Source organism: Tenrec ecaudatus, chromosome 7 (assembly GCF_050624435.1).
Source record: "Tenrec ecaudatus isolate mTenEca1 chromosome 7, mTenEca1.hap1, whole genome shotgun sequence".
In the NCBI taxonomy this organism is placed as follows: Eukaryota; Metazoa; Chordata; class Mammalia; order Afrosoricida; family Tenrecidae; genus Tenrec; species Tenrec ecaudatus.
The window spans coordinates 116,979,047-117,267,404 of NC_134536.1; the positions used below are offsets into that span (position 1 = coordinate 116,979,047).

Here is a 288,358-nt window from a genome sequence, read left to right on the forward strand (position 1 = left end):
TCATCTTCCTCCCATAATGTTGATGGGCTTGGATCACTGAACTTGTGGTACAAGTCCAGTGCTTAACCCACTGAGCCACTAGCTGATGCATGGAATATAGAAAGTCCATGCGGGGGTAGTAGTTAAGTGTTTACTCACTGTTTCCTTAATTGCAAAATACAGAGTGCAGGGGCAAAGCTTCAGTGTCAGAGGATGTCAGGAGCTGAGAATCTGCTTGCAAGTATTCTTGTAAGAACTCCATTTCAGAATCTTAGGGATATTCGTTAAAGGAATGAGCTTTCTGTGGAAGTGTATGTTTAAAAGATGTCAAGCTGCTGGAGAATATTACCGCTGTGAAGTCAATTCTGACTCATAGAAACCCTATAGGACAGAACAGAACTGTCCCCTACGGCTTCCAAGACTAAATCTTTAGGGAATCTGCCTGCTACCCACCTGCTCCTGCAGAACACCTGGCAGGTTTGAACCACTGACCTTTCAGTTGGCGGCCAAGTGCTTTAGCCATTGTGCTTCCAGAGCAATTATGCCTGAGTCTAGAACCTATCACATTCTAGTGTTTGTGTCCCAACACTAATTGACTGTTTTCATTGCTCAAGACGCTACACCTTGGAACAAAGCACGGGAAGTGTTCTGAGTTTCCCTTTCATGAGGATAGTGCTTGATATATATATATATATATATATATATATATATATATATATATATATGGCAAATGAACAGATGATCAGAATCATGATGATCAGAATCTACGATGATCAGAATCATGCCCCCATTATAACAGTTATATTGACTATACGTCACCAAGATTTAATTTGCATGAGTCTTAATATATATATACACACCCCAACTGCAAAATCTTTATACATACACTATATAAATATTCTATTATATTATATATTAATATCAATACATATTAATATAATATGTATTAATATATATTAAGATTTTGCTGTTGGGGGGCATTTTTGCTTAAATTGCTGTGCTCAGAATTTAAAAGTGCAGTACCCATTTCTGGTTAATTTTTTTTAAGTTTGCAGATTTGATGGTGGGATTAACAAACTATGTACAGCCTAGGGAAATGTACTCTCTCACTAGACCTCAGTTTCCTCCCTTGTCTTTAATATCAGAGCCCTAACTCAGTGAAGGAGTTCCCAGCAGCCTAAGCAGTTAACACACTGGTGCTAACGGACAAATTGGCTCTGTGAGTCCACTCAGAGGAGGTTCAGAAAAAAGGTCTGATAATCTACTTACGTTTTTAAAAATCCACAACTTAAAACTCTATGGAGCAGTCCTACTCTGACACACATATGGGGTGCCAAGAGTCAGAATCAACTCCTTAGCAAATGGTCTTTAAGAAATAAAAAAATTTTAAAAACTGAAATGAGTTTCAATTCTCCTACTACTTTGACAATTTAATGATTCTGTAGTGACTACATAAAAATCTTTGGATAAGTAACTGCTACCTCTGCAAAAGCAAGCAAGCAAAGTACAAAAGTATAGTCTCTGGAATCACCTGCATATTGAGCAGCAGCTGAGCTACGAGTTATTCCAACGATGATAGGCAAATGCCCTTCAAACAAATCCCACTGAGGAGCCTTAAGGTTAATACTTAGCTCTATTACTTGCTTGTTGTATTAACTTTTATAAACATGACTGAGTGTCACAACAGTCCCCTGTGCTGAGTATTAAATGACACTCAGCTGCAATATGTACATGTTAATTAATTTATAATCTCACAAAGCACTCAGAGTTGAGTGCTGGATAGGTATATTATATTGCAGTCTAAATTCTAGAACTACCATTGAGAAATGAAGAACTCTTCTGCTCTGACCGTAGTCAAACATTTTCAGATTAAATAGCTAAAAACCCTCATATGATGCTATTTTCCTTTTGGGCCTGTTCATCTCCCATGGGGAGAGTTGGCGGGGGGGGGGGGGCAGATGGACGTCTGAACCAGGTTAGATACTCCGCTTCTAAAGGCCACTTTCCCAAAAAATAATGGAATGGAATTTTTTTCTGTCAGCTATATTTAAAATCTGTTTTTTGGAGGGGAAATTACCACATTCTTGTATTTACTCAATCTGCAGCTGTTTTTTCTCAACTAGAAAACTACTTCCCTGGGGGCATTAACTACACCATCCACTTTTGTTTTCTTTTTCTTTCCAGAGCACAGCTTCGAGTTCCTAATGAAAATAAAGCAAAAATCGATATCCCAACTCCATTTTCAGACCCAAAATAAATTTCGGAGACGAAAATTAGAATTGACAAGGAAGTATGTTTGTTGTTATCTTCCTTTCTCCTTCCAGGGCATAGTTAGTTTCTTAGTCCTACAGGCAAACCATCGTGTTCAATTGTTTTCAATATCATACTACTCTAGTGCAATCATAAACTGCATGTCTCTATTTCTTGACAAAAGATAATGCTGATGCAGTTCCCTTTCTCCCTCTTCTTGCTGTCCTACAGAATATAAGATGTATTCACTATTCTGTCTCACTGGGATATGTAATTAGAAAATCTACAGCTCTGGGTAAGATTGTGTAATATATATGTATTTTAATTCCTTCCCTTGCCTTAGCTCCATCCCAGTGGTTCCTAGTGGGGAACAATAGGGATCGCCAAGGTTGAAGCTAAGCTATTTTAGATCCCAGGGGTATGTCAACAACTCATCAGAATTTAGGAGGATGTTCCAAAAAAAAGAAACCCGGCATGATTGTGATAGACTTCAGCCATGTTCCCTTCGCCAGGAACTTTACTGGATGCCATTTGACGCTCTCCTAGTGTTACAGCCTGTTGTACTTGGATGACTTTATAACTAGCCACTCTTGGGTCAGGGTGGAGTCACACCTGTCAATCAAGTGGTAGCTTGCCTGGCTGTGGGCTGGAACTCTGCCTGCTTCAAGGGGTGGTCCCTTGTAAGTCCCCTGGCCCTGGGAGCTGCTGGTGCCTTGTCAGGTGTGCACCTACTTTGAACCCAAGAGACCTTGCACCCACTGGACTGTGACCTTCCTGCCTCCATTTCCCCATCCGGTGTCACTGTGAGTCTGAAAAGGGACTTATAGACTAGCAGCAGACTGATGAACATGAGTAGAACTGGGCTAGAATTCCTTCATGACATAAATTTCTTTCTTGTACATGGATGATTGTCACTGGATCTGTTTCTCTGAACAACCTGGCCTAACACACACCACTACTAGAATGGTTGGGGAAGTTTGGAGCATTGAAGGAGGAGAGGACACTGGAATGGGGGGTTAGAAAGAGGAACTTGAGACAATAAAACTGCAGGAAACTGGAGTGTCCCTTCCAGTAAAACACCACCTGTTGTATCACTCTATGCATTATTTCAAACTAGACTTCTGGGATGAGACAAGCACTTTATACCCTTCTTATAATCTCCACTCTACACTATTAAATGTTCAGTGCATCCACTATTACCTATCCCCAAACCCACCCCTGGCCCTCATTCTATTATCCTGCCTGATGCAGTAATGCTTTGCTCTTCATTATGGTCACTCTTAAAGGTTTCTGACTCAAATTAGCCTTGCAGGACCCTCCTTCTATCCCAAAGTAGATTTTCGTTTGATTCCTAGAATATATGGAACATATATGCTACACTTAGGTAGTGGTTATTATTATTTGATGGCGTTAAATGCAGTGTCTTGATGTGCCTTATCAGTCACATGCAGGCAAATGTCAACAAGTTCAACAATCTGAAAGAACTTTATGCTTACAATTTAGTAAAAATAAGTTCAACAGTGATTCCATGAAGCAAGTTGAACAATGGTGGAAAATATCTCTCTGAAGAATAAGAGACATCTTAGCTATATAAATATAACATGATCTATAGGGTGTTTTTTTTCACTGTTGTTGTTTGGAGTAAGTAAAAAAGGATCAGAAAGTAAATTAAATCAACAAGTGCATTGAATCAACAAGACAAATAATTAGGTTAAACTATAGGTAAACAACGATTTTGTAGACCCAAGAGCTATTGAATCATGTCTCTTTCGTGTGGCTCAATCGATGATGGGACATTTCTAGAAATGGCATTGAAGAAAAGATGGCAACAGGGAAGGGGCAGCAGAGCACTATGTGGTTACGCCAAAATGACTGCCATACATTTTTATACACTATTTCAGCAGACATCAATTATTTCATTAAAATAACCCTGTAGTTAATTATAACAGCCCAGCTTAGATGTATCAATATAGCTACAGGGCTAAAGCTTGATGAGGATTTACTTTCTTAATAATGTGAAGTGCTTGACTCTGCAGCGACCCTGAGCAACAGTGGCATCTTCTGGGCCACAGGCAGGAGCTGCTGTTCTCGCTGCTGCTGCTGCTTATATAATTGTTCATTGTGTCACATTTCCTGGTATTGTACCTTGAATACTGTTGGGAGCAATATTTCTGAAACTATAACAATAATTTTTTTGAGAAAAAGTAATCATGAAAAGGAGAGAAAATTAAGTTGCTAATACTCCTCATTCACGGCAAGTTTTACAAAATAATTTTGTCGGGAATCACAAAATCTAAGAAAGACTACATTTAAATAATTTAAAGCTATATCACAGTTCTGTAATGATGAGATTTGTTAAGACACATCACTAGCAAAACTGTACGACCCGGAATAGGAAGAGGATCGTGGGGGAGCGGAGAGCGACACCGTGAATTGCCACACTGTGTGATCCCGACCCTCCTATGACGCCGCCGGGGCTATGCACTACGGGGGTCCGTATTTTTGTGGTGTATACATATGCACAAGGCACGAAACTGATGGTAGCTCATCTTCTTCAGTGCCTTTAAACACACGCTTAATTAATACATTATAAGTCAGAATATAACTTCACGAGAGCTTTAAAAATCATCTTTCTCAAAATATACTTTGCTCACTAAAAACGTCATCTAGCCTGCCTCCTATCTCCATTACACAAACTCTACATTTTAAAAATGACTTCGTTAAAAGTATTTCAGTGGGAAATTCCCGCCGGGCACGGTGCTCAATACCACACAACAAATGAGCCCCGGGGGAAGATGCTTTGTCATTACGATTAAGACAAAAGGGAAAATATGAATAAGAAATTGATTGTTGTCTGTGTCCTGGAAGATATTTTAAAGCGAATTGCTTTGTGATTGAATTAAGTACATTTTAAGAAGGATGATTCCCAATTAAACAACTCAAAACATGGCCCCACTTTGAAAGCCAGCCTGTCGTGAATATCCAGCCAAGGACTGCTCGGGTCCTCTCTTGCCCTCTGGTGGAGAAGCTAACGGAAGAGGATGAGTACTTCAAGTGGAAGGACTGTTTCTTTTCCAAGCCTGTTCATCAGCACTCATTTAATAATGTCAAAAGTCCAATAATTTCCATTTACCTGTTTGGAACAGAATGTTCTTGAGAACATTATACACATTTATCCATTTTGTAAATTACATATTTAGCCTGGAAATTTTCTATTTATGTTTATGCAGATAGTTTACAAATAAATATTATTAATGAGGATAGAAAGAGCTTTTACCTTCAAAATTCATAATTATTTTTTCAGTGTATGTGGCTGCTTCAGTACATTTTCTCAGGACATTAGCTGTAAAGAAATTTTCTTCGCAACTCAACTTTGAAACGCTGACTGCCAACACATATTATTGGAGACTGGAGGTAAAATTGGAAAAGCATTATGGAGTTCATCATTAACCCAGGCTCTGCCAATGATTTATTCCATAACTTTGGGTGAGTCATTTTACATCTTTAACTCTCAGTTTCCTCATCTATCATCCAAAACCATTCGGTCCAGCATGAATTATATGACATTGTGTGTCGACAATGATTTGGGGCTGGGGGTAGTGTTGGCAAAGTGGGTGATACTGTTTCATTGATAGATTTCTTCTTATTTTTTATCCTTTCATGAAGAGGTTTCAAAAGAAAAATTAGTCAAGCACCAGTGACAAGCCTTTGCAAGTTCTGTGGAATATTGTAAAAATTATGTAAACTATTCTAAGCCTCATATAAAAGCAGGAGAAATAAAACTTTCTATTATCAGAGGTCAGTGCTGCTGGTGATGGAAAGGTTGGAAGTTTCAAACACAGAAGTGCCGCAGAAAAAAAGTCTAACATCTAACTGCTTCCACCAGATGATGCCATTGAAAACCCTATGCAGGACAGCGGTAATACGACACTCACAGGGCCACCGTGGGTCAAAATGGGCAAGACAACAATGAGTCTCTGTATCATATGTGGTTGTTTGAAAATTAAATGAAATGCTATCAATAAGATAAAGATCTTGTTTTCTCCTTTTTGAAGACATTAGAGTCCTTCCTACAAAAGTCCAGTGACCTCATAAACCCCATTTCTGTTCCATGCTTCAGAGAACCCATGATGTCCAAGAATGCAGAATCTGAGGGGTCAGACCCAATCCCAACTATGTGCACAGCACCCCCTCCACAGAAGAATTCACTTCAGAGGTCAGCACTGAAGCTACAGCTCAGGGAGATGAACTTCTCTGATCAGAGCACACAGGAGCAAATGAAGGGGAGAAAGAGAGAGTGGAGCACATCCTGGCCCACCAAGCCCTGAGGATTATATTCCTGCTCAGAGGAGCCAACACACAGAGAATACCGTAAGACCAGCCCCACCACAAGACACAATGTCCCTCACTGACCCATAGCACTACTGGGGACAACCCTAGAAACAGAATGTGGAAATTGCACCTGATATGACCCCACAACACTGAGGTGAAACACTAAGAACGTGCAACAGCACAGCAAGGGGAGCAGAGCAACGAAGTCCCCAGGGAATACCAAAAATAGACTTTGGGATCAGCTCATAGCACCCCATCAGACTCTATCAGAAAACACTCCTAAAGGTCAACAAACAGGCCTTGAACTATTTATAGGCTTTTCTTTTTATGTCATTGGTTTTGTTGTTTTTTTCTTTTGTTTCTTTGTTTTGTTCTGTCATGTTCCCTGTGCATTTTATTATCTCTGCAGGTCTATCTGGATAACATAGGCTGGATAAACAATCTGGAGGAGAAAACAGTTCTGAGGGACATGGGAGAGGGGGGAAAGGAAGTGGGTGTTAACAAACCCAGGGACAAGGGAACAAATGATCCAAAATCGGTGGCCAGGAGGGTGTAGAAGGCCTGGTTAATAGGGCTTGATCAAGGGCAATGTAACTGAGAAGAACTACTAAAACCCAAATGCAGGCTGAACATGATAGTAGGACAAGAGGAAAGTAAAAGGAAATAGAGGAAAGAACTAGGAGGCAAAGGGCATTTATGCAGGTCTAAATGCAGGCATGTACATATGCAAATATATTTATATATGAGGATGGGGAAATAGATCTATGTGCATATATTTATAGGTTTAGTATTAAGGTAGCAGAAGGACATTGGGCCTCCACTCAAGTATTCCCTCAATGCAAGAACACTTGGTTCTATTAGCCTGGCATTCCATAATGCTCACCTTCCCCACACAATTGCTGAAGACAAAGTGGGTGCATAAGCAAATGTGGTGAAGCAAGCTGATGGTGCCTGGCTATCAAAAGATATAGCATCTGGGGTCTTAAAGGCTTGAAGATATACAAGCAGCCATCTGGCTGAGAAGCAACAAAGCCGACATTGCAGAAGCACACCAGCCTGTGTGATCACAAGATGTTGATAGAATCAGGTATCAAGCATCAAAGAACAACAAAAAAAATCATATAATCATGAATGAGGGGGAGTGCAGAATGGAGACCCAAAACCCATCTGTAGGCAACTGGACATCCCCTTACAGAAGGGTCGTGTGGAGGAGATGAGCCAGTCAGGGTGCAGTATAGCACCAATGAAACATACAACTTTCCTCTAGTTCTCTAATGCTTTCCTCCCTGCTCACCTCTCCCCCACTATTATGATCCCAATTCTACCTACAAATCCGGCTAGACCAGAGCATGTGCAGAAGGAATCCAGGACAGATAAACCCCTCAGAACCAATACTGAAAGCAACAATAACAGGAGGGTAAGGGAAAGGTGGGGGGGGAAGGGGGAACCAATCACAATTATCTACATATAGCCCCTTCCCTGGGGGACGGACAACAGAAAAGTGGGTGAAGAGAGACATTGGTCAGTGTAAGATGTGAAAAAATAATAATAGTTTATATAATTATCAAGGGTCCATGAACGGGGGTGGCGGTAGGGGAAAAATGAGGAGCTGATACCAAGGACTCAAGTGGAAAGAAAATGTTTTGAGCATGATGATGGCAACAAATGTACCAATGTGCTTGACACAGTGGATGGATGGATGGCTTGTAATAAGAGTTGTATGAGCCCCCAATAAAATGCTTTTAAGAAATAAAATGCCCCCGCCCCCAAAAGAAGATAGCAGCATCTGTCTAGGAGTCTTATCACTCATTCCCATAGAGTCAGTTCCAATTCAAAACAACCCTGCATGCCAGAGGGGAACTTGCCCTGTGGGTTATGAGACTGTCACTCTTTACAGGAGCAGGAAGCCTCCCGGGCTCCCGCGGAGACTGCTGAGCTCCGGTGTGCACCGCAACATGCGGCCTGCCTGCTGTTCCTGCTCCTCTTCTGACTCCTTGCTAATTTCAAACTATGAAATATTCCTGATTCCTGATTCCCATGGTCCCTTTAAGGCTCTGACCTGCTTTTCATTTTCCTGTATTTTGTTTGTTTTCTGCTTATAAATCTTCCTCCACGCTGTTTTATCTAACACATCCCACCTCAAACCTTTGCTTCTTTTTCACATCTCACATCCAACGTCATTTCCTCATTAAGCCTTTCCTGATTCGTCAGACTTAGCCAAGACCTTGGATGTGTGTATTCATAGCTGGCAGAATATCCTCTGCATAGCAGTGGTTGCAAGCATCACAGTAGATTCGGTGCTTAACAGTAGACAGTAAGTATGTGGTGAAGCCCCCTTAGGGGTTCGTAGCTGCATAATTTCCATGGTACGTGCTTGCAAAACAGTGCTTTGCACCAGATGCATACTAGAAAATTCTTTGTGACATGAATAAATAATTGTATTTTGTCCACTTACAGATAACAAGAATACTAGATTTCACATTGCAACAAGAAAAGTAGAACACCTTCTTCCTGTTTTCTTGGCAGGGAATTGGCAGTTATGAAGACAAGGTTTTTGTAACCTTGAAACAAGTCATGCACTGTGCAGTGCTTTGCTTTCTTATGTTGAAGATGCATATCATTATAAGCTACTTATCTCAAAGGTGTTGTTTCAGTCTTGCAATATACTTGTAAAAGATGTTTCCCATCTTTAGATATAAATATTTACATTTTATATTTGAAAAACAAATTGTTATTTCAAAGTCCCCTCAGCATGCGAACTGGTAGGTGAAGGTTAGAGTAAGTTCAGATTTTATCTTCTGCAGCCAGACAATCATCTGCTTCAATTTGTGATCATTTGTCTCTGTTAAAATATCAGAAGAAACTCAAAATAATATATAATTTGAGGAGAACTACCATGCTGAGGAAGAGGCCTATTATATGAATATTAATTAATTGATTAGCTTTCCATAGTTTCACATGGCCAATCTTCTGAATAGCAATGCAATAATAATGTGAGTTACAATTATCTTGATAATGTTAACAATATAAATGTTTAAAATACACAGCATGTAAAAATAAATGAGAAATTGAAAATGAAGGAATAAAATCAGTATTTATAATATGAAATATCCCCAGACAAAAGAAATAGTGTTTATGACATAGGAAGCAGGCTAACGTCAGTATCTTTCCACCTCTGGATATGAGAGTTTCATTCATTGTCCCTGTACTCTAGTTTACTCACAAAGCACCATATTATTATGAAACCTTGCCAGAAGCTCCGGAGTAAGTATGCCAACCTCAAACACTTTCTAATGAAATAGAGCCTGCCAAACTCAAAAACTCACTGCTGCCGAGTCCATTATAACTCATAGCAAACTTATTAAACCTGAAGAAAAGTGAAAAGATGACTTGGTGTGGTGTATCAGTCCTTAGTCTTTGCAGTTCCCTCCCAGGGACTGGTTCGGAGCATGGAAATAGGGGTAGAGGATGGCAACTTGGGAATCGGTCAGCTTTGCCATTCCACTGGGTAAGAGAGTGAGGTATGTCAGAAGCAGGAGCAGGAACCCTGAGACGAGCCAAAAAGCAGCTTCATTAGCAGAGCACATGGGAGATCCCCGCCTGGTGCCAGAAACACCAGAGGCACCAGAAGCCACAGCATCAAGACAATGAGAGAAGCCAGAGGAGCAGCACCAGGACCATGAGACAAAGCAGCAGACTTCTCAGCCTAGGAAGCAAATAGAGCTGAGTGCCTTTGGGCAACAGGTGGCTTGCCCAGGGTGGTGCCGTTTGGGCAATTGTCAGGCCTAAAGGATCGTTGTAACACTGGCCTGAGCAGTACAGGAACAAAAGAACTGCCTGGCTGAGGGACTGAGGGCCAGAGAGAGAGATGAGAGACTTGCCAGTATGGCTGAAATGAGAGGCTTTTGTACCAAAGAATTTCATCCTATAGCTTCCCTAACCAATCTATAATCATGAGCATTGTTTCTGAGTTCTTCCAGCCATTGCAACAATTATTTGATCAGGCAGAGACGGAGAGTGCCAGACAGCAAGCTGGATGAAGCATCGGGAAGAGGACGCTGGAAGGTGCAGGGATGACTGCTCTCTGCTCCACAAGCATTACCCTTGGGAGGATGTAGAACTGGGCTCTCTTTCTCTGTGTAGCAGAGGTGGTCAGATTCCACCACCACATCATTTTATCGGAACTCAACTCCTCCAAAAGATTGTCTACCTTTTGCTAGACACTATAAAACAAAAAGCCAAAACAAAGTTTCCTTTCTAGAAACTATAAAGCAAAAACAGAGCAAAACACATACAACCCAGTTGCCTTTGAATTGATTCCACCTGAAGGAAACCTCACATGGGTTACAAGAGAACTGCGATCCATAAGTTTTTAAATGGCTGGTCTCTTGCAAAGATCATCCAGCCTTTATCCCAAGGGCCCATTGATGGATTTGTACCTCTGACCTCTTAGTTGAACACGTGAACTTTTACACGAACCAGGAAGGCTAAATTGTACATTAAAAAGAACCTTGTTAGGTCGCTACCCTCACAATTCTAATAGAAGACGTCCCTTGTCTTATTATAAGTGGGGTGATGATTTTCATAGAAAAGGACATAGAGATAATAATGAGTGGAATTGGATTGAAACACATCCATTTCGCTCATTCTCCCCTCCTCCCCCACCACTTCTTCACTGCGGACTAGTTATATTGCCATGTTATTCTTAATCTGCATTCTCAAGAGCAGCTGCCTGAAAAAGAAGTTAATAAAATGTGATCAGTAAATATCGACTGGCATATCATAAAGATAGAATACATTTCAAGCAAAAATGTTTTATATTTCTGAGCAAAAACGTAATTCTTAATGCAAAAGATGGTTACATTTTTAAAGCTTTATAGTGAAGGTACTTGGATTTCTTAAAAAGTAAATCATAAGAAAGCATATCTTGGCAGCAGCTGTAGCATTTTTTTCCAAAAGGAAATGAGTTCCAATAATTAAAGTAGTGCACAGGAAAATGATTTTTCTGATTCAATATGTCTATGGACTCTGTATATGTAAACACCTATACCCAACAGTAAATGTTACAAGCACATGGGAGCAATTTTGATTAAGAGCTCAACCAACATTTTATAACTAACTCCAATAAAAATAAATAAGTAAATAAATCACGAAGTCTGACCTCATGTATCCTCGATCAGTTGCCTATCCTTTTCCTTACCACAAGTTTTATGAGAAAAGTCAATTATAGCCGAGCACTTCTAAGTATTTCCATTTTAATAGTTTTTCTCTGTCCAGTTATATTTCATAATGAAGTTCATCATGTGGCTGAATCATTAGAGAATCGAAAAACCAAAGGAGGAAATATTTTCTAGCATAGGGAAACCACAGGATTTCAGAGGAGCTAAAATTTTGAAGGTAGTTTAATCCAATAGATTCTGGAAGCTCTTAGTTTAGAAATCTTAAGAAGGGCTCAGGAATTTTCATTTTTCTAAAGCTCCCAAATACCTCTTATCCAATCAGCCCGTTTGGGTCCCAGGACTAAAGTTTGAGAACCAAGCCTGATACCTTCCTATCACACGTAAGGGAGAGAGACCCAGACCAAAAAAAAAAAAAATGAAGTTTATGGCATAATACCATTTACGTAAATCAGGTTATGTGTACACAAAATAATAATGTAATTTTGAAAGGAATTTTTAAAAATACCATAGATTGGTTACCTATGGATATAGGAAGATGAGAGTGAGAAATGGAAATAAAAGGGAATACATATGTGAATAAATTTGAAATCCCTTAAAGAATGAATTCCTATTGTTGAGTTGATACTGACTGCTAGCTACCCTATCTCACAGAGTAGAACTGCCCCTAGGCCTTTCAAGACTGCAAATCTTGACGGATGCAAACTGCCATCTTTCTCCCACAAAACAGTAAGTGGGTTCAAATCACTGACTTTTCAGCTAGCAATCCAACACTTACCCTATTGCGCCACCAGGATTCTTTCAGCAAGAAGAATAAAGTGAGAAGTACATAGATTTCTCATGCTCAGAAATGAAACCTAGAGTGGGAGGGGTCATTTGGAGAGGCCACTCCAAAGATGAGTACAGAAATGTTCACATTGGATGTGCTAGGAAAAGGTACACTAGAACTAGCAGCTTCTTAGAAAAGATATCGTGAAATTTAATAGCAACGGGGCTCATATGGAAAAAAATCAGTCCTTCTTCTAGCCTTCAAGGTAAATGGGAGAGAAACAGATGTGTAGTCACAAGCAAAGCACGGGCTAATGCATCTTTGAGAAAACTTCAAGTCAAGCCAATAACTGCACAGTCACAGACGAAGCCCCAATTGTGTATTTTGAAAACTGAAAGTTAAAATGTCCTCAAGATGTCTGTGAATTTCTCCTGGGGCTTCCAAGCTGTCTCTCTGTCTATAAAGATCCTATTCATGTTTGTAAAACCTTTCAAGCTTTCGCTGTAAATAGAACTTTCCTGCTTAGGAAATCCCAATCTTTTTCCTGCCAGCAGAGGAAAAAGTCATCCCAGCTGTGCGGGCTTGGTACTCACTTCTCCCTGTTCTATTCATAGATGGGGCAAGCATTTGCTTGTTTGTTGCTGGTGCAAGAAGGCAGAGAAGAAACTCAGTGGGGGAAAGGACAAGAGAGAACTTCCACTCCGCGCAGCCTACAGTTTGGCTATGTAGTCAAGAGAAGAAGAGGGGATCACGTGTCTGAATCGGGGTGCTGGGAGAGAAGGCCAGAAAAGCGCTAATGTGGGGTTGCCTTTAAAAGGCAGGTCTCCCTCAGATATAATGACTGTATAAAAGTGAAGAAAGAGAAAATAAGAAAAGCAACGGAGATTTATAAACTTTCTATTGATCTGCTAGAGCTGCATATTATATTTCTCACGTAATGGCCAAGAAAATAGTTAAGTCTTCTGTGACACATCAACACATATACTCATGTATCTGTAAGTAGCCATGCTTAGGAATAGTAACCTTCCTAAATGAATTGACTTTCAAAATGAAAGGATCCCCTAGATCTTCATGTGGGCATAAGCCAATGTGGTATACATGGCACTTTAGCAGCATTGCGGGTAAAAATATTGAAATGCATTGCAAAATTGAAGAAAATGGCAAAGTAACTATGGATGGGGTGTTTAAAATAGACAACACCCCCCACACCAAGATACATATTTATTTGCATCCCTAATTGTTCAGCAACATACAGAGTCTTGAAGATACCTCCAAAGTTAAGAAATTGCTCTTTTGTGCGATAGCCAAGGTTTGGTGTGCCAGACATTCGACTTAGAATCGAGCTTGTCGACTGAGGCGTGTGCAAAAGGCTGACAATCTGAACCCACTTTGAGGCATCTCAGAAGATAAGTTGAGTGATCGGCTTCCGCAATCCCCAGCCTTTAACTCGCTGCAGCAGTTGCACGCAGCAACCATGCTGCTGTTGTCTGGTGCCTCCGAGCCAGTTTCACATCATAGTGACTCTATTCAAAGAGCCAATTAAAATGATTGCCTGGTTCTGCCCCAGCCTCACGATTTTTCTTATGTTAGAGCCCGTCAATGTAGCCACCATGCCACTTCATGTTGTCGACGGTCTTTCTCTTTCTTGTTGTCCCTCTACTTTCCAAGCATGATGTCCTTCTTCAGGGATGGTTCTCGCCTGACAAGGTATACAGCGTACTCGAGCCACGCTGCCATCCTTACCTCTCAGGAGAATTCTGGCTGTCTACCCAATGCAATGGGTCCTTTGATCTCCTGGCTGCTGCTACCATTAGCATTGTTTGTGGATCCAATAAGACCCAATCCTTGGCATCTTGAGTCTTTTCTCCATTTACCGTGATGGCACCTATGGGTCCAGTTCACGTGCTGATTAGTAATTGATGTTTCAAGCCATTTCTTCTCAATGTGAGTCCTATCCCAAGAGCAAATGACAATGCTGACGACTTTCCTCCCATAGGCATGACTCATCCACCCATTATAGGTGATTGTACTTTGAGAGAGCAGCTGGTCCTCAGTGATCTTTGGAGTACCTTCCAACCCGAGGGGCTCATCTTCTGGCACTGCCTCCATCACAGTTCTGGTTATTTCCATGAGGTTTTAAATAGCTGACAATGTTTCTGATGCTTCCCATAAAGGGTTATTGGCCAAATTGGCCATGGTCCATGCCCAAATCCTCATCAATGGATAACCTATTCCTTCTTCATAGTCAGTCTTAGTGTGGACGCTCTGATGAGATCTGTCCACTTTGGGTGACCCTGATGGCATTTGACAGACCGGTGACGTAGCTTCCAGTATTACTGCAATACACACCCCACCATATTATGATAAACTGACAGACAGGTGGTAGGGATTGCCATAAAACTGATTGCCATAAAATCAATTTGATGTAACTAGCAAAAATATGTGTATATGTGTATGATACACACATATATCTTCACATTGAAACACAAACATATATGTGTGTGATACAGTAAAAATAAGGTTTGAATATATAAGCATATAGTTAAGTGTGTGTGTGTATATACACACACTTATACACAGCCCATTGCCATCAGGTTGATTCCGACTCATAGAAACCCTTAAGAGCATTTTGTAAGCTCTAAGTCACAGGAGCAGATAGACTCATCTTTCTCCTATGGAGCAACTGGGGGATTGGAACCCGTAACCTTGCATTCAGAATCCAATGCTTACTTACCAGCATCATCGGGGTGTTCCTTGTAGATGCATATATCTGTGTGTGTGTCTCTCTGTGTGCATGCAGCAATGTGTTATGCTATGGACTGAGGGCTGATGTATAATAAACATGACATTTAAGTGAGCATGCAGCAATATGTCACTGACCCATCTATGTCATCTCGGGCCATAACATTGTAGTGCCACCCTCAGACTTCAAACTGCCGGCACCTGCTTCTCTTTGCCAAGGGGTTCCTTCTGGGGATTAATGTTCCCCAGGTGCAGTGACAATCCTTTCTGCTAATGATTGACAGGACTTGATAGATAAACACACTAGCTCCAGTGCCTCTCCGATAACCTGACTCTCAGCTATGTGTTTGTTATACACTTTCTCCCAGATTCCCTCCCTATGGTCAGGTTTCAGTTAGCCCCAGTATAGTTCACAGCTTACTTGGGAACACACTCTGGATTGTATGCCTCCTCTTCTTGGTTATGGATTCCCAATCTACTAACTCGTGCTTACTGGAAGTACTTCTCAACGATCACTCCACGCACATCCTCTTCTTAGTGTTTACTTCAGGAGAAGCCCAAACTAACATGCATAACATCCAAGAAATGGTGGTCTGATCTAATATATATATATACACATATATATATATATATGTATACATACACACACATATATATATATGTGGTTGGGGTAGGGTAGCAGAAAGAGAATTGCATGTACATACAGATGATACAAGAAGAATTTGAGAACGGTGGCCAGTGCTTTACTTCCTGGGTGTTGCTAAGCTCCCAATGGCAAAGCTTGGACAAGCAGAGAAGGATGTGTAGTGTAGTGGCCTAAGCCTATTCTGAATATCTCACAGAGTTCAGCTGTTCTCACTATGCAGGCAGTGACTGTTGCCCATGCATGCTTTGAGGAATAAAAGAAACTGACCTAGACCAAGGGGAGCACATTGTGCAGGGCAGACAGGAAGATGTAGCAATGAATTGCATTCTATGAACGGATGGATGAATACCACACAGTAATGAGGAATCGTCTCTGGATTCCAGAGCGCACATACAGCCAAAGAGAATAAATGTCTCCCGCCACCATATCCCCAGCCCACATAGTCTCTTATCTCCAATGTCCCTGGAAATTAAATGCAGCTCTCAACAAAAGAGAGATCTACAATGGGCTGAGGTGACTCTGTGTGTAGTGGCAAGTGTATAGATGGACTTGGATACAGTTCCTGCTTAAAATAGAAGTTATCCTAATCACGCAAGTACGTTGGACTCCCAAGGAATAAATTGGCTCACCTTAGGAGCCATTCTTCACGAGAACATAATGAGTGCCTTGCTACGTTGTAGAAAATCCCATCGTCAGTGACTGACTTTTGTGGGTTTTTGGTTCGTGCCATCAGGTGGGTTCCAACTCCTACGGACACTGTGCACAACAGAGGGGAACGCCTGTTGGTCCTGCGCTGTCCTCGCAATTGTCCCCATGCTTGATCCCATTGTCCAGCCATCAGGTCAAGCAGTCTTCAGGAGGGACTTCCTCTTGTTCACTTTACTCAGCATGATGTCCTTTTCCGGACACCGGTCTTTCCTGACAACGTGCCCGCAACACACGGACAAAGTCTCACCATCCTTCCCCTTAAGGAGCACCGTGGCTGTCCTTCCTCTTCTTCTTTTATTTGGCTGTACTTCTTACGAGACCGATTTGTTTGTTCTTTTGGCAGACCATGGTGCTTTCTACATTCTTCACTGGCAGCATAATTCAAATGCATCAATAGTTCTTTGGTCTTTCTTGTAGCAAGTCCACGTTTCACCAGAACATGAAGCAATTGAAATACTATCCATCACCTGGGTCATGTTTACCTTCATGTTCAATGGAACATCTTTGCTTTTCAATACTTTAAAAAGGTCTTGTGCAACAGACTTACCCCATGCAATTCATTATTTGATTTTGTGAATGCTGCTTCCAGGACCATTGATGGTGAATCCAAGCAATATGAAATTATTTGACAACTTCATTTATCTCTCCATTTATCATAATAGTCATATTAACAGTCAAGTTGTGAATATTTGGGTCTTATTTATCTTGTACAAAATACTACAGTAATTGCTCATGACCCTAGTTGTACACAAAGACAAGGGCAACTAATAAATACAAAATAATCTATGATGTTCACCTGATGAAAAGCTCAAACAAGGATGACAGAAATTGAAAATAGAAAAATACTATTTTGAATGTTGATGCACAAGGGGACATATCAGAGAAGATAAAGTAATTTAAACTTAGTCTTAAAGTCATAAAATGGCTTTCACAAGTAAGGAAGAAAGAAGGAAGGAAGAAAAGGTGCATTTATATGGAGATAGTGAATGAATGAATGAATGAATGAATGAATAATGACAATGAAGGAAGGAAGAAAGGATAAGTAAATCTATTTAAGTAAATAAAAACCAAGAGTAGTGGGGGAATAAACACTTACCTCCAGGTATAACAAGGGAAGGATCCATTCAATGTGGTAGATTTCATTTAAGGACAAAGCAGAAAGTATAGCTGATAACTTGTATTTTGATTTGGGGGACTGAGAATTGCAGCATTAATGACAAAAGTAAGAAATTCAGAGCAGAGCTAGTTTGGGAGGATGTGAGTGAGGTTGAGGGACCACGTGACTTGCTAAGGGAAATGATAAACAAGCAGCTGGAGGTAGAACACAGATCTCAGTGGAGGATGCAGAAGCCTGAATTGTGGATTGAGAACTAGCAAATAAAAGTCTGCAGGTAGGTGACCATCTAAAGTTAAGACAATTAGAGAGAAGAGGAAGAGTCACACACACACACACACGTATGGATGGAGCAGTCTCAGAGAGGGAACATACATATTATCCCAAGAATCAGAAAGGAGCAAAATTCCAGAGAAAATGATCAACTGTTTCAGAGAAATAAATGAGAGAAAATCCAACTGAATTTGCTGACAGGCAGCTTATTTTTTAGAGCAATTTCAGTAGAGCTAGAGATGAAAGTCAGAATGCTTTCAAGAAGTGGTTAAAGAGTGAGTTTGCAGAGAGGATCTAATAGCTATTGGTCACTTTACCCAGAGCCCTGAAGTTTCTTAGATGTGCAGCAGCATCAAGGAAAAGGATGGGTAATGGAAGTGCGTATATTGCTTTGCTTTTCTAGGGATGGAGTCTAGCGCAGAAAGACTGGACATTCCAGAGAGCAATGGAGAGTATCATTGGGAAGAATTAGTCATCATAAAAGGTAATATTTTAAAGCCTTTAAAAGTCTGTTAGGAACTGTTTTAACTTCTTTAAACATATTAGTATATCTCCCCATAACCCCAATATCTGTGTGGTACAAATGATTAAGGTCTGGACCATAGGTTCCGAAACTTATTTGGCCTACTGCTCTCTTTTCAGAAAAATAATTAATCCCTGTCCCCCGGGAAATTAAAAATGGTTGCACTAAAGCCCATCATCCAGGATAAAGTGTAGTTCTCTGCTTTTTCAGCTTCCTGGATTGTTCTGGAGGAGCTGGTGGCAGAGCAGGTTATGTGTAGGGCTACTAACCACAAGTTCAACAGTTTGAAACCACCAGCTGCTCCTCTGGTGAGAGAGGAAGCTTTCTACAAGCTAAAGATTTCCAGTCTCCAAAGCTCATTAAGGTAGTTCTCCTCAGACCTACCTGGTTGGAGTTGGGAGTGACTCGAAGGGGATTAGTAATGAGTGGATCATTCCAGCACCCCCCAGAGGGGCAGTAAAGCCCACTTTGGGAAACACTGGTTTGGGCTACCAGCTGAGAGGGTTGTAATTTGTATCCACCTAGACGAGGTACCTTGGAAGACAGATCTGGTTACCTGTTTCTGAAAAGTCAGTCTTAAAAATGCTATGGGACAGTTCTACTCTGTACACATGGGGTCACCATGAGTCCAATTGAATCAGAAGCAATCAACAAGAAAAAGAACAACCCCTTTCCAACTGGGGAACCGATTACATGGATCTACATGTGACCTCCTCCCTGGGGGACGGACAACAGAAAAGAGGGGGTGAAGGGAGACGCCGGAAAGGGCAAGATATGACAAAATAATAATTTATAAATTATCAAGGGCTCATGAGGGAGGAGGTAGCGGGGGTGGGGAAGAGGACCTGATGCAAAGGGCTTAAGTGGAGAGCAAATGCTTTGAAAATGATTAGGGCAAAGAAGGTACAGATATGCTTTATACAATTGATGTATGTATATGTATGGATTGTGATAAGAGTTGTATGAGTCCCTAATAAAATGTTTAAAAAAGGACATCCCCATAAAACTCTAATGATGTAGACAATTATTAGCATTTTACAGATGGTTAAAGAGAGGCACACAGAAATTAAATGACATTCCTGGTATCATCGGCTTGAAGGAATGGGGCTAAGAAATGAACCCAGGCAGACTGACACATCCTGCTCTTACATGCCAGACTGTAATACTTGTGGGGATGTAAGAGTGAAGTATGGGGGGGAGGGGTTCCTTTCATGAGACTCGGGGGAGAGGGAAAGGTGGACGTACTGGTTCATTTCAAAATAAAAAGGAAAGTATGAGTGCTGTCATAAAATACTATATGATTTCATATAATCTAATTATATCTTACACGTAAAGATATAAGTAGGGATGGAGATTTGGGGACAGGGATTTAATCAATATTTAGGAGAAAATGTACTCTGGACACCACAAAAGGAACGCCATTCAACATCTTCCATAGACCCAGATGAAAGGCTCCCCATGGATTGGTAAATCCAGTCAATGTAGTTCTTCATAGTGCTCCATGGGGAGGCGGAGAGATTTTAGTTTGGGGAGTAGTTAGAAGCTTACACCTGGGGTAACTTCTGGGTATTTGAAAGGGTTTAGATGATGGATTTGTTTTTGCAATTCTGGCATGAAGGTACTTGAAATAAAAAATTTAGTATGCTACTGAGCCAATATCTATAACACAAGGTTTGTAAATAGAGATATCGAATTAGGTAATTTATAATTTTAGGAAGAGAAACCAAATCTGACACTAAACACTGGAGGTCTTCCATCAATGAATGGTGTCTTACCTCATAGTATTTTTTAGATGCAAGTAGGTATCTAATCAATACCAATAAATCCAGTTTCTAAATTATAAAATCTATTCTAGAAAGTGTGTAGTCTGATAAAACTGTCCAAATTCTGATTTTAGTTTTTCCTAGCCTGACCAAGAAAAGGATAACATATGGATAAGACACTGACTCTCTCCTTTCTGAACAGTCCCAGGAAACACTGTTCCAAATAATTAACTATTCAAGGCAATTGAGCTCTATAAAAGGTAATCATAACCCTACTCTAAATTAAAATTTATAAGAAAATGGATGTTTTATCAGAATTATTAGCTATTTAATAAATAAATGGATTTCATAGAAATTGGCAAACTGAATCAAGAAGAATTTCAAATAACATAAAATTATTTTTAAATATTGTACTTTCCCAGAAATACTTCTTTTCCCTAGACTGAGTGAAAAATAACCAAAGGTCATAATAATGTCATCCTGAACTTTGTCCAAAATCATTTAGTTGGCAATAGTTGCTTGATTTAGGATTTACCATCTAGTTTGTCAAATTTATAAAGGCTAATTTTCCTTCCTACGGTACTTTCTAATCTTTTGGAAAATGTGCTTAGCCGGAGTTTATTAACTTCTTTCTAAAATAAAATCTCAGGAATATTGTTATCTGATATTCAGAAGCATAAGCCATGATTGACTCCTAGTACATCATTGTATTTCATCAGCTATAGAAAATTCCAATATTAATGCCTTGAAACTTTATAAAAATATTTTATAAAAATAAATGTTTTATAGATGGGCTTTGGGTTTCTAGTCTGCACTCACCTGCATTCACAATGATATGATTTTTTGTTCTTTGATGCCTGATACCTGATCTCTTTGACACCTCGTGGTCACACAGTCTGGTATGCTTCTTCCATGTGGGTTTTGTTGCTTCTGAGATAGATTGCTGCTTGCTTATCTTCAAGCCTTTAAGACCCCAGATGCTATATATTTTGATAGCTGGGCATCATCAGCTTTCTTCACCACATTTGCTTATGCACACATTAGCCTTCAGCAATTGTGTTGGGAAGGTGTGCATCACGGAATGTCAATAGCCAGTAAGGGGGCAGCGTAGCAATGACAAAACATACAACTTTCCTCTAGTTCTTAAATGGTTCCTCTCCCGACTATCATGATCCCAATTCTATCCTACAAATATGGCTAGACCAAAGGATGTACATTGGTACAGATAGGAACTGGAAACACAAGGAATCCAGGACAGATGATCCCTTCAGGACCAGTGATGGGAGTGGCAATACCTGGAGGGTGGAGGGAAGGCGGGGTAGAAATGGGAAACTGATTACAAGGATCTACATATAACCTCCTCCCTGGGGGATGGACAACAGAAAAGTGTGTGAAGGTAGACATCGGACAGTGTAAGATGACAATAATTTTATAAGTTATCAAGGGCTCATGAGGAAAGGGTTGGGGGGAGGGGGAAAATGCGGAGATAATATTAAGGGCTCAAGTAGAAAGCAAATGTTTTGAGAATGATGATGGCAAGAAATGTACAAATGTGCTTGACACAATGGATGGATGGATGGATTGTGATAAGATTTGAATGAGACCACAATAAAATGATTTTTTAAAAAAATAAATGTTTGATTGTTTAAAGATTTTACTCTAAGTTGAGTGTGACCAGTCAATTCTTTCAGGAAATTTTCAGATTCTGAGAGTCCCCAGCAGCCAAGATTTCACAGAAGAAAAGGAAACATATTTGAGTGCCACCTGGGATTGAAAACCAGCTTCTGATAGAACATTCATGATTACATTCCAAAACTAACCCACCGCCATCAAGTCAATTCCATCTCATAGTGACCCACAGGGTTGCTGAGGCTGTAGATCTCTGTAGGACCAGTCAGCATCATCTTCCTACGGTAGAGTGGCTGCTAGGTTGATACTGCAGTCCTTCTAGTCAGTAGCCCATCAGCGCACCGGGGCTCCATGCATTCCAAAGCCAACTCTAAACACACTTTACGTATTTTTTCCTTTCCTCTCATATTTCCTTTTGCCTATCATTTACTGTGTATGATGGGATATAGAGGCAGATTCAAAATGGAAATATTAATTTTACTTTTCAAATAAATCCCTGCTGGTTATCTAAACAGATATTATTAAAAGATTTAAAGGAAAACTGAACTAATACTAGAACGTAGATTAATGATGGTATATTGTAACCTCTTGGGAATCTTCCTGAATCCCTCCCCGCCTTGGAATTAGAACATGAAGCAATGAGGAATGCAAATAAGGAAATTGCTTTGAAAATAAAAATAAGTTATTGTTCCCTAAATCCAATTATCATCTTCTTACTAGGCAATGTGTTTTAAAACAAATTGGACTATTCTTAATATATATATTAAACTTTACAAATTAAGCATACAGGTTCACAGCACAAAACAGTTCTCATTTCAGCAGGGGATTCTCACCTTATTATATGCATTGTGACTGAACAGAGTATGAGAACTCTCCTGTCCATCACTCAGTGAGAAGGAAGACAAATGACTGAATGGTCCTGGGGTAAGACAGTCAGCATGGGAGAGACTCTGTGGATGCAGCAGGGACTTAGCAGGAGGATAGAGTTTGGTCTGATATAAAGGATGGAGAGAAAGAGTCTTGTGAGGGACTGTCACATCCTGGGAAGAAGAAAGGCATAAAGGATATGTTAGTGAACACAGAAAGCACACTTGGAATTAGCTCGAAATATTACAGGAGCTAGGTCAGAATCTTTTACGAGTAAGAAGAGAAATTCCCCTCAGACACAAGTCCCCCATAATGCACCAGTTTTTCATAGTGTATTGTTAGTCTCTTTCAGTGTTCCCTGCAGCCACCACCTCCAGCCTCTTCTGAAGAACAACGTAAGGCACTGTGGCTGTGTCTGGAAGGGTGGGACAGATTGGAATTTGTTTCACCATTGAGTGAAGCAATGTTTCGAGTACATCGAGATCCACCGAAAGAGGATAGTATGAAGTTGGAAAATTCTCCATTGAAGGTGCAAGCTGCATTATAAATCAATTCAAGGAGAGTTGTGATTTGGTCAGGAAGAAATTGAAGTTGAGGGAAAGGCATTATAGAGAGTGGCCACATGTGAGCAGTGGGACACACGTTCTGGTCTGGTTCACTGGACAGTAAGTTTTTCATATGGACTAAATGTGGATAAGGGAGCAGTAAAAGGTGAGTCTGGAAAGAATGAATGAGGCCTTGAGTTCTAGGCAGCGTGCTGCTTTAGAAACTGGCTATGCGGCTGTGTGGTAGTCCCCTAATCTGGTGTCAATTAAAGGATTGAGAGTGTAGGGGTGGAGTCCAGGCTGTCAATCTGGACATAGCCAACGAGACTTCTGTGGGCATGGCCTTCTCCTGAGAATTCTGGGAAATCTGTAGAGACCCCTGCCAGCCCTGAGATGCTTACAACACCACTGGATCCAAAGACTTTCTGCCCATGGGCCTGTGATTGTCCTGCATTCAGCGTCATTGCAGGTGTTTCATGAGTCCGAAGAGGACTTTATGGATTGTTGGTGGACTTATGGGTTAATGTCAGACTTATGGACTTGATCTGGACTGGGCTGGCATGTTTTCTCAATGTTCAATTGCTTTTATATATAAACCTGTCCCTTATATACATATGCGTGCTTGTGAACTTATTTCTCTAGTCTACCCATACTAACACAGGCAGTCAGATGAGTTCACCTGTAGGGAGAAGAGGAAAAGAGACCTAAACAAGAGTGAGTCTCTAGCATGGAAAAGAATGAACGGAAAAGGAAGTATGAGCTACTCAAGGCAATACGTTACGTGAATGGGACAAGAAAATCAGAGTAAGACGTCTTCGGTCTATAAAGAAAAATTATAAAAAGAGATGATGGTGGTCTATTCATATTGGGTCTATTCATCTTCATGATGACCCAATATGACAGTCTAGAACTGCCTTGTGGATTTTCTTGTGTGTAATCTCTAAGGGAGCAGATCAATAGGTCTTTTTTCCCACGGAGTCACTGATGGATCCTAATAATTATTAACCTCTTGGTTAGCAGCTGACTGCTTAAACAATGCACCATCATGGTTCTTTCCAAAGGAGATATGTATGTGTGTGTGTGTGTGTGTATGTGTCCGTGTTTATATATATATATGGACATGGCTACTTATTCTAGACATTCAAACTCTTTTTATATTTACAAAATTTTATAAGTTAAAAAAAAAGGTTTAGCATACAAATCTAAATCCCCTTAAGACCTGAAACATATGATATAACATTGGATGTATTCATTCCTTGAGGGGCAAGCAAAATGCCAAACAGAGTACCAACTTAACACGTCGATGATTGACCCAATGACTTAAGACTTATGTATTTAAAATCCTTGTTTAATAATGTAGTATGAGATTTATTTTTATTTAAAGGCTGCTTTCCTAATATTTTACTCGGTAAAAAATATATGTTTAACAATTGTAATGAGTTTGAATGAGTGCCATTTTAGCCAACATGAAGTCAGAGTTAAAAGGTTATATTTCCTATCTAGACAAAAAAAATGTATTATTTTAATATTCTTAACCAATAGGTTTAAAGATATTACTCATTTTTTATTTTGAGAAAAGTTGAGCTATCTAGAAATTATACTAGGTTTATAAATTTTGTTGAAATTAAGATTTTTAAGACTTCTTAGTTTGAAAAGGTACATAAATATGTTCATTTTAATTAGGCCCTTGTTTGTTCTTCCAGTATTTATTATTCCCTATCAAAAATACATCAATGTGCATTCTTATTTCATACATACCCCTTTACAACATGAATTTATTATATGAGTAATATGCCTAAAACCATTATGCATCCATAAACTGAATCCAAAACACGTGTTTCATATGACAACATTTCTTGGACACAAATCTCTATTAGTGTATGAGAGTTATTTATATATTAATAAATACTACTGAGTTATATTACTTGTTTTAATTGTTCACTTGATACTCTCTGAAGTTTCAAGTATCACCTAAATTGCCAAACCACTCAACACAGTGATGTTTACCTGCACTTGTAGATTTTTAATTTCTTTATCTTGTCTAAAATTACTGGCTATAGCTCAAATATTATTAAATAACAGTAATGTTAGCAGGCATCCCTGCCTCATTCCTGACCTCAAAGGTGTGCTAATAATTAGTTCATTAAAAATGATGCTGAAAAAGGGAGGGATTAAACTAGGTAGAACTTCCCAGCTGGTACTCCTGTTGTTAGGCCAGAAAATTAAGAGACAAGGAGACTAATATTGGGAGGCTGGGTGCTAAAATTAGATTCAGTGTATGAGGGTCTGGGTCAGATCTCCCCCTGAGATTTTGCCCACAAAGCAATTTGAGAACTCGCTAAAATGATCTAAGTTTACCACATCTACCTACAGACTCTGCTAATCCTTTGCCAGGTTCAGTGGGATGGCATCTGCCCACCCTTTCTGTGCCCAAGATGCAAGACCTGCAGCATGCAGTAATTTACCCAGGCTGCTGAATGAAGGTGGTCATAATCCAAGATTTGCAGAAAGCCTCCAAGGACTAGTCATAAGACCACATAAGTTCCCCTCTCTGCTCTCCTCCCTGCTCCTGCATTCTCGGGCATTGTACCTCCCCTCCCCAGCCATGAACAAAATGACTACACACCCATACTCTTTCCCCCTCTCCCCAGCTCCACACCTACCAGATGTGGGTAACTATACACAAGTTGACACTAATTCACAGCAATTAAAGAGCCCCTGGGAGATTTGCCTGTGACAGAATGCTGATCCACCAAGCATAGCTGAGCAGGAGAGGGCCAGGAGTCACCCAAGAGTGCAGCTGGGGGAGAATTCAGATCTAGTCAGCCCCAAACCCAGTGGACTAATCTGGTCCCCCTTCCCTGGGGGATGGCACATCACAGAGGGCACCCAACAAGCCCATTATTTTAAAAAGAAAATGCTTTCAATTTCAAGCTGTGTAACTTTGTGTAATTTTGAATGTAAGCCATCAGAAACATGGCCATTAGCATAGAATTAACATAGAAAAACAGACAGAACTATGATCCCCAGAGAACAGTTTAGGATTTTAAGATAACAAAACAGGAAAAGCCAACAGGTGCTGATAGCCACAGCCCAAACCCAACACTGACACTTTCAGTATGGGGCTCTACAGTCTTTAAAAGACTGAAAATTGTTGCCAGACTGTTCAGACCAAGCCCATTTCTGTTCTGTCTGTCCTACCCACCCCAACCTGGACCAGTAGCATACTTACAGTCACCAGCCTCAGCCTACCTTCTGAGGGGTCCCATCACCACCAGTCACTGAGTCACCATGGTACCTTGCCTACACATGGTACCTTGCCTACACATCAGTCCAAACTACCACCACAGTTGGACACAGGTAGTCCCTGAAACCACTCTCACCAATCACACAGAGAAAGAGTGCAGGGCCCCTTGGTCTCCCAGGAACATGGTGCCAAGTTCTTTCCAAAGGACACAGACAGCAACTTACCTCAATACCTTCAACAAGAAAACAAGAAAGCCAACATGCAACACTGGAAGAAGTCCTAAACCTAATGACACTCATAGAAGAATCAGATGTTGATCTGCAACAAAAAGAAATCTTAAGAAGGCTGCTTGGAATAATACAGCATATGAGGGAAGTGATGCAAAATAAGGATAGGAGATGAAATTATAGTAATAGGAGATGAAGTCCAAGGTAGAGGGGATGAAGTCCACGCACCAAAGGGAAATACAAGCACTAATGGATGAAGGAACAGAAGCAAAACACACGATCATGGACCAGAAGAGCCTGAGAATCATATCTGCGATGTCAAGGACCATCAGTCAGACTTCAAAAAATAGGAAAGACATCAAACAAGATAATCAAAGTGGTGGAAGAAAACCTGAGAACAATGACAGATGCTATGTAAAGAAACAATATTTGAATAGTCTACCATAATAAGACCCAATGAAGACGACAACCACTAAATTAGTAAAGGAATTCCTGGAAGCAAATTTCCCCACCTTAACGAATGAGAATCAGACATTCATGCAGGAAGCAGAGAGAATACCAATTAGACTAAACCCTAGGAAGAACTGACCAAGGCACATAATAATTAAATTATCCAACGTCAAGGATAAAAGAGAACATTTTAAGGGCAGCAAGAGAAAAAAAGGCAGTCATATACAATGATGCTCAGGTAAGACTACATTCAGATCTATCAGCAGATACCATGAAGAGGAGGAAAGATTGGAGTAACATCTTCAGAAAGCTGAAAGAAAAAAAATGCCAACCTGACAATCCTCTACCCTGACAAACTATATATTAAGTTCCACGGTGAGGTAAGAGTCTTCCCAGAACTAGGAAGACCTCAAAAATCACACCACAAGACACCCAAACCTGGAGAAAATCCTTGCCTATTCACTGTGGTTAGAAGACCAACATCCATCAAGCACAAGCAGGAGACTGCCCTATAGCCCAGCTCCATCCAAAAGTCAATGCACAGAAAACCACTACCAAGACCACATTGCCTCAGAGGAAAAAGAGTGAAGGAATAAAGCGCCACCCTCCCCCACATGAACACAACACATTTACATGAAGGGAGATAGGAAACACTCAACACAAAATGTACAAGATGACAGCTCTAAATCCACAGAGGGTGGATTACTCTGAAAGTCAATGGACTGACCTCGCCCATTAAAAGATAAAGGTAATCAGACTGGCTTAGAAAAACCACCAATCTGGTGAGTGCAAGAGACACATTGTAAGTTCACAGACAAAAATAGACTAAGAATTAAAGGCTGGCATGAAATATTTTAGGCAAACCGCAAGTTGTAAAAAGCCAGGTTTGCAATCTTAATCTCCAACAAAATTGAATTCAACATGCAAAATATAACAAGAGACAAGGATGGGCACTATATAATCTCAAAGAATCAGTAAATCAGAATCCAGTGAGCATAATATGCCATATATACTTGTGTATAAGCTGGATTTTTTTCAGCACAGTTTTAATGCAGTTTTTTTGTGTGGTAAAATTAGGTGCCTTAGGTGATATTCCAGTCAGCTTATACTTGAGTATATACGGTATACATATATGTCTAACAAAAGACCTGTGGAATTCATCAAACTATTCAAAAGGTGGAAAAAACAGATCATAGACTCAACAATCATAGAAAGTGATTTTAATACACGGCTATCAGAGAAAGATAGATCACTGAGAAACTAGTTAAGGAAGGAGGCTACAGATCTAAACACTACACTATTAGACAACTGGACCTGACAGGCATTTACAGAGCTCTTCATCCAAATACTGAATATTCACATTATTTTCAAGTATACACAGATCATTTTCGAAAATAGAGCACACACTGTGAGACAAGTTGAGCCTGAATAAATTCAAACACACAGAGATTACTAAGACGTCCCTCTTGGACCACCATGCCATAAAGCTGGAGATCAACAAAAGGACAACAAGAAAAACAAAGCAAACAATTGGAGGATGACTAATGATCTCCTGTGACTCACATGGGTTCTGGCCCAGATTAGAGAGGAAATTAGGAAGTTTCTAGAAACTAATTAGAATGAGAATAAATGTACCAAAACCTACGGGATACAGCAAAAACAGTTATCAGAAGAAGCTTGATAATGATTAATGCATATATGAAAAAAGAAGATAGACTTATGACTGGTACACTATCACAAAACCTCCAGCAACTAGAGCAGAATCAACAGAACAACCCCTCCAATAGCAAAAGAAAATGCAGCAAAAAGCTGATTCTTTCAAAGGGTCAACAGAACCGACAGACCACTGACAAACCTAATCAAGGAAAGGAAGAAGGAAACATCAATAGCCAGAATGAGGGATGAAACTGGGAAAATCCCAAGGGACTCCACTGAGATTAAAAGGAAAATCACAAAGTACTATGAAAGTTTGTATTCTAGTGCATTAAATAATGTGGAAGACGTGGGAAAATACTTGGAAAAAATAAACCCTCCCCAGATATTCCAAGATAGAGGTTAAGAACCTTTAGAGACATTGCAAAAAAGAAATATGTATGGTTATCAAGAAATTACCAAGGAAAAATGCTCCTGGACCAGAAGGCTTCACAGGAGAATTCGTCCAAGCATTCAGGGAAGAGCAGACACCGATCCTCCACAAATTATTTCAGAGCATAGAAAATGATGGCAAACTCCCAAACTCATTTTGCAAAGCCAGTATAACTATGATACCCAAACAGGGCAAGAATCCCACAGTAAGAGAGAATATACAGACTGGTATCTTTAATGAACATAGATGCCAAAATCCTTAACAAAATATTGGCCAATAGAATACAAAAGTATATAAAACATACCATCCATCATGATCAGGTGGGATTCATTCCAGAGATGCAGGGATGGTTCAACATCTAAAAATCCATCAACATTAATCACCACATTGATAAGAAAAAGGATATGAATCACATGAAGATATCAGTAGATGCAGAAAAAGCATCTGACAACACCCAACACCCATTCCTAAGTAAGACATTCAAGATGATGGGAATGGAAAGAAAGTTCCCCAAGTTAATACATGCTATCTACAAAAAGCAAGCAACCAGTATCTTAGTCGATGGAGAAAAAAACTTAAGCAATCCTACTGAAAAGGTGGACCAAAAAGGATGCCACTTGTCCCCACTTCTATTCAACATCATATTGGAGGTCTTAGCTAACAATGTAAGGTGGCAGAGGACGTTAAAGGTATCCAACTGGGAGAGGAGGAGGTGAAACTATTGATATTGGCAGACTACATGATTCTATACATTGAAAAGATCCACAACAGGAGTACTGTCAGTGATAGAGAAATACAGAAGAGTAGCAGGCTACAAGATCGACAAACAGAAGTTTATTGGTCTGCTATAAAATCAGACAAGCCCACAGAAATGGAGATCAAAGAGGAAGTACTCTTCATAATAGCCAAGAACAATATGAAACATATAGAGATATATCTAACAAAAAAAACTTATAAAAGGAAAACTATAGAACCCTACTACAGGAAACCAAAACTGACCTCCACAAATGGAAGAAGATCCCATGCTTCCGTATCAGAAGACTCAATATAGTAAAGATGTCTATCTTACCAAAGGCACTATATAAGTTTAATGCTATCCTGACTGAAATACCAACTTCCTTCAAGGAATTGGAAAAAACTGACCCAATTTTATATGGAGAGGGAAGAAGCTCTGAATTAACAGAGAAAAACTCAAGAAGAGGGACAAAGTCAGAGGGCTTATTTTACCTGACTTTATCATCTACTATAAAGCCACAGTGGTCAAAACAGCATAGCATTGGAATAATAACAGACACTCAGACCAATGGGAAGGAACAGAACACTCAGAAATAAAACCATCAGCATAGAGACAATTGATATTCAACAAGAGGCCCAAAAGCATCCAGTGGGAGGTAGATGTCTTTTTTTTAAAGTGGTGCTGGAAACGATGGCTATTGACCTATAAAAAAATGAAACAATACTTTTACCTCACCACATGCACAAGAACAAACTCAAAGTGGATCACAGACCTAAAAGTAAAACCCCAAATTATCAATCACATCAACAAAGGAATCAGGATGTACCTAAGAGATTTGGTGCCGAGAATACATAGGCTAACTGTAATAGGGAAGGTTATACACACAGATGATGCTGAAATCGATGAGTGGTATACACTAAGGATAAAACACCTGTGTGCATTGAAAGACTTCACCAAGAGAGTAACAAGAGAACCCACAGACTTGGAGAGGGTTTTTAGCAATGACACAACAGACAAAGGGCTTATTACTGAAACCTAAATAGCCTTCAAAATAAGAAAACAGTTAACCCTGTGAGGAAGGAGGCAAAAGACCTGAACACAAGTTTCACTAGGGAGGAGACCTGAATGGCCAATAAACATGAGAAAATGTTCCGGATCAGTATCCATCAGAGAAAATGCAAATTAAAACAACCATGAGATACCACCTAAAATTTTTGAGGAGAGCCCAAATCATAAAATCAGAGAGCAACAAATATTGGAGCGGGGGGTATGGTGAGATAGGTACTCTCCTCCACTGCTGGTGATCCTGTGGATATATACAGCCTCTGTGGAAACAGATCTGGCAATATTTAAAGTCAATGGAAACTGGCTTACAACCTAGCAATCACTCTACTTGGCATATAGCCAGCAGAGGTAAGAAATAGACCAAGACCAGTTATGTGCCCTCCAAAGTTTATTGCAATGCAATTCACAATCACAAAGATTCGGAAACAACCTTAATTTCCAGCAATAAATGAGTGGGTTAAAGACTCTGGCACATAAACATAATGGAGTACTATGCATCACTAAAAAGCACTGCTGATCCCATTAAGCACATCGTCTCATGGGAGGAATTGGAGGAAATGATGCTAACTGAAGTTAACCAATCACAAAAGGACAAGTACAACATGAGCCCACTGAGGTAAATATAATTTGCACAGTAGATATAGAAGAAAAGCTACTTATCTCACACACTATGGGCTGAGGTACAAAATAAGGGGAAAGAGGGGCATGGAGAAAAGGGGCCAAAAAAGGGAGATTATTCAACTGAGTACTATTCCACCTAGGGGAAGGGTATTGTGTACGTCTCCTCAGAAATGGGAGTGTGAGTGCCAAGCTCGCCATGGCATGCCAAACCTTGAGGGCAACATAACCACATGGAGCAACTCAGGAACAGAGAGACTACAGGGCCAGCCCCAATCAGAGCCACACTGACATCCCCCCCCCTCCCTAGAAGTATGTGCTACAGATGATAACACTGAACCTACAGGTTAGGAAGAGGGGCTGACCAGCCACACCCATATAGAAGCAACCCAGACAGAAAAAGAGAGAGTGAGGGTCTAGACCCCATATCAGCATGCCCAGCCCTGTGGGACCAGAGCTGCTAAGGCACAGAGAGGACTGTAGGGCCCCAAACAGTTTGAGACATGTTGTCACCTCACTGGAGCATACTGTGATAGAGGACAATACTGGGGACACCTGGCAAGTGGTGAACTCGGACTGAACTCTCTCCTCCTCCCCACAGCAGGGTGAACCAAGAAGGGAACATAACACATCAGTAAATGGGAGCAAAGCCGCCAAGCCACAAAGCCCCTGAAGAACCCCCCAAATAGATTTCAGGCTGGAAGGAGCAATTCCCAGAATCACTCAGGACCAGAGGGGACATAAAAGTCAGCAGACAGACTATTTTTTTCTCCTCTCTTTTTATTTAATCTTTTGTTTTGTCTCCATTATTTTTGTTTTGCCTACCTATAAGAGGTAGTCATTAGAAGTAAGCCCAAGGAGAAAGCAACAGGACAGACAGTTCCAGAGGGACTTGCAGGTGGAAAAGGAGGATGAAGGGAGTGGTGAGCAAACAATGCCATAGACAGGAGAACAACTAGGGAATTAAATGCAACAACAACGGGGAAGACATAGAGATAGATCCTGGGGGTGTTGGCGCAACAGCAATGGAGCTGAGAGGAATTACTAAGAGGCAGAAGAAGGGAAGGCATGGTGCTGGCGCAGAAGGAAGATAATAGGAAACAGAAGGGAGGTCTAGGAAGCAAAGTTATGGATAGAGGTGTAAGTGGAGGTGTGCACTTATGTAAATACACTAATTAATAAAAATAGAAGTATTGGCCTATGTACATATATTTATATGGAAATACACTGAGGAAGTGGACTGACTTTGGGTCTCTGCCTAAGCCCTCCCTCAATGCAAGAATACTTGGTTCTAACAACCTGTCATTCTGTGACTCTCACCTTCCCGACACAATCGCTGAAGACAAAAATGGATGTGTAAGAAAATGTGGTAAAGAAAGCTGATGAAACCCAGTTATCAAAAGATACAGTATCTGGGGTCTTAAAGTCTTGAAGTTAAACAAGCGGCCATCTAGCAGAATAGCAACAAAACCCAGCCTGTGTGATCTTGTTGACAGCATCAGGTAACAGTCCTCAGAAGACCCAAAATAAACAAACAAAAAACATTGTTGAGAACACGAGGATTGGGGGGTTGGTCAGAGCAAAGACCCCAAACCCAGATGTAGACAATAGGACATCCCCTCACAGAAGGGTTACAAGGAAGGGATGTGTTAACTGGGGTACAGTATAGCACGAATGAAACATATAATATTCCTCTGGTTCTTTTAGGTTTCCTCAGTCTCCACTATCATGACCCTAGTCCTGCCTTTCATTTCTGGCTAGAGTGGAACATGTACACTGGTACAGATAAGAGCTCATGACACATGGAATCCAGGTCAGATAACCCCCTCAGGAACAGAAATGAGTAGTGATAGCAGGAGAGTAGGGAGAAGGTTGAGGGAGGAGGGGAGGAAGGGAGAAGCGATCACAACGATTGAGGCATAACCCCCCTTCCCCAGATGGATGAAGAAATGTGGGTGAAGGGAGAAAGCGGTCAGTGTAAGATATGAAAATAATAATTATTTTTAATTTGCCATGGGGTCACAAGGGTGGAATTGGGGGAGGGAAAAAGAGGAGCTAATAGCAAGGGCTCAAATAGAAAGTAAATATTTAGAAAATAATGATGGCAACATGTACAAATATGCTTGATACAATTGATGTATGGATTGTTATAAGAGCTGTAGGAGTCCCCAATGAAGTGATCTTTAAAAACTTAAAAAATTAAATAAACTTTTAAAAAATGATGCTGAGTTTGGGATTGAAAGGGACATTTTCAGTTCTGTTTTATTTCTCAAATCTGTCATTATTTTATCAGCAACTATATTTCTTATGTAGAGTGAAAGGTGTTTTATATGAAATCTGAATATCAAGCTATGTTCGGCTGGGTTGACTAGAGAAACAAATCCAATGACATATCTGTAAGAGAGAGATTTATATCAAGAAGTAATTATTTATGAAGAAAACATTCCAGGCCAGTCCAACTCAAGTCCATAAGTCTGATAGAAGTTGCTGAGTCCCCCTTCAGACTCACACAGTCATGCACAGTGATGTCAAATGCAGGAAGATCACAGGCTGGTGGGGCAGAGTTGTATGGATCCAATGGTGGTGGCTCTGGCAGCAATCAGGCCCAGCCAGCAGGAAGGGGAAGGCAGAGAGAGAAGGGGAGGTTCCCAGGGTCCCCGTGATGAGAAGGCCATGCCCGCAAGGAGGCTCATCACACTGTGACACGATTGACAGGGTGAATACCACATCTACACTTTTATATAACTTCAAGTTATATAAAATTATGTAATTATGAAATTATGTAACTACCACCCAAGCTCAAGCCTAACTAGGCTACTAACTGGAAAGATGGTGATGGGAGAACAGAGTTGGTAACCTGCTCCTGTAAAGACTTCAGTCTAGGCAACCCTATGGGGAAGCTCTACTCTGTCTATGGATCACTAGGACTCATAATTGACTCAACATCATACAACAAGAAGAATGCCATTACTGATCATTAAAGATGACCAGGCAAAGGTAAGATGAACAGAAACTGGGTTTACATTCTGGCTTCAGTTTTTCTTGAGGGTCCAAGAATTCATTCTCTATAGGCAAGCCATGAGAAAAATCAGGTTCACTATATAGGACTTTGGTGGTGAGGGATTCTGGCCAATCGGGTAGAGGAGGCAATGTTCACAAAAGGCATGCTTAGCTTTAGTTTTCTAAGCTCCCTGTCCTCAAGTAAGACAAAACTGACCACATGTGAAGTGTCAGTTGGTCTATTCAATTTATGCAGGAGCTGGAAAGGAAAGGGAGAGGTTGGTTTGCTTTTGGTTTCTGTATTTTATTAATGTCATTTACATACAATTTTTCCTACAATTCTGAGAACTGTATTCATGTTCCTTCTATTTTGTAACAACATATTTTACTTTATATATTAATATATGTACAAGCAACCCCCAGGTTGCTTTAATTTACAAACAATCCTTTAATGCTATGTAAATTCTCCCTTACTCTGAAATTATTGAACCAATCTCTATTCACAACATATTCTTCATCGTGATCATTTGTTGCACAGGCATTTTTTAAATTATTGAAAAGGCTTCCAAACTTATCTACCACCAAACAAAACAAAAAGAAACTCACTGCCATCGAGTCAAAGCTGATTCACACCAACCCTATATGGTTTCCTAGACTGTAAATCTTTATCTCATCTTTCTCCTTCAGAGAAGTTGATGGGTTCAAACCCCAGACCTTCCAGTTAGCAGCCCAAACCCTAATCCTCAGTGCCATTCACTCAGTGTCATCTAGTCAATACCAACTCTTAGTGACCTTGTAGGGTGGAGTAGAAACGGCCCTGTGGGTTTCTGAGAGCATAAATCTTCATGGGAGTAGAAAGTGTCATCTTTCTCACGAGGAGTGACTGGTCGTTTCAAACTGTTGACCTTGTGGCTAGCAATTCAACGTGTAACCTTCTATGCACTATGGCTCCTTTTCCACAGCGCCAACCGGGGCTAAATAAGACTTAGACGCACTTTTTCTCACTTATCTACAAGTTCTGAAAGAATGGATTGCATTCATAACCCAGGGACAGCCTCTCATAAGATTTAGTGACATTTCAATAGGCATGCAAATTAAGTAGCACTTTTCGTTCCAAATATGTTTATGTATAGATTAATACAATGACTTATCTCTACCTATTTTATCCATTTAACCTAGTATAAATAGAAATTTAACTTTTTTTTCTTATCCTAGCTCTTAATTTTACCTTATATATGTTGATGTTATAATTTGGTACCTAGATTTTTAAAAATCATTTTATTAGGGGCTCATACAACTCTGATCACAATCCATACATAAAGCACATCTATACATTCATTGCCCTTATCATTCTCAGTACTTTATCCTTTTGCTTTATAAGTGGGAGGGGATAATATATGCTTGGTTAATAAATGTTTTGGACTGCACTCAACTTGTTCCTTTTTAAAATCATACTCTTTCTTGCCTATCTACAATACTTTTTTTTTCTACCTCAAGATTTCCAATCACTTCAAGTGTACCATCCTCTAAAGGTTCAATTTGGTTGTTATCCAGCTTAGAAGATGGATTCTTGCATTGCTTTTGTCTTTTAATTGGTGAGGAAAGGCACTTATTTCCATATTAAATCAAAATGTTCTGACTAGATATTCTTGCAGAAGTTTAATATAGGGAAGGGGCCACAAGCTGGAATTGCTTTTGTGACCCCGGAGTTGAGCTGTATGTTTCTTTGACTTCTTCTCCTTTTCAAATAGGAGAGACTGTCCCAGCCCTGGTACGTTACGAAGCAGCAGCATCTCTAGGCGCAGTTTGCTCCCGAGCGAGACCACCAAGACGAAAACTGCTCAGCACAGGTCCGAAGGTTGAAGCAACCAGCTGCTCTTGGGGAAGCAGGTGGGGCTTTCTACTCCTGAAAAGAGTTTCATTATCTTATTCCGGAGTCAACCTTGATGCATAGAGACACTCGGTGGTGGAGTAGGGCTCCCATGGGCTTGTCTAGGCTCTAATCTGATCTTTCAGGAGCAGATGTTCAGGTCTTCCTTTATAGAGCCAGCGAGTGGATTCAAATGGCCAACTTTGTGGTTAACTCTTGTGCCAGCAGGATGTCTTATGCTTATATAAATAGTTACAAGAGTAATAGCAATAGTTACTAGTTTCATAAAGTCATGTGTCCATTTCATGAAGATAATCTTAGTTAAAAATAGTTACAATGAGAAGCCATATCGTGTTATCCAGGCACAGGAACCACAAGAAGTTGCAAGAGGATGAAAGACCAGCCCAGTGCGGACCCAGTGTCAAAATTGAAGAGCTTTGACTCACTTTCAGGAAATATCACTCACAGTTACATGCAATCTGTGACTGCCCTCATATGCACACCAACAAAAGGGGTCCAAGTAAACCCATTTGACTGAACAGCGTATAAAATCTTCCTTGTTATCTTAGACCAGTAATGGACAAACTTTTCCTTAAAGAGCCCATCATAATGATAGAATTCGGATCATGATAGCGAGGGGTGGGGGGAGGATCTATTAAAAACTAGAGGAAAGTTATATGTTTCATTGTTTCTACCTTGCACCCTGACTGGCTCATCTCCCCACAAACCTTCAGTAAGGGGGTGTCCAGTTGCCTACAGATGGGCTTTGAGTCTCCACTCTGCACTCACCCACATTTACCATGATATGATTTTTTGTTCTTTGATTCTTGATGCCTGATCCCTTCGACAGCTCATGGTCACACAGGTTGGTGTGCTTCTTCCATGTGGGCTTTGATGCTTCTCAGCTACATGGCTGCTTGTCTATCTTCAAGCCTTTAAGACCGCAGATGTTATATCATTTGATAGCTGGGCACCGTCAGCTTTCTTCACCACATTTGCTTATGCACACATTTTTCTTCAGCAATCGTGTCGGGAAGGTGTGTATCCTGGAATGCCAATATAGTAGAACAACGTGTTCTTGCATTGAGTAAGTGCTTGAGTGGAGGCCCAATGTCCATCTGCTGCCTTAATACTAAACCTATAAATAGATGCACATAGATCTGTTTCCCCACACTCTTATATAATATATTTATATATGTACATTCCAGTCTTTAGACTTCTATAAATACCCTTTGTCACCTAGTTATTTCCTCTATTTCCTTTGACTTTTCCTCTTGCCTCACTATCATGGGTGTCAGTGATTTCTCTCGGTCACCTTACCCTTGCTGAATCCCTACCAGGCCTCTCACACCCTCTTTGATACTGTTTTTGGATCACTTGTTGCTCCCCTGTCCCTGGGTTGGTCAGCACCACCTCCTTACCTCTTTCTAAATGATTCCTGAAATCATACATCATTTTACCTGCATGAAAAAAACAAACAAAACCCCCTACTACATTTTTTAAACAAAGATATTTCAGGAAATTGAAAAAAGAAAAGATGATTGTCACTTTAACAACGAATAAGTATTAAGAAAGAAAAGTCAGGCGTATGAGAACTGTTGCCTATGGAAAAGTCAAAGATCTGAAATGACAGTTCAATATTATTTGGGAAATTTTATTTCTTTAAGTGTGACAGAGATTTTAAATAAAATTTTCAGGTATTCAAAAAAAACCAAAAACGAAACAACGTCACTGACATCAAGTCAATGGCATATCCCAGTGGTCTTATAGCACAGAGTAGAACTGTCCCTGTGGGTTTCCAGACTGTAATCCACTTCAGGAGTAGAAAGCACCCTCTTTTTCTGGAGCCGATAGTGGTTTTGAATTGCTGACCTTGTGATTAGCTGTCCAACACATAGCTATTATGCCACAGGCCTCTCAGTCACATTTACCTGCATTAGCATTCAATATAGGATGAAACTTTTAGTGTTCCAGATCTTTAAGGGAAAGACATAATCATAAAATAGCTTTGCACACGTTTCTGTTAATGAGAATGTACCATAGCAATTTCTCATCAAATGGTTTTAATCATATTTTTCACTTAATTGAGAATTGTCCTTTAAAATATATTTATACTTATAATAAGTTTATTTTATGAGCTTTCCTTGAGAGGTTATTTTTTAAGAGATTAATTCTTTTGGCTTATATTGTCATTTCCTGGAAACTTCAATAAACCCATTTAGTAAATAATATCCAGGTATTTATAAAAATCACAAACAAAACTGCAGAATGAGTAAATTGATTTAGCTCCATTTATTAATGAATTATTGATGCTATTTTTAAAAAGGGGGTTGACAACCAACAATTAAGGTTGCAGTTAAATTTGATGATGCATTCACTGTAGAAAAACAGACACGTGCCCTTTCTACTCGGCCATGAAGTGCAATAGTGTGACATCCTAAGCCTTTCCCATGGCAGCAGCAGCTATTAGGACCTTCTGAGTTCTTCTCATGAAAGCCTGCACATGTGAGGCATTTTGTTTCATCTCAGCATTTTCAACCCGCCTCCCCTCCTGTGCTTTTTTCTGCCATCCCCTCTGCACCCGACATGCAGTTAACTGAGTACAAGACCCCTTGTGAACTCAGACCACCACTTGGTGTCATGACTGGAGACTTGAACCCCATCCTCTCTCCCTTCTTCTCGCCTCTCCAGCAAAGCCATGCTTAGCTTAAATGCAGCACTCACTCACTCCTTCCTTTGTTTTTCTGCCCAGAAGTCAGAACAATTTAAAACCAGAATCATAGCATTTCGTTACAGCTCTTAATTTACAGCAACGCTTTGCTAATAAAGTCAAGAACAGTTTCCATGTGTCCTGCCACTCCTTCTTCTAAAGATACATAAACATTTTACAGGTGCCACCACAATAACCCAATATTACTCAGAAATGAAAGTCGAATCTTTTACATATTGCTAAGATCAAGCCAATATAAATTAGATCTGATAATTCTGAACATATGGCACATCTTGTTCAGAAACCCTAATTTTGAAGGATCATATGTATTTTTAAAACAGACATACTCAAAGCAACACATTTATTTCCAAACTTTATTCAGACCAAAATTCTAAGCTTGTGAAATATGAAAAAAGTTAGCATATGCTTAGCTATTTCAAGTTCTCTCTTGAATTCTTTTTAAAAAGCAAAACACAATTTGAAGAGAGCCCTGGATAATGTAATGGTAAAGAATGTGATTGACCCACAGTCAGGTTTGCAGAACCAGAAAAGCTCAAATACGCACAAAGACTTGTTAGTGAGACTTATTAAGATAAATGACTGAAAGACACCCAAGGGAACAGGCACATATTTCATTCTCAAGAGTGCAGTCAATGGTTAAAATGATCAGTTTGATGTTTTTCTGATATTGTTATTAAGGACCTTTGAGACGATTCTGACTCACGCCGACCCTGGCCACAGTCGAACAAAATGGGGGCCTGTGCTCTCCTCACACTACTAGGTACCCCGAGTCCACTATTGCAGCCATGGTGGTGATGTGTCTTGTTGAGGGTTTCCCCACTAGCCCTACACTCTACATGCATAATTTACCATGATGGAGTACCCAGCCATCAAGCAAAAATGAAACAACTGGTATTTATTGTAGTGAAGTTTTGTTATATTTTTAACCATATCAAAATTCTGCCTCTAGGTATGGCTTCCATCTGTCTCTTTCCCAAACCCACAGAACAGACTGAAAGCCTCTTTACAAATTTGCAAAAGGGAGGAATTCCCAGTAAACAAGACATGCATGGACTTGCTTGTGTTTACTTCTAATCTGTAATGAGCAGTTTCACATGTTATCACATGACATGCGAAGCTGTTGATTAAGGTTAGTAAGTAAGCACTAATAAATTCGTTCTCATATTGCTTATTGGGTAATTGGCCACTATTGGATTGTTTGGGGGAAATAAATTAAGCTGTTGTTGTTTCAGGTAGTGTTCACACGGCTTTCAAAAAAAACTCAATTGATTTTAAATTAGCATATTATCTTTTACTCTAAAAGTCTAAGCCTTTGAACCATTAAATAATTACTTTGGCCCTAAGTAAATCCCAACTCTTGAGGACTCTCCCCTCCACCCCCCGCCGTGTTTGCTGTTATTAGGTATGCATGACATTTTCACTATGGCTTCTATTTAACTAGCTTTCAAAATGTAATTAACACACTCAAAGTAACCTCATCCCAGGCCAGTGTTCAGATATTTTTGCTTATTGTTGGAATCACTTAGTCTGTCTCATTGAAGGACCCCCTATTTGTTGCTAAGCTTCTACTTGACCAAGTATGATATCCCCTTCTAGGGATTGGTCCCTCTTGATAACATGTCCCAAATACCAACGCATATGTGACTACATCTCATTGTCCTTCCATCTAAGGAACATTCCGAAAGTTTATATTTCCTCCAAGTTAGATTTGTTTGTTCTTCTAGCAGACCATGCATGGTACTTTCAGTATTCCTTACCAACACCACAATCCAAAGGCACCAGTTCTTTGATCTTCGTATTTATTGTCCAGCTTTCACATACATGTGGTGATTGAAAATATAATGGCTTAGATTAGAAACATCGTATTCTTCAAGGTTCAGAAAAAGGATGAGACTTTCTACTCCTGTAAAGATTTATTCCTATAGGCTTATGAGTGGGAACCACCCAACTCAAAACAAAAAAGCTCTGCTGGACTAAGCTTCGTACTATGGTACAAATGTTTCCTGCTAGGAGAGCATAGAGCAACTCACTCTGAGTTAGTGCACCCAGTGGCATCATCGTGAAGGTTCTCTCTAGTCCCAGGGAATTTTTTCATAAAGGCAGTTTTGCTCAACCCGCTGTGTGTGTGTGTGTGTGTGTGTGTGTGTGTGTGATGGTCGATTTAAGAGAATAGTGTGAGGCTGGGAAATGTTGTTTGCTGCTTGGGAAAAAGGGTGCAGAAACTGTTGTGATGTTGAACACAGCTTACAAGGATAGCATTATGGAAAAAACTCAAGTGTATGAGTGGTTTTCTCATTTCAAAACAGGTGAAATGTTGATTGATGACAAACCTTGTTCTGGATGTCCGTCAACTTCCCAAATGGATGAAAATGTCAACTCATAGTGCATTTGGAGTTCGTTCCATCAGGTTGGACTTTTAATTGAGCTTTTTAATTTAGAGATACTGAAAATATTGCATAGCTTTCTGCAATAAAAAAGGTCTAATTTGTGGCAGACGGCGGGGGCCAAGGAGGCCTAGTTTTACCTCCACACTAATGTACCTGCTCATGCAGCCATCTCTGTTTGGCAGTTTGGGGCAAAACCCAGCATGCCTCTCCTTCCCCACACACCTTACTCACTTGACCTTGCTCTGTGCAACTTGTTTTTGTTTCTGCAAATGTAGAAGGTCATGAGAGGATAGCAATTTGACAATGTAAAAGGGGAGAAGAAGAAATGAGAGAGGTGCTGTCAGCCATCCAAACAGATGAGTTTGAAAAATGTTTCCAAGAATGGAATCACAGACTTGACAGATGTATTAAGTGTAATGGAGAGTACTTTGAAGTGATAAGGTTTGTATAAAAAATTAAATACATGGCTTTGAAAATATCCCAGTTTTGTTGGGCATTCTATTGTATATGAATCAGAATCCACTTGATGGCATTATGTTGTTTTTGTTTTGTTATTTTAATGCTCAAAGTGATTTGTTTTAATGCTTTAATGTAGTCTTTTCCAACAGATTTGTTTTTCTATTACATAGTTTAATTCCATTTCTAAACTGCTAACCTGGGTGTCATTTTTGGGTGGGAGGGGAAAGTATGGAGATTATCAATTTAAATCAAAAATGTCAGAAAATAGTTAAGATGCTTCTGTGATTTTTAATAAGGAAGGGAAAAAGGAGAATATGCATATGCCTTTGGTGCCTGGACCAGGAAGTCAAATCCTGTCTCATAAGTCACAGTGATTCTAAAGAAAACAATAATTCAAATTATAATAACAAAAAGATTTATAAATTCACATTCCATTTCAAGTTTCTATTAGTCTTTCCTAGTGACTATATCATAAAAACCCTGCTCCCTCTAAAAAAATTAAAACCTGCTCTGATAAAGTCAATGCTGACCCTTGTCCACCGCTGGGTGCCAGAACAGAGATTGTTCCATAGGGTTTTCATGGCCATGGTCTTTCTGAAGCAGATCACTGAGGCTTCCTTGTAAAGCACCTCTGGGTCAAGTCAAACCACCAACCTTTGCATGAGTCGTTGAGGGTTTAAATGTTCTGAACACCAGCACATCTATTGTTATTGTTAGATGATTACAAATCGCCTCTGACACATGGTGACTTTATGTATCACAACATGAAATAATGTCAGGTCATCAGCCAGCCTCATAATTGATGATATAATAGAAGTAATTGTTAGTATTTTGTCAATCTACCTCATGAAGGGTTTCCTTCATTTTTGCTGACGTATTACTAGCTTCTTTTTTTCTGAAGGTGAATTTGATATTGAGGTTCAATGACTTGACTAATCTTACCAAGATCATAAAAGCCCATCTTATTTTCACTGAATTCTATCATAATGTTTCTCTCATTCTTAGAAAGCAGGAAAGTTAAAGGCTCCAGTAACCAGACACCCATGTTAGGGTCATTGATCAACCATGAGTTGATCAGCCTGAATAGGATGTGAGCATTTCAAAATACAAGGAAGGCGGCAAGATATGACAAAACAACGATGTATAAATTACTAAGGGCATATGAGGGAGGGGGGAATGGGGAGGGAGGGGGGAAAAAAAAGAGGACCTGATGCAAGGGGCTTAAGTGGAGAGCAAATGCCTTGAGAATGATTGGGGCAGGGAATGTATGGATGTGCTTTATACAATTGATGTATGTATATGTATGGATTGTGGTAAGAGTTGTATGAGTCCCTAATAAAATGTAAAAGAAAAAAAAATAATAATAAAAAATAAAACCTAAAAAAAAACAAGGAAGGCTAAGAGAAAATGAAGAGATAGAAACCAAGGTTCAGCACATGTAGAACTCACTCGGATCTAAGGTCCATGGGAATAAGAATACCGCCTGTTTCATTTCCTGTGGAATCACCAGTGCAATATGTATTTTGATCTCTTGACCGCTGCCTCCATGTGCATTGATTGTGGATCCACGTAAGACAAAATCCTTGACCACTCCAACCCTTTCTCCATTCATCATGATGTCCAGATGGGCAACCCTTGCTCTTCATCGGCAAGTGCTTCAATTCCTCCTTACTTACATCAAACAAGGTTGTTAATAAGCCTTCTTTCAATTCTGATGCCACACTCTTCTTCAAATAATCCAGCTTCTCTCTTGATTTGCTCAGCATACAGATTGAAAAAGTATAGTGAGAGGCTACCACCCTGAAGCACAACTTTCTTGATTATAAACCATGTACTATTTCCCTGTGCTCCTAGCATGACTGCCTCTTGAACTTTTGATCATGTACAAGTTCCAAAGGAGCGCAAGGAAGTGTTCTGGAAATCCCATTCTTCTCAAGGCTGTCCATAGCTTGTTGTGATCCACACAGTTGAATTCCTGGCACAGTCAATAAATTACAAGTAAATAATTTCTAGCATTCTCTACTGTTGGCCAGATCCTTCTGAAGTCGGCAGTGATATGTTTTGTTCCACAATTACAGGTAACCATAGGTCCACACAGTCTATTTTGAAATTAGACATCCAAAGAGAGTTTTTTTTCTCTTTTTACCCTTGAAATTCTACTATAATATTTTACCTTGTGACCTGCAAATAAGCCTTAACCACCTGAGTTGGTGGAAGGACTATAGAGTACAGGACTATGGAGAAGAAATAACTGGTTAATATCTCTAAGTAATCATCTCTAATATGCTTGTAATGCAGACTACTACTGTGTTTTCATGATGGAGCTAATTCTTGCCTCACTAATCTCTTTCTTTATACTCTTAACATGTGTGCAAGGTGCTACAATCGGCACTGGTGAGTCTACAGGAAAGGAAACAGACAGGATTCTTATTCCCAGGGACCTATGAGGCTAGAGAGTAAATCGGCCGCAGAGACCTCCTTAGCGTGCCGAAGCACAGGGCGTTATGTTGAGGACTATGGTGTGTCTGACCCAGGCCAGGGTGTTCTCCGTTGCATCATATGCATGTGAAAGTTGGACACTGATTAAGGAAGCACACAGAAGAACTGATGTATTAATAAACCCAGAAAAGGAGTAGAGCCTGTCAAGGGGAGGACAGCTGGTGTGAGAATTGGGGAAAAGTTTGTACTTTGGAAGTATGTCTAAACTCTGCCTTATGGAAATCATCTTGGACTGATTTTAATTCTTGTTATTCTTTCTGAAGGTAGATGGGTTATGACACTAATATCACTGTTCCTACTCCCCTTTCATGGGGAGAAAGATGAGACGTTCTACTCTTGTAAAAAGTTATAGTCTCAGAAACCCACAGGGCCAGTTTTGCCCTGTTCTATAATGTCGCTATGTCAGAATCCACAGCAATGGCAGTGAGTTGGGTGAGGCAGAAAGACTTAAATATAACACACACACACACACACACCAGCACCACCACCACCACCATACACACATACATAGCTCACAGAGATGCCATTTTGAAAATGAATGATTTTTGAAAATTGGTTGGTTTTAAAATTATGAGAGTACCGAGAATAAGAATTTCATTCCATTTTATAGAATGGAAGAAAAAGTAGACCTAATTTCAAGTGTAATAAATTGTTTTAAAATATATTGATACTTGCTTGTTACTTATCTCTTACTATGGGGAGATAAAACAAAAACAACAAAAACTAAACCAAACCCATTACTATCAAGTCAATTCCTACATAATTTTTTCAAAACTGTAGATATTCACAGGATCACACAGGCTCAGCTTTCTTCTATGGAGCAGCTGATAGATTTGAACCACTAACATTGTTGACATTGGACTGTGAGCACACAGTCCAAAGCCTAATCAACAGTGATGCCAGGGCTTCTTCGATGAGGTGTTAGGAACCTTTTTGTAAAAATATGTAGAAAAATAAATTGTTGGTCTTTCTTAATATTTGCTCCATTCAGTGCTTCAGAAGTAGCACTATCTTTATTAGAAGTAGAAATAGTTCACATTTTCATTATTTGTTGGTAACATTTTAAATGTGGTTTAATGATTAGTATTTTTATGTGTCCCTGATGATGCCAATGCCTATCTCCACATTCATGCCTATTTCCTCTACTCTGAACACTCAATCATTTAAGTGTATTACATGATTAAGTGGTAAGTAAATGACCAAAAGATTGGTGGCTTGGGCCCTCCCAGGGGAACCACAGTAAAAAGGTTGGATGTACCACTTCAGAAAGATCCCAGCCATTGAAAACTCTATCGGGCACAGTCCTGTGCTAACACACACTGGGTTCACAAGAATCAAGCAGACTCCACAACAGGTAGACTGAGGGAGACTAACTAATTTGGGTGTAACATTTTAAAATTCAGCTACCTTGCCCACAGATATTAGCTAATTCATGAAATTATTTAGATATCTTTAAATATAAAAATAACCACTTTTATTATGGTAGAGTCCAAAGTAGGCTGTGCTTGTGTTTTATATTACACCAACACAAACTTATTTATGTTACAAAATATGTATAGCTAGGTACATTGAAGGAAGCAATCATATTGTTCAGGTTAACAAAGTTCTGTAGCCATAAAACAACATGATCATATCATTTTTAATACCTTGATTTTTTCTTTTGAATCCATTAAAGTCTTAACAAGAATTTAAGTGACAAAGAAAACTGATGGTGCCTGGCTATCAAAAAGTATAGCATCTGGGGTCTTAAAGGCTTGATGGTAAACAAGCGGCCATCTAGCTCAGAAGCCAAAAAAGCCCACAGAGAAGAAGCACACCAGCTTGTGTGATCATGAGGTGTCAAAGGGATTAGGTATAAGGCATCATCAGAACAAAAAAAAAATCTTACCATAGTGAATGAAGTGGGGAGTGCAGAGTGGAGACCCAAAGTCCATTTGTCAGCCACTGGAGATGCTGTCTAATCAATATGACTCATATTGATCCCATCATACAAGGTTGAATTGCCCCATATTTTACAGGAAGGACCCCAGGTGACAGAATGGTTAAGGTCTTAGCTGCTAAGCAGATGGAGGCAGTGTGAACTCACCCAGTGGGTCTGTAGGAGAAAAGACTTTGTGATCTTCTCCTGTAAAGATTATGGCCAAGAGAAACCTATGGGAAAGTTCTACTCCATCCCTTTGGGTTACTAAGAGTCAAAATACACTTGAATGCACCTTAAAATGAAAACCTATACAGGATCACATGGCCATGTCTTTTTCCCATAGACCCACGGAATGGGTTCGAACCATCAACCTGTCCATTAAGAGGTGAGCATCCACTTTTAATGGACAGGTTGATGGTGTGCGCTACCAGGGTCCCATATGTAGAAGGAGGCTTCAAAAAGTTTGTGGGAAAATGATAAATCCATCTTTGCACAAACTTTTACATGCCTTCTCCTACTTATATAATTCCTGCAATCAACTCAAATAAAAATAACTATATCAAGGTGATGCATTCGTTGCCATCTAGAACATTAACAATATGGTAGGACAGCTAACCCTCTCTAGTTCCTAAATATTTTCATTGATTTAATAGAGAATTCAACACCCTCTAAGCAGTCATCCCTATTCTCTCTCCTCCACAGCCTCTGGCAAATGCCAATCTGCTCTCCTCTGTGGATTCACTTATTCTAGACATTTCATGCAAATCGAATCATACAATATGATTATTTCACTTAGCATAATGTTTTGAGGCTCATATACATTGTAGAATGTATCGGTACTTCATTCTTTTTGAATGTGGAATAGTGTACCATTGTATCCATGTACTACAATTGCTTTATCCAAACATCAGCGAATGGACATCTTGGCTGTTTGTGCCTTTTGACTATTTTAATATTGCTGCTATAAACACGCATGTGTATTTCAGTATTATTTTAGGCATATACCTAGAGGAAGAATTGTGGTGTCATATGGTAATTATTCTAGTTGAATTTTTGAAGAACCACCAAATACTTTTTTCAATAACAACTCTTCTATATTGCATTGCCATCAGCAAAGTCTGGGAGTTTCAAATTCTCCAAATGCTAGGCAATGCTGTTAGTTTCCTTTTTTTACCCTTTACTGGATAGTAGTTGTCCTAATGGGTATGAAGTGGTATCTCATTGAGACTCTTTACTCATATTTCCCTAGCAACTAATGAAAGGATCTCTGGTGGCACTGTGGCTCAGGCATTTGGTGGCTCAGCACAAACGTATGGGTTCACAATCCCCAGTCTCTCTGAGGAATAAGGATGAAACTAGTTGCACCTGTAAAGACTTACAGTTTCAGATTTTACAGGGATCTTACAGCAGATTTTCCTAATGCAATATGTCATCTGATTTTTTTACTGCTGCTTAATGGAGGGTTGACTGTGGACAAAGTAACATGAAGTCTCTGAGTACTTCCATCGTCTCTTTGTGTATCATGATCCTCTCTATCAGTCCAGGATTCTTCTTTTCTCTGTGTTCCAAACCATTTTATTAGGTCATAATCCAGACAAAATGTTATTCAGTAGTTCAGTCATATCACGCAGTGCTTTACAATCTCTACCCAAATCATTTTCAAAATATTGTCTTCCCTCCTGTCCTTTTTTATATTGGCTCCCCATTCCCCACTTCCTCCTCTGCCATAACCCCCGGGGATCCTTTTTCGAGTTATTGTCTCTATAGACTCACCCAACCTGGATTTTCTATACCGAGAAATATAGAAAGATACATAATAGAGTCCAGAATACTGCCAACTATTACAAGATAAGCAGGGATAAGCTTTCAGCATTGAGGTTGCGCCATCTGCATATCAAAGGTCATTAACGAGTCTTCCCCCAGTCATGATGCGGTGCTCCTCTTCATGTTTGCACAGCATACAGACTTTACAAGTACAGGGAAAAGGAACAACTCGCACGCATACCTTTCCTGATTTTAAAGCATGCATTACGCTCCTATGGCCACACACAAAAAGGGAAAATTCCACTCTGTCCTATAAGGTCACTTTGAGTCAGGATTGCTCAACACTACTGAATTTTTTGTTTTTCATTTTGCTTGGTTGCTCTAAATGTTTGACTAGTTTTCATAATGCTTTCAAAATTGATTCTGAATGTCGATTCTGAACTTTATAAGTGAAATGAAGCGATTGCTTGACTTTTCAATGTTCCTATAGAAGGACTAGCTTTTGGGCTATCTGTTACAATATTTTGTAAAACAGAACTCTCCGTAGCATCTACTGTGCAGAACATTGACCCAATAAAGTACTTCCTTTGATCTTGACTGTTGTATGCATTGATTGTGGATCCAAGCAAGAAACAACTTGCTTCAACTTGTCTCCATTTATCATGATGTTACCTACTGGTTCAGTTGTGGGGATTTGTGTCTTCTTTACATTGAGTTGTCATCCATACTAACGGCGGCAATCCTTGATCTTCATCAGCAAGTGTTTCAGGTCCTCCTTGCTTTCAGCAAACAAGGTTGTCTCATCTGAATCGTTCAGGTTGTTAATAAGCCTTCCTCCAATCCTGATGCCACATATTTCTTCATATAAGCCAGCTTCTTTATTTCCTCAGCATACAGATTGAATAAAGATGATGACAGAATACAACCCTGTCGCACATCTTTTCTGATAGTAAACCATGCAGTATTTCCTTGTTCTCCTCACGCACCTACCTTCCAGTCAGTTGGCCAAGTAGTTGGCTTCAAAATTTCTGGCATAGTTGAGTTGAGGGTTTCCAGTGTTTCATCAGCTTGTTGAAACATTTCAATTGGTAAGCCATCAATCCTTGAAGACTTGTTTTTTGGCTATGTAGCACAGACTTCTTCCCTCAGCACCATTGGTTCGTGCTGCTTCCTGCAATGGCTGGATTTTGACTAGTTCCTTCTGGTGCAGTGATTCAGCGTATTCTATCTTCTGATGCTTCCTGCCACATTCGCTATTTTGTCCGTAGAATTTTCCAATATTGCAACTTGAGGCTCAAATTTTTATTATTGAGTTCTTTCCTTTTATTTTCTAAGGCTAGGTCTTTTGACATTTATTATAATACTTTATCTTCTTGAGGGACCATTTGAAATTTTGTGTTCAGCTCTTTCCCTTCATCTTTTCTTCCATGTGCCTTAGCTAGTCTTCAGTAAAGAGCAAGTTGCAGAGTCTCTTCTGACATCCATGTTGATCTTTTCTTCCTTGCCTGTCTTTTTAATGACTGTTTGCTTTCTTCACGAATGATGTTTTGAATGTCCTCCACAGCTTCTAGGGTTTCTGTTCTCAATACAGCAAATCTGTTCTAGAGCTGTGCTCAAAATCCAGGTGGGATAGACTCCTGGTCGTATTTGGGCTCTTGTAAACCTGGTTTCCTTTCCACTTAGGCTCAACCTGTGTTTACACATGTGCAATCATTTAATGGTCTTCTCTACAGTCAGCCCCTGGCTTGGTTTTAGCTGCTGATATTGGGCTTCCCCAAGGTCTCCTCCCACAGATGTCAGTTTGATTTCTGTGTATTCCATCTGGTGAAGTCCATGGGTATAATTGCCTTCTGTGTTGTTGAAAATGGTATTTGATATGAACAAGCTATTGGTCTTTCAAATTTTTGACATGCGATCTCCAACTTTGTTCCCATCACTAAGACCATATTTTCCAATTACTGTGATTTCCCCTTTGTTTCAGCTTTGGAATTCCAATTACCAATGAGCACCAATGCACCTTAACTGTATGTTTGATCAATTTCAGACCAAAGACATTGGTAGAGTATTTCAATGTCTCTACCACTAGCTCTTGTGGTAGGTGCATAAATTTGAATAATAGTTGTATTGATTGAATTTCCTTATGATAAAATCCTATCATAAACAGCAATGTGTTCCATGTGTTCTTTTTGACAATGAATATGATGCCATTCCTCTTGGAATGTTCATTTCTGGCACAGCAAACTTTATGATATTCTGATTGAAAATGGCTAATTCTAGTCCATTTCAGCTCTCGAATGCCTAGAATATCTATCTTAAGATGGTCCGTTTCTTTTTTGATAATTTTTCGTTTTCCTAGGTTCTTACTTTGTACATTGCAAGATACAATGATTAATTTATGTTTAAAGCTGTTTCTTCTCATTTTGAGTTGTGCATCATCAGCAAATTAAAGTTTGAAAGACTTCACTCCTCAGGGTTTACTCAGTCCGTGTCCTTAGGCAGGTCTTCCTCCTCATACTGTGACCGCTTCTCAGCTGAGGGTCTCTCCTCTTTTGGCAACATCTGGGACAATATTCTGCTGATATTCCTGAGGTTTTCCTGATCTGAATATACTTCATTGCTCTCCAGGGGGTGTCAGTGACCAATTCCTCTGAAGTTAACAGCCTATTTCTTCTGTGTAGTCTGCTCTTAGTCTGGAAGTTCTGATGGAACCTGTTCACTAGAAGTTACCCTTCCAGTATGTGGAACACCAGTGACATGCCTTTCCACAACACAATATAACCAACAAGTGGTGTCCATGTAGTCAATGTTAATTCCACTTTTTTCTGATTCGGAGACCCTCATTCTGATTGTATCTCTTCAGTCTAAATACCACTAATTACCCCCAAAGCATTTCAAGCAGTTGTATGATTCAACGGTGTAGGCCAGGGCACAAAATCCACTGCTGCCCGGCCCATTCCAAGTGCTGGCAGTCCCAGAAGAGAGAGTGAAACTGTTCCACAGGATGATACTATCAATTTCACCTTTCTCCCACGGGGCAGCTGGGGGTTTTCAATATTTACTTAATTGTCTGACTTTATATTTAGCAGCCCAACAGATAGCCAACTGTACCACGAGCCCTCTTTATAGATAAAATTAGAGATGATTATCATTTATGATTTTCTCCACAGGCAGATATTGTCTGTAAAGACTTCAGCCTCAAAGAATTCTACACTGTCCTACAGGGCCACAGTGAGCCATAATCAACTCACAAAAATACAGCAATCATTTTAAGTGGCTGTATAGGGTGAGTAAAAGTTGAAAATTGGCTGGGCAGTACCCAACCACAAGATACTATAGTCTCACTAAATATTTGTTAAAATACTAATACTTCAAAGAATATTATTTTAGAAGTGACCAATGCTCTACTCTATGTGCTTGTATTTGTTTGTTTGTTTGTTTATAAAGGGATAAATCTGAATAAGATTCTTGACCCAGTTAGGGCAGTGGAAGAGAAGCAGAAAAATAAGCCTCTCATAGCAATGTAGGCAAGTGCATCCTAAAATTCCAATGCTATAGTTTCAGTCATGCAGTCTTGATATGTGCACAATGTCGAGATAAACCCAAGCCAAAATTAAAGAAGTCCTAAGATTACGAGGAAAGCCTATTTCATTAATTTTTGGAGGAGAAGAAAATATGTCTAATGAATAATATTGTTGAATCCAGGGTGGATGATCCCTTCAGGACCAGCGGTGTGAGGGGCGATACTGGGAGGGTTGAGGGAGAGTGGGTTGGAAAGAGGGAACCGATTACAAGGATCTACATGTGACTTCCTCCCTCGGGGACAGACAACATGAATAATATTATTAAGTAAAGACTAAGAAATTATTGTGATACTATGATGCATCAATAATAATTAATATTAATGATATCAGATTAATGATAAATCACCTATTGTGTAAAGCATACAATCTAGTAACAATAAAGTATAGGGAGAGGTAAAAGGAAGATGGAGGAAATAAATAGAAAAGGATAAAGGAAGGAAGAAAGGGGGAATGAAAGGAAAAAAGATTATAGGAACAATGAAAAAGAAAAGAGAAGTAAAGACTTAGAAAGATCCCATTACTCGACTACACAAAATCAACCATGGTACAAGGTGGAGAAGCCAAATCTCTAGTCTCCACCTTTCTCCCACTAAAAATATAATATTTCAAGAATTTCCTTTTCTCTCCTTCAAATAACCTGTTAAATAATGTAATCACTTATAAACTTTAAAATATATATAATTGGAATATATATGATATATATTAATTGGGTTTAAGACAACATTAAATCATTCCATAGCTCAATCATGTCCACCAGAATTGAACATTTTCTACGACAATCAGTTTCCAAACATTCTTTTTCTATATAGACCCCTTGACGCCATCACCCCTTCAGTCCTCCACCACCTCTGTGTCCCTCTGACACCCAAACCCTTATTCCACTTGCTGACTCTACAGGTTCATCAGTCCCAGTTTCCAACACCAACCAACAGAAAACATACCCAGCAACTTCAAGAGAGAGACCCCCCAATGACATTTTTAATTAACATCTAGGAATTATTAACAAGGTATTATTTTTTTCACAAGGAAAATGAGCCATCTTAATTGATAAGCAGTGGTTGACAAAGAGATAACTTATGGCAAAATAAATCAGAGCCATTCAAATTACAGGACAGTGTTGTCAGTTTTACCGAAGGGCAAAGATGAGTATTTGCCTTGTAATATTAACATGTGAGTGACATAAGGAAATAAAAGTTTAGATCACAGTTGGAATGTCATCTTGATGATACACTAGATATACATCAGAAAGTCACCCACCTAATTATCAATGTTGTATGCAAAACACAGATTGGGAAAGGAAAACAAGGCAAGTGAAATTATTCAGAAAATCATGGAGAAAAAAACGAATAGATTTACCATCATGAAGAAAATTCCCCGTAATTATCCTTCTCGATGTTCTTGGCGAGGTGGTGAGAAGAACTGCTCTAAATGGCCATTTTCCAACAAAAACATGCTCTCTTTCAGTGAAATAAATTAAGGAAAATAAAATTTATGAGTTATATATGCTGGGAATGCAGAACTAGTGCCCTGGTGGGTTACAGGTTGGGCTGCTAAGCCTATGGTCAGCAGTTCAAAACTGCCAGCTGCTCCTTAAGAGAAAGAGGAGGCTTCCTACTCCCATAAAGATCAACAGCCTCAGAAATCCAAAGGAGACTTCTACTCTGTCTTCTAGGATTGGTATGAGGCAGAATCAACTTGGTAGCAGGAAGCTTTAATTCTAATTTTAATGAGAGAAACATAGAGAGATTGATTTCCTAGAAAATAAGATGAAATAACAGTATTGCTTCTTTTAATTTGAGCCTCAAAATCTTATTTCATACATTTTTCAGGATTTTTAAGTAGATAATGACATATCTAACAATAGCAGCGGTTGAATTACTAATTTGGGTAGTAGATAGATTGTTTTATGTAACAAATCTACACTTGGTTTTTATAACAAGTTAAGAATACTCAGATAAATCATTTTTATTGAATTAGATACATGAAATGATCAGGGGGAAAATCAATACATTTTGAAAACTCACATGTAGTCAGAATAAGCTCATATCATTAGTCTTTCTGTGAACTGATATTTGTAGCCACTCTGTCTCCTAATGTCCGTCCATTTGTCCAACCAATTCTGTCAGTTTCCAACTCAAATTTTAATGATCAATAAGAATATCGTGCTTCCAAATACATTACTACAGTGCCAGACTCACATGTAGAGTGTAAGAATAAGTTACAGTGACACAAAAGGACCACAGATTGATATAATAATGGGTTTAAAGGTTATTTCAGAAAACCATAACTCATTTTGAAAAGTTTTTGTTAAAAACCCAACTGATATAAAATGATGGTGCCTGGCCTATGCCATTTTGATGTAAAATGTGTTGATTAATAAAAAATCCATTGCTTGATTATGCATTTGGTTTCAAACTTTGCTTTTAGTACTCTGAGACCATGTCCAGACAGATTTTCAGTTCATTATAAGTTCAATACGCTGCCCCATTGTACCTTTTTGAGCTACAATAAATACATTTCTGTCTGGTATCATCATCTTTAATGCCTGACACTTTGTAACAGAGCTTTGAAATCATATTTTATGGCAGTGAAGTTGCTAGGGAGACTGTATTGACTTAGCAGTCCCATGCAGCATCTCCTGTCATGTGGAACTGCGCCCAGTACAAGGCAGATTAGTGACTATGAGCTGCTTCAATTTGGCCCAACTGTCTGGCTCAAGCATTTTCCATTACATGGGTGGGTGAGATCCACTGAGTTTGGTACCATTCAATTTATTCTGTGGCAGCAGTGTAAGAGAACATAGTAATGGGAAGTGAATTTGAGTTCCCTCTCTTTCTGTTGCCGTTCTGATGAAGTAGCAATGCTGAGATGATAAAGGGTTATTGCTCAATTTATTTTTTAAGTACGTTCAAGCATCTACACTTGCAAGCTGTTTTGGGGATAAGGAAATATAAAGTTCCTCTGAACCCGTTGCAGATTCTGGGCATGATGAGCTGGTAGTTAGAGCTCAGTCTGGAGAAATTATTTGATGGTGTGGGCAACATTGCGGGTACGCTGCAAGCCCTGGGTTTGCTTGTATTATTCTTTCCTTTACATGCAAGGTCAATGGATAAAACCAGGGTACAATTAGACTAAATGTTGACAATCTACACTAAAGTTGGGACAAAAACAAACTGTTTGGAAATATACGGATATATCAATACACAAATTAGAATAAGTCTGTGGCAAAAGAGATCAAGTTTTCAACAGATTCCATGGAAAGAGATAGATTTATGTTGTAACATAAACAGATTTAAAGTTCTTTTATAGTAAGGAAAGGTAATGGAAAGAAATGCTTTTAGTGATAATTTCCTGTACTTGAAAATAAAATTTATTATCTCAGAAGCAATCAGTGGTGGTAAATCATAGGCACATTAACTTTATCTTCTATAAGGAATCTCGTTTGAATAGAATACATAACTTATACTAATATAAAAGAATAAAAATACAATTTCCCAGCAGCAGATCATATTTTTGAAGATTGCATACTTAATATTTGAAGCATATTTCAACTGTTGGCATTTGTTTTCACATAACTAATCCATTACCATTATAACTTCCATATAATGATCCCCTACTGGGCAAAGTTTCACATCCAGGCTCTGAAATATTAGGGTCATGCAAGCAGTAGCTCTTTAATAAATTTTTTGTCAATGATAGAGAGATACTTTCCTAAAAGGAGTTTCCATTTCTGTTATGTGTGGAATTAATGAGGACAATCCTATACATCAATAGGATTTCTCTACTTAATTTAAATTGAGGATAACATTTTCTTCTATACAATGAAAATAGCTGCTTCAATGAATTTTAATTACGCCCCTTAAAAAATAATAAAAATGACCACGGTCATAATAGTCTTCCCAAAGTACACAAAGATTAATGGAAACCAGTGTCCTTTACACTTTATAAGCATTAAAACTATGACTGAATATGAGAAAACATTTATGATGACTTTCTGTGGGTCACATAAGGATTTCAGGACCAGATAGGGTTCATAATTCATTTTTAATTATCTGGATTTTTGAGTCTAAAGGACTCTAATATTTACCTTATTTGCATGAGTCTTCTTACAAATTAAGAAACTGAATCCTAACAATTTGAAATGATTTACTTAGAGTCCGAGAGCTCATATGTGGCTGATGGGATATTCCTCGTGTTTTATAAATAGGAACGTAACTAATGCTTTCAAGAACATTGTTAGTTATCATTTTCAAACTCAAATGTAAAAGATCACATTACCTTATCCGTCTCTGAGTCCATTTTATTTTAGTTTACAACATGTGCAACATGTGGTAATCTGATGTGTCCTCTTGTATCCTAAAGGTTAACTGATTGCTCACACTGGTTATTCACCTTACATCACTCACAACATAATTGATAGAGCCAGTGCCAATGTGTTTCACCTTATAATAAGGCACAGAAACACATAAAGTTTCACCTTGAAATCATTTATGAAGTTTTGTGTGGCTTTTAAAATATGTTCCACAAATATCATTGTAGAATCCCCTGGACAAACTCCCATTAGACCCACTCAAACATATAGGATATAGAAGGATAAGCTAGTTGTACTTTTCTACACAAATGCAAAATGAACAACACAGTCTTAAAATGACCTGAACACCTGCCTCTTGAGCGGAATGCCTCTAAGAAAGGGATTTCATTTTCTGTTTTACAGTCATACAAATATGAAGAACTTTTTTCAGCTGTGACAAATATAAAAATTTCCAAACATTATATCTCTCCAAAAGGAATCAGGATGTTGGAAATAAAAATACAAATTCAGTATGCTCATGCAACCAGTAATTTTATTTGCCTTTTTAGAGGGTAATTTTCTAATTCCAAAATAATACTGGAACAAGGTTGAAAACTTTCAGGAAAAAAATATTTTAAAACATCATCCTGGGCATGTATAAGAATTTCTTCCTACTGTGAAAAAATATCTGTATTGACCAAGGACTATAATCAAATTAATAGTTTTTTATACATAAATATTGACATTGATATCTCTATATTTTATAAGGCCATGTCTCAAAATATAATATATTTTCTCATAATCATGCTCACCTGATCAGGAAAGAGGTCGCTTTCATCCTCCAAGTATTTACTGAAAGGGTTAGGTTCAAAGACTTCTTCCTCTTTTTTCAGGAATATTTTGGATTTTACTGGTACTGGGCGAATTACTCCAGGCTTAGTCTTCATCAAGTAAAAATTTTTAAAAGGAGACAGAAAGATTTTTTAATATTATTAAATTGAATAAATAGATGTATTATTACATCAGAAAATTGTTTCACTGAAATTTATATTTCTTTAATTTTAGAAAGCTTTTACAAACTCACCAAAACAGTTTGAATATCAAATTATTCTAACTAATGTACTGCTTGTATGACATTGCCTGTTAAAAAGAATTTGATTCATATTTATCACTGTTGTAATACTCAAAATACAAAAGCTTCTTCAGTCATCTGTTTTATCTGCCAGAGTATTAGGTCAACAAAGCTCCCATTTGACAAATAATTATTATGTCAAGCAGAATCCTAGGCATATTGGTTTTATTTATAAGTTCCATCGAGTCCGTTCAGACCCATCGTGACCCTGTGTTCACCCCTGTGCTCAGCAAGATGAAGATTGCTCCATCCTGTGTCATCCTCACCACGCACAGTCCCTGCCACAATGTCACTCCTTCTTGATGAGGACCTTCCTATGCCTGGCTGCCCCTCTAGTTTACCCAGCAGAGTCAGATAGGCACGATAGCCCACACGCCAAGCTCAAAACCACCGGTTTTTTAGGTAGGGTCTATATTTATGCTCCTGAAACCATGAGCCCCCAGAGGCAATGTTTCCATCATGTGTGTCGGAGCCAGGGTTTGCTTCCTGACCTAAGGGAGTTAGGAATTGTCAAAATGATTCTCTCTTTTCAAAAGCTATTTTGAGGGATTATATGTCAATTTGGGAGCCATGGAAAAGTCAATCTGTCAGGGAGGAAAATATATTTATCAAAATGAAGAAAGATAAAGTGTATGAAGAGGCATCACCCAGAGGGGTGAGATACTTGATGGCATTCCTGAAGGGTTTCCTGCCCTGATGTTCTCAAAGACTCTCCTTTGATTTTCCACTAGATTTCTCTTTCTGCATAACACAAGTTTGCTTCTAGAACGTACTATCAAAACAGCTTTAACTCATGCAACCATCACTCAATCACCAAACATTTGTACTGACTGTCAACTTGACCACAAAAAAAAATTAAAAATGGAGGGGGGTAAAGAAAAATATCTAGCTTGCAGCTATTTTAAAATGATGATTCATGAACACCAAAACCTTATTACACTGAGAAAGTCACAAAATGATTGATTAATCAGAGAAGGGTTGGTAAGTTTGCCCAATAATATCCCAAACACACAAGAATTCAATTGAAAGATGTGATGCTCTTTCTGTTCCAGCATTTTGCTCTAATCATTCTTCTCAGCCCCATTTCCTTTAGGAACATAGTAAATTAGCTCTCTGCAGTTAATGCTGATGCTCACAAGTTGAACCTTCAGGGATTACATCGATCTCTCTGCTCTACAAAACCCCTGATGCATTCCGAGTCTTGAATAAATGTCACTTTGCAATACTTTTATCAATCGATATGTCCCCAGGTATTTTTCATATACATGGCTGGGGAAATACAGGCTGAGAAAAAACTCCCCCTTAAGAAGCCCTGATATCTCTATCAAGGTGAGGAAAAACAAGCTAGGAACATCGGATTATACAGGCAGTTATGCAACTGAATATACATAAAAACCCAAACCAAGAGCACTACAAAGGAGTCGATTCTTTAAATATACATAAGAGGAAAGTATTCTCCCAGAGAATTTAGCACAAGAATGAAGCCCCAGTGGGTCACCTCTTTCTACAGTCACCTGTGTTAAGGGAAATGTCCGATTTCTTGGTCATAATTTTAAATTCTGCAGACTGCCTCTTTCTCACCTGACCACCGTTTGCTGCATGTCCTGCACGTTTTCCCTCTCTGTTCCACACCTTGATTAGTCAGAATATCTATGGAAGAATGTCAGGGCCTACAGGGGCCTGAAACCAGTATGGAACTGTGAGGGTGTCCTTGGTGAGAGTATTCAGAAACAGAAAGCCCAGGGCAGGGCTGTCACCAGGAGGATGTGATTTGCTGAGGGGATCCCTCCCCCAAGGAGACAGGAAGGCAGCTGCTTCAAGTTATCCCGCCCAGTAACCTTTCACATAGATCATCTCTCTTGGGACCAGCCCCACCGAGGGCAAGACTAGAAAAAAAAATTGCTTCTGGTTGATTATCAAGCACCTTCCGTATGAGAATCAGTAACGGGTGATTTACTTTTGTTTCCCTACCAGCCTTCATACTCCTTAGTTTTACGAACTTCCTGGATTTGTTGATGCTCTGGCTACTTGACAATGATGTTTGCCCTATTTACTCTAGCTTTCCAGATTTGCTGCATTTTCTTTTTGGGGGACTCTGTGTCTTCAGACTTGGTTTAAGAAGTCTGTGAGTTCTCCTCATTCTAGCTTGCTCACTGGCTCGTATACCTTCCCTTCTCACCTGGTAGTCAGTATTTCATAGACACGGACGTCGACTGTAGGCAAAAGAAGACTACAAAAAGCTTGATCCAACATTGTTCACGCGTCTCATCTGTGGCGCTGAATCATGCTTTCCACACCCAACTCTCTCAGTATTTGGTCAAGTTGGAAATCGACCTCTAGTGGTCAGGTACTGAAGTGCATGCGCTCTATAAAACGTACACCAAGAAGTCATGTTCATGGCAGTCTCGGTGCCTTCCTCATGCTATTTCCTGTACCATCTTTTCCCTTAAAGATCCACTGCTACTAAGGATACCACAATTCTCTCAGACACTCAGACTCCATATCGTAGCTGTATATATCAGGTACGGTGCTTAATATTTTATATTAATTGTCAAATGCTTTACAAAAATTATCACATTAATTACTCATGAACAACCCCGTGAGAGGCTTAGAAAGAGTAGGTCACATGACAAAGTCATATGACATATATGTGGAAAAATTTAAATCCAGGTCAAGTCTCATCATCACGCCCATGATCCTAATTACTTGTATGCCTATTCTACAAATAGTTGAGTGGATGAATGGACAATCAGGTAGGCAGGTAAATAAGTAAGCAGAGAGGGAGAGAAAAAGACATAGAGAAAGGATAGATACATGTCATATCATATTTATATATATTTAAATTTTGATTCCTTTTAAATTGACTGATTCTGCTTTATTTTCATTGCAAGTTTCCACATCCTAGATTTGGACCATTGTTACTTCATTCTGTGTAATTAGACTTTTCTCTACATGTTGGGAATACCCTGTTTTCTCAGCTTTAGGAAAGGATTATTGAATCGAGAGAAATGCAGTCCTTCTAAATCCATTTTTTCTTTCCTGAAATATTGAACTGTTCCTGCCAAAACACTAATTCTGAAATACTATCTAACCTGACGCCCTCCTGCTCATGATAGACATATCTTCACCCTCTTCCCTGTGTGCACCCAAACACACAGCCCATACACACACATCCCATCTCCGAAACAACCTGCAGTTGCAATGGCCACGGTAACAATAAAAAAGCATCACTTTTCTCTTCTTTCTCTGAACTTCACAAACAATTAACTCCCAATAATATTCATGATGCTGGTGGAAGAGGGTTACCAAGCAGAGATATTTTCATATTTTCAATACTACTAATATACTCTATGCGCTTGGAAACACCATTCACTCTGTCCCGCCTTTCTGCTAAAGGCCTATAATAATAATCTACAATTGCATCCCTCAACAATGAATAATAGAACATTTGATTATGTGCCTTTATGTCCTCCCAGGAATTATACTCCACAGAGTTATTTCATGACATTTGTTCTGCATCTTCAAATACCATGAATCTAAACAAGGTTCTCATAAGTGTTGATGCCATGCAGAAAGAAGTTTCTCTTGATATATTAATTCACTTCACTGCTGCTCTTTGTAATAATTTGTTCCTTAATGTCAGGTGACCATGTAATCTACATATGCAAAGAACAAAAATTGCAACACAAAGTAACTTAATGAAGGTAGCCAAATAATAGAATAAATGGTTAATATACTTGACTGCAAATGTGATGCTTTCTGGTTGTATTTCACTCAATGGAACCCAGGAAGACAGGCCTGGTGATGGGTTTCAAATAACCAGCCACTGAGAATAACAAAGCACACTTCTATTCCTACTCACATAGGGGGCACGGTGAATCTAAACGGACTTGACAACAACTAGTCAGGGGGTTGTGTGTTATTTTTTGTTTTGTGTTTTGGCTACAACCTTGCTGCTTAACATGGGGTCTGGAGATCAGCAAAGTTGGTATCACTTAAGAACCTGTTTGAAATGTTGAATCTCAGGCCTTTTCCCAAATAATGAGTTCAATTAACCAGAATCCTGGAGTCCATGGTTTCTAGTGACAGATTTTTAAAAAACTGTAGGTGCTGGTCTCAGCCTTCTATTTATTTGTGTTTATAATCCATCAAGCATACACTTACGCTTAAACATTACTACTCGGGTAGTGTAAATACAGACTTTTTCTGTCTTTTGAAGCCTGTAATAACACTTCTTTGGCTGCAAGTTGGCAATGCACTTGGCTGTAGACCACAGTTGAAAATTAATGGCCAGCACTGCCCTAGAAAATTTATCACCGATATTTTAAAATAATGGCTTCTTCAAACAATATCTTTCTGAAATTGAAAACTTCAACTAATATACTGATTTGTTTTTAATTGTCTTTCACTCTGGTAGAAAGTTTTAGGGGCGATTGGGGCAAACTATAAAACTAATAGAGCCAGAGTTTTCTATATAAATATTGAAATCATATATTCAAATCAAAGAAAACAATGAGAATGTAATGAATCAAAATATAGAAAATTATGTGATAATAGCTAGAGATTCTTCTAATTCAATAAATCCAAAAAGTACATAAAACTACTGTGGTTCTTTATTTTCACAGTTTACTTCAGATTCACGTCGTGCTTCTCCAGTGGGTTTTTTTGTGTTTGTTTTTTCTGTAGGGTGGCAAAAATCTCATATAAATCAGCCAAATCTGTGCACAAAGGTGATATTCTCTAAATCACTTAGCTGATACATTCATTAGGTTAATAAATGATAATTGGTTGTAAGTCTTCTTTAAAAAACAGTGATATGCTTTGAAGCAAATATTTAAATGTCTTTTCCTCTTAAAGAAATATCCTTAATCTCAAAGCATTATTATAAAATGTTAAAATTAAAACTTTAAAAAATCACTGTATCAAGTCAATTCTGACTCATAATGACCTATAGGATAGGGTAGAACTGCCCCTGTGGGATTCCAAGACTATAACTCTACAGGAGTAGAAGTTTTTCTCCCACTAAGCAGCTAGTGATTTTGAACTGCTGACCTTGCAGTTAGCAGCCTAATGTATAACCACTACATCACTTGGCTAAGTCACCTAAGCCAAGGAAGACCAGAGTTTACCTGCCTTGTCCAGCCTAACCTGTTTTCTTTTCCTGGGAAGAGAATGCACCAGCCTCCAAGTAGTGTAGGGTAAAGCAAGCAATATTGGAAGAAAACAAATCTTATAGTACCCAGGGCCTTGTAACTGTTGACTTAGTATTGTGGATGCTTGAACTTCCATGTTTCATCTAAATAATGGAAATAATAATTCCTTCCATACCACCTCACAGTAATTATGAAGAACTAATAAGGCAATATCTATGATAGAAATTACGGGGGGGGGGAGCATAAGAGAAGTTTAAAGAAAAACTAAAATAAATCTTGCTTTTATAATATAAAGTATAGATAATAAGTCATCCAGATTAACCAAGTGAATGCAAACCTAATGAGATGAATTACCCATTGAACAGTTTACCACAAGGTCAGCAGTTGAAACGCACCAGCCACTCTGAGGGAGAAAGATGAGGCTGTCCACTCTCATAAAGTCTGTAACTCAAAGGGGCATTCCTGACCTGTGGTTTAGGGTCACTATGAGTCCAATTGACTCAATGGCAGTGGTGGGTATTTGGGCTTTTCCAAAACAAAGTTTTAAAATTAATATGATCATTGTATACAAATGAACATACCCTACATGTCAATAATTATAAGCCACATCCCACAGCTCATGAAATACTTTGAAAATAGCCTAAACAGACTGTATCTAAATAGTGCAATGGTGAAGGCAAAGACAATCACATGAATCAAGCCTGAGGAGGCGTATAGGACAAATGCTGTAGCAACCTAAGTATGTTGTGATACTGGGTCAAGGAGAAAGTGCCCGTAAGCCCAACAAAGACCTCAGTTCTACACAAAAGCTTCAGGGCTACATTTTCTGAACAGAGACCTCAAGGGCTCTCAGAAAGCTGAGTCATACGCCATTAAGCAGGACACAGGGGCTGGCATTCAGGGCTGGGAACAAACTCTCTAAGTTGGGGCACTCTCTTCTTTGTAGTGTTCCAGTAAGCTGCATTTCGCTCTCCCCTATATGTAACCATGTGGCTCATTTTTTTTAATCCATTGCTGTGCTCTCCACACATTGTAGTCCATCCTGCACGGCATTGACCATTGTGTCGTAGCATGGAATTTCAGAAGCAAAAGCTAAACATCACCACGTCCAGGCTCCTCGACTACCGAGGAAGACCAGAGTTGATCCATCTTGTCGAGCCTGGCCTGTCTTCTTTCCCAGAGATGAGACCTCATCAGCCTCCTTTAAGACTGAGATGACTCAGCTCGAAGCTAAGAAAACCCTGTGAAGGTTGCATTTAGATCCCAAACCCGGTCCTTTCCTCTTGCTCCATCCCTTATGCTAGAGGAAGCACGGATTACAGGTGGGAAACCTCAACTCCCCGAACGGCCCAATCCAATCTCCTCTAAATAAGCACACTTTGTTAGATAATGAACAGTAAGCATCTCTCAATGGGAGCCTGTAACACGGGTGGTGGCCAGCGAACATCACACTTCCTGTAGAAGGCCAGTTTCCCAAGGCATTAATTAACCTGTTCTGAGTCACCTGGAATCATCAAAGTCAGTAACAACGATTCCTTTTTGAAATTCACAGAAGGAGAATGATTGACAGAAGCACTAGTAATGTGTCACCTCAGTCTATTTCAACATTCTGTGCCTGTTTCCTTACATGTAAAAATGTCTGCTCATGTTATCTCTTTCTGAGTCAGAGATTTTGTGTGCAATTGAAACACTTCCCAAAATATAGGAGCTGTTGTGGCAATTAACTTATTATGACTGAAATCTTACAATGATCATTTCAGGTAGATCAAGTTATTATTCCAATCTCTGTTTTATAGATAGGCTTGTCCAACAATCACATTTCTAAATTTCTCTCCAGTTCTGGTGTGTTGTTACAGACTATTAGTGTACTATCATCCAGCTTTATAGGAGGATTTGTGGCATAGTGGGTTACACACAGGGCTGCTAACCAAGAAGCCAGCAGTTTGAAATCACCCACTGCTTAGCAGGAGGAAAATGAGATTCTCTATTCCCATTAAAAAAAAAAAAAGAGTCTCTGAAAGCCAGTATAAGTTGGAACCAAGTTGATTGCAGTGACTATCCAGCATAACCCTAAACATACTCTGCTCGTTAGCCTTGTTCCCACCCTACACTGGAATATTTTTAACTTTCTGTTTTGCTAAACGTGGTGGTGCTTGATGGTCTAGAACAGGTTCCCAAGTTTATTTTGCCTACAGCTCCTTTTCAGAAGAAGAGAAAAACGCTCAGCACACTCCTGGCAATTACAAACCACTGTACCGGATAAAGTGTAGGCAACTGCTTTTGCAATCCCTAAGGAGCCCTGGTGGCCTAGTGGGTTGATTGTCATATACATTCTCCCCAAGTAGACACGTGAATATCTTAGTGTCATAATAATCTTTTTCTGTCTCTGCCTCTCTCTCTCTTTCTTCTTTCCTTACTTCCTCCCTCCTTTCCTTTCTTCCTTCATTCCCAAAATAAGAATAAAATAATTTTAGCTATTAACTGCCTATTTGTACATGTATTCATATAATCTAACTATAATATGTCAAATTGCAATAATTTGGGGATTTTACATGTGATATACACACACAAAGAAAGAGTAGTGTGTATATACTAAACTAACATCACCTATCATATGGCTTTTATAATGTTTTAGATGTACATATGTATGTATGTATAAACATTACCTGTCATATGACATTTATATACACATGCCTTGTAAACTTTATATATGTGCATGTTCACATATGTGTACATACACATATAGACATATATTGGTATACAGAAAACATCACTATAGATTGTTCTTTGTTTCTTTCTGTATTATTTGATATATTATAGTTCAATTATATGAATGAATATATGTACAAATACATATATAAAACAAAAAAGTCAAACTCACTGCCAATATTGATTCATAGTGACTGCCTGTGGTTTTGGAGACTGTAATTGTTTACAGGAGTAGAAAACCCAGTCTTTCTCCCCCATGAAGTTGCTGGTTGGTTCTAACTGCCATCCATGAGGCTAGCAGCCCAATGCATAACCACTACATCAGCAGGAAGCCTCCATTCATATATATTCACACATAAGTACATATATGTTTTAGATTGTTTGTTGTTGTTGTTTAAAAAGCCCTAGTGGTACAACGAGTAAGTTCTTAACTGAAAAAGACTGAGTGTCAACCCTGCCCAGTGGCTCTATGGGAACAAGGCATGTGGATGCACTTCCACAGGGATTCCAGATTAGAGCACGTGACTGGGCACTCCTGTCACACAAGCTCCCTACAGTCCACAACAATGACTCTTCAAAGCACAATAATAACAACTCTTTAAACGGAACTTCAAAAATTTTGCTGAAAAATTCCATTATCTTTTCATTCCATTTCTCACAAACTTTTTGAAGTTCCCTTATATATAAACCTTTCCCAGCCCAAAGATTGCTCATTAATGAAATTACTCAGAAATTAATTCTGAAGGGCATTCATGATGGAAAATATTATGGGGAAATCATGCACAAAGTTGAAAAAGTCTATAGTTTCAATCATACATAACTATTTAATAAGAGTAGTTCTTAGAAAATCAAGTTCCATAAAGCATCTCATGCAAATAATTATCTCTGCCCAGAATGATCCTACTCCCAAGTAGTGTGAATATAGGGTTAATGTCATGGAATGGAAATCACAATGATAGAGTTGAATAAATATATCAATCCAGGAGATGCTCATCTTTTGTGTGTAATGAGCTTGCTTATTAATAATCCCTTCACAAACATACCTATACCCAAAGGAGTTCGGGGATTAAAACTTAATTTAAAACTTGGTTAAGAAATGTCTTGTACTCTTCAGAGAAAGGGCAAAAGTAAATCCAAGGAAATGATCAGAAGTCAATCCAAGCTATGTTTTTCATATTTTCCTCTAGAGAATACAAAATGGAATTATTTCATAAGAAAATATTACAATCTCTATTAGTTTTTGCACAATATTTTTACAAATTAAGAATTTTGCTTTTTCCCCTTTCATTTAACTAAATTCCTTTCCAATCTGGATGCACTGAGATGCTGTTTTCTTGGAGATACAGAGGCATGGCTTGTTGAGCCAGTATCACAAGAGGTCTCCAAATCGTCCCAAGTTCAACACTGTCATTTGGATTCCAGAGTGAACAATGGAACTTTAAACAAGCAGCAGAGTCCTTCCTTCCTTCCTTCTCCTGTGTATTCATAGGTGCCCCAGTTCTGACAAGTGGAGCTATATTAATTCCAGAATAAACTCACTATGTATGTGTGGAGGTCTTTAAAACAATTTCTTCAAATATTAGGCTAAGAACTGACCAACACACACATACAATTAGTGTGACTAATTGCCTCCTTGGACCATGCTTCCTTTGCTAGGCCTAAAAACTAGATAGTGTCTAGCTATTATACACCTTTATGTAGTAAGCAGACTTGTAAAATCTGCATTTGAATTATATATGTAAACGCTCAAAACATTGCTCTCAAGAAACAACCATGACATGATTTTAATATTATGATAGTCGTTGTAATACTTTCATACCTAAAGTGGGAAGCCATTCAAATTTGTTATGCTATTGCAGTATTTGTTTCCATAGCAACTGCTTCACTTCACTGTGTTAGTAATGATACACACACAGCACTGGGAGAGATCTTGGGAAGCATGTAATAAGATCCTCTTATTGTTCAATTAAGAAATTAAAGTGCAGAATTTTAGACTCTCTTTGACGTACCCACAGTCAGAACAGAAGCACCAGGGCAAGAAGTAATAGGTGGGTCTTCCAATCTCCATTCCACGACTGTTTCAATTGTGCTCTACTATCTCCCACTGTTTAAACCAATTAACACTAAAATTAAACCAGCATATGCAGACTAACACACTACTTATATACACTAATGTACAAATATTAAAATATCAAACTGATTTTTTATTAAAGTCGAGTCTTTTATGAGTCACCCATGCTTTTTATGAATTTTGGGAATCCCTAATAAAAATGTTGTTGCCACTTCCTATTGCCATGCTGGCATCTCAACAACTGGATAACTTTGGACTGTGAATATAAGATATCGAAGCAATTGCTTAAAAAAGAAAAAAATCATTAATCATATTGTCCTCTTCATGTCTCAAAGCGCTATATAGAAACTTTTATTAATTTTACTGAAGGTATCAACTTCAGGAAGTTATAAATAAATAATTTCAATGATGTAAAGAAAGTCTTTAACTGGCAATTTAATTTTATACTTTCAATTTGCTAACCACCATGATAAAAACTAAAACAAAACACTGCGAAAAAATTAATTTTCCTAATTAATCAGAAATGTATATATAAAGAGCAGATTTTGTAGCCTAGCCCTGTATTGCCCAAGAGAATATCTCTGAGCATCATTTTAAACGTGGCCGTTTGCGTTGCCATGTGCTATTAAGTGTAACATTCACAGCAGAATTTGAAGACAGTGCAGGTAAATCAAAAGAATTTATAAAATATGTCAATAATTTTATAATGGTTAGAACTTGAAATGATAATAGGTATATACATCATTAAATATATTATTAATGTTAATACTACTGGATTCTTTTTCTTGTAGTGATCCTATAGGCAGTAATTTGTAGTTTGGGGAATTCTTTAACTTTTCATAAAATCATTTGTTTACCTTTTGTTGTTATTTTTGATGATATAGACATCAAATTACTCAAATTCAACGGTGGGTGCATATATAATTCAGGGACCTTGATGAGGTTCTTCAGTGTCTACAACCAGTCTCACTTTCCTTTTCCAAATGACTCCACTCACACTAGCCTAGACTCGCTGCATCATCCACCCTTCAGTTGTCCATCCACCCTTTTCAATTGCTGCTGTCAAGCTGATCCCAGCAGACAGATGTTAAAAGAGCACCCTGCTCAAGGTAGACATATTTTCCTGGTTAAGCTAAATGTTTGCTTTGTTTAAAGACATAGGGGGACACTTGGGGTGAAGGTTAACAGATGGTCTCCGAGCACGTAGTTCCAGGGGTTCATTCATGAACAATTGCTCCATGAAGTCTCAGTTCCATGGGTCATTGAAAGTTCATTTTACATTTGTCCTTTTTGATGATTTCATGAGACACCCCAACTACGTGAACTATTGATGTGTCTAATACTTCTGTTTTACCTCATAGTTCATTATGAGGTCTTAAAAGGACAGGTCTTAAAACCTTGCAAGGGGCCATTTCAGACAGCCACCTGGAGCGATGTGGGAAGCCTGTGAGTCAGACACAGGAGGAAATAGAATTGTGGCTAATTGCTTCCTTGAACCAGTGCCTCTTTTGCCACGCCTAAGAACTAGCTAGTGTTTCGCTATCATTTCTGAATATTTGGATTTAAAAAAAAAGTTTTTTCACTTTTTACATTGGCTGAACCCAAACTTGCAATGACAGACTTGGCTCACATCCCTGGCTCCCCTTGTATCTCTATTGCTCAGCAGTGCTCAAGACCACTTACTTGCCATTTCTCCTGTCGCATTTCCCAGTTTCCCCAAGTCTAGAATCTTTCCTATTTGTTCTAACTTGACCTTCTCCTTGAACTCTTTTCAAACTTTTCCCATTAGAAAATGATCTCTTTTTTTTCTGAACTTCAATCACATCTTCCTGCTCATATCACCATTCTTTTCAACCAGCATTGCAAGGACAGAAGTTTATTGGGAAGTCAAATTTACGTTTTTTGTATGTTTGCAACCTGAGCAACAACCATCATGGTGTTATTGTAAAGCAATGGCAAAACTTTATTTGATGAATAGGTAAACAAATCTAACAGCAGTAAATATTTTCTTAGTTCACTCTTGTTCAGATAAGATCTTTTGGAACAACTGAATATTCTGAAGTACGTTTATGACTTAGAAAAAGGTTACATACCAGTTGACTCTCAGATAATGCAGAAGATGGCGAGGAGAGATTTGCCTGTAAAATATAAACATACCGTCCAATAAGTGAAAACAATGAGTAAAACCACACCCGTTTTCAAATAAGGACCCCTGGTTGCATAGTGATTAAAGTGCTCTGTTGCTATCCAAAATCTCAGCTGTTTGAATCCACTGGGAGCTCCAATGTGGAAAGATGACACTGCTTGCTTCTGCGATTATTCACAGCCTGCGGGGAAAGTCTACCCTCGAGACACTATACACGGGAATTGACAAGACAGCAATGGGTGTATTTTTCATTAATCTGTTAGTATATTAATCTCCAGTAGAGATTTTTAAACGTACGGAACATTACAAAGTAAAGGTAAACATATCACTCTGCCAGCTACAAAAATGACTTTGAATTTTGGGGGGATTTTGCCTTACAATGTGTTTCCTGTTCTTAGGTGATGCCAAGTGTGTGTGACTCGTAGCGGTCTTTGTACAACAGAACAGCAGAATGCCCCGTTCTAGCGCCTTCTCACAAAGCCACCCCCTCTCGGAGTCCTGTGTCCAGCCACCACCGGAGGGTCTCCCTTTCCTCTCTTGCACGGACCCTTGATGTATGTACAGATTGTGATAAGCGCCTTATGAGCCCCAATAAAAGATTTTAAAAAATCATTTTATTAGGGGCTCACACAACTCCTATCAAAATCCATATATATATCAATTGTGGAAAGCGTGTCTGAAATCATTTTATTAGGGGCTCACACAACTCCTATCAAAATCCATATATATATCAATTGTGGAAAGCGTGTCTGTACATTCACTGCCCTCATCATTCTGAAAACATCTGCTCTCCACTGAAACCCCTGGCATCAGGTCCTCATTTTCCCCTCCCTAACTGCTCTCCCCTCCCTCATGTGCCTTGATAATTCATAAATTATTATTTTGTCATATCTTGCCCTGTCCGACGTCTCCCTTCACCCAATTTTCTGCTGTCCATCCCCCTGGGAGGAGGTCACATGCAGGCCCTTGTAATTGGTTCCCTCTTTCCAACCCACTGTCCCTCTACCCTCCTAGTATCACCATTTACACCATTGGGCCTGACGGGATCATCCACCCTGGGTTCCCTGTGTTTCCAGTTCCTATCTGTACCAGTGTACAACCTCTGGTCTAGGAGACTTGCAAGGTAGAATTCGGATCATGATAGTGTGGGGAAAGGGTACGGGAGGAAGCTTTTAGGACATAGAGGAAAGCTGTATTCTTCATCGGTGCTACACCGCACCTGACTTACTCATCTCCTCCCCTGTACCCCTCTGCAAGGGGATCTCCAGTGGCCAACAAATGGACTTTGGGTCTCCACTCTGAACTTCCCCCTTCATTCACTATGGTAAGAATTTTTTTTAATAAGATGATGCTTTATACCTGATCCCTTCGACACTTCGTGATCACACAGGTTGGTAGGCTTTTTCCACGTGAGCTTTGTTGCTTCTGAGCTAGATGGCCGCTTATGTACCTTCAAGCCTTTAAGACCCCAGATGCTATCTCTTTTGAGAGCTGGGCACCATCAGCTTTCTTCACATTTGCTTATGCACCTGTTTGTCCTCAGCAATCGTATCATGGATGTGTGCACCCAATAATATGATTTTTATTCTTTGATGCATGATCACTCATCCCTTTGGCACCTCGTGATCACACAGACTGGTGTGTTCTTCTATGTGGGCATTGTTGCTTCTGAGCTAGATGGCCGCTTGTTTGCCCTCAAGCTTTTAAGACCCCAGATGCTCTATCTTTTGATAGCCGGGCACCATCAGCTTTCTTCACCACATTTGCTTATTCTCCAGCTCTGTCTTCAGTGGTTGTGCCAGGAAGGTGAGCATCATAGAATCCCAATTGAATAGAAGAGAGTATTCTTACATTGAGGGAGTACTTGAGTAGAGACACAATGTCCTTCTGCTACCTTAATATTAAACCTATAAATATAGACACATAGATCTATTTCCCTATCCTCATATATAAATATATTTGCATATGTACTTGCCTTATCTAGACCTCTATAAATGCCCTTTGCCTCCCAGCTCCTTCCTCTATTTCCCTTGACTTTCCTCCTGTCCCACTATCATGCTTCGTCCCCACCTGGGTTTCAGCAATTCCTCTTGGTTGCATCACCCTTGATCATGCCCTACCAGGCCTCCCACACCCACTTCACCACCAATTTGGATCACTTGTTGATCCCTTGTCCCTGGGTTTGTTAACACCACTTCCTTTCTCCCCACCGCCCCCTATCCCATGTCCCCCCGGAGCTGTCGGTCCGGTTGTTTTCTCCTCCAGATTGTTCATCCTGCATATCTTATTTAGACAGACCTGCAGAGATAACATGCACAAAAATAAGAGAGAGGAAAATCAAGCAACAATATATAACAAAACAACAACAACAAACCACAAAACAACAAAACAAAACACAAGAAAGAAAAACATGTAGTTAGTTCAAGGATCAATTTTTTTTTTGGCCTTTAGGAGTGTTTTCCAGTCCAGTCTGTTGGGGCACTATGCCCTGGCCCCAAAGTCCACCTTCAGCATTCCCTGGGGACCTTGCCACTGCATTCCCTTGCTGTTCCGCTGTATTCCCCCATTGCTTTGCCTCGGTGTGGTGGGATCAGATCAGCCACAATTCCCACACTGTCTCCGGTGCTGTCGCCCGCAGGGCCATAAGTCAGTGAAGGGCATCATGTCCCAGAGTGGGAATGACCATGTGGTATTTCTGTGCACTGGCTGCTCTAACTGGGGTCATCGTCCTCTAGGCCTGGTGGGCCAGGATGTGCTCCACTTTCTCCTACTGCCCTTCATCTGCTCCCGTGTGCTCTGATCAGACATGTCCTTCTCCCAGAGCTGCAGATTCAAAGCCATCCTTTGAAATAAATTCTTCTGTGGGGAAGGGCAGGTGTCCACTTAGTATTTGGTATTGGGTGCAGCCCCAGAGACCTCTCCACTGGTTCCCTACTCCACGCCAGAATGTTGCATTCACACCTTGGGCACTGGGTTGAAGTCTGGTCACTCTTTCCCTGTGGAGATATAAACAATACCCTCCCCTTGGATGGGTTAGTGCCCTGTGCCCCTGCTACCCATTTCTTCCTTATTTTCATCATTTTTTTTCCTTTCCCCGCTTCCTCCCCAGTTGTCTACCATGTGCAGCCCTGCATTTGATCTGGTCCCTGCCATACTACACGATCCTCACCCCAAGAATGTTTGTATACAGTAGCATTTTCCCTATGCCCCTTTTGCATTTTTTTTAACGCTTTCCTCAGCAGACTCATGTTGTACTTATATTTTGTGCCTGACTTACGTCGTTTAGCATGATTTACTGCAGTTCTTCCCATGCCATGATATGCTTCATACTTTCCTCATTGCTTTTTAGCAATGTGTAGTACTCCATTGTATGTATATACCACAGTTTTTTAATGCAATCATCAGTTGATGGAAATTTGGGTTGCTTCCAACTCCTTGAAATTATGAATTGTGCTGCAATGAACATTGGAGCACAGATGGCTGGCCTTGGTTTGTTTCTTGCTTCTTCTGGGTATATGCCCAGTAGGGGGATGACTTGGTTGTATGGTAACTCGATTTCCATCCATTTTAGATATCACCAAAATGATTTCCATAGTGGTTATACATACTTACAAGTCCACCAGCAGTGGATTGGAGTTCCTGTCTCCCCACAGCCCCTCCAACACTTGTTGCTTTCTGATTTTTTGAATTGGGCTACCTTTGAGGGTGTTAGGTGGTTCCTCATTGTTGTTTTAATTTGCATATCTCTTATGGCTAGAGATCAGGGACATTTTCTCATATGTTTGTTGGCCATTCAGAGTTCTGCCCCTGTGAAACTTTTGTTCAAGTCCTTTGCCCACCTCTCACGTGGACAATATATATATATATTGTCTTTTTTTGAAGATAGCAGAGTATTGCAGATTTTACCAATAAGGCCTTTGTCTGATGTGTCATTGCTAAAGATGTTTTCCCAGTCCGTGGACTCTCTTATTACTTTCTTGGTGAATTCTTTTGATGTACACAGGTGTTTTATCTTCAGTATATCCCATTTGTCAATTTGTGCCTCCTCAGTGTTTGTGTCCTTCCCTATCTCTGATAGACTATGTATTCCCTGTGCCAAAGTTCTCAAGGTGGTCCCAATTCCCTCATTGATAGCCCTGACAGTTTGGGGTTAACTTCAAAGTCTGTGATCCACCTTGAGTTATTCTTCTACATGGAGTATGCTTTATTTTTCCACAGGTTAATTTCCATTTTTTCCAGCACCACTTGTTAAAGAGGGCATCTGCTTCCCATTTGATATTTTTGGAGCCCTTATCAAAAATCAGTTGTCTGTATGCTGATGATTGTATTTCTGGGTGTTCAGTTCTTTTCCATTGGTCAGAGAATCTGTCATTGTACCAAAACCATGCGGTTTTGACAATTGTGGCTGTATAGTATGTGCTAAGTCAGGTAAAGCAAGCCCTCCCACTATGTCCTTCTTCTTGAGGAGTTCTCTGCTAATTCTGGGCTTCTTCCCTCTCCATATGAAGTTGGTAATCAGTTTTTCCATTACTTTGAAGAAAGATGAGGGTAATGGTATCAGGATTGCATTAATCATATACTGCCTTTGACAGAATTGACATCTTGACTCTATTGAGTCTTCCCATCCACAAGCATGGGATAATCTTCCATTTGTTGAGGTTGCTCTTGGTTTCTTGTAATAGTGTTCTGAAGTTTTCCCCATATAGATTTTTTTCTTATAGTCAGGTATGTCCTTAAATATTTCAATTTGTATTTAGCTATTGTGAAGGGTAATACCTTTTTTATCTCCTCTTCAGTGGCTTTATCCGAAGTGTATAACAGTTCCATGAACTTCTGTTTGTTGATCTTGTATCCTGCCATTCTACCAAACTCCTCTACTGCTTCCAGTATTCCCCTTGTGGAACTTTTGGGATTTTCCATATCTAAAATCATATCATCTGCAAACAATGATAGTTTCACCTCTTCCTTTCACAGACAAATACCTTTGATATATCTTCTTTGCTTTATGCTGTTAGTTAAAACCTCCAGCACGATATTAAATAAGAATGGTGGTGGGGAGAGGTGGGGGTGGGGGAGGGGAATTGGAGAGCAAACAATTAGTGTGGGAGTGATAGGGAGCACTAAAATTGATTGTTATGATGTATATGCAATTAATTTTTAAATGATGTAACTATGAAAGTGTATGATATGTGAAAATTAAATCGTAAAAAAAAAAAGGAGAACCAAATTTCACTGATGGTTACCATGGGTGAAAGAGGACTAGCTTTTGATAAGGAGGCATTGACTCTATGTTAATGGTGGTGGAATAATTTGGGAAAGGATCTCAATAATGATTGTATTACATGAAGAGTATAATCAATGGCACTGGATTTGACATGTAGAAGTTGTTGAGTTGGAGGATGTTTTCTGCTTATTTTTGACACAATTAACTAAATGATCACATGAGTTACAATAAATACAAGGAAGAAGAAAATGTTCTAAAAGCGATTGTGGTAATGATTGTACCATTCTTTAACTGATTGAGCTATTGAATTGTATAGTGTGTGAATAAATAAAACTATAAAATTATATAAATACAAATACAGATAGAGAAAAAATAGATATACTCCAATATTGTTTCTTAAGACCTTCCTAAATTTACTTGTTAATTCTACTAGCTTTGTTGCAGATTTCTCAGGATTTCCCCTGCACACATCATATTTTCTGGAAATAAAGGCAGTATTAAAAAATAAAAACATCTTAAGATTGCTATGGAGAAAAGATGTCACTGTGAAGAATAAGGTACTGTTGACCCAAGTGATGGTATTTTCAGTAAATATATAAGCTGAATAATAAATAAAGAAGATCATAGAAGAATTGATGCATTTGAATTGTAGTGTTGCTGAAGAATATTGAAAATATGAACTCAGAGACGAACAAACAAACTTATCATGAAGCAATTACAGTCAGAATGCTCATTGGAATCAAAGGAGGGAAAATGTCATCCCAAGTGCTTTGGACTTGTTATGAAGAGCAACCAGTCCCTGGAGAGGACATCATGCTCAGTAAAGTCAACAGTGATCAAAACTAGAAAAAGACCGTCAAAGAGCTGTATTGACAGCGGGTGCAGCGATGGGCTCACACACAAGACTTGGGAGGATGGCTAGAACTAAACAGTGCTTACTTGTTGCATATTGGGTGGCTAAGCCAGAACTGACTTGATATCCCATAGCAGCAACAATCTAGTTCACGGTCAACGTGTCCTTCTAGGCTCCTGGTTTATGTTAGGGAAAATGTTAAAATTCCAAAGGCTGGCTCCTAGCATCTACATCCCATTAAACATCTCTCCTGCCGGGGCTTTCGCTTCCTGATAGCACTGTGATTTACAGTTTTGCTGTGACATATTCAATCATCTCCTGTTTGAACAAAAGCTACATAATGTAAAGGGAGCAAGAAAAGTGTTAGCATATGTGAATTGCTGTTTTGATAACAAATATTAACTATATTATGGACCGTCAGAAGGATGGAGCCAGAGGGCTTTTCTTACTTTGGGAAATTCTTCAAAGACCAATCTAAGAAAGGACATCATGGGTGGTTAGGCAGAGACTCAGTGAAAAAGCAAGTAACCCTCAGTTCAAAGAATTGACACAATTTCTTCAACAATGTGCCCACCAATGATTGCAATAACATGGGACTGGACTTCATACCATTCTCTTATAGATAAGGCCTCTATGAGGCTACCAGGCAGCCATTCACAAAATCTCTTTCTGACACTAGAGATTTCTCTTTCTTCTTTAAAAGTTTGGTGAGTTTCATTTTAAGAGTAATGCTTGATAAAACTTTCTGCTTTTGATAGGAGGCTAAGCTTCCACCTCAGTTCAGCTTTCAGCTTTAACAGAAAGGCTCAACACACAGATATCCAATTATAAATTTCCTAGGTTAAAATATAACAAAATTGTGTTTCTAATATATTTCTATTCTTTATGAAATTTCCAGAATTTCAGGACTTATTATATTGCATTAATATTATTTTTACATTCTGGAAGATGAATGATAACAGGAAACTGAATGCTTTGTTGAGTCTTATGGTATCACCAGTGATGTAGGAGTGTGAATCACCAAATACACTGGCTGTGTACCTGCCATCCTCCTCCCACTGTGCCCCACATTGTTTTGACTTTTTGACTCATGACATCCTTCCCAGAGATGGTCACTGCTTGATACCATTCTTGGTTGCTTTATTGTAGCAGGAAGTCTTAGCTAAGTGCTTCCATCTCTAATATAACTGTGAGCCATGTTAATATCCCCTAAGGTTTATGGCTGTAGACAATTGCTCTTCACAATGTCATCAGTGTTTTGCTACTTCCCCTAGAGTTCGGTTTTTAAAGTTTATTGTAAAATTGATAATGGTAATATTTTTTTCTAAAATCTTACTTTTGCTTTTTAATGAATGCTTGCTCATTGTGATAATTAAAGAATTCTCAATGACTTCACTAATTAAATAATTTGCTTCTATGAAATTTGCTAAGTTACTGTGAATATTTTGGCTGAAATAAAACATAATATTTTAGATCAGTAATTATGGAAGAGATTTTTAATTTAAAATAAAGTATTTACACAATTTAACCATTCTAACATTTAATCAATGCATTTAATTGATTTAATCATTCTAACATTTAATCAAGTTATTTAGGGGGAAAGGCAATGCTCAATAAATGATATAAATTAAATTAATGAAAAATAAAAAAAATTCATATTCAATCTTTCTACATCCTAAACATAGAATTTCCCTTTATTTTAAATAATGACACAACAACCAGATGCTTCAAACACTTTCAGTAAATTTTTATTCCACCTAAAATAATAAACTGCATTTCTTTTTATGAGAAACTATTGCCAGAGAAAGCATAATATTAATGTGAATCCCCTAGTATTGAGTGGATATTTACAAAGGTCATAGTGGATCTTTCCCAAAGAGCAAGAATACAGACTGTTATGTATTTTCTCTAAAATAGCTAGGTTTTTTTCAACCATGTAAAATATTTTGAGAATTTTTCCCTCTGCTTTCCTAATAGAAGTTTACAATGTTTATTATATGCAGCATCCATAGGCATAGAATTAACATTGTATTACTTTGCAAAAATATGACCAACTTTATGTTTGGAGAACTGAGGGTTGAGGAGCCAAGGATGGCAGAAGAATGCTGCACGTGAAGACCTGCTAACCTGTCCTTTAACTGACAGTGGGGAAACACCTGGGGACACCTTAAACTAAACGTGAACCCATAGTTGACCAGCATGAAAGTCTCCTGTCATTTGTGTCTATCCATGTCAATACTAAATGTAAATAACAATATTTAAAAATAACTTAAGACTGAATCTTCTGTTAAGCAAAATCCCATGTATTCTCTGGCTCATGATATAATTTTAAGCATGAAAGAAATAAAAGCGAGAAGTGTATGGGGGTGTGTGTGAGAGAGAGAGAGGGGGTGGAGAGAGAGAAAGAGAGAGAATCAAGAGGAATTATAGGAGGAGAAAAGGAAAGAGAAAAGAGAGCTTAGCCATTATATTGCTCTTTTCTTTTTTAACCAACTGATTAGTAAAAGAAGTAAGAAAGTCATTATCAATTTTTCCCGATGAAATCTTTTGAAGAACGAGGCTGTGTGAGCAGAGAGAGTGTAGAACTAAGGGAAGATCTAAGGGTGTCTGAAAATAGATGGCAATCCAAGGCCACCATTCATGTCAAGTCGGCCATGGGCAAACACATTTGCCTCCTCCAGAGGTATATAACATACATCCATGGAGAGTCTTAATTACTTTCTAGAATTCCTTTTCTTTATAATCTCTGCAGATTTCCCCTATTCTTGACAATCATTTTTTTTTCTGGCTTGAGTCACTCTAATAGATACCTTCAAGCAGGGTTTCGAACAAAATCAAGCTGTACCATATAAAAAGTGTCAAATGACTGCTTTCTCCTTCTGCATTCTAACACTTCCACACTTAGCCCTTCCAGCAGTCCCATCTCTCCTAGATGAATATAGCATCAGGTTCACCATTTGTGTTAGGAAGGGTTCTCTTGTGAAACAAAACCAGGGCACTTATGATTACAGTATATTATATATATAGCATATATATATATGTTTATATATCAAGAAGGAATACAACAGTTAATTAGGGCACTTATGATTTTATATATATATATACAGTTAATTAGTCCTCATAGCAGTACAGAGGCTTGGTCTAACTCACTATCATGGGACTGTAAATATATTGAAGTTCCTTCCTACTCATACCAGCCACTGGTCCAAGGTCAAGGAAGCTGACAGAGAAATGGCTGGTGGGTGGTGCAGAATCTGCCTGCTGGCAAGAAGAGCAGAGTCAGCCTGTGGGCAGTAGATAAGGCCAGGTGGAGCAGTAACAGCAGGAAGATGAGATGTTGAGGTGTAGCAGAGGCCAGGAGCACAGAAGCTTGTCAAAACAGGTGGTGATGGAGTCTCAAGGTGTAGCGAGGTACAGCACAACCACAGAATCCACCACAAATCCATGGGTTGGCTTGCCCTACAGGTAGCGCAGAGCAGCTAACTAGAGCAGCAGCACAGTGGTCCCATAACCAGGGCAAAAGAGGAAGAGGTGGGCCTTGGAAAAGCCTGCAATCAGCTGTGACCTGAATGACAGGCTAATCTCTGCCCATATGTTCCTACAGGAGTCATTTGATACAAATAAACCTATCACACTATGCATGATTAAGATATTTTCTTTTCATCCTTTTCTGGTGTTGATTAAAAGTCTTCAGTCCTCTTTTCAGAAGGTTCAAAAACTATGTTGTTGTGACTCATAGTGATGCTATATAAAACAGAAAGAAACACTGTGTGGTCCTGGGCAGTCATTGTTACAATCATTGTTACTTTTGAGCCCATTGTTGCAGCCACTGTGTCAATCCATCTCCTAGACAGTCTCTCTCTGTTTTGCTGACCTTCTAGTATAACAAGCATAATGTCTTTTTCAGAGACTTATCTCTTGATACCATGTCCAAAATACCTGAGGCTCTTGCCATCCTCTAAGGAACATTCTGACTACAATTCTTCAAAGACAGATTTGTGTATTTTTCTGGAAGTCTACAGAACTTTCAATATTCTTTGGCCAAATCATCATTCAAATGCATCAATTCATCTGTGGTCTTTCCTTCTACATGGACATGAGCCAATTGAAAGTATCATGGCTTGGGTCAGGTGCACCTTAGGTCTTTGAAGTACCAACTTGATTCTTCAACACTTTAAAGAGGTCTTTTGCAGAAGATTTTCCCATTGTAATGCAACATTGCATTACCTGACTGTATATTTCCATGCAAAAAAACCTTATCAGCAATAAAGTATTTTATATGTTATTTCTATCAGGTAAAACTGATATACCTGTAGGCAGAGCGAGGATGTAAACATTAATTTAGCACATAATATCCACTGAGCATTGAGTTGGGCACTGAGGAAATATACTCTAAAAAAAAATGAAGGCGTTGCTTTACCCTTAACCTAGAGGGGGTTCACATCATGTGTTTGTAGGTAGCACTTTCAGAAGACTGTTTTCCATGGGGAGAATGTTAAAGCCCAAGTGTATGGGGAAACATTGTGAAGCAAATTATCATCTTTGCTTTATGCTGTTGTTCTTATTATCTATAGAACTTGCCTTATATAATTATCTCATCAAAGTCATTTCCTAAGTTTGTAATAAATCCCCAGAAGATCTCAATGTAAAAGGTAGGTCAGAGAATATTTTCTAAGTAAACAGGATGAGTTAACATCAGTGACAGACATGTGTAAACTGCAGTATCAAAGTTCATGTCAAGGGGACGTTAGGTAGAAAGATGGCACCTTCTCATTTGATAAGGGCTTTTATAACAGTGGTGAGAAGGGTACAAAGCCTACGGAAAGTCCCATTCAATCTGTAGCTCTTCCTACTCATGTAGCCAAACCCACCCAAACCCAACCAACTCCCAGGCACCTTTCACTGCTCCCTTATCCCTTTTCCCTTACAAGTATTTCAGAAGTATTTCTAAACACTATAGAAAAGAAAGGATGAGAATGGAAGAGTGCAAGTTCTCCAAGAGAATTGTGTAATTTCTTTCTTAAATTATGTAAAACTCTTCCTGAAATTCCTCAGTCTCCTCTGGAGGCAGATTTGCACTTAGGGCTGAATTTAAGTCCCCTCTCACCTAAGTTCCATGACTCATTAGCGCACATGGCCTTGAAGTATTCAAGGAGCCACAGTTCCATCCAAAACAGCAAAATTAAATTAGGGAAGGTGACCTTTATTTGAATATCTGTAAAGTGGGAAATATTTTTAATAAAGTTGACACATTGTTCAATATAATAGATAATTTGAGAACAAAGGGATTCCAATGTGGTGACATTTTGTGTCTCTCAATTTCATTAAAATGAGACCTCTATTTCCCTGGCACTTAAACATAAAGTGTCAATTGTATAAAGTTTATAAAATAAATTGCCATCAATAGAAAGTGATTTAAACTAAGGTCCTTCTTGATAAACTGAGACTCAAATACTTGCCCTATTTTTGGAAGGTTATTTTTTTAAGGACATGGACTATAGCTTTGAAATATATGAACAAAGTGAAATTATATTGGTAGCAGTTAAGAAATAGAATAAATGTTAACAAAAGCAAGGGTAATGTAAAGAAAAATATATGATAGAGATGAAGCATGATGGAGTGGAAACAGAGCACCATCGAAATTGAAATAGGAAATGTATTCTTTTACGTAGGAGGAAAGAAACTGTCTAAAATCACTGCATGAGAAAGAATTATTCTTATACAGCCTATTGAAAAGTACCAGGTAATTTGCAGGTAAGCATAATTTAAAACCTTGAAAACATACTGAAACATTATCCTTTTACATATAAGTATGAAAAATATGAAATGATTCATTCAAACATCAAACTGAAGATCACTGAGAATAAAGAAGCAAATGTGGTGAAGAAAGCTGATGGTGCCTGGCTACCAAAATATGTAGCATCTAAGGTCTTAAAGGCCTTAAGATAAACAAGCAGCCATCTAGCTCAGAAGCAAAAAAACCCAGGTGGAAGAAGCATACCAGCCTTAACCGACTTGATTGCTGAAGACAAAGTGGATGCATAAGCAAATGTGGTGAAGAAAGCTGATGGTGCCGAGCTATCAAAAGATATAGAATCTGGGGTCCTATAAGCTAGAAGAGAAACAATGGGCCTTCTAACTGAGAAACAACAAAGTCCACATGGAAGAAGCACACCAGCCCATGAGATAACAAGGCATCAAAGGGATCAGGTATTAGGCATCAAAGACCAAGAAAAAAAAATCATAGCATTGTAAATGACGGGGAGTGCTGAGTGGGGACCCAGGGCCCATCTGTGGGCAATTGGAGATCCTCTTACAGAAGTGTCATGGGGAGGAGACGGGCCGGTCAGGGTGCAGTGTAGCAATGAGGATACATACAATTTTCCTCTAGTTCTTGAATGCTTCCTCCCCTGCCCAGCCACTATCATGATCCCAATTCTACCTTATAAATCCAGCTGGACAGGAGGATGTACACTGGTACAGATAGGAACTGGTAACACAGGGAATCCAGGACAGATGATCCCTTCAGGACGAGTGGTGAGAGTGGCAATACTGGGAGGGTGGAAGGAAGGTGAGGGAGAAATGGGGACGAGATTACAAGGATCTACATATAACCTCCTCCCCGAGGGACGGACAGCAGAGAAGTGGGTGAAGAGAGATGTTGAATGGTGTAAGATATGAGAAAATAATAATAATCTACAAATGTATCAAGAGTTCAAGTGGGGGGAGTAGGGAGTGAGGGAAAAATGAGGAGCTGATACCAAGGGCTCAAGTGGAAAGCAAATGTTTTGAGGATGATGATGGCAACATATGTACAAATATGCTTGACACGATGGATGGTTGTATGGGTTGTGATGAGTTGTATGAGCCCCCAATAAAATGATTTTTTAAGAAGACGAAATCTATACTTTTATTCAAAGTAAAAGTACTAATGGATTAAACATTTAAAGAACACAAGTTATTACCAATTTCTGTAGGGCTGGAGAGTGTTAATGGCAAGAACTTTGTCTAATGCAGACTTGGGGATGATTTTGCCTACCTCTGTTACTTCTAAAGCTTTATGTCCCCATTCTGTGAAATAGATACGTTGCACTAACACCTACTTCATCGTCATTTTAAGACTTCAATATGAGTGGTGGAACTTATTTTTAATGTAAGACAAAATCTTAGCCACTGAAAGTGTTGTTGATGTCAGTAGTTGTTAAAAATAGTCAACTGAAATATTGATGATAAATTAATCTAACTAACCTAACCTACACAGCTTATTAGCCTGGTTTCAATTTTATTACTCTTAAGGAAACTCCAGTTAAATTAATGACCAGAGTTCCATAAAGAGGAATTATTGATATAAATTTCTTTTTATTTTATTAAACTGTTAAAATCATCCCAGGAAATTATAAGTTCTATCAAAATTCTAATATATCAAAAATAGCAACTTTGTTTTAAAATAGCAAGTTTGTTTGAACATGAACTAGCTTCTTGGGCAACTCATTTATAATTTTTACCAAAAAAAAATAAGAAGAAAGCATCTGGCTCATTTGTTGTTTCATTGGAATATAAAGTGTAGTTTAGTTGGCTGGTAATTGGAAGGTTAACAGTTAAAAGCTACCCACCACTCCACAGGACACAGATGAGGTTGTCTGCTCTCTTAAAAATTTACAATCTCAGAAACCTTAAGGAGCAATTTTACTCTGTCCTATAGGGTCACTCACAATAACCCTATTAGGCAGGGTAGAACTGTCCCTGTGAGTTTCTGAAACTGTAACTTTTCATAGGAGTAGAAAGCCCATTCTTTCTCCTGCAGAGCTGGCTGGTGGTTTCCAAACCACTGACCTTGCAGCTCGCAGCCCAAAGCATTGCCACCACACCACCAAGACACCTATGAGTCAGAATTGACTTGATGGCGGTGAGTCTGCTTTTTCGATTTTTTGGTTTTTTAATTTATAGGGTCACTCTAAAACAGAATCAACGCAATGGCAATGGGTTTGGTTTGTTCATTTGTGTGTTTGGTTTTGGTATCTGGGATTTAGTGTCTTTAAATTCCTTCCTTCCATGAATATTTTGAAGTCCTCTTAGAAGCTTACCTTAGTCTTTATCATCCCATTCCAGTGACACCTCAGTCGCAGAGACAAACCAAATCCAAACTTACTGCCATCTTGCCATTGTGACTCATAGCCCCTATTGGGCAGGATGGAAACACCCATGTGGATTTCTAAGGAGAAAGCCTCATCTCACCACAGAAGCCAGTTGGTGATTTCAAATTGCTGCTCTTGTGGGCAGCAACCTACCCATAATGCATTCTGCCCGCTGGCTGACAATCAATATTTGTTGAACCAAAGAACAACAATGGAAAGTTGAGTAATACAGTTAGAAAGTACTGGTCAATCTTCCTGAAAGCCATGATCAGTACACTAAGTTTCTTAAGCAATAGGGGGGACATTGATGGGCAACATGAATCCATTGAGGAGTTCCTCAAGTGAAGCAACATTCTTTTGACTCTAAAGTTTCCCTTTGTCTAATCTCCTCTGTGGAGCAGGAGTTGGTACACTGGTGGTACCTGCTTTAGAATCTAATCCAAGAATTTCTACACAGCGAGTCTCAACAGGTAGATACTGCAAATGTGCCTAGTACTTTGAAAGTTTTGAAAAGAAATGTGGGAAATTACAATATTCAAATTGATAGATATCTTAGAATGCTTCTGCCTGTGTGTTGGAAAGGAGAATATATTAAGCGAGCACTATTCAACATTCTGTGTGAGGCATCCCATAACTGAAATGTATGCATCTCAAGAAGAAAATTTATAATGTAATTCCTAAAAAAGAGAATGAGAGAGAGAGAGAATTTATAGTATTTAACATAAAGCCACTCACATAAAATCTAGCATAAAGCTTAAGTCGGTGACTGCTCTAAAATTTAATTTTTTCACAAAATAAGTGTAGAATACAGAATGTAGCAAGTGCGATAGCAGCAACAGGTGTCAGAATCAACTTATGGCAGTGAGTTTGGTTTGGGTTTGGCACCTTTGAACTGGCAGCAAAGTTTTCTCAAGTTCCATTGCAAGATCGTCCCTGATAGTCAGGCTATCCAATGACATGGGTAAATGTGAGGTGCTACATGCAACAGTTCAAACATGTTGTAATCAAAACAAAAAGTAAGAAGCAACAGTTCTCACTCAGGAAACCAAATTTAATGAAAGTCAAGAATTCAATTTGAATCAGAGTTTATTTTTGTTCCACTCTGTTCTGAACCTAGTTGATGATTCAGTGTTACTTTTAAATGACTCAACTTCTCTCACCAAGTTTTGGCAGGGAAGAGGGGCAGAGAGTTCAAGTGTTTTAATCATGTCTGATGGTTGTTAGAAAGCAAAGAATACTTTGAAGTAACCTCTAACTCTGTAGTTTGAAGAACCACCTCTAAAATCATCCAATCCTTATCAAATTAACCACTCAAGTAAGGAAGCAGTGGCAGAGGCATCACCTATGAACATCTTATTATAAATTAGTCAAATCAGAGACACCTTGAGGAAGATAAGACCAGATGAGAAAATGTACAGTTATTTGGGGGAGGGGGTGACAGGCTCTTCTTATAAAAGGAGTTCTGGTTAGGGTAGTAGGGTTACATGTGAAGCTGATAATCAAAAGGTTGCAAGTTCAAACCCACCTGCCATTCTACAGGAGAAATAAGAGATGTTTTATGTACTGTAGAAATGTACAACCTCGAAACCTCACAGAGGGAGTTCGACTCTGTCCTACAGGATCACTGAGTTGGCGTCCACTCAGTGGCACTGAGTTTGGTCTTGTTGGTTTGGCGCTTGCAAAATATATTTACCACAAAGAGTATAAAAACATCTTAAAGGAACTTTCTGCTTTTCTACCCAGGTAAAGAATTTCAAGACATTCTGTATATCATGATTTCCCAAGTTTTCTAAAGACAAATAAAGAGAAGGAAGGAGAAATGAGTAAGGGATATGTGAGGGAGAAGAGGCATAACAAAGAGAAAAACTGTCATTTATTAAGTAATACTAGTGTCAGACATAAAATTAAGAACTTTCCATATGTTATCTGATATAAAACTTAACATTAACCCAGTGAGATGTTGTTAGTATTCCCAGTGTATAGGAACAGAGAGGCCAACTGATTTTTCCAGGATCAGAAGGCAGAAGTGCTGTGATTTAAACTTGGATTTAACATTGTCAAAGCCTCCGCTTTGTAAAGCATTATTTCACATAGCTAAGAACTCTTCTAAGTGGTGCTCCTATTATGTCGTATATCCATTCCGGAAGTGGTAGGATGCAGTAATTAAAACCAGTTATTATCTGCCTTTCGGAGATTCAAAGGAAGGCAAAAGTGTAGAAATTTTGCTGACATGTCACAAAATACATATTTAGCATATTTAATAACTATTTACTTTTGAAAATAACATTTTACTGTGCTTTACATAAAACTTCACACAGCTAATTAGGTTTCCCTTTTAACAATTTGTATACAAAGCATTCCACACCATTGGTTACAATTTTTGAAATGTGTCAGCATTTCCATTGTTTCTCTTCTGTTTGTTCTTTCTCCAGTGACTAGCTACCATCCCCTCCCTGCCTCGCAGCCCTCACTTCTGGGTAAAGGCGGACCGCTCTGTCTCACAGAGTGGCTCATTCACTAAAGGAGCACATTACTCATGAGGAATAGTGTTGATTTAATAAGCTAATCTGCCTTTTGGGCTGACAAGCGACCTGCAAAAATAGCTTCAATTACATGTTCACGGGTTGTTTTAGGGGGCTAGGCTGCGGGAGGGGAGTTCCCGTTGTCTCTGTTGGCCCAGCAGATCGGGTTTTTCTTTTACAAGCTTGGGTTGTTTCCTCCAATTCCTTCCATCCTATCAAAAACCGTCTATTATCCCTAGTCAAAACCGTCAATAATGGTAGCCTACTATCTTCTAATTCTCATCTTATGTTAATAAAAGATATCGTTTGGGTGATTATTAGACCCTTGGATTAGTTTCTTCTTTCAGTCTTAAATGTGCTTCACTCTTGTGCTCCACACGCAGAGACCGATAATCGTATCTTAGGTGGATGCTTATAGTCAGACCCCAGACCCTACTCGCAAAACGAGGATGTAGACGATGTCTGCCGCAATGTCTTCCAGAGGCCAGATGTGGGCCGGGAGGAAGGCAAAAGTGTAGGCCTAGCTCTGGGTGTGGGCATTGTGGCCAGCATGGGTCCCCGGGGGCCCACCACGGGGGACGTGTTGTTCTGCCCTCATTGCTGCATGTTACAGCCACCCGATTCCACTCGGGATTACTGCAGCCTAGTGGATTGTGCCTGCTCCTTCAAAGTGGAGACCTTGAAGCTCCAGCAGAGGTATCAGCAACTACAGCGTCTGGTCCACCCTGATTTCTTCAGCCAGAGGTCTCAGGTAGCCCACCAGTCAGCCTAATCTCAAACACATGTGTACCCTGGACTGAAAAGGAGTTCTCAGAGAAGCATGCAACCCTGGGGAATGAGTCCTATAAGACCCTTCTGATACCCCTAAGCAGGGACTACACCTTCTAAATCTCTGTGGAATAGTGATTCCTGAAGGGAATCCTCGTGGAAATCATGGAAATAAATCAATGAAAAGCCGGCAGAAGCAGAGAATGAAGCTGCTGTGAAGGACGCTGGATCCATTGTCTCATTCAAGCAGAACACACGCACCAGCACTGCGAGCAGAGCTTTTGAACAAGATGACTTTGGAAAGGGCAAGGAAATGCTAATACAACTGAAGTAGTGTTCCAATATAGAAGAAAAGATCAAGTTAAAGGAGAGTCTGCTCTAATTGTTGCTCATTTCAAAAGTTTTCCAAATAAAGTACCTGTATGTTTCTTGAAGAAGAAAAAAACCAACGAGGTTGTAGACTGTTACCAGGGAGAACTATATTATATCAATCTACTGATCCTCCCCTCCCACCCCGAGACTAGGGATTCAAGTCTTTTAACCTAGCAAACCAATAGTGCAAGCTGTAGGTGCGTGTCTAAAAGACTTTAAAACTGTGCTCCTGTGTGTGCTTTGTGCATGTGTGGCTATAAAAAATAGAACAAGTCTGTTTAGGATGAAGTACAATCAGAACACTCTTAGAAGTGACTTTGTTCATGTATGTTAGACATGTTATCAGGACAGACTAGTCACTAGAGAAGTGGAGTGTCGGCAAAAATGAATAAGGCCCCGAGGGAGATGAACTGATACAGCGGCTATAACAATGGACTGAAAGACAATATTTGCAAGAATGGCCAAGTGTAAGGGAGTATTTTGTTCTGTTTTACGGTTGCTATGAATCCAGGCTGACTAGACATTCTTTACCTAATAATAACAACATGCATGCAGCACACCTAAAGGTCATATTCACTTGCATATGACTTTCTAAATATATTTATGAATCCTTATATACCTATATATAACCACACATCATTTTTGGTTGTTTTTACTACTATTATAAAATTTTATACTCAATGCCTCAAATAAATTCTGACTCACAGTAACCCTATTGGATAGGATGGAACTTCCCCTGTCGGACTCGGAGACAGTGACTATGAGACCAGAAAGCCCTAATCTTCTCCCACAGTTCAGCTGGTGGTTTCAAACTTCTGACCTTCCAGATTAACCCAACTGCTGATTAACAAACTGCTGATCTTCCAGGTCCACCCAACAGTTAACTTACTGCCTTACAGGACTAGATTAGAGTTTTTGTTAAAAGTGACTCCTTTTTCTCATGTACGTCTAGTATCTTTATTCATTTTGGTCAAATTGTATTGATTTCACTGACCTTTAGTCTTCCCTTTTCAAACACCAAAAGATGCCTACTATCTAGAAATTGGTTCCCCTGTCCTTTTCTTTACATCTCTGATAACCATTAAAGAACATGGGTTTCCATGTGTCTATCTATTGTTGACTCTTCATATTATTTATCTTTTTATGATTGATATTTCACTCAGAATACTGTTCACAGATCCATTCGTTTTATCATCTGTTGTGCATACTCATTACTCTTTAGAGATGCATAATATTCTACTGTATGTATGTTCTACCATTATCCATTTATCCATGGTTGTTTCTATCTTTTTGCTATTATAAATACATAGCAATGATCATAGTGTACATATGTCTGTGTCACCGATTTTTATGTTTCTAGGACACATACTTAGAATTGGGCTTGCAGGATCATAAAGTTATACTTGAGGGCGTGCCAGACTATTTGCCATCATGGTTGGTTATAATATTTTATAGTCCTACCAGCAATGCATAAAGATTCTAATCCCCCATCCTCACCAGTAAATACTGTTTTCTGGTTTTTGTTTTATAATTGCCATTTTTGCAGGGTGAACTGATATCTCGCCAGTTTTGATTTGCAGTATCTAATGGCTAATGATCATAAGTATATTTTAATGTATTGGTGGGCCCCCTAAATTTCCTCTTTGGTGAATGATCTGTTCATGCCTTTGCCCATGGATTGTTTACTTGGCTGTATTGCTTGCCTTGTTTGTTGTTGACTTTTTGAAGTTGTCTATATAGTTTAGATATAAGATACTTATCAGCTAAGCCTTGATCAAAGATTATTATTTTTCTCTAGCCTGGATATCTTTGTTAAGCCTTTTCTTTTGCTGTTTTTTTTAACTCTCTTGGTAAAGCCTGTAATCATCTGTTATTTGGGACTTTTTTTAGCTTTGTTTGATTGGCTAGTTTTGAGAAAGATTAGATTCCCTCACTTTTTCTCTATGTTATTTCCCAGGAACTCTGTAGTTTTTTGAGTTCCTTTTTGCTCCTGGTGTGAGCTATAGATCTTGGTCTACTTTTCTGCATGTGGCGGATAACCAGTTTTGCAACCAGCGTTTATTTAAAAAGCTGTTCCTTCTCCACTGAATGGATTTTGTTGCTTTCTTGAAGAGCAGTTGACCATAGCTGGAGGAATTTATAACCAGGTTATCAATTCTATGTCAATTGTCTAGGTGTTGGATCAGCACCGGGCTGTTTTGTTTCTCATGCTACAGCATAAACTTTGGGATTAAGAAATGTGAGGCCTCCTGTGTTTTTAGTCTTCTTCAGTGTTGCTTTATCTATTCAGGAGCTCTATCCATTCCATGTCAAATTGGAGATTAGCTTTTCCATTTCATTAAAGTGATGTTGGAATTTGGACCCAAATTGCATTTATCTATAGATCACCCTTGGTGATTTTTATATTTCACAATATTAAGTCTTCCAATCCATGAACATATAATGTGCTTCCATTTGTGCTGCTTTCCTTTAGTTTTTTTGCATCAGGGTTTTATTGTTTTCTTGGTATAATTTTTGCACTTATAGTTAGGTTATTCTTAGGTATTTTATTTTTTAGGGAGATATAAATGTTACTGGTTGGTTTTATTTATTATTTTCTATTAAGACTTCTCCTTATTGGTGTAGATCTAGGACCCTCTCATTTTGCTGGATCCTTTGATTTGTCCCAGTAACTTTCTTCTGGAGTTTTAATCATTTTTCTAAGTATGGGATAATATTGTCTATGAATAAGAGTTTTTCACTGTTTTCTTTCTAATTTGGATACACTTGATTTCTCCTTGTTGGATAATTGCTCTAGCTAGGAATTCCAGTCCACTATTGAATAAGAAGGGTCATAAAGGATATCCTTGCTTCCTTCTCCATCTCAAGTGGAATGCTGTCAGTCTTTCTATATTGAGAATAATATTGGCTGTTGGTTTTACATGAATTCCATTAATTGTGTTAAGGAATTTTTCTTCCCTTCCTATTTTGCTCAGCGTTTTTATTAGGGAAGTATTTTATCCAATCATGTTCTCTATTATTGTGATGACCACATGATTCTTTTATTCAGTTTTATTTACATGATAAAGTATATTGATTAATTTTCTAATGTTTAAAACCATTGCTGCAGCCTCAGTATGCATCCCAGTTAATCATGACGTATTTATATTTTTTGATATGCTGTTGAATTCTGTTGGCCAAAAAATTGTTGAAAACTTGTTATTGGTTTGTAATTCTTTTTTGTGTATGTGTGGTTTTTTATTTGGCTTTGGTATCGGGGTTATGCTACCTTATGAGGTGCCCCTTCAAAAAAGGGAGGGATTGGAGATCACTTCTTCACTTTATATGTTCTGGAAAGAGTTGATGCCAACTCTTCCCTGAATGTTTGGTAGAATTCACAAGTAAGACCTATCCTGGCTGTGACTCTTTCCCTCCCACCTGTTTGTTTGTTTTATGTCTTATTTTAATTTTTTTTCTTTTGTCATGGGTTGTTCTTTTACTTATTTTTGTACTAGTAGGGTAGGTAGTGTGTTTCTAGAAAATTTTTCATTTCTTCTAGGTTGACAAAATTTTGGGAGTCCATTTTTTCATACTATTCTTTTGTGATTATTTTTTGCTCTTGTTCCTTTACAATTATCCATCCATCAAATTTCTTATTATAGTTATTTGCATCTTCTCTCTCTTTTTTCCTTTGTCAGTTTGACCTAGGGGTCTGTCAATTTAATTGATCTTCTCAAAGAACCAATATTTTTTCTGTTGCTAGTTTATTTATTTTTGTTCTAATTTATAAAATGTAATTTCTTCTGCTAATTGTAGACCTATGTGCTATTCTTTTTCTAATTGCTCAAGCCCTCAGATTTAGCTATTGGTTTTGATTTTTTCTGTGCCTGACCCAAGCTCTGATATTTTCAATTGCTTCATATGCATGTGAAAGTTAAGGATCACGGAAGAAGAGTCAATGCATCTGAATTATGACAGTATACTGACAGTACTGTAGACAACCCAAACAACCAACAAATCTGTCTTGGAAGAGGTGCAATCAAATTCCTTAGAAGCAGGGAGGGCAAGACTTTCTCTCACATACTTTGACCTCGTTATATGAAAAGATCAGTCCCTGGGATGGACATCGTGCTCAGCAAAGTAGAAGGACAACAGAAAGAGAAAGACTCCTGATGAAATGGATTGACACAGTGACTGCATCAATGGCATCCAACATGGGAACAATGTGACAGTGGCACACGATCCGGTGGGGTTTTGTTCTGTGGTACAAAGGGTTAAACACTAAATAAGGAAGATAAAAGAAAAACAGATGCACTTGAAGTGTGGAGCTGGTGAAGGGTATTGAAAGTACCATGGACTGCTCAAAGGACCAAGTGATCTCTCTGGAAAGAAGTAAAGCCAGAGGGTTGACACAACCAACCCCACAGTTATCAGCTGAATGCTTAACCAAGTGTGCAACCAGGGATTTTTATGTCGTATGATTGCATACGTAAATTTCTTAAGTGGGATTTAGTTTTCAATAAACAACTGCAGTGTTAGCTTACTATCATTAAGCTTCCTCAGTAAATTCTTTAGTAGAGTTTATATGGATTAGTTTGACTAAATAAGACAAAACTCTGTCATATAATTTCCACCTAATTGTCAGAGGTTAGATGCTATTCTCATTTTTGCCATGGTTTATTATGTATAAGAACAGACCATCTAAGTATTTGAAAATAAGTTTGTTTCAACAGGACCTGCCAGTTTAGTCGACATTTTCTACACAGGTGCTTTTCTGACATTAAATTAATAGCGAGTGAACAAATTTCTACTTATTAGCAACAAATAATTACAGAAAGATTCTCTCTCTCTCTCTCTCTCTCTCTCTCTCTCTCTCTCTCACACACACACACACACACACACACACACACACACACACACACAATCATGTGCTTCCAGAAAGAATCCTGGTGGTGTAGTGGTTTACATGGTGGGCTGCTAACCACAAGATCAGCACTTCCCCACCATCAGCTACTCAGAGAGAAAACAGTGAGACTCAATGCACCCATAAAACATAAACACTCACAAGGGAGGTTCTACCTCGTGCTATAGGCATGCCAGGAGTCTAAGTTGACCGAATGGCAGTGAGTTTGGAGTTGGGGAGTGTAGTCCTCCTACTGAATAAACATACTTTAGTAGAAACTACACTATCTTCTAAGCAAATGTTCACTTTTCAGTGTGAATAAGCCATTTAAATTAAATATGTTTTCTAATATGCCATTTGGGTCATGGTTATGAAAATGAATCATTATCTCTTTGCATTTGAGCAAGAGTCCTTGCGGAAGGTAGGTTATCATTGACAACTAACAGAAAGGTTAGCCTTTGGAACCCACTAGCCACTACACAGGGAAAAGATAAGGTAGTTGGCTTCTATCAAAATACAAAGCCTCAAAAACTCCAGGTAGCAGTCTGCTCTGTTCTATAGGGGCCACCGCAGTCAGAATGGACCTGAGGACAGTAGGTATCATGATATCCCTCTCTTTACCTGATTTTTCACTTTAGGGACAATCATAATATCCTATCTCCTTCCACTAATTAAAAAATGAATCAAAGTTAAGTAATTCTGTAGTTAGTTTCCTCAAATATATGCATACTTGTCATGGTACTTACGTATCTGGTTTCTCGACCGGCTGCTCTTGGAAGAGTAGTAGACATCTGTGTGGGGAAAAGAAAATGTTTTTCTAGTTAAGTAATAAACAATACTAAAGAAAAAAATACTAAAGATGTAACTTCCTTTGTTCTGATTTTATAGAAAAAATACAGAAACATCTATAAAATCAGAAAAAAATACATTTTTTTCTATAAAAATCCTCTAATCATTTGAAACTCATTTCATTAAAGTATAACAATTTAATTTCCCTTTTCACTGTTCTCTATTAACTTCCTGATAATTTCACTTAATAACAGATATTGTTAACTCATGAATTACATTTTTCCCTTCAACCTATTCTTTTCATAAATTTAGTAATTTAAAAACTGATGAAGAAATTGAAATACCCTTATAATTCTTTCAGCTGTTCAACTCCAAAACCATTCTTGGCCACTTTAATTTTTCAGCCCCATGACCCATCCTAGACTTGGCTTTCAACAGTACAATGCAAAAACTCTAAAATGCCTGTTCCAAACCTCTTACCTGTAGGACTCTACTTCCTATCTGCCAGCTTCATTTCTTGTGTCCATATGTAACATGTCCTCTCTTTTATAGCATAAAACTCCATGCAACCATATTTTCCACAAACAACACACGTTTTATTTTGCAAACTGAAAAAGCTTGCAAAACCGTGAAAAGCATATGAGGATGTGTTAATTTCCTATGGACACAATGCATAGTATATGCGTGCACATATCATTGATGTGAGTGTGATTTTTGTCCACAGTTGCTGAGAATCAGGAACTCAGAAGCGGCATGGCAACGAGGTTCTGGCTCAGAGGCTCTCACAGTTTCCAGTCCTGGTGGCAACTGGGCGTATGTGACTACAATCATCTGAGGGCCTGACACCGGCTGGGGAACCACAGGCTCACTCCCATGACTCTTGTCAAGGTTCAGAGCCCCGCTCGACTAAGACTTCCAGTTACTTCTACTTGAGCCCCCAACCCTCAGAGGGCCTCCCTCGTACTTAGAAACCACCAACATCCCCGCTTCCATTCAGTCTTTATTTCCTTTCACTTTTATAAATTTCAATTCTCACTCATTTGAATACTTTCAATTATCTTCTTCCTTTCTATAATGTGAAAACTCACCTGCAGAAAAAATAAACCAACCCTAAGTAGATCTTTAATTCCATATATTTTCACCTAAGAAGAATTTCAAATGGCTTGGAAATTCTCTCACTCAGCTAATTATTTTATTTTTAAATTTATGATTTATTAGCTTTCTGTGGCCACTTAATACTTTCTGATTAGCCCACATGATTTTTTTTCTTGTAGACCTACTATCATATTTTCTGAGATGAAATTATTAATTACTAATTAATTTACTCAACAAATATATCGGTTATACATTTGCTGTGTCATACACACATACATACAGTTCTAATTTAATTTTTGACTCAGAAATTCAGGAAGAAAAAGGAAATTCATCAAAATGGACAAGAGCATTTAACATCATATTTAAAACTGTCAGAACTAATATTATACTCAACATTGAACAGTGTCTTCCTGTAATTAGGAGCATGACAAAAATGTCCGATTTCACCATTTTATATTCAGCCTTATACTAGTGGTTCTAACTAATGCAAGTAGACAAGAAAAGAAATAGCAAAATTTCAAGAAGTAAAATTGTCTTTATTCAAAGACAATATGATCACTGTCCCTGTAGAAATTCTGATAACATGCTATAAAAAGCTACTAGAAGTACAAAAATACTAAAGCTGTAAATAAAAAGTCATGTTAATTATAATCTTATATACTCACATTAATAATCAGAAGTTGAAATTTAAAAAGCATTCACAATAACATCACCAAGTATATATATAAACTATAAATATAGGAATTTTGAGAGCACAGTTAATTGTAGACTTAATCTAATAACAATTATCTCATGATATGGCCCTATTTGATATTGACCCTCATGAAGATAGGGGTGCTATATAGCAAAGTGTGGAGAAGAAATCAAATGGTGCCCGGCTATCAGAAAGAATAGTGTCTGAAATGGGTACATCAGCAATTGTGGAGAAGAAAGCTGATGGTGCCTGGCTATCAAAAGATATAGTGCCTGGGATCTTAAAGGCTTGAAGGTAAACAAGCAGCTGTCTAGCTCAGATGCAATAAAGTCCACATGAAAGAAGCACACCAGCCTGTGCAATTATGAGGTGTTGAAGGGATCAGGGATCAGGCATCATCAGAACAAAAAAATCATATCATTATAAATGAGGAGGGGAGTATAAAGTGGAGGCCCAAAGCCCATCTGTAGGTCACTTGATATCTTCTTACAGAAGAGTCTCGGGGAGGAGATGAGCCAGTCAGGGTGTGATGTAGCAACGATGAAACATACAACTTTCCTCTAGTTCCTAAATGCTTCCTCCCCACCCCCCACTATCATGATCCCAATTCTACCTTACAAATATGGCTAGACCAGAGGATGTACCCTGGTACAGATAGGAACTGGAAACACAGGGAATCCAGGGTGGATGATCCCTTCAGGACCAGGGGTGTGAGTGGTGGTACTTGGAGGGTGGGTCGGAAAGAGAGAACAGATTGCAAGGATCTACATATAACCTCCTCCTTAGGGGACGGACAACAGAAAAGTGGGTGAAGGGAGATGTTGGACAGGGCAAGAAATGACAAAATAATAATTTATAAATTATCAAGGTTTCATGAGGGAGAGGAGAGCAGGAGGGAGGGGAAAATTAGGAACTAGGGACTTAGGTGGAGAGCAAATGTTTTGAGAATGGTGAAGGCAATGAATGCACAAATGTGCTTTACACAATTGCTGTATGATTGGATTGCGATGAGTTGTATGAGCCCCTAATAAAATGATTAAAAAAATAGTGACTGAGATCTTAAAAACTTGTCTTAAAACAAGCAACCATCTAAGTGAGCTGTAAGTTAAATCCACACAGAAGCAGCACACAAGCCTGTGTGATCCTAGAACTGTAGATGATAAAATCTAAGACTTGAGGAGGGAATGGTATTCGAGCTTGAATTCTGAGCATTTGGCCTGCAGAAGTCTGTCAATGACAGTGAGAGCCACAGTCCATTTTCATGGTCCCCATGTGAAGTAAGCCTCAGGTGAATCTTCTCCAGTCAGACCACGAAAATGAACAGCCTTTCTGTGAGAGAGAATGCATTGGAAAGTAGAGTACAGAGACATAGTTAGGTTGAAAATGTAAACCTTATGATTTGATCTCCCTTTTGACCCATTTTAAATTTGTCCTAGTTTTAATATATTTAGCTTTCTTTTTAAATAAGGTCTTTTGGGTTATATTTTTTACTGATTTTGTTTCCTTTTCTTTTTGTTTTGCATTTTTATGCCCATTACATCTAAGATAGATCTGTAAAGACAGTAGCTGGATTAAAATATTTTTAAGATTAAAAATGTTGAGGTGAGCAGGGTAAACGAGGAGCTAATAACAATTATAAGAAAGAAGAGAACGATTAAAATGATTGTGGTGATATTGCACGGCCCTTTTTCATGTGGCTGAACTACTGAATTGTGGATATGTGAACTACATGTCAATAAAACCGATTCTTAAAAAGATGACAGCACATAAAGGGTCTAGCTAAAAAGAAGCTAGTCTGACTGAATATTTTTTCTCACTTCTAATGAGACGCTAGGAAAAAAGCCCTTTCAGCCAGTGGGGCAACACATGTGGATGTGGTGCTAGAGGTGGCTTTTCAATAGTGAACCTCAGCTTTGGAGTGAAGCCAGGATGGAGGACATCAGAGGACAGAGAGGGAGCATATCAAGATCCTTGTAGCACAGAAAACATGGGTGAAGGGAGACAGCACACGGTGTAAAATATGAAAATAAAATAATTGATAAATTATTAAGGATTCATGAGGGTGGGAGGGTAGGGGGCTGGGGGGAAAAAAGAGGATACCAAAGGCTCAAGTAGACAAAGTGTGTTCTGGAAATGATGATGGCAACATATGTACAAATGTGCTTGATACAATTATTGTCTGGATTGTTATAAGAGCTGTGAGAGCTGCCAATATAATGATTCATAAAATCAAAATATCTAGATATCCTGTAGTGTTGCTTAGTCATTGGATCAACTAAACTTAGAGCCATCCCACCTGTTATTTGTAGCCCAAAGCATCTTAATTGATCAAAGTCTTTTAAAATACAAAGAAAGAAAACAGAAACAGGAATTTATCTAACAACAACACCAACAAAACCTGCACAGCCATGTATGGACCAACCATTCCACTCCTAAATGACAGCATATGTCCTTACAAAGCCTAATTTTAAAATATTCTTAACATCCGTGTTAATAATAACTCCAGCTTGGAAGCAATCTAAGTGTGCATAGCCTAGGCAATAAGCAAATAAATTGTAGTATATCCGCACAATGGAACACTACTTACCAATTTTAAAAAGTGACCTATGGCTGTATGCAACAATATAGATGAAACTCATATGCTCTTTACTATGTACAAAGAGTTAAATTCAAAAGACTATATATTATTCTGTTAATATGAAATTCTTGACAAGACAATTATAGGGACGTGGGGCAAATCAGTGGATCTCCGCACTGGGCTTGACGAAGGGAACATACTGAAAAAGGAGTAAAAAGGAACTTTTAGAACATTAATGGAAATAGTCTATACTTGAATGCAGTGGTGGTTTACACAACTGTATAATTCATCAAATCTTACGTTAAGAGGAGTGAATTTTGCGTTAGCTGAATCTGACTTATAAAAGCAAGTTGCACACACTACAATGACGAATTTAGCATCAGAATTAAAGAACAGAATAAACATTAAATTCTTGAACTGTAACTTCCAATCAAGGAGCTGTCCTGAAGGAATGAAGAAGTGGTAAATCAAATAAAAACCAAGCAATTTATAATACAAAAGTAACAGAAACCAGTATTATGAGAGTCCGCAAAACAGAAACATTTGGAGAAATAATGACTGACAGTTATGCTCAGTGTGAGGGGGCCAAGGGGAAGGGGTGGGGTAACTCCAGACTTCAAATGAAAGGCCAGAGAAAGTACATATCATGGTATTTAAGAGAGGGGAAATGCACACTGAGACATGTTCAGGAAACTGAGTAACATCAAGGAAAAAGACAAAATTCTAAGAGCATACAGAGAGAGCTGTAAAGGGTAACTATAGCAGGAATAAATAGCACAAACTGCTTCACAAATATTTTGTTGAAGTGAAATGATTTAGTGGAAAAAATGTTGACTGAAAAGGACCTTTCATTTAATGTCCAACCACTCTATAATTTAAGTGAAAGGGCAAAATAAAGGTATTCTCAGGGACAAAGGGACACAAAATCTACACAGAAGACATTGCCAAATATGTGTTTCAAAAGGTGCCAATGAGAAGAATCATCTATCTAGAAGAAAAGCATGGATATGTGAAAGGAAAGAACTTTAATAAAATAAACCACAAAAGGCTTAAGTACAAAAATTAGAAAATTATTTTAAAAGCGTGCGTGCCTCCATATGTGTATTAAAACAAGTTGCAAGGAAAAAGCGCAGACAAACAGTGCTCATGAGACAAAAGAAGGCTGAGATGACGCTAGTTACTATTCCTAAGGGGAAACCACAAACACAAACCACAAACATTTTGAACTTTGGATGAGTGAATTTGCAACATAGGCATCTGAAAAAATGATTTTAAGATAATGTAAAATGATTTTAAGATTATGTAATATTTTAACCCCACAAATGAAAATGGCAACACAATAGGAAGGAAGATACTTAGTCAATAAGAAGAACTAATATTTCCGTAATTCTCCAAAAATCTAAAGTATTCAAGTTTTTCTGTCCATCGGAGTCATGAAAAAATAATTTCAATGAAAAGAAAAAAAATCCAGACATAGCAGCATGTGAAGTCACTTAGACTTATGACTACTTTACTCCACTTCTGGCAGCACTTCCACACATCTAAGTGGCTCTGTGAATTACCTGAGTAATTGGTTGAGAAAAGCAATGGTTGGCCAATGGAATAAAGCACATACTCTACATCACATTGGTGAATGCTCTTTATAATGTTTACACATACATAACAATATAATCCAACATTGGCTTTTAAATTCTTTAGCCCTTGACGCATTTTAAGAAATAGATTTTTTATTTCCAAACCTATGCACATATACCTACAGTGTACACATAAACAAATAGAAATAGGAGCCATCCAGCATCACCTACCCTTTCGACAAATCAATAGTCTGCAGTCTTACTAGCCTCTTTACACAATGATGGCTCTTAGCCACTAATTAATAGCTTGGCTAACTATGAAACTTGACCTACAATGCAAAAATCAGTGGTCTGGTAAGGCTTAGAATTCAATAAACTAAATTATATATGCACATACTTTGATTGTGTCAGAACCCAGCATCTGTGGGGACCTTGAAGGGGACTCAGAAGAAAACTGAAAAGAGAAAAAAGGACAAGCCTGTGATGCATCTACTCAGACAGAAAGAAATGAAGGAAGCAAAGCAAATTTTTGAATTGCACATTCTAGTCTAGGGCATTACCATAGACAAGGAATCCTGCAAGACCTTATCAATGGTAGCACAGATCTCTTCAGTTTGCTGCCTGAGCTGTGCAGGGTAATCGAACTGGGAAAATTGAAACCAGGTAGTGGGTTAGCAGTGCGTTTCAGGATACCACACCCAAAGCAGCAGTGATGCAAAGCCATTACCTCCAAAGGTGAGTCTACTGAGTTGTCCTTGGAGACACTTTCATTCTTGGCTGGTTCATCTAGTGCCTAGTAATAAATGAGATGGTTCTCATATGAGGTTGTGCTGGTTAAATATGAGGTGTCATCAAAGAAAGTTCACTAGTTAAGGGGGCAACAAAAATATCCTTATACTCAACATTTCGCATAGCTCAATATTTCTAAGCGAAAGAGGGGGAAAATCTATCATTTAATGAGTTTATGGACTATTAATTAAAGAGGTGTTTCCATATTTGGCTAGTACCTCCTAGGCAGTTGATATAGATCATATAAGATATAGCATCCAGATAATGTGGCTGAGCTTTTCAATTCAAAATCTGCAACTTGAGCATCTTATAAATTCAGATGTGCACTGCTCTCTTAAAAGCTCAGAAAAAAGCTTATCAGTCATTTCTTCCTGGTGTAATAAGATTTTGGTGTTTGTGAATCATCATTTTAAAATCACCCAAACTAGATTTTTTTTCTCTCCCTACCACTTTTTATTTTTTGGTCAAATTGGCAGTCAGTACAAGTGTATGGTGATTCTGTGATTGTTGCATGAGTTAAAGCTGTCCTGATCGTAAGTTCTAGAAGCAAACTTGTGTTATGCAGAAAGAGAAATCTAGTGGAAAATCAAAGGAAAGTCTTTGAGAACATCAGGGCAGGAAACCCAGATGATTCCCAGGAATGCTGTAGGATTGGATTCTGGAAAGCCATCAAGTATCTCATACCTCTGGGTGATGCCTCTTCATACATACACTTTATCTTTCTTGATTTTGAAAAATATATTTTCCTCCCTGACAGATTGACTTTTCCATGGCTCCCAAATTGACATATAATCCCTCAAAATAGCTTTTGAAAAGAGGGAATCATTTTGACAATTCCTAACTCCCTGAGGTCAGGAAGCAAACCCTGGCTCTGACACACATGATTGAAACATTGCCTCTGGGGGTTCATGGTTTTAGGAGCATAAATATAGACCCTACCTAAAAAACCAGTGGTCTTGAACTTGGTGTGTGGGCTATCGTGCCTATCTGACTCTGCTGGGTAAACTAGAGGGGCAGCCAGGCAGAGGAAGGCCCTCATCAAGAAGGAGTGACATTGTGGCAGGGACTGTGCGTGGTGAGGATGACACAGGATGGAGCAATCTTCATCTTGCTGAGCACAGGGGTGAACACAGGGTCACGATGGGTCTGAACTAGATGGTGCCTATCTACCCCTTCCAAGGGTTCTGATCAGAGCCACAACACCTGGACTCTGGAATCTGGGAGAAAAACACAGAAAAGAATGTAAATTCCTTTAAAATCCAGACTTACTGGACCAGTTGAGGCTGAAGGGCTGCTTGAGGCTGTCACCTACACATTCTCGTAAACTTTTCTTTTTTTCTTAAACCTTACACCAAAACTATCTCCTGAGGATACCTTTTAGTGAAATAAATTGGCCCACAAACTAATGGAAATATATTACTCAAGAAGATGGGCTTCAGTGAAAAAAAGATTTCGACATGAGACAAAGGTCCACAGCGACTCTAACGAGAGGATGAGAAGAAAGGGGAGCAGAGAATGCAGGGGAGAAGAATGTTGACTCGTAAGAAATGTAATTAATGTCACCGAGCAACTCCTGCCGAAAATGTCAAGTTAGCATATTATTTGCCGTGTAAATTTTTACCCCAAACACCCAAAAAAGTATGTTTTTATCCGGTTACTTTTAAAATAATTCTATTACACAGAATCCTTAGACTTATCATGAGGTAGTAGGCCCCTCCCTCTGGGAGTATAACAGCACCTGGCACAGAAGGTCAGCAGGTAATCTCATCTGTACTTTTTCATCTTGCTTCTCTGCTTTCCCTGACCCGTTGTGGTCAGGCAAACACAAATTGGGTCTCTGTATCCCCAGGACTAACCCTCAAGAGGTGTTTCAGTAAAGATCGCTGAGGTGTGTCGAAGAGTGAGATCTAATTAATAAACTCACAATCCATTGTAATTTATTTGATTCCAACTCAAAATCACCCTGTATGACCCTTCCGTAGGGTTTCTGTAAATCTCTCGGGGAGCACACAGTCTCCTCGTGAGTGGCAAAGGGGAGCCCCCTTTAGGTTAGCCGTTCAATGCTTAAGCCACGGTGCTCCTGAATTGAAGAATAGGCCCCAGACCAAACGCACCGCCACGGAGTCTGTTCCAACTCTTAGAATTGCCCCTTTGCGCTCCTGGGGTTGTCAAGCTTTCTTAGTACAGAAAGCCTCCTCCCCTGAGGAGCAGCTGGTAGGCTGGAACTACTGACCCCACGGTCAACAGCCCTAATCAATACTCACTACATCACCCAGCCTCCCAAGGATCAATTGAATTGACTATATTGAGTTAGAAGAGTAAAAGAACCATGGAAACAGTATGATATTAATATCCCCTAGTAAAGTGTTTTAGAGAAGTGGGTTCCACTCTTTGACTATTTTAACAATTTTTCTTTTTTAGTTGCAGTGGAATAGATTTACTGTCACCGATCTGAGAGTGTGCTCCATGGGAGAACAACAACAGCAGATGTTCTCTGGTCAAAGCCACATCAGGTTGAAATGTGGGTTGTTCTGTGGGAATTCTAGGAGGAAGATGGGGTTATCTGCTCCCACAATTAATTATAGCCATGGAAACCCAATATAGGGTCGCTATGAGTCAGGATCATTTTGATGACCATGGGTTTGGTGGGAACTTACTGCAGGTTAACACAGCTTCCACAGGGTTATTTAAAATGTAGAAATCCACTCCTATATATTCTATTTTCTCAGACCCCTTAAAAAAAGCAGGGAAATTAATTGATGTTAGATCAACAAAGCTGAGGCTTTGAAATGGCAAATATTCAGATTGTATTAAAATTTCCTGGAGGATTTTTTTATTTAAATGACCTTGAAATTTACCAGGATTTTAATTATTATTATTGACTAGGAGCTATGTGACCAATGTATCTTCTTGATCAGCTCTTTGCAGTAACCATAAGAAGTAGCCTCTTCGCCCCACTGTTCAAAATGACAGTAAAAGACAATATTTTAAATTTTCATTAGCCAGAAATCTGACTGCACATTGCTTTCTGACAACATAGCTGCTAGGATTGTATTAAGTTTCTTTAGATTTATTCATATTGTGTAGTTCTTTCAGAATGTTCTCTAACAACAAAACACATTTATTAAAAATATATATTTTCTTCCAAACTGGAATATAGCCAATTGAGGCATAAAAAAGACATGCTATGAATCTCATCTTAATGGTTTGTAACTAATATAAATTGTCAAAAATATTCTATCTTTAGAAATGTTCATATTTTTATCAAAGTATCCAACTATGGGGACCTTATTTTAAAAAGAGTCTTTTAACAAAAAGTAGTTTCTGACTTTATCCTTGCCTCATAACAAAAGCCAAGTACTAAGGACTAGCATTGCAAATTAAAGTCCTTATGGGAAATTATGCCAATGAGCTGCAACAGATGTTCTCTCATGCAAAAGGTGTATCTATGATGTAATCACAATCATTTTCCCATCAGCTATATGGACTCGCAAAAGTCAGTTCTAACAATCTCAATATAGAACAAAATGTCTGCATTATAAATATAGCATGACAGGAAAGTGCTTCCAAAATACGAATAACCTAAAATGGGTTGTAAACATTGTACTGCCCAGTTGCATGTTTCATGTTGTTAGGTCATTAGCCATGAGTTGATGCCAATTCCTTGCATAGGGTTAGGACACAATAGAATTACCCCATAGGATGCTCTAGGTCGTAAGCTTTCTGGAATCAAATCATCAGAGTTTTTCTGACCTAGAGTTGTTGGGTGGGGTCAGACTGTTCAGTCACGTGCTTAGCCATTGTGCTGCCAAGGCTCCGATTCCTTGCATACGTAATTGATTTCAAAAACTGCATGAACAGGTCACTGCATTTTTGCCATAGTCAAGTCTACTTCCCCAAAATTATTCATGCTAATCTGAAAAGGGGGAGCCCTATTAGCAAAATGGGTTATGACTTGGGCTGCTAACCATAAGATCAGCAGTTCAAAACCAACAACCATAAAGATTTGTTGTCCTGGAAACTATTAAGAAAAAGTTCTACTCTGCCCTATGAGGGTTATTAAGATTCAGAATTAATTCGATGGAATTTGGTTTTAACTTGAAAAGTTCTGTGATAGATGATTTTATATCAACTCAAATGTTTATAAAAGTGTGGGGTTAGAGTCCACCTGTCAATTAACGTCAGAGCCTTATGATATGGTCTTCTTATAAGCCGGGAATCTGGGAGTCTCCCTCTCTCTCTGCCCCTCTGCCTTCCTGCCTGCCTCCAGCAAAATTAGCAACCTTGTTTTTGCTGAATTTTTGAGACATGACTTAGAACAAAAACCAATCTCACTGCCGTCAAGTCAGTTCTGACTCATAGCGACTCTACAAGACAAAGTAGACCTGCCCCTATAGGTTTCCAAGACTGAGTTTCCAAAACTGTACTGGAACAGAAAGCCTCATCTTTCTCCCTCAAAGTAGCAGGTGAGTCCCAACTACTGACCTCTGTGTAGCAGCCCCTGGCACACTTCTCTACCAGGGAGTCTTTGAAACATGAAGAGACTTCAAACAACTGGGTTTTATCGTTATGCTTTAAAAAACTTAGCTAACAACTTGAGATAAATTGATTTGACAGCTGATAGTATGTGTTACATTTTTTATTTTCTATTTTTATACCACAATTTTTACTATTGTATTCAAAATGCAAAATTCTTTAGCTTCCTCCAACTTCTTGCCCCAAACACATATTTTTACCAAATAGCTTTCCATTTTGATAATCAATCCTATAATTTTCTTGACTGTATATAGAGTTGAACATCCCTAGTACTGTTCTTTAAAACACATACATATTTATGAATTGAAATTATGGTATCTTGAAAAGAGCAAAGCCATTAGTAAATAATATCTATCTTTATTCTGATCTTATTATAAAGTACAGTTGTGAGAAAGGGAAAAGAGAGTTTAAAATTACTTTCAAGGAAAAATATCAGACTTTTGGGGAGAAATAAATTAAGATACCAATGAATAACCTTATTTGATTTCTTTTAACTATTCCTTCCATCATCTTTTCTTACTAGAATATAATTGCATGCTAATAATAATCAATTATCTTTACATAGCAAAGTGCCCATTTTATTTTTTATATTTTATCTGTTTCTATCAGACATCAGAAGGTTTTAAAAAATCCATTAAGGATAGAGATCTTGAAAATTCTCTGTAAAGGACTGTAATACACATATAAAGATGTTTTTGCTAAATTTTTGCCAATGTCCATATCACCATTATTTCTGTGCAGAGAACTCAATCTTGTTGAACATATTATAACAGAAACTATGAGGAGTCAAAGATATAAATTGATCTGATCATTTCATTTATGTTTGTTTTATAATCACTTGCATTTCATCCTCATGTCAATCTAGAGAAGATGATTATCAGCAATATGTTAATCTGAAGACCCTGAAGCCAACACACTAAAATATGAAGCTTACATCTATGTCTTCCTGTTGAGCTCTACTGAAACCTAATACTAAAAATGGATACCTACTAACTGTTCATAGGGAGAGAAATGATAGAATGTGTCACACCTGGATATTTAAGTTTTGATGCAGATAATAAATTATAGAACAGAAGTATCAGAAACCTCAAGTTCCTGACCAATAAAATTTACCCTTTGAAAAATGACAGGCTTCACTAGGAGAGCTTAAAACTGACAGCAATTCAGGAATTTAATGATAGATTAATGTTTGGAGAGTAAAAAACTGAAATCAGACCCATTGCAAGGGATATCCACCTTAAATTTGGGTATAATTCTTGCTTTCAAAAACACTGTTATTGCTTACAAGTAATTCAGGTTGCTTGGTGCTTCTACTAGAGCAGAGAAAAGAATGTATAAGGCATCTGCTTTGAATTTAATCTGGTTGGTTAAGAGAACTAATTGTTGGAATATCCAAAATGTGTACTATGCATCTTTTAAAAACTCTTAACACACTCTAACAGAATAGACTCTAAAAGAAAGAATGAGATTGAGACATCATCCTAGCCCTTAACTGTGGTGCTCTGTGGGATATTAAAAGACTCTCAGAAAAGCTTCTGTGATTTAAGCATTCCAAAATGTTGATCCTTTACAAATAGATGAATTTCTGAATATCTTAGTCATAATTTTATCTCACTCAAATCAAAAATAAGCCCCTTTGATTATAATGTTATGAAATGAATTCTATTATATGAACAGATGGGAAAAATGACTAAGTTGCTAGGTTTATTTATAAAAAACCTCAACACCAAAAGGAGCAGTATAATATCATTAAAGAAATATTATTTTAAAATGGAAATATATGCATAAAATTTGGGGAAAATAATTTTGTTATTTAAAAATTATTACAAAGTAGTCTCAAACTGAGCAATATACAACACGGGATAGCAAGCAAAAAATGCACACAATTAGATGAAGGAGTTAAAGAAGAAACAACCAAACATGTGCTATCTTAAAACAGTTGACAAATTCAGATGTGTCCAGATCAGACGCAATTCATCTTGGCCAAGAAACAATCGGCCATACTGGTGTTTATAAAAGAATCACCCCTGCCAAGAATGACATTATTTAAAACTACATATGATTATATTTACATTTTTGTACTCTATATAAAAAGTAAGATGTTTCCAGCAAAGTATGCTTCATTCAAAATTTAAAATTAAAAGGTATCTCTTGTGGACTTCTGTTAGATTAAACATGAATTGATACCTCATATTCATTTATGAAGTGAATTTATTATAAAGTTGAAAATTAAACAAATGATGTTTTCAGTTTTATGAATAAACTTATAGAATCAAGTCTCTGTAAACCAGTGAATTAGAGGAGGAGAGAGCTCTATAACAAATTCTGCAGCCAACAGTGGCCACCACCAGCTTTGTCTCAGAGAACTTCACGACTGCGGACTCTTGCTCTTCAAAGAGAAAATTAAGAGAGGAGCCCATCGTTCAAGAATAAGACACACAGAGAAGCAGGGAGCAGAGAGATTTTATGTCGAGAGGAAATATGGCAACAATTTTAAGTGGTAGGGCCAAAACCGGACTAATGTAACTGATAGCACTTAATCATATCCCGGAAACATGTTGAATAGATAATGTTGTATTTCATAGAGTTTGACAACAAGGATAATTATTTTAAAACAGAGAATGCACGTAAGTTGGTGAAACGAACATGATGGAAAGACATCATGACACAGCTGGGCCCGAATCTCCCTTTTAACTGGCTACGCAAGGAAGAGGCTCTCATGTTGAGGGCAATAGATAGTGGTGACACATTTTAGAACTGTCTGTCTGGAATGGGCGTGCGTCCTCTCATGAGTCAACATGATGATCTTATACAGTAGCACAAACGGCACTTGGAGAAAGTGCCACTTCTCATGGGCCCCGGGCTCCTCCTGAAGTCAGTGTTTAGGCCCATCTGAACTTTGGAAGAATCAGAAAAGGTTAAACTTCAGGAGATAAGCAAGATACAAAAGGCCCCGCAGGTTTCCCTTCAGCTCAGTGATCTCCAAAGCCTCCAGACCGCAGACAGCATAGAGTCTGGAGTTAGTGGTGAGAATTACAGGCTTTGCAAGATATATTCATTGAATGTTTCTCAATAATAATTTCTCCTCTGGAGACAGAGACCATATAGAGATTGTGTTGCTAAAAGACCAACAATGCAGATTTCATAAACCAGTGATCAAAATAAAACCTAGTTGACAACTATTATTTTAATGAATGCTAATACTAGTATTTCAATCATTAAAATTATGTAGGAAAAATGGATTCGTGCAGCACAAGAGATGGCCTAAGTAAATCATCATAAAATTACATATTTATATATATATAAACAAATATTTTCACAGACTTAGTAAATGGTTTCACTCCAATTCTGATATGATCCTCTATTTGGACTACAGTTGAGCACATGTAATGTGCTTATTAAACAAGAGGCTTGAATTTAATTTACCTAGTTGAGTAATATGCTTTAATTTTATAGTTAATGACACTAAATAGCAAAGCAAAAAAACCAAAATGTTCTGGAATCATGTGAAAGCAGCTGGGTCATTGAGAATGATCTCAATTCTCTCTTCCATTCAAAGTGGTTTAATCAGTGCCTAGCAAGGATAGATACAGAGACTGAGCCACTGATGGGATCTAAGGGTTTAGCTGAACATTCAATTAATGTGTTTCTGACTGATGGACCCCATTACCAAGCATCAACTATCGGCCAGTCAAGGATCAACTTAGTCAATTGTTCAGTCGAATCTCATTCCACCTCTACTTCTTGGTCATTTTAGGTAGAGGTGGATTTTGTTACATAAAATAACCAGTTACAAAACAAAACAAAAAAACATCATTGAGCAGATGCTGACTCCAGACAACATTTTAGGTAAAGTAGAACCATCCCATCGAGTTTCCAATGTTGTAATCTTTCTGAAAGCAAACGGCCACATGTTTCTTCTACAGAGTGGATGGTGGCTTTAAACTGCTGACCTTCCAGTTAGCAGCCAAGTGCTTAACCACTGCAACACCAAAGCTCTTCAATGACCATTTTGAGTTCCCCAAACAAAGATCTATCTAACTATGAACCAAGCTTCCCAGCACTACCGAGCAATGGTCTGGACATTTCTTGGTTCGTATTCAGTCTCTGGTGATCAAGCAAAGACACCCTGATTCTATGGGCCAAGATGCTTTCACCACATCCTTCTAGATAAAGACCCAAATTTTATTTTAGTAAAGGCAGAACTCTAAAACAGAGATGTTCTCACAGAAGCTTCAGACACAGAAAAAAATGTCTCTAGGAAAATAGAATGACTATGCTTATGTGCCAAAACTGACCTTCTGTTCCAAAAGAAATATGTTTGTCGGGATTGCTGCAAAAGCCTTGTAGCTTGACTTGGTCTTGTATTGCTAGAATGAGTAACCAGAAAGCGAGATTGGGGGTGAAAAGGAGAAAGAATATGACATAGTTATAGACTAGTTCTACCAAGTTAATGACAGGTTATCAAATGAAGAAGAAAAGTCTTATCATTGAACAATTTGTTTCTGAGAGAGAAAAAACTAGCTCACATGTTAGCGTTTCATTAGCATAAGAAGCAAAAAAAATCACAGTGGAACGTCAGCGTAGGGATCATACGCAATTATAAGCTACCCAATTTCAGAATTTAAAAACATCCATTTCCACAAAGTTATGTAGATATGTCTTATTAGCAACATTTTCTCCAAGGTGTACGATTCTATAAATGTGGACTTTTTTGCTTGATCCAGAAAGGAAAATAATTATTTTTTATAGTGCCACAATTAATGAATAGTGTGCCAACAAATTTAATTGAACACTTCATACATACTCTTGCCTCATTCATAAACACACAGATGGGAAGACATAGAATTAAACAGCAGTTTAAAAATACACAATGCAATTGGTAACTTGAACATAATTAATATCAGCAGTTTAACTCCACCATGGAAAAACTAGGAAGTCAAGCTTTTAATCTACAATTAATTCTCTTAAACCTCACCATCGTCTCCTGCACTTTATATTTCAGTGGTGCTAATAAGGGTCATAGAGACACAGTAAATGATTAAAGTTCTTGAGTTTTAAGTACGACTCAGAGTAATACAGTTCAGCTTTGTCAAGTAGTTGTGAGTATGAGGAAATTGTAGAAGTCAAGATAATATACACAATAACAATCTCAGTTTTGATATCAATCTGGGTCCCAAGCTACTTAACGAAGTTCAAGGCTCCCATCGCTTCAAATATCTGTATCTCAGGCAACTTTCCCAGGGGCCCTGAGCCTGCTGGGAATCAACTCAGAGCTCCAGGCTGTCTGGTACCCTATGGAGCAGACAAGAGGGTCTGCAGAAGATCAGATAATCAAATACAATGTAACCTTGAGGTTTATGGATCTATTTGAAGTGACTCTCATTAAACCAGTATGAAGAAGCATAGAGGCTGACATTTTTGATTTCCTTAAGAAGTTGAAATATATGAATCAAAGTGCCCAACCCCACTGAAGGAAGTCAGTATCTGTCTAAAAGAGCAACGTGATCCCTTTTATTTTACATTTTTTATATTCATTATGTTATATATAAATAAAAGACATTAGTAATAGGGGGACTAATGCTCCATTCAATGTGTGTGTATGTGTGTGTGTGTGTGTGTGTATAGACTCATATTTATTCACACTCCTGCATGCACCTACACACATATATTCACATTCTCACACAGATACACACATATAAACATTTACTCAGCAATAAATGCACAGGAAAAATTTCAGATGCTGCATGCTTTCCCTGCAAGGAATAAACTCTGATTGTTAACTTATTTTTCTCATTATCTCCTCCAATGGCCAACCAATTAGCTTTTCTCTGTCATAGGGGAAAAGTGATGGCAAATCTCAACAAGTCTGGGTTCTATGCTTCAGTCTCTTCCAAGAAGGATGACTGAGGAGAATGCCTTTAAGTCCTAAGACTTCAGATTGAATTTTCTTTCTAGTCATCTTCAGACAATTAGAATAAGGTTTTGTATGAAATAGGATGTTTTAATGCTGAGGGTAATGAATGTACAAATGTGCTTTACACAATTGATGTATGTATGGGTTATGATAAGAGTTGTATGAGCCCCTAATAAAATGATTTCTAAAAAAGAAATAGGATCTCTTTCAGATGAATGGACACTGACATTTTTTTACTAATCAAATCACATACATTGTTTCATTTAACTTTTTTAGAAAGCTCATAAATGAAAGTGAGTATAAAATGGAGACTTGGTGAGCTTAGGTGACCTGTCTACAATGATCACACAGTTCATGAAGAGCAAACATTGATTTAAGGTCCAGAGATGTCTAAATCCAGTATTTTTGTTTTCTCTTTAAGCATGCTTCTTCCTCTAGAATATCCTAACATACCCCTAATACAGAATAAAATATACCCGATATTCTGATTGTTTTTGAAAATTTAATTATACGGATGGATTTATTAACAACATATAATTATCACTCAATACTAGGATTAATCTAAAAACTATATCTTATTCTACTTAATTGTCATAATAAACATTCTAGATAGATGCTAAATTATATCCATTTTTACATGGAACAAAGGTATGGGTAAGGTACATAGGCATTAAGTAATTCATCAAATGACATCCTTCTAAGAAGTTACATCTGGCATTTAGAAATAAGCACATAGCTCAACAATTGTACACATAATTACCATACAGCCTTCCTCTCACTTCAGAATCCATAATCGTTTATGTTTGTCCCTCTGTCCTCATGTGAGTTGAATTGGAGAATTAAGATACAGAGGTTTGTACAGGAGATTTCCTGTTATTGGAGAATAATGTCGCAGAGTCTAAGAATAAAAGGTGACTCTGGAGGCCATCTGGTAGAACCACTTCCTCAAGGTGTGTGAATCCCTCTGTTCTGTTCAGACACCGTAGGATGAGCATTTGCTTATCCTTCAGGGCAGCACCGTTGGGTATAGGTAACTGTTAGAGCTAAAATACGCCTCCTGCTAATGACCTCCATTCTTTCCCTTCCAACCATGGCACCTGCTAGAAGTTTTCTTCTGCGTGGCACATGTACTGCTGCATTCACAAGTGCTTCCTTCCTGATCCTCAGCTGAGAATTCCACTGTTCTCAGCAGTCTGCCCTGTCAATACAACGTTAAACTCTGGACAAAGGGTCTAACCTTCCAATGTGCTCAGAGCACAGTAAATTATAGTCATCATCTTCATGATATTGATGATAAATGCAATGAATGCAATAAAGAGAAAAACCATTGAGGATGCTTGTTTGGCTCTTCCAGGGGTTCTCAACGTGTGGTTCATGACCCCTTTGGGGGTTGAACAACCCTTTCATAGGGGTCACCTGGCAACGAAAATAATGTTATGGTTGGGGGATCATCACAACATGAGGAACTATATTAAAGGGTCACTGCTTTAGGAAGGTTGAGAACCACTGGTTTAGACTATACATGAAGGTGAGGTAAGATTAATTTCATATTATTGAATAAAACTGAGCATATTACCACCCAAACTAGTTTTTAAAGTCTTACTTTTGAGGGTGTTAGGTGATATCTCATAGTTGTTTCAATTTGAATTTATCTTATGGCTAATTATCAGGACTATTTTCTCATATGTTTATTGGACATTCGGGTTTCTGCTCTTGTGAAACTTCTGTTCAGGTCCTTTGCCCACATCCTTATTGAGCAGTTAGTTTTTTTCCGTATTGTAAGCTTGCAAAGTATTGTAGATTTTAGTAATAAGGCCTTTGTCTGATGTGTCATTGCTAAAGATGTTTTCCCAGTCTGTGGGCTCTCATTGCTCTCTTGGTGAATTCTTTCAATGTATATAGGTGCTTTATCTTCAGTATATCCCACCTGTCAATTTGTGACTCCTCTGTATTTTTGTCCTTCCCTATTTCTGACAGCCTATTTCTGACAGCCTGTGTATTCCCTGTGCCAAGGTTATCAGGTTTGTCTCAATTCCCTCATTGATGCCCCTAAGAGTTTGGAGATTTACCTCAAGGTCTGCGATCTACCTTGAGTTTATTCTTGTGCATGGAGTGAGGTAAGGGTCTTGCTTCATTTATCTGCAGGTAGAGATCCATTTCATCCAGCACCATTTATTGAAAAGGGCATCTGCTTTCCATAGGATATCTTTGGGGCCCTTATCAAAAATCAATTGTATGCTGATGTTTTTATTTCTGAGTTTTCAGCTCTTTTCCATTGGTCTGAATATGTCATATCAGTACCACACTGTTATGACCGCTGTGGCTGTATAATATGTGCTAATGGCAGGTAGAGCAAGCCCTCCCACTGCATCCTTCTTCTTGAGGAGTTCTCTGCTAATTCTGGGCTTCTTTCGTCTCCATATGAAGTCGGTAATCAGCTTTTCATATATAGTGCCTTGGGCAGAACTGACATCTTTACTATATTGAGTCTTCCAATCCACGAACATGGGTCATTCTTCCATTTGTTGAGGTCACTCTTGGTTTCTTGTAATAGTGGTCTGTACTTTCCCTTGTAAAAATCATTTGCTATTTTATTCAGGTATATCCCTAGATATTTCAATTTGTGCTTAACTATTATGAAGGGTACAAGGGAATAGGTATATGTGCATATATTTATATGTTAAGAATTGAGGTTGCAGATAGACATTGGGCATCAACTCAAGTCCTCCCTCAACACAAGAACACTTTGTTCTAATAATCCAGCATCCTGTGATGCTCACCTTCTCTACATGATTGCTGAAGACAAAAGGGGTGCATAAGCAAATGTGAAGAAAGCTGATGGTGGCCAGCTATCAAAAGATATATATCATCTGGGGTCTTAAAGGTTTGAAGATAACCAAGTGGCCATTCAGCTGAGAAGCAACAAAACCCACATGGAAGAAGCACACCAGTCTATGTGAGCATGAGGTACTGATGAGGTCAGGAATCAGGCATCTAAGACAAAGAACAAAATCATACCAAAGGTGAATTGGGTGGGGGGCATGTAGTGGAGACCCAAAGCCCATCAGTAGACAATTGGATATCCCCTCACAGAAGGATTACAAGGAAGAGATGAGCCAGTCAGGGTGCAGTATATATAGCATGGATGAAACACACAACTTTCCTCTAATTCTTTAATGCTTCCTTTCCCAACTATCATGACTTCAATTCTACCTTACAAATTGGATTAGACCAGAGCATGCACACTGCTAAGATAAGAGCCTGCAACACAGGGAATCCAGCATAGATAAACCCCTCAGGTCCAATAAGGTGAATAAAGATACCAGGAAAAGTAGGGGAGGAGGTGGGGGAGATAGGAGGAATTGATCACAAGGATCAATATATAAACCACTCCCAGGAGGTTGAACAATGAAAAGTGGGTGAAAGGTGACAGAGGATGATGTAAGATAGGAAAATAATCATCGATAACTTATCAAGGGTTCTTGAGGGAAGGACGATGGGAGACAGAGGGGGGAAATGAGGATCTGATATCAAGTAGAAAGGAAATGCTTTGAAAATGATGATGGCAGTACAAATGTGCTTGACACACTGGATGAATGTATGGATTGTGATAAGAGATGTAGGAGCCCACAATAAAAGTTTTTAATTAAAAAATCTTACTTTTAACAATTTTGAAATTAAATGTCATTTAGTACTTGTCCATTTATTTTCTACACTTCAAAGTTACAATTTAGATATTATGCTATCCTACTTTATCTGATTAGAATTTATTTGTCATTGCAGACCATGAAGGTTAGGATTTTTATGCCATTTCATGAGCCATTTTATTAGATAATTTTCGAATCATTCAAGTTATATGCCAAAGATAGAAAGCCCTTTCCCTGCGTTCTTCCAGTCAGCTATACATCAATCCATTCTGAAAATCAACTTGGATATGGTAGTTCAACAAATTGATTTGTCAGCAAATATTTATTGCCTATTTACTACACTACATGCACTTCTCTAGGCACTTGATGATGAAGCAATAAACAATACATTCAAAGCCTGTCTCTAGAGCTTACATCCTAATGAGCATGGGAAAACTATAAATAAATAAATAAGGGAGCAAAATAAACATCACATGGAGCTAACTAGTGTACAGACAATTGAAATAGAGTGATTGAATAGAATGTCACATGAGGCATTAGATGGTATAAAGATGGTATAAAGTGCTCATGGAACAGTGATACATTCATGTAAATAATATCATCATGCTTCTCATACTTCTCCTCCTTGTTCAAGATATCATGAAAGGTAACACAGAAGACACAACTTGGGAAGACAAAAAACACCTGACATCAAGTAGATTCTGACTCATAGTGGCGTAACAGCGTAACTCTTCATGGGGTTAGACCATATCATCTTTCTAGATAGTGGTAGGCATCCAAAGAATGCATCTTTGATTAATCTCTGACTTCCAGGTACAACTCCTCTTATTGTAAACATTTGCAAGCTAAGAATGTAAACCATAATCTTCAGGATTTACCATTTATATTTTATGTGAAAAAAATGGAACACATCGCTTCCTCCCTTTTTTAAAGTCCCTTTACTTCTAATCATTTATAATAGTTTGGCCATAGAAATAAAAATTTCATCTATTTCATGAAAAAATTTACATAGATGAGATGAACTCATGTAGACCAATTAGATGTTCTTTCTAGTTCCCATCGATCTTAATATTTAAGCTCTTCTAAAATGCACGTACTATTTTTAGAGTCTCAAAATCATTCTTATTCCTACAAAAGATAGTTTTTGGTCCACTATCTTGCCCCTAAAGACTCTTGGTGGTAGCTGATTATGCTTTGAACTGTTGTCCACATGTTTTAGCTCTTAAGCTTTTAAACAATGCTTTCAATCAATGTTAAATTAATAATTATTAGTCATCTACTTATGTGATTGAGAAGGGGGAAAGAACAGGTTTAGAAATAAAGTGGAATTTTGTACATAAGGTACATTAATCAGAGGGAGTCTTGCTGGGCATTCATGTTAGATGCAGCAACATAAATTCTGTGGGTACAGATGGGAATGGCAAGAATACAACCTGCCCCTTTATAGAGGTCTAAATACAGGCATGTACATATGTAAATATATTTATATATGAGGATGTGGAAATAGATCAGTGTGAATATATGTATGCAATCAGCATTAAGGTAGTAGGTGGACATTGGGCCTCCACTCAAGTGCTCCCTCAATGCTAGAACACTTTGTTCTATTGAACCGGCACTCCATGATCCTCACCTTCCCAACACAATTGCTGAAGACAAAGTGGGTACATAAGCAAATGTGGTGAAGAAAGCTGATGGTGCCCAGCTATCAAAAGACATAGTGTCTGGGGTCTTCAAGATTTGAAGGTAAACAAGTGGTCGTCTAGCTCAGAAGATACAAAGTCCATATGGAAGAAGCACACCATTCTGTGTGTTCACGAGGTGCCATAGGGACCAGTTATCAGGCATCAAAGAACAAAAATCATATCATTGTGTGCTCACCTCCCTGATACGGTTGCTGAAGACAAAATGGGTGCACAAGCAAATGTGGTAAAGACAGTGGATGGTACCCAGCTATCAAAAGATATAGCATCTGGGGACTTAAAGGTAAACATGAGGTATCTAGCTCAGAAACAACAAAGGTCACATGGAAGAAGCACACCAGCCTATGCGATCACGAGGTGTTGAAGGGATGAGGTATCAGGCATCATCAGAACAAAAAAATCATATCATTGTGAATGAGGGGAAGTGTGGGGTGGAGACCCAAAGCCCATCGGTTGGCAGTTGTACATCCCTTTATGGTAGGGTCGTGGGGAGGAGATGAGCCAATCAGGATGCAGTTTAGCAATGATCAAACAAACAACTTTCCTCTACTTCCTAAATGCTTCCTCCCCACCCCACTATCATCATCCCAATTCTATCCTACAAATATGGCTGGATCAGAGGACGTACACTGGTACAGATAGGAACTGGAAACACAGGGAATCCAGGGCGGATGATCCCTTCAGGACCGGTGGTGAGAGTGGCGATACCGGGAGGGTGGAGTGAAGGTGGGTTGGAAAGGGGGGACCAATTACAAGGATCTACATATGATCTCTTCCCTGGGGGACAGACAACAGAAAAGTGGGTGAGGGGAGATGTTGGACGGTGCAAGATATGACAAAATAATAATTTATAAATTATCAAGGGTTCATGAGGGAAGGGAGAGCGGGAGGGAAGGGAAAAAATGAGGAGCTGATGCCAGGGGCTTGGGTGGAGAGCAAATGTTTTGAGAATGATAAGGGCAATGAATGTACAAATGTGCTTTACACAATTGATGTATATATAGATTGTGATAAGAGTTGTATGAACCCCTAATAAAACGATTAAAAAAAAGAATACACCTTGTCTCTTTATCAAAGATCATAAAATTCACCCATGGATGGGCATTTGGTTTCCCAGTACATTTTACCTTACTTATGGTTTTAATTTTTCCCCGTGAGTCATCATTATGTTCCATTATCCTATCACATGTTTTATTGCTGATATCTAAAATTCAAAGAAATAAGACCACTGCCATCCATCCTGGCTCATAACAACCCTATGTCGGGTTTCTGATGCTTTGTATTTCTATATAGTAACAGATAGCCTTGTCAGTCTCCCATAGAATGGCTAGGGCAGGGGTCGGGAGATGGAGCTATTGATATTGTGGTTAGAAATCCAATACTTACCCTCCAATACCACCAGACTCCCTAGATGCCACAAATTATGAATCCTAATATTAAGATCCTTAAGGAAATGAAGTGGTACAGTGGCTGCAACATAACAATGAGATGACAGCACAGGGCTGGGCTGTGTTTCTTTCTGTTGTACATAAGGTCAATGTGAGTCAGAACTGACTCGATGGCACCCAACAAAAACAAACACAAAATAAAGGTATCAAAGTGAGCTATGTTAGATGCCTTGACAATGTGGATATTGAGACTTGTGGTAATACTCTAGGTGCTGGGAGTGTAGGGATTTCATATGATGTAAACAGGAGGAGGGAAACTTAGTGGTGAACATCTATGCCATTGTGACCGACTTGTAGACACATTCATGAACAGAAATGTGAACACCACTGCTCCTCAGTCACCGTATCAGTGCCTGAGCCAGACTCTCCCGGATAACACAGTCACATAAGGAAATATATTGCCCACTGCCAGCAATTTTCATGCGTGATGCAGTTAAGAGTGATTCAATGCCTTAAAAGAATGCAACACAAGCTATAAGGATTCCTAGAATATCACAAAACTCCTAGCTGATTCATTAAATAAACCACACATGCAGGTATCTTGAAGGACAGGGCATGATGCTACCGGAATTCCATATTGGAAGAGACCTCCATCCCACATTAATGGGCAACATATTATACAAACTTCTAAAGTGATGGTCATCCAAATCTCCCATAGGAAACACCATCAGTACATACTAGGAAAAAATTAGAATTATTGTATGAATTAAGGCAAAATATACTTGGAGCCTAAATCCAACTCCAGCGTTGGGTTTCATGGTGTAAATCTTTCTCAAGGGAAGAAAATGTCTCAGGAAACATAGATGTTGATCAAGGGTAGTCTGAGATTAAATAGCCCATTCTAAATCCATGACTACAATACAAATAACATTTTAAAACTTCATTTGAAATGAAAATGTCCTTATCACTTGCATCATACTAGTACCAACAGATTCAGAACCTTAAGATTCTATTCATAAAAAAGAAAACATCAAACATACTTTTTATCTGGATTTAGCTCAACATAGTCTAGCTTTTCTATTTTATTTTAATATCAAAGGAGAGAAGGGTCCAGACTTTGAACTATTACCATTCAAATATTTTTTGTTTTAATTTGGTGGCCATCTATGTTCTAAGACCTCTTTCCTTCTGGGATTTGGGACTGATCTGTGAAGCAGATCTAAATCTGAGGCTCTTTGACTTCAAAGACAGCCTTGTGCTTGGATTAGCGCCTCTCTGGAAAGAATAAGTCAAGAAGCAGTCCATAAAAGCATGCTGTTTCTTTGATATGACAAAGCTTTTGTCTATTCCTATGTTTAATTCTGTAAAAAAAAATTTCTTTCCAGTTTAAACAAAATGAGTCTAACCTCTAAAGAAACTAGGGTATAATTTATCTATCCCAGGATCAATTTTACTGAGTATTTCACACTCGTTACCAGTTTTGCAAATGACAGTTTATAATATATATTTTTAAGACTGGATTTTAACTGAAGCAATAATAGCAAGAAAAAAGGGGGAAATAAATATGACAGAATAGTATGTCTCAAAGAGCAAAAGAATTTTAGACTTTATAACAAATTATTACATTTTTCCCTGGGGAACTTTTACCCATGATAAGACCATCTTTTTGGCCAAAGGAACAGAATAGTATTTATATCTAATAGAATATTATTTATAATAGAATATAATGTAAGCTATGTACATTTCTCTTATTTTCATGATCATCAAATTCCTTGATGTGGAAATAAAACTGATTTTTAAAAAAGAAGCAAAGCTGAGAGTTTTATATTTGGAGATCAGTAAAAGAACTAGAGATAAAAAGACGTTCAACAAAAGTCCTCCTGGGCTTGCTCTCTTCCAACTTTCTTTTCATATCTAAGACAAGTCTAAACATAAGCAAAACACATTGAACAACAAATCTGAAACACTCTGAAGGAGACTTCTCCCACTATTTTGAGCTCAGCCCTACCTTGAAAATCCAGCTAGAAAGATGTACATACACTGGTATAGCTGAAAGCTTTCAATTTACAGAATTCAGTATAGACAACCCCCCTCAGAAACAGTAACAGGAGTAATGACTTCAGGAGGATGGGGGAAGGGAATCGAAGCAGTGGGGAATGAGAACGGAAAGTAATGATGGTGAAATAACTCCCCTCGAGGGGGAAGAGTGCCAGGATTATAGGTGTAGGGATAGACGGGAGTTGTAAGATATGTATAAATAATAATACATAATATATCAAAGGTCCCCAAGGGTGGCAGAGCTGGGGAGGGAGGGAGGGAATAAAAAGGAACTGGTAACAAGAGACTCAAGAAGTAAGATAATGTTTTGAAAATATTGATGGCAATACTTGTACATATCCACTTAATAGAATGGATGTAAGAGCCATAAATAAAATGATTTATTCATTTTTGTGAAAAGAAAGAATATTAATCTGAGGACGAAAGTGCTCCTCTTAAGCAATGGGTATTTTCAATCTTTTCATATGCATGTGAAAGTCAAACATTGGATACGGAAGATCAAAGAAGAATCAGTGTATTTGGATTATGGTGCTGGCAAAGCACCTTGCAAGGACCATGGACTGCCAAAAGAACAAACAAACCTCTCTTGGAAGAAGTGCAGCCAGGATACTCCTTAGAAGCCAGGATGGTGAGACTTTTTGTCTCATGGATATATTGTCAGGAGAGACAAGCCTCTGGAGAAGGACACCACGCTTGGTAAAATAGAGGGGCAAGGGAAAAGAAGAAAGCCCACGGTGAGAGGGATGGACACAGTGGCTGCCCCATGGGCTCAAGTACAAGAACAAGTGTGAGGATGGCGCAGGCCTGGGCAGGGTTCGTTCTGCTGTGTGTGTAACTCAGCCAGGCCTCGGAATCTACTTGATGGCACCTAACAAAAACATCTAACAATGCCAGGCTCGTAACGGAGGAATAGATGTCTGTCTCTGCAGTTAGAATAGAATAAAACGGAGGAATAGATGTCTGTCTCTGCCGTTAGAATAGAATAAAACGGAGGAATAGATGTCTGTCTCTGCCGTTAGAATAGAATAAAACGGAGGAATAGATGTCTGTCTCTGCCGTTAGAATAGAATAAATGGCTCATAACTGGTAGAATAAATTACTACCAGTACCTAAAAAAAAATACTTTTCACATAGGGAAGATGCCTGGTAGCATGGTTTAAGAAATGATCATGTTTAGAGAGCAAAAAAATAAAAATGTTAGCCAAAGTTTCTACTATACTGCAAATGAATGTGTAAATACATATTTAAAGATTACTAATCCTATATATTTGCTGCAAATATATAGGATTTTTGAGTTTTAAATTGTAGGGAACCACATTTTCTCCAACTCTCATGTAAGCATCAGCCCTGCCCGTGCCAGGCGAGTCACCTGGGCAAGGTCCTCAGGGAACTTTACTTTCTTAATGCATAGATGGGAGTGTAATATCACCCACATTATGTGGTTATAAAACTTAACTGACACAATTCATTTTAATGATTGCTTTTGCTATTTTATCTACTACTAGCATAGTTCTTGTCTTACATAAAGCAGTTGATCTATCTTAAATATGGCTATCATTAAGAAGCCCTAGTGGTGCCGTGATTAAGGACTTGTCCCTGCTAACCAAAACCTCCTCCCATTTACTAGCTGATCAGGGGGAAAGGATGTGACTGTCTGCTTCCCAGAAGATCAAACCCTTTGCCATCAAATTCATCCCAACTCCGAGTGACTCTACAGAAGTAGAACTTCCCCATTTTCAAGAGTATTATCTTAAAAAAAATCATTTTATTGGGGGCTCGTACAATTCTTATCACAATCCATATATACATGCATTGTGTCAAGAACATTTGTACATTTGTTGCCATCATCGTTCTCAAAACATTTGCCTTCTACTTGAGCCCTTAATATCTGATGCTCATTTCCCCCCTCCGTCCCCACTTCCCCCTATCTCGTGAATCCTTCATCATTCATATATTATTATTATTTTGTCATATATTACACTGTCTGACGGCTCCCCCTGACCTCTACTCTGCTGTCCCTCCCCCAGGGAGGAGGCTATATGTAGATTCCTGTAATCAGTTCCTGCTTTCTACCCCACATTCTCTCCAGGCATCGCCACGCTCATCACTGGTTCTGGAGGAGTCATCTGTCCTGAATTACCTGTGTTTCCAGTTGCCATCTGTACCAATATACATTCTCTGGTCTAGCCAGATTTGCAAAGTGGTATTGGAATCATGATAGTGGGGGGGGGGAGTATGTATGAACTAGAAGAAAGTTCTGTATGGAAGTGAACGGCTACATCTTTTTCCCAAATCGCCAAGCTTTATGCTAGCAAGCAAGCACTGAACTAGTGTGCCACCAGGCCTCCTTCCCATAAAGACTCCATCCAGCCTTGGATGCACTATGGGAAGTTCTACTCTATTCTAGAGGGTCATTATGAGTTGGAATTCACTTGGGAAAAGGTTTCTTGTTTTATTTTGTTTTTTTTAACTATGATCATTCTTATGCTTCTATATAATTACGAGGCCACCCAATGTTTGTATATCTCCGCATGTAGTCTTCAGATACAGTCACTTTCTTGTTTTGATGTTACCATTTCTGAAATGCTGACTCACTCTACTCTTCTTCACCTAAATGTTCCCAACAGGATTGACATTCATGGCAACTCCCCTCACTAACTCTGTCCTATAACAATATTCCTGTTACACTGAACACAGTAATTTTCTTGCATATAATCTGCATTAATTATGTTTGCGCTGGTTCATTGTTGCCATCTGTGGCATAGACTTAATAACTCCATGTTGTTGTTGTGTGTTGTTAGAGGCCAGCTAATCAGATCTAAGTTTTATAGCCCTCCGGTAAAACATAATTGAATACTACCTAGCCCTGGGCCAACCCCACAATTGCTGAAGCCATTTTGTCAATCCACCCTATCCAGAGCCTTCCACTTGTCCACTGATGCAGCATGTTACTACGCATAATGTCGTTCCAGGGACTATTCTTCCCTGATAACGAATTCAGAGAAATTAAGGCATCCCTGTGTCTAAGGAGCATTCTGATCACACTTCCTACATGACAGATTTGTTTGTTGGCAGTTTCTGGCATTGCTAATATTTTTTCCAGAACCATAATGCAAATGCACCAACCGTATATACTCGAATATAAGCCGACCCAAGTATAAGCCGAGGTACCTAATTATTACCTGGGAAACCAGAAAAACGGATTGACTCGAGTATAAGCCTAAAGTGGAAAATGCAGAAGCTATTGGTGATTTTCAATAATCAAAACAAATGAAAATAAATTTACTAAAAATTGAGACATCAGTGGGGTGATATATTTAAATATGTCTTTTAAATAAAAATGTAAATAAAAGGACAAGTCATTTCACATTAGTAAACCAGCACAGTAAGTGGAAAATCGGTTCAACAAAAACAATAAGGTATCAACAATGATACCTTAAGAGGACTATTCTCTGAGCCCAATCAGCAACCAAACTAAAATACAGAGTTAAAATCCTTCAAAACTGGATTCCTCATCATCATCCGTATCCCAATGCAGAGCTTCAGCTGGTGTGAGGTCATCATAGACGCTGTCCTCACTGAGATCGCCATCATCACCATCACTGCTGTCATTTTCATACAAAGCACAGTCTTCACTGCCATCCATAGCATTACTAATACTATGTATCTGCGAGGCATATCACACCATGTCTTCTGGAATGTCTTCCCATGTATCTTGAACCCACTTTGCTATTAACTCTTTGTCAGCCTTCATGAGATTTCCTCTTTTTGTTAGTCTGGCTTGACCAGATGACATCCATTCATGCCACATCTTTTGCACACGATCTCTAAAAGGCTTATTCAAAGATACATCCAGAGGCAGCAGTACAGATGTAAGCCTACCTGGAATAACAGCGAAAGTAACTTTACTAGATTTTGCCAATTTTTTTATGTCATCCGATAGGTGGGCTCTGAACATATCCCAAACAAGTAATGATGGCTTTTCTTTAAGGCTGCTCCTGGTCGTTGGTTCCAAATTTATTCCAGCCATTTTTTTGTTCCACCTTCATCCATCCAGCCTTTAACATGTGTACACACAGTAATTCTTGGTGGGAAATTGATCTTTTTTAGGCAATGTCAACCTTCATTTTGAAACCAGCCTCATATGACTGGCATTTTTGTTTTGGTTCAAGAGTATCCATTTCTAATTGGATTAAAAAAAACAAGACTTTGAAAAATAACTTTCATGGTAATGCCCGCCCCCCTCCCCCACAATGGGTTAGCCGTGAGGAGGGCGGGGGGAGTCTGTATGGGCGGGGGATGCAGGATGTGAATTAACACAGAGACCAGAGGGGAGAGATGGAGCGCAGCCACAGACACATCCTTACCAGTTCAGCTGCTGGCGTAAGTGAATCACTATGGGTGCTTCTGCGAATTAGAGCTGTCAACATCATAGGAGGCTCTGATTGGTTACATGTGAGTAAACAAACATTCAAAGTCCTGCAGTATCAGCGGGGCTTTGAATGAATAGTGGAGAAATGGCAATCACCTGCAAAATAACAGGCGCTCATCACGTTACCTCAGGGGTCCCCAGCGAGATGTTACACCTGGCTGGGGTACCACAGCACATTTTGTGCTGAAAAACTTGGCTTATACACGAGTATATACAGTATTTTAATCCAGTCTTCTTTATTCATTGTCCAGCTCTCACATGCATAGAACATGGCTTGAGCAAGTTCACCTTGTTTCTCAAGGTGATATCTTTGCTCTTTAAGGATTTAAAATGGATTCTTGTAGATGCAGTTAGGTTAAAAATGTACCATGCTATCATTTGATCTCCCTTATAATCTATTTAAATTTGCTCTAGCTTTTAATATTTTATGCTTCCTTTTCTATTAAGGGTTTATCTGTTTTATTTTGTTATTCTTGTTAGTTTTTTATTAGTTCTTTAATGTTTTTCTGTATATGAAATCCAGGAGAGGTAAATCAATTGAGGCTAACTGAATTACTGGTTCCTTGGGGGCATGGCAGAGGAAGTTGAGGAAACATTTGGAGTTAATAACAATAAGAATGACAAAATGATCTAAAACTGATCATGGTGATGATTTATAACTCTTCTTGATTTAATAGAACTATTGAATTGTATGATATGTGAATTATATGTCAAACCTTTTTTTGGGGGGAGATATATAAAAAGATATTGTGGGGCAGTTTTGCCCAAATAAGTTTTCTAACTTCTTGACTCCTGTTTTCATAAGCACTAATTGTAAATACAAGTAAAATTCTTGATAAGTTCAATCATTTTTCCATTTATTATGATATCTAGTGATCCAGTTATGAGATGTTTTGTTTAACTTACATTGAAGTATAACAAATACTGAAAGTTATAGTATTTGATCTTCAGCAATAAATGCTTCAAGTCTTCACTTTCTGCAACAAAATAATTCAGGTGTTAACCGGCCTCCCTCCAATCCTGGTGCTGTGTTCTTCATATAGTAAGGCTTCTGAATTATTGGCTCAGTATACAGTTTGAAGAAGTATTCTAAAAGGATATAATACTGATACAACCCTTCCCTAAGCTGTGCAATATTCCCTTGTTCTGTTTGAACAGATTCTGTATGAGAACAATGAAGTATTCTTCCTAATGTTATCCATAGTTTGTTATAATCCACACAGCCAAATGTCTTTGTGTAGTCAATCAAATGAAGTTAAACATCTTTCTAGTTGTGTTTGGCCAGGTTGACTAGAGAAACAAATCCAGAGAAACTCAAATATCTATAAGAATTATTTTTGTATTAAAGAATATTTCATGTTAAGAAAACATGCCACCCCAGTTCAGCTCAAGTCTGCAAGTTCCAGATTAGCCCATAGTCCCAAACAAGTCCATAAATTCCTCTTCAAACTCACATAACACATGCAATGGTGAAAAATGTAGGAAAATCACAAGTCAGTGGGTGCAAAGTCTTGTGGATCCAATGCCAATGGAAGCACCTCAGCACTGGTGTGGGTCTCCATATGGCTCCTCCAAGTCTCCAAGTGTGGCTTTCAACAGGAAGGTGTGGTAAAAAGAGAGAAGTCTTGCAGGTCTCAGCAAGTCTCTGCATGGTGTGTCAACAGGTAAACCACAGTAAAGCAAGAGAAGTTCCCTGAATCCTCGTGAGAAGGCCAAGCCCTCAAGGAGGTATCATTAGCCTGTGACCTGATTGACATGTTAGACTCCACCCCTTATGCTTAATACCCTCAAGTTGACATGAGATTATATAACTACACTCCTGTACTCTCTTCTTTCAGCTAACATCCATTTAACATCAGCAATATCCCTGTTTCCTCCTTCTCTTCTGAATCATGCTAGAATTTCTGGCAACTCCCTGTCAATGTACTATTACAACCATTAAATTATTTTCAGCAAAATTTTACTTCCGTGTGGTATTGATATTGTTTAATGATTTCCACGTTTGGTTGGGTTACTTTCTTTGGAGTGGGCACAGATATGGATCTTTTCCAGTCTGCTGGCCATAAAGCTATCTTCCATATTTCTTGGGATGGCAAGCATCACTTTCCTGGGTTACCAAGCTGAAACTTCACTTTATATTCTCTTGATTACTGGACCCTGTTTTTCCCCCCTAATGACTTCAGTTCAGTCTATATGTCAGCTCTTGATCACATGCTACCTCTTTAAAATGGTTGAATGTTGACCATATTACATGTTTGTGTAAATGTATATGTGTAAAAGGATGCTTCAGAAAGTTGATTGAAATATTGAATTATGGACAGGGATTTATTCCATGAGAGTTTTGAAGCCATATATATGTATCTTTATACATATATGTATTTATATGTGTTTGAGAAACAATAGGTACCAACATAAAAACAATTTCAAGGATGACACAGGTTAGGGTAATGTTTTGTCAGGTTGTACACAGCATCACTGAGTTAGAAGCAACTCTATAACACCTAATATTTATAAATGTATATGTGCGTGTCTATGTGGTTGTGTGTCTGTCATCTATCCCTGCTGAATGCAATGCAAAATCTTTCTAATAAAATGAATTCATTCTTCTGTATTCAAAATTCTGAACAACAGAGCAATACACCATGAAAGTGGTTATGGTGATTGGCAGCAAGCAGGTGTTGAATAAATGCTTTTAATGCTGAATTGCATTGAAACATAGGATTATAAGAGTTACATAATCTCTTCAATAGTTACAGTATTCAAAAAGTAATAAAACTAAATTAGATACCAAGGTACTTCGAAGCTTGAAAATGTATTCTAATAAACTAAATGGGAAAAGTGTATGCCTTTCTGAAAAGGCAATTATATATATAACTTATATATAACACTTATAGAAAATCAAAAAGTCTAAGTCACTGCATCAATATGATTCTGACTCATAGTGGCCCTCTAGGACAGAGTAGAACTGCCCCTGTGGGTTTCTGAAATGGTAATGCTTTTCTGGAGTGGAAACTTTATCTTTCTCTCACGGCACGGCAGGTGGTTTTGAACGACTCACCTTAAAATGAACAGCTCGACTCATCAGCACTATGCCAAACCCTGGGGATGATCCACATTTATAATTACTTGAGGAATAGGTAGGAGATGTCGTGCCTCAAACTAGAACTGTTTTCCTTCAAGAAAGGTGTTCTCTATTACTGTTCTTTCAAATATCAAAATGTTTTCCTGTACGATAATGCCGTGTTCACATCCTTGCCCAATGAGTTGCTTCAGAGAATTGAAAAGCTGCCTTCTTTCATTCTTTTGTAGCTTGATTTCTTCCAACTCTACGTGTTCATTTCTCTACTTTATAATAACTAAATATTTATATGAATATATAAATGAGGTAACTTTCACATATCCAAGGAATCTCCTCTTTGTTGCCCTATATGGATATAGCAAAATCCACGTCGATGGGGAGCAATCAAGAGATCAACTTGGTAGCTGGAGAAGGAACTAAATAATTATCAATGAAAGTGTGCAGAGAAAATATAAAGTTTTCAATTTGGCATCAGTCTTTGGTGTCCAGATTAACATAATATTCCATTGTAAATCTATCTTGTCTCTCCTCTGTCCATACAGGATATTTTGATGGATGATAGGATCCATATTATTCAGTAACCAGTATTGTAGTTTATTTCCAATGTCAGCCAGCTGATTCTAATCCTGCTAATCAGGCCAGTACCATTCAACTTTCACCTCAAAAAAAGTCTTTGCAATCATAGATATATGAATTTGTCATAAGTGTGTTGTTGTTGTTATTAGGTGCCATTAAGTCAATTCCAACTCACAATGGTCCTATATACAACAGAATGAAACACAATATCCCACAACTCCTCACCATTGTTCTTGTATTTGAGCTCATTGTTACAGCCACTGCATCAATCTATCTTATTGAAGGACTTCCACTTTTTTGCTGCTCCTAATTCCAATTATTAATTGATGTTTGCAGCCATTTCTTCTTATTTTGAGTTGTGCCCCATCAGCAAATGGAGGACCTGAGGCTCATTAAAGCTTTGCGCCAGCCACTTCAGGACGGTCAACTCTATTTTGAGAAAGCAGCTCTTCCGCCATCAATTTTGAGTGCCTTAAACCTGAGGGCCCCATCTTCTGGCCTCATCTCTGAAACCGGTCTGCTTCTAATCATGCGGTTTTCAGTAACTAACAACAGTTTCATGGTAGCCACGGGATTTTCCATGGCTAATTTCTCTGAAGGGAACAGCCTATTCCTCCTTTCGAGTCCGCGCTTAGTCCAGAGGCTTTGCTGAAACCTGTTCACTTTGAGCGATCCTGCTGGTATTTGAAATGCCAGTGATGTAGCTTCTAGCATCACAGCACCACACGCGCGGCCACAGGATGACACACTGCCAGGCAAGTGGTGGTCAGAATGCTATCCCACCTCAGTATCCTTGAGATTAGTTACCATTCCTCACACATGCCCCCTCCCGTCCAAGCAACTCAATGCAATGTGGCATAGAACTCAAGAAGTCTTAAGGAAATGATTCATTAAGAAAATGACTTATTTGCATAAGAATAGAACATGTAAATCAAAGGTTTTACTGAAGCATCTAGAATTTTAATTGGATTATACTATAATTAATGTCTGCATTCATACATACCACATTCTCACTCCCCCTGTAAGCCATAAAGTATTGCTACCGGGGTTTCCGCTCACACAGGTGTGTCTTCATTGCAATCATCAGGTTAAAACATGTGTCTGAGCAGTGGGTGGCTGCAGCACATTCTATCAGCAATTCACTAATCTCAGTCTTGTTAGGGTGTCTTCAAAAAAATCCAATTCAAACAATAGCTCCCAAGGGGTCCCCTGAGCCAATTAGATTCAAGGCAAAGTGGCCAGTTCAGAAATTTATGGTGCGTGATTTGGGGGATTCTAAAGGTGCAATCTGGGTAGATTATCTCAAAGAGCAGGTAGAAGTAGATAGAAGTTTCAAGAGACTTGAACATGGCATTGTGAAAAAAAGGGTCAGGGAACATTTCTCCATGATGACGACCAACCTGCTCATTCTTTGAGGACATGTCCTGTGAGAAATTCATAAGGAAAGCTACATGCTACAACACTGATCTGCTTACACCTCACCACCCTGATCTTGCACCTTCAGACTCAAGACACATTTCAGAGGCATACAGTTGAAGCCCCTAGAGGCTCTCCAAACTGCTGTTTTGACATGATCTAACTCTAAGAGCATAAAACTCTTCTGGGAAGAATTCGAGAGATGGGAAACATGACTTCAGATTTATATAGACAGAGATGGGGGTAGGAGCATATGTTGAGAAACAATAGCATCACAGTCTAATTGAAAAAAAAAAACAACAACAACTCATTGACATCATGTTGAAACCCTTGACTCAGAGAGACCCTATCGGACAGGGTAAAAGTGCTCTTGTGGGCTTCCGAGGCATTAGCTTGTAGAAAGCCCTGTCTTTCTTCTATGGAGCAGCTGGTTGTTTCAAACGCCTGCCCTTGTGGTTAGCAGCCCAGTGAATAACCCACTACTCCATCAGGGAAGGAAGGAACTCACATGGTGCTACTTTTATTAAGGATTCTATTGTTATGTAGCAATACTTTTTGACTGACCCTTGTCTGTTCAATATTCCTTATAGGAACACAAGGGATATATGAGTATGATTTTCCCCCTTGGGGACATGGTGGAGTCTTCCATATGTTAAAATGAGCACACACCACACTCACTCACTTCCATCGAGACAATACTGACTCAAAGGGACCCACTAATGGGTTTCCAAGACTCTACCTGTTTCTGGGAGAGAGCCCAGCTTTTGGAGCTGCTTGTGGTTTTGAGCTGCAGACCAGGAGGGTCGCAGTCCAACCCATAACCACGACGCCACCCGGACTCCATAAGCATGCATCATGCAATGTGCAAAAAATAAGGGAATACCTTGGGTTTCCTCTTTTCAGCATCTGTTGGCATAGATAACGCACAAGGTGAAATCAGCTCCTTGGTTCTTGGGAAAGAGATGGGAGGCGATGGGGTGGCAACCCATGGCGTGTGGCCAGATACTGTGCTTTCAGAGCTCCCAGGTCTTGAAGGCCACGTCCTACCGCCACCCATGGGAGCCACTGCCGAGGAGCTGAGCTGGAGGGCCTGGCCAGGCAGATTAGCAGGAGGGGGAGGGAGAGACCCCAAGTTGGGAAGAGAGGCAGAACTGGAACTTGAGATAGGGGGAGCAGGAGAAGCTGCAGGCTTCTGCAGCGGGCCAGAGAGCTGTGATTCTGCTGACTTGGATCTGTTTATCATGCTTGAGAGAGCTGGAGACGGCTGGAAACTTTTCTCTGCTGAGTGTTGCGGAGCTCTTGGGTTAGCAGGAGAACACAGAGAAGAGGAGGCCGTGGAGGCTGAGGTGGAAGGATGTGCGTGAAGTCTGGGTTCTTCCAGATCCCTGATGTCAGCATCCTCTCTGCTCTTCGAAGGAGAAAGAGAAGCGCGAAGTGGGGCAGGAGGAAGCTTGGCAGAGCTCAGCAGACTGGTTTGTAGCGGGGAGGGTGCTGCGTTGCTCTTCAAAGAAGTGGGCGATAGTGTTTTCTCTGCACTGGACAAAACGGGGCTGCCACGAGTTGACTTTGTAGGAGAAAGGGAGGGTGTCAGAGAAAGTGGGGTAGATTTGGTGAAAATGGGTAACTGAAAGGATTGCTGGGTACATTCAGAAACCAGGTGTCCCCCTTGCTCTGACCCTGTACTGAGACAACAGCTTGAGAGAGATTTCTTCGGTGTGGGTGGGGTTTCCTTTACTTTTTGATCGAGTGTAAGAGTGGAGGAGGCCAGAGAGTTGAGAGAGAAGGTGGGGCATGATGCAGGGGAAAATGGCCTCTGGTGTGAAGGGTTTGACTTCAGAATGGCCGTAAGAAGGGAAAGTCGAGAAGGGACTTGGGATTTCCCCCCTAACTTTGTGAGATGTCCACTAGATGACATTTGGCTACAGAGCGTGGACGAGGAGCCATGGAGGGAGGAGGTGAATGGTTTGGGACTCGGAGAGAGGGAGTGTGTGAGGATGCGAACTGGTATGTAGGAGGCGGGATTCTGTTTGGGAGGCTTATCGGAAGAAGGCGAAGGAGAAGCGGGTCTCTGACTTCCTCTGGCACCAAGAACTTGGGAGGATAGCAAGGTTGTCTTCTTCAGAGCTTCGGGCATCCGTTTTTGATCAGCTGCTCGTGGACTGGAGAAATCAGAACCTGGCAGCTGAGTGGAAGGGGGAAATGGTAACGGTGAGGAGATGCCTTTTGATGCCAAAGAGGGTAAAGAGTGAGCAGTAGTTTGAAAATAAGTAGCTGTTTCTTCCACCAAAACTCCACTGCCATCATCCAGCCGCCTGGTATGCAGCTCCTCCAGGACAGAGGTGCAGCCGCGGTTAACTGGGACAGGTTGTGCTTTCTGATTAGTGGCAGAAACAAAGGAGGAAGCGGGTGGTTTACGGGCAAGCTGCTCAGAGGTAGTGGGAGAAGAAGGTAACTAGAGGAAAGAGAAACAGACAGATTGAAACAGGACATCACTTGTGAAACCATCACAATATTCCTATCACTTGTGTGCAAACAGCCTTTCTAGTTGAGTGCATGAGAGAAGACATGGAAACCACAAAAAAAAAATTAAGGCAACTCTGTTTTGCTAATGAGGCATCGTTCCGAAATTGAAATAAAATATAAATAAACGGTGACGCATTCTATCTCCTACCAAATTTCCCACTTCAAAATAAAAATCAACATAAAACTGCATCGCATGTTTCCATTCACTAACAAGACCTAAAATATTTACCTTAATGTGGAATTGTGTGATTTGAAAAGATCTTAATCACCACCAGTATGAATGTCAAAAATGTACATTGGCATATACACCGTATTTTCTTCCACTGTCAGACTATATAGCATATCTGACGAAGATGCATACAGTCCATAAACGTTTGAACACACAACTGTTTAAAACTCCGAAAACTTAGGCATCCTACATATTGTAAACTTTAGAAACCATGCCCAGAATGCAAAAGATGCAACACCTAATCTGTGTAGAATGAAAAACTGAAACTGAAAAGAAAGAAAGAGGAAGTTTGGGGCTTGTTAAAAGTAAGGTCTTTGAAATGACGTGCCAGATTGACTATGTAACAAATGACTTGGTATGATGGAAGTTCATCAAGAGAAGCCATAGTGCTTTATAAACACAGTCTGCCTAGAACCAGGCAGCCCCGGGAAGCTCCACCAAAATAAAGAGAGATCACTAAAAAGTGTATCAACTTACAAGACAGCCTAGGCGAAGTCATGAAATAATAGGGTGTTTGGGCTGTTTTAAAAAGATCATTCCATATTCTACAAGTATGAAAACCATTCATCATTCTGAAGCCAAATATTTCCAATAGAACGTTGGGTGTTTTTTAATTATTCCAAAATTATTAATCTGCTCACATCAAACTATGAGAAAGAACAAACACTGTCTAATAAGGTGTTAGTTGCCACTGAATTGATTCTAACTCCTGGCAACACTATGTGTGCAGAATTGAATGACTCCGTAGGGCTTTTGAAGGAGGGAATCTAGGAGTAGATTTACCTCTTCTGGCACCTGCCGGTAGGTTGAAACTGCCAGTCATTCAGCCAGCAGTCCCGTGTTTGACCATTTGTCTTAGAATTTAGGAAATGTCATTCATTCAAAATATTATGGACTATTAAGTGGCAAATATCAATGTATATGTGTGTGCATATATGCTTTTAGTATGCATTGCTCATAGATCAGGAAAATGACTTTTTCCTTTCCATGCTTGGCACTGTGGGTGACATGTTGGACTCTTAACTGCAAAGTCAGCAGATCAAAGTCACCAGCTGAGAAAGAAGAGGCTACCAGCTCCTTTGAAAATCGAATTAACAAGTAAACTGAGCAAACGCTTAGTTTACAAGTACAGATTTTTAAAAAAGATATCTTGATGATACTTCATAGTATGCTAAAGATATTTACATCATATTTTCATACCATTGAGTTTTGAGTTCTAATAATAGTTAAAACTGGTCCATTTAAACAGCACACCCCAAGCTTTTCAACTTCTGCGCAAACATTCCCAAAATATTTCTTTCTTTTATATGTAATTAAGATGTGTATTTGTAACACAGAGTTCTTCCTCCACAAATGATATTTGATTGAATATATTAGCATAGTCCAGAATAGCCACAAACCAGAGATAATTGAAAATCAAGCACAATTCAATCAAATTGAGAATGAAAACTTACCAATTCCTTCACACGTGTTTTATTGAGAAACAACTCTGCTTAGTTGGTTATTATGTAACTGACTCAGTTGGTGAGAGGACAGGTTTACCACAGGAACCTCTATTTGGACAGCCAAGTGTGCCTGTCCCTACAGAATGACAGCGCTTTATTCAGGGTTATGTAATCATTCTCTTGGGGTTAATAATAGTGCAATAGTGCACGAAATTTGTGTTTTCTATCTAAACAAAATGGAAGGGCTTCACTAATTGCTCCCGGTGCGTGGCCTCTGCTTACATAAACAATAGGCACATTTCAAGACTGTAGGGTGCCTTCGCTGATTGTGTGACAACCCCAGTTTTCTGCCACAGGACAATTGGTGGGTAATGAAATTTGTAAATCAATAAGAGCATTCACAAAATTGTTACCTTTTTGGTCACACCATTTTCAAATGAGTTCAATTTATATGACAATTCACCCTAATTCTGCTCCAAACTGCCATTCTGTTAAGAATAAAGGACCATCTATTAAGACTAAAGGACCATCATTTTTAAAATCTCTTTAAGAGGAGCTGCTTGTTCCTTCCAAATCCCTTAAGACTAAGACCTCTCCCTTTGACTTGAAGTCAACTCAATGGTGGTGAGAAGACTCCCAATAACCAAATGTGATGATGTTAGTTTTGGCTTTTGGTTGAGTGCTCATATTATCATGAACTAAAGGTGCTTTCTTCATAGCGGCGCTGGTTTTGTGCTTCTAGTCTCATGGTGCCCATCCCCTGCTACATTTAGGTTTTAATAATATTTTTGCAGCATCAACCTTCTTACCAGAATTGTCAACATCCTACCCATTCTTTGTGTCTCACAGATCCCCTCTTGCCAGTCGACCTTGAAAATATCCCGCAAGCTGTCTTTGAGTTCATCAATCTAGGCTACTTCATAGTGGTGTGAAAAAGACATGAAAACCACCAGATTTCTGAGCAGGGCCATGACACTGGCTTTAGGACGTGTGCCCTACAGGACAGCTGAAAGGGGGTCGGAACCTCCTGGTGCCATTTTCTAATTGACAAGGGAGGTAGTGTAGCCGGGTGTCATCATAAATGCAAGATGTATAGCTTCGGTGGAGTGAGTCCTGCCCCTCTCCTTGTGCTGGCGTGCCGGCTTGTATGCTTTCCTTTCGTATTGTTTGGGCCTCTGCTTGCTCTCCTGTGCTACATACCAGCTCTTCCAAAAAGGCTAGACCGCTCTACTAATCCGTCACTCACCACCTGCCCCGTTATGCTCCACAGAGGACCTGCATTCCTTTTCTCCAAGCATAATGGAGATAACCAGGAAAGCTGCAGTTTTATAGATTCACCCTTATCCCCTTCCTTCATTCTAAGGAAGATAATAACCTTTCTTCTTTTAAAAGGGGAATTTATCCCCATGTTCTCTGCCTCACACAGCTTTAGCCTCCTTAGGAATCTCATTTCATTCTCTATCTTCCATATCCAGTGTAGTTACCTTTTTTTATAACTAACTTTCCTAGCATACATACAAACCCCAAATACTCCTGCTCTTTTAAAGTATTGTGTTAGTCTGGGTATATGAGATAGTTTTATATAAGGGGTAAGTATACATTAAGAAAACATCCCAACCCAGTCCAGTCCAAGCCCATATGTCTGACATTATCTCATAGGTCCCACACCTATCTACAAAGTCCTCCTCAAACTCACAAAACACATGCAATGATGCCGACTGCAGGAGGAAACCCGAATCAGTGAACGTGTAAGCATCTGAGCGCTGGCAGGGGTCTCCATGCAGCTTCTCCTGCACCCAGGGCTGCATCAGGGCAGAGCCATGTGTCTTCTCCTCAGGGATGTCACACAGGGAGTGAGGCTTGCCAGCTGAGGCAAATAACTAGCTAAGACAGCTTCCCACTGGTCTGACTATCAGAGAACAAGAGACCAGAGAACCAGAAAGGTGAGGCTCACCAAGCCATTTATCTCTCCACCCTTCAATTAATCCCAAATGTGTTTATCAGTCAGGTTGGCATAATAAACCTTAACTATCACAATCCAGCCCCTGTCCATTTGGCACCTGTACATAATTCTTTAGCCTAAAAATGCAGTTAAGTAACAGCTACACCTCAATCCTATAATCCTATGAATATATCCCCCCATCTGTGAAAGTTTGTAAGCCAACCACTTCATACCTTTATCCCCCAACTTGGTAGCCAGTTTCTATACTGCCCACTTACATCAACCCAGTGCTCTGAGGAGACAATCATATTTTTTTATGTGAAAAATCTTCATTCCAGTTGGAACCTTGTGAAGTCCACATCCATAAGCAAAGTCAAATCAGAACAGGCCATCCATAAAGTCTGCAACAATATGCACCAGTTCACAGGCTCAAAAATCTCATCATCTTGTCGGGTACTGCCTCACCCAGCCTCCACAGAGTGCCCATTGGTCGCCTTGCCCTTAGACCATGGGCTCTCACAAATACTCGACAAGCCTAGTCCCCTTGTGCTAGGTCGTGAACTTTAGACCAGTCAACCTGCTCTCGTCTTCTCCTTTTTTCCTGTAAACCAAATGCACAGGTGTCAGCGGACAGACTCAACCCATCTCTTTATTGCTGCATTTCTCCCACTTCCACTCAACAAGTGGGTCCAGGTGGTCTCTCAGCAAGTATTTCAACCTGCCACAAGCTCCCTTTAATGTTCAGTCCTAGAGAAGAGTTTTCGTAAAGTATATAATTAAAAATGAAACAGCAATGGAATATGAAAATGCCCACAATTTTTCCCGATTCCATAAAAATGGATGAGTGTCTCTAATTGGGGGCAAACATATGGATTTGGAGGTCATTGTGATATTGGCAAATGTGTTAGAAGCACTGCCTTGGAAAGCATTTGCACATGAGCTTGCTGGCCTGCTGGGCTGGGAAAGCCAGTGAGCGATTCCATGCTAGGCTTCCAGAAGACAGGAAACCACATCTCAGCAGATAGCCAGCCGGACACCAGTCAATCCAGGAGCCAATCACAGACATATGAATGAGCCCCAAGGGAGCATGACTCAGACCTGCCGAATGCCCAAACTTTTGACCTGCCGATTTGTGAGTGGAATTAATGGGTTGGTTTTAAAACACTAAATTTGGGGAGTGTGGGTAGAATAAATGTGTTGGTTTTAAAACACTAAATGTGGGGAGTGAGTTGTTACACAGTAATTGCTAACTGACAACACAACTGTACACTCCTGTACTAAAACGTTTGTGGGTCTTACGTTTTCCATAGTTAAGGTCCCATTGCATTCTCTTCACGTCCAAGTCTGTGTAATACAAACTGTTTATTGGTTGCCTTGCTCTGTGACAAACACACCCAAAAGTGGCTTTCCACCAGCTCATGCTCTTCTTATATACTGTCCTCTTCTTAAGCACGGGTTGTAACTGTGGCTTGCTTCTAGAAAATACAGTCTGGCAAAAGTAAAGGGATTTTGTGAATGCAATTGAAATCAGTATTTTTCTAAATTAAGAGAGAATCTATGTGCTCTTTATTTAATCAAATGCACCCCTAAAAGGGGGGTTTAAATCTTAAAGAGAGAAAGTGGCAAGGTTTCTTTTTCTATTGTTAGCTTAAAAATAAATACCAGTTGCCATGAATTCTGTGGCCTCCAGGAAATGTATGAGGGAGTACCACCCAAAAAAATCTGAATTCACTTTTTCAAAGTTATGTACTTAATTTTTTTCATAAAACAACCATATTGCCTTCAAAGTACCCTCTATTACCCTTAATACAATGGTCAAATCTGAGATTCCATTCATGGAAACATTTTTTAAACTCATCTGTTTGGAAGGCTGACAGCACCTCCCTCATTTTTTCTTCACCTCTTTTATGTCATCAAATCACCACTTTTTTGTATCTCTCTGCATTTGTTGTGGGGAAAAAGAAGTCACACAAAGTGAGGTCAGGTGAGTCAGGTACGTGGAGCAAGAGAGGCACGGTGTTTTTTGCCAAAAATGATGTGCTGAGAAGGCTGTGTAAGCAAGTGCATTGTTGTGGTGGCAAAACCAGTCCCTTTTCTGGATAAATCAGGCCTTTTCTGTCACATGTTGTTATGTAATCTTTTAAGAACATCGAAATAGAAAGTTTGATTAACAGTCTGACCTGTTGGAACAAACTCCAGACACTTTGAGTCTATATTTTCATCCATTCAGTAAGTTGACAGATGACCAGATCGAGGCTTTTCATCAATCAACATTTCATCATTTTTTTGAAATGAGGAAACCACTTTTCCACTTGAGTTTTTCCTACAGCATTGTCCTTGTAAGTTGTATTCAACATCACTACAGTTTCTGCAGCATTTTTCCCAAGCAGGAAACAAAATTTCACAGCAGTTCTGTTCTCTTAAATGAGCCATTACAAAAATGAGGTTCAAGCAAAACTGATTTTACAAAAGAATTCACTGTGACCAGAAAGAACCTTCTCAGGCAACACCACTGGATGCACTGACTCAGGGCAAGTTGCTCCATGCTTGCCTCGTTGGAAATATGTGTACTACAAGCCCCACTCCACCCAGCACAATTCCATTTGGGGGAGAGGGGATACCCACTCATGTGCTGTCAACATCGCGCAGGAGCTAAAAAGTGGGTCCTTCCTCCTGATGAAACGGTAGCTTGCCTGATACCATAAGGAGCTAAACTCTCAGCAAAGAACCCAACCATACTGTGCCTAGATTACACTCCTGTTGACAATGGGAGATAACAAATGGGATTTTTATCGTGCCCCTAATTTGCAGTAATCTGTTATGCATCCACAGAAACAAATACACTTCTCATTGGTTTAACAGTTTGACCCCAACTCTGCATAGAAACTGTCATTACCAAGCTCTACAATCAATTATTTTTCCTAAACCCAATAAGCATGTCTCCCCCACTTTTTCAACGCATTTTTTTTTGTAGTCTCCAACCATCATACCCTCTTAGTTATTTTCTTCCCATCAGAAATATGGGTCCTTTGCTGAGCCTTGTGTGGGCTTCCTTCCTTGTACCACCTTCTCTTTATCTTGGTAGGTCTTGCCTATTCTTTCTGTCTGGAATACCTAGCTACACCATTGGTCTGACTCAGCAGTTCTCAACCTTCCTAATGCCACACCCTTTAATACAGTTTCTCATGTTGTGGTGACCCCCCAATCATAAAATTATTTTCGTTGCTACGTCTTACCTGTAATTTTGCTACTGTTAGGAATCAGGTGACCCCTGTGAAAGGGTTGTTCAACCCCCAAAGGGGTCGCATACCCCAGGTAGAGACACTGGACTCTGATGGGAAGACTTGAGCTCATCTCTCAAGTTTTGTGTGTTACAACACGTCTTCTGTGACCTTTCCTGCAGGGCCAGGAAGACTTGGGTGTCCTAGCCCCTGGAATGTGCCTTCAACATATTGCTTTTCGTTATAATGGCTTGCAGGTACCTCTGACTTTCAACTTCCTTAAGGAAGGTATATTTCTCAGGCTTTCTGTACTCATAAACAGGTACAGTCTCAGAAACACACAAGGGTAGTTCTAACCTGTTCTATTGGGTCACTATGAGTCGGCATCAACTCGATGGCCCTGAGGCTGAGTTTGAGTTTGATTGTCTGTCATGTTATTAATTGGCGTCAAATTGATTTTTGACTCAGTGTGACCCCATTGACAGAGTAGAACTTCTCCAAAAGGCTTTCTAATATGTCATCTTTATGGGAGCAGATTGCAAGTCTCTCTCCCATGGACCCATCAGGTAGGTTGAATTGTCAATCTTCGGGTGGCAGCAGAGTGCTGGCAGGACGCCTTCACTGTATCACCTTTGTACAGGAATAAAGAAATTAGATGTCTCATACATGTAGGGGCAGAAGGATACAGGCAGCAGGAATATAGGGTTTCATTACTACCTCTGGTATCCCCTCTGATTCTGCTCTGGACTCTGGGTAATGAATAAGGAGGGGGATATGGAAAAAGCTGACTCTGACATCTGATTTAGCAATACTACACCAAGCAGGGAAAAAACCATGAGTTCTGAAATTAAGAAATCAGGAGGCCATTTTCTTAAAAGGCTGCACAGTCCTTCTGCTGGAATTGTCAAAGCAATTGGATTTTCCATAAATGTCCTTCTTTTGTGCCTCGGGCGAATAGTACCAATGAACTCACCCAGAGGAAACCGCAGGCCATCAGTCAGGGATTGCAGGGATTCTGTCAACCTCTAAGCAGGGACTGGGGCCTCTGCTGATTCCGAAAATGCTCCTAAGAATGAGAAGCTTCCCTTCCTGTGAAAGGTGACAGACGATGAAGCAATCAACCCACCCTGAGCCCGAAGGGAAATGGAAAGGGAAGGGTGAAAGAATTACTAGCAACCAGTGTTTTTAAAAGCAAAACCATTAGGACGAGACTGTGCATATCAATGAAAAGAGTGAAGCCTTCTAATATTTTAATCCTCCACAGCAGCTCAAGGCAGTTATATGATCCAAAGGTCTGATGTGGAGCTTGAGTTAATCTTTGAATTACCTCTCCTTTTGTACAGGCACACTCTCTTTGTGTGTTTCTTGCTGTCAGGACCCAGGTGCCTCTGCTCTGCTGATAATAAGTCATGCAGCTGATGGTCATGTTCAAAACCCTTCCTGACATCTTAATATAAGGAGTCCCTGGATGTAGCAAGTTAATGGGCTTGACTGCTAGGCCTAAATTGGAGGTCTGCAGTTACCTAGGGGTAGCTGCAAAGAAAGTTCTGGATGTCTATTTCCCAGAAAATCAGCTCTTACAGAGCCTAGTCCTGCTCTGAGAAGCAAGGCCTTATGCTGAGTCTATTTGACTCAATGGGTGCTGGTTACGTTGACATAATCAGACTGTATTTTATGAGCTAGTTGTGACATTTCAACCTAGACATAGCAGCAGTGAGCAAGCTCCAATGTCCCAGCTTTCTTTCAATCTCCAATGTCAAACCACGCATGACTGGCTGTGATAAACCAAATATACAGCAGCAGCACTAAACAAGGAGGAGACCCAGGCTCTCTTCTTTAGGCTACCAGCCTGTTCTCTCCGTTGGGGATTCTTGTTGAGAGAACTCAAGGAATGACTGTGGCCCTCTATTGACATCATAGGATTGTTACAGAATAAACTTGTGAAAGAAAGATAATTCATCCAATTTTCCATTCACTATCTGACATTTTCTGAGCACCTGCACTGTTTGAGGCATATTGTTCAGTGACAAACATACAAATAAATGAACCAATGCATTGCTGTGAAGTGAAATTCTGAATCATAGGACCCGACGGGTCGAAGTACAACTATATCACACGGTTTCCAAGCCTTGAAATCTTTATAAAAACAGACCGCCACGTCTTCTGACTGCAAACAGTCTTTTGATTAGCAGCTGACTTCTAAACCACGGCACCAGCAGGGCTTTTCGGTGTCCCGTGAAGTGGACAAGAAGGACTGAAAAACATTTTTTTATATCATTAAGAAGCTCCCAAATCCAGTGGCAGGAAGAGAGGTTTATAAGAAGCTACCGTGATTCAATATACTGTGGAGTGATAAGATATTTAAACACAAAGTTGAGACCTGGGAATACAAGAAATATTTCCATATCTATATCCTCATACAAATAATGTGCTCTAAGCTATTTTTCCATGAATATTTTGAAGCCAAGGTACTCAGTTCAAGAAGCTCTGGTGGCGCACTGTTTAAGCACATAGAGGCTAACTGAAATAATGGTAGTTCAAGCCTACCCGCTGCTCTGCAGGGAATTAGCAGTCTGCTTACATAAAGATTAGAGCCTAGGAAACCCCTATGAGACATGTACTTAATATATCTCTGTGCAAACATCCAAATTCTTCGAGATACAATGTGAAATTCTCATTTATTCACTCCTAGACAATTCTTCTGACCTCAACCCCCCTGATTTCATATTCAAGCTACATTTGAATAAATGTATCAAACCTGTTCTTCCCCACATGTTTCTTCTTCTGTACCCCAAACATGTTGCTATCTGAAAGTTATCCAGTACACTGTATAGTTGCCATTCTAAAGCAATCACTTGTTGACAACCTATCACGTACCGATCAAGGCATTTTAAATATACCAGGAAACTTCAAAACGTCTGTGGGGAAATGGAACCAAAGGTATGAATAGGCACTATGTGAATGGCCTTGGTAGTGAGTCGACTACAGTGGGGTTTGGGTTTGTTTGTTGTTTCCGTATTTTGTTTCCTGTTGTATTTGTATATGAAATCCAGGATGAGGAGAGCTATAGGGACCGTGAGGGCCTTGATGGTTTCGTGGAAGGAATAGCAGGGAAGGGGATTTTTGTTTTCTTTTCTTTTGTTTCTAGGCCTTTGCTATTGAGAACACAGTAGACCGGTCACTCTTCTTCCTTGTACCAGCAATGAACCTAGATAAGGAGGGGACAGGACACATGGCCCCCAGCCAACTAATGACAATGAGGACTAGAAAGAGGTAAATGCTCTGAAATTTATTGTGACATGATTGAACAACTCTCTCTAATAGGAATGAACTGTTTAATTGTATGATATGTGAAGTATGTGCCCACAATACTGTTGTTTTTTTTTAAACAGATAATGGGATTTTTCCATGCACGTCTTTCAGCTCCCTCAGATTATCTCACTTAATTGTCAAACACAGGAACCTTGATATTATCACCTCATTTTTCAATTGAGAAAATCAAGGCATATGATTTTAAGCCATTTATCCAGAGCAGTGCGATTTGTATTGCTTTGCTATTCTCTGGCTTGTTTCCACATCTTCTTCTCCATTCTTTCCTTCCCTCCCATTGCTCCAACTTACAAGGAAATACCTCCACACTCCGTGTCCCTCCTCCGTTCCAGATTTGTTATCCCAACTTCTTTGTCGATATCACCATGTGGAGTCATTAAGGTATCTCAAACTCAATTTCAGATTTCTTTATTCTCTCTATCCCTTCCCAAGGATATTATTCTGTAAATTCTATCCTATTAGTCTATCTTCAACCTCTTTAGCTTAATGAAGAATTAAAATGTCTTCAGGTACAGGAAGAAGGACACAGAGAGCAGAAGCGAGGGTGCCATCACTGCCTTCAGCATCTCCCCTCTAATTGTGTAGATGCTGGGTAATGAGTAAGAAAAAGGCAGAGTGGGAAACGTGAGCTCTGACATCCCACATAAGCCAGTGACCAAGTCTCATAATTCTCCTCTTTCGGCGTCTTTGTTCCCATTGGCACTGCCTTAGCACTGGCTTTTGTCAAATATCCTCCAGACAAATCACTGCCAGTGTGCGTATTGTTAGTTACCTCCCTTTCAGCTCTCGCCCTAAGCCAGGGGTGGGAAAATCCTTTGACTTTTATGTCAACGTTCAAGGTCAAGGAGTACTTGACTCTGGGGAGTATTTCATGTGTCATTTTTGTTTCTGATTTAAACTTCAAAATTTTAAAGTGTTTAAAGATTGTTTAAACATGATGTGTTTTTACTTGAACGTGCTACTTGTCTTGGGGCTATAGATACATTCAGTCCAATAATTGTATTGAATATGTTCAAGGAAAATCTAGAAACCAGTATAGGGAACAGAAAAATAAATATAATTTTTTTTAATTTAAGAAAAGTGAATGCAACATGGAATTTGTCTCTAAACAGTTTGTAATCTGCTTGGGCGGCTGCAGCATCTATTTAAATAGTGGCAGTCCTGGCTAGAACAGGAAGTGCATTACAAAGGTGGCACAGAAAAGATGGTCAAAATCATGCAGACAGAGAGTTTGCTTGCACCTAAGGAAACCAAGGTGGACTCTGCAGGAATCACTCTCTGAGCTGGACTTCCACAGATGAGCTGGATGCAAACTTTTGAACATTTATTTCTTGCACATGTTTTTTGAAACCTGAACTATTTGCAAAACACTGGCTTAAGAGCTAGGGGATCAAAAATGAACAAGGCACATCCTTGGCTTTGAGTTGTCCTCAGTCTAATGAAAACCAAAGATAAAATAAATTATGACAACCATTTATTTGCTGAAGGGGGCTGTACATGTTATTTTCTCTCCTTTTTTAACCTTTGTGAAAATCTCCATTACAACCCTGTTTCATTCAGCAAAAGGATAAAATAAAGAGAGAAAGTAGCAAAGATTGAAGAAGAGCAGGAACTCACCGCTAAAGGGGACGTGCTTAGGAAAAGTGGCATGTGAGTGGATCTGAGAGCATGAAATAGCCCCGGCCAAAATGAAAATAGTGATAGGCAAGGAAGGAATTAATCAAAACAGAGTACTCAGGAGCTCAGGGACCCAGAGATGTGAAATTCATCCTTTAGTGATAGCGTAGGATGCTGAAGAAGAGAGGTACCAGATGAAGATTTTAAAAAGAAGTATTGCCTGGCATTAGAAAGGATGCAAGCCAGATGAAGCACTGCAGGTGGTACCTACCGGTGGCTCGGCAGAGAAAAGACCTAGCAGCAGACTCCCCTAAGAATGACAGCCTAGGAAACGCTATGGAATAGCTCTACACGCCTACAGAGGATTGATTTCTACAAATTAAAAATGGCTCAGCAACATACAACTAACTCATCCTCAAAGGGGGTGTGCCTAGGAGAAGGGGGTACTAGGGAACACAACAAACATGATGCCAACAAAAACAGAGCATCAGGATGTGAGGGAAGGGCACAGACATAGAGATGGAATGGCAAATGCCTATTCTGCCATTTTGCATATATCAAAGGACAGCCAAAGATTAACTCACTATTAAGATGCTTTCAGAGCTCTTCAGTGGCACTTGCAAAGGCCTGGTTGAGGAGATTCGAAAGGGCATCTCAGTACCAACTCATGCTTGTTGGCATAGAGGTTGAGCCACACATCTTCTTTTGTTGTTTGGTGCCATCAAATCAGTTCCGATTCAGAGCAGTGCCCTAAGTTCAACAGAACGAAACACTGCCCGGTCCTGCAGCACCCTCACAAAAGTTCCTATGTTTGAGCCCATTGTGGTAGCCGCTGTATCAGTCCTTCTTGCTGAGGGTCCTCACCTTTTCCACCCTCCCTCTACTTAACCAAGCACGATACCCTTCTCCACGGATTTCTCTCTCCTCACAACGTGTCCAAAGGACGAGAGAAGATGCCTTGACTTACTTACTTACATATTCTCCAAACCAGCCTCTGTATTTCTGTCATTCTAACTATGCCCCTAGGCACGTTCATCTTTTATTTTTATTATGTCAATTAGTTAGCCAATAACACAATCTTCCTGTTGCTTTTCCATCTACATGCTTCCCTATCCCTACTCTCTTTTTATTCTGCCACCGAGATGTGACTCTTACAATCTAGGCCTTTTACCTTGAAGGCACTGTTATATCTTGCTGCTAAATTTTGAGATAGAATCTTTTTTCTCCTAATTTAAGGGAGGCTAGTTTTACCCTGTGAGTTTTCAAGACCATAAGGAAACATGTATTTTCCTCAAGAAACATATGACAAAATCATTTTTCATATACACTCCTATTTCCTAGTGTACCTTGTGGCTACTCTTGGACTAGTTTAAAATTAATGTGTCTTCACCTGGTATCCAATTTATGCCTTCTCATTCAGTCCTTGTCATGTTTGAAATGTGCTTATTGATGTGCCGAGCTCACCAAGAATTATTCCATGAATAAATAACTCCCATGATCAATCTTCTCTAAGAATTATTAAAAGATAAGAGGTGAGGACAGACTGGTGTGCTTCTTCCATGTGGGTTTTGTTGTTTCTCAGCTAGAAGGCTGCTTGTTTATCTTTAGACCTATAAGACCCCAGATGCTATAGCTTTTGATAGATGGGCACCATCAGCTTTCTTCACCACATTTGCTTGTGCACCCATTGTCTTCAGTGACTGTGCCAGGAAGGTGAGCATCTCAGACTGCTGCATTGTTAGAGCAAAGTGTTCTTGGATTGAGGCACTACTTGAGTAGGGGCCCACTGTCCATCTGTTTCCTTAATACTAAACCTATAAATAGAAGCACACAGCTTGTCCCTGCACAATCACTGAAGACAAAGCAGGTGCATAAGCAAATGTGAAGAAACCTGATGGTGCCCAGCTTTAAAAAGATAAAAAGATATAGTGCCTGGGGTCTTAAAGGTTTGAGGATAAACAGGTGGCTATCTAGCTGAGAAATAACAAAGCCCACATGGAAGAAGCACACCAACCTATCCTGACATGATCACTGAAGACAAAGTGGGTGCCTAGGCAAATGTGGTAAAGAAAGCTGATGGTGCCCGATATAGAGTCGGAGTCCTATAGGTTTGAAGATAAACAAGCGGCCATCTAACTGAGAAACAACAAAGCCCACATGGAAGAAGCACACCAGCCTGTGAGCTCACAAGGCATTGAAAGGGTCAGGCGTCAGGCATCAAAGACCAAAAAAGTCATAGCATTGAGAATAAGGGGGAGTGCTGAGTGGGTACCCAGGGCCCATCTGTGGGCAATTGGAGATCCCCTTGCAGAAGGGTCATGGGGAGGAGACGAGCCAGTCAGAGTGCAATGTAGCAATGATGAAACATATCGTTTTCCTCTAGTTCTTGAATGCTGGCTCCTCCCCACCCCCACTATAATGATCCCAATTCTACAATACAAATCCAGCTGAACTGGAAGATGTACACTGGTACAGATAGGAACTGGAAACACAGGGAATCCAGGGCAGATGAACCCCTCAGGACTAGTGGTGAGAAGGGCGACACCAGAAGGGTGGAGGCAAAGTGAGGAGAAAGGAGGAACAGATTACAAGAATCAACATATAACCTCCTCCCTGGAGGATGTACAGTGGAGAAGTGGGTGAAGGGAGACATCAGACAGTGTAAGATATGGCAAAATAATAATAATTTATACATTATCAAGGGTTCATGGGGGAGTGAGAAGTGGGGGGGTAGGGAGGGGGGGAAATGAGGAACTGATACCAAGGGCTCAAGTAGAAAGCAAATGTTTTGAGAATGAGACAAACAAATATACAAAAGTGCTTGACACAATGGATGGATAGATTGTAATAAAAGTTGTATAAGTCCCAAATAAAATTATTTAATTTTTTTAAAAAACATGAGGTCAAATTCACTCAACTCCAGATAAATCTGTGACATTTCTCTTTAGCCAATTCACAAGGTACAGGTATGATCTTTTGTTATTATTTATTAATATGCCTATACAGAGATGATTTGGGTTCTCGGTGGGGGGGTTGTTTTGTTTTGTTTGTGTTGCTACTGTTTTTCTCTGAGCGTGTGGTATGCCTTAAACAAAAAGACCTTTGGCAAACACCCCAGAACAAGTTGTATGTGAATAATTCATTTTGTTTTTCATATAACATGAAGTCAAAACCTACCTGCCCATGCTTTTGCTGAGGGGCTAATCCGTGCGGCGTTTCAGAAAGTGATGAGGTCTGGAGACCCGGCCCTCGTGTTTTTGGACGTACCACATCAGAGACAAGACCAGAAGAGATGGCCAGAGACTTGGGTCTGACAGCTCCAGAACCCTTCTGCACTGGAGAGCCTTGGTCACCTCCCCTGCTTGGGCCTTCATCCTCCCCTTCAGAGTCCACAATAAAGACATACTCAGCCTTGAAGAGGTCACTTTGCTGCATTCCTTGAGATTTGTTTCCTTGAAATCTTCTGCCTTGTGAAAGCTTTCCACTGCTTTCTAGAGGATATGTAGATGTCCCTTCAACTGTTTGCTGTTGGCTCCCAGTATTGAAGGCCAGGTAGTGATTGGACTTGGGCTGCAAGTGACGGAGAGAGAGGGAGACAGGCATTGACATAGGCTCCTTTGTGCATTTACACTGAAAAGATATACCTGATGATAATCTCTGAGGACAAGAATTTTTAAAAATAGATGGAAGCCATAACATTGGCCTAGAAGAACTTGGATTGCTTTGTGTTTTTTTTAATCTTTTTATTGGGGCTCATAAGGCTCTTATCACAATCTGTGCATACATCAGTTGAGCAAAGCACCCTTATACATTCGTTGCACTCGTCATTCTCATAATTCACCTTCCACTTGGGTTCCTGGAATCAGCTAGGTTTCCCTTTTTTTCCCCCATCTCCCTCCCTCCCCAATCCCACCCCTGGTCCCTTGATAGTTTATAAATAATTATTATATCTTATCTTACACTCCCCGGCGTCTCCCCTCACCCGCCTCCCCATTGCCCATCTCCCAGAGAGGAGGTTACACATAGATCTCTGAGATCGGTTCTCCCTTTCTACACCCCCCTTCCCTCCTGGTGTTGCCACTCCCACCGCTGGTACCTATCTGGCCTGGTCCAAGCACTTGCAACTGAGGGCTCAGAATCGTTGTCAACAAGCATCTAAGTATCTCCAGATAAACCAAGATATTTTTATATATTTTAATTTAAAAAATTTAAACAGTCATATTTCCTATGAAGTCGTGGCTTGAAACAAATGGAAATACACCATAGGCTTAGCTTATGGGGTAGCAACCTGAATATCCTTTGTAAGCCAGCTGAGAAAGGAAATGCCATTGAAATGTTCTACAATAATATAAATACCTTTAAACGTTTGAGAGAAAAACAAAACTGGAATAAAATGCTTAGTTATCCAAATTACACAATCTAAGCTAATTGGGGAGAACTCGTGAATAAAAAACTGAAAAATGTAGGCATTTTTAGTACCAAGTATTTTTTGTTAGGTAACTTTAAATTTTGATTTATATTTCTAAACCTTCTCATCCAATTTTCTATTAACAAGGGGAAAATTTATCCAGCTACCAAAACATCTTTTTCCTAAAATGATAGCAGCAGTGGACATGAGAATTCATTTTTTAAAGCCCAATATCAGTCTCCTGGTTTTGATAACTATGATATTGTGTCTATTGTCCTTTTCTCTGTAACTTTTTAAAATCTAAAATGATATCAAAATAAATAGTGAAATAAAACACCAAAAAGTTTCAGCTTAATGTCTGCCAATATGTGTGTTAGCATCGTGTGTGTGAAGATAGAATATAAATGAAATAATTGATTAGCTATAACTAAAAAATTGCTTCTGTTCATTCGTGCGATATTATCCAGCCGCTACTGCCCATTTGGTCAAGATCAAACATAAGCTGCTTATGCGAGTATTTCTCTGTAGTTGGTTATTTTATAATTAAATTATAATTTATGTATTAAGAAAAACTCAGATTATGTTAAAAATTGATTTGTGGCCAGTTGCTGAGGTTCTGGAAATCTCAACAACCTATCACATAGGTATGGGTTGCTAGTTCCATTTCAATGTTCAATTTTTATTCATTTATGTAATGCATATTTATTGAGTGCCTGGGCACCTTCCTCTCTAGGAAGCTCTGCTTGTTGTTAGTTCTTGAAAGTGGGAACATTTGACAAAATACAGTAGTATTCTTGAACTATAGTTGGCAATAATATTCAATGATATTGAAAGGACAAGTGGATTGCCAAAAGAACAAGAAAATCCATCTTGAAGAAGTATACCCAAAGTGCACCTTAGGAGCAAAGATGTCGAGACATAGCTCTCTTACTTTGGATATGTTGCCTAGAGAGAGCTGTCCTGGAAGATGGACATCATGCTTGGTAAAGTACAGGGTCAGTGAAACACAGTAGCAGCAACAGTGGACTCAAACATAGTAATTGTGAGGATGGTTCAGGACTGAGCAGTGTTTCATTCTGTTGTATCCAAGGTTGCTATGAGTCAGAACAGTCTTCAGGGCACCTAACAATAAAAACAACATTGTCCTTCTCTGGCACCCCAGAAAGTAGCCTGAGAGCTATGGCTTACAAGGTGCACCCTGATAGTGGATGCTCACTCTTGGTGAAAGTTCCTAACATCCCTCTGCCTTTGGCTAAGAAGTGTCACCTTTACCCAAGTAGAGGGGACAGTCCCACTCTTGAGTTCTATATTCACATTAACAATGCAAAGTTATCTATCCAGGATAAATGTACATCGTGTTTTAATCTGATTGTCTGTGCTACATAAATCTGTTTTATCTGATTCACCTGTAAATGGAAAGAATTGTCAAGTAATGTTTATTGTCAAATAGCTGTTTAATTCCATTAACCATATTCTTATTCTTACATTTACCATGGCTTCCTAATTATGGTCAAATTATTTTCTTTAGGAGATTTTTTGCCTTAGTTCTTGGGAAATACAACTTGAGAGATATTTTCCTTAAATCCTGTTTTCTACCCCTATGAGCTCTTTTTTTGGGGTGTGGGGGGAGGCAGGAGTACCGATTACTTAATATTTCCCGAGTGAGCTGTAAGTAATTTGATTTTAATGTTTTTTCCAGCCCTGGACAACAGTCAGCCATATAGTCATTGTGCACTCTCAAGGCATTGGCTAATAAACCACACAAATGCCGTGGCTATAGCTATGCATGGTTCACCACGCAAACAAAACATCCATGGGGATTGGTTAGTTTGTGGCCCTTACAAGAAGGGTCATGACTTGAAATTGGCTACCCCAAAACTCAAACTCACTGCCATCACCTTGATTCCACCACATCGTGACCCTGTAGGTAGAGTGAGCTGCCCCTGTGGGTTTCTGAGACTGTGACTTTTTACGGGAGTAGAAAGCCTCATCTTTCTGCAAAGGATTGGCTGGTGGTTTTTAACTGCAGAGCTTTTGGTTAGCAGCCCCGCATGTAACCATCACACCACCAGAGCTCCTTGAAATTGAAGAAGAAGCAAACCCCACTGGGGCTTTTGGAGACATAAGGAAGAAGTAGAAGAAATAAAGCAGAGAGAGAATCAAGGTAAGGAACTTCCTAAAAGAGCTGTAACACAGATCAAAGGCCATCACACTGACGATAGCTCTAGGAACCAATGGGGCCCTGCATTCAAGTTGGTGAGGAAAGGCAGCAGAGTTAGAGGAACTTGTCCTGATGGGTCTGAGAAAAGCCTGTTGTCAGGGGACTGAGGGGTCTTTCCTGGAGAGAGAGATCAACACCTGAGAAAGTTGTCCTGCATGGAAGAGAGAAGACCTTGCTGTCATGCTTCCTGATCATGATAGTGAGTTGTAGCTGGTTACTTCCTTAATAAACCATTTAACTAACTATAGATTGACTACTTTAAATTTGTTGTGTACCATAAAGTCAAGAATGAATCATAGCGTCACTATAGGACAGAATACAGATGCCCCATTGGATCTGTAGGTTTTAACCTTGACAAGGAACAGATCAAAAGACTTTTCTGTTGAGGCTGCATGTAGATTTGAACTGCCAACCTTTTAGTTAACATTTATCCCTGAATCATTGTACCACCAAACCAAACCCGCTCTCATTGACCCATCAATTGGTGCTAGGACTGAGATGTGAACAAGCGTTCCTTAGGGCTTCCAAATTTGGAATCCTTCATAGGAGCACACCGCCTCATCTATCTCCACTGGGGCCGTCAGTGGGTTTTCATGACCACACTTGCAGTAGCAGCCCAATGCTTAACCCACGACACCACTAACTGTGAACTATATAAATGAACTAATGGTTATTATAATACCAACTGGTTTTAAAAAGTGGGGGGAACCATTAACCTTTTGAAGATGGGGTTCTGAATGTTACATTGCAATTAGCAGATTGCTATCATAGTCTCGACAAACTAGGCCGCTCTGAACCAAGGCAGGTTCATTTGTCTACATCCCACAGAATTTTCACAACCTAAAAAAATGATAATACTAAAAAGATATTGTATGGACCGGAGTGCCTTTAGGAAGAAATTTCCTAAGTGTATTGTATGTGGTGTTCAAGATTTTTCTGAAATAATTTGGCCTCGTTAGTCATTAGTAGTCATTTTCATAGAGTCGCTTTCAAGGTTGCTTTGTGTTGGTTGTTCTATATTTTTAATGTCACTCTCAGTCCTTCTTTCCTTTTAGATCGCTATAACCAGTGTAATATAATGGTATAGTCTATCTTAACATTTACTATTGTGAGGTTAACATTTTTTCATGGAATTGCTTAAACACCATAATTGTAACTTTGTCAAGTTGATGCATTATAATTTCCTCAACCATTCTAGGTTTAGGTCTACCTGTTCCTAGACATTAGGCTGTTTTTATGTTCTCTAAATATTTTATCTTCATCATGGATTACAACTCAATGAAAATAAATCCTTATAACTGAACCAATAGACATCATGCAAAACAGAAAAGATTGAAGTTATGAAGGATTTCATCTTGTTTGAATCCATAATCATTTTCCATGGTAGTCAAGAAAAAAATTGGTAAGTCTGCACAAAGTCTCTTTCCTGTGTCAGAGAGCAATGATATAACATTGAGGACTAAGGTGTGCCTGACCCAAGTCATGGTATTTTCAATAATCTCATCTGTACGTGAAAGTTGGACGATGAACAAGGCAGACCACAGAAGAATCGATTCACTTGAATTATGATGTTGGCAATGAATCTTGAAAGTACTGTGGACTACCAGATAAACAAATATATCTGCCTTGGAAAAATTACGGCCAGAATGTTTCTTAAAAGCTTGGATGGTTAGACGTTGGTTCTAGGACTTTGGACATGCTATCAGGAAAGATCAGAACCTGAAGGACCTCAAGCTTGGTAAAGAGGAGGGTCAGTGAACAAGAGGAGGACCTCCACAGGATGGATCACCACAGTGACTACAACGATAGGCTTGACACTGGTTGGGAGGATGACAAAGGACTGGGGAGGGGGGCGGGCGGAAGGGAGCGTGTCTTCTGTTGTGTAGTGGGTACTGTGAGTCGGAGCCAACTCAATTGCACCTACCCACAACAAACTTCCCCATTGCTAGCAAGGAAGTTCCAAGGTTTCCCTGTGTACATAGGATCACTATGTGTAGGAGTTGACACCCCAGCACCTAACAACAAAAGATATTTGGTTACATAACTTGTTTCTTCCTTTGTACTGTTTCATTTGAACATAGTCTCAAGAGTTAGATTATTCAAAAGTTATCAGTAATTGTAAGACTGTGGATAGGGTTTTCTCTATTGCAAAAAATTAGATGATGAAGCAAAATGCAGTAAAGTCTGTGTAAGCCAGTGCCTACAATTACCCTGACATTGGATATTACAGTTCGTTATGCTGCCAATATCTTCATATAAAATGACACCCTAGTGCTTTATCTTGTGTTACCTTCCAAGATTAAATTTAAACACTTTTAAAAGTTGTTTTTGTTGTCGAATAATATTTTGGGGATGAGGAGAGTTGCCAGACAGCAGAAAAACGTTGCCTGAATAATACTCGGATGCCAGCTCCACAGGGCTGAGCTTAACACAAGCGGGAGAACCTTCCAATGTGAAAGCACTTAGCCCCTATTATATTGTTCATCAACTTTACATTTTAAAATCATCTACTTTTAAGCAGAGAAAATAAACACCCGAACAAATTTCCAAGTCATTGTTTGATATAAAAGAAAAAGAATCCTACCCTACTTATCCTTTCTGCATTCTTATCACTGGATTCCTCAGGGATTTTAACAAGGAATTTGGAGGCGTCAGTCAACTGAGAGTGGGTTGGTAGTCTTCTGACAGTGGGGACAAATGTGAAGATCAGAGGTTTTGCTTCAGACTCACCCGAAGAGACCTATGAAATATGTAATAAACGAGACTTTCAGTCTTATCAGAGGTTTATCTTGACTTTATTCTCTATGTATCATAATATGTATCTTATTTATGTTGATAAATTGCCTATTGCCCTATGAGCATGTGAATAGCTGCCAAAGATAATAGCTTTAAAAAGCACCTTAGTATCCACGTCTTTTTTTTATAGCATTTACCAGAGACAGCAATATCATCCCAGGCAGATCCAGCTGTAAGGAATGGCTATAAAGCAGCCCATTGGCAAGCCGATCAGATGGGATCGTACAGGGCGTCTTGGCTCAAAGGGTCACAAAAGCAACATCTAGTGTTCTATTCCAAACTTAAGTAGCTCATTCGTTTCACTCAGAGTTGGGCCAGTGGAGGATCTGTAGTAGAATCCTTATCTCTATGAGGGAGGGAGGCCAGGTGAATCTATCGACCAAAGCACTTCAAATGCAGCTACGACCTCGCTCTTGGGAAAAGCATGTACTCTGTTGTGATAGTGAACAGGTGTCACACTGAAAAAGGAAGGCCAGGCACTACCTCTGATGGCAAGTCTTTGGACCACAGAGGTGTGACCCTCTGGTGCATGTGGTCACTGCGTCCCATGCGACAGCAGCCAACAACAAGCATGAGTTATAACTCTGGGTTACCAGTACCGGTTCCCATCAAGTTGACTTTGACTCATGGCAACCCATGTATAATCAGTCTTTTTTTCCCTGTTGACTTCTTAGAAGCCGAGCATTAGGGCTTTCTTCTGAGGCAGCTCTGGATTAACTTGAAGCTCCAGTCTTTCGTTAGAGTTGGACATATTAAAATTTGAATCACCTACAATTAGCAGCCTCAATTTATTGATGCTTCAGCACTAAACACACCAAAAAAAAAATCTCATGCTGAGATCTGGATGTAAAATTTAAAGTATGTCTTTCTAGCTACCAAAATATAAATGCCAACGCTATAACTTCTCTTGCACACTTTCTTCATTCATTCAAAATTAATTTAATTAAGTTTTTGTGTGTGGTAGAAATCTGGAACACAACAGTGAAGAGGAAACAGTTGATAGATAATTCTCAAACAAAAGGTTAAAATCAACTCATAAATAAAAACAGTAGTGTATAAACTTGGACTTTGTCCTGTGGACAGTTGAGAATACTAAAGCCCGACTGACTGGGAAATGGCATGGCCATATTAGGGTCCTAGACTGATTTCTAAAGATACAAGTTTAAGGCAGGGAGAGAAAGCCAATAGCAATAACTGAGGAGTAAATGAGAAGAGAGAAAAAGACGGTGGTGTTGTAGACTTTTCTTTGAAGGAGTTAAAAAGAGAAATGAAAAGAGGTTTAGAACCAACAGACAACTCACAAAACCACCAGGACTCATTGTCATTTAAATGAGTGAGTCATTTAATGAGTTGGGTTTTATTAATGAGGGTTAGGTTGTGTTTGTTATGTTAATGAGACAGGGATAAGGATGGAATGAATCTTGAGTCACCAACCTTCAGTTTCCTATAAGAGATTAAAGCAGAGACAAGTGAGTAGAGCAAGAAGGACTTTCTACCACCAATAAGAAGAGTATATCTTTTGGACCAGGGAGTCCTGAGCTGAGAAATTCCTAGACCTAGAGAAACCTTGTTGACAAGGCCATGTTTCCCAAAGTTATCATGAAGAGAGATTTTTTTCCTAAACTGGTGCCCTGAATTAGACTTCTGGTCTCCTTAAGTGAAAGAAAATAATTTTGTTTGTTAAAGCCGTCTACTTGTGCTATTTCTTTTATAAAAAGTATTAGATAACTAAGACAGGACTAAAGATTCAATTTTTTTTCTTATCCCTGTATTTCCAGTTCCTATCTGTGCCAGTGTACATCCTCCAGTCCAGCCGGATATGTAGGGCAGAATTGGGATCATGATAGTGAGTAGAGGAGGAAGCATTTAAGAATTTGAGGAAAATTGTATATTTCATTGTTGCTACACTACACTCTGATTGGCTCGTCACCTCCCCGCAGCCCTTCTGCAAGGGGATGTCCAATTTCCCACAGATGGACCCTGGGTCCCCACTCTGCACTCCCCCTCATTCACAATGCTATGATTTTTTTTTTTTTTGTATTTAGTAAAGACCCAATTTAATGTGTCCAATACACATCTAGATTCAGAGTTGAGGAGAAATTTTGGGTTGGAGATTTAATTGTTATTATGGCTAGCCTATGGGTATTTAAAACCACCAGATTAGATGACATCACTAAGGAAAGAAGCATAAATAGAGAAGACACACCAAAAAAGCACAAGATGGAACCTCACAGACTCTAACACTACAAGAACCAGCAGCTAAGAAAGAACTAGTAAACGTGGCTCAGAGGTGTTAAGCAAAATGAGAATCCTGGAACATTGAAATATTGATGATAGCAATGTGAAAGAGTTGATATTAGGATCAGTTGAGTTGGGTTGGACTCATATCAACCCATTGTTCTATGTACAACAGAAGAAAACGTGGCCCTGGTCCTGCAGAAGGGTTTCACACAAGCCATTGTTGCAGCCACTGGGTCAATCCACTAGCTGAAGGTCTTCCTCATTCTCACTGATGCCTTACCAATTACTGTGCCCTTTTCCAGTGACTGGTTTCTCCTGAAAACACGGCCAAAGGACTGAAGATGAAGTCTCACCATCTTTGCTTCTCTGGAGCATTCTGGCTGTGATTCTTCCAAGACATATGTGTTTGCTCTTCTGGAAGTCACAGTATTTGGTTTGGACTTAGGCCTCACCAAAACAAACAAAGGTATTGGCATATTGCTTTCAGTGCCCAGTCCAGATGTACATCTATGAATTGTCGCAAGCAATTTGTTTGTCAGTTTGACATTTGAGGCAGTTAGTTAAGTATGCCAACCTGTCTGATAAACACATGGGGGGTTAATTGAAAAGCAGAGGGATAAATGGTTCCATGAGCCTCGCCTTTTGCGTTCTCAGGTCTCTTGCTTTGTGATGGTCGCACCATGATACAGCTGCCTTAGCCGTTCCCTACTTCAGCTGGCAAGGCTGACTTCCTGTAAGACATTCCTGAGGAGAAGCCACATGGACCTACCCCGATGCAGCCCTGGGTGCTGAAGCAGCCATGGAGGCCCCTGCCAGTGCCGAGATGTTTACACATTCACTGACTCAGCTTTCCTCCTGCAGTCCACTTCGTTGTGTCTGCTTTGTGAGATGGAGGAGGACTTTGTGAATTGGTGTTGGACATATGAGTTAATGTTGCACTTGTGGGCTTGGGTAGCACTGGGTTGGGATGTTTCCTTATGAGCACTTAACCTTTGTATAAAACTCTCTTATATCTGAGTTTCTGTGGATTTGTTTCTCTAAAGTACCCAGACTAACACAATATTCTCTCCAGGAATGCTCAGCTGCCTCTTAGAAGAAGAGGAGGAGAGTTTAGCATTTATAGAGCTGATGTTTGGAGGTCGCTTGGAGAGAAGGATATGGGCACTTGGGAATTGAGGAGCGTGAGGAAAGGAGAATAAACAATCAACTGCAGAGTCCAGTAGAAATACATCAGGAAGATTGATTTTAGCATCGAGAGATCAATGGCCTCTGTGACTCAGAAAATAGCTTTGACAGGATGGTGAATATTTGAGACTATTGCTTGGAGGTCCAGTACGGTGCATGAGAGTTTATGATTTAAACGTAGGGTTAATCTAGATTATTATCATCACTAGATGTGGCCTTATAACTGAGTATAAAGCAAGAGAAGAACAAAGATGTTGAAAAGGTCAAGGACTTCTGAAACATAAATGTTGACTATGTGGAAATTAAAAATACAAACCGATGAGAAGATTGGGCTAGAGAAGTAGACTGACAGCCTGATGCCACCGTCTTCAGTAATCAAAAGCTGAAGTCAGAAGGTTTAGGCAGAAACACCTTCCTGGGACACCAGATTACCTGTCAGGTATTTTCTTTGTTGGTATAAAGTTCAAGAAGATTAGATAACCTTGGAGACGATTCCACTGAGACTCTAAGGGATTTAATAAATTCTGGATCCCTAGTTAAGAGAGTATGATGTACTGATAAGTCAAGTAAACAGCTGGACCTTCTAGAGACAGTACAGATGCCTTATTGTTGGGTGTCATCAAGCCAATCTGACTCCTGGTCAGAGTAGAACTGGTCCACAGGCTTTTCTCGGTTGGAACCCTTGCAGAAACCGGTTGTCATGTCTTTCCCTCAAGGAGCTGCTGGTTTGGTTAGTAAGAAGTCCGACACATACATGCTGCTCCCCTAGGGATCATCTCACATTTCTTGTTGTCTTTGTTGTGGGTCATCGAGCAGATGTCTACTCACATCAGTTCAACAGGATCAGATGCTATTTAGGCTATGAATGTTGGAAGGCTCTTTGGGAGAAGATTCACAGTGTTTGGGTGTTTTGTTTTTTTTCCTCCCACAGAGCATCTGGTGGATTCAAACTCACAGCCTTTTATTTAGCTGAATGTCGAGGCTGTGTCACTAGAGATACTACTACGTAATCCTATGCTGTCATTAGGTGTGGTTGTCCGACTCAGAGGGACCCTGTGGACCAAAGAACCCAAAGGCCTGTGCCATCGTCACAATTGCTTGCATGGTTGAGCCCATTGTTTCGCCTCTGTGTCAATTCATCTTATGGAGGGCCTTCCTCTTTTCAATGCCCCTCGACTTTCCCCAAAGTCTTTTCTCTTTCTTCAGGGATTGGTCTCTCCTGACATGTCCAAAGTACTTGAGATGAAGTCTTGCCATCCTTGCCTTTAAGGAGCATTCTGGCTGTACTTCTTCCAAGACATATTGGTGTGTTCTTTGGAAGTCCATAGTACTTCCAATATTCTTCATCAGCACAGTACTTCAAATCCATCAATTCTTCTTTAGTCTTTCTTATTCAACATCCAACTTTCTTGTGCATGTTAATCTCTTGACTGTTGCTTCCATGAGCATGTATTGTGGATCCAAGCAAATTGAAATCCTTGACAACGTCAATTTTCTCTCTTTGTATCATGATGTTGCCTCTTAGTCCAGTTGTGAGGGGTTCGGTTTTCTTTATAGTGAATTGTCATCTACACTGAAAGTTGAATCCTTGATCTTCATCAGTAAGTGCTCTAACTCCTTCCGGTGCATAAAATACAGAGACAAGCCCTGCTGAGTCAAATTTCATTTTCAATATTCTGTTTTGCCTCAAAGAAATCTGTTATGATTCCCTCACTGCGGTCATGTCACATTTGCATGGCTGCAGCTTATCATCATAAAACAATAAATCAATGGTTTCCTTTGTAGAAAGGATCATTAAATTTCAAAAGTCCACCAGCCTTATCAGCAATAATCCGTTCAAGCCTTTTCTAGGTCGATGATGTAGAAAAGTTTCTTTACATGAATAAGCTCATGCAATTGCTGCATGATTTCAACTAAAAGAAAGCCAGTGAAAGTGGTTCTGATAATCAGTTATAGTGTTTCCCTTGAGTAAGAGAGAAACAAAAGATGAAATTCTAGCCCCGTTCCCAGGCTCGGCAGACCTGCCCTCGCTTCCTTGAATGAAGACTCGCTCTACTGTCTGACGGACTTCAGTACAAGTGCCTCATGATTATGTTAATACAGCCATTATTAAACAGAAACGTCTCTGCCTCCAAACAGGTATGCAGTGACTATGAGTTACTTCGGCAAAATCTTACACAATTTGTATAATTTGATGACACTTAAACCTCGAAAGTATAAACAGATCAAAATCATTGATATGTCACAAATTGTAGACTTCCCAATGCTAATAGCTGTACTTTAGTTAATAAAATGGAAACGGACTATGCATGAAAATTGATGCCTTAATGAATTCGGCATGTTTTATAGAAATGCCATATGCTGGCAATTGTGGCAACCGAAAAGAAGTGAAATTATTTCCTTCGGCTGATTTGTTTTGTTTTCCTACACAAGCATTTGTATCCCACATAAACATGGCTTCCGCAGTACAAGAGAACATTTTCAGATTAGGTCGAACCAATACATGATGTCCAAATAGAGCCAAACTAGGCTCACTGCTGCTCTCCAGTTGCTTCTGACTCATGGGCGCCCTCAGAGGGCAGAGTGGAACTGCTCCTGCGGATGCCTGAGGCTGGAAAGCTTTATGTGAATTCTGCTGCCTGCTTGGCTCACCTTCTCCCATACATGACATCACCCCAGAATGAAAGAAACGGAAACTCGAACTGAAGTAAATACTTATTCATCTTTCTTTGGGGAATCAGATGAAGGGTCCATCTCCCCCCACACGTGTGTCTTTCAGAACAACGAGGAACACAGTAATCATCTGACAGTCCGTTGGAAGCTGGTAATTCTTCTCATGCCCCCTCTTATCTTATGCTCATTTGCACAGAATTTCAGGTGGAGGAGGATTTGAAATTCCCAAGCCACCCTGGAACATTCAAATGTAGAGGCACATGCTAGCAAGTAGGCAGTCGAATGCCTTGTTCAAGAAAGAAAGACTATTTGCTATTTACTGCTTACTGTGGCCAGGCTCCAATGGAATTGCTAGGGTGATGAAAACTCATTTCTACACAAAGCCGAAACAGATGCATGGTAATAACATCGCACTTGTTACATGCCAATTAGTGCTTTCTGTTGTCAGTGCCGATTAACTCTCTTAGCTCCTAGCCTTGCGAAACTATTTTTACAATAGAAATGAAAGCCGAAAACGATTAAACCCCTTTCCTACACATGAAGGGCTCAAAAAAACCTCTACGATTGTCGCCTTTTCACTGGACAGCCTCAAAACGCTCTGAGAAATTCTTGTCCTGTACACCAGGCAGTCTAACTGCTCCTTCTCTCAGTGGGGGGCTGTCCTGCTCCCTTTCTGTCATTTCCAGAGAAGTCAGTTGTCACCCTTCTGAGGTGTACTCCCACACTCCCAGATGGCCACTGGCCTCCTGCTGAGAGAGTCCTCGCAGGGTATCTTAGCATGAGAAATATTGCCAAGGACAGCCCTGCCCATTTTCTCTGGTGGCTCCACAAGCATGTTGTTTTTCCTTCCACGAGCTACGGAGCTACTAGCTAGCATCCCGGTTTGCCACACAAAGGTAGCTCCACCCTGGTCCTCTCCCTCCATCCCTCTGGCAGCAAAGGCACCGCCTTCTGAGGTGAATGAAAGTGTGAAAGAAAGGCTTCCTTTTACCTGGGGTGTGGTCTGAAGGGTCCCTGCTAGGAGGCACGGGTTCATTTGCAGGTAATTGTCCCCGCAGTCACTGAGAAGCCCCTGTGCTGGAAGCATTGATTCATCACACAAGGGAGTGAGCAAACCAATGACTGAGGTGGGAAGGGAGCCTCTCACTAAAGCAACACACGCTCACACTGAAGAGAGACAGAGTGGGGGAAGAAAAAAAAGCAATTCTAAAATGAGGTAAAGTAGAACCCTGCCTGAAACGGGAGAATTTTGGCAGCTCTAAAGTGTAGATTTATGCTTAGCCCATTTTTAGACTTCGTGAGAGGTCACATTGGCTGCTGAAATGGAATCAGGGGAAGCAAAGAAAGCGCCGCCCATAGACGCCCGCGGTCTTTCCCTTCTTCTTCATGTGCTCCACTGACACGTTCTGTGAAAGGAGCAAAGAGTCAGATTGTGCAGCAGGGAGCAGCCGAGCGAGGCCCCCTCGCATCTGCCAATCAGGATGATCACTTGGCTGCAGTCACAGAGAACATTTAGCGATACAGATATATGCAAACACGGTGCCCAAATACAGAACTAAAAAATGCAGAGGGATCATTTTTTAAAAAATCATTGACTTTAATTATCAGCCCTGGGCCTATCAATAGCACACAACGGGGCAGGAACATTTGGAATGGTGGATGGCTTGCTCCTTAACAGAATTGGCTCTGACATGAAGTTTGGGCTCAAATGTTGGTCAAAACAAAAAACTCCGTCAAGTGCCCTCACTGCGGCCTAACCAACCTCAAAACATCACACCTGAATCTGAGTGGAGTCTTCAGCTTTCAGTATCTCTATTTTCTAAGTATTGATTTTTCTCCGACTCCGTGATACTCAGACGTGTGCTGTGGCAATGAAAGATGTGTCTCAACGGCTCGGGAATAAACCAAAGGGCCTGGGAGGAAAGGAAGGGCTTATTTTAGGTACTTAGATTGTGCCTTTTGGCGTCTTTAACATTATCCAAAGCCTGCATTTTTGGAAGCTCTGTAAGATCATTTTCAAAAGAGGTCCACTCTCCTGGTAGCACAGTGGCAAAAGCTATCCCAAGTTATGCCATAGACGGTGACCAAGAAAGTGATCTGAATATACACGCCCTCAAAAATGAAGCACAAGAAGCCTGTTGTCACTAACTCCATTCTGACCCCTGGTGACCCCGGGGGCTTCAGAACTCAGCTGTGCTCCATTGGGTTTTCAATGAGATCGGTCTTTCCGAAGCAGATTGCCAGGCCTTTCCCCCACCAATCTTTTTAGGTTAGTGGTCAAGCACTAACCATTTGCCCCACCCAGAAGGCTTTCTGAATAGAAAATGGAGAGGGAGATAACAGATACAATAACAATATAGACACTGCTGTCCACTCGATTCTGACTCATAGCACCCCAAGGTGACGGAGTCGAATGACTCTCCAGGCTTCCAAGGCTCTATATCTCCATGGAAATAGGCTGCTACATCTTTCTCCTGAAGGGTTCCAAACAACAAGCTCTCATTGTGTATGCAAGTGGAGTCCTAACAGAGATACCTTCTGCCTCGGAGTCCATTCTGACTGCTAATGACCCTATAGGACAGAGCAGAACTGCCTACAGAGTTTGGAGGCTGTACATCGTGCAGAAGCAGATTGCCTCGCCTTTGCCCCATGGCATGTCTGGTGGGCTCAAACTTCAACTTTTCACAGAGGTTTAACCCCCCCATCGCTTAATCCAAATTGCACTAGGGCTCCTACCAGCTACAGGAAACAAATTAAAAAAAGATGTCATACTTCCATATATCTCATGTACTTTTTTTACACACAAATCACCTGGGTTCCTGTTAAAATGTAGATGCAGCTGAAGAGCTGAGTCGAAGCTCCAGCATCTGAATTTTCAACAAACCTTCAGTCGGTGCTCACACTGCTGTTATGTAACAATTGGAGTAACAGGGACTTAAGGGAGTTTCCAGGAGTGGCATGGTGAGCTCACAGTCACCTGGACAATTTATGAAGCCGGCAGCACTGGGGTGGCAATCCGAAGGTCGGGGGAAGGTGGGAGTCGGCAGGTGAGCTGGAGTAGCACATATTGCCAGCAGAGAGGAAACCTCGAGTAAAGTCATCTATCACAAGTGAGAGCAGTAAGCAACAGAAACCGTAGGCTTAGCTGAAAAACACAGGAGTCAGACCATAGGACCCCAGATTAGCGACCAACTCTCCCCAAAAGACTCAGTCCCCTCATGTGTGAACATGGATCCTATTAGTACTGATTTCACGGGGTTGTGTTTTGTTTTTTGGAGTATTACATGAAATTCAACATGAAAACCTTAGCCTGGTGGTAACCAAGATATGTATTATTTATTATTCCTATCGGTACCATTGCAATTCAGTACGACCGCTAATACAAATGAGAATAAAGGCTGTTATAGAGCATAACCTTACATCCTGATAAAGATCACATACAGCCCTCGGTATGGATTACATCTCAATGTTAAGGAAACAAAAATCCTCACAACTAGAACAATGTGCAATAGCATGGCAAATGGAGAAAAGATTCACGTTGTCAAGGATTTAATTTTACTTGGATCCACAAGCAATGCCCATGGGAGTCGCTGTCACGAAATCAGACAACATATTACATTGCGGACATCTGTTGCACAATAAGTATCTAAAGTGTTAAGGAGCAGCAATGTCACTTTTATTTTCAATCGCCTTATATGCATGTGAAAGCTGCACAATGGTGAAGGCAGCCCTGAAGAAGAATCAGCGCCTTTAAATTACGGGACCGGACAAGAGCATCGAATATGCCAGGGAGCGCTCAAAGAACAAATCAATCTGTTGGGGAAGAAGTACAGCCAGAATGCTCCTTAGAAGCAAGAACTTTGAGGCACATACTCTGGACGTGTTGCGAGGGTAGACCAGTCCCTGGAAAGGATGCCGTCCTTGGTAAAGTAAAAGGCAGAGAAAACGAGGAAATTTTTCCATGAGATGGATACACAGACCGGCTGTGACATTAGATTCCAAAGTGACAAGGGTAAGGAAGTTATGGAACCAGGCAAGGGTTGCTACTCATGCACGGGGTCCCTCTGAATCGGAACCAAACTGAGGACACCTAGCAGGAACAGAAAGACGACTCTAGATGGTCAGATTAACTCTAGATTATCAATGACCTTGAATCACAATGCTTTTAATTTGCATATCCATTGGGCAATTGGGAAAACTAGAGATGTGTGCATAGACACAAGCATCCAAATATGACAGGGTAGCATAAAGAAATCTTAGCCCTCTCCTCTCAACATTCTAGCACGTGGCTCCCCAGGGTGGTGGTAGTCTGCTCCTTTGCTAACACTTCAGTCAGTCTATTCGAAGTGGATTCACACAGCGATGCAGCTTGCTTCCCACACCTCAGTCTGTCCTCCCTCCTTTGATCTTGTTTCCTTTCATTTCCTCTCCCCACAGTCAAGTAGTAGTAGGTCGGTTGGCACAAATAAATTTCAAAAATAAAATACTTCAGCCTCTACATGTTGCCCTTCTCGAATGACTTCCTAAATCAATGTAATGCATGGAAACCAGTTAAATTAATCCATTATTGTGCTACCTTATTTTGTCACTTTTCCCTAATCATTTTTTTAATTCATTGACTCATTGATCATAATTAATAGCATTATAGATTATTTCTCATATTGACAGAAGAGATAATTTTGATTTTTAAAACACACACACACACAGAGCTCAAGCATTTTAAAAACAAGTCACCCATCTGGTCAATAACTACCTAGGAGAAGACTTCAGAAAGTTTTGGGGGAAATGGAATTAAAAGATAATGGAGTTTTTCACAAACATTTTGAAATCCCCTTATATAGCCTCAGCGAGCACACATATTTAAGACAATTTCTATAGAAACCATTCTCATTGAAATAGAAAACCGTGGCATCTTGTCAAAATGATAAGTCCTCATCTTGGATGATGGAAAACTAACAAAAAACTGCCATCAACTCGATTCTGATTTACAGCGACCCTGCTGGAAAGAATAGTATTGCTCCTATGGTTTTCAAGGCTATAAATCTTAATGGGAAGAGGCAGCCTCGTCTTTCTTGCACAGAGTGGCTGGTCATTTTGAACTGTTGGCCTTTCAAGTAGCAGCCCAATACTAACCCGCTGTGCCACCAGAGATCCTTTGGATGACGAAAGAGCAAGTAATTCATTTAACCTGGAATTGAGGGTGTGGCAATGAGGTCTCTACCCTCCACTACCACACTTTTCCCTATAGCATCTGCCTGAGAGTTTGTAAACACAAACTTTTTAAAAATGATCTCTGCCCCGTGAAGGAGGAATCCACTCTGTTGAATCAACTCTATCCATATGAATTGTTGCATAATCGTTTTTTCCCCCAAAGAAACTAAGGTTCCTGAAAATGGACAGTAAAGAAGTGCCACTCAACCGTCTCTTTAAAACCAGGCCTTACTGATGGCAGCTGCCAGCATCACCCACACTTTTTATTGCACAGCAACTACTGCAATACCTCCAAGCCCAAAGACTCTTGCAATATTGCTTTAAAATATATAACACAGAACAAATAGTCTCCATTTTTGACCTGGGAAACAAACCGGGGACGGGGGGGCGGGGCGGAGATGGTTAGTCTGCAAATGTTTGCCAAGAAACATGTGATTGAAGTGATCGACCTGCCAATGCTGTTCAAAGTCCATTCGACTGTTCTTATGCCCGTGCTTGATAAAGAAATCTCTTCTACTTATTTTAATAAACATCCCTTGAGGACCAGGCATAACCCTAAATTCTGAAAGCCATAAAAATAAAGAAGCCTGAAACCTTATTACCAATAGGGTTTGGAATCGGAAGAAAGAAACCTTGTAAAAGGAATATGAGTAGTAAATGATGTTGAGGAAACATGAAAGGGACAAGGTGAGGCTGAGGTCTCCCGGGAATGTTTCACTCTCGCATTCCACGGTCCTTGTGTTCTGTCCTTGGTGACCCAGAAATTTGACCTCATCTGCATTGAACCATATGGCTTCTACTCCCAGTAGTACTGCTTGTGGATTATTTTATTCTTGGGGTACAACCTCCTAGTTACTATATATAATATATATATACAATAATATATATAACCCCTCCATAAAGAAGTTTCCAAACATCGAGGCAAAACTAGCACATGCCTAAGTCAGACAGCTTGTTTGACACAATTAGATATTCAGAAGACACAAACTCTGAATATGACGGAGGTTGGCAGAAGAACATGAACACATGGAAGGAATGTTTGCCCATCAAGACAAAGCGGTTGTGAGTCACTCCCTCCTTGCTGACTTCGCGCCTTACCTAGGCTTCCGTTGCCCTGCTTCCTGTGGTTCTTCCCATCCCCTCAAACACTTTTTGCCGGTCAGTTTTGTGCCATCTGACCCCTGGGTTTTAAAATACCTCAAGAGTCACTTCTTGAGTAATCTCATCTAATTTCAGAGTCTTAAGTAGCATTTACAATCCAATGAGCCCAGATCTATCTCCTAGATTGAATTTCTCCCCTAAATAATATACTCATGCATCTAACTGACACGCCTAAGTAGGTATCCCATAGCTACTTTCAAACTTAATCCTTCTAAGACTGAATTCTTGGATGATTTCTCCTGACACTATTTCCTGCCCCAACCCCCAAACTGTCCCACCTCACATACAATATCTACATACTTTTAGTTGTTTAGGTTAGATGTATGAGTTTATATTATTAGTTTGTTTGCTTTTTGTTTTGGGAGTTTTGTTTTGTTTTTCCTGATCCCCCTTCACTGCAGCAGGATATCCAGTTTACTCTCCCTTCAAAACTATCAAGACAATGACTATATCTCAGAATCTCTATGGCTCGCACCCTAATTGGCAAACCTGCCACCCACTCCTTTTGGAATCATTCTCCTCATCGTAGTCTTCTGTTTCTGTGTTGTCGCCTATAGTGGGAACTCCAGGAAGCCATCCAGGGCCCCTTGAGGGGCTGAATCTCTTGTTCCCCAGCTGCTGGGAGTAGCCTGAGAGCTTTTTCCCAAAGTTTGTCTCAGCTGAAGAAGGCTTCTTGCCCAAACACAGGAGCTTTTTAGGGGTAGCCTGCATCCAATGCTTAGTCCATGTGGAGGCAGATTACCACATAACACAAGGGCGTCCTTGTGTTTACTTATTAATCTCTAAGGGAACCATATCACATATTTTCAACACATCAAAGATTCCATTTCTAGGTATGACTGGCATCGATTTCTCTCCCAAACCCACAGTCCCTGTTCCTACAGAGTCAAAGCCACTTTTACAATTTACAGTCCCTGACAGGGGCAGAGTAGCTAGTAATCAAAGCATGCACGGGTGCATCTGTGCAAACTCATGTGAATTGTTCACTTTAGATTAGCAAGTAAGCACAAGTAAATCCATGCATACCCCTTATCGGGTAACCTCGGTAGGCATCTGGATAAGGGCTGGGCAGCCTTCACTCCAATTTGGGAGAACTCGGAAGAGCAAGCCCACTTTCAGACTTCCTCATGAGGTTAGACACATATTTGTTGGGATACATTGCTGTGCAATGTCTCTCTCCTTCCAATCCCATTTCCTTTCCATCTCCCACAAGTGCTGCTCCTAAAAACTCCTCTCCAATGAATGTCTTGCATGCTAATTTCCATCTCAGTGTCTGCTTCCTGAAGAAGCCAGCCAGTCCCATCTCCCTACAGCCATTGACACGGTAGCCAGATCGACATTTTAAAATGAGACATCAGGCCACAGCATCAAAACCCTCGAATGGCTTCTCTTGTTGCCCAGAGTATAAACCAAAGTTCTTAGAATGGTTGGGTGGCTGCCTTGATCTGATCCCGTGACTCACTCAGCTACAGCCACAGTGACTTTCACAGAACATGGTAATCCCAGTCCCTGGAATGTGCTCCCCAAACGTGTTATGATTTCTTGACTCCCTCAAATCTCAGCTCAAATGCTATTTAAAGAATAAATGTCCCTACCACCTTACATACAATGATAACTCCAAAGTTGCCCTGTGAGCACTTAACCAACCTCTAATGCTTGTTTATTATGGTTTTCTTTATTGGACTTTTAATTCCATGAGGGCATGGGTTTTATTTTAATCATTGCTATTTTTTTAGGACATGGAATAGTATCTGGCATGTTAGGCACACAATAAATATTTGTCCAGTGAACTGATGGATTGAGAGTACATGTTTATGAGCACTTCTTGTTTAAGCTCTTCCCTGGTGTCATGGGTCTCTGATCAATCCAAATGTAGGGGACTAGAGAAAGTAGCAAGACAGGAGTAAGCTAGTGAGCTCCCTATGACTTGAGCATAGAAAACACTTGAAGGAAGAGACAGTAGGGTGTTCACAGTAGGGTGTTCACAGGGATGACCACTCATGTAGGTCAGAAGCAGATGAAATAGATTCTAACCTTAGGCTTTCCATCAGAAAATTTTGAGGTCTGGAGGAAGTCACTTACCTTTGCCTGCTTCTTCCTCTATAAAATTAGGTTCTATCTAGATCAACCTTGACCCTGGGTGTTGTATCATGGCTAAAGCGCTCTGCTGTCCTGGAAAGCAGGGCTGAGCTGCCAGCGGGGATCTCGGAAGCTACTTCTGAAAGTTCAGGTATCCTGGGACACAGAAGGAGCCTCCGTGAGTCCGAGTTGACTCCACATCGAGGGACTGATAGGTGGGATCCGTGTGAAACCCCATGTTGCTCTCTTGTTGTTTTAAAATAACAGCCTTGCAAGACCTATAGTGAGAAAAGGCTGTTTTGTTGTCAAATCAGCAAAGGCACTGTTTGGCCTGGAGTTGCTCACATGTGTATTTAGTCAAAGAACACTTTGTTTACAAAATGAGGACAATCATCACACTGGCAGAGTGAGCTGCTGCATGAGCTGATTCGTCGAGATTTCTTTCTGCTGTAATATTTGCTTATGAGTCTTTTTTTTTAAGTTTGGTCTAAACGGAGAAAGGAGTTTTCACAGGGTTATTCTGTGAAATAGTGCTTGTTCATGGCCTGAGCCAAAAGAGCACAGTGAGCTAGTAGAACATCAGTAGATCTTTTCTGAGGTGGAAAGAAAGAAGGCAAAGGCATACATATATTGGAGGCCTACGAACGCTGAGCCCCTCTGTGCCAACAGTTCATGGACAACCGATCCAGAGGCAGAGGCACATAAATGAAATCAATAGGCAGTTTCATATATTGAAAATCTTGAAATAGGTCCAAAGAGGTGCTAATAAGAAAGCGAGGAAATAGTTGTTGATAAAGTATATTATTTAATAAAACTGCTAAAGGTCGCACAATGAAGCATTTCCATTTACATCACAAGGGAGACTTCAATTCTAACACACAATGCTCTTCATAAAATTTTGCTTTAAAGTAGAAAAATAATTCCACCAACTTCAGAGTTCACATCACCATTCCATGAAGGGATATGACAAAGTAACTTACTTTTAATATAAATGTTGGTGTAATGTGACTTACCATTTGCATTTTTATGTTTAAAAGATAAAAAAGAGTGATAACATTCTATTGATGTCATGAGATATTTGCATATAAAGAGTGCCTTCAAAACCTTTATTATATTTCTTAGAGAAAAATTATTTCTGTGTTATTCAGTTTAGAAAATGATGAAAACTGTGTTTAGAAAGAATTATTTTTAAGAGCTTTAAATTATTATTTTAAAAGTCTCTAATTTCTACTTACAGGCTCTGTTCAACTGGGCAAGCAATGACTCACCGTCACCCATAGGGTATCATGTCACAGCAAAGAACAATCACCAAGTTTTTATCACCAGACGCGTCACATCTTGAATTTCAGAAGCAATAGCATTTTAAATTAGCTTTCACCTACTTAAGCAACACAAGAAATTAGGCTAACCATATATGTAAAGATTATCACATCAGTAAAAGAACTACTGTTTATTTCACCCAATCCACACATATTAACTATTTCATTATTCAAGGTTTCAAATGTATAACCCTTGTAAAAACATTATCTAACCATGTTATACATTAACAATATATGCCAGGCAGTAACAAATGCTGAGGCACGAGGTGAGAGTAATGCTGCGTGCGAGGGTTAAGTTTGTGTACTACCTTGACTAAACTATGGTTCTCAGTGGTTTGGCAGTTATGTGTTGATGTAATTTGGCAATTATGTAAAGATGTAGGCATGTCCTATTTTGTTATCTCATGCTGTCATCTTCTGTGTTTGCATTGCAATGATTTTCACTTCACAATTTGGGCTTTGAAATCTACCTATGTTGATAAACGAGGACTAAATGCACACGTATTTTATATTTGATCTTAATCCGACACTGTTTGCATAGCTATTCTATGGAAATATGTAAATTGTCACATATTTCATGGTGATTAATATCAGAATTTTTTTGTTGGTTTTGTCAACTACCCAAACTTGATGAGAAGAATACAAGACAGAAATACAAGGGTACAACGAACTAGTTATGCTCACAATATAGTGGAAAGAAGGTAGGCAGAAATATCTGTCACTTATCTGTGTAATGTATGGATCAGTGTTTTATCTCTGAGTTTTGGTTACTGATGACTACAGAGTTTATGGCACAAGGTAGACCTTCTCACGAGTAAAAGAGGGACACTTAGTGGTTGAGAGGCACTGCTAGCTCAAGAGTAGAATCCTTGCCTCTTATGCAAAAGAGCCAGCTTGATCCTAACCAATGCACCTTACCTGTAGCCATCACCCAAACTGTCCCTGGACATTGATGCTGAACAGGTGTATGACAAGATCCCAGACTAAGACAAAAAATTCAGGCCAGGTAATCATTTCTGAAAATCAGCCAATGAAACCTCAACCCACCCGTCGCCATGAGGATGACTCAGGAGAGGGCAGTCTTTTGTTCTAGTGCTCAGGGGGTCGCCAGGAGTTGAGGTAACTCAATGGTAGCGAATGATGACAATTAATAATTACTCTAGGACATCAGGAGAAAAGTGAGACTATTCTAAGCAAATCGAATGATGATGAACCAGGTGGTTGGGTTAAAAGGTAATATCTTATCATTTGCTCTCCCCTTTAACCCATTTTAGAGAGGTTTCCATTTAAAAAAAAGTGAAGGAGAAATATAAGTGGATTAAGTCCCAGGTGAATGTCCACTGTCCATAGAACAGGAATGTGGGTAACCTTGCTATCGTGCAGAGTGCATTGGAAAGTAAATTACTGCAGGCTAAGTACATTAAAATTTAAAATGTGATCACTTCATCTCCGTTTGGACCCATTTAAAATTTGTTTAAGTTTTTTTTTTGTTAACAATTTCTGCTTTCTTTTTTATTGAGGTTTTACTCTGTTTTAATTTGCTATTGTTTGGGGGGGGTTGCTTTTTTGTGTATTTAAAATGTATAAAACTCTGGATAGGTAAATCTATAGATAATAACTGGATTAACAGATTCTTAGGGGTATGGCAGAATGCAAGGACAATGAGTACAAGGACAAATTTTTCTAGAATTGATTGTGGTGATGATTGTGCAACTCCTTTTTTAATACTTTTATTGGGGGCTCTTTCATATGTACAACTCTTTTTAATATAATTGAACTACTGAATTATATGATAGATGAACTCTGTGCCAATAAAACTATTTTTAAAATGAAAAAGCTAATCAGCACACTAATATGTAATATTGAGATGATAATATCTCAATACCTTTGGAAAGATTAAAATAGCTTGCTATAATTTGATATATAGGAAGTCTGGCACATACATAAATTCACTATCAGTTCTCTCCCCACCCTCCCCCGCCCCCATCTTGCATATAAATTGCACGTAGGTTAGGGCTATCTGCGTTAGCAGGGTCGTGTTGATTGTCTTCTTTTTTAATAGCACAAGATAAACGACTGGCCCGGGACTCGTGCTTGGCATGCTCTCCAGGAAGTGTCTCCCTAGTTAATTCCTCCTCACGCAGCCCTGCTGACATCAAAGAAACAAAGATGCCATGATGAATCTGTTTGTCATTTGCCATGCTGTGGGTCTTGGGCCCCAGAGATTCAGCTCTGGTCCAGGTGCCACAGAAGCAAACATTGGTCCCACACCATCCTCACAAGCAGTCAGCTGTTTGAGCCGTTGCTGAAGTGGTGATGGCGATAAATCCCTTTGAGGGTCTTCCATTTTTACGCTGACCCTCTGCTTTACCCAGCATACTTGACCTTGTCTGAAGTCCACCAGACAAGGTGAAGACCCCTACCCTCCCTTCTAATGAGCAGCCGGGCTGTTTCCCAAGGCAGAGTGTCCAGTCTGCTGGCAGCCCATGCTCTGCTCATACTCTTCGCCAATACCATAATCCAATTCTAATCTTCCTTATTTATGGTCCAGCTTTCACCCAAATGTCAACACAAAGTGACATCCTAAAGCCAGGCTCATAGCTTTCTACTTGATTCTGACCCAGAGCTACCCAGTGGTTTCCAAAGTCAAGCTGCTCCATAGAGTTGTCTTCTATGGCCATTACAGACAGGGATTAGCAGACCTTTGTTACACGCCACCACTGAGTGGCTTTGAATTGCCAACCCTTAGGTTAGTAATCTAGGGCAGACCATTTTCACCAACCAGGAACCTGTCAGACACACAATACATCTCACAAAAGCACTACCTAAAGCCAGCCAGGTTGTAATAAAGAAAGAATTTCTTGACTCCATGAATTTGACATAACACGAGATTATAAACTCTCATGGCACTTTCTTCTTCTTCATAGTACTTGTTGCTACTAAAATTACATGATTAGGTAGCAAATCATTGAATAGCTAATTCCTCAACAGTAGCATACAATGGGGTACTCCAAGAAAAGAGGATTTTTACAAAGTTAGGTATTTATTTATATTTTAGAAAACAACCTGACCACCTTCAAAGTCCTCTCCATTAAAAATACATTTGTCAAATCTGTGATTCCATTCTTGGAAACATTTTTCAAACTCTGCTCTGTCCAGCACAATTCCGGTTTGGTGGATGGTACTCCTTTATATGCACCAGGAGGACAGGATGTTTCTATTTTGTGCCCTGCTATCTCCCAGATCCCTAAACTAGTGGTTGACAGGTAGTAGGGGGTCAGTAAACACTATATAAATTAATCATTATTCATTCACGTTGGATATTCAAGAGATTCAGAGAGCATGAGGGATTTCTGTCTCCCCGGCCACAACATAAGGAGAAATGAAAGTGATTTAAGGTCTGTGTAGCTGTGTTATTTTATAGCTTCAGCACATGAAAACAATAGTGACCCACACCAAAGGTCAAAGTTGTGGAAGACCCGGTGGATGTTCTAGGACTGTACGCAAGGAACTAGCATCAAAGAGAAGAGAGGAGAAGGTCTCTTAAAAAGGATGGGAAATGATCTCTAAGGTTCACTCCCCCTACTCTTTGCAGCCATGTCCTGCACTCCACCTGACTCAAACAGGTCACCCAGGGAACAGACTTTATCCTATGTGGGCTGGGTAAAACAATGTCACCTAGTCAGTTTCAATGGGGGTCATGATGGTTCAGTGGTGGAATCCCCACTTTCCATGCTGGAATTATAAGCTCCATTCCCAGCCAGTACAACTCATGTGCAGCTACGACCCATCGCTTAGTGGAAGCACTTTGCTGTAATTCTCAATAGGCTTCCGCAGAGCCTCCAGACTAAAATGAATCAGGAAGAACGTTGTGGTGATCTGCTTACAAAAATCAGTCAGTGAAAACCAAATGGCTCATGGTAGTCTAATGCAAGACTGATCATGGAGGTAGCACACAGGCCAGGTAGCATTTACTTCTGTGTGAGTCAGAGGCTGGCTTGATAGCAGCTAGCAGCAATGAGTTTTATGTGGCATCATCAGTCATAATATCTATATAACATATGTATATAACATGTTATATAACATATGTATATAACATACGAGATGTCGTCTCTTGTATTTTTGTTGTTGCCTCTCACAGCTGTGGCTACTGGACAGTCTCTGTCAGTTTTAGCTATACATGTGATGTCGAGTTATTTCAGAACATAAATTTTAGATGGACATGATGTCATCAAAGAATAATGTTTTGCCACCTGTATGAATGCTAAAGCTACAAAAAATTTTCCATATGGCTAGTGTAACACAGAGACAAAAATGATGAGTGCCGAAGGCTAAATATGACAGCTGTAAGCATTTCATTAGATTTATGTCTGAGTCAAAAGGTGAGCTCTGAATTGGTGTTGTATGCCATGTATTTACTAATTCAAATGGAAAGAAATGGAATGTGGAGTCAGAACAGATTAAAATGATAAATCTACCCATTATTAACTGCTGGTTTTAGACACGTTACTTAAACTCCATGAGCTTTCTCTCCTTTGTAAGATCAGCATAATCAAAGCCTCAAAGCCTCGTGAAGAATGTGAACATTCAATGAGACGAACCCTAGTATGTGACCCAATAAAATATTTATTCACTTTCTTCTTATGATAAGCTAAATATCTCAACCTGATACACATGTGAAAATATCATCATGTTTACTTGCACGATTTCCTTTTCTGCATTGGTTCCTTTCCAAAGTGAAAAGAGCAGAAAGATTTGGCCGCTCGTCTACTGTATCTTGGCCCTGTCCACTGTGGTTCTAAGGATCCGTCATGATCCCTGGTGCAGTCTTGCCTGATTCAGTAGAAGCTACATGACAACTGGTGGCAAGATAATAGAACTATAGCATTTGCTCCATGTCCTTAAGTGAAATCAATCTCCACTTAGCATAAGAGGTTGTTTTGAATGAAGATGCTTATGCACTTGTAAAGATCAACTGGGTGGGGGAAGATGTGCGGGGGAATCAAGTTACATTTGGGTTGTTCTTTTCTTTTGAATTTTAGGCTGGCCCCCTCAGTAACCTTCACCTCTAAGCGGTGCAAATGATACTGTGTGTGAAGTTAGAGGTTGAAGCCATTACGGAGTGTTGTAAGATCAGAGACACCTCAAAAAAAGCTTGAAGATCCACTTCTGAAAAATTAGCCACTGAAAGTTCACCCTGTGCAGCGCGCACAACTCTACCCAGCCAAGCAGAGGGTTGTCATAAGTTAGAATCAACTGTACGGCAACTGGCTTTCAATTTTCATCCAGGAAAAACAGACCAGTAGTAGACAATGCACAAATGCACCCCAGAACATGGACGATGTGCTGGGGACCAATGGGGAGCAGCCTTCCACAGAGACACAAATCAGTCATTTGCTTTTACATCACTACAACATCCCTGGTGCAGTAGATAGTTCATATGTTTTTGGAAAATGGTTAATTAATAGTGTGTTCCTAGTCTCCAAAAACTGCTGTGGGCCAAATGCAAAGGTGTAGAAGACAAGGGGAAAAAACATTTCTCTCCAGGACGCTTCTTATTGAAGGCAGCGGCTGGAATTTACCTTAGCACAGGCAACTCTGTGACTAACATGCTGCAGGGGATAGAAAGTTTTCTGGGTCCAGAATGTCTGGAGAGAGGAGAGAAGCCGTAGAGAAGATCATATGAGGACAACACTTTCCCTTGTTCTCTCTTCTGAGAGTAGAAGTAACACCCCGAATGTAAGAAAGAACACGCACCAATTAATAAACTGCAGAGGATTTCAAGTTATTCTGTACATCAGAAAGAGCAACCAGAGAAGTAAACATCTCTCCTGATAAAAACACTTCCCCTACTTAGCACATTTTCCCCGTGGTTAAAGACAAACATTTACACTGGAGTTTAGCTCTCACATTTCCACAAAGAGACGACATACTGAACTCTTAGAGATTTGAGGAGAATTAAACAAATTGCACATGAGATGTTACCAACACAATACCTGCCATGAAATATGCTCTCAGAAATCATTAGTTGCTGTAGCTGCGCTGAATGATGCTATTTTCTAAGGAAACTGGCGATCAGACATTGAGTGTGCATTCAAAATCAGTACACGCTATAGCATAATTATTCTTTAAAATCTCATAAGATCTTGTTTATGAATATAGAAAGCATTGCCCTCCAAAGTTTTGTTTTTCCCTTGAAACTAGTATTTTAGGTGTGTTTTTTTTCCTGCTTCATTTTAATGATTTCTTTCTATATTTATGCCACTTTATCTTTGTAGGTTGCAAAATAATGTTCCCTTTAATTATGTCTACATGGGAAGACAAATGTATTCTCTTCATATCTTCCTACTCTGATTACCACCAAATTCTAAACATAAACCCTTTTCATGAAGCCTTCGTTTTTCACTGTCACCAACCCACCCCTGCTGGTTCGCTCCAGCCACACAGGGACCCTGAAGGGCAGAGTACAACTGTGGCGCAGGGTCCCCAACACGGCAAAGCTATCAAGATGTCAACAGCCACATCCTTCTCCAGAGGAGGAGCTGGGTGTTGAACCACCCACCTTTGGGCTAGCAGCCAAGTTTTGACCATCACACCACCAGGCTCCTTTGAATAGCACAGTTAAAGCTTATTAAAAATCTGACTTAAATGCCCCTGGTAGAGATATTCTAAGCATGCTACCTGCATCTTTTGAAAGCACATGTTGACATTAATAAATGTGGTTACCTGAAGAGGACTAGGGACACCGAACAGGCTGGTAATCTGTAAATCTTAGACTCCAATATGCTGCCCATACTCGATGGGGTGCGGCTACAAATATATATTTCTTTTCTATTCCCCCCCCTACATGAACATGTGATGGTGTAGGAGACAATTAAAGTCTTAAAATCATGCAAAAATAAGTTCTAGAAGCTCTAATGACATTCAGCTGAGCAGTCTGTAGGCATAAAGGAATTTCAGACACAGAACGATCATTGTTTCAGGGCATAGTTGGTAAAATGGCTTGCTGTGAAGATAGAATGGCCTCTTTCTTTCCAGCAACATTTACGAAGATCCACACTGCATCATTTTTATTCTCTCCATGAGTTTACTAGTACAAATGCTATATCTGTTCCTTTAGAATTTTAAATTATCCTTATTTTTTAAATTGCATTTTTTTCTCAAAGAACTAGCATAGGGATAAACAATACCAAAATAATTTAGCTGCAAAATAATGATTTTTAGGGAAAGAAGAGAGGGTAACCTCTAAGTTCCTTTAAGCTTTTCTGTGGTATGTGTACCAAAAATGTATTAGCTTTTATCACAGAAGAACCATGTGATCCTTCCTGAGTTTTACTGCTTTGTTTGGGCGTGAATCCCAGCTCTGCCAATGAAAACCAGCGTGGCTTTGAACAGATGCCTTACCTTCTCACTGCCTCGATTTCTCATTTCTACAAGTAGCATAGCAAAAGGAGCTATCTCATAGACTTTATAAATCTGTGCACATAAAGTCCTTGGACACGTATCTGGTACATAGGAAACCTTCATTAAGTACTGACAGGCCTTATCAGCTATTACTGACAGATTATTGTAGTATCCATGTGTTTGAATCAGTCTGTGTATTTTAAAGAGTTCATTAATTCTTTCTGAGCATCCTCTACACGCTCTTAAATTCCATCTTCAATATTTTAAATAATAATCAAGGCAGGGCAGCTCAGTGTTCAGATCATTTATTTCTAAACCTTTAGCTACAGACACTGTCAGCCTCCTTCATCTTTGAGACAAAGCCTTTCTCATGGACCTCCCTGGCATCTCCCTGTCCTGAGTCTTCTCCAGTGACTCCCTTCTTTTCCATTTCCTCATGCCACTGCCCTGGCATGCACACGGACCCATAGTGACCCTGAAGGACCAGGTAGAATTGCCCTCCCCTGCCCAGGAAGTGTCGGGGAGCAGAAGCCCCATCTTTCTCAGGCTGAGTGGCTGCTGGTTTCAAACTGCTGACCTTTCCATTAGCAGCCCAGTACATAGCCACCATGTTACCAGAGCTCCTTCTCCAAGAAGAAAACCCTTATAAAAAATAACAGAGATCAATACTTCCTGTGTCTGTTCCCAATTACTCTTTTTCCTCCAGCTGCCCTCTGGTCGCACCATTTCAACACTCAGAAAGTTTGGCTGACTGTCAAAATACACATCCATTATTTCCCTCTTTCCTGAGCAATTTTTTCTTTGGTGTTTCACTGGTTGGCTCTACCACGAGCATCAGAGTGTGGAAGGTTGAGTCCTGGTGCTACCATTCATAAATTATATGATTTTTCTCATTTTTTTAAAAAGTGTTCAAATTTTCAGTTTTCTTAGTGGTTCATGAACTAGTCCTGCCCCATATGCTTCCTTAAGTAATAATGGCAGATGTAAAGCATTTAATATAACACCTGGTCCATTGAAAGGCAATATATGTGTGGTACAGAGAATTACTTAATATGCCTGGGACTTCATCTGAGCTCCATCCAGCAAATGAGGTTCTAGTGGCCCACCAAGGATTGGATAGCAGGCAAATAATGTGAACCAGGTACATGGCACCCTCCTGGGGTAGGAGCACGCAAGTAAAATCTGTGGAACTCTTGACAGGAGGATTGGCCTGTTTTGGCATCCCACTAGGCTTAAACGTCAATTCCAGGACATAGGAGAGACCTAACTACCACCATGAAAAGCCAGGAGGAGAGCACACTCTGTGGACTCAGGGTCCCGGTGCTCAGAATCTCCTAGGCCCAGGAGACAGCGAGCTGTAGCCTTGCAGGTGGTGAGACTTAATGACAAAGATGAGGAAGCAGCGGAAACAGCAAAATCAGGTGATGACTTTCAGTCCACAGAGCAAGAATTTGAGTATCTTCAAGCAGGAGATGTTTTGGTGGTGTTAAGTAATTCCAGGTACTTATTGGCAGAACGAATGAGCTTTGTAACATTTACCAAAGCAGGTCAAAGGTGCTCAAGGCAAGGGGCGAAGGCCAGAGAGAGGTCAGCCTGTGGGTACAGCTGAGAAGAAACTGCTTTGATGGAAGAAGTGTATCTTGACTCATTTCTGAACCTCATGAATCTGGTCTGTGAGTTCAGTGTGACCATCTTTCCATCCAGTACTGTCCCCAGCGGAGGAGGAGGGAGCACTGTGGGAGTGTCAGAAATTGTCAAAACACAGTGGAGGCCTGTCTGACCATCCGTCACCTCACAGGGATCAGTCTTGGGCATTGCTATCATGAAGATCCTCTCCACCCTTGTGGAAGTGGAGGCTCTCAGACACCTCCCCACCATGCCACTTGTGTAATATGCTACATTGTCATTCATCATTCATCTTAACTTGTGTAATGTGCTACATTGTCATTCATCTTAACCTCCAATGGAATATATCCTAAATCCGCTGTCTTTCCACAGCCGAAAACTTTCTTCCTTCCTTCCTGTACTTTCTAGAACTCTCTTACTGTCACAATCACTTTAAGACCCTACGTTTTCATAATCTTGTCTTAGTTTTTTCCCCATCATCTGAAGCAATACCTGGTCGTATACTTTTCAATTTTAATAATAAACCATTTTCAGCTGTGCACCTAGCTGCCCGGTTTCAGGAATGTATTCATTGAAAGGAAGCTTCCTTAAAATGATGTGGCATGACCTTAATTTCATCCTCCATCCAGCTCTCTGGAATTTGGCTGTGATGGCTGGGGCGGTGCCCATCAGGATAAGGCACAATGACAAATAAGATACTGAGTGAGGAAGTGGCCGGAGGAGCCAACAAACCCCATTGGGACTGACAGCTTCTGAGCATTTCGAATGTGAGACAGAAACCCTTCCTTTGAGGTTTCCTCGCTGGCACAGAGAGATCTGCCCCCCACCCCCCGACACACACACACCACATCACCCACCCACCCAAGCTTCCCTAGCATTCACTCTTCTTTCTGGTCAAGTCAGCCTCCCCCTAGTCGCATCCTTGTCCTGGCTCAGCCTCTCCAGCTGCCTGTCCCCACCCCCCCCCCTCACGCTCAAGGATCGTGGGGCTACGCCACAGCAGCCAAGCATCTTTGCGTTCTGCAGTCCTCAATTCCGTCCTCTCACCCGAAGTCCTTACACTCAGAGTCACCCCATCAGAGACCCGCACAGGATCATCCCGGCTCTTGAGTTATTTGTAAGATTTTAAGAACCACGTGACGCTTGGGTTCTCCAAACACACATTCTAGGAGAGCATTCAAAGGTTATGAAGGATCAACACCTGTCACAAGACGAGGGCAGAAGTAGGACTGAGCAAAACAAGAAGCTGAACGCAGACCTGGCAGAGCCTTGACTCAATAAGTAGGGAGCTCTTAAGTGCACATGACTTGTAAGAGCATCCTCGGTCCGCCAACACGGCCAGCTTCCATTCTTGCTTCCCGCAGTCACTGGCAACCCCAGCAGAGCAGCTGTCTTCTGAGGGCCAGTCCCTGGAGAAGCTGACTGGTAGAGGCTGCCTGCCCACTCTCATCCCCATAGCTCAGCAGCAAGGCTCCTTGAAGTGGGATCTGGATACCAAATTGCTGTATCAACCACATAGGCACTGCCTTTTAGAATTCCAAAAGGCCAACTATCATATCAAATGTGCAATGAGTGTTTGATAACTATTTATAGAGTTTCTATCCCTAGCCTAGGAAATGTAGGAAGTTCATGAGACGGATCCTCTTAGCCAAGAAAATATAAAAGTGTTTTAAAAGTTTCGTTAAAAAAATAAGTTTCCACGTCCTCTCTTGAATCAGTATTCACTCTGCATGAGAAAGAAGTTCCTTTTGCAGAACAACCTTTCACATCTAACTCGATGCAGTGCCCAGCACCAGGCCAGAGGCGACCAAGGCCTCCAGACACCCTCGATCTGTACAATGCAGAATAAGAGGGTGCTCCCCATTTGACTTGCTTACCACCAGGAACACCATGCCCTTGGGGAAAAGACTCTAAGGAGGGAAATGTGCCAAACACTTGCCGTTGGTCTTGAGAGCGTGAAAGCAAATGTGTTGTGAGACAATGTTGGCTGGTCTTGCGCGCCTGTTGCTGCTCCCCTCTCAGATTCTCTGCCCCTCTCTACATAGGGCCTCTCCGTAACGCGAATGAGGATCGGTTACATGCTTGGCTGCGGACCAAAAGTGTGATCTTGGAATCCACCTAGCAGCTCCATGGGGCAAAGACTTGGTATCTGCTCCTACAATTCTAGCCTAAGCACTTCTATGGGGCAGTTCTTCGCTGTCGTATGGGGTCACTGCAGGGACGAAAGGTCTTTGACAGCATCTAACGACAGCACCAGCATAATGGGAAGCCACCACCCGTCTGTTAGTGGAGGCTCTGGGTTGCTATGAGCTAACTAGGTGAGAGCAGAGCTTCCAGACTAACATGGACTAGTAAAAAAAGGCATGGGGTTCTACTTTTAAAAACAACCAGTCATCACAATCCCTACAGTACTGTTCAACTCTCCAATCTACAACCAATAAGAGAAATGGTGCAGAATGAAGCAGCATTGATTCTGATGTGCAGGGGGTAGCCATGAGTTGGGTCCACTAGATGTAAAATAACAAAAGCATGATTGACTAGAGTATAATAGAATTCATGAAATCCTCTCTCCTTTTTGTTGATATAAGAAAAACAATTAAAAAGACCACTTTCTCATTTAATTGGTCTTTCTTTTCTACTTCAATCACTCGATTCATCCTCACATTCTAATTGAAGCAGGAGATGGAATGAGAAAGAAGATGGAGCGGAAGGAAAGCCAGGATTGGATGAGTTTCTGACCCTGGTCGTTGTTAAGTAAGGCGGCAACTAGGAACAGCACTAAAGCTAATTAACAAATGATGATGATGCTAATGATAAACAAATAGCCGGTCTAGAGATCATCTAAGACCCTTTTCCTCTCTCACAATCTTGGTCCTTTATGGGTAGAAGAAATAAAAATTTGAATCCCAATAATGTGTCTGGTCTGTGGCCAATACACCTTAGTCTAAAGGGGAAGCAGGAACGAGCAGTCGCAAGGTGAGTTGTCTTTGTGTGGCTGCCTGCTGTAAATCGTGCTACATCTCCGTCTCCCCGCTGCTTCCCAGAATATATCTGTATGGTAATTTAGCCACTCTACCAATCACTCCCATCTGTTCTCTTCCACAAAGATAGCTGCTTCAAAAGATCTCTATCTTCTGGTAGAGGTGGGAGGGGGTGGATGGAGACGGAGAGACACAATCTACAGAAAAGTCACCTAAAATGCAGTTTCCAGTTTCTAGTCACCACTTGAGTGTTTTTGAAATGTTGGCATTTGCATGTTGTTTCCTCTATCAGCCTGAGCCGGAAGGCCTTGTTGGAGAGTAAAACTTCTAAAGGGACAAACTGCTTCGATCATATATAAGGGTGGTTTAGTTGCTAGGGAAACTGCTTTAAAAGAAGAAACAGATCCTATTTGTGAATGTATAACTAAGAGAAGAAGCAGATGCTGAGTTTCTGAGTGTATCTAACTTACTCTGACATATATTTGGGGTCCATTAATGGAAGGTTACATTTTTTTTTTATGCCATGGACCCAGCAAACGTATCTAATTTCTACACAACTATTTTAAGGTAATCCAAAATTGATGAGTACAAACAAGAAAATTCTTCTTCCTTTTGCATTCTAAATTAAAATAATAATAACAATCATCTGGTCCCGACATTGCAAACACATTTCTCACTGGACACTCATGGTGACAGGATTCATCAGAGAATTGCAAAGCCTTCTGAAGACAGCTGGTGACGTGAGCTTGAACAAGGTAGAAACCTCCAATTAAGACTCTACAGATATTTCCAAAATAGTAATCCAGAATGAAAAAGAAATGAACGGAAGAGAGGCCACTTTATGCAGAAAGAAAGCCAAAGCTTCTCAAAATATCACACCTGCTCATTAAGTTTAAAATAGCTAGAGCCGCACCCTTTTGTCTCACAACTTTCCAATAGGAAATGCTGTGCTGGTTTGCTAGGTGATATATGTATGTACGAGGAGTGGTTCCCATGGTAGGGACTGAGACAAGAAAACGGAAACTGATTATCGTTATCACAATCTAATTAACATTATTATCAAAATGCATATTAGAATCCCTTCATCTTGTTGCTGTTGTATGTTAGGTGTTGCCAAATTAGTGAAAACTCATGGAAGGTCTATGCACAACAGAAGGAAACTCAGCCCAGCTCGTCTCCATCTCCGTGAAGTTCAAGGCCATTGTTTCAGTCCCTGTGTCCACCTATCTCACCGAGGCTCTTACTCTTTTTCTCTTTTTTGCTGCCTCTCTGCTTTACCAACCATGATCTCCTTTGCCAGGGACTGGTCTCTGTTGATAACAAATCCAAAGTACATGAAAGAAAACCTCGCTGTCCTGGCATCTCAGGAGTGTTCTGGTTGTACTTCTGCCAGGACAGATTTGTTTGTCCTTTTCGAGTCCAGGGTACTTTCAATCTTTTTCGGCAGCACCGTGATTCAAGTGCATCCATCCTCCAGTCTTCCTTATTCAATATCCCAACTTTCACATGCCATGAACACATGCGGAAAATGCCATGAATTGAGTCAGATGCACGTTACCCTCACTCTTCCACACTCTAGGAAGGTCCTGTGCCCCACATCTGCCAGGTGCAATACGCACTGGATTTCCCAGCTGCTGCTTCCAAGAGCATTGGTTGTGGAGCCAGGCAACATGACATCCTAGACAACTTTAATCTTTCCTGCCTTTATCATAACGTGGGGAATTGGTCCAGTTGGGAGAGTTTGGGTGTTATTTACACGGAGTTGCAATCCAGACTGAAGGCCGCAGTCCTTGATCTTCATCAATAAGTGTTCCACGTCCTTTTCACTTTCAGCCAGCTAAGTTGTGTCATTAGATATCGCAGATTGCTAAGCCTTCCTCCAATCCTGATGCCACATTCTTCTTCATCTAGTCCAGCTTCTTTTATTCGCTGTTCAGCGTATAGATTTAGTAAATAGGATGAAAGGCTACAACCCCAATGCACATTTTTCCTCATTTCAAACCACTCGGTGTTCCCTCGGATCAAGAATGCTTCCTGATCCTTGTACAGGATCACATGAGCACAATGGAGCATTCCGGAATTCCAATTCTTCTCAATGCTATCCATAATGTGCTATGTTCTGCACAGTTGAATGTATTTGCATAGTCAATAAAGCACAGGTAAATATCTGTCACATATTCTCTGCTTTGACCTGAAATTAGTAGTAATTCCCCGCCCCCCCTTCCCCTGTTGTCTTCTGAAAATTGCTTGAACTCCTGGCAGCTCCCTGCTGAGACTGCTGTGGAGTGATCCTCGGCAAGACTTTCCTTGCATGTGATCTTAACAATATGGCTTGAGAGTCTCTGCTTTCTCCTGGTCACCTTTGTTTAGAATGGGTACAAAAATGGATCTCTTTCTGTCTGGGGCCAGGTAGCTGTCTTCTAGATTTCTTGGCATTGGCCAGTGAGTGCTTCCAGGGATGTTGCAGCTCATTGAAACATTTTGGTGAGTGTCCTGCCAGTTCCTGGAGCCTTATTGTTTTCACTATGCCTTCAGTGAAGCTTGCACTTCTTCAGAGCCATTGATTCTGGAGAGTGCCCTACTTTGGAAATGGCTGAATATCATCCAGTTCTTTTAGGCCCAGTGACTATTCCATCTTCTTTTGATACTTCCCGAATCTTTCAATATTGCAACTTAAGGCTTGACTTTTTCTCTAGTTATTTCAATTTAATAGACAGTGAGTGTGTTTTCACTGTTCCTGTAGATAATTACCACTACACCATGAAAATAACTGCCTTCATTCTTTTAAAATTTTTTTTCAGTTTTTTTTAACATTTTATTAGGGACTCATACAACTCCCATCACAATCTATACATACATCAATTGTCTAAAGCACACCTGTACATTCTTTTCCCTCATCATTTTCAAAGCATTTGCTGTCCACTTAAGCCCTATGCATCAGGTCCTCTTTTTTCCCCTCCCTCCCCCATTCTTTTTTTAATGGTGACTTCTTTCATCGGACTCATCCACAAACAGCATGGTGAAACTCAAAGGGAGTGCAACAGGACAGCAGGGGAGCAAGCTTTCCTAGTGCCCAAGGGATCCTGAAAGTAGACTTCTGACTCAGCGGACAGGGCTTGGCACCTCAACAGACCCGATTGGAAAACACTCCTAAGGGTCAGCAGACAGATGTGGAACTATCTATCTTTTTTTTCTTCGTTCGCCCTATATCTATAGAAGATAGGCAGGACAAACAACCCCAGGGAGTAAACCATAGTGCTAGCAGTCCTGGTGGGACATCGGATAGGATGGGGTAGGGAAGGGTAGCGAGGAACCAACAAACGCAGGGATGAGGGAACAACAAGAGATCGAAAAATAATGCTGAGGAGGCCTGGTGGGGTTGGATAACCCCCAAGAATCCAAGAGGAATTACTGAGATTTGCATGGAGGGTGAGCATGATAGTGGGACAGGAGGGCAGTGAAAAGAAAGAGAGGCAAGTGTTCTGCTTCCTTAATACCTAACATGTAAGTTTATGTATATTGGCCTGTATCCCTTTCATTATAAGTTAATATATTTAATACATACATGCCTATAGCTATACCTCTATAAATAGCTTTTGCTTCCTACTTCTTTCCTCTCTTTCTTTCTGCCATACAGAACACTTCATTCTAATAACCTGGCACTCTTTAATACTCACCTACCCGAAATGGTTGCTGAAGACAAAATGGGTGCATAAGCAAATGGGGTGAATAGAGTGGATGGTGCCCAGCTATCAAAAGATAGAGTGTCTTGGGTCTTAAAGGCTTGAGGTTAAAAAGCATCTAGCAGGGAAGCAAATAAACCCACATGGAAGACGCACATTAGCCTGTGTGATCATGCGGTGTCAACAGATTAGTTATCAGGTATCAAAAGATCCCAAACAAACAACTATATCGATGTGAACAAGGGAGGTTGGAGTGGAGACCCAAAGTCCATGTGTAGACAATTGGTCATCCTCCCACAGAAGGGTTACAAGAAAGGTACAATTCAACCAGGGTGCAGTATAGCACCGATGAAACACACATTACTCCTCTAGTTCCTGAACGCTTCCTCCCCACTATTACTATGACCCAGTTCTACCTTATAAATCCAGCTAGACTGGAGTACACACATTGGTACAGATAAGAGCTCTCGATACATGGAATTCAGGACAGATAACACTCACAGGAACAGTAGTGGGAGTAACGGTATCATGAGGAAAGGGAGTGGTGGGGTAAGGGGAGGGGAGAAACAGGGAACATACCACATAGAAATGTGGGTGAAGGGAGACAACAGACAGTGTAAGACACAAACTAACAGCAATAATATTTCATTGATCAAGGACTCGGGAGGGGTGGGGGTTGGAAGGAGGGGAGAAAAGAGGAACTGATACCAAAGCCTCAAATAGAAAGAAAATGTTCTGGAAATGTTGACAACATATTTACAAGAGTGCATAATACAATTGAGTGATAGATTATCATAAGATATGTAAGAACCCCCAATAAAATGATTAATAAAATAAATATATACATACATACTGTCATGGAAGTAATCCTATGGATTTGAAAGGCTATAAACCTTAAGGGGAGCAGAAAGGTAATCTTTCCCCTCACAGCTGCTAGTGGGTTCGAACGGCTAAACTTTTGGTTAGCAGACCAAAGCGTCCCCTTTACCATGAGGGCTCTTTAGACACCATTTCCACCATAGAATTAAAATAGAAACTTTTATTTTGGAATGTACCACAGGCAAGAAATGGTGTGAAGCAATTGCATACATGATCCCATAGTTCTCAGGAGATGGCAAACTTTTTCTCCAAATAGCCAGTTATTAAATATTTTTGGCTTTGCAGATCATACCGTGTCTGTTAACATTACTTAGTCTGCCACTGTAGCCAAGATGAAGCCATAATAAAATACAAATGAATAGATAGGCCTGTTTTCCCACACAGTTTTATGCATTTGCCTTAACCCTGTAGTTTGTGAACTTCTGCATTGTCTCATACATATTTTTATAAAGTTCCCCAGAGACTGAGCAATTTGTCCCATGTTACCTGGTGAGTTAAAAATATCTACCTAATAGGATGTTGAAAGAAATAAGTAAGCTAACATGTAGAGATCTTCAAATGGTGCTTGGTGAATCATATATATGCTCTACATAATTGGTGCTGCTTTTTATTATTATTATCCCTTAAGGAGATCAGTCTTAAGTTATGCCGCGAGGCTTACAGATTTTGGGGTTTTGTTTCAGTGTTTTTAATTCTGAATCTCAATTACACCTGCGTCTAAATGCCTGCCAGGGGAGTGTCCTCTGAGCGGAAACCCTGCTACCTTCCGCATCTTCAGCACCCCTGCTGAACTCTCCGCAAAGGAAACTCTGGGCCAGACACTCGCCCTACTGAAGAATCAAGAACAGTCATAAATAAGTTTTATTCCTTTCCATTTTAAAAATTAAGGAAAGGTTCTACTGACCTTCACAAATAGAAACATTAAAAATACCTTTTATCTTGATCTAGCCAAGGTGAAGGGATCCCTCAAAGAGAAGGACCCAGAAAATAGCCAAGACAATGACCTCGGACACACAAGCTCACGATGACGGCGCGCACGGTACTGGCTGCTGCTGAGTATCAAGTCAGCACAGCCACAACCAATGTCAACAACAAGTGCGCGAGCATAACTTTGATCTTTCCAAAGCTTTCATCCTTCTCTCGCATGTGATCTTCACAAAAAATCTGAGGGGGGGGGGTTAATTTTATTTTTTTCCCTGTTGCAGATGAAGAAACCTAAAAGACAAAAGAAGGTTAAGTGACTCACTCAAAGCCAGGCAGCTGGTGAAGGCGGTCCCGGTGTTTGCTTCCTTCTGCGTTATCCCAGATGGTCCTCCAAAGCCCGGCGTTTTAAATAACCAAACGCAGCAACGCCTTGTTGCTCCCACAATCTTCCCAAATGTGTACCACTGAGAGTATAACCCTCAACTGGGAGAGTTTAATTTCTTAGGTGTGCTACAGTGAGTTACAGGGGCAGGCAGATGGAGGGGGGTGTGTGTGTGTGTGTGTGTGTGTGTGTGTGTGTGTGTGTGTGTGTGTGTGTGTGTACGGTGGAGGTGGGCACTGATCATTTCCTGATTTCTGGCACAGCAATTTGAAATTGTTTTCTGTACCAGCCAAAGATCTTTCTGTAAGCACCAAATGGTAAATGACCTGAAGCTGAAATCCCATTTGTGTTCTAAAACGGTAATCTTTTTTAGCTATAAATGAGCGGTGTGGCCTTAGACAAGTCGCTGCATGTTGGCAGATCCTAGATTCCCGTTTACAATGCACAGTGGGTGAACTAGTTCAGGGGTTTTAAACAACAAATCATGATGGCAAATAGATCCTGTTAAGTATTTGGTAAAGTGATTTAGAAAAGAGGAGAATAGAATTTAATAAATATTTATCAAAATAAGCACAATTTCAGATGCTCTGTTTCAGATTGATATGAGCATACACACACAGAATTTGTGGTGCAAACATTTGCAAGGCACGGGACAAAAAAATCGAAGAGATCATTTTATATCTAAGATCCTATAACTCTATTGTCCATACTCACTTCAATAAAACCACTCAAACTGCACATCAATGCAATGGAATATATTTAAAATTTATATTTCCTACAAGTCCTTTTACCACCTCAAAGCCTTGCAATTATTGAGAAACTGTTTTATAGCCATTCATTTATGAAGACCTTATAAATTTCATTATACTATTTATATAACATATGTCAATAAAAGTGCTACTCATATCTTTAATTTTTTTTTCTTTATGTGCCCCCCAACCCCACCCCACCCCTGGGCTCTACTCGTATCTTTAAAATGATACTGCTCTGGCTACATTCTAAGTATAATAAGATTATGCCTATTTTCAAAAATATTTTATTGGAACAAGATAAAGAATTCGCTTCTATAACCTGACTGATGTTTGCGGTACTCCTCCTTACAAGTCAACAAAACAAAAGGATCAATTAGATCATCACAACCCATCAAGCGCGGACTCATTTTGACAGGAATAAAAGCCAGATATATGAAAGGGGATAATTGGGGGGAATTTTTGTTTCCATCTGAAGAGCACAGTATACACTCTTGTTAGGTCAACCTGCTGTGATCTGCGCTGATGTGACAGCTCACCAGTCTGCAGAAGAATCCAGTCTTTCTGGTTCCATTTCAATCTGGAAGCCCCAGAGGGAAACGCTGCCTCATTGGCAGAAAGGGCGGTGCCAGTGTATGTGAGAAATTGAATGAAAAGGACAGGAAAGACCCTTCCAGAATTCACTCTATGAAACGGAAAACCATTCTACTTTCAATCCTCTCCCTAGGGTCCTTACTTCCACATCCCAGCCAAGTCGTGGGAAAAGCATCTAAGTTGACGAAGTATCGGTGCTTTACTTAGCAGCCTCGGCCTTGCAGCAAACTCTCTCCCTCAATTAGCACTCAGAAACAGAAGCTCGGCTTTGTGGAAATTCTGCTAAATAGCCACATGATGCCAAAACGAGAAGAATTACTAGTAGAAACCATCAACTTAGCTAAGAACAAAGAAGTGAGAGGGTAAGTAACCATTTTAAAATGTGCTGAATATGTGGAAATTCTCCAACAGCCCGTGTGAATCTACTGCAAAGAGCACTGTCATCGAGAGAGGGCTTCCGAGGAGTACGGGGCGGATCCTGTAAGCAAGGCCCGAACCCCCAGGCCCATCGCCACACAGTAAAACCAGAGGAGAAGCAGGCAGATGCCCAAAGGTGCACCGTGACCTCCAAACCATGCGCCCATCAATGAAAAATGCCGGCTACGTACTTCTGTTCTAGGCAGACCTTTGTCATTCCTTAAGCACTCTTGCACAAATATGCAATATCACACACGTGAAAACAAAAACGATGAGAAAGAAAATAAATATTGCAGATTAAAACTTCTCCCTAAGTCCTAAAATATATGACCGTCTGACTGCTGATGTGTGCTTAAAATTTTTTAAAGCAATGCAGTAGATATGATTTGCGCCATTCAAACACGATGGTTAATTTTTATGACTCAATATTTTCTAGCTTAATAGGAATTGGTAGACAGCACGCATCCCAACTGAGAAGACAGTCTGCCCTGACGTGCGAGACAGAGGCAGCTGTAGGAGATGGTCTCCGATGCTCCTGTCATTTTGTAAAGGGGCTAGAGTGATAGTGGGGATGCGTGGCATTTATCTTAAGGGAAAGATAAAGAGCCCTGAGAGACCTAGGAGGTTCTGCACTGGGATGCTCACTCTAATGTCAGCAGTTCGCACCCACCTGGCGCTCTCCCTAGAAAAGGTGAAGCCGCCTGCTCTGGTTAGGGTTTAGTCTCTGAGACGGAACAAGGCCGTTCGTCCCTGCCCTATAGGATTGCTGTGAGTTGGATTCAACTCCGAGGTAGTGAGTTTGTTTTGGACATCTCCTTAAGTGACCGCTGTCCTTGTGGCTTGTGGCACTCCTTGCCTCTTTCAACCCAGACATCAAGATGATCTCATTCGTCCTAAAACCTCAGGGGAAGCTACAAAGGGGTAATTTGGTCAGCTTTTTGTTGGTGGTGGTGTTGTTTATGTGCCTTCTTCTATCCTTTGGATCGCCCTTTGAGGTGGTAATCTCTCCACCTTCTCAACTGAACTTCAAGCATCTGACCTTTGATATATTGAGGAAATTTGATGCCTCAGAAACCTCTCCAGAGCTTCTCTCATTCCTTTGAATGTTCTTGAGGAAACACTAGCTATTTTGCCTCAATTAGAAAACCACCTGGCTGAATATATAAAGTTTGGGGAACGCTTTAGAATAAGAATGTGGACATTTGTTCTTTAGAACAGATGCTAACGTGAAATAATACCATGGTCTTTCTGCCAGATTCAGGTCAACAACAAAGTTCCGCCCGCCCAGGTGGTCCCCCTTTGGGCACATTCCCTAAGCAGCGTTTCAGACTCTGCAGAAAGTCTGGTTGCAGACTGGCAGAATGGACAAATGGCCAGGACCTAGTGCAGCAAAGGAGGTATTTATCCGTTGACATCTGAAAAGACCTTGTGCATCATCGCCCAGGCCAAATCTGCTTCCTTTACTTGGACAGGTTAACATTCCCCAACGCTTGTCCCTGATCAACAGAGCAGAGCCCTGAGCTCCTCTGCCTTTCCACTGCCTCCCACCTTGTCCACAGAAATTGCCTCCTGGTAGTGAAGCTTGAGCACTTTAGAGAAGAATTCCACAGCTTTCAAGGAAGGTCTTGGCTATGTAAAATTCCATAGCCACTCGCACTGGGATATATGTACACACATATAAAATTTTTATATACTTTTCCTTATTTTTCTTTCATTTGTGTTTTTGTTCTTTCTTCAAATGACTTCTGTTGTTCCAATTCCCCTTTCTGTCCACTCGCCTCAATTTAGTCATTCAGGCCTTTCTTATTAAAAGGTTAAAAAATCTCAATCCCAACACTATTTTTTTCATCATGTTCACACTCCACTTCCTCAGCACCTTACCTTCCTAAAGCCTATTTTGCCCACTTCCCCTCTGTGCCTCTCCGGTTGCAGAAGAGTCTAGGTTACACTATATGAGTCTGTCTATAATAGCATGTTGATATTGACCTATGAGTGACTATTGCTTGCTACGATCTCCTCAACTGCATGTTCACTCATTCATCATTTGCTAAATAAATATTGACTGGCACTAACGATGTACACCATATTATTTTAGGTTCTGGAAAAACTACAGTGAACTGAACATACAAAAAGTTCTGCTTTCCTAGAGCTTCCATTCTGGATGAGGGTGGCAGATAATAAATGAAATCAGCAAGTTACTGATCAGACAGTAAGTGCGGAGCACAACTTGAGCATGGAAAATTGGCAGCGGGTGTCAGAAATTGGGGGTGGGAGTACAATTTTTAAAAGACTAGACAAATATATTGTCCCAGAAATTCTCCTTCAAGAAGCAGCTTGAGGTAAGCCAATATGCAGATAACGAGAGAAATGTATAATGAGAGGGAACAGTGAAAATCAAGGAGGAATGCTTGGTAGAGAAGCCAGTGAAACCGAGGAAGGCCCTCAATGAAAGGGCTGGACCCAGTGGCTGCAACAATGGGTTCAAGGATCAGAATGATTTGAGGATGGTAGAGGATCGAAAAGTGTTTCATTCTTTTGTATATGTTTTCTATGAGTCTGAGTCAACTCAATGACCCCAACCAAGCAAGAAGAATCTTTATGAGCACTCCCCCAATCTTTTCTGCTGTCCACCCCCCCAGGGGGTTCACACAGTTGACCTTTTGAGTAGCAACCAAGCACTAACACTTTGCAACAACATAAAGATATGTTGTTGTTGTTGTTGTTGTTAGATGTTCTCTAGTCGGTTCCAACTTATCGCAACTCTGTGCACAATAGAAGGAAACACCAAGTCCCAGGTCCTGCACTTCCTCAATGTCTATGAGGTGCTTGAACACATTATGGCTTGAATCGGGCTCACCTTAGCCCTTCAGGTGGCAGCTTTGCTCTTTAACACTTCGAAGAGGTCATGTGTAGCAGATTGGCCCAAAGCCACGTTAGCTGATTTTTTGACTGCTGCTTCCGTGAGTGCTGATTGTGTATCCATAAGAACTTAGAGGGTACAACAGGGCAGCAGATATGGCCTGGAAGCCATTGACATAAAAGAAGTTAAATAGACTGATTAGATTGTGTTAGGGAAAAATAATAACCTTGAGAAGATACAAAGACCCTGGGCACATGAATAAGAAAATAACCACGACCACATGCTTTTGTGAGGACAACCTCTCTTAAACAACTCCGTGCACAATGACCTTTTTCAAAGAAATGGATTTGTACTTGGCAAGTATAAGACTTCGTGCAGGATATTTCAGCGATGCACATCAATCTGCTAAAACTCACCCTACTGTCCTCTGAGCCTTTAATCTCATGAATTCCTTTGTTTACCTGCATCCTAGCTACAAATGAGAAGACTGCTTTCTTCATTATCACCCTATACAATTCCAAGATGACCAAAGATGAAGATGACAGTCAGAATATCACAATCCCAATAATGTTAAAAGGTGTTGCTAGCATTGATTCAATGCTTACTATGTGCCAAATACGCACTCTGCCATTTAATTCTCACAAAGAGTCTATAAGATACATACCATTATCATTAACATTTAATAAGCAGGGAAAAGGAATGCTTAAATGTGGTCAAATGACCTATCCCCAAGACAACATACCAAGCAAATGACAAGACTCATAGTGAGGCCTTACTGACTCCATAGCAAGATGCTCTTCACCGTTATCTTTCAATGTCTGTCACTGGAGAGGTCACTTAGAACAATAGAAAGCTAGAAACTGTGAGACTGGAATCAGGAGAGAGGATTAGGTTGAAAATTCAACTCTCAGTTAATATGATCATATCATTCAGTTAGCCACTTAGGGAACATCTCAAGGGGATTCTTGTTTGGTGCCCATGATTTACTAAAGATAAAATTTCTCCCGTAGATATAATTCCTAGAGAAAAACTTCTATGAGATATAGTGGGTTCAAAATCAGTTCTATCCCTGCTACTGGGTCTTTCAAGTAGTGGGTGTGTGTGTTATAGAATCAGAATAGATTTTTAAATCAACTCTCGGCATCATCCCAAAGGGCCTTCAAGTCTTGACAATTACTCTTAGACAGAAAATAAATGAAAATGCACATAAATTAACAATATCTGATTTTCTAGAGCTTTTGTTCTTTGAGTCTCAGCTAAAAAGCACTTAAAATTAACCAGATATTTTTGGAACCGTTAAAGCTGTGCTACCTTGGAAAAGAAGCTAAAAACATTCCAATCTTTCCCATCTAAGGAATTCCAGACCAAAATAAGTCTGAACTTGCAAAACATGTGTGTGTTTTCTCTGTATTATTTAAAATTTTTTAAAATAGGGGGGAAAGGGTGCCAGTTATTACATATATCCACCAGTATATATATCCACCAGTTAGCTAAAAGGTACAGAAAGACAATCGAATCATGCTGGAATGTATTCATGGTGGCTTCGGGAAAGCCTCTTCTCCCTGTCTTATTTCACTTACATCTAGGTAATGTGACCCTGATTGCAGGAGCAAAGCCTTGTAAATAAAAGCTGCAGGAACACTCAGTTCCCATTTATTATTCTGTCGTCATAAGCTCGACACACCCTACAGTAAATGCAATTATGCACAGCGCTGTAAACAACAATGTTATCTCCTGTGGTTCCTGTGGGGAAGTTTGAGTCTCAAACAACACTATTTGAATAAAGTTCAGTGATTAAATTTCTTCAAGTTCTTAGTCTTACCTGAAGAATGCCTGGCTGCCACACTGGGAAAGAGAGAGGGAGGGTGTAAACAAGAGGGAGAGGGAGGAAGAAAAGAGATAGAAGAATTCAAGGAAGGGGAAACAGAAAAAGTAAAACGTCTGCCTTCTGTATTTTGTAAGGCCAAAACACAAAAAAGAGATAAGTTAACAAGTTAGAGTTCCATTTTAAAACCTACTGTAAAATCAAATGATTTAGTCATGATGCATTCTGTTTTACATGTCTAAATGCTAATCCCAATTTAAATGTATACATGTAAACGTAAAACAGTCATGGCATAAATGTTAGGCATTCTTCAAATTCAGAATTGCTCATTCCTACTCACAATTTACTGAAATTATTCCTCATGACATATAGTAACATCAAGTTTTCCTGGGGGAATCCCAAAATTGTTACAGCATGAGTGCATCGCTAATTTAGCATCTGCTGCCATTATATGCAGCCACATCAACCCAAACAAAACAACCGCACATGAAACACGAAGCACTAAGGGAATGTGCAGCTATTGTTGCTGACACAGTATGACATGGTGACAACATAAAAGAACTGCCCTAAAAATGCTGCGGAACTCACAGCACTTCAAGGCCAAGGTGCCAGCAGCACACAGATTCCTACGGCACATGTCATATTCGCAGATGTCAAGAAAGCAGTGGCTGTGACACAAGGTCAGTGACAGCCAATAGAGCTCATTGACAAACACTTGCCTGTGTCAGCTGCTGATATTGATGAGCTGCAACGATGACAAAGCATTGTTCCAATTATGCTCTCACTCCTCCCCGCTTCTCCTACAAGTCTGGACTAGAAATAGCAATGCATCTGTTATTTCAATCCCTTCTGAATACATTAACCTATCTCGACCTGAGCAGCGTTCTGCGAGAAACTTTTTGTCTGGAAATTGAGGGGATCCCTATTTTAAAGAAAAATAAAGATCTCATCTGACTTGGTTGCAAAAGTGTCATTTTTCAGGTAAGATATAAAAGGATAAATGATAGATGACATATAGATAAATGATAGATGGATAGATCTCTGTATAGATTACCGTATTAGTTAAAACTCTGAAGTGAAATTTATGTTAGCACCTGCATTAAATTAAATTACCTAAGCCAATTCAAATAAGATATCATGAGTGTCATCAGCACACCAGAAATAGAGGAAATAAACATTAAAAGGATCAATCCTGCTATCACTTGAGCTCACAGTCTTGTGGGAGAAAAAGGAAAATGTAAAAGCAAAAATACACCAATCAATTTCCTAGAGATACCAAAAAGAATTATGAGAAACAATTGATGGAAAAAGATTCTTGCCACATATAAAATAAAAATAATTTATAAATTAAAGATATTGTCTACATCCTACAAATAAGTTTTAAATAAAGATTAACCACCATAAAACAATGAGAAAACTGTATTGTCTTTATGAAATGCTGCCAGGACAGTTCCTACTCTCAACAACCCCACACACAGCACCTGGGCCATGCTCAAAATTGTTCTTAATTTTGAGCCCATTGTGCCAGCCATTGTGTCAATCCATCTTGTCGAGGGACTACCTAGTTTTCACTGCAATCGACTTTACCCAGCATGATGTCGACCTCCAAGGACAGGCCATTCCGAATGACATGGCCAAAGCACTTAAGACACAAGTGAGCATTCTGACTGTGCATCTAAAGAATCTTTGTTTATTCTTTGGAAATCCACGATACTTTCCAGATTCTTTTCCAGCACCGTGATTCAATGTGGTTGTTCTTCTTCAGCCTTCCTCATTCCCCATCCAACTTTCACATGCACAGGAGGGGATTGCAATTACCAGGGCCTGGGTCAGGCGCGCCTTCATTCTCAAAGGAACAGCCTTGCTTCTCAACGCTTTAGAGAACTCGGGCAACACATCCTTTGAATTCTTGACTGTGGATCCAAGCAAGATCAAATCCTCGACATAAGTCTTCAATCCATTCATCACAGTGCTAACTACTGGTCCAATTGCGAGGATCTGGGGGTTTTTTACATTGTCTTGTAATCTATACTGAAGGCTGCAACCCTTGACCCGCCTCAGCTGGAACTCCAGGCTTTCCTCAGTTTGCGCAAGCAAGATTATGTCATCTGCATATTGCAGGTGGTACATAAGCCGTCCTCGAATCCTGATGCCATATTCTTCTTCATAGCATCCAGATTTTCTGATTATTTGCTCAGCATACATATTGATTAAGTACCGTGAAAGATAAAACCCTGATTGTGATAGTCTGGGTATATTAGAGAAACAAATCCAAAGAAACTCATATGTATGAAACAGTTTTATATGAAGGGTAAGTGCACATCAAGAAAACATCCCAATTCAGTGCTGCCCAAGCCCACAAGTCCAACATTAGCCCATATGTCCGACACCAATCCACCAAGTCCTCCTCCATCTCACAAAACACACACAATGATGCCGACTGCAGGAGGAAAGCCGAGTCAGTGAATGTGTAAGCATCTCAGCACTGGCAGGGGTCTCCACACGGCTGCCGCAGCACCTAGGGCTGCATCGAGGTAGGTCCATGTGACTTCTCCTTGGGGATGTCTTGCAGGAAGTGAGCCTTGCAAGCTGAAGCAGGGAAATAGCTAAGGAAGCTGAACCCTGGTCCGACATAAGAAAGCAAGAGATACGAGAACCAGAAAGGTGAGTCTCACCAAGCCCTTGATCCCTCCACCCTTCAATTAACCCCACATGTGTTATGGACCAGATTGGCACAATAAACTACCTTAATGATACACGCCTTTCTTGATTTTAAACCATACAGTATGACCTCATTCTGTTCACACAACTGCTTCTTGGTCCGTGTACAAACTTCAGATGAGCACAATGAAATGTGTTCAAAGCTATCCATAGTTTGTTATGATTCACATAGTCAAATGCCTTTTCACAGTCAATAAAACACACCAAAAAAACATCTTTCAGGTATTCTCTGCTTTCAGCCAAGATCACCTGACATCAGCCATGCTATCCTTGTTCTGGTTCCATCTTCGGAACCTCTAGCAATATACTGCTACAACCACTGTTGATGATCTTCCACAGAATTTTACTTGCAAGCGACATTAATGGCATTATTCTATAATTTGAGCATATTGTGGGGTCACCTGTCTTTGGAACAGGTACAATTATCAATCTTTTCCAATAGGTTGGCCAAAAAGATGTCTTCCAAATTTCTTGGCATAGGTAAATGAATGCTTCCAGTGCTCCATCAGCTTGTTGAAACATTTCGGTTGGAATTCCGTCTATTCCTGGATCCTTGTTTTTGTTAATCCCTTCAGTGCAACTTGAACTTCTTCCTTCAGAACAACTGGTTCTTGCTCATATTCTAAATCTGGAAATGACTTAATGTGAACTCGTTCTTTTGGGTGCAGTGACCCTGAGAATCCTTTCCACCTTCTTTTGCTGCTTCCTGCATCATTCAATAATTTACCCGTAGATTCTTTCAATGTTGCACCTCAAGGCTTACATTTTTTTCTTGAGTTCTTTCAGGTTAAGATATAGTGAACCTCAGGAGAAAGGAAGGGGGTTGTCAACCCACCTAGGGACAAGGGAACAAGTGATCTAAAATCGATGGCAAGGAGGGTATCAGACGCCTGGTGGAGCCTGAACAAGGGCAGTGTAGCCAAGAGGAATTACTGAAACCCAAATGAAGGGCGAACATGATAGTGGGACAAGAAAAAAGTAAAAGGAAATAGAGGGAAGAATGAGGAGCAAAGGACATTTATAGAGGTCTAAATACAGGCATGTATATATGTAAATATATTTATATATAAAGACAGGGATATAGATTCATGCACATATATTTATATGTTAAATATTAAGGTAGCAGATGGACATTGGACCTCGACTCAAGTACTCCCTCAACACAAGAACACTTGGCTCGAATAATCCAGCATTCTGTGATGCTCACCTTTCCAACACAGTTGCTGGAGACAAAATGGATGCATAAGTAAATGTGGTGAAGAAAGCTGATGTTGCCTGGCTATCAAAATATAGAGTGCCTGGGGTCTTAAAAGCATGATGATAAAAAGTGGCCATCTAGCTGAAAAGGAACAAAGTCCACATGGAAGAAGCACACTAGCTTGTGTAATCATGAGGTGTTGATGGGATCAGGTACCAGATATCAAAGACCCAGAACAAAAAAAATTATTTCAATGTGAATGTGGGGGGTGGGGCACGGAGTGGAGGCTCAAAGGCCCTCTGTAGACAATTGGACATCCCCTTACAAAAGGGTCACAAGGAAGAGACGAGCCAGTCAGAATGCAGTATAGCACCAATGAAACATACAACCTTCTTCTAGTTCTTTAATGCTTCCTACCCCCCCCTCCCCACTATCATGACCTCAATTCTACCTTACAAATCTGGATAGACCAGAGCATGTACACTGGTACAGATAAGAGCTCACAACACAGGGAATCCAGAACAGATAAACCCCTCAGGACCAATAATGGGAAAAGAGATACCAAGAGGGGAAAGGGAAGGTGGGGGGTAGAAAGGTGGAACTCATCACAATGATCTACATATAACCCATTCCTAGGGGGATGGACAACAGAAATTTGGGCGAAGGGAGAAAGTGGTTGGTGTAAGACATGGAGAAAAAAATTATAAATTATCAAGGGTTCATGAAGGAGGGAGGAAAACGATGAGCTGATCCCAAGGCTCAAGTAGAAAGAAAATGTTTTGGAAATGATGATGGCAACATATATACAAATGTGCTTGACACAATGGATGTATGGATGGATGGTGACAAGAGCTGTAAGAGCTCTTGATAAAAATGATTTTAAAAATAAAAAGATATAGTGAGCATCTTCTTCCTTTTTGGTTTTCTAACTATAAGTTTTTGTACATTTAATTATAATATTTGATTTTGTCTTCTCAAACTGCCCTTTGAAATTTCCATCCAGTTCTTTGACTTCATCATTCCTTCCCTTTATCTTAGCTACTCTGAGTAAGTGCCTTCTAACATTCACATTGATTTTTTTTAATTTCCTGTTTCTTTAAGGACCTTTTGCTTTCTTGAAATATGTTCTTGATGTCATCCCACAGATTACCAGGTCTTCTGTCATTAGTGTTTAATGCATCAAATATGTTCTCAAGAGCATCTCAAGATGTTCTCCTCATTCAAGTTGGATATACTCAAAGTTGTATTCTGCCTCTTGTGGACCTTCTGCTTCCACCTGAGCTTACATATGAGCAATTGATTGTCTGTTCCACAGTCAGACCTGGCCTGGTTTTAGTAGCTAGTTTTGAACACCACCATCATCTCTTCCCACAAATGCAGTCTTTTTTTTATTTCTGCATATTTTCACCTGGAGAAGTCCACATGCTATTATGCTGTGGAAAAGCATATTGTCAATTAACAAGTCATTGTTCTTGCAATATTTGATCATGTGATCTCCAACTTTATTTCTATCACCAAGGTAATATTTTCTAACTACTGTTTCTTCCTCTTTAATTTCAACTTTTGCATTCCAATCACCAATAATTATCAATGCATCTTAATTTCATGTTTGATCAATTTTAGACTGAAGATTTTGGTAAAAGTTATTTTCTTCATCACTAGCTTTAGTGGTTGGTGCATAAATTTGAATAATAGTTGTGTTGATTAAGTTTCCTTATATGTGAATAGATATCTATTATCCTAACACAGACTTCGCTGTACTTCAAGATAGGTTTAGAAATGTCCTTTTTGATTTATAAATGTAGCATCATTCCACTGGAATCTGTCATTCCTAGCATTATAAGGCATATGACATTATGATTCAAATGGCCAATACTAGTCCATTTCAGGTCACTAAGACCAACAACATTGATCTTTGTGCATTCCATTTAATTTTTGATGACTTCCAAATTTCTTAGATTTATGCTTTGTACATCCCAAGTTCCAATTATTAATACATGTTAGGAGCTGCTGCTTCTCACTTGGGTTCATGTCCCATCAGGAAATGAAGGTGCCAAGGCTTTACTTCATCAAGTCACTATGATAGACTCCACATTGAGAAGGTAGCTCTTTCTCGGTCACATTCTGAGTGCCTTTGGACCTGCAGTGCTCAGCTTCTGGCACTGCTTCTGATAATATCCCGCTTCTATTCATGAGGTTGGGTCATAACTAATGTTTCCATGTTATTCATAAGAATTTCAGTGGCACATTCCTCTGAAGTGGACCACCTATTCCTTCTTCGTAGGCTCTTCTTAGTCTGGAAGCTCTTCTGAAACCTCTTCACTCTGGGTGAGCCCGATGGTTTGTGAAAATGCCAGCCCCATGGCTTCCAGCGTCACAACAACACACAAGCCCCACGGTACTGACGGGGAAGCAAACCGCATGAAAAGGACAATTCCAGAAAAGGAAAATGAAGTGGATGAAATGATATAAAGTAAAGAAAGTCATCTTAGTAGTAAACAGGGAAATGCAACTGAAAACCAAAATGGGATAGCATTTCCCATGTATTAAATTTGTAATACTCAGGGTGCTATGCGTCAAAATGGACACTGTGGCCATTAGTTTGTGTCATGAATGTTGAAACGCTGCCTCGATGTGCAGCCACGGTTGGCATTCTATGTACTTACCTGACAGATTGTTGCGTGCATTTTACAGAAATTTGATAAACTGTAGGAAAAGGTATTATGGATACAAATCATGGCCAGGCAATGCCATCGCTGAGAGTGCACCCAGAAAGCCCCGCATCTGGCACAGAAACCACGGACCTGAAAATGCGGTTGCTGCTTTGCATTAAGGCAGTGGTTCTCAACCTTCCTCCTGCCGCAAGCCTTTCATGCAGTTCCTCATGTGGTGGCGACCCCCAACCAAAAAATTATTTTCATTGCTACTTCATCACTGTAATTTTGCTACTGTTATCAATTGGGTGACCCCTGTGAAAGGGTCATGCAACCCCCAAAGGGGTCGCGACCCAGAGGTTGAGAACCGATGCATTAAGGAATACAAGTGGGGGAAAAATTAGGTGCCTAACAACAGAAAAATTTGTTATATTTATCTGAAGACATAATACAAACCCAAAAGTATTAAATATTAGATGTGTCAATGTATGGATGTGTTATACACAGAAACATACTATTATTCAAATAAAGAAATTAGGGAACAAAAGCGACCATAATACCATATTTATAAGGTTGCTAAAAATGCAAAAACACTTATAATTTTATATATGCTTCAAAGGATCTCAGATGGCATTGCCAAGTAAGCGCTGGACTGCTAATCTCAAGATCCGAAGTTCAATGCACCAGGTGATCCACTGGAGAAAGATGAAGTTGTCTACTTCAGCAGATATTTACAATCCCCAAAACCCTAAACGGGGCTGCTGCATCAGCATGCACTTGCTGGAAATGGGTGTGTTTTTCGGCTTGTAGGCATGCATAATATATAAGCATATAAAATGCTCAATTATAGACATTATATCTGAGAAAATAAATGCTGGTTAAGAGTAAAGAGAATGGGATAAAAAGGAGAACACGTACAGTTTCCATTGATACCGAAGTTTCCTTATTTTTCTCTGTCCTACTCTGAAATATTAAATACTACTAGGCTTAAATGCAGCAAAAATAAAAGCAACAAACAATTGTTTCTGCGTAGAGATGTCAGTGGAAAACTATGAAAGAGTATGTAGTTTTAGTATACAAAGAATATTAAAATTATATTAACAAAATTATTAAATAGATTATTATTGGTCTTTAGAACTCTCCTCTCGAGAAGTCAAGCTGTTGCAATATTTTCTGATAAAAATATTTGACCTAAACCCTGGCGTTTAAAATCCTGTATTCTTCTAATCATTTGTTTGTTGCCAAAACTCTTCACTGAGCAGTTGCTGATCTCACTGACTTAACTTGCACAAGCATAGGACACCTCTTTTCACTCTCCCCAAAAGAAGGGTGTGTAAGAAGGCTAGAGGGGTGAGAGAGGAGGGCTTCACTTTATGAAGGTAAGCTCTCCCTTGGATCTTGGTCCTCTCCAAGCTTAAACTGCTTAACAGCAACTCACTTTGAAGACAAAACATTTTGTGTGACACTAAGCAATGCTTGCTCACACCAGAGGGAAGTCAGAAAGAGGCTGTTTATGGGTTCCATGATCCCGTGTCGGTTGATTTGTGAAGCATGGATTGAGCACCCGTTGTGTACCGAGTAACGATGGTGAATAAATGGAGAGAGCTGACTGAAAGATAAGTGATGGCCCTGGGAGGTTCCGAGAGCGACTCGTGAGCAAACACGGGCACCACGCAGTGCTATGTCAGTGCAGAAAGGTCCAGCAGAAAAGAAGCATTGACGATGGTGGAGGCGATAAGCCTGGCTTCCCTGCAAGACGCATGAAACACTACTGTCCTTGAGCTGAGTCTTGAAGTGCACCTCATGCAGAATCACCCAATCATGAGTCTGGAGCTCATTTAGGAATAGTCGATGTGCCCAAAAGTAAACAATTACTGTACTCTAAAGCAAACATAAAGAGGCATAGGAACTGGAACACTGAAGACATAACAGCCAGAATACAATGAATGATAATGTCAACATAGTGTAAAATATGCAGCCAATGTCACTGAAAAGTTTGTGTGGAGATTGGCAATGGAAACTTAATTTTCAGTGTAAAATTTCACTGAAAGCATAATTAAAAAAAATTTTTTTAATCTGTTGAATTAAAGTCGGGAATGGGGTAAGGGAGCATTAGAAATGGGAAATACAAATGTTCCTTCATCTACAGAAACCACTAATGAGGGGCGAAGTCTTCTCAAAGAATTTTGTCTGGCTCAAGTTTTTTTTAAACGACTTTCAAAGTATTTTCTGGTTCAGAGAGAAGCTGGCTTTGGGGTTTTTGTTCTATTTCAAAAAGAAAAGTAATGTTTAAAAAGTGTCCCCTAAGAAGTCTGACTGTAATACCTGAGGGTGGCTGGGCTGAGTGTTAGACAAAGAACGCATGTTTCCTGCAAAATGAAGAAATGAGAATGTTCGGTCTTCATACCGAAAGCAGGTGCGGAGCAAGGACAACGTGGGGACTCTAGAAGGAGTCGAGGGACAAGGAAAAGAGGGCCTGAGGAGGGAAAGCACCTCGTGAGATTAAACCCTCTGCACAGAAGCAAAGAAACGCCGACAAAGATGACCGAGGCTACAGGTAAGGAGAGTTAGAAAACGAGAGGCTATACAAAACTAAAATGATAAACTTGGGGTGAAATTTTGTATACAAGAGCATCCTTAGATGTCAGAGTTGAAGTGCTTTATAATGTACAAAACATTTGAACTGCTCTATTCATTATACACACATAAAGGAGTCCCAGGGATATGCATAAAGGTTAATGCACTTGTCCGTTAACTGAAGAGTTGGAGGTTCAAGCCTATCTACAAGTGCCTTGGAAGAAAAATGTGGCAACCTACTTCCAAAACATCATTGAATCAGACGATAAAAATCCTCTCAGTACAATTCTCCTCTCTCCCATGGGGGCTCACCACGAGTCGGAGTCACCATGAATTACAGATAATTCAATTATATATGTACAGTTAATAAACTATATATGTAATTAATAAGCTATATATAGTTAAACTCTAAAATATTTACAGTATCTTCCTTTGGATAGTGAGTGTATAAGTAAGTATTATTATGTCCAAATAATATACTATTCTTTCCAAATAACCTATTATCTCTAAATAATCTCTAATTTCCAAATAATCCACTTTAAAGCTTATATTGAAAGCAAAATAAATTCATACTGAAATAGAGAAGAGACTCAACTTTTTTAAACCTTGGCTTCCAATCATAAATTAAGAAAATATCATTTCACACTGAGAACTTTCCACACAATCTTGCAGTCTAAAGGTTCTGTACCTGTCTACCTGAAACGTCACCCATCTTCCAAGGCAGCATTGAAACATAACATCAGTGAAGTATTATCCATTGTCTGTGAGACGTATTGGTCTATAAGACATTTACTGGTACCCAACATAAAATACGTAGGAGCCCTGGTGGTATACTGATAACAAATTTGGACAGTGATTCACATGGTTTGCAGTTCAAAACCACCAGCCACACCATGGGAGAAAGACTGGCTTTCCACCCCATAACTCAGCACAGTCTCAGCAACTCAATGCGACAGTTCTACCCTGTGCTATAGAGTCGTTGAGTCTGTGCCGACTCTATGGCAATGAGTTTTTGGGGGGTTTTTAACAGAAAATATAAGAAGGCTTGTTGGTGCTGTGGATTAGGCATTGGGCTACTAACTGCAAAGCTAGCAGTTCAAGCCCCTAGCCCCTCTGCAGGAGAATGAGGCTGTTTGTTCCCATAAAGGTTGAAAGGACCAGAAAGCCTCCAGAGGGTCACCATGAGTTAGTGTGCAGCGTGGTTGTCACTCTTCACCACATTGTTGCAATCTGAGTGCTGAAGAAATAAATAGCTGAGAAGTTGGAGTGTAGGAAGATGATGGCATCAGCATTAGAAAAAGGCTTATTAACAACCTTTGATACTCAGATGATGCAACCTTGCTTCCTGAAAGCCAGAAGGCCTTTAAGCACTTGCTGATGAAAATCAGTCTGCAACTTCCGGTGTGGATAGCCACTCAATGCAGAGCAAACCAGAGTCTCACAACTCGACCAATGAACAGCATCATCATAAACAGAAATGTGGGAAACTGAGGAGCGGGAAGAGAGTGTACGTGGACAAATTCTTGATTCTCGTATTTAAGAACGTGGAAGGCTGCAGGCATAACAGGGCTCTGGGTAGAGGGAGGCCTTCACACTTATGAGTTGGACAGGGGTCCCACTATCGTTCTCATAATTAAGATTAGTCTGCACAATATCCTCCCACAGTCTGGCCAACATCTGGCCAGCAACTTCATCTCTAGGAGCAGAGATGTTGTGATTGCTGCCCCTGCTCAAGGGACAGCCACTCCACCTTTCCTGCCTCCAACATGGGTGTTAGTTTACTCCTCCAGTGAGCTCAGGAACCTCTGGGATTAGAGTACAATTCACTTTGTTACCTTTGTGGTTACCTGTAATGGGGGAGGCGGGGGGCTTGCATGCCCCGAGACAATATAAATTGAGGTAAGAATACTTTTTCTCTCTGAGGGTTCCTGATAACATAGAGTAGATGAACACCCCAAAACTTTTGTCTGCCTCTTAATTTCTTCCTTTCAATCACACAACCATCCCTTAGGACCCCTCCAGATGTGGGCTGGATCCCACACAGAAAAAACTATTGCAAAGGACTTCAGCTTGGTTGGATACCAAATCAATGCCCCTGAAAGCAGTAGTCAAGGGAGCAAACAATGTATCACATTGGACACATCTGCTGCAAAAGGCTTCTTTAAAGTTTTGAAGACCAAGGATCTCACTTTGAGTTCTAAACACCCAAGCTATAGAATCTTCCATCATTTCATATGCATGTGAAAATTGGACACTGAATATTATAAGAACCATGGACTTCAAAAAGAACCAACAAATCTGTCTTGGAAAAAGTACAACCAGAATGTTCCTTAGAAGCAAGGATGGCTAGACTTCATGTCGTGTGCTTTGCACATGTTATCAGAAGAGACGATGCCTTGGAAAAGGACATCATGCTTGGTAGAGGGTCAGGGAAGAAGAGGAAGGCTCAATTAGATGGATTGACAGTGGTTCCAACAGAACAGCAATGTAATGATGTTTCAAAACCAGACGGTATTTCATTCAGTTGTACGTGGGACGGCTATGAGGTGGAACTGACATGTTGGCCAAATTAATTCAAGGGCAATATGTTTTTGGAAAAAAAACATATACACAAACATCATTCTCCACAGCTCTGAAATCAGATACCAAAAGCGATTCATTGTGGCCTGCATGTAAGGTGATTTTCCCATTAATGGAAAAATGTTCCATAATCTTCAGTAATATTAGGGTGAGAAAGTATTGTCCTAGAGACAGCTCCCTGAATCTGAACTTCAAGCATCCCAAACTATAAGAAAATAAACTTCTGCTTGTTGAAATCATCTGCTTGAAGCTAGGGTCTCTGTGAATGAGAATCAACTTGCTCACAATGAGTTGCAATAACGAACAGTGATGTTGGTAATTATTTTGAATATGGAAACTTTGAACATAGTTTACTCTTTATGGGCTTCCCAATAATGATGTAAATATCATGGTTCTGCAAACCAAGGCCTGGAGCTAGACATAACTGCCGCCTATTTTTGTCAATAAAGAGTTATATCCACTAGTTACATATCTTGTAGGGTTGTGAACTTCAGGGTTGAATCATTGTGAAAGGGATTATAATCAACAAAAGCTCAAATATTGACTATCTCTACAAAGGAATTATTAGTGTTTTACAGGAAAAAATAATCTGCCAAGCCTTGATAGAGACATCCACCAGTAGACAAGAAGACAAATCTTCCCCTGGGCTTGACTTGAATTTATTTAAGATATGTGGCAGTTTTGAGAATTCAGACTTTTATAATGGAGAGCTATTAAGTCTAGAAATCTATCAGTGTGAATAAATACCTATCAATGGGATAAGAACACAATGGCAGGATCTCTCTCCTTATTGATAGGCGTTCTCATAGGATCTTTCATCTGCTGCCTTGGCTCCCGGTGGATACATAAGAACTAGTGAGTGTTTATCCAGTGGCTGTAAGAATCAGGTTAAGTAACTAGTTTGATTTTGTTCTCCTTATTTCATTTTAAAACTACAAATCCATTACATTTCTAGCTTCTGTCCAATTGTCCCACCACCATCCAAAGAAAACACTGGCCTAAATCAAATCTAGAAATAATATCAACCAGCCCCCAGACCAATTGAAACACTTTCATTTGGGGAATCCAGGGGATGCACATTTTTCATGTCAAGTTTAGATGAAACTGTATTTGAGCTTCGATTTTGGTAATGCCTCCAGGACACGGTGCAAATTGTCTTCTTTGTAGCCTAGAAAAAGCCAACCAGAGACAACTTTTTGGTTGTCTTGTTTGGGCTGTGGTCTGTTTCTGGCAGAAAATCCCACAAACATTGGCTACAGACAAGCTTCATTTCAGAGATCACGTGCATTATATTGCATTCTGACTCATTACTTCCTATTTTCAGGGCTCTTGATGTACTTTCCTCCATAAAAGGAGACCAAAAGACTTCCCAAATTATAGGTCCAGACTTTTCACCATTGTGCTTGTGGGAAAAGGGCAAGTAGAGCCCCCAGCAGTGGAGGAACGAAAAACTGTTTGGGGGCTGAGCCCTGAGGCATCAATCTGCTTTAATCGGGGAGGTGAGAGGAAAGTATATTGCCCACACAGTGACAATGTTTTAGAGTCCGCCTGGCATTGTCAGTGTGTTCTATGCTTATTTGAGGGTGACTTTAAGAATGGTGATGGAGATGACACTGAAGCGCCTTGGTACCTCCAGTGATTCCAAAGTCTGGGAACAGTGGGGGGATGGTAGCTGCAAAAGGGGCTAACTGTATTTCCAGAAAGAGCAGAGATAGATCAATCTGTCTGGTGCCAACTTGGGCAGTAGGCTATAGCAGGCTAAATTTCCATGAAATAATTTACAATGGGACACTTTTATTTTTTTAACTTTCACTTACTTTTACTTTTATTGAGAATATGCACAACAAAGCACGCCAATCCAACAGGTACTACACGGACCACTTGGTGACATTGATTATATTCTTCAGGTTGCATAATCTTTCTGACCCACCCCTTTCTGAGTGTTTCTCTCTCATTAAGGTGAGTCCACTGCTTCCTATCGAATCTTTCAAGTTCCTATCCTCCTTTGGATCCTTTGTAAATCTTAAAAAACATAAAGCTCAAGGAAGACTTTTTTTTAACGAGCTAAACTAAATGACGGTTAGTTTTAAGAACCTTACAAAACTTCAGTAGACATTTGGTTTGAGGTGTAAAAGCAAAACTCTCCGCTGAAGTCATCTTAAAGCCAAACAATACTTCAGCTTAACTAGCAACGGACATTCTTAACGCGGTCTGATTTAACTTCTATCTTTTGAATCATTCGTCAACCACACACACACAAAAAGAAAATGTTTCTGTAAAGATAAAAAAAAACATATGGTCAACATGTAGAAGGATAAATCAAGATTGTTGGTACAAAATCGTAGACCGCTTTATTAAACAGAAATACCCAAATGTAAAGCTATTGTTTCTAGACATCCTCTGCCTAGGTCTACACACTGCTGAAGGCAGTTTCCTCCTCTTTACCCCTCCCTTCCTGAAGAACTCTGCTTTTCCATTTATACCATATTAAGTCTTTGGAACAACAAACAAATAAAACCACAGTCTCCATAACCTTCTGAGTGATCCTTCTGCCCAGCAGATTTAAGTGGCCCAGCAGATCCCCCTTGGAAGCAGTGTTTGGGTTGGCATCCTACTCCCCCAATCCCCCCCCTCCCCCAGCACTCTAACAAGACTAAGCTATGAGTATTACTGAGAGAACTTGTATGCAGTTTCCCACGGAGCCCAGAGACATGTTTCAATATGTTTTGTTTGAAATAAGCCCAGGCACATTGAACTGGAAATCTAGTATGAAGACTTTTTGATGTACCTTCACATAACAAGTTCAACAGGTTAGGACGCGGTATTGAAAAGTGTGTGACTTAAGTTGGCTCTGTGGACAGGATCTCTGCTCTCAGAAAGACGTAAAAGTGCCTTCCGTGCAGCCACTTTGGTGCTGGGCTCTCAGAGTCACTGGGAAAGTTACGCTGAGGTCAAGACATCATATGGCACAAAAGGGAAACCGCTCTTGCTGAGACCTCTCTGAAGTGATATCTTAACAAAGAGACAGAAGCTCACAAGTCAAGAGAACAAACCAACATGCTATCATTAAGCTGCATCCTAACTATGAACACATACAGGAGGTCATCAAGAGAGAGAAGAAAACACAAATAAGTTTCTTTCTTAAGCCATTGACAGTCTGGAAACATGTGATGATATCTGTAGGTACTGAAGTTTATTAAAAAGAATCTATTATCCTTGCTGAGCAAGTGATATGCGCTAGGCAAAGCGATAAAGAGTCCTGCTGATGCGGAAGTTAAGCACTAGGCTGCTAATTGAAAGGTCCCACTGTGCGGGAGAAGGATGTGGCGGTCAGCTGCCATAAGGAGCGCAGTCTTGAAGACATGGTTGGGTGGCTCTCCTCTGTTCGTTAGGAAGGCCGTGTTATAGAGATCTTCAACATTGACTAGACTTACAATAGCAATTTTACCTAAACCCATTGCTTACGTAAAACAATTGCTTTGAGGGATTTGAGAAAATTCATATAAATTGGTTATTAAAATTCAACAAAAAACTAATCAGAATCCTTTCGACACAGCAGACAAAAGTACACATAAAGAAGCTTCTATCACCAGGAATAAAAATTTGCTAAGGGGCAGATAGGCATTTTCTTGATCATTATACAGGGATCTAGGGTTGTTGGTTTGTTTTTGTTTCTCTCTCATATAGAATAGCTGGGCTTTTGCAAATGAAGAATTTAGAAAAACGTGGAATTTATGAGCAGATTTAAGAGTTTCTGCCTATAGTAAGTACGCTAAGTATTGCTTACTGTGTGTCAGGTGTTTTATAGATAGGATTTCTAATCCCTCACAGCCCTGCAGGCTCCACATTACTTTCCCCACCTTATAAGCAAGGAAACTGAATCCTTGCCCAAGGTAGCCTGGCTAACAAATGACCCACTTGGCCTTGGAGCCCAAGTCTGATGTCTCCAAGGTAGGTTGCCTCTTTGATGGCACTCTGCTTCCTCTTACAAACAGTGTGAATGCCTTACAGCGTGCAGAATTTTCCAGAACACATTGGAAGAAGCACATCCATACATTTGCATAAATTAAGCCAACCTCTAACTATTGCCACTTCTTTAGAAATATCTTGGATCCAAAGTATCAAAATTATGAATCTTTCAAGGAGACAACTTGCTAAGATACCTGAAAGATAACAAAAGGCATATGTTTTATTATTTTAAAGTGAGAACATGAGAGGCAACAGAACAAAAAAAAAAAAGGTTCTGAATTTGATTTTCCTCTACAAAAGAAAAGCACTACTACATTCATTCACACTCATGTACACACACACACACACACACACACACACCACTAAGTCTGAAGTTGTGTGGTGATTATCACAGAATTCTCCCATTTCCTTTCAATTCACACCTCTGCAAAGTGTAAGCAGGTCCTGGAGTGCAGTTCTCTGTGGTACTATAAAATCAATTACATTTCTCCACCTATGTCACCAGGCACATACTGGGAGCCATTTATCAATAATACCTCTACAAAACAAACAAAGACAAAAGAAAAGAAAGGAACAAAGCTATGAACTTCAAACTAAAAGGAGAAACTTGGAAGGAATTTCATTTTCAAAACTGCTAAATAGTCTAATCCAAGAAAGCGTGTCTCAAAACAAACCACTACTAAGGCAGTCAGCCATAGCAAAGGAACTTAAGATGGTTAAGTACAAATTTGAAAGTAGCTTTATGAATACTGTCTCACTCACTGCCAGTGAAGAATTTAGCATTATAAACTATACTGTGAATATGTGATAGCAAGTCTGAAAATTGGCATTAGTGACAAATAATTAATGAAACTTAATGCATCTCTTTAGTGTATAGTTGTTTGATAAAGAATTTAAAATTAACACTCAAAAAATAACTCAAAGTGGATCAGTCTCCTCAATGTCAGAAATAACCCAATTCTTAGAACAAAATCATAAGGCAGTGCTTCAGGACCTAGTCTCTACTCTGGCTTCTTAGCTACAGCAATGTAAAAGCAAAAGTAACAAAGGCACAAATGGTCACTGCAGCATTAGTCACAAGAGACAAAAGGTAGATGTACCACTACTGTGGAATGTCTAAAACGAATTGTATTCTTGGTGACCAGGATTAGAAGTGAGGGAGATGAGAGAGGGACTATCTATAAGGCACTGAATTCCCATCAAGAGTGATGGAGAAAAACAACAACAGCAAACAGATAGCCGTGATGCTTCTATGCCATAAACTGTGTCAGTGAATTATAGCCATTTAGAGGTTGAAGTGGTTGTTTGGAGATATACACTGTTAGGTATATTGACCGACAGGATACATTATTGTTCGGCGCCATTGCGTCCACTCTGATCCAAAACAGCATTATCCACAATAGACCAAAACCCTGCCTGGCCCTGCATTGTCCTCACAATTGTCCCTGTCCTTGAGCCCATCATGCAGCCCCAGTGTCAATCCATCTCCTTGGGGGGGCTTCCTCTTGTGCCCTGCCCCTCTACCAAACCTGTTCACCTTCTGCAGAGCCTGGCGTCTCCTGACAACTTGGATGAAGTGCTCCTTGCCTCCAGGGAGCATCCCGGCCATACTTTTTCCAAGGCAGGAAGGTTTGTCCTTTCATACAAATACGTTCACCACTTTTCTCCAGATCCATGATTCAAATGTATCTATTTTCCTTTGGTTTTCTTATTCAATATTCAACTTTCATATGCAGCTAAGGCAACTGAAAAGACCATGGTTTGGATCAGGTGCCCTCTAGTCCTCAAAGTAATACCCTGACTTTTTAATATTTCAAAGAGGTCTTGTTTGGGCAGTAGACTTACCTAAGGCAACACATTTTTTGATCTCTTGACTGCTACTTCTGTGAACATTGATTATAGATCCAATCAAGGCAAAATCCTGGACAACTTCAGACTTGTTCCATTTTCCATAATGCTACCAATCGGTCCGGTTGTGAGGATTCTGGTCTTCTTTAGCTCGAGTTGTCATCCACACTGAAGGCTGCAAGCCTTGATTTCATCAGTTAGTGCTTCGAATCCTCCTCACTTTCAGTAAGCAAGGTTGTATTGTCTGCATACTGCAGGTTGTTAACAAGCCTTCCTCCAATCCCAATGCCCCAGTCCTCATACCCAGCTTCTCTGGTGATGTGTTCAGCAGACAGAAAAGTTTCTAAGGAGATCAAACCAATAGTTCCCAGAAAGCTGGTCTAATGCCGATAGCAGTCCCAGAGATGGAAGGGGAAGAAGAAGGCTTGAAAAAAATCTATTTCTAACAAAAGGAGATTTTTCTCTCAGCTTTTTAACAACACAAATGAGTAAAAATTGCAGAGTTTTTCCTTAAATCAGTGGAAACCCTTGCAAAAAAATACCCACAAAAAGGACAAACAGCAAGATTTCTTTTGATGACATATTCAGACCAAACCGTATACATGTTTCTACTGTGCTCAGTAGTCTTCAAAAGGTCTCACTGGGGAATCTGAATGTAAATCACAACACTTCAAATAACAGAATGCAAGAAAAATCAGATACCCTCTTACTAAAATCAATGGACACTACCCCACGCAGTGCCTCTTTTAATGGAGAGTGAGGCACAGTTTGGAGTTTAATGTGGACAGAGCAGTCTAGACTGAGACATCAAAAACAGATGCTTAAATCATGGGATTTGAACTTTAGTAGGAGGGTCCTTCTGTTGCTGAATTATAAGGCATGGCTCACAGTTTTTTCCCCCAAACATATCCCTATGAATGTTCACAAACACGTCCATTAGAGCACAGACACTTGAGGAGTCAGTATGCTTATGGATTGTTTCTGTTATTTCTCAGAGCCTGTTTAAAAATATTGTTCTCATAGAATTACCTTGAAAACTAATTTGGGGATCAGAATACAATTGGCTTCGATGCCTTACATTTAAACTGTTTTAACCAATCAATTCACCACGACATTTGGTTCTATCATGAATCTCTAAGATTAGGCTACATCTGTGAAGAAAATAATGGTGAAATGATCTCCTAGTGTCTTAGGCTGAACCCCAAGAGGGGAATAACCATTGAAGCCAGAGAACCAAGGAGTGAGGGAAAGGAAGAAATGTACATCAAGGAATGGTTCCCACAGCTACAGAGACTGGCAAGTCCTAAACCCTTGGGTCAAGCATCAGGCTAAAGGATTCTTCTACTCATGTGATGGCAGGTCCTGCCCAACCTGAAATCTGAAAGTAAGATGGCAGGCTGGTGGCTCACAACCAGGGAACCATCAGAGAAGGGCCTGTTGGATACAAGTTTTGTCAGACTAACAATATAGTTCAGATGCAAGCCACCGCCCTAAGAACACTTCCCTTTCAACAGATTGCTCACGTGACATCACAAAATGGAGGATTACATAACCTCTGCCAAACCACTGAGAATCATGACCTGTCAAAATTGACACATAACCTTAACCATCATACCTGGAAGTCTCATGTGTTCGTAATATTATGCATATAACCCATTGTGTTAGTCTAGGTTAATTAGAGAAACAAATTCACAGATACTCATGTGTATGAGAAAGAGCTTTGAACACAAGATCAATCGAATGTTGAGGAAACATCCCAGCCCAGTCCAGAGCAAGTCCCTAAATCCAGTATTAGCCCATATGGCTGATACCAATTTATAAATTCATCTTCAGACTCAGGAAACACATGCAATGATGCTGAATGCAGTCAATCATAGGCCAGTGGGTGGAAAGTCTTGTGGATCCAGTGGTGGTAGAAGCATCTCAGCGCTGGCAGGGGTCTCCATGTGGCTTCTCTATCTCCAAGGCTCTGACTGCCATCAGCCTGTCTCTATGTGGCTTGTCAATAAAGATGTCTCGCCAGGACTGAGTGAGGGTCTCGACTCCAGCAAGCTGTTTATCTCCTTAGTGCCTCTAAATGAGGTCATCAAGCTGTGATCTGATTGAAAGGCTAACCTTTACCCCATCACTCTGAATCCTCAAACTGACACCAGATTAGGTAACTACCCCACCCATAATGTTGGCAACTTTGATGGAGACAGCGTTCCATCATATAGTGTTTGTTGCGACATATGCCTTTATTACGATAAAGTTATACATCCCTTTTTAAAATGACTTTACAATACTTGGGATTCCATTTTATAATTTTATTATATTGGATAAACCATTTTCTCTCTTCCTATCAGTCTTATTTGAAAATGTAAGTCACTTAATTTTAATGTAATGGTTCCAAACTCTTCCCAAAAATTTCATCTTAATTTTACCCAATGAATCAATAAGTAGAATTTACAGAGTCAATGAGGGGATAAATATTACTTTTTCTCTTTTCAGAAATCACTAACTGAAATTTATCATTTGCTTCAATTATAAATATAATCAGTAAACGACTATAGAATTTGAAATATCTATAGCTTTGATATCTATGAAAATCATAATCATTTTTATATCACACTACAAGTTTTCAAATATAGCAAAATATTACAAGTCCTAATCAGTATTTTGAAATTGCAGTAGCAATTAGATCCATAAGTAAAATTTATTAGTTAGAGAATAAAACAATATATTCCTATATCACATTTAACATATTTCTAAAATATATTAAAACATAACAAAATTGTGGACAGCATCTGACTTCACGGGAAGGTAGAATCATCAAACTCAACATCCGCCTGAAGCTGATGCCTATGAGATGGAGGTCAGGAATGCCTCCACCCCTTCCAATCTTCGTGACCAATCCTGACATCAACTGTACCTTGGCACTCTGCACTTTTCTACCCGGCCCCATGGAGGACTCCACGCTACAAGTCACCCTCCTGTTCAAAGGCACTCAGCTTTACTCCCTCAGGGAAGTCCACTGCCCCGACTTTGTGCTTCTGGTGCTGGTGCGGCACCTCTGTCATTCTCAGGTGTTACAACGCTCTGGACCAGAGTGAGGAGGTTCAGAACCAGAGGGGTCCAAAAGAATGCTCTGATCCTGAGTCCCCTTTCTTGATGGCAGAGAGATCCTCCCTTTCTGCTGCTGACATGATGCATTCAATCCAGGTGGGATGTCAAAAATGACCCACCTTCGCAGTAGAGTTCCAACTTTTTGCAATCACCATTCGTCCATTGTTTAATCCTGTCATCATCTTCCCTCACCTTCTCTAACCAATACTCAACAGGAAAAGAGGAAACACAATCTATGGGAGCTCACCTAGTCCTTTGGTCTGATTTAAAGACTCTGGCTACAAGAGACATATCAAGTCATTCACTGCACCACACCTATATTTCTATAGACATGTCTCGCAGGAGAGTTGCTTGGGACTGGGGACTTTTGGCTTTCCTCAGTGGAAGCCAGCTGGGGCTTGACCTTGGCCCTGCCACTCTCTCTGCCAGAGCTGGGACCATTTGGAGCCTGCAGGGAGGCTTCGTATCAACACAGCCGCAGTTTCCCCCGCATGCCTTGGAGCAGGGACTGGACCCTCACAGCTCCATGGGCAGGGATCGGGGTTCAGCTACATCGTTGCTTTTGTCTACATCTCTGCTCTCTGTCCCCCCCCACCAAGAAAGTAATAAGAGAGTCCACAAACTGGGAAAACATCTTTAGCAATGGCAAATCAGACAAAGGCTTTATTACTAAGATCTACAATTCTCTGCTAACTTCCAAAAAGAAAAAAAGCTAATTGCCCCCTTGAGAGGTGGGCAAAGGACCTGAACAGAAATTTCACAGAGGCAGAAATCTGAATAGCCAACAAACATATGAGAAAATGTTCCCGATATTTAGCCATAAGAGAAATGCAAATTAAAACAACAATGAGGTACCACCCAACACCCTCCAAGGTAGCCCAATTAAAAGATCAGAAAGCAACAAGTATTGGAGGGGCTGTGGGGAGACAGGAACTCTCATCCACTGCTGGTGGACTTGTAAGCATGTACAACCACTTTGGTAGTCTATCTGGCGATATCTAAAACAGATGGAAATAGAGTTACCATATGACCCTACTGGGCATATACCCAGAAAAGGCAAGAAACAAACCAAGGCCAGACATCTGTGCTCCAGTGTTCATTGCGGCACAGTTCACAATTGAAAGGAGTTGGAAGCAAACCAAATTCCCATCAACTGACGATTGGATTAAAAAGCTGTGGTATATACATACAATGGAGTACTACACATCGGTAAAAAGCAGTGATGAATGTATGAAGCACATTACTGCATGGGAAGAACTGGAGGAACTCATGCTAAGCGAAGTAAGTCGAGCACAAACGGCCAAGTACATGAGTCCGCTGAGTTAGCTTTTTTTTTTTTTAAATGCAAAAGGGGCATAGGGAAAAAGCTACTGCATACAGACATTCCTGGGGTGATGACCAGGTAATATGGCAGGACCAGATCAAATACAGGGAAAATCAAATACACTGCCAGATCAAATACAGGGACCAGATCAAATATAAGGAAAAGTGGACACTGAGCTTCCCCCCAGAAGAAATTATTTCAAAATATGGCACTGAATCTGCAGCTCCGGGGGAGGGACATATCTGATTGGAGCACACTGGACATGGACATGTGCTAATATATTTATATATGAGGATGGGGAAATAGAATTATGTGCATATATTTATAGGGTTAGTATTAAGGTAGCAGAAAGACATTGGGTCTCCTCTCAAGTACTCCCTCAATGCAATAATACTTTCTTCTATTAAACTGGCATTCTATGATGCTCACCTTCTGGACACAACCGCTGATGACAAAGCAGGTGAATAAGAAAATGTGGTGAAGAAAGCTGATGCTTCCTGGCTATATCAAAAGACATAGCATCTGGGGTCTTAAAAGCTTGAAGGTTAACAAGCGGCCATCTAGCTGAGAAACAACAAAGCCCACATGGAGGAAACACACCAGCCTGTGCGATCATGAGGTGTCGAAGGGATCAGGTATAAGGCATCATCAAAACAAAAAATCTTACCATACTGAATGAAGAGTGTGGAGTGGAGACCCACAGCCCATTTGTAGGTGTCTCAGGGAGGAGACGAGCCAGTCAAGGTGCGATGTAGTAGCGATGAAAACTACAACTTTCCTCTAGTTCCTAAATGCTCCCCACTCCTCCCTCCCTCCCCCCCACTATCATGATCCAAATGCTCCTTTGCAAGTCTGACTAGACCAGAGGATGTATACTGGTACAGATAGGAACTGGAAACACAGGGAATTCAGGGCATGTGATCCCTTCAGGACCAGTGGTGAGAGTGGCGATACTGGGAGCGTAGAGGGAAAGTGTGTTGGAAAGGAGGAACTGATTAAAAGCATCTAAATGTGGCCTCCTCCCTGGGGGATGGAAAACAGAAGAGTGGGTGAAGAGAGACATCGGACAGGGCAAGATATGACAAAATAAAAATGTATAAATTATCAAGGGTTCATGAGTGAGAGGGGAGCAGGGAGGGAGGGGAAAAAAGAGGACCTGATGCCAGGGCCTTAAGTGGAGAGCAAATGTTTTGAGAATGATGAGGGCAATGAATGTACAAATGTACTTTATACCATTGATGTATGTATGGATTGTGATAAAAGTTGTATGAGCCCCTAATAAAATGATTTTTTTTTTAAAAAGAAATGTCTCCTTTCTTGTGTGTATTTCCCTTTGTGCATTTCAAAGCTATCTGATAAGAAAGAGACAGTAGCCATTTTCTATCATCTAAAAATGTACTTGACTCAAACAATTGTTAGCAACTCATTCCATGTGTGTTTTTGTTTGTTTGTGTTTTGTTTATTTTTAACTATATTTATTTTCCATTTGACTAGTGCAGCAAATGATCACAGGACACCACAATAGCTGTAGAAAGGATTTTCCTTGGAGTCTGAATCTTGCATGTAAAAGAAGCCCCTGTTTAAACCCATGGTTAATTCTTAACTATGTCAAATGTGCGACTAAGTCAGAGCAGATTCATACAGATCTCATATAACTTTGTTTTCGTTAAAGACTGATCGGGTCACTGTGAATCAGAAGTGACTCAATAGCAGTGAGTTTTGTTCTACTTTATTTTGTTTCAGTGAAAAACATAATAATAAGCCGTGGTGGCACAGGTTAGACTTTGGACTGCTAATTACAAGGTTGGTGGTTCAAGCCTATCAGAATGCCTGTGACAGAAAGATGAAGCTATCTTCTCCCATTAAGATAGAGAGTCCGACAAACCTTAAGGAATAGTTTTATTTTATTCCATATAGACAGTCGCTATGAGTCAGAATTGACTAGATGGCCATGAGTTGGGTTGGGTTTATTACAAGAAATTAGTTAAAAGCTGCACCACGGGAAGATGATAATGATGAAGAATTTGTTGTGAGTAGGTTCAAGAGAGAGCAAGCTTACATAACCTCCGTAGGCACATACAGGTTGTCTATAAATCCAATGTTGGTAACGCAGGGACTTACTATAGTAAATTTGACGCTGCCTATCTTTCCCAGAAATGAAAGCCGCAGCATGGTATTTGAGGCACATGAGGTCAGTGGTCAGTATGAACACCATTAGCTGGATATAACAATCCCATCTCTGCAGCCAAAATATTAACAGAGAATGTGTGCTTAAAGCAATCTAGTTTAACGATTCATCATTGTGTGGGATATCAATTGTGGGAGATGTAGACAAGGAAAGAAATGGAAAATCTGACATTATATCAAGCTGTACTAGACCCAGTAGGATGCTAAGTAACTGAGAAAATGGAAGGAGTAACAACAAAAATGATGAATGAGAGTGACTGATTTGGGGATATGTTGGGCCTCTATTGCTTAGTAAACGTTCGAGCCACCATATCTAAGGGTCAGAGAAGGCCCCGTCCATTCTCATTCAAACTTTAAGAAATAAAACAATCATTTGGTGCAACTTAACCCAAAAGAAACAAAATGGGGCGGGAAAAATGGGAAACTACATAGTAGATGCTTTATGACAAAGATAAAAATAAAACACTTAGCGAAAAAGATCTTTAGGTAAGCCAAGATGATTCACTTCACATTTTGCCAAGTATTTCTACAGGAGTTTTCTGAAGAATTATGTTAGCAAGATTTTCTGGAGTTGAAAAAAAATAAAATACAGTTTGAGGTTTCTTTGTTATGCTTAAAATAAAAATACAGCTATTGAGTCATTGCTGAAAAGACATAGTTTCTTAAATTTTTAAGTATTTTAAATAATTTTCAAATAAGAAGCATTAGTATATCACCAAGCAATACTAAAAGACTGCCACGTGAACATGTGCATATGAAGATTTTGTTCTATTTGTGATCTGCAATCTTCCAAGTGAAAAAGATTAGTCTACTGAATTAAGGTAGGATAACATTCTGAGTTCTCCATTCTCAAAATGTGTCTCAAGAAGAAACAAATTTTGTGTCTCAAGAAGAAACAAATATTTCATAGCTCAAATAGCTGAATAAATGAAATAAAGGCGAAAAATGATATGCACCTGCGAGTACCTGTGGCGGTTGGTTGTGGGCCTGGAGACACAGACAGATTTCTTAGGACACTCGGCGCGCTCACTCATGAGATGACGGACAAGGTGTTTCACTGAATGAGGAAGAGCAATCCGTGCGAGCTGTTGTAACAAATATCCCCCACATTTCCATAATGGGCTAGAGGACAACTGTGATTTTTATACTTTCCAGGAAATTCTCCCTAGCTATAGACTGAAGTTCCCCTTGACCACTGTGAGAGGTGACGTGACCCCTCTAGGAGACAGCAAATTAGGAATAGTCCTGACCTAGATGAGGTTAACTACAGTGGAAAAAAGACTCAGAGTCAAATCCTAGGTCTGAATGTTACGAGCTAATGTGCTTGGCCAAGTTCCCTTACTCTTTAAGTCTCATTTACACCATTATTAAAGTTATATTTTTCATTTCACAGAGTTTCTATATGAACAACTTAAAAAATACACAAAGTATTTGTTTTAGATTGTGTCTCTTTTGAAAATAGTCCATAGACCATTACTAGCGTCTGACCTAAGCTGGACCATTGAGAACATTATTATCATTATTATTTTATGTTGAAGTATAGACTTTTGTAGCCAATTCCCTTTGCATGACACTTTTAAGACATACAATTCAGCAATCCCTGGTGGCTGCTTTTAACCACATGATAAACTCCAATCTTCTGTGGGAAAGAAAGAAGCAGATGTGAAGAAAATGCACATCTATTGCTGTAGAGTTGCTGCTGACTCGTGGCACAGGGTTTAAGCACTCCACTACTAGCCATTATGTCAATAGTTCAAGCCTACCAGCTGCTCCACTGGAGAAAGAGGTGACAGTTTGCTAAGTAAAGCTTAAAAGCCTTCAAAACTCTATGGACCAGTTCTACTCTGTCCCAGAGGGGTGCTGTGACTGGACAGCAAAGTAAAAGTTTATTTTGATTTTCATGAAGATCCAAGATGGGCACCAAGGGTGCTGTACATCTTGGCTTCAAATGCCCCTTGAGCTCCACGTTCCTTGATCTCAGCTAAAATCAGAATTTTCAGCCTTCCACTGGATGGGTAAGTCAATAAATATTGCTTGGATCTAAGTTATGTAAAGCTTGAGTTTCAGCACATGCATTCTGTCCTTCTTAGTGTAATAGCATGAACACACCCCAGTTCTGCAACGCCCTGGGTTTCTCACTCTTGGCTTCCAATAGTCAAGATACAGGGCACACAAAGAACAGCTTTTAACTTTCCTGACTTGGTGATTGAATATTAAAATACAGAATTTGCTTCAGGCCATTAGCCTTTCAACTGAAGAGCCATCTCAAAATGCTGATTGCCTGTTTAGAAGATAACATTACACTGTAGCCTAACATGGGGACAGTGATCAAGTATCACCCTAGAGAGAATATTGCTGAGCTGCTAATCCTCCATAAGTGAGACTTTTATGTCCAATTCTAAAGGAGTAGTTATTTTAAAGATTCTGCAGAAGCTGTTGAAGGTTAATTAGGGTTGGCTCAAAAAGAAACAAAAAACAAAGTGCCAATTTCAGATGTTGCCCCTTTGCTTTATTTTTGAACTAACTTTGTATTTTATTTAACTTGTTGGGCATTTAATGTAGCTGTAGCTATCAAAGGATATATCAAAGTCATTTTCTTTCTTTGTTTTATCAATTCCAGTACATTTGATTAATTAAACTACAAATGCTTACTATATACTACATTAATCTTAGTGTCATGCTAAAGATCAAATGCCAACTAAAATTTTAAAATTCATGAGTGGTTCTTCCATTCATCCCAACCTCCTTCCACAGAAGAGCCTGTGCATTGATCAATGCCTTTGGTAAATAACAGGGTTTGCTTTTCACAAAGATATTGGAATTTCATAAGATTTCTCAAATATTTTCATGTGTCAATGCCACTGACAAAAAAGGGAAAACTTAAGTAATTAATTTTGAAACTGTCTCATTAGTCTTAAAATGGGAATAAAAATGGTAATTTTTTTCTACTCTGGACATTAATCAATGTTGAATATTTAGGTTTGAGTACATCATGACTTCTTTGAATTGTAACATAGTTCTCCATTTTACATCTGCATTTAAATTTTTTTTAGTTTCACTGACATATACTTCACATACGATACAATTTAATCAGCCAGTGATACTAAGAAGACCTGTGCAACCATCACTACACGCAATCATAGAGCACTGTCTTCTCTTACTCCTTATTGCCAGCCCTTCCCCCAATCTTCCCTGCCTGGCCCCTCAGTAATGTGAAATCCACTTCTGCTCGGTATAGGTTTGCATATCATGGATGTCATTCACAGAAAAGAAAAAAACACAATAACAGGAAGCAAAACAGCAACAACAAAACAATGACTAGACAAAAACCAAACTAAGCGCACTACCAGCCAGACAATTCTGACTTGTGGTGACCCTTAGGACAGGGTAGGACCGCCCTGTGGGTGTCTGAAACTGTCCCTTCACAGACGTACAAAGCCTTCTCTTTCCCCGGCAGAGCAGCTGGTAACTTTGAACTGCGACCTTGCAGGACACCAGCCCAAAGCAAAGCACTATGCCACCGACAAAACGTAGAAAAACATCAATCAAAAAGAAGTTGGGAAAAAAACCTGAAAATGGAAACACCTTCAAAATGAGTCAAAAGGGAGATCAAATAAAATGGTATTACATTTTGATCTAACTACATCCACCTTAATCAACCTTAAAATGCTATCCGAAAACAAGGCTGTTCACATCCCTGGATTCCCCAGAGGGTTAGTCCACGTGTGGACCCTGCAAATGGGTTTTAAGCTTCATTGTCATTCACAGCCTTCTACAAACTAGGCACTCACAATTTAAACTCTAACATCATTCCCTCCTTTGGATTCGGACTTTATTGTTCACAGTCCTTGAACACGGGCTGGTGTGCTTCTTTCATGGGACTTAGTCAATGCCTCACCTAGATGGATGCTTGTTTGAAGACAAGCCTTTACGACACCAGGATTATTCTTTCTGATAGCCGGGCACCATCTGATTCCTTCATGACACTTTGCTATAGCGTCCATATCTTCAGCGATCTTTTCATGAGGGTGAATATAAAGTAGGGCCATGTCATAAGAACTAATAGTTCTTAGATTGGGGTTAAAATTAAGTTTCCACCCCAAACCCATTCGTTTAGCTATGGTTTAAATATGTTTGGTTCACTTTTGAGAAATCATTCTCATTTTATGATAAAGAATGTAATAAATAAAATTCTGGGAGAATACAATGTATTGATGGTGTCATTCATTTAGGCAGATAGAGAATCGAAAGAAAACTATTGAGAAGAGGAAATTATTCAAGTACAGGCTAGCTTCCGACCACAAGAAGTGAACTGTTGACCTGTACAAATTAAACTCTAAGGGACTGGACACTCCTTGCAAAGCAATGGGAGTTGGTGATAGAGCAAGCCTTTAATAACACTCATTCACAAACGCAGAACCGTGCCCAGCAGATGATTACGCACCACGAGAAAACAAGGAATGCACTAAAATAGTAAACATATGGTAGTCCCAGGCCACCGTTCATTAAGCATCCTCAAAGCAAGCGATATGAAGCAAAATCCAGTGACCACCAATTCCATAAACTTGGTATAGAAGTCATCTGCTGCTTCTCACACTGAGGTGTTTCAGCCTTAAGTCCAAAGGTGTATGTCCATTCCTTCAGTCTGCTGCTGGTGAGTTTGAGGGAAAGCTCACATCCCTTTGTGCAGATTCCACACCGAATTCTCCTGATGTACCCTAGGAAGGATATTGTGCACCTCAAAAGGGCAGGTTCTAAAGTCCAGGCCTGGGTCAGTCACGAAGGGCTGGACAGAAACTAGATCAAGAGGAACATCATGCCAGGCATACTCTCCCCTTGAGTTCTATATAAGTATTGTTAAGCTTTTTTTTATCATGATGGGAGATTGATGTCATGGGTTACCCATCAGATCAGTGGACGTGTCCTCTTTAAGACATGCATGGCCCTCTCCCTCTTGGAGGAGTGCCTGTCAACTTGGGGTGACCTTAGCACAATGTTGAGGCAGCAACTGAATAGTCTCACTTCCCCACATCTTGAGAAGCTGACCCCAGTTGAGGAGAACTTTCTTCCATGGACCTGGTTTTTAGACATTCATATCAAGGTGGGGTGGGGTGGTGATATATGGTCCACGGATAATAGGCAGGCTCTCTACCTTGTTGCTTTGGTTGTATTTACAAACCCACCAACAGCATATCACAGTTCTAATCTCTGTGAGCCCTCTCCAGCTAGTCTTACTCTTTTTTTTTTTAATAATGTCAATGAGGATTTAACATGTTATCTCATCATTGTTTTGATTTGCATTTCCCAAATGTCCAGGGATCATGAGCATTTCCTCATGTGTTTGCTAACCATTTGAATGTTGTCCCTTGCAAAGATATTTGCCCCCCCTTTAATTGGATAATCATTTTCTCCTTATTGCAGAATTCTATAGACTTTAGTAATTAGTCTTTTGTCACACTGTTATTTTTTAATGAAACATCACTCACAAGTTAGTCATGTCATTTTGAGTCAAATGTTATCTCCCCTATTAGACTGGAAAGTCTGTAAGGGCTATGAGAGTGACTTTTTTAAAATCATTTTTTGGGGAGCTCATAAACCCCATATCACAATCCAGCCATACATCCATGTGTCAAGCACATTTGTACATTTGTTGTCATCATCATTCTCAAAACATGTGCTTTCTACTTGAGCCCTTGGTATCAGCTTCTAGTTTTTCCCCTTCCATCCCAGATCCCCACTCCCTCATGAACCCTTGATAATTTATACATTATTATTATTTTTTCATGGCTTACACTGTCCGACATCTCCCTTTACCCACTTCTCGTTTGTCCATCCCCCAGAGAGGGGGTTATATGTAGATCCTTATAATCAGTTCCCCCTTTATGCCCCACCTTCCTTCCACCCTCCCAGTATCAGAGTGACTTTTACACTTTTTGTCCCTTCCATGTCAGTTGATTTGGTGCTTTGGCTATAGTAGAGGCTTGATAAATGATTGTTGAATTAACAATTCACTTTCAAAATCAATCTATTTCCTATTCAGTTGTAATGCTGAAAGAAACATCTATTGACTAACCGCTGTCAGTGTCTACCTAAACTCAAATTTACCTTCTTAAGTAAGCAAATGTAGCACTCTAATATATGGTATGATTTAAATGTCTGGAGAACCCCTATTACTACCAAATATTAAGAAAGGTGCACATATCCAAGCAACACACACACACACCTCTTAGAATTCATATCTAAAATCAGGGAGAAAAAAAGCCATCAGTCATTTGTATATCAATTTAAGCCATTTTTGTTAAATAATTTGCTTCCTAAAACCTCAGTAATTATGTTAATGGAGCTTTTAAGAATCTCATATGCCTTAGATATTTAATACAGTTAAAAATAGAAATTAGCTCATTACTTGTAGGGAGAAACTGGCTTCCAAACTGACATAGAAATGCTTACGCCTTTGGCCTAATAACCCAACTCCTGGAAATTTATTTTATGAAAATAACTTTAAAACAAAGATAAAGAAAAACTTATTTTGTTTATAGGTATATTTCACAATTAGTTTAATTTAGAAGGCTCAGCATAAAGCTAGTTTCTATGATACGAAAGGTATCACAAATGTTCAACTCTTCCAAAACATCCTACTAGGCCCACATCTCTGATTTAAATGACTTCTCTTCCCTCAGCACTCTCCCACCCATCTTTGGATTCTTTAATTCCCTACAGTTTCTCCCAGAAGTAATGAACCATCAGGAAAATGGCTCACATGATGGTAGAGATTGCCTAGTCCCAAAACTGGTAAATCAAGTGTCAATCTGGAGGTCTCTGACAACCCCCGTGGCTGTCGAAGCAGACTAACCCAAATGATCAGGTAAGATGACAATTCTCCAACCCATATGGTGGCAAATCAGATCAGAGGTTAAGTGCTGGCCCTATGCCCAAGAGCCAATGGTCAGTCAAAGCCAAGCCCGTTTCAGAATCCAAAAGTGAGAGAAGCTCTCTGGAGCATTCCTGTGTATTAGATACAGACCACACCCCAAATAACACCTCTAGTAAGGGCCAACTGGAGATACATCTCACCCTAATTCCACTTCAGTAACAAAACAAAAAACACACTCTAAAATGAAACCATAATTACAGGCATAGAGGTTAGAATTTACAGTACATCACAAAATAGAGATTTGTAGCTCAAAAAAAACCATGTTAAGTAATTCACTGCATGGCACCATTTTAAAAGAAAAACATATCAATAACTCCAATATTCAAAAATAGGGAAAGTATTGAGTGATGTTCATATATTCATTTGATGAGCAATTTTACAGCGAAGGGGCATATAGAGAAAGGATATATAAAATAGTGTAGACAGGATAAAAAATAAAATATATTTTAATTCCAACTATTTAAGATTATATCTGCATGAAAATTGTGTGATTGTCCAAATAAGATTTCTCTGAAAGGACTTTGAAAAGTTCATGGAAATTTTTCATTATTTTTTAATTCCATCATCCACCAATTTTTAAAGCCCACTCATGTAATTATCTGAGTTCAGAAATCTATTTTGCTACCATTGGGAAAATATCTTCAATAAGTCAAAACTATTAAATATGCAAAAAGCTAGCTCTGAAGACGTTCTTGAGTGAGTGAACATATGTATTGGATAGGGGAGGCCCAGATGGCCTGAACCAGGTGTTCCCAGGAGAGTGAACAGCCCCCCAGAGGAAACTGTAAAACCTGGGACATCCACCAAGTCACCCAACTAGCTCAAGCACGATCTAAGACCTGCTTGAACCTCACAAGGGCCTCCCACTCAGGAGGCTTCCTAACTTTGTTTAGAAATAATCATAAACCCCACAGGTATCTTTACTTTACCCTTATCCCACAGCTTGTGATTGATTTTCCTGGGGAAGAAAGAAAATTATCAGCTTTCATCTTTGGCACAAGTCTTTTAAAATATTAGTATTATCTTTGGATGCACATCGAGATCCTCTGTAGAAGAAAGCCCGTGCTACCATCAAGCGGATTCCAAGTCATAGTAACCTGGAGACCTCTGTCCTCGAGGATTTCAGCTATGCTTAGCTTCGACGTAATAAGAAAAGGCTACTGGTAATGGAGCCTATGAGGGCTAAACAGCAAACACAGAATGAGCATTTATCGGGCACTGTTCTGGGTGGTTTTTGGTTGGATGCTCTCCACTTGGCTCTGGCCATAAGTCGCCCTATGTACAACAGAATGAAACACTGCCCAGTCCAATTCCACTCTCACAATTGTGGTTTGAACCCGTGGCTGCAGTCACTTTTCCAATTCACCTTTGTCAAGGGTTTTCTCTTTTTCGCTAAGCCTGAACTTTACAAAACATCATGTCCTTTCCCAGGGGCTGGTCTCCCCGAGTAATAAATCCAAAGTACATGAGACAGAATCTCCCCATCTGGGCTTCTACAGCATGTACTGCTTGTACTTCCCCCAAAGGAATTTATTTGTTCTTCAGGCACTTCCAATAGTCTTCATCCACATAGTAATACGAATGCATCAATTCTTTCTAGTGTTATTCCTCATTGTCCAAATTCTTTACATAAATATCAGATGGCTGAAAATATCGTATCTTGTGTCAGGTGTACCTTAGCCCTCAAAGTAACATCTTCGCTTCTTTTTTAATCGCTTATTAGGGGCTCATACAACTCTTATCACAATCCATACATACGTCAATGGTGTAAAGCACATTTGTACATTCATTGCCCTCATCATTCTTGAAACATTGCTCTCCACTTAAGTCCCTGGCATCAGGTCCTCAATTTTCCCCTCCCTCCCCGCTTCCCTGTCCCTCATGAACCCTTGATAATTTATGAATATTCTTTTGTCATATCTTGTCCTGTCTGACATTTCCCTTCACTGGTTACATGTGACCTCCTCCCTGGGGGATGGACATCTTCACTTTTTAACAATGTAAATATGTCCCGTGCCGCAGATGTTCGCCATGCAATATGCCATGTACATCTTGACTGCCGCTTCTATGAGTACTCTGTGGATCCACATAAAATGAAATCCTTGAAAACTTTAATATTTTCTCTGCTTATCATTGGGCAAGTTGTAAATATTTTTTGTTTTCTTTACATTAAGTTGTAAAGCATATTGAACACTGTAGTGTTTGATTCTCATCAGTAAGTGCTTCAAATTTTCTTAGCTTTCAGCTAACTGGGTTGTGTTATTTGCATATAGCAAGTTGTTAATGAGTCACTATTCCTGGTGTCATGTTGGTCTTCATATAGTCTAGCTTCTTGGCTTATTTGATGAAAGGATAGAAACTTCACACACACATTCCTGATTGTAAAACATAGAGTATTCCCTTGTTTCATCCCGTTGGCTGCCCGTGGTTCTGTGTACAAAGTCTGCGTAAGCATAATTGTTCTGAAATGTCCATTCTTGGAAATATTATTCATAGTTTGTTATAACCTACACAGATGAATGCCTTTGCACGTCAATAAAACACAAAGAAGTATCTTCCTGATATTTCCTGCTTTCTGCCAAGACTCATCTGTTGGCAGCAATAATATTCATTGTCCAAATGGTGTTCTCATATCTGCTTGAATTTCTAGAAGCTCCTGTTGACATACTGCTTATATGCATTTTTAAAATCATTTCCAGAACAATGATACTTGCATGTGATATTAATTATATTGTTTGGTAATTCCCATAAACTGTGAGGTCACCTTTCTTTGTCATGGGCACAAACATGGATCTCTTCTCTTTGGTTAGCCGGGTAAATTAACTTTGAAATTTCTTGGTATAAACTAAAGAGTTTTTCCAGTGCTGCATTAGTTAATTGAAACATTTAATCCATTCCCAGACCACTGATTTATGCTACTGCCTTCAGTGTAAGTTGACTTTTTCCCTTCTATACATTTTTTTTGTGATCTCATACTACCTCTTGAAATAGTTGAAAGCTAACTAATTCTTTTTGGAACAATTCACTTATCTATTCCATCTTGTCTCTTTGTTTTATAATAGGAATAGCCTTTAATGGCATCTTTATTTTAACACTATTATTGTCATATAATTCACATATGCAACCCAATAGTTCAATCAAATTAAGAAGAGTTGTAAAATTATTACAATTAATTTTAGAACTTTTCTTCTTTCTGGAACTCAGTGTTGGCTCATCCCCAACCTCCCCTGCCATATACCCAAGAAACAATTAACCCAGTGACTGTCTCTATAGATTTACCTATCCTGGATTTCATACACAGAAAAAAAATACCCAAAAAAGAAGAAACCCTTACAATAATAACAAATAAAACAGGCATCGTCAATCAAAAAGAAATCAGAAAATATTAAAAACTAGAGCAAATTTAAAATGTGTCAAAAGGGAGGTCAGATGATAAAGTATTAAATTTTAACCTAACCGCTTCTGCAATCGGAGCCCTGATGGGGTGATGGTTTTGAGCTGGACAGTTTTTCTTATGAGGCGCTGCCTGGTTTCAAATTGCCCACCAGGCAGATTGCAGCCCGTCTCAAAACTATTCCGTCTTCTCTGAATGCTTCAGCATTGCTCAATGTTTTGTTTATAGATTCCCTTGAATACTGCAACTCAAGTATTGAATTTTTCTTCTATTTTTTTCAGTTTGAGATATGCTGCGTGTGTTCTTCCCCATTGACTTTCTAGCTCCACGTGTTTGGCAATATCATTATGAGGTTTTACTCTGCCTTCTTGAGTTTCCCTTTGAAATTTTCTCTTCAGATTTTCCCCCTTGTTTCTTCCATTTGCTTTAGCTAATCTACATTCAAGAACAAGTTTCAGAATCTCTTCTGACTCTCAAAGCGCAAACCTCAGCCATCGGGGAGCGACTTAACAGCGAGCACATTTCACTGGTGGTCACAAAGATTGCTGTCAGCCTGGGCTGATCGTGCTCGGTCTCGAGAAGCGTCGACTTTGTAGGGTGAATCTACTTTGAGCAAATGCACTACCATAACAATGTTTGACCAGAGAAAATCAAATGGTTCAAATTACTTACTGTTTATTTGTGGGGCATTTGCACCTAAATGATAAGCAACAGGGTTAATCACATAGACGAGGTTAATGTGCCATTGTTAAATATGCCAAAATCATAATATCCTCAACATATGCAAATATTTCCTGAAAATATTATGAAGCACATAAGCTTCGAGTGGAATTCTCCTTTGAGGAATTTAGAAAGTGCACCTAACACACACACACACACACACACACACACACGGCAATATATTCTAAGTAGTTCTTCGGTTAACCAAGAGGCAAGGTAGAGTCAGGGTGGAGGAATTCTGTGGTCTAAAGGAGAAGAGAAAGACCTCACAACATGACCCATTTTAATTCTGACTTGAGCATTCATTTATTCATTCACTAAATATGCATTGCGTACTCCCCATATGACAGGTATAAGACCTGCTCTCTGTTCAAAATATATTTGGAAAGAATGTCTTCACATGACTTTGTCTTATTTTCAAGTGTCTTCTAATGGCATGGATAATTTCCTTTGTGGGGTTATTTTTTCATTTTAAGAAATAGCAAACTGGGTATTAAAGCGTAGCCAGGATCGAGAGGCTTAGAGCAGTGTTCTGCAGAGGGGTGATGAAGTGTTTCTCGCCCCTTCTCGGTGTTTCTCTCCCTTTCCCCCTCATGTTCCTGGGGCAGAGGATTAAAGGGCCACTTGCAGAGAGATGTGAGTGACTCAGCCTTCAGCTAAAGTTTCTGAAATTTTAAACATTATAGGCTAGTCTAGTCCACAGATGATATTAAGGTCTGAAGAGGTTTTGATTAATCATGGAGGGAGGAGTCGCTGTGAATTTTTTAAAATAAGAAATGACTTGATATCGCTTAAAGATGTGGATTGTTCAGAATATGTTGGGGAGGAATGCTTGATATAGAAATGTGGAAAGGCCCATAAAATATATCGGTAAGCTGGCTGTGAAGAACGAATAGATTGAATGCAAAGTTTTAGGTTTTAACAGAACTTGAAAACACGGGTAAGGGAGGGGACTGGAAAAGGGAGGAGTGAAATGAGATAATAAGATTATTGTTAACAGAAAGACAGAAAGAGGAAGAAGAGCTATCTTGGAGAGGAACAATGCATTAGGGTAGTGTTTGCATTGGAAGCAAAGAGCAACACACACACACAATCTACATAGTTCAATCTTCTCGGCTCATTTACCTGTATCAGTAGCTCTGAGAATGAACATAAAGATAAAAACAATACTAGACATCTCATCCATTATTCAGGACTAGGGAATACATATCCTAATCCAAGTGTCCCAAAGAGATGGGCGGCTTCATGGTTAATATAGTCAGAAGTGAGCAAAGAAAGTCAGGGAAGTTTGACTAGTTTTTCAGAGATCCATTAAGATTACCTTTGAAATTCTTTCTTCTCTGAAATGTTAGCTTAAGGAGACAAATGCTCTAGTTTTCTGGGAATCCATTGGTGGGGCAGGAGGGGGGAAATGGGAGGGGGCATGGTGAGGGCAGAATGGTATCTGCTGAGCAGAGACAGATAACCAGACCTCTCTCTGGAATGGAGGAGGAACCATTGAATTTACAAATATCTATAGAAACAAGCAAATGGCCATTTCTAAGAGTTAAGCTATTTCTCATCTTAAACATGTGCCTTGTGAAACCAGGCAGTCGCCATGCCCTTCCAACATGGTATAAAAAGACTTGGTGTCGGTTTTAGCTCACACGACCATGCTCCCCTGTCAGTCAGAGAAGGGTTGGAAGGTATTTCTTAGTATGCTCTTACTTTTTACGGATCACAAAGGTTTTGATGTAAAATCAGGTCAGCTGGAAAGAATTTTAGAAACTTTCTAAATGAAATGTTTTAAAATGCGTAGAGGAAATGTAAGTACATTTCAAAGTAACGACTTCTAACATCCTGTGGAATGAAACATATATGATGATTCTGAAAAAAGGAGTGGGATCGACCCCAATCCCTAGGCAATCCTGGTCCTAGAAATCAAGGACCCTTGTTCTCTCGTTGTACTCCTTCGGCGTCCTGCTTAGCCCTACAGCACTTTGATCAACTCCTCAATCTTCCCCAACTACAATGCTTATATTATTATGATATCATTTGCATACATTTTGAAAATTAGGTTCTAATTCTCTAGTGAAAACTCCCTGAGGACAGGGATGATATCTTTTTCATTTTTGCATCCTAACACTAGCTCAGAGCTGTGTGCACAAATGATCTCCCTTACTCAATGCCAACTTACGTTCAATTTGTGTGTTTTGTCTCTGGAATAATGTAAATTCTTCAAAGGCTAACGCCGAGAGCCTAGTGGAATGTCTGAGCACAAAAGAACAATGGTGGCAATGACGACTTGCTGATTTTTTCTACTTTGCAATTCGGTAAAACATATCCTATATACCTGATGTTCAAAACAATCTCCTAAGTCAAGGTTTTATTGTAATTTTATGGGTAAAAACCACAAGTTCATCGTTTAAGTAACTGACTTGCAATTGCACCAGTAGTACAAGGTCTAGCTAGAACCCACCTCCCTGCGTTGACACGTTTGCCCAATCCCTATCAAATAGTTCTTGTCCTCAAAACAAGTTGTACAATAGGCTTTGAAAACCCACACACAACAAGCAGTCATCTAAGTGAGATGTCAAATAAGTCCACATGGAAGAAGCACACTAACATCAGTGACTGAAGGATTTAAATCATATCATCTGAAGCCAAAGGAGGGAATGGTATCAGAGTCTAAGCTGTGAGATCCTGGTTTGCAGAAGGCTGTAGATGACAGCTTGAGCCCAAGATAAATTTGTGAGATCTCCATAGGACATAAGCCTCTGGTGATTTCCCTCTATCCATAGTAGAAGAATGGAAAGAAACCGGTTTTCAAACAGGGTGCATTGGAGAGATGACTATAGGAGATCAAAATGAGAAACCTGACTTGAACAGTTGAAACCTTGTCAGTTGATCCCCCATCTGATGCATGCTGGGCTTGATATGGTTTCCAACATTTTCTGGGTGTTTTTGTTTTTCTGTTTGTTCATACTTTCAACTGTATTTTGTCATTGGGAATGACCCTCTTCAATTTTTACTATATGTTTTTCTATTTTTCATATATGAAACCCAGGATTGATGAACCTATAGAAACAGCAAGTAGAATAGGGTTGGGGGGGGGCAGATAGAATGGCGGTGGGTGGTTAAAGGAAGGTGATGTCCAGGAGTTCGAGAAGAAAAAGAATCCTTTGAAATTGATTGTAGTGGCAACTGTACAGTACTGCTTGATGAGACTGAATGATGAACTGATATGAGAGCTGTATTAGCTTCCAGTACAGTGGTTTTGGGAGGAAGGAAGGAAGGAAGGAAGGAAGGAAACACACACAGTTGCTCTCCAGTTAATTCTCATCTATGACCTATGATGACCCCATGTGTGTCAGAGTAGAACTGTGCTCCAGAAGGTTTCTAGCACTGACTTATTATTATTTTTTTGAATGTAAATCATTAGACCTTTCTTTTGAGGTGCTTCACAGTGAACTTGAACCACCAACATTTGATTAGCGGTCAGGCATGGTAACTGTTTGCACTACCCAGGGATTTGTTCAAGAAACCTAGCCTTCTCTATCCCCTTAATGAGCCAGCTGAGTTTCTCCTAATTTGGTGAGATCTCTGGTCAAAGCAAAAGCCAGTTGAGAAATTGCTCAAATAAGTAAAATTGGCACATTGGTGGCGGTCACTTCTAGACGTGTCCACATATATTTCTCTCAGAAATATCAGCCTAGTTGGACATTTTGTAGACTCCTTGCCCTGATCGGCATCAAATAGGATTCGACTTGTGAAAACACAAAGCAGATTTCAAATGCTTAGCCCAAATGCCATGAAAGTCTAAACTTTTCCTTAGTGAATATACCTAAATGTCTCTTACCTTTTTGGCTGAAATTTCTTCTCAAGAGCATTATCTCCATGTGTAATGGTTTCTACATGTCTTTTTTATTCTGTATCAAATATATGAGTGTGCAGGAGAGGTTTCAAAAAGTTCATGGGAAAATGGAATTGGAAATTAATGAAATTTTCCCACAAACCTTTTCCAGCTCCGTATATACACACACTTGTCTATGTCACCATCACCTGTCTATGCGCCATGCTGATATGGGTTGCAGCAGGGTCACCCCTGCTGTCAGGTTTCAGTGGCGTTTACAGACTAAGAGAGACTAGGGAGAAAGGCTTGGCAGGCCTTATCCATTTAACACTCTCCACCCTCACACCTATTGGTTTTGACTTAGTCATCAGGAGGGGTCAGTCACTGAAGGAGAACATCGTGTTTGGTGTACGAGTCGGGCAAACAGGGCAAAGGAGACCCTTGTTGAGGTAGATTAGAATGCCAGCTGCCGCCGTCCATGTGGGTGATGGAACCCAGACTGACACTGACTCCACTGTAACTGTCAACAGCCAGTATCTCCACCTATCTCCCGATACATGACCATTTTCGATCCTCATGTATGACTCAACCTTCTTCCTTTTTTCTAACTCCCTTTGTGCTAATTTATGTATTGCCTTTTCTTAAATAATTTTGTGTCCTCCCTACAATTTTTCAGAAACTTCATTCATCAAAATGGAACAGGGGGAGGAAGGAAAGAAGAAAAAAGGAGGAGGAAGGAAATTAGGATAACAGTTCTGTAACCGATTTATGATCTATGATAGTAAAACCTTCCCAACACTTATTTCATGAATCTTTGCCTTTCATCTAAGTGCTATTGAAATATATGTTAGCTGAATGACTTGCTGCTTTGAAAAGGAGGCAGTGGTGCAGGGCAGAATGCAAGGCAGGGCTCGATTCTAGAGCTGTGACCTCGATACATAACCCAAACCTGTAACCAATGAGCATCCTCATCCTGAAAAGCTTTAGTCTGATCTTCTCCCATCTTGCCCTTTAGAGATATTTAAGAGGATTTAAGAAAAATTAGTTTCAACATCCAAAGTCCAAATTACAACACAGGCTTTGGCTACAAGTTTGGCTGCTAATCACAAGGTCAGCAGTTTGAAACTACCAGCTAGCCACTCCTCGTGAGAAAAGATGAAGCGTACAACTGCCATGAAAAAGAACCTTCTCAGAAACCCATAGGAGCAATTCCATTGTGTCCTATAGGGCTGGAATTAACTCAGCGGCAGTGTTTGATTTAGAGTTTGGAAGATTTCTCTCACACCTAGTTGAACTTGTTTTTTTCAGAAGAGTTGCTAAAATGACTACGATTCAGAAAAATGCCATTTAAGCATTAAGCATTTCAGGATTTTGGCAAGAACACTATATTTTTAAGACACTATATTGTCATCTTTAAAAAGTGGAGTAGATAACTATAGCTTTCAGTGGCTTTGAAGGTATTTAGGCATTTCAGGGAGACTGCTTGAACTACAGAAGCGTTCGACACATGGTAATTTCATAAGCCATTTCCACTTTCCACTACTCTAAGTGTCTATTTATAAAGTGAATGTGATCGTGTTACACAGGAGCATTAAAATTACTATCTCAAAAGTCTTTCTAAAAAAGGTTACTTTGGAGGACAGGTTTAAAACAGGTCTAATTCCAATCAACTACATTCACAATATTTGGAGAGTCAAGCAAAGGAATACTAATAGTCTCCTGGAGTTCCTATTACATTTTAAACCAAGTAATAGAGGACAGGAGAAGTTAAACTTTTTCTATGACTCTTTCTAGATGCCCGCAGTCTCACCTCCCTGGCCTTGAGTCCATTCGGAGCCCTAGCAAGGCTCTCGGGCAGCGTGGAAATGCGCTTGCGCGTTTCCAAGGCAGTCCATCTTTGCCTGAGGACAGAGTATCGGCTTTCTCCCAAAGTGTGCCCGGTGATTCCAAACCTCTGACTTGGCAATTAGCAACCCACCCTGTAACTCGCTATGTCTCCAGGGCTCTTCACACACAGCTTTATTTACGCCACGTGTTAGCTCCCGTGAAGTTGATCCCAACTCGGGGCAACCTCCTGTGTGGAGAGAGGGCTTTTCATGCCTTTGAAGTCCAGAGGTAGATCTCCATGTCTTCCTTTTGCAGTGTCCAGGGGAGTTTGGACAGCCAACCTTTAGGTTAGCAACTGAGTACAAACTGTCCGCCTAAGAGCCATTGTCACATACCTGGGTGGCCCTCAGCCACTAGCTGAAATACCAGTGATTCAAACACTCTCCAAGAAACCTCGGGAGACAGACTTGGTGATCCATCTCTGAAAGATGACAGTCCTGAAACTCAATGGGGGGCTCCGATCTGCCCCTGTGGGGGTGCCCTGAGTCAGAAGGTACTCCCTGGATAGAACGACATTCACAATTTGCCAGAATTCGTAGCACCGGCTACGGGTGACATTTAAAAGAATGATGGGAAGACAGGTAAGGATGTGTGCATCTTGTCAGGGCTTCAGTACCACAGCCTGGGAACAGACAAACCGAGGTGTCAATTTATTCATAACCACTCAAGCTTCAAATTCTCCAGTGAAGGGCTTCAATTGACTATCTGAATTGGTTTGAGGCTTAAGCACAATCTTTCACTTTATCCAAAAAAAAAGGAATATAGTAATTCAACACATTTAGGTTGAAAGAAATATAGGGAGACGGGAAAGAAATCATGCTGGGTTCCTAGAGAGAGGTCTAAAGACACATTAATCAACATAGTCTACCTACCCACCTGCCTGGCTAAATAGCTATCTCTCTGCCTGCCTGCCTGTCGATTAAATAAAAGGTTGGCATTTTAAATCTGGCAGCCACTGCTGCATGGGGAAAAGACATGGCAATCTGCTTCTGTGCAGATTACAGCCTTGGGCAGTTCTTATTTATCTCATTGGGTCTTTGTGAATTGGTATCGACTTGACTGCAGTGTGTGTGTGTGTGTGTGTGTGTGTGCCGCTCCCTTGATTAAAAAAAAATTTACACAACCATTAGCAAAGACTCTTCAAATAACTCAAACAACAGTTTCTAAGAGACAGCACAGCAGTTCTACATTGGTAGACTTATACAACATCCTGGTTCTTTGCTGTTTTAAATTATTTGGTTTAAACTACAGAGCTGCAAACACCTGCTTATTCCAGTGGATAAATAAAGTAAATCCGTGGCCTATTTTGCTTTCTCTATGTCTCCCTTCTTTTTCTCCTTCGATCTCTTTGTATTCTCCTTTAGACAGATGAGTCCTATGTCAACTAACTGTGAACTGCAAGGGCCTTCACAGTCAATATGTGTTAAGGATCCAATGTCACCTACAACTTTATTTGGTATGAAGTATATAAAGTATGCTGGGTCTTTTCATCTAGGTCAATGAGGTGTCTTTTCCTAATTACACTCTTTTTTTGTGATCATTTTATTTGGGACTCTTACAACATTGCAGACATCAATCAGATCAAGCATGTCTGTACATATGTTTCCATCATCATTTCCAAAACACTTTCTACTTGAGCCCTTGGTATCAGCTCCTCTATTTTCCCTTCCCTTCCCCACCCTCCCACCCTCTCAAACACATTGTTTAGTGTGTATCTTAAATGTGACTTTCTCAAGAAGGTTTCTCTGGTCTTTGACCTAATAAAATGGCCTTGTTCGTATAATTCCCTTTCATAACACTAATCACATATCCAGTTATCTGTTTAAACACTGCCTTTCTTGCTGGAATGTAAGTCCTGTAACAGCAAGCAGACAGATGGCCACCAACCCATCCAGCGCATCTGTGCTGGTTATATAAAAGTTTCCCGTTTCCCAGGCAGACATAGCTCTGGGCCAGAGTGCTCAGCTTACCAAGTGTGCCACTGGCCACATTTCAGTCCCCACTCACATCTGTGGCATGCACAGCCACACAGAGCATACTAAAGGAGAGACCACTGCATCCCCAGCACCAAAGTCTGAAACCTAGAGGATACTCAATAACTATTTATTGACTTGACTTCCAATTTTGACACTTAAAGGGAAGGTTATAATTATAACTACATCCTTTCAACTACATTGATCAATTAATTTGTCTATGTCTTTCTATTCTCTTAGGGATGAGGGTGAGAGGAGAAAGGATACACACACACACACACACACACACACTAATAGCTCCATACACAGTGTAATTTCCTTTTGGTTATAAGCTTGTGGTCCCAAACCATATAGTTTATTAGTCTGTCTGATATAACATAAATGTACAGAGAAAGGTTCAGAGATTAAGTAGAAGAAATAATGTGCAAGGCAACACAGTGTAGCATTATGTGTCAACTTTCTCTCCTGTTAAAAACGATTAATGTATTTATTGAATCTTTAGTCTCTATTTTTACCGCTCCATCCCAAACAGTTTGTAAAAGCTTTCTATTTTCCTTTTAATTGAACCAGGGTTGTATTTAACTGCAGGGATTCTATAGGCTATCTCGGACTTATAAACACAAACTATTTTACTGAATTTGGAATATAAATGTCAATTTTGTATAAAAATAAATAAATAAATCTCCACCAATTTGTTATTCCCAAATAGGAAAAAATACAAATGGACTTGCCACAGTGGGGCAAGCTGCATGACTCATCAAAAATTGGTGTAGTCTTAGTCATGGGTGTTGTTAAGGGATCCCTGCAGAAAGGAGGAGAGTTTGAGGAGCTATAACCTCAACCACAGTTCTGAGAACACACAACTGCTATCACAAAACTTAATTTATTGTCATTTAGGGTAATTCATCTGCACAAAAGGTAGTAATTGAGCTGCTATAAATATACCTCGCTACGAGTTTATTGAAACAGAGACTATTTGACTTAATCCTGCACCCCAAGGCAGTTCTTCATACCATGGTTGCAACTCCTGAACTTAGCTTCCAATGAGCAATTCCATAACTAGTGTCTCAGCTTTGTGTCCATGGGTTCTGGGCTTGCACCTAATTTACATGCATCTCTTCCACTAACTAGCTATGAGTTTTCCATGAACAAGTTACTTAACCTCACAGCACCCCTCTTCTTGTTGTGAAAAATGGGAAGGAAATAATAACAATCTCACATAGACTATTATGTGGCATGAATAAGCAAACACATACAAAGCATCCGAGCTATGTCTGACAGAGGTGGTGCGACAGGCTTTATGTCAATTGGGGTGGACCAGTTTTTCCCCATGGTATGAGCTAACATAGTGGGGTCAACTCTATGATAGGATTGTTTGTGATGTAGTCAATCAGTCAGTCTGGTGACAAACTGGAGGTAATAGAGGGAGATTTCACTGGTGGTGGGAGGGGAGGGTCAGCCTGCTCTTGTAGAGACTGACAGTGTGTGGAAGCTAGATCATTTATTTGGCTGGATCTGAATCCTGCATATGGTTAATCCACCTCCTGTTATTGACAGCAGATGGCCAGCCCTTGCTTTATTCAGCAGATCTCAGATTCATTTGCCTTGGCATCCACCAGCCTGTGTATTCTTTCTGCTTCAACTTTCTGCTCTGTGTCTATCAGATCTTGAAGCTACAGGAGTATGGAAAAGACGTCAGCTTAAGAAGACCAAAATCCCTACAACTGGACCAATAGGTAACATGATAAATGAGGAAAAGGTTGACCATGTCAAGGATTTTGTCTTGCTTGGATCCACAGTCAATGCACTTGGAAGCAGCAGTCAAAAGATCAAGTAATTCATTGGCTTAGGTAAATCTATGGAACAAGACCTCTTGCAAATCAAGGAAGTTACTTTAAAGACTAAGGAGCACCTGACCTAAGCCATGGTATTTTCAATTGTCTCACATGCTTATGAAACATGGACATTGAATAAAGAAAACCCAAGAAGAATTGAAGCATTTGAATTATGATGCTGACAAAGAATAGTACCCTGGACTGTCTAAAGTAAAACAGGTCTGTCTTGGAAGAAGTCCACTCAGAATGCTCCTTAGAGGCCAGGATGGTGAGACTATTCTCCTGTACTTTGGACTTATTGTTAGGATGGGCCAGTCTCTAGAGGAGGACCTATCATGTGTCATAAGTAGAGGGGTAGCGAAAAAGAGATAGACTCACTCAACGAGATTAATTGCCACAATGGCTGTTACAGGGGCTTGAACATAACAATTGTAATGATGGAACAGGACTAGGCAGTGTTTCCTCTGTGGAACATAGGGTAGGGTCGCTACGAGTCAGCATCTAACAACAATAACAACTCTGTGAGCCATTTCTTGATAGAAATCTCCATCTCTTTATAAATACACATGCATGAGTTACAAGTTTTGCTTCTCCAGAGAGCCCAAGCTAACGCACTCTCCATAAATGTCAACCCTGTGCCCTTAGGCACTTTCCTTACCTTGATTGTGTCTTACTTTTCTTGTCTATAAATAATTCACAAAAATAACCTCCTATTTTAGATAGAAATACATCCATTTCTATTCAAATGCCAGGAGTGAATCAAACTAACATTATGAACTGCTAAGCAAAATCTTCCCTTTCTCCCTGCCTTCCGTCAAAAGTACTTGTAAGAGAAATGTTTCATTCAAAGGAACTAAGCATTTTCCACCAAATCAGACAACAGTTGTAAAAATAAAGCCATGTTTGCTGGTCTGTATTCAAAGATGGATTTTAGCATTTTCCTGAATATTGAAGATTGGGGCTTTGTGAGAACTACAGAGTGCGGTTAAAACATGGTACACACAAAAAATAAAAGCATTCTCTCAAAAGCAGAGGAAGGTCTCAGGCTCTTCTGGATGGCCAATTATTTACTTCTGCAACTATTCCCTGGAGCACCAACTCATAGAGCAATCCATCAGGGAAAAGGTGCACAATGACCTCCAGCAGACAGAATGCAACTCTTCTCAGAATGAGTGCTGGGGGTGGTTGTGTGGAGGGGGAGAAGCGATGAGCAAAAGGCTCTACAAATCGTTCCCAAAGGTCGGCCTAACCTTTCACGTTCAAGCCGCTGTACAGTGAATCCTATTTACATTTTTTATTGAAATCTTATCAGTTCTCAGACTTGGCCTAAAACTTTAGGCCTAAAACTAAAAGGTGCAATTACAAAGTCTTGTACTCAGGCCAGAGGCACCTGATGGAGAAGTGTTCATTTAATTGCTGTGCACCAGGAAAAGGATGAGGGATTAGGTTGCTTACAGATGTGGCATGGATCCACAGTGTAATGCTGCTAACAGAATTAATTACCTTTGAATATGTTATGTGGTTTCTAATAATCACCTTATTGATGTGCGATATACTTTAATAAAGAGAGCAGGTCACAAAAGACTATTGTTATTCCATACCACATGTTTCTTATTTAGCTTCTTTGTGCTCTCCCTGCTCATTGCTAGGTTGACTGAATGAATGACAGAGCAGGGTTCTTCTACTATAAAGATTTACAGCCTCAGAAGCTCCCAGGGACAGTTCTCCTCTGTCCTATAGGGTCGCTCTGAGTTAGAACCAGGCTGATGGCAGTGAATGTGTGTTGCTGTTGTTGTTTGGTAACAAATGTAGGAGAATTCCTTCTGGTTTAGGAGAGGTCTATCTCCTAAAAGTGGAGTAAGGAAAGGAGGGAACTGTTATGTTATGTTGTTGTGTTGTGATGTGTTGCGATGCGATGCAATGCGATGTGTTGTGATGTGATGTGATGTGTTGGGTTTTGTTGTGTTGCGATGCGATGTGATGTGATGTGATGTGATGTTATTGCAGAGAAAGTGCCCTGGAATGTATGCTGTCTTTCCATGCCAAGCTTCAGGGGAAAGTATTAACTTTCTGGGGAAAGTATTACTCAATTCCGGTCTGATATGGTTATTCACATAATGATGCAACATTCCACCATTCAAGTGCAAAGCCTTTAATTCTATATTAATCATGAGGTCTTGAGTAAAATATTGAGTGAGATCTTGCAAGTAAACTATAGAATGGCTAGGCTAGCCTTAATTTACCCTTGATTGTGCTTGGAGAGCTGGGTAGAAGCCCAGTGTAGGTCAAAGAAGCATGCTTCCATTCTCACTGTGTACTCCGCTGCTGATGGACGGTGAGCTTCCATGGATACATGGTGACCTCATGGTTGGTTGGAAGTTGGACTTCTTGGATCCGTAGCATTTTCATGGGCTAATTTTTGGAAGTAGATCATCTGTCTTTCCCTTGTATGTTTTAGTCTAGAAACGTCACTGAAACCTGTTCAGCAGCATAGCATCACACAAATCACCCCTCACACGTGGTGGTGGCTGCACATGAGGAGCATTGGTCTGAATGGAACTGGAGCATCACCCCCACAGCGTCTCACTGCCTGATTTGACATCTGCTGCCCTCTTACAATCTCAAGAAGAGCATGCTCTGGTTCACTTTTTCAAACTGTCCTTAACACACCGGGATTCAGAAACTCAAGCTGACAAGAGCCAGGCCTGTTGGCCATCAGGGCAAAGTGTCCTTTAAAAGTTCATCCAGTATCTTCCATCCACTACAGGGTGTGGAGCAGCTAAGAATAGCTGCAGAACTTGACTCCCAGCTGCTTGCCGGGAAGCACTAAACTCCCTGCGTGACTCACTGTGGGATGACGCTCTCGTGGGGACACTGATAAAGAAGGAGACTTGCAGCGAGAGGGGGAGGGAGAGTGCTCAACAGGTTGCCATGACTGCCAGGGACTCCCAGGACCTCAGGCCTTTCTTCAAGAAAGAGCAAACTTGTAGCTCAGCGATGCTCCTGAGCATCAGCACCTGGCACGTGGCTCAAGGTCTCCGGCACAGCTCAGATAACAAAGTTGGATGGTTGCCATTAAGCAAAATTAAACTGTGAAGTGAGCTTTGGTCAGAAGCAGCACCACAGGCTTAGTTAGCAGAGCCAGTGTGAAAACAGCCTGGGGATGCTGTGTATCCCTGAAGTAACTCCTGCGTTCTTCCTACAATATCGCCCATTAGCACTGTGGCGTCCCTGACTGGCACAAAGGGTTGGGCTCTAGACAGTGAGCAGAAAAACTGGCTCCTTCCAGAAGCTTCAAGGAGACGAGTCTGGGGACGTGCTTCTGAAAGGTCAAATGGAGCCGTTCCGCCCTACACACGAGGGCCTGCCAATACACAGAACTAACCAAACGACGACTAACCACAACCATGGATAACTTGCATCAGCAAACCATTGCAGACTGTTTAAAATGGACACAAGTCCCAAGTGCACATGTTTAAATATCTGGAAATAAAAGGAAAGTGATAAGGACAAGTACAATACATTCAACCAGACACCGTGCTAACGCCTTTAGATGCATTTTCTAATTTCATGTTCCCAATAACTCTACAGGTTCGTTATAATATTAAGAATGAACTACTTTCAGCCACTTGCCCGTGGTCACAAAACTAGGAATACGATAACATTCTGTAATTTGGTAGTAATTTCTTTCATTTAAATTTCATCTACCTCTGGTACGGTCTGCTATGGTAAATCAAGAAATTAATATCATGTCACTTGAACTTGATAATAGGATTCTGCAGAAGCCCTTTCCCGTGGTAAAACTGAAAGCTCAAACTTTATATTACATTCCCTTAGAAATAGAACTAGGAGAAAAGAAAAATCATTTCAACAGTGGAAGAAGGAACATCACGAATGACCATCCTTCTCATGCAAAGTTTTAAAGGTAGAAAAATACTAGACAAGCTCTTCAGGACAGAAAATGACTAAAGAGAGAAAAACTGGAAACAGGAAACACTAGAGGGAAGTGAGACCGAAGTGGCTGGGAAACAAACTGTGTATAAATGGTTGAACACAAAATATACGGCCCAGTCTGCAAACGTTCACTTACCTCACAGTAAAAAGTGTCTACGCTACGAGTTGACAGGACCCAGTGCTCTGTCCACTCTTTACATGATGCAACAGTGGAGAAGCAGCCTCATCTGAGCCACAAAACATGAACCTCCCACTAGCTAAGCCTAGGAGGGGCAGTCCCCATGGCACGGTAGGTAAAGTGCTTGACTGCTAAACAGAAGAGCAGGGTACCAATGGAAGTCTGCTCTCTGAGAGGGTTCTCCCTGTACTCCACGGTCCCGCTGAATCAGAACTGTTAGCAGTGGGTTTCGTGCGAGCAAAGGCCTATTAGAAAACACAGTGGAACTTAAAGGTATATATGAGAATCATCGCCAGGAAATCCAAGACACAGTCACTGTCTACAGCTATGTCACAAGCCCATTATTATTTTACTTGGTCATAGTGCCTTTCTTTGCAAAATGGCAAGAACCCACCTTTGGAATAAGATGATCTAAGCAAAGCATTGACCACAGTCACCTACCACAAAGGGAACAATTAACTGAGTGCTGAACTGACCTTTGTACATTAGCCCTGTATTCTCAGATCAGTCAGCAAGTTTCCCGGGGTACATCAGTTCCCCTTTGGTCAAAGCAGACTAGTATGTCAATTTGAGTCCTCATTCCCAACTCAGTCCCTTTGTCTACCAGAGACAGACAGCAGAATGCGACAGGATTGCAGCCTGCGCCTTTACTCTCCTGCCAGAATTACATATTTATAATGTGTTGCCATATTTTCTCATATTTCCTCCTTGTACTATCATTTTTTCCCATTTCAAGAAAGGAATCAATAATTGTTTCCTTATATCTTTCTAAAGAAACAGCAGGCAAAGAGCACTCGTTAATGTGTGGTAAAACAAGTGATTACAACTTCAGAGATTTTAACACATGAAGTAAACAGTTGTGACCGTGTGTATCCCTTTCTATGTACATAGTGGTGGCTTGTGAGCTGCTGTGATGTTGGAAGCTATGATATATCGGCACATTGGTATTTCAAATGCCAACAGGATCATCCATGGCAGGCGGAGTTCAGGAAAACGTCTAGGCTAAGACCAACAAGGAGAAAAGACCTGCGAGATAGTTAAGGTTTATTGTGCCAACCTGGCCGATAAACACATGTGGGGTTAATTGAAGGGCAGAGAGATACATGGCTCAGTAAGACTCGTCTTTCTAGTTCTCGGGTCCCTTGATTTGTAATGGTCAGATCAGGGTACAGCTGTCTTAGCCAGTTCCCTGCTTCAGCTGGCAAGGCACACTTCCTGCAAGACATCCCTGATGAGAAGCCACGTGGACCTACCCGATGCAGCCCTGGGTGCTGGAGCAGCCATGTGGAGACCCCTGCCAGCGCTGAGATGCTTACAAGCTCACTGATTTGGCTTTCCTCCTGCAGTTGGCATGATTGCATGTGTTTTGTGAGATGAAGGACTTTGTGGATTAGGGTAGGACATATGGACTAATGTTGGATTTGTGGGCTTGGGCAGCACTGGGTTGGGATGTTTTCTTGATGTACACTAACCCTTTAGATAAAACTCTTTCATACATATGAGTTTCTGTGGATTTGTTTCTCTATTGTACCCAGTCTAACACAACCTGGCAATCTACTGCCAGAAAAAAGAACAGCCAGTGGAAGCCTAAGACTAGGAGAAAAGACCTGGCAATCTACTGCCAAACAAAGAGTAGCCAGTGCACCAAAGAACAAAAAATCATATCATTGTGAATGAGGGGGAGTGCAGAGTGGGGACCCAAAGTCCATCTGTAGGCAACTGGACATTCCCTTACAGAAGGGTCACAGGGAGGAGATGAGCCAGTCAGGGTGCAGTGTAGCAACAATGAAACATATAATTTTCCTCTAGGTCTTAAATGCTTCCTCCGCCACCACAACCAGCCCCCACCCCCTCACTATCATGATCCCAAATCTACCTTACAAATCTGGCTAGACCAGAGGATGCACACTGGTACCTATAGGAACTAGAAACACAGGGAATCCAGGACAGATGATCCAGTGGAGATTGGGAGAAGGTGGGGTAAAAAGCGTGTTGAGAGAAGGTGGGGTAGAAAGCGGGCACCCATTATAAGAATCTACATATAACTTCCTCCCTGGGGACCGGACAACAGAAAAGTGGATAAAGGGAGACATTGGACAGTGTAAGACATGACAAAATAATAATTTATAAATTATTAAGGGTTCATGAGGGAGGGGTGATAGGGAAGGAGGGGGAAAATGAGGAGCTGATATCAAGGGCTTAAGTAGAAAGCAAATGTTTGGAGAATGATGATGGCAACAGATGTACAAATGTGCTGACACAAAGGATGTATGTATGGATTGTGGTAAGAATTGTGCAAGCCCCAATAAAATTATTTAAAAAGAGAGAGGGGGAGTAGGGAGCAGCCAGTGAACAGCTAAGAATAGCAGCAGACCGTTGCTTGACAGCGTGCTGGAAGATGACCCCCGCAGGACTAGAAGGCACCGAAAACACCGCCATGGAAGAGCGCCAGCCTTAAAATAGGGGTAAACACCATGAGGTGGATGGAATACCACTTTGGAGACATTTATTTGCTGATGTGGCATAAATGAGAAGAAACATCTGCAAATATTTATTAGTAATCAGAAAGAAAGTAGACTATATGAAATAGGAGTCAACAAAAATTGTAAATTGTCAAAGATGAGCTAAAATTCCTGAAGATCCATATTCTAGGAATCGGTACATTGAAATGGACATGTATTGGCCGATTTCACTCAGATAATTAACCGTCTACTCCATCAGGAGTGACACATTGAAAAGGAAGGTTGGTGCGTCCGTCCATCACCCAAAACAGCATTTTTGTGCAATACTGCTTGTTGTAATTGAACTCTGGAATGATATGATGTCTGCATTATCTCTCAATAAAAAGATTTTGAAAATAAAATAAAATACATGATTTATGATGACTGAAAAAAAACAAGCAAACAGCATTTCCAGATCTATCCTGGAGTACTAGGTTATCAGTGATAGGATAATATCCTTACCCCAAGGTAGATCAGTTAATAGGTTGATTATTCAAACTGAGGCATTAGTCACATAAAAATGAAGAAAATGATTTTTTTACTTTGAAATTGACTAAGCACACAAAGAAGATTCATTGATTATAACTGTATGTAGAATATTATCATTGGAAGCCATGAAGACAATTCCACATCGAAGATTAAAAGCAACACTGGAGATCACAGGATAAAATTTTTCCAGATCACCATTATAAACCACAGCAATACACATGGGTCTGGCCAGGGAGCATGCACAGGATCTGATTGACGACATCTGCAGAAACAGACAATGAAGAAGTTTGACGAGTCAGAAAAGGCCCAGTGGCCAACTGAGCAACAGACCATCAGTTACTCCTATACAAGTTCAAGTTGAAGAAAATTCAAATAAGGCTATGACAGCCAAACGATGAGCTAGAGCAAACCCCACTTGAATTTAAAGACCATCTCAAGAACATTGATGCACTTAACACTGATGAGTTGTGGCAGGATATCAAGGACATCAAACATGAAGAAAGCAAAGCAACCGTCATTTTTAAAACCTACAAGAAAGAAAAAAAAGACCAAAATTAATGTCCAAAAAGTCTCAGAAACTTTCCCATCAATGTGGAAGTAAATAGAATGAAGAAGAAATGATGACATGAAAGAGCAGAATGGGAAAAGTTAAAGGGGAGTCCAAGCATTTGCCGACGCACTGCTCAGAACAGCCAAGGTTCTTATTCAGAACTCCAGGGTCAGGAAACACTTGTAAAGGTTCGAACTGAGCAGTCAGAATCTGGTCAGCTTGGGGGTGTGGACTTGAGCACAGGTGAGCCGAGGGTGCCCGCGGAAACAGGTGAAGGGGATAACTATTGGATACGGAAACAGCTTTTACACCCATGAACAGTGATAGCGACCAATATTCTCCTAGTGAATGAGACCATGCGAGCCGGGTTGTCTCCTCTGAGAGGATGAGTTGAAGCCTGCCTCGTGTCATCGAACTAATGGAAGATTCTATACAGTGATCCTAAGAACTCAGCAATGGAATTTTTGTTCAGGTTGAAAATGATTTTCAAAAGAATTTTCTGTTCCTATGTTGCAACAGGCGATCACAGTCACTTAAATTCTGGATGTTTGTAAATTGTAATTATAGTTTTTTTTAACTGGAACAGAAGTGTGTACATATAAAAGCAAATACTTTTCACCCATGGAAGAAAGGAGTGGCATTCCTGTAGCCTTCACATTAGACATGCATGTTATCTACCTTGTTAATAAATATGCCTTCAAAAACCAAAAAAGGAAGTAAGGACAGAAAAAATTGCAAGGTCTATAAGAGTTAACAAAATAAAATACTATAACAAAATGTGCAAACCCTTAGCGTAAGCAATCCCAGAGGGGAAAACACACTCCATATTCCTTTAGCTGAAACAAGAGGAAGAAAGGTCAAGAGTCAAGTTGCAGTGCTGAGGGACATATACAAAAGCATCCAACTGCATTGCTCATAACAAATTATGGATGGCCTTGAGAAGAATGGCAATTCCAGAACACAGATTTGTGCTCACGTTGAACCTGTACATGCATAAAGAGGCAGTTGGGTAAAGAGAACAAAGGAATGTTGCATGATTTAAAATCAAGAAATGTGTATGTGAGGATTGTATCCTCCTGCTATATTGATTCAATCTGTATGGAGAGCAAATAACCTGGAAAACTGGAGTGCATGAAGAAGACTGAGGAATCAGGATCGAAGGAAACCTTAGTAGGCATCTCTGGTATTTAGATGACACAAACTTGCTTACTGAAGGTGAGAAGTATTTGCTGAAGAAAATCAAGGACTGCATCCCTCTCAAGTATGAGACACCAAAGGACAAAAAAAATCTTTGTGAAGGAGGGGGTGTGTGGAGTGGGGACACAAAGCCCATCTCTAGGCAACTGGACATCCTCTTACGGAAGGGTTGTGGGGAGGAGACGAGACAGTCAGAGTGCAGGATAGAAACAATGAAACATACAACTTTCCTCTTGTTTTTTAATGCTTCTTCCCTCCCACTATCATGATTCCAATTCTACCTTTCAAATCCAACTAGACCAGAGCATGCACACTGGCACAGATAGGAACTGGAAACATAGAGAATCCAGAACCGATGAACCCCTCAGGACCAGTAGTGAGAGTCGCGATACCCGAAGGGTGGAGGGAAGGTGGGGTAGGAAGGGGGAACCCGTTACAAGGATCTACATATAACCTCCTCCCTGGGGGCCAGACAACAGAAAATTGGGTAAAGGGAGACATGGGACAGTATAAAACATGACAAAATAATAATAATTTATAAATTATCACGGGTTCATAGGGGGATGGGGAGGGAGGGGGAAAATGAGGAGCTGCTACCAAGGGCTCGAGTAGAAAGAAAATGTTTTGAAAATGATGATAGCAACAAATGTACACATGTGCTTGACCCAATGGATGGATGGATGGATTGTGATAAGAGTTTTATGAGGCCCCAATAAAATGGTTTTTAAAAAGGACTGCATCCCTCAATATATATTAAAATTCAATGCAAATAAAACAAAAATCCTCACAAAGGGAACAATAGGTAATATCCTGATAAATGGAAAAAAAGATTGAAGTTCTCAAGGATACATCTGGGTTGGGTCCAAAATCAGTATTCATCAAAGCAGCAGTCAAGAGATCAAAAGATTGACCGCACTGGCTCAATCTGCTGTCTACGTGTTGAAAAGCAAGGATGGTGCTTTCAGGGCGAAGGTGTGCCTGGCCCAAGCCGCGGTATGTCCCATCACCTTGTATGCATGTGGTAGTCAAGCACTGAATAAAGAAGAGCAAAGAATAAATGCATTTGAAGGATCGTGCTGAGAAATATTGAAATTATCAAAAGAACAAACAACTTCGTCTGGGAAGAAGTACAGCCATTGCGCTCCCTAAAAACAAGATGGCAAGACTTTGTCTTATGTACTTTGAACACATTACCAGGAAAGACCGGTCCCTGGAAAAACACATCACATTTGGTAAAGTAGAGGGAAAGTAAACATAGGAACACACTTGTCTTGATGGATTCACACGGCGCTGCAAGAATGGCTTGAGTAAAGGGTGTCTGTGAGTCAGAGCCATCTCAATGGCACCTACCAAGGTCAGCGACGCGGAGAAAGGTTGGGAAATAAAGGAAACACCAAATGAGGAGGGAAGGAAGACACAGAGCCACTGCTCCATAACGAATGGGTCAACATCGTCAAGGACCTCATTTTACCTGGCGTCGATGGCCCCGGAATCAGCAGTCAAGAAATGAACGGAGAACTGCAGTGAGCAAATTCTTTGCAAAAGACCTCTCTAAGATATTAAAAAGTAAAGATTAAATTGCTCCCGGTGCTTCTAATCACCTCAGATGCATGTGAAAACTAGACCGGCATTAGAAAGATTGAGAAACAATGATGCATTTTTATTGGCAAAGAATATTGAATATACTATAGCACGGACTGCCAGAAGAGCATACAAATCTGTATTGGAAGACCAACCAGAACGCTCCTGGAAGAGAGGATGATGGGACTTCCTCTCACATCAACAGGAACCTGTTCCAGAAGTGGGCACCATGCTCGGTAAAGCATGGAAAGAAACAGATGAAGATTTCAGTGAAACCTACTGTCACAGTTGCAGCAACAATAGACTCAAACAGGATGGCCCAGAACTAGACCGTCTTTCATTCGGTGGCTATGAATAGAAGTTGCTATTAGTTAGAACTGACCCAACAGCATCTAAATCAACAAAAATTATTTACTATTTCAAATACTTAGCAGGAAAGAGAAATAGATGTTTGTCTCAGAGCTCCAGGGAAAAACAAAAATGCTAAATAAATTTTGAATACGTGTTATCGTTATTAGCTTCATTTTTGTTGTGTTTTGTTTTTCCGTATATGAAATTCAGAATAGGTAAAACTATAAAGACAGTAACTAAGTGGTTGCTTTCCTGGGGGCCTGGCAGGGGAGCTAACATCAGTGAGTACAAGAAACAGGAAGAGATCTGAAATTGATTGTGGTGATGATTGTACAACTCTTCTTAACAGAATCTTGATATATAGAGATTCTATTAAGAATAGAATCTTCTTAATAGAACTCTGAAATATGTGTGTGAAATAAATAAATGTCAATTAAACTTTTTTAAAAATGGATTGCCTCAACTCCTTTCAGCCAGCCCAGGCAGGAGTAATCTCCCTTAGGGCGATCCCAGAACGGGGGTCCCAGAGTCATGCGTCATGCCCTGAGCTGCCTTGGTTGGAAGCTCTCTGTCTGACGTAATGTAGGTATCACAATCCTGGCTCTGTTCCTGTTTCTATAGTCCTACCTGTAACTGCGATGCACTGATCCCCCACCCATCACGATTTTGTGACAGTTTCCTTTATTCTTCATGTCCTCCATCAGTGCCTTCACGGCTGTGAATCCTTGTACATCATTATGATTCCTTGCTAATGGTCTCCATCAGGATGGTAAGCTTTAGTTCTGTTTACAACTTAATAAATATTCTGCTTATTATAACCAAAAACCTCGGTGTTGTTGCAAATAACCTACATGTTTGCTTTTGTTTCTTAATACAGAATATTTTACTGGGTGATTGAATGATGGATAGATGAGCCTCAAGGTCCCTTCTGAGCTAGAAGGGCCATCATTTTGATGTGGTGGTTGTAAGGTGCCTAGTCCGCTCCAACGCATAATAGCCCTATCTTATATCACAGAACACTGTTAGCATAAGTGTAACCACAATTGTTTGAGTTCATTGTTGCAGCTATCTTGTCAATTCATCTCATTAAGTTCCTTGAACTTTTTCCTACGATTGTGCCATTGAAATTATGTTCTTTTCCAAGGACCAATCTCTAATAACAAGTCTAAAGAACCTGATAGAAGCTTACTAGCTTTCCTACCTCCTTTGTTCCTTTACCTGCTCCTTGACTTCACATGGCCCTTGTACAGTGTCACAGGCTGAAGCAGTCATACATTTTCCTCCTGGACCCAGTGATGGGCAAAAAGCTAAATCTGTTATCTAAATTAGGCCATAAAAAGTTCTCCTCAAGAATTGTTCTAGCTGGAGGTTATTGCTCTCCATCGTTCCCTAAAAATAAACCCAACAAACCTTGAATCAAGCAGAAAGAAAGCAACAGTCATGAAACGGACAAGGAGGATGTTGCCTCATTTCCTCAATAAGAACATTGACTGAGCCCCTGAATTGGGGCTGTTCCCAAAATCTGCACCTGAGTTTTCCTGGTATAAACCCAAACACACTGTCATCAAGTCGAGTTTGACCCATAGTCACTTTCTAGGACAGAGGTGAACTGCCCTATCTGGATTTCTGAGATTAGACATCTTTACAGGACCAGATAGCCCCATTGTCTCGAGCAGGAAGGCTAGTTCACTAGCACTGCTAACCCTGGAGTTAGCATCTCAATGAGCAACCCTGTAGCCCACAGTTCTCTCTCTCAAATATAAACCAACCCAAGCTCTCTACCAGGGAATCGCTTCTGATTCATAGTAGCCCTATAGGGCAGGTTAGAACTGTGGGTTTCTGAGATCTAATTCTTAATAGAAGCAGAAAACTTCCCACAAACCAATACATTCCCCCGCTTTAAGGCCAATCATGATTTGGATTTATATTACCATGGGCCAGCAGGAGGTGGGGATGTGGTGAGAAGTCAAATGCGTGGCATATGCCTAATGTATCATAACCACTCATTTAATTTTATTACTAGCTGCATTTCAATGACCACATTAGAAAATGATAAACTTTTATGGTGGTGTTATTGGATAAGCATTGGCCTACTAAACTTGAGGTCAGTGGTTCAAACCCACCAGCTGATCCGTGAGGAAAAGGTGAGGCACTCTGCTCCCATGCATATTTACAGCCTCAGGAAATCTAAATAGGCGTGCGATGAGTTGTTATTGACTCAGGGGCACTGGGCTATCTTACGCAGGTAGATGAGACCACAAAATCTTCTGTCCCTGTTCCCTCGTTGCCTAAAGAATCAGAGATTCGGGTTGAAGTACTTCTCACAATCAAATGGTTTTTTATCGGCACATCTGAGGTCAAAATACAGATTTTTCTCTCAACTGCATGGTAGTGTATAAAAAATATGCCTGCAACAAAGAATAATCTGAAAATCAATGGAAGCCTAAGAAGGACAGAAGAAAGTTTCAGACACAAGTAAAGAAGAGGGGAATGAAGAGTCTGTTTCAGAATTTGTGGGTATTTATGTGGTTTGGGCTTTGTATTTTGTACTTTTGGGGAAGCAAGACTGAGGTCATCATAAATGTCATGTTTGTGATTTTGCTGCTATTACTTCTTATTTTGTCTTTTTTGTGCAGCAATGAAAAAGAAATTTAAATCTTAGGGTCTTGAAGTGGATCACTATGGCTTATTACTGGCAAATTATGCGATCTTGAGAAAGATTTGTAGTTTCTGCAGGCTTTGGGTTCCCTCTGCAAAATGTGTACAATAAAAACCTCTGCCTCACAATGATTTCTGTGAGGATTAAATTATTTTATGCAAATGAAGCACTTTGCAAGATCCTTATTACATAGCAAGTGTTTAATGTTACATCATCTTCTCATTGTGATATTATTTTTCCATCATTATCGAGCTTCGTCATCCATATATGCTGAGTTCTTGGTAACTGACATTCAATGGCAGCACCAAGTCAATAGATGAGCAAGTTTTAACCCTTCTCGGAGTTCTGTCCTTCTGGTGTTCCTCTTATCTCTGCACTCCTTGCTGCCCCCGGACTGCACACTCCTGATCATGAAATTCTTTCCTTCAACCTTCAGCCATAGAGAGCCCTCCTGGTTCTGTATGGGTACATGTTACTGCTATTGGTTAAAACTAGTAGTTCTGCATTGATGGTGAAAGCTCTGATTTTGCACTTCACATTACCTGCTTGGAATACTTTTGTCTGGTTACACTGGAGGCAGCCCAGACAAAAGGCTTGCAACGGAATGTGTTCCCTTCACACAAGTTGCTTCTCCTCAACAAATAGCAAATGCATCTTCCCACCACCAGCTTAGCTGCTCTACTCCTCTGCTTTCCTTTCTCCTCATAATCAATGATGTATCTACAATCAAAACAAAAAAAAGTCCTCCCTAACACCCACTTGAGATCAGTTGTGGAATGTATACCTCCCCTGTCAGACACCTCAAATGCAGCCACTACTTGTCTGTCAATGAAAGCTAGCATGTAATTATGATGCCAGTTACATTTCAGCTGAGCTTTCAGACTAGCTAAAACTAGGAATAAAGGTCTGGTGATCTACTTCAGAAAGATGAGTCAATTAAGCCCATGGATCATGAGTCTGATAAGAGGCTGATCATGAGGAGGTGCAAGAAGGGAAGTGACATGCTCCATCATGCTTGGGGTCAATTCAACAGCAGCTAACAACAGCCATCTGCTTTCCATTCACTAACCACTGCTCTTGTTCACGTTCCCAGAACTGTCTCCGTGGAAGTTTCTGATCCATGTGCCATGTAACCAAGAGTCACAACTTAAGGGAAACCACTCTCGAAGCCCATTTCAGTCATAATTTGCATTTAAAATGTGCTGTAACTCAATTCCGAACACAGTAAACTGGGTTTCATTAGCATATTTCCAAACATTATAGTTGCTTTGCTTAAAGATGGGTTGGATCATTTACCTTTATATTTTCAGTCTAACAAAAAGCACATTCTAACTTTCAGCTCTTTGTCTTTTTGCCTCAGAGATTTTAAGAATTTCTTATGGCTGACAAATGAAACTCTACTCAGTTTGTTTTTTTTAAGTCCTAGAATCTGTCCTGACTCACTGTGGCCCTATGAAGGGCTTCTGAAGCTGCAAATCGTTAAGGAGCAGAAACCCCCCTCGCTCTTCTGTAGAGCAACTCGTGGGTTGACCCTGGCAGTGAGCAATCCAACACTTACCAGACCTCTGGAATGGTTAACAAAGTGAAAAATTGCATTCCAAGTTTGTTCATTTGTTCTCCCTACAGTTATGATTAGACTTGTAGAAAACAAAGCAAAACAAGGTTAATTCTGGCCATGTAAAGAGAGAAATTATGAACATAATATTAATGTCCAAAACCAATTGGTTGTTTAAATTACTAAGCCCTTGGTTATTTCATGGCTTATTAGCATATCTAGGGATGGAGAAATATATAAGTGGAAAACTTGTGCGTTAGTTTTATTGGGTCCATCTGAGGACTATAAGCCAATATTAATAAAGGCAATCTTAGAAGCCACCACTCATTTGTCACATTATTATATTATGGTAATTTATACATTGATGTGATATTAAAAGCTAAGCCACTGATATTCCAAATGCCAGCAAGGTCATGCACGGTGAACAAGTTTCAGCGAAACTTCAGACTAAGAACAGAGTAGGAAAATGGAAGGTTGTCCACTCCCAAGGGATACGTGGGAACTGAAAGGGACACTGAAAACCATAGGACTGGTTTAGAACACCACCCGGATGAAGTGCTGGGAATGCCTCTCTGACTGGAAGGCACTCAAAATCCAGCTGGGAGGAACCACCTCCTCAAAGCAACGCTGTCCACAATGATGTAGACAAAGTAAAATTCTGGGGACCTTCCGTTTCTGATGGGGCTTGACTCAAATTGAAAAGAAACAGCTCAAACATCCATTAATAATCAGAACTAGGAATGCATGAATTATGAAGCTAAGAGACTTGAAAGTGGTCAAAAACTAAATGGAACACATAAAAATTGTTGTCCTATGTATAAGTAAGCGGAAATGGTTATTTTGAATCAGACAATCATATGGTTTACTAGTCCAGGAATTATAAATTCAAAGGAATGACTCCATCTCCTTTATCATCAAAAAGGTTATTTTATGACTTTTCTTGAAGTACAATACTGTTTGTAGTAGAGTAATATCCAAACTACTACATGGAAAATTAATCAATGCAAGTATTATTCAGATTTACACATCAACCACTTAAGCCAGTAATGAAGAAATAAAAGAATTTTATTTGGCTCTTCAGTCTGAAATAGATCCAACATGCATTCAAGATGCATTGATAATTGCCGCTGATTGGGCTGAGAAAGTTGGAAACAAAGAGGAAGTTCAGTCGTCAGATAATATGACGTTGGTGACAGAAATGACGTTAGCAATCACATGATATACTTCCGCAAAGCAAACAAATTCTTCATTGCAAATACCTTTTCCCAACAACAAAAATGGAAAGTACACATGTGGATCTTGTCAGACATGAAACTGACTACACCAATTGGAAGAGACTATGGAGAAATTGTGAAAAGGGCATCAACTATTCAAATAAAAGTTCAAGTTGAAGCTTAAGAAAATGAAGCAAAATCCAGGAAAGTCAAAATACAGCCAGGAATCCTATCCAATCTGAATTTAGAAAACATCTCAAGATGAAATTTGGCACTTGAAAACTGGTGACCAGAGACCTGATGAGCTTAGGGATGAGATCACCATAAGTGAAGAAAGCCAGACGTCATTAAAACCTAGGAAAGGAAGTCAAGACTGAAGTGAAGCTCAGATGACTCTAAAACTTGCCCCTGAATGGAAAGTAGTAAGAGCACTTGGCAGAAATGATGAAGCAGAAAAGTTAAACATAAAAATTTCAAATTTCAAAAGAAACTCAGGAAGATAGAATATTATAATGAAATGTGCGAAGACTTGAAGTTAGAAAGCCAAAAGGGAAGAACATGGTCAACATTTCCACTGCTGAAAGAAACTCAAAATTCACTGCTTTTGAGTCTATTTCAACTCATGGTGACCCTACCAGATAAGTCAAAACTGTCCCTGTGGGCTTCCCACACTGTAACTCATTATGAGAGTGGAAAGTCCCGTTGTTCTCCAAAGGAATGGCTGGTGATTTCATACTGCCGACCATGAGGTCAGCATATGCTGCCAGAGCTGAAAAGGATAAAGAAAAAAATCAAGCTTTGAGCTGCTATAGTGAAGGATTCCTTGGACAAAAAATTAAGTGATACAGAATGCATCCAAATAAGATGGAAAGAAACCAGTCACTGTACACAAAAGAAATCAACCATTAGAAGAGGTAGCATATGATCAAGAACCAATGGTATGAAAGAAAGAATTTCAAGCTGCATTGAAGGCATTAGGGATAAGCAAAACTCCAGGAATTAGTGGAATAACCATACAAAAGTTTCAACAAACGAATGCAGCACTGGATTGGCTCACTAGTCTATGTCAAGAAATATGGAAGACAGCCAACTGACTGGAAGATATTTACCCTTGTGCCCATTCCAAAAATGTCACCCAGAAGAAAGCAAAAAGGTGTTTGAGGGTTGTATCATTCTACCTTGCTTATTGAATCTATATGTTGATCAAATAACATAAAAAGCTGTACTATAGGAAGAAGAATATGGGATTGGAATTAGAGGGAAGTTGATCAACAATCTAAAATATGCAGATGACACAACTCTGCTTGCTGAAAGTCAAGAAGACTTGCTAATGAAGATCAAAGACTAGCCTTCCATATGTATTACAACCCAATATAAGGAAAATCAAAATCCTCATAACTTGACCAATAAATACCACCTTAATAAATAGAGAAAACATTAAAGTTGCCAAATATTTCATTTTACTCAAATCCATAAGCAATGCTCATGGAAGCAGCAGTCAAGAAATTAATTAACATCTTTTATGAGGACAGTTTGCTGCACCAGATCTTTTAAAGTGTTAACAAGCAAATCATCACATTAAAGACTAAGGCAGGTCTGATGAAAGCCATTGGAAATTGCTTGTATGCATGCAAAAGCTGGACAATAAATAAGGAGAACCAGAGAAGAATGGCTGCATTTGAATCATGGTGCTGGTGAAGAATATTGAAAGTGCAATGGACTGCCCAAAGAACAAGCACATCCATCTTGGCAGAATTGCAGCCAGAATGCTCCTATGGGGAGTATTCCATGGGGAGACTTCCTCTTGCATATCTTGGACACATTACCATGAAAGAGCAGTTCTTGGAAAAAGGCATGCTTGGTAATATAGAGAGGAAGAGAAAAAGAGGAAGATCCTCAATGAGATGTATTGATACAGTAGCAATAACAATGGGCTCAAGCCTAGCAACAATGGAGGATGGAGGAGCCCAAGCAGGATTCTGTTATCCGTAGTATTGCTGTGAGATGGAGCCGACTCAAGGGCACCTGAAAATAGCAAGACCATTTTAGAGAGATGAGACCTTGACATTTCTTCTTTACTTTTAACTTATTTTCTGTGTTCTACAAGTAATGCCTACTACATTATAGAATGAATAATAATGAGGGTGGGTTTTTTTAGCATTAGAAATGGGATAAAAATGAAAGTAATGTCAACAACTTAGATAATCTTTTATTGGTCAATATGTAATGTTACCAAAACTTAGGTTATTCATTTTTGTGGGAGGTATATTCTGATGGCCACATGGGAAATAAGAGATACATGTTTCTGAAAACACTAAAGTAATGAAACTACAGCCACCACTGGGTCAGAGACCAAGGAGGAAAAAATACCAGCTTTCCCCGGAATCAATAATCTTGATTTGAGTGAGCCTGTCACCAAGTTCCGCTGACCTTAAAGAAATGCAAACTTAGAAATCTCTTCAAAATATTCTATTATTCTCATGACATCCATGGTAACTCTGCCTGCATAATAAAATAGGTCATGGTGATTCACAGGGGAAAGCAAATTTATATGTTTGCTACTAGCATATTCCTCTGAATTTTAAACCTCTCAAAATGTGGTCAGTCTCACTTTACTTGCATTCCTCATGAATTGCTACTGAGATAAGTATAAGTTGGCGATTTAAAGTCAAGATTAAAATAAGTATGTTAAAATAAACATAATTTTAAAATAAAAATAGAATTCCTTATATGTGAAATGTCTTGAAAAATCCTATGAACTATTTCCTGCTACACAACCTCAAAATAAAATGTTAACTCTGTCCCTGTCTGTCCCAGATCGAGAGCAGGTTGGTGCACCTAAGCACTGTTAAAATGAGAAAGTTACAACATTTGTAATAGAAGTTTTTGACTACCGAAGTCCTTTCCATTGATCAGACCTTAGTTTACCTTTTATTTATTTTTTATGGCTTTATTGGGAGCTCTGACAGATATCGTAACATTCCATAGTCGCATCAAGCAGTGTTGTACACTTGCTGCCACAGACCACTGTCACTTTCAAAACCTTCTCCTCCTCCTTGACCTCCTGGAGATCTGCTCTCCACTATCCCCCTTACCCCCTCACCCTTATTATTGTTTATATATATTGCCATATCTTACACTCTCTAATAAATCCATTCACCTACAATTCTACAGTTTGCTCCCCTCCAGTGGGGTTATACAGCCCCCCCCCCTGACCATCCCATACCTTCAGGAAACCATTACTTCTTTTCTGGGGGGTTACCTACGTTGTCTGTCATGCATCAAACTATCTTAATGATACCATGACCACATGCAAGTCTAACAAGTTTAATGAGGTAGAACTGAAACCATAATAGTAGGGGGAGGAAATGTTAAAGAATTAGAGGGTCGTTATGTGCTTCATCAGTGCTATGCCAGACCCTGGAGATAGCATCCTTTCCTTTGGCCCTTCTGTGAGGGAATGTCCAATTATCTTACAGGTGGTTTGGGGATCTCCACTACATCCACACTCCTTTACATTGATTCCGTTGCTTATTTTTGACCTTCTGATACCTATTCCTGTCGATACCTCATGGAACACAGGCTGGTATGTTTCTTCCATGAGGATTTTGTTGCTTCCCTGATAGATGGCTGCTTGTTTAACTTCAAGCCTTTAAGACCACAGTATCTTTTAAGACACTATCTTTTAATAGCCAGGCACCATCAGTTTTTTCAACACATTTGCTCATGCACCCATTTTGTCTTCAGCAATAGTGTTGGGAAGGTAGATATCCTACAATGCCACTTTGTTAGAACAGACCAGTCTTATATTGGAGTAAGATTTAAGTAGAGGTCCAAAGTCCACCTGCTTCTGTATTTTTATATATATATATATATATATATATATATATATATATATATATATATATATATATATATATATATATATATATATATATATATATATATATATATATTTATAAACAAATACATCTAAATTTATATATTTAAATGTTTACATATATACATCTCTAAATATATACTTATAAATATATTTTTCTATCTTTTTCTTTTTCCTTTCCTCCTGCCCCACTGTGCTTACCATCATTCGCCTCTCAGTAATTTCTCTCAGAAACATTTTGATTGATTAAACATGACCAGAGACTCTCAACCATCCTTGCTGTCTATTTTAACACCCTTACTATTCCCCTGTCCCTGTCAGAAAGGGATCACTGCTCACTTGCCCTCACCTGCTTCCCTCCTATGCTCCCCCTCCCTAAGAACCACTGGTCCGCTTACTCTCCTCTTGGGATCGCTTATCGTGCCCATCTTGTATGGATAGACACCACAGAGAAAAGAGAGAGCATGTGAGAGAGAAGGGCCATCCATATAGGATAAGTAGCTTCTTGAGCCAAAGCAGATGAATATCTCATATTGCAGCAGATGTGGCATTCATTTCACTCACTTAATACTTCTAATATCTTTAGAATGAATTAAGTAATGATTTTAGGATGGATCGTAAGGTTCTGTTTTGAAAAAATAATGGGTTTCTTTTAATCTGCCAGTAATGGAAGAGAGTGTTGTTGTGTTAGTCTAGGTACTTTAGAGAAACAAACCCACAGAAATGCATGTATAAGAGAGAGTTTTATATAATGGGTAAGTGCGCATCAAGAAAACATCCCAACCCAGTGCTGCCCAAGCCCACAAGTCCCATATTAACCCATATGTCCAACACCAATCCACAAAGTCCTCCTCCATCTCACAAAGCACACACTATGATTCTGACTGCAGGAGGGAAGCTGATTCAGTGAATGTGTAAGCATCTCAGCGCTGGCATGGGTCTCCACACGGCTGCTCCAGCAGCCAGGGCTGCACTGGGGTAGGTCCACGTGGCTCGTCCTTGGGGATGTCTTGCAGGAAGTGGGCCTTGCCAGCTGAAGCAGGGAACCGACTAAGACAGCTGTACCCTGGTCCGACCATCAGAAAGCAAGAGAACTAAGAACTCAAAAGGCAATTCTCACCATGTCATTTATCCCTCTGCCCTTCAATTAACCCCACATGTGTTTATCGGCCAGGTTGGCACAATAAACTACCTCAGTTGCCAAACTTTGAAACGGTGAAAACAATAACGCACGAACACATCTTAAGCAGGAACCCGTTGGCTTGAATTATTTCCTCAACACAGCACTTTATAAAATGAAGAGAAAAAGAAAAACAGTATGGTAAGATATGAGGATATGGGAACTCCCACTTGGACCACAGAGACCAAATTTGTGTGGCAAAAGATTACATCGTGCAAGTACTATGTGTGCTTAAAGAAGACATTCAAGGTGAGGTTGAGATGGGGGGTAACGTGACATCCATTTTAATTAATTCGTAAATTATTATGTCAGCTTCTAAAATTAATTATGACTTTGAATTCTTAAACCAGAGAGTAAAGATCAGGATACTTGGCACATTTGTCCAATGTAAGAACTAAATACCTCACACAGCCAGAGTGTTCACTGTGATTGCCAAACACTGCTGATACGACACTAGACAGAGAACAATGGTCTAAGCGGGCCTTTTCCGTTTGTTTTTAAGTCCAAGAAGTTTGACTTTTGCACTTCTTCCAAGGAAGAAAAAGTACTCAGTGTTGTCATCTCGTTGTGTAAGTCGTTCAGATAAAGCAGTATCAAAATATACAAATTCTCCTTCCCAGAGACCTGAATCTTGCTAGCTCCACAGCTGCTCCAGCCCAGTCTACCTTGAATCCCTCTGTGGGGCTGAGGAAACCTCGGCCTGCTCCAGCCTCCCAGTTTCCCTTCATTCTCACAACGTAGCCCTACTGTTTCCTGTAATGTCATTTGTAGCCTTTTGGTCACTATACTTCCCCTAAAATATTAGTTAAGTCCGCTTTCTAAAAGAGGGCTGTAGCCTTCTCTCTGTGTGTCAGACACAAGTCACTGGGCTGTGTCTGACATGGCTGGATCCTCTCACTCAGAGTTACAGAGAGGTGGGTGGAGGCAATAGCTGGCACAAAATATGAAAGCCCCAAGACTATAGGTATATTGGCTTTCCTTAAAGAGGGTTGAGGGTGGGCAGGCATAAAAATAACTAGAATAGACCCAGAGACACGAGAAATTACAGAGACACTGAATATGACACACTGTTAAGTTTCTTCAATGCTGCTCAGTGTTCTAAATTAACCATTTATACCTGATGCTTTTTAACTAATCACAGGGGCATGGAAAAATGTTTATTAGTATTAATTTAAAGCATTTATAATTTTCTATTATAAAAGTAATACAAGTATCTTAATCAACAAAATGCAAACTTCCCATTTTTTTTTCAAGATAAAACTAACATGTTTTCTTACAGTTTCAAAATCAGAAAAGACAGCAATAATCTCTCCCAAACTATGTGGGGAGTCTTTTGCCACCTCTCTGACTAAGTCTAACTCATATATACTAGCAGTGAGTCGAAAAGCTTTTGGGAATGCTGTAGAAAAATTAGTATAATGAGATGCTTCCCTGGTCAAAATATTTGTGCCTGGAGACTTTTGCCTACAATACATGCTGAACACAATTAAGCCGCATGAATCATTTCCATTGTCCCCTTTTTCTTATTTATGGCTCCGTCTTTACTTCCCAGCCCCGTCCATCATGTATCACCAGGCAATGAGGATTTCCAGTCACAAGGATTTGTTCTATATACTGCCTAGCTCATTGTAACAATCACCCTGTTATGTTCATAGGGGAGGCATCTGTATTCCTAACTTACCAATGGAGAAACTAGAGTAGCGAGAGATTGGTTATCTCTGGGCCTGGTAGTCTGTGTCCCCGGATCCACGTGCCACTCCTCGGTTCCTTGGTTCCTTGATGGTGTTTGCTTATATCGCTCATACGAGGTGACAGGCATGTAGGAAATGGTCTCACATCATTCCCTAGTTTGTTGCCAACGAGGGAGTGACTTCCTGATGATGCTGTCAGGTAGTATATTTTTCAACTTTCTACCTTCTGTTGTAGGAAGAGAGACTATGTCTTTAAAAGAGAATAATTTGTTCAGAACCAGTTGCTAGGGAAACCAGCTAAAACTTCAGCTGTAAATCTATAAATATATTTATTGAAGGGATGAATACAAGCAGATAGGGGCAGCCCCATACCTCTTCTATCTGTCCTAGCCAGGAAATTACAAAAAAAATGCCGTAGGTAACGGAGGGGATTGGGCTGGACCGTGCCATGGACAGCATAACTCCATCTTTATATGGGTTTCTCCTTTGTGTGTCTTATCCGCTTGTCTACACGGGAAACAATTATGAGTTTTAGAGCCTACTCTAATCCAGAACAATCTCATCTCAAAATCCTTCATTTCACCCACAAAGACCCGTTATTAATATAAAGTCACATCCACGGGTCTCAGGTTAATAGAAACTTCCGTGGGCCACTGTTCCAGCTACTGCATCTTATTACATAGGTACACAGAGCCTGTAAGACTTTGTTAGAAACTTAGAAATGGGACCACTAGATTGGAAGCTATTTACATACAAATAGCAATCAAGACGTCACCAATTCTGAATCATTGGGATCCCGTGTTTTCTAATGAAAGAGATGAAAACAGCACCTTATTTTAATTTGCATTTCTTTGATAATTAATGAGAATAAACATCTTTTATTATCTTCCCTGAGATTCTCTATGTCTTCACCTGCGCATGCTCTGTGATCATTTCCTTAGAGCTCTTTTTCTCATTAATATGCAATTGCTCTTAAGTGCCTGGAGTAACCTAAACTCTAAACCAAACCCACTGCCATTGAATCAATTCCAACTCATAGTGACCATAGAGTAGATGCTCCCTCGTGGGTTTCTGAGCCTGGAAGTCTTAACAGAAAGAGAGAGTTTCCTCTTTCTCTGGCAGAGTGGCCAGTGGTTTCCAATTGCTGACCAATGCCTAACCCACTGTGATACCAGGCCCACCTTGTGTGGGAAAGGACGTCTGAAAGGCATCAAAGTGACTATTTGTAACTCTCACTTCACCTTGCTTCCCGTAGGCTCAGGCCATGAACAGTTCAAATCCGCTCAAGGAACAGAAGCAAGGGTGTTCTCGGTTTTGGAAGCCTGGGTCAGCCTCCGGCTACCAGAACCTTGCTTGGTTGGCTGGTTTGTTGTGTTTTCCAGACTCAGCAGGACTTGTGTCCGCTGACAGCGCAATCACTGAAAGCAGAGGCGCTAGGTCAAGCATGTCCTCAAGATATGCTTGTCACTTTATTGCTTTGGACAAGTCCACATTGCACAAATGTTCTTCGTTTGCAAAATGAATACGAGATCAACATAAGAGGAATGGAACCCTTTCTATTTATGTATCTGCCTAAAACTGCTTCCCTTTGGCTCCTCCTTCACCAACATCAGCCCCCTAAGAAAGGAACCGCTGAAGAGTTTATCTTGAGTCAATTCTGACATCAAGTGGCCTAGAGCTGCCCTGGTTTCCCAGGCTGGGATCCCTAGCCAAGCAGACGGCCCATCTTCCACCCACAGAAGGATGCTGGGAGGTTCAAGGATGCTGTCCCTCTCAGCAGCCCAGCACTTACCCATTGTGTCACAGGGCTCTTTTCTAACTTGAATAGTCTCAACTCTGTCAACCTCTAGGTCTTGACCATGTTGTTCACCGTGACCCTGTTGTTCTTTTTCTTGTCTGTTTGCTTTTTTACATTTTCAATTTATTGTTGCCTGAAATCACCTTGCTTATTCATTTGTTTCATTGATTTGTGTTAATGCTCTGGAAGACAGTGATCCTTAAAGATCTTAGATGCCTGAGACATGGCAGATTCTCTAACACATTTTCATTTAAAAAATGAATTATTAAAAACATAAGAGAAGTAGACAGATATACTGCAATTGCTCAAAAAGCATAATGACTAGGCCTCAGTGATTCTACAGCCAGTTGTATTGCAAACTACAAGGTCAGCAGATCAATACCACCAGCCACTTCTTGGGAGAAAGATGAGGTTTTCTACTCCCACAAGGAGTTACAGCCTGAAGCACCCAGAGTGGCATTTCGAGTCTGTGCTGTAAGATTGATTTGAGTCAGTATCGACACGCTGGCTGCAAGTTTGGTGTGTGGTAAGTCTACACTCTTCAACTTGAACCCTTGCTGTCCAATTCTCTCTTAGGGAAGATGAGACATGTCTGGATTGTCAAAATCAAAGTCTAGTGAGGAGGCACTTTCTTCTCTTAATACATTGAAAGAGATCTGGCAGTAGGGCATTTCGAGTTATGGTTTGGTTTGAGTGCACAGGACGTTAATCTTTGCCATGGTCACCCAGTTCACACAGGCCACTGAAACACAAAACATGCCAGAGAGCTGCTCCTGCCGACGTTACACCACCACTGTTCTTTCTATTTCTATTTGACAGTTTTTTAAGAAATCATTAGGGTTGATAGTTTTTAAGCGGGAAACGTTTACTGCAATGCCCTTGAGTTTTATATGTTATTTATTTAGGTCACTGAGCCAAGCAAACATCATGTAATTTCACACATGAACACAGTATGCATTTACTCATTTAGAAGCAAGTTCTCAAGTTGGTGCTATGAAAAAAAATAAGTTTTCTAATTTGCTTTTTCCTGGCCAAAATTATTCCTTTCTCTCTTAAACTGATAAACACAATTGCTTACACTTACACCACACCAAAGGCATTCATCTTGAAAGTAAGATGAGCTTTGACCTTGAGGTCAACCTTGGCCACCCACACACGTCAGTAACATTCACCTGTTGTAAATCCAGCATATTTATTCCTCTTGAATGCTTTTATTTGTGTGTGTTTGTTTTTAAATGGCAGCTCCTGGCATGATTTTCAGCGGAGGATGATTTAGAGTTCATAAAATGTCACCACAGAGCACCACTTTCTCTAACAAATTACCAAGGAAGCCAAGAGGAAAGTCAAACTTAAGTCACTTAATTTTTTATATAACATGATCTAAAATTCACGGAAACATTAATTTTGATGGATCTTATATAATTTTGTTAATAGCTTTATAATTGCAGTTTTATGGTCCAGCACCACCACCCAAAAAATCAGTCTTAAGAAATTATTTCAGTTGGTTTTAATTTTTATTACATGTCTTTCAATCTAGTGGGAAATAAATTTCCCTATGGTAACTCTACCTCGATTGAATAGCTTATATGATGAGATTCTCTATGAATTGAGTTTTGATAAAGCTCCTATCTTAACTTCCACCAGGGGTTTCACTAATAGAATTCCCACCAACATAGATTCTGAAAACTTAATATATTATGATTTCTCCATTCCTATATATGCCACATCCAGCTCCAGAAGAAAAAGAATAAACCTTACCTTCTTAGAAAACATGACATCAAGGTCAAAGGGAGACAACATTTATAAAGCCTAGGACCCTGCTTGCCTCAGAGCCTACCTTTTAATTGCTGAGTAGTATCCCACTGTATGGGTAATAACTACCCCCACAAATTATTGATCTAATTTCCTAATTTGAAAAATAAATGAAAAGATAAAAGAATTGTGCATAGCATGATTCAAAACAATGTCCTTAGCTATTTTTTTCTACTTTATGTATATTGGTCAAGCCAACTCATATATTTGAAAATGGAATTGGCATTTAAACCTTTTATAAAATTTTTCTAAACTTCGTTTAAATATTTGTGATGTTTGCTTACATTTATTCTATTGTCAATTCTTATAGTTCCAAAATTTTTAACAGTTTTATTTACACTTCATCCACATATCAAACAATTCAATAGCTTGATACCAAGAAGAGCTGTACAGTCATTACCACAATCAATTTTACAAGTTCCTTGTACAGAACTTTAACCTTGGGGCTTGAGTAGTATAGTCATCTTATTAGATCCAGATCAATATATATAAATGTGTTACCTTAATAATTTAATATATTAGTATAAGAATTATTCTCTCGATATATGTAAATTTTCTAAAGCAAACTTTAGAAAAGTTTAAGAATGCCCTTCCTCTGTACAGGAAGCAAACATCCAGGCATGATTGCTAATAGGTCAGAATTAAGCAAGAATTAATGCTTCACTTTCCCAACACCCTGTAAATGACATGCATTGGAAAGGTCAGGAAGCTCTGCTCAGTCCTGCACTCTCCTCACAAGCACGGCTTGTGTGAGGCCATTGTTGCAACCACTGAGTCAGTCCATCTCATTGAGAGTTTTCCTCTTTTCTGTTGGTGCCCATTTCACCAACCTTATGTCCTTCTCCAGGGACTTGTCCTTCATGATGGATCATTCTAGCTGTACTTCTTCAAAGACAGATTTGCTTGTTTTGACAGTCCATAATTTATTCAATATTCTTTGCCAACACCATAATTCAAATGTGTAAATTCTTCCTTGTTCATTGTCCAGCTTTCATATCCAGATGAAAAAATTGAAAATACCGGGGCCTAGGTCAAGTCCATCTTCATTCTCAAGGTGACATTTTTACTTTTTAACACTCCAAAGTGGTCTTTGGTAACAGATTCCCTGAATGCAATCATTCATTTGATTTCTTGATTGCTTCTGTGGACATTGATTGGGAATCCAAGTAAAATCAAATTTTCGGCAAGTTCAATATTTTCTTCATATGCTATGATGTTGATTGGTTCAGTTATGATCGTGTTTATTTTCTTTATATTGAAATGTGATCTATACTAAAGGCTGAGGTCTTTGAACTTCATCAGTAAATGCTTCAAATCTTCACTTTAAGCAAGCAAGGTAGTGTCATCTACATAGCACATGTTTTTTGTGGGGGGTTTGTCTTTTTTTAACTCATCTTTATTTTTTCCCTTTTAAAAATCATTTTATTGGGGGCTCATACAATTCTTATCACAATCTATACACACATCCATTGTGTCAAGCACATTTGCCCGTTTGTTGCCATCATCGTCAAAATATGTTCTTTCTACTTGAGCCTTTGGTATCGGCTCCTCATTTATTCTCTCCTTCATGGACCCTTGATAATTTATAAATTATTATTATTATTATTTCATGTCTTACACTGACTGACATCTCCTTTCACCCACTTTTCTGTTGTCTGACTGCCAGGGAGGGGATTATATGTGGATCCTTGTGATCGATTCCCCCTTACTACCCCATCTTCCCCTTACCCTCCTGGTATGGCTACTCTCATTATTAGTCCTGAGGGGTTTATCTGTCCTGGATTCCCTGTGTTTCCAGCTCTTATCTGTACCAGTGTACATCCTTTGATCTAGATAGATTTGTAAGGTAGAATTAGGACCAGGATAGTGCATGGTGGGGAGCCTGATAGGGCATGATCAAGGGAAGTGTAACCAAGAGGATTTACTGAAACCCAAATGAAGAGTGAGCATGATAGTGGGACAAGAGGAAAGTCAAAGGAAATAGAGGAAAGAACCAGAAGGCAAAGGGCATTTATAGAGTTCTAAATATAGCCATATACTTATGTAAATATATTTTATATGACCATGGGGGAATAGATCTATGTGCATATATGTATTGGTTTAGTATTAAGGTAGCAGATGGATATTGGACCTCTACTCAAGTACTCCCTCAATGCAAAAACACTTTGTTCTATTAAACTGGTATTCCAGGATGCTCACCTTCCTGACATGCTTGCTGAAGACAAAATGGGTGCATAAACAAATGTGGTGAAGAAAATGGATGGTGCCCAGCTATCAAGAGATATAGTGTCTGGGGTCTTAAAGACTTGAAGATAAACAAGCAGCCTTCTAGCTGAGAAGCAACAAAGCCCACATGGAAAAAGTACCTGAGCCTGTGTGATCGTGAGGTGTCAATGGGATCAGGTATCAGGCATCAAAGTACAAAAACAGCATATCATTGTGTGCTCACCTCCCTGATACGATAGCTGAAGACAAATGGGTGCATAAGCAAATGTGGCGAAGAAAGCTGATGGTGCTCGGCTATCAAGAGATATAGCGTCTGTGGTCTTAAAGGCTTGAAGGTAAACAAGTGGTCATCTAGCTCAGAAGCAACCAAGCCCACATGGGAGAAGCACACCAGACTCTGTGATCATGAGGTGTCGATGGGATCAGGTATCAGGCATCAAAGAAAAAAACTCATATTGTGAATGAGGGGGAGTGCAGAGTGCCCATCTGTAAGCAACGGGATATCCCCTTACAGAAGTGTCACAAGGAAGAGATAGTATAGGTTTTTAATGGATCTTCCTCCAATCTTGATGTCACATTCTTCTTTAAATAGTCTGATTTCTTCGATAATCTTCTCAGCATAAAAATTGCATGTTTGGTAAAAAGATGTAACCTTGCTGTATACCTTTCCTGACTTTAAACCATGTCCTATCCCTTTGTCCCTTTCAAACAACTGCATCTTGCTCCAACTGTATGTTCTGCATGTGCACAATTATGTGTTCTGGAGTTCTCATTCTTCACAACTTTATCCATAATGTCTTATGATGCACAGAGTAGAAACTTGTAGTTAGGTGATGTCAAGTAGGTACCAACCACAGTGACCCTACGTACAACAAAATGAAACATCACTCAGTCCTGCACCACCCTCACAATTGCTGTCATGTTTGTGCCAATTATTGCAGGACTGCTAGGCAATAAAAAGGAACAACTGGCTAATACACACAGTGACTTGGCTAGACATCAAAGAAATTGTGCTGAGTAAAAAAGCCAATCTCAATGTTTTAATTCTGCATGAATTTCATAACATGATTATTTGGTGAAATAACATCGATCTGGGGAACAGATGGTGATTGGGATGTGGGCAATAGGGATAGTTGTCAAAGGGGTGGAATATAAGAGGCTGGTGGCGATGGGACAAGTAAGAATCTGGACTGCAATACCTGTTACACAAAGTTTAACTGAGAAAACGACATATAGCTACATAAGCATGTACAAGTTAAGTTCAAGTATAACTGGTGAAATATAGATCATCTCTGTGGGTTGGACCAAGGACAATCTTCTGCTTTAGAGAGATGCGTCCTATAATTGTACAGAATGTTGACACTGGAATAGACTGAATGAAGGATTCATGAGACCTCCCTGTGTATTTCTTTGCAAATTCCTGTGATTCTATAAGTATTTTCAAAGGGAAGGTTTAAAAATGATGTATGTATATGCCTTGAAATGTAAATGTACTTATTATGCACTTGTGTTGGAATGGTTAAAGCATTCATTTACTTTCATTTTTCAAACATATATATAATGTACACCAATATATGAACAAATACAGAGACAATTTGTGGGAAGACATACCAAAAACTCTTGGTAGCTGGTAATACGTAGAACGTGAAATCAAGAAGTCAAATATGGAGGAAGATGATATTTACCAACCTCTTTCCACCTGTACAAGTTTAAATTATTGTTTTAATCATTTTATTGGGGACTCATACAACTCTTATCACAATACATACATATATCAATTGTGTAAAGCACATTTGTATATTCGTTGCCCTCATCATTCTCCAAACATTCGCTCTCCACTTAAGCCCTTGGCATCAGCTCCTCACTTTGCCCCTCCCTCCCCAACAACTTTATATTATTAACATGTGCACCTAGTGTTGTGATTTGGTGCGGTGTGTCCGAGGTAAATTTCCTGGGTTTGAATCCTAGATTCGATGCTTATTGATTATTTGAAAGGAGACTTCAGCACAGTGGATCGAGCATTGTTCAGTTAACCACAGGGGTGCTGTTCAAACCCACCAGCCACTCTGACATAGTGGTTGTCTGTTGGGCAGTGCCCAAACGCCAGCAGCTCCTCAGGAGAAAGATGAGGCTTTCTACTCCAATAAAGAATTATAGTCTCAGAAACCCATCAAGGCAATTCCATAATGTCCTATAGAGTCAGGATCAACATTTTGGTAGTGAGAATTTAATCTTAAGCGATGCACTGACCCCATGAACTCAAAGATAGCACCAGCTGTGAGTATGACCCAGGGCCCAGGGGCAGTGCATTCTGTTGTACAGGCTGCCCTGAGTTGGCATGGGTGTGACAGCACCTGACAACACACACCTCACATTTCCAGTGAATGTTCTGCTTGTTATTAAAAAGCATTTCTCGATTTAAAGGGAACATGTTTTAGGTGTTATTAAATGAATGTAAAGGGGAAATTTTCAAATAGTATTACTTATTTGGGGTCTACTGAATTAAACGTGCAGATGGTGCCTGACCAAGTGGTGTTTTGCTCTGTTGTTCCTAAATTCTCTATGAATTGGAACCAATTCGATAGTATCTGACAACAATATCCCAAACCCTGGAGGATTCACAATCTAATCTTCCAGGGATGAACAATATTAAAGACACATGAAGAAAATACCAGTTTTGATTATGTGATTATGATAAAGCAGAGAAAATGCAAAATAGGTGTTTTCTCTACAGATAAGCAATAATAGAGGAGCTAAGCTTCTGCCCTGTCCTGAGGGGCATGACTACTAGGTAGGAGACTGGGCTATCAAGTCAGACTCTCTTGGGGTGGGGTGGATCTCTTCCACTAATTGGCTATGTGTCCGGGAAACTGGCTTACACCTTAGTTTCCTAGCTGCTAATGAAAATGATAATTTCTAGCTTCTAGTGCTTTACCTAGTTCCAGGAACAGGAAATATCTGTCAATATTTTTATCATCTGCTAGTAAAATTCCTCTGTTTTCTTTTTATTTAATTGTTGGTCACTGTGGCTTTACTACTCATTCCTGATGTTACATTAAAAGTTCTATTTTAAAATGATTGCTAAGAATGCTATCATCGAGAAAACACCAAGGCCTGTCCCACTCTTCACGGTATAGCATCAGCCAACAGACTAATGAGACAAACGCCAACATGAATGACAACCAGCTCATGGTTTCTTCCAGTTATCGAGAGGCCTCTGCCTCAACTATCCTTTAAACACATGGGGAATCAAAAGTTAGTTCCGCTTCTAATATGTTTTTAAATCAAAACCAAAGGCCCACAGGTTCTGGATAGCCATAAATTTTCTCCTCAACCCCTTTCTATAAAACTCTTCTAGAATCAAAAAATGAAAATTCTCAAATGACAACAGATTTTTTATTGCTTTCATACATACTTCACTAATCATAACTATCAGTGGTAAACGTTTCCAGGTCTCGGAAAACTATCCCATACTAAAAGCCATCTTTTAAAGCACTTGATTTTTTTGCTAAATTAAAAAAAATTTTTGCTAAATTTTTTATTGTAGTTTACAGAACAGTAGTTTACATCAGTTAACAGTCAATAATTGATACATATTTATCTTAACTCTAACCAGTTACTAGGACAAAAATGAAGTAAAAAACCTTCAAAACAAGTATTTTTTAAGTGACACAGCTTTGGCAGTGCTTTATTTAATTTCCTCTGGAAAGTTCTGCAACTTCTCTGATTCTCCCCTGGCTCCAAACTCTGGCTAGTAGGAGAAAGCTGCTGTCTTTTCCTCTGGTCACACTCTTGTAATGGTCCAGCTAACTCCAAAATAGGCAACAACACCAACAATCGCACAGCACCTGCAAACGACTCTGCCATGGTGTTCAAAGCTCTGTGTCTGCAGCGCTGACACCTGCCAGAGCCATGCAGCACCAGGTACGGTACTGTCCGTGCTTCTTAGGTCCTACTCCGGTTTCAGAGAAAACCGTTCTTTCTATTTGCACTCGCTTTAAATATACGAGCAAACTGCAGAGGTGGAGTGAGTCAATAACAAGTGGAGGGAGCCTCCCATCCTAGATGTGTTATGACCCGGTCCTGTCGGAGCAGAACTGCCACTGTCAAACAGTGGTTCTCAACCTGTGGGTCGTGACCCCTTTGGGGGTCGAACAACCTTTTCACGGGGGTCTCCCGATTCATAACAGTAGCAAAATTACCATTATGAAGCAGCAACGAAAATAATTTGATGGTTGGCCGTCACAACAACATGAGGAACTGTATTGAGGGTCACAGCATTAGGAAGGTTGAGAACCACTGCTCTAAAAACAAATGTGCGTTGCCCCACAGTTCTCGTGGCTAACGGCCCACTCAGACTCTGTTCACTTTGATTGCTTTCTTCTAGGCAGTGCTGGGTATGCCTTTGGCTGGAGATGGCATTCCCAAGGGGTCTGTCTCTCTCTACCCATCCCCAAAGGGTTTGTATTTCAATGTCTAATCTCTATTTTTACAATTCAGAAATGATTATATTCAAGCCCACTATGAATGATATGATCGAATTAACACACACACACACACACACAAAAGAAAACCCTAACTCCAAACTGGATTACCCACAGATGTAGGGGAACAGAATTCCAACATATATTTTGGGGAACACAATTTAATCCATGACACACTCTGGGTCCTTCATCTCCTTTGGGGGCCGGGGAACAGCACAAGGATGCCACTGCCACTTTCCTTGGGGACGAGTTTCTCCCTGGGAGGTTCTTCATGTGTCTGGAGAAAAACTACCAGCTCTCCAGATGGAGCTGAACTGTTAGGGAAATTGAGTTTAGGCTTAGTTTGGGATCCCTGCCAGTTATCAGATCAGATACAGTGTCTTATACACACACACACACACACACACACACACACACACACCAGAAAGAAGTGCTATACAGTTCGGCCAAGGTCCTCATCCCCGTACATCAGGGACAACCATAGGAGCCAGAGCCAAAACCTTCCGGACGTGAAGAGCAAGAGGTCCGCCTGTGGCCAAGGACACACGGGTCGAAGGATGGAAGTGCTCGAGCTCTCCACAAATCTGCTCGCACGTGAAGAACGAAGCAGTGACTATCAGCTTACCTTGCATTCCTTTCTAACAATCTTGACAAATCCGCAGGATCATAAAAAATGTGAGGTGATTATAAAAAGAAAATAACAGCTGTTTGAAAACTCAGTAAAACTAAACAATAGAATGCAACCTGTCACCTTGTTGCCTTTATTGGGGGGAAGATTCTGTGGGTTAGCTAAAAGGGGAGCGCTATGAAGATGCTCACTGACTAATGTTCGTATTGGAGATCTGCCCCATGGAGGCTCTAAAAAGGACCTTCTCCTGAACGGAGCATCTGTACGTTGGCAGGAAAGATGGGGTTGATCGCTGACTATACCTCTGCCCGTGTAGTGCCGTTGGGTAAGCCACAAGAGGAGTTCAAATCCACCAGCCTCTCAGTGGGCGAAAGATAAGGGTGTCTGCTCCCATAAAGACTTACAGCCTCAGAGGAAGTGGGGTTTGGTGGTATCCCACTGTCCTTAACTATCCTCACCTGGATGGCCATAGTATAGTAATTAACACCCCTATTGGGCTCATTATCTATTGACAATGTGGCAGTCAGCATAATTATATGCATATCCCTTTGCTACAAATTACTAGAGTAAAATTACCTGGCTAGCAGCTATATACATATTTAAGCCACAACATATATTAGCCTCCAGGAAATATATAATCCAACCTATAATATTTGCAACTCTCTGTTTTTTTAAAATGCTTAAATGAAAAATATTTTAACAAAGGGAAGCATTGGTTTCCTAGGAAAATACTTCCACATGCAGGGAAGGAAAAATTCTAGGTAAACATAAGAGTCCTAAATTATGATACCCTTGACAGAAGGCAAAAGTTTCTAGATTTAGAGTGGTTTTGACCCAGAGGATGAATCATTAGACTGTTAATCACAAGCTCAGCAGTTCAAGACACCAGCCGCTCTGTGGGAGAAAGATGAGGCTCTCGGCTCCCAGAAAGATTTACAGAACCTCTCGATCCCATATGGCCACCAGGTCTCAGACTGATTTGATTTGGCTTGGGTTGGTTTTAAACATTCTAAGCACACACCTCTGTACCAGGATACTTTCCAAATTCTCAATACAGTGATGTACTTATATTCTTCCTCCTCCGATGCACAGTCTACCTTGATAAATCTAGCAGCTATTGGCACGTTTTACCAACCACATAAAGGATATATTCCTAAATATATATACTTCACAATTTAGCCTGTTATCATATCATCATAGGTGCAGACTTATATACAAAAGTAAGTAAAAAATTATTGCTAGGAAATATTAGTAACAAATATCAAAATGAGAAGTTATCCTTTCCTGACATAGATAGAAATGCTTCTGAAAATGGTGTTTGTGCCTTCTCTCCCTCGTCACAGAAGAAGCCTATGGTCTCGGGTTTATCCCACAGTAGCTTGGCAGCATGGGCATCCTTTAGGGACCCACTTGTGTCCCTTCTACATGTTCTTTGAGTTTGGGGAACAAAAAGACATATAAAGGGGAATGATCAGGGCCATCAAGTTTATGGAGTAATGTTTCCCATCAAAATTCTCATAGGATAGCCCATGCTACCTTCCCAAACTGGGCAGGTATGTTGTCATGGGGGGACATTTTTCCTTGGTGAAAATTTCCTGGCCTTTTGCCCATCAGTGCAATTTTCAGCTTTGTGAACTACTTAATAACTTCTTTGATCCTCCCAGATCCTTTGAGAAAATACCGAGATCTCTCCTTTAGAATAAAAAAAAAAGTCGCCATACCTTTCTGGCCTGACCCCTCTGCCTTGACCGGACCCAGCAGATCCCCTCCGAAGTCACCATCCGGACTGGACTTTTTCATGAAGGCACATCCTCATGAAAGTAAGGGGAATGATTCGGTGAGGGAACTTATCTGCAGCCATCGACAGGCCTGCGCAGAGCCCTTTTGAAACATGTTTGCCTGGAATATACCAGCACACATACAAACGGCAACCTTAGGAGCAAGACGTTTTACTCACCCTAAATAATACCTGCAGGTATATCTCTACTATCATTATTCTCCACTAAGACTAGTCTACAGTGTCTTTCAGATTAAGCACAAACCTTTGTTTAAAAAAAACTTTGATCCCTTTTCACAAGGCATACGATTAAAACATCGTTTCTTCTTGACCTAACACTTGATTCCAATTCGCATGTGGTTCTGTCTGAAAGGAACCAGTCCCAGTCACAAGGCCAGAGTCATTTGTATACCTCGGTGCTCCTTGCTTCTCCAAGGGCTACCATTTCTTGGGAGCTTACTCCAAGGAGACATTGTTCACATATTTTGTCATGTTGCGACAGACAAGAGAGCGCTGTGAAGCAGCCACACCCCGTTTCACAGATGAGGAGACTGCAGCTCACACAGGCGAGCACATGAGTCTTACATAACAAGGCCCAGCTTTGAGCCCTGACTCCAGAGTCCCTGCACGGGACCCCCGGGAGCACACGGAACTAAGAAAGAGGGTACAGACCATAACCTTGTTAGGACTTTGAGAAATGGCATAAAATACAATCTCTAGTTACATGGTTCGGATATTTTGTTGGCATGCATTCCTACAGAGTCCACCAGCTATGCTTCACGCGATGTCCTTTACCGCTCAGTAGAGAGTAAGCAGCCCACACCATTCAACCGCCACTGCAAAGATTGTCCGGGGCAAATAGGGCACCGAGGGAGAGCGCTAAGCAAGGGGCTTCTGGTTCAGGGCGGCAGATGGGGGGTGTCAGTTTCTCCTTAACTCTACCATTGGCCCAGGAGGACATTAATAAACCCACAACATAAAATGTGGGGAGAGAACCCACTTGAAGAGCATACTGCGGATTTCTGAATGGGAAGATGAAGAGGAGACAGAGGATTGCAACCAGCTGAAGGAGAGGTGAGAGGGCTCGAACTCTTGAAACCCCGTGTGTGTCAGAGGGCAACTCTACTCCACAGGGCTTCCAATGGCTGACTTTTATCAGAAGTGGATCTCCAGGTCTTTCTTATGAGCTGTCTCTGAATGGACTAGAAGCTTCCATTTTTCAGTGAGCAGTGAATCAGCTCACTGTTTGTACTGCCCAGGGGTTCTACCACCAGAAGGGAGTCAACTAAAGGACATAAGCAAAGCCCGGGCCACACCAGAGTGAAGAAAATAAATTCCACAGGGGTATTGGTGAGAAGTGGAGCTGACTGAAGAGGATTCTGTGGAGGCCCCTAAGATCAGTCATCCTTCCCCCTCTTCCACTTCAGCAGGACAGTTTCTGCAGTCATGAGGTCCACCGCGGTGAGTCCAGCACGCCCAGATTGGACAAATAACACAATAAAGAATAGAAGTGGAAGGAACCGCAGAACACACAAGGGTTTCCAAATTAAAGCTGAATTCCACTGGAAAAACAAAGTAGGAATGAGAATGGCCATTTCCTCAATTTTCTTCACACATTCTCAAAGAACTCCCCCCTCTCTGTAATCAGCTCATTCATTCATGCTGACATGTCGCCCTTCGTTCTCCCAGGACGGCGTGATCCCCAGAGAAATTATAACAGTTTGCATTAGCAGTCCTACCGGCGTTCTCATTGGTTCCTAAAGTGAATGTCACTAAGTCAGTAGTTAAGAGCATGAGGTGGTCTCTGAATTGCTACATTCTGTCATCCACAAGGGCACCAGACTTGTTTTGGAAGATAAATGGCAGTGACGGCTTCTCAGAAGCTGAACATGAGAGGAAACAGCCATTAACTGGGAAGAAAATTGACAAAAGGACCCTTGAGAAATCTTACAGTCATAAATAAATGACAAACACCAGCAATTAAACGAAAAACCTCCTCTAATTTTTTTTTAAAAATCACCTCCTTATTTTTATGAAGGCCATGTAGCAAAGTAAAACCCAGGACTCGCTAGTAATAATCCCATCACGAACACAACAATTCTGCCTTTCACTCTCCTTAGGGACATTATACTAGGGATGGAAAAATTAGAAAAATTCAAATCCCCACAACAAGAACCTAGAAAATACATTGCCACAGGTACAGTGTGTTATAAATGTCACTGCCAGTGCACAACTCAGTTAAAGCCTGCAATCTGTCATTCACTGCGGCACCATTCACTCCTTCCCATCAGCTTATTACAGAGCTCTGGCTCTCTCTAGAGAAATAAAAACATCAAACCAAACTAGTTAACATCAGATTATTCCAAGTCACAGATACTCCATGTGTTGTGGGAGAACAAAACTCCCCGTAAACACACACAACAGAGAGAGAGAGAGAGAGAGAGAGAGAGAGAGAGAGAGAGAGAGAGAGAGAGAGAATCAATTCAATTCTGGCTACTAAAGAACCTATAGGACAGAGTACAAGTGCCCATTGGGTTTCCAAGGCTGTAAATTCATCCAGAAACAATGACATTTTTTCTCTCCTACTGAGGAAAGGTGGTGCTAACTGCAAATTATACTTACGATAAATGGGTCATCCTGGAAGTTGTGTTGCAGGTGAGGTATAAGAATGAACAACAGGTAACACAAAAACCATAGGGAGAGCAGCGAAGTCTTCAAGATGCAGGAATGCCTATCTTTCAGGTTGATAGTGTCACTCATAAAAATGAACATGAGCCAGCAAAAGGGGACCCTTCCATTTGGTGCCAAAGTAACTCACAGCCTTTACCATTATTGCTCAGACAACATGAGCATCTGGAGCAACTTTATCCATCTAATCCAGAATGTATAAAATCTATGTTGGAAGACTTCTGGAAGACACAGATCAATAGTAGGAAGGTTCCAAACTATATAATTAGTTACAAGAGCAAGGAAATGTCATTTTGTCTCTCAGTTTAGTCATCATCAAAAATTAGTTTAAGAATTCAATATGATATGATGATATATTTTTAAATCATTTTATTGGGGGCTCATACAACTGTTATCACAATTCAAACATCCATCCATTGTGTCAAGCACATTTGTTGCCATCATCATTTTCAAAACTTTTTCTTTCTACTTGAGCTTTTGGTATCAGTTCATTTTTTTCTGCTCCCTCCCCCACCCTCCATCCCTCAGGAACCCTTGATAATTTATAATTTTTTTTTCATGTCTTACACTGACAGATGTCTCCCCTCACCCACTTTTCTGTTGTACATCCTCCAGGGAGGGGATTATATGTACATCATTGTGAATGGTCTCCCCTTTCTCCCCACCACCTTTCCCTTACCCTCCTGGTATCTCTACTCTCATTATTGGTCCTGAGGGGTTTATCTGTCCTTGGTTCCCTGTGTTTCCAGCTCTTATCTGTACCAGTGTACATCCTCTGGTCCAGCCAGATTTGTAAGGTAGAGTTGGGATCATGATAGTAGTTGGAAGGAAGCATTAAAGAACTAGAGGAAAGTTGTGTGTTTCAACGGTGCTAGACTGCACCCTGACTGGCTCCTCCCCATGACCCTTCTGTAAGGGGATGTCCAGTTGCCTACAGATGAGCTTTGGGTCTACACTTCATACTCCCCCTCATTCACAATTATATGAATTTTTGTTCTTTGATGCCTGATACTTGATCCTATTGACACCATATGATCACACAGGATGGTGTGTCCTTCCATGTGGGCTTTGTTGCTTCTGAGCTAGATGGACGCTTGTTTATCTTCAAGCCTTTAAGACCCCAGATGCTATATCTTTTGATAGCCGGGTACCATCAGTTTTCTTCAAAACATTTGCTTATGCACTGGCTTTGTCTTCAGCAATCATGTCAGGAAGGTGAGCATTATGGAATGACAGTTTAATAGAACAAAGTGTTCTTGTGTTGAGGGAGTACGTGAGTAGAGGCCCAATGTCCATCTGCTACCTTAGTACTAAACCTATAAATATATGTTCCACTATCATGTTGAGCCTTCATTTGGGTTTCAGTAATTCCTCCCAGTTGTGTTGCCCTTGATCAAGCCCTACCAGACCTCCTACACCCTCCTCATCACCGATTTTAGATCACTTGTTGTTACCACTCTGAATGCATCCGATCTCAACTGATATGGAGATATTTAGATGAATATCTTGCCTCTATTTATTTCTATCCAAAGTTTACCACCTATTTTATTGCATGATGCCACCTAATATTAAAAATGAATATCAGAGACAACATTCAAGTCATATTAAAAAGTCTCTAAAAAACAAATCAGAAACATCAGTGCTCTAATCTAATTTTCTGGGTATTTCAGGGTAAACTGAGTGCCTGTTACCACAGTTAGACAGAAATAAACATTGGGAGGAAAAGAAATAGGTAGGTGCTGAGACAAAATAAACTACGGCTTTATCATGTACTGCTCTGCTACAGCTTTTATTATCTTGTTTTGTTAAAAATAGATGCCAGAAATGTCTACTGAATTAACTGCTCTTCTGCTTTGTTTGAATCTATTTCTACCTAAAGCACTCAGTTGCAGCTTAGAAAACGCTGCGTGAGCCCTCCACTGAGGTCCACATGGAAGAAGCGCATCAGCCTGTGTGATCCAAGGAGGGTGATCACAACATCCAAATATGAGGAAGAGGAAAGCATCAGAGCTTAAAGTGTGAAAACCCAATTTAGAGTAGGCTATGGAGGTCAGTGGGAGCCCCAAATCTGCAGATCCCTCTAGGCAGAGGCAAGGGATTCAAACATCTTTACTACAAAAAAGAGGTGATTGTAAACTTGATTGTGATGGTTCCAAATATATGATACTTGTCAGTTGACCTCCCTCTTGACCCAATCGGAATTTTCTCTAGGTTTACTTATTTCTCACTTGTTCCGCGCCAGAAATTTCTTCTCTGGCTTTTTAAATATTGATAGTTGTCTTTTCTTTCTTACTCTTTATTTTACTCTTATCTGTATATTATTATTTTCTTCTTGCCATTTTGTTTTGTCTTTGTTATTTTTCTGTAGGGTTTCCCAGTTTGCGATGCACAGAAGGAGAAGATGCATGGAGACAATAACAGTGCAATGACTTATGGCAGTCAGAGAATGAGGGGAACTGGGGAGCAAACAATGAATGCAGGAGGGGGAAGGGAGCACTAGAACTGATTGTGATGATGTAATATATGTACCACACAAAGAGTATAACCAACGGCACTGAATGGTCCATGTAGCATTGTTGAATTTGGGAAATGGTTTGGTGTTAATATATTTTTGCCACATTAAACAATTACATGAATAACAATGAGCACAAGGAAAAAGAAAATGTTCTAGAACTAGTTGTGGTGATGATTGTACAATTCTTGACCTGGTTGAATTATTGAATTGTATAGTATGTGGATGAAGGTGACAATAAAACTGTTAAAGAATTTTTAAAGAAAAAGGAAAAACAAGAACTTCCCATCAGATAATAGTATATGGAATTATAACAGCACACTGTCCCATGTTTTGTTTTGTTTCTTTGTTTGCTTTGATTAGACATTTCTTGCTCAAAAGTAATTAATATTACTTACATAACTATAGCTATGAATTAACAATTAATTTTACTTTATTCAAAGAACATGCTTCACTAAATTATAACAGAATTTTTAAATGCATATATTGTTTTTCTCATTAGATAATGGGAACAAAGGCCAATCCATTTTTTTCTGATATGAGAATGCTTTAGTGTGAAGTCATAATTAAATCTACAAACCATTAGATAAGTTACTCATCCTCAAATTCAAAATAGACCAAAATGCATTTTAATATAAAAACTGAATTTAAATTACTTAAAATATCAGTTTTCAACTTCCTTGTAGCATATACAGCCTACTGAAAAATCAATTACCAGGTGAAAAATATTTTCTTCCTCAATCTCAGAGAGGAGTTATTGCTACTCAAAATGCACTTTTTTCGCCATTCAAAAATAGACAACTATGCTGATCTGCTTCTTCCAGATTTCAATATGAAATATGTTGGATTACATGCTTCTCATGTTATCCCTTTTTCTGATATTTTTAAAACATTCATTACATGAGATGATAGAATTGTCTCTTGAGAAACATTATACTAATGTGATAAAATTATTAGTTATATGCCTATGGTCTGTTTGTTCTTAGTATCTCTTAGGGAAAGAAAGCATTATTATGTAAGAATGCCCTCAGGTACCTGAGCGCTTGGCTATATTAATGCAGAAATTATTCCTTTTCATCAAGAAATTCAGTGGATGATAAAGGTGAATGACACATTTACTTATTGATGCATTTAGTTCTCTCAAAGAGATGGAGAGAGGAGAATATTTAGAAGTTGTTGCTTTGGTTTTACTTAAAAATACAAAATAAAAACCTTTACCTTTTTTTCAAAACTATTCCAGAAGTAACTTCGTGGTTTAGAAACCAAATAAACCTAGCTAGGACTTTTAGCCTTGGACATCAGTGTATGAAAATGCAAGTTACACGTAGGATCAGATCAATCTATATACTGATGTATCATTTCCTAAAGTATATTCCAGAAAACACGAGTTCTTTGTTGTCATGGGATCCACAGCATAGTCCCTTCATTGGTGGGGAGGTTTAAGAAAGACTGGGTTAATCTGCTAGGAGTGGGGAATCAGCTCAACAGCAGTGTGTTAACTAATAAATTAACCTTCCGAATGGCCCACAGACATTAATATGCTAACATATACGGTGAGTCCCCAGGAGGGAAAACACTGTGTACTGCATTGCCACCAAGTGTTTTCCCGAATGTTCTTGAGCATAGACCAGGAACTTTCGTAGTCTCAGATATGTGACAGAATGATCCTAGACATGGAAGATACAAATGATCTAGTTTGTTTGTAACACTGGAATCTATCCAAAGAAAAGATTTTGCAAAAGATAAAGGGTCACAAAGTGTGCTTTGATCTTCTCTTGGTAACCACCAGTTCAAAGTACTTCTATTTGAACAAGCCATGGTGGGGTGGGGTGGGGTGGGGTGGGGGGCATCAATGCAGCCCCAACAATGATTGTGGAACAAGTCAAACAGAAGGGTATTGTTTCAAAGTAGGTGGTCCTTTCCCTCTTCCCAGCCCCAGTTAGCTTCCGTATGATCTGATCTGGGGCATTCTTCAATTTACGAGCATGTCCTGATGACTTGCAGGGTGGGAAATGGTTAAGACACCCAACATGACTTTATACTAGTGAGTACCCCCCAAATTGGAATAATTTCCCCCAAAGCTATGTATTTAATTTTTTTAACAAAACAACCTTATCACCTTTAAAGTGCACTTATCTCCATTACACTTTATACATTTGTGAAATCTGTGATTCCATGCTTGGAAGCATTTTCCAAACTCATCCGTTTGGAGGGCTGACAGCACCTCCCTTGTTTTTTTTTTCTTCACCTCTTCTAAGGAGTCAAATTACTGTCCTTTCATGTCCTTCTTCATTCATGGAAACAAAAGGAAGTCGCATGGAGCAAGGTCAAGTGACATAAGGTGCATGGGGCAAGAGAGGCATGCTGTTCTTTTGCCAAACACAGGGGCACTGAGGTGGCTGTGTGAGCAGGTGCATTATCATAGTTGCAAAACCAGTCCCCCGTCTGCCATAAAATCAGGCCTGTCCCCTCCCCACCCCACCCCCACACACACACTGTAGTAAGCAATCTTTTCAGAACCTCTAAATAGAAATTTTGATTAACAGTCTGACCTGGTGGAATGAACGCCAAAACACTACCCTCCTCACATCAAAAGTCTGGGTCTCATTGAAGCTGTGCTTTCAAAGCACGGCATGTTTCCACTCAGCGCTTCTTCCTGGTCAGTCCGAACCTGAGGCACAAATTCCACAGTGACCCTTCTCATTCCCAAATCTTCCATTAAAATTCTCTTAACTGAGCTCCAAGGGAGTCCAGATAACTTCCCCATCTCTTCAATGGTCCATCATCTGTCTGCAAATACAAGTGCAGGGATTTTGTTGGCATTTTCATCAGTTCACGAAGTTGACAGATGTCCAGAATGAGGTTTGTCATCAAGCATCGATATTTCACCTTTTTTGAAAGGAGAAAAACACTCATACACTTGAGTTTTTCCCATAGCGCTGTCCTTGTTAGCTGTAGTCAAGATCACAACAGGTTCTGTGGCATTTTTATGAAGCAGGAAACAAAATTTCACAGCCGCACACTGTTCTCTTAAATCAGCCATCACAAAAAAGAGGTTCGGGCGAAACTGCTTTTATGAAAAAATGCACTGTGACCAGACAGAACCTTCCCAGGCAATGCCACTGGGTGCACTAACTCAGAGGGGAGTTGCATACTCACCTGAGGAAAAAATGTGCACTACGAAGGCTCTGTCCAGCAGAGCTTTTTTCCAGATATCTGGGGGGAGGTATCCCCGCATATATTTGGGAGTTTAGCTAGAACTGCCCTTTTGATTTCTTCTTTTCACACTTGAAAAATTAGAACAATACCAGCCAACTTATGAGAATTTTAAATTGGCATTGGTAGATGCTTCGTAGAACACCTACTGATGAATGAACCTGAAGGTATCACATTCCATTTCCAAGCTACTCTGAGTCTTTGCTCTAAATCACCAAACAGCAACAAATTCATTGGTGCAAAAATCAATACTTAAAAGTAACAACTCATCCAGAGGAGGGGAAGATTTATTTTGGAAGTGTATTTTTTAATATCCTGTTTTATATTTGTTTCTTTAGATAGGAGATTTGACAGGTGAATATTTTAAATCTACAAACTATTGGTTTTCTATAATTCTAACTTTAGAAAATGTCCCAAATAAAGCCAGCCAGGTGTATTTCTTAATTTTAATATGAATATAATATTATTTATCATTATAATGACCCTTATGAGAAAAGAAATAGGACTTTATTTTTTAATGACATGCATCTTTTTAAAAACCATTCTGTTCTTTTGACCCAATTCCAACTCATAGCAACCCAACAGGAGAAAAGTACAACTTCCTCATAAGTCTCTAAGACAGTAAATCTTTATGGAAGCCGACTGCCTCATCTTTCATCTAGGAAGCAACCTAGCAGTTCGAATCATCAGCCTTTGTAGCAGCCAAATACCTAACCACTGAGTCACCCAAGCACCTAATATGCATAACCAAATATTTTGATGACAAAATAATCTCTCCTTATAAAGACCATAAGGAGCCCTGGTGGTGTAGCGGTTACACACATTGGACTGTGACGTGCATAGTCAGCAGTTTGAAACCACCAGCAGCTCCTCTGGAGGAAGACTGGGCTTTCTTCTCCCATAAACAGTTACAATCATTATGCACAGGGGGTGACTACATGTCAGAATAGACAGTGAGCGAGAGCACTAAAGACCAGATATTCTAAATATACTTTACTATTTAAAATAAATAAGTTCCATAATTGTCAGAAAGTAGTGAACTCATCAAAAATACTTTTTAAACTATATTCAGCAATCTAGCCAGTCAGGCTGTATTATATTGCTCTTGACAAGGCATCTGATGCTCCATAAATTGAAGAACTGGGATGTGTGAAATAAGTATTTTAGTAGAAACTGATATATTGCATGTTTTTTTTAACTCTCAGAAAATTCTGAGTATAAGCTAACCTTTTAATAATGCAGGGTAATCAGGATGCCTGTATTTGAGAGGTGTGTGAGTTACATGGGTGACTGCTCCCCAGACACTAAGTTGGTTGATATTTTCTTCCTTCTCAAAACAGTCTCTTCAAGGCATAGGCTGGATGTTCTCACGTCTTCTAATCTGCCCCCATCATTTCCCCGGAATCCCTGCTCATTAATCAGAGTGAGCCTTAGACCTTCGATATAGAGTATTCTGTGACAGATGTTTGCTCAGAGGAAAGGTTCTTACTCACATACAGATTTATAGCTCTGGCTGAGGTAGTGTGAGGCATACAGAATATTTGACCTTCCAGAAACTGAAATGTTAATTCATCAAGCCAGTGCAAACACTAAGAAATCACTTTTGCTCACTTGGTCCATGTCCAGCCATGTTTGTTTGCAAAACTCCCTTTGAAAGACTGCCAGGATGTTTGGGGTCAATTGTCACACCAATTCATCTAAATTCTTAATTCAATGTATTTATGGACACTTACATCTGGTATCATACAGTTTTAGGAAAATCACGCTTTTAAGGTTAGCAAGTCTGATTTTTGGTTTTACTTCAAAATTAATTTCAGCATTCTTTCTATGTTAATAACCTCTGGGCATATGCTTTTGAAGTCAGTTCAAAAAAGCATCTTGGAAAATAATAAGTACAAGCTAGAGAGAATGCAGAATAGTTTTTATTCTGTATGACAGTCTTCTAATTAAGTATTTTTGTTCCACATTTACCAAGTGAGTAAACTGAGACACAGAACATTTAAACAACATCGTATCACCTCACATTTTTTGAAGTTGCGGAAAGAGAATTTTCACTCAGACCTTTCTGACTCAACTCCTTTAGCTCTGCCTTGCTACGTGGCCTTTCAACACAATAAAAGAGCAAAACGGTTCAGAGGCATTACATTAAGGACAACCAAATAGAAGCACAAGTCAAAAGTTGGTATTCAGAAAGATGACTCAATCCCTAAAGAGTCTCTTTTATCTAACATATTTCTTTTAGGCCTTGACATTCTAAAACTTTTTACAGTATCTCAATCCGATGTGATTAGCTTTCCATCTTTCTAGTTTCAGTATCATTAAAACTGTACAAAACTCAGCTTCAAATATCCAGAACAACGCATTCCCAAAAGCATAAGGAACCATAGTTTAATTATTGTTGATGCGGTTTCACCTTTGAGTACTTACACTGTAATTAAAATTAGTCGTGCTCTTTTCAAATGGTAGCTTGGTAGCCACAATAAACTTACCAACATAATGATCCATTTATCCCTTTCAAGGAAAGCAGATTGCTCGTGGTCATAGTACTCATTTATGTCTAAGCAAATATAAATGACTACCATTCATTACTGGCATTGAATCTTTTAGTATCAAGATAAAAAATACTCATACCTCTCTTACAGCAAGAAAAAATGATTTCTGAAGAGTAAGCTTTATCTTTAAAACAGACAATCCATCACTTATCTAGAAAACATTAAAATATTCTTTAATACTCATACATTTTCCTAACTCTTAAACCTGGTAACTCCAATAGAAATCAAAACTTGAATCCTTGGCAGCTTCCATATCAATAAATAAAATAATCATCTTAGATCAAGGCAACCACAAGAGTGAATTTTTTAATTAATCTAGTTTTAAAAACAGTGTTCATTAACTGCATCCAATTCATCTACATTCCAGCAATGAAACTGTTAACCATTTTGTTATACAATTTCAAAGAAGCCCATGGACTTCATTAATTTCAAGGTTGTTGACCAGCAAAATGTGGGAATGCAGACTGACTAGAACCACTCCTCCTGACATTGACAGCTGCTTTTTATCACCCTGCCAATTATGTTATAAATCCGTGCATGCTAACTCTCACAAGTCTTACCGTTTGTTGTGTCTCTAGATTCTTGTTTACTAAGCTTCCTTTTTCATGCTTTTCAAATTCCATGGTGAAAGAGAATAAGAGACAGAGAGAGAGAGAGAGAGAGAGAGAGAGAGAGAGAGAGAGAGAGAGAGAGAGAGAGAGAGAGAGAGAGAGAGAAACAGAGAAAGGTTCAAATTCTGTCTAGAAAATGACCTGATGTGCTTACATGTTAGATATTGCAGGACATTCCAAGTTGTAAGAGCCCAGGACACTATCAGAAAGCCCTGGCGATAATTTCTGGTTAGCTAGTGTTTCCATTTATAGATGTTCAAACCCCACAAACAGAGCGCTGGGAGAGCTCAGGCAGCTGGCCTTAGAGAATGATAAATGTCACTGGATAGTAAAGCGAACCCTTCAACAAGAGACTGTTCCAACAGGTTAGGTTTTCTGACCCAAGGAAGATAAATCTGACAAAAAGTCACTACCACAGAGTTCATTATCAGCCAGTGGAGCAGAAGGAAATACAGTCTAGAATACAGACCTAATAAATCTATTCAAAAGGGGAAGATGTGATAGTTGTTTAGCAAGTGGCAATCAGCAGGTCCAGTCCTTCCAAATAGCAAACTGGGTCCTGAAAGTGCACACATTTAAGCATTGGTTTGTAGCCAAAAATGAGAGAAAAAATATATAGTGTATAAAGGGAGGAGGTAACTAATTACAACTATACAGACAAGTTAGAAATATAGTCAAGAGGAGGTGCCAATTTTTTCCATGAAAGGTTGGTAAATGATGCTTAGGAATACTATGAAATAAAAGAAGTATTTGATGTTCCGCAGAAACTGACTCCCCACCCTATCCCACCCCCCGCCATATTTCATTATCCTGGTTTTCCAACTGGGAGCAAAGTTATGACACAAGAGACAAAATTCACTTTTCGAATGGAAGGAATATTTTCAGGGCTCTCTGGAATTTGTTATACGCCTTGAAGAAAATTAATTGTCTAGTTAGGTGATAATTAATGTTCCCTGTCTTTTCCAGCAACGCAGATATGTGGATGGCAATAAAGAACAGAAATGGCTTTCACAGTAAATTAAGACTGATCTCTGAGGTGGTTTAATTCCTCAACCAGTTTTAAGGGCTCCTTTGAACACCTGTTCTTGACCTTAACTCGTGTTTCCTTCTAATCATAAGAAGAGGTTTTCGTAAACGCATTGTAAGGCTTTACTGTTGGAGGTGATTGCCGCTGACTCTGTGTGGTCAGGCAGGGCTGATCTAGAGCTTACTCCATACTAGGATGGAAGGGCTGAGATGTATCAGTGAAACATTTTATAGGAAACATCCCTGGCCCTGCTGCGGGATGATTAATGCAAAACTGCTATTCTGGTCACATGATCAAAGGGATTTCCTCTCGGGCTCAACTGTGAATTCAAGAAAGAAAATCAGACATGCTAGTTGGTACCTCAACCAGTTTGAAAACCTGGTCATTTATTAGCATGACGGTAGCTAGCTCTGTGCAAAAACAAGGTCAGAGGTGAAGTTTTATGGGTCTGGGACTTCCAAACTCTCTCTGCAAAAAGGGCATCGTGTCGTGGCTGCCAAAGGAAACTCAATTCCTGATCTAGCAACTTCATGCTTGACCATGACTCCGGAATCTGATTAGGAGTATAAAGGAGGGTGACGTACAGAGCAGGAGCCATGGTGGCACAGTGGCTACTCATTGGCCTGCTAACTGAAGGTCAGCAGTTCGAAACCACCAGCTGCTCCTTTGGAGAAAGATGAAGCTTTCTACTCCCATAAAGAGTTAGTCTTAGAAACCCACAGGGACAGTTCTCCTCTGTCCTACAGGGTCACTAGGAGTCAGCATTGACTCAATGACAGGGAGCTTAGTTTGGTTTCTGGTGCAAATCTGGCTGGAATGGAAAAGGGCCGGAATAGGAGCAGTTGGAGAGGGAAAATAAATAAATGGCTTTTGCTTTATCAGAAATTATTTTTTCTGAAGCACTGCGTGGTAACAAAATTCTAAGTGGGCTGGGCTAGGCCAGCCAGTAACTTAAAATTTTAATTCAACAAACATGTACTGAATAGTTAAAATGAAGATTCTATTTTGAGTGGATGCAGATTTTTAAGAATAATAATAATAAAATTAAAAGATACAATTCCTGGAATTCTTCCTAAAACTCACAATCTAAGTGTGACTCATGGTAGCAGCATAATGACACATTTATATAGCACTTTTACAGCATTCACCAAGAAGGCCTGCTGGCACAGTTGTTAAGTGCATGACTGCTAACTGGAAGGTTGGTGGTTCAAACCCATCGTCAATCCACAAGAGAAAGGGCTGGTGAACTGTTCTGAAGACAATACAGCCTTAGAAAGCTTCTGGGAAGCTCGACTCTGTCCTTAGGCTCAATATGGGTCATTTACTACAACTTAAGGGGTTTTTTAATAGCACTCACCACAACTCATGATGAATGAATTCTCAAAACCATTCCCCAAAAATAAATAAATAACTTGCTGTACAGTCCCTTCTGGTTCGTGGAAGTCTCATTATCTCTGCCATTTGACATTTTTAAAAACCATTCACAGTTACACAATTAGTAAACTAGTGCTCATTTGTCCCCGTCTATGTTCTTAATCACTGTGCAAATCAGTTTACAACTGAATTGTGCCATTTTACAATGAAATTGTATCCCCAAATAGATATGCTGCCATCCTATCCCCTGGTCGCTGGAAGCACAATCTGGTTTGGAGCTACATCTGTGAAGAACTAAATTCATGGTACCGCGTCAATTCCAACTCACCACGGCCCCAACGGAACAGAGTAGAACAGCTCTTTAGAGTTTCTGATACCATCAATAAACTTTATGCGAGCTACAGCCTCATCTTTTTTCCTTAGGGCAGGTGGTAGGTTTGAACTGCTGACCTTGTGGTTAGCAGCCAAGTGCTTAGCCCACAGTACAAACACAAGAGGACCGATCCTAATCCCATTAGAGTGACTTGGAAAAAAAGAGGCAGACAGAAGAAAGAGAGCCATGGGAACATAAAGTTATGCTGGAGCTTCAAGCCAGCGATCACCTGGGAGTTCTAGAAACTAGAGCCTTTGGAGAGAGCATGTCCTGCCAACCCCCAGACTTGAGACAATGAATGTCTGTTCTTAAGCACCTGGTTTGTGGCATTTTATTGTAGCAACCATAGGGAAATAGTATGCAGGCTAGTGAGATAAGAGGGTCAGGAAGCCAGTACAATCTAGTGAGATGAACACTCGTGGTCAGAGTGCCCAGCCGATAACCAAGGGGTCAGCTGCCCGAACCCACCAGCTGTGCCATGGGAGAATGAGGAAGCACTGGGCTCTGTGAACTGAATAGCCTTGGAAACTCTACGGCCCAGTTCCACCATGTCCTGCAGAGTCGCCTTGAGTCAGAATTGACTCCGTGACAATGGGTTTGCTGTATGCTGGATATTAGCTACTATCCACTGTCTAAGACGTGTTTAGATATCATTTAGATATGATTTCAGTCCTTATCCACTTGCTAGTCACACTGAAAAAAAGGAGATTCACTTAACTCCTTATTTCTCATTCACACCAAACTCCTGCCTTCTTTCCTCAAGGGCTCCCCTCTGGCTCAGGGGAGGGGCGGAGGCTCTTCCCACAGATAGTCAAGTGGCACTCTCCTTCACTCCACCCAAAAAATATGCAAACGTGTAAATGAATGTTCATAGAAGCATTATTAGTAATAGCTAAAAAGTGGCAACAACTCAAATGTCCATTAACAGATGACTGGTGAAAGAAAATGTGGTATGTCCATACAGTCAAATATTATTTGGCAATAAAAAGGAAAAAATAGTGACACGGGTTCACGATGCATAAATCTTGAAAACACTATGGTAGTAAAATAAGGCATTCACAAAAGGTCACATATGATTCATTTATGTGAGATGCCCAGAATAAGCAGGTCCACAAAGCAGAAAGGGGTTTTGTTCTTAATGGGGTGGGAGGGG

The 288,358-nt window shown here is 39.9% G+C and overlaps 1 protein-coding gene and 1 pseudogene across 1 annotated transcript; one reads left to right on the plus strand and one right to left on the minus strand.

Annotated features, from left to right (window-relative positions):
- Window positions 1–11,266: 11,266 nt before the first annotated feature.
- Window positions 11,267–159,402, minus strand: MLIP (muscular LMNA interacting protein). The gene is made up of 13 exons (XM_075553769.1): window positions 159,307–159,402; window positions 152,005–152,160; window positions 145,969–146,361; window positions 129,368–130,936; window positions 108,570–108,641; window positions 99,674–99,739; window positions 99,507–99,590; window positions 99,344–99,400; window positions 92,963–93,007; window positions 69,408–69,452; window positions 57,062–57,190; window positions 22,739–22,945; window positions 11,267–11,293 (listed from the first exon to the last, which is right to left on the minus strand). The coding sequence occupies exons 1-13, from the start codon at window positions 159,400–159,402 to the stop codon at window positions 11,267–11,269; spliced, it is 2,946 nt and encodes a 981-aa protein (XP_075409884.1).
- Window positions 86,745–87,344, plus strand: LOC142453105 (iron-sulfur cluster co-chaperone protein HscB-like; annotated as a pseudogene).
- Window positions 159,403–288,358: the final 128,956 nt, after the last annotated feature.

What these genes read in the sequence shown, in the direction of transcription:
- MLIP (XM_075553769.1), bottom strand. Translation starts at nt 159,402, where the DNA reads ATGCTTCCAGCACAGGGGCTTCTCAGTGACTGCGGGGACAATTACCTG. An exon ending in ATGCAGAAAGGATAAGTAGG is followed by an intron (nt 146,362 to 152,004) that starts GTAGGATTCTTT and finishes CGTCACTTGCAG; the next exon opens with CCCAAGTCCAATCACTACCT. An exon ending in CCGGTCGAGAAACCAGATAC is followed by an intron (nt 69,453 to 92,962) that starts GTAAGTACCATG and finishes TATATTTTACAG; the next exon opens with GCAAATCTCTCCTCGCCATC.